Source organism: Mustela nivalis, assembly GCF_964662115.1.
Source record: "Mustela nivalis genome assembly, chromosome: 8".
Taxonomy (NCBI): domain Eukaryota; kingdom Metazoa; phylum Chordata; class Mammalia; order Carnivora; family Mustelidae; genus Mustela; species Mustela nivalis.
The window spans coordinates 118,537,558-118,759,504 of NC_139027.1; the positions used below are offsets into that span (position 1 = coordinate 118,537,558).

Genomic DNA, 221,947 nt, shown 5'->3' on the forward strand with positions numbered 1-221,947 from the left:
AAATGTTTTGAGCCAAATTAAAATGAAAATGTAATGTAACAAAATTTGTTAGAGGCAACTAAAATAGAGCTAAGAGTGAATTTTATGGCATTAAATACTTATATGAGAAAAGAGGGTCTCAAATCAATAATACAAGCTTCCACCTTCAGGAACCACAAAAAGAAAAAGCAAAGCAAGTCCACAGGAGCAGAAATCAGGAGCAGAAATCAATGATACTCGACAAGGAGAAATGTTGAAACCAAAAGCTGGGTCTTGAAAGATCATTACTACAGGTCTCCTTATAAAAAGGGGGAATTTGGATACAGAGACCCTCATAGACAAAGATAAGAGGCACCAGAAGAAGACAACCAGCCATAAACCAAGGAGGCTTTTCCTCACAGATGCCAGAAGGAAGCAAAGCTGCGGACACCTTGGTTTTGGACTTCTAGCTTCCAGCACTGTGAGACAATACATTTCTCCTGTTTCAGCTGCCCAGTCTATGGTATTTTATTATGGCAGCCCCAGCAAACAAATAGAACCAATAAATGAATTTTATAGGGTCATAGGCTCTAAGGTCAACATACAAAAGTCGATTGCATTTCTATATAATAGCAGTGAACAACTGTAAAGTGGAAATGTTTTAAAGTAGCATTTACAATAGCACCCATAAAAATGAAATTGTGGGGTATCAATCTAACAGCCTGTCTTAGTCCAATCAGGCTGCTCTCACAAAATACCATAGATACCATAGGGCTTACATACAACAGACATTTGTTCCTCACAGTTCCAGAAGCTGGAAGTCCAAGATCAAGGTGCTGGCAGATAGCATATTTGATGAGAGCCGGCTTTCCTGTTCATAGACAGTAGGCTTCTTAATTGCAACCTCACAGGGCAGAGAGGAAGAGGAAACACTCTGAGATCTCTTTTGTAAGGGTCCTAATCCCTTTCATGAGGTTTCTACCCGCAGGACTCATCACCTTCCGGAGGCTTCACCTCCAAATGCCATCGCACTGGGGGTTGTGTTTAATATATGAATTTTGAGGGGACCCAAACGTTCAGTCATGGCACCACCAGATCCCACTTCATCCCAGTCCTGGAAGTGAAGGGGCGTGAGGGAACAGGCCTGGTGTGTATAATACGCAGGCCACAAAGGCTGTGAGTTTGTGTGTGTACTTTTGGGAAATAAAAAGTGCTGGGGAAAAAATAGACGTAGACTGATTAGGAACGGCACTTTCCATAACATCAGGGATAGTCTCTTGGAGGTGATGTTTGGGCTGAAACTCAGAAGATAATGGTTGGGCCTGGGGTATCAATACTTAACATCTTCTTTCTTGCCTAAGTTCTGAAACAGCTGCATCACATGAGGGGTCAAGTACATGGAAATCAAAATAACATTCGATTCCTGTTACAGTTACTACTGCCCATAAACCGCCTGAAGGGCATCTGGCTGGCTCAGTAGGAAGAGCGCGCAACTCTTAGCTCAGGGTGCTGAGTTCCAGCGCCATGTTGGGTGTAGGGATTATGTGAATAAATAAGTTTTTTTTTTTTTTTTAAGATTTTATTTATTTATTTGACAGAAAGAGACCACAAGTAGGCAGAGGCAGAGAGAACGGGGAAGCAGGCTCCCGGCTGAGCAGAGAGCCTGATGCTGGTCTTGATCCCAGGACCCTGAGATCATGACCTGAGCCGAAGGCAGAGGCTTAACCCACTGAGCCACCCAGGCGCCCCAATAAATAAGTATTTTTATTTAAAAAAAAATACACCTGAAAATTCATTCTGTAAAGCAGTGTCTGACCCTGTTGGATCCTGTAGGCAGGAACTGAGAAAGGTCACAGCAGAGATGACTCGTCTCTGAGTCACAGTGTTTGAGGCTTCCGCTCGGAAGACTTGGTGGCCAAGGGAGCCCGTGATGGCTGGGGGCTGGCATCATCTGGAGATGTGCATGACTAGAAGCTGAGGCTGGCTGTGGGCAGGCACCGAAGCTGGTCTGCCAACCAGAACGCCTACAGATGACCTCTCTGTATGTTCTCTCCACGTGGGCTGATCTGGCTTCTTCCCAGCATAGCTCGGTTTGAAAACTGCGTCCTGCATCAGTACGTGGCGCTTACAGGATCTAGCTTCGGAGGTCACAGAGCATCATGTTCACCATGTTCTACGTCTAAGGCCATTGCAAGGAATGCAGACATAGGTCCCACTGCCTTGACAGCAGGAGTGTCAAGGTCACATTATGAATAGAGCCAGGTGGAACGGGAGCTATAGTTGAGGCCCACAAGTACTGACAAATGTGTTTGTGGAGCATAGCTTGTTCTGTGGATGCTGGGCCAGTAAAGCTTTCTCACATGGGAACATGAGAGTGGGGATAAACGAGTCTCGTTCTTGCGAGAAGAGTGTGGCAGCAGAGGGGAGAGCGGTTACAAAGGCCTGCTGCGAGCAAGAGCAGAGTGTGTTCCAAGAGCTAAGGGCAGCTTGGCAGGGGCACGGTAGGAGAGGAGAGGCTGATGGGAGAGTCATGTTTGGAAAGCTTGGCAGGGAGACCTTGAACATCAGGCCAAAGAGTATACTGGGGAGTATACTGGGAGGCCAGTGGGTGCCAATGAAGGTTTGAGGAGGCCATGAGGCTGTCCCCACAAATGCCTGGGCCACATCGGGAGGCCATACGGCTATGCCCATGAGCCAGTTATGTCCCAGAGAAGACAAGCGCCCAGGTCTTGGGGTTTGGCCAGGACCTTCCCCCTGCTCTATGCACCCTGTTTGGCCTGTGGTATAGAAGACCCTGAAAGACCCTGGGCAGAAGCTGCAAACCATTCTAGGTTAGCGTGGAGCCCCAGAGCAGGATCTGCAGGGATCTGAGCCTACCCCGGGACTGGGCTGATCCCCTAAGCCCCTAGGGTCCCACGGCCTTAGCCCTTTCCCAAGTTACACGATTTCCTGGTGGTGACGCTGCTACTCTGCTCTGAGGCGGTGCCCACCCCACCCATAGTTCTGTCCACAGCTTGGCTGATACGTCACTGGTGTGGGCGCCTCTGGGAGAATCCCGGCTCGGACCATGGCATTAGCCCTCACAGCCCATAAGCAGAATTGGGTCTGACTGACATTGTGAAGATGTGGAAACAGAGGCCATGGAGGGGTGGGGTGGGGGAAAGCGGGGAAGAGGGACTGAAACCAGCAGAGGATGGAGCAGGAACTAGAATCCTAGACGTGGGCCTCCGGGGGGCCCAGCTTCACCACCCCAGATATTAGCTAGGGGGTCGTCTGCCTGGCGTTTGCATATATTTGCCCAGGTGAGGGGATGGTGAGGAGGACCCAGTCCCCGGGGTTTCACAGCAGCAAATTCTGACGAACCCTCACCCCCTTTTCCCGCTGGGGGCGAGAGGCCTCCCGGCTCCCCTCCCGCGGTCAGAGCTAGTCCCGCGCTGGAGCCACCTCCGCCGCGTCCACCGCCTACTGCGCGGGTCTCCGCCCTGTTTCCCTCCAGTCTGCCACGCCAGACCTGAGCGGGCCGGGGGCGGGGCCCGGGGGACCGACAGGGTGGGGCTAGAGAGGGCGCGCGCCAGAGAGGAGAGAGGAGTGACGGTCGGGGCCTGGCTTCGGGGGCGGGTCAGGGGGGCTGTGGGCGTGGCCTCAGTGACGGACAAGGAGGGGGCTGGAGCGTGAGGCGCCGAGCAAGATGACAGCTGGGGCAGGGCCAGGGAGTGGAGGCGGTCGCCGCGCGGGGGGCCGGAGAGGACTGAAAGAGCAGGGCTGAGGCCAGGGCAAGGGTTTAGCGTGGCTTGTGAAGGAGGGCCAGACGCACTGACAGGGCCCGGAAGACCGGCTGCCGAGCGTTGGAGGCGGAGCCTCTCAGGGTAGGGGCGAGGCCAGCGGCCCGGTAAAACCCGGAAGGCCCGCCGGGCTGGGCGGGGCTGGAAGTGACTGACAGTTCAGGGTCTGGCTGAAGATGGCGGCGCGCTGGGCCGCCAGGTGGAGCCCTGCTAGAGGGGGGCACAAAGATCGTCCGAGGGGCTGGATAGGGGTGACCCGCAGCTCGAGGCCGGGAAAGGAGACGCGGGACGTATGTCGCGTAGTATGAGTGTATGAGTGACAGGGCAGGTGGCGAGACCTGGAGGAAGGACCGCTTGTGGGCGGGACGAGAGGACTGATGCCTCCGGGGCGGGGCTAAGGGGTCAGGAGTGACAGGCAGAGGGGTCGGCCTCAAAGGGAGCGCCCGCCCCTGGGCAAAAAATTCCTCTTCCGCTGAACGCTGGGAGCTTCGCGCATTTCATGTGCAAGGTGGAGGGCCAGTCGCCGTAGCTTCCGGGCTTTCACCAGCCAGATCCTACCCTCAGCACCGGGCCCTCCTCGGGAGGCTTCGGCTCCGGGGCAGGAGAGGTGCAGAGAGGTTACACCCGCCTGAAGGAGGTTTCCTCCGCCTGCAGGCCAACGGTCCCTTCTCATCCCAGCGAAATTCTCACAGGGCATCGTTACCAGTGCCGAGATGCCCGCCATTAGTGGCCTTCTCCGTGGCAGCCCTGGTTCAGCTTTGGTTATGACCCGGCCCGCCTGCCCACAGTTGCGGAAGTGCTTTTTGGACTGGCCCCTGGAGCTGTGGGTCTTCCTGTGACATTCTCTGAACCTGCGCCTGGGCATCCTCATCCAGGCGCAACCTGTCCCCCGCAGGCCTCAGGGTTCTGGAATCCCAGGCCCTTGCGCTTAGCCTGCCTTCCTGCAGGAGACCTGGAAAGGCCTCGCCCTTCAATGCCTTCCCTGTTCACCTGGCCAGCCCAACTAACCCCAAACGCGTTGTGCCTCCGTTTTCCTCTTGTTCCCGGGCCCAGTTCTTACACTACAGTTCCCACCCCTGAGAGTAAGTCTCGCTCACCCTCGCTCCACTGAACCGCACCCCCCTCGCCGTCCTAGACTCCGACTACCCTACCTCTCTGGCCCCGTCCCTTCCGTCCCAGACTTCCCCTTATTCAAGAGGTGGGGGTAGGGGTCCCCGATGTTTTGTCCAACACCTTTTCTATTTGCGCTTTCTGGTCCTGCGTGAGGCCTAGGTCTTCCTCAGTATTCTCTCTGGGCTGGGTCCTGGAGGTGGGTCCTGTCCAAAGCCTGAATAGGCTGGGAGGGGGGGGTAAGGCAGTAGGGGTCAAGGGGTCCTACCAGCAGGGTGCTGAGGCCAGTGGCTCAGGTCTTTTGTGTTGGCAGAATCTCGGGGGCTCTCTGGATCTGAGAAAATGAGTGAAAGCCCCTTTCTGTAGCCTCCCACTGAACGGTCAGCAGCGAGGCCAGTGGGAAAGGGACAGATTCCTCTCACCTCCCATCCCTGCTGTTTTTGCACTCTCAACCTGCATTTCCTTGTGGGGTCTATCGCAGTAACTAGCCTGCAATGCGCCATTGGGAGCCCCTCCTTTCTAGTGCCCTCCAAGGTTCTCAGGGAAGACCCCTGCTCCATGGCCAGGGCTCCCTGAGTGGCCTGCCTTATGGGGGAGCCTGCCAATTCCCAGGTTCAGTACTATTGCCCTGCAAGGGGTTGTGCCGCCTTATTAATCAATTTTGAGCTGCCTGAAGCCTATCTCCATCTCCTCATTCTCAGCCCGGGATCGGCTTCTCCTACAGATGTTCCTTATCATAGCATCACTCAGCATCTGGGGCCTAGGGTTCCCCAGAGGCAGGAGGGGCAGAAGGGCGGTGGTGGGAGAGGGCAGGGCAGAACAGAGGGTCACATTCCCCAAATGCCTTTCCTTGCAAAGCTCTGTGAGGGGAAACTGAGGCCCAGAAATGGCACAGCTTGACCACCAGCATGGCAGCAGCAGAGCCTACACATCAGCCGCTCACTCCAGTGCCACCAATGCCCATCTGCCCCTGGAAAGGTCTGATAAGGCATGCTCCCCCCAGTTTGCCTGAGGATCGTCTTCCCTTGTCCATAGGGCTACTCTTCAGGACATCCTGGTCAGCATCCAAGAGGTAAGGTTGTCCTCTTGGGGGGGTGCCTCAAATTGAAATTCCCTTGGTCATGGGGAAGAGGGAGGAGTGGCTTCCAGAAGTAGCCATGGCCAGTCCTGGGAGCTGAGGGTTTCATGTCGTGGAGATCCAGGAGACTCCCACACTGCCTTCTCATGACTTTGTGTCTGTTGCTGAAGTTCAGAATGAAGAGGTACTTCCTGCCTGCCCTAGAGTCTCTCTAGCATTTTCCCTGAGTCTCCGCCCTTCTAGGCTCATCTGCCCGCTGGGGATTAAGCCCCTCCATCCAGACACTGGCTAGAGTGGGTCCCTGTGGCCTCACAGGACAGTTGGGCACACATCTCATAGGCCCAGGGCTGGCAGACATAGAAGGCTGTGGACCCAGGCCACAGAAGGGACCCACAGCCTTCACTCATCAGTCTACCATTAGTTTACCAATCCCACACCACATTTCCTAAACTCATGCTCTGTTCCATTTAACCATATCACTCCCATACTTACCTCTGGTGGCCTCCCATCTTTAAAATAAAATCTAAGGGATGCCTGGGTGGCTCAGTTGTTTAAGCATCTGCCTTCAGCTCAGGTCATGATCCCGTGGTCTTGGGATCAAGGCCCACGTTGGGCTCCTTGCTCAGCAGGGAGCCTGCTTCTCCCTCTGCCTGCCTCTCTGCCTACTCTGACAAATAAAGAAATAAAATCCTTAAAAAAATAAAATAAAATAAAATCTAAGATCCATACAATGGCCTATGAGGTCCAGCCCCTTTCCAACTCTCTTCTTTGCCTATCACACTCAGGCCAAGACAGCCTTTCTCTGTTCTCTGAACACACCCATGTTTTTCGGCCTCTGGGCCTTTGCACAGGCCTTTCTCTCTGCTTGGAACTGGATTGTGAGCCCTAAAAGGTCAGGGGTTGTTTTGGTTTTGTTTGGCTCTATATCCCCAAGCACTTAACTTGGTAAGCAACAGACACTCTTAATAAATAATTCTCGAGTAAACATACTTGACCTTTTCTGTTGACTTATTTAGTCTTTACAACAGCTATATCAGCTCCCTTTTCTAGAAAATAAAACAAGAACTCAGAAATTAGGCCGTTTGGGATGCCTAGGTGGCTCAGTTGGTGAAGTGCTTGCCTTTCTCTCAGGTCATAGCCCTAAAGTCTTGGGACCCAGTCCCGCATCTGGCTCCTTGCAGAAATCCTGCTTCTCCCTCTGCCTGCTGCTCCCCCTGCTTGTGCTTTCCCTCTCTCTCTGACAAATAAATAAATAAAATCTTAAAAAAAAAAAAAAAAAGGCCATTTGTTGAGGGCCACACAGCTAAGATTCAAACACCAGAGGGAGGCTTTTTTCACATCCCATGCGTGTATGGGGGGACATAGGAGTGAGGTGGTACACCACAGACCAGCTCCTGGATTCTACATACTTGTGGGCTTCCCAGAGCAGGAGGTGTTGAGCCTGGGGTGGAAAGTTGGCCACTTGGGTCTGCCAAGTCCCTCAGAAAGCATCCCAAGCGTGAAGAACGGCAGTGAACAAAGGTGCGGAGGCAGGGTAATCCGCAACTCCCACTAACAGACTCCGACGTCTGGGCGGGCCCAGGACACACCGCCCCCTAAGTCCCCGTCGCTGCAGGCTGGGGGGGTCTCTAGAGACAGGAACCCCGTGGGCGGAGAAATTGAGGATAAGAATCACTCTGCAGTGTCCCTCCCCAGGCAGGGGGCCGGGGCGCCCCCAGGGACGCGGGTTGGGCGCTCCCACGCCCCGCCGAGGCAGGACGTTCCCACACAGGGGTTGGCCTTGGGAAAGGCAGTGGGGCGGGCCCGGGGGCGGGCGCCCCGCGCTCTGGTCCTTCTGCGGGCCCAGTCTCCGTTACTCGCTCTGTGGACCCAAGTTGCCATCGGCGCTGAGCCGCGAGGTGAGTGAGTGGGTGGGAGAGCCTGGCTGCAGGAGCCCCGCGGGTGAGGGATGGGGCTTGAACCCGAACTTTCGTCACCAGTCAGAGCCCGAGTGGTTCCTGCCATCGGAGAGGGTCAGGGGGTTTCTGGCGGCTCAGAGTCAAGGACTTCTCGGGAATTGGCTTCTTTCTGCGCGTGGGACGCCATCTCTTTCTCTGGATGTAGATTACTCTTTCCCTCTCCCTATATGTGGGGCTCCCCCACCTACTTATCAATGACAGGGAGACCTTCCTTCCCAGATGTGGGGGTCCCCTCTCAACACATGGTACAGTCCCTCCTTGTCTCTAATTAGTAGGTGCTCCTCGCTCTCCGCTGATGTGAGGGGCCCTTTTTCTTGCCAGAAGTGGGATACTCCCTTCCTCTCCCAAGATGTGTGCTCCTTTTCCTCCCTCTGACCCAGTTCGGTCCTTATCCTCCTCTAAATTCTCCCCCAAATCCTCCCCCCACCCACCCCAACCGCCCTCAGATGCCAAACCCTGAGACTTTCCTGGGAGTAGGGGGCTGGGCTCAGCCTGTGGGCCACCCGCCTCTGCCCCCACCAGATTCAGCGGAGCAGGGCTCTGTGAGCACGTAGGCAGCCAATTAGGGGGGAAGGAGTGGGGGCCAGACCTTCTGTGCAGAAACCTTGGCAGATGGCCCTGTGAGGAAAAGAGGTAGCTGTGGGACCTGCTCCCTCCCTACCTGGAGCCCTACTCAGTTTCCTTTGGGAGGGGGAGCAAACCACTGAGGGAGGTTCCCAGCTTGGCCTGGCCCAGGCCCCTCAGCCCCAAACTGTTGAGGCCCTCCCTCAGAAGTTAGGCCTCCTCCTATTTCTTGGAAGGTTAATTGAGGTCCCGGGAGGGAGGTTCCAAATGTCTAGGATCCCCACCCACCTCCTTAGGGATAGCAGACAAAAGTACAAGAGTCAGGGGCATGAGGGTGACCTTGAAGTTCTGGAACCCTACCATCATAACACCTGTGAAAAAGGGTTTCTCTGTGTGGGCTACGTGGGCAGGGCTCACACACACACACACACACACACACACACACAGATGTTCTTCAGAGCTGCCTGGAGCTTGGTGCTGAGGAAAACAGGACCTGGGATGCGGGGGACCCACGGCCCAGGAAGCGCCGGTAAGACCTGCACACCCACCCCTGACCAACTCTGAGGCTAGGGGTGGGCTCCTGCCTTCAGGCTGCTCTGGGCCTGCTCCAGATCATTTCCCATAGTCCCACTCCTCCGTCCTGGACCACAAACCTCCAGGACATGCAGCTCACATTTGACAGCACCCCTTCCATTCGAAGCTTCCTCAGCGCCTGACCCCCCCCCAAACCTCAGGCGCCTAAGGCTTTTGTGTCCTGAAGCAGAGGGTACTGACAGGACTTGGCATCTCCTTTCCAGATGCTAGTTAAAAGAAAGGCACCTTAATCAGGAGAGACTTCAACCTAACAGCAGAAGGGCCTTCCGGACCCAGAATAACAACAGATAACAGTTATTGAGGCCTTACTATGTATTCCAAGTTGTGATCAACATTTCACACAGATTAACACACTTAGACTTCACGACAGCCATGTATGGCAGACGCTGTGCTACTGTCTCCATTTCTCAGATGAACAAACTGAGGCCCACAGACCTGCATATTAAAAGGGCCAAAGCAGTCCCGTGCCGTCCTGGTGGTAGTACCGATGCCTTCTGTGTGGGCATCTCTGGTATCAATAAACACAAGCTTTATCGAGACCCTCCCAGTGCCCAGCCTTGCTCTGGACCTCCTGGACACCCACGCGGAGTCCTTGAGGGCTTAGCCAGCAGGCAAAGCTTGCAGGAAAAGAAGCCAGTAGGAAAACCGACTTCTAGTGGCGTAACTTAGGGAGCGCCTCCTGTGTATGCCCTTTCGAGTATAGTACCTTGAATCTTCCCACAGCAGGGTGAGGTAGTTTCTCCTATTGTCCCCACTTTCCAGAGGAGGACATTGAGGCACAGTGAGGTCGAGGGGTCTGCTGGAGGTGGGGTGGGCAGAACTGGGGCTCAAACCGAGCTGACTCCAAAGGTGTGCGCTTGACCCCGGTCAGAGGCACATGGACAGCGCTCTACAGCTTGCAAAGCGGTTCCATGTCTGCCATCTCGGTTGATCTCACTCGGTCTTTGTCCACCCACTGCCTTTGCCTGACATGCCCGCCTCACGTCCAGTCCAACCAGAGAGCATGAGATTTGTAGCCAAAGAGGCTGAATCACGGCTCTGGCCATGCTCCTTCTTGCTCTGTGAGTTTCAGCAAGTCACTTAGCTGTTCAGTTTCTCCATCTGTAAAACAGAGAGAGAACAGTCTGACCGGGCTCAGAGTGATGCGGAGTAAATGAGTCAACTCCCCTAAAGGCCTGGGAATGGCTCCTGGCCCACTGTAAGTGCTCAGTAAATGCAGCCCTCCCCCCCCCCCAAGTATTGTGGGGAGAGCTGGGATGGCCCAGGGGCAGCCTGAATTCAGCTCTTCCATTGCCCCTGCAGCCCACCGCGAGGGGAAGATGCCGCCCTACACCAACTACCATGCCCAGCGCTCCTACCCCATGCCTGATGAGCCCTTCTGCACAGAGCTCAACGCTGAGCAGCGGGCCCTGAAGGAGAAGGAGAAGGGCAGCTGGACCCAGCTGAGCCACGCCGAGAAGGTGGCCTGTAGGTGTCAGGGTGGGGCTGGCTGGGCAGAGTGGGCTGGGCGGTGACTCTGAAAAGGGCACCTGGGTGGCTCAGTCACTTAAGGGTCCGACTCTTGGTTTTGGGTCAGGTCACAGCCTCCCCTGCTGAGGTCATGATCTTAGGGTCGTGAGATCGAGCCCTGCAGCTGCTTGAGATTTCCTCTCCCTCTCCCTTCCCCTCTCCCTCTCCCTCACCTCTCTCTAAAATAAATAAGTAAATAAGTAAGTAAATATATAAATAAATAAAATCTTAAAAAGAAAGAGAGAAAGACTGCTACCCAAGACAGCCAGAAATCCCCAAATACCTGATCTGAGGGGTGAAGTTCATCATTTATTTGTTTATTCTTTTATTTAGTCAGCTCTTTGTGCACAGCCAGATGCTAGGTGATGCTGGGGACACAGGAGTGAATCACCTTGATGGTTCTTGCCATTGGCCTAGGGCTCCCAGTTCAATGAGGGAATGGACACAGACCCAGAGAACTGTAACACAGGCTATGTGTCTAGAGTGAGGTGTGTCCAGGGGGTTGTGAGAACCCGAAAGAGAGAGATGGAATCCTGGTGGGCCTTGCAGAGGAGGGCATGTTCTGGTTGGCCTTGAATGGTGAGGAGGAGGGTGTCGCATGGCAGTGGGAACAGCGTGGGGAGAGATACAGAAGCAGGAAAGCATGGACTGTCTTGGGTATCACTGAGTGGTGTGGGGAGGTGGAGCAGAAAGGCAGGTAAGGTGGGTGGGAGGGCGGGGACCTGACCCTGGGAAACAGGAGGGATGTGTCCTGCCTATCAGAAGTTCCCCTAAACAACTCTGATGTTTGGAGCCTACTCCTGGCCATGCTTTGCCTAAAGGGGATGCTCCATAAGAATTTGCTGAATGGGGAGCCTGGGTGGCTCAGTGGGTTGGGCCTCTGCCTTCAGCTCAGGTCATGATCTCAGGGTCCTGGGATCGAGCCCTGCATTGGGCTCTCTGCTCAGCGGGAAGCCTGCTTCCCTCTCTCTCTGCCTGCCTCTCTGCCTACTTGTGATCTCCCTCTCTCTATCAAATAAATAAATAAATAAAATTAAAAAAAAAAAAAAAAGGATTTGCTGAATGGACAGCCTCTGCTGCAAGAGTGGGGAGGCTGGGGATCCCTGAGGCCAAGACTTGGCCCAGGGTCTTGGGAATGGATACACATGAGGCCCCTCCTTCCCCACCTCTCCTCTGCCTCCAGTGTACCGCCTTCAGTTCCATGAGACCTTCGCAGAGATGAACCGTCGCTCCAACGAGTGGAAGACAGTGATGGGCTGTGTTTTCTTCTTTTTTGGATTCACAGCTCTGATGATTTGGTGGCAGCGGGTCTATGGTGAGTGGCAATCCCTCACCTTGCTACAGCCCTGGGCCATGCCCTTGTGGTCACAGCCACCAGCCCAGCTCTTACAGGGCGACTATCCTGGCACTCATCTGCGGAGTTTTGAAAAGTCTTCCAGGGTGAAGGGCAGAGCATGGCTGCCTGGGTTGGGATGCAGGAGCTCTACTTCTCTGGGTCTCAATTCCTTCATCTGTAAAATGAAAATAATAGTGCCCACATCACACGGTTCTTTTGAGGATTTAATGGCTGTAAGCCAGTGCCTGGCACATTATCATGAATGGAGCCGTTACTGATTGCTGTTGTAACCATTAGTTTTTCCGTCACAGAGTCTCCAACATAGGAGAGCTTAAACAAGATATAAGTTTTGTTACTCTCACAAAAAAAGGCCAGGGAGAGTATGGAGACTGAAATGTCAGGCTCCTTCTGTGGTGTTGCACGGCTGTCCTCACTGTGTGGCTTCCTTCTTGCCATATGAGATGGCCACTTCAGCTCCAGCCTTGAAGGCCTACCTTCTAGCCAAGAATAGGGCAAGGGATGCCCCTCCTCTTTAAGGTCCAGAAGTTGCCCACATCCTTTCTGCTCAACTCCTGTTGGCTAGAAATGATCACATGACCATGTCTAGCCACAAGGGAAATTGGGAAATGTAGTTTTTAGCACGCTGGTCCCATGCCCGGCTAATGGCTTATGACTACGGAAGAGTGATGCTCCAGGTGTGGTCCCTGGACCAACATCATCATTTGGGGATGCTCAGAAATGCAAATTCTCAGCCCCAGCCTGGATCTACTAAGTCAGATACTGTGAGAGGGAGCCCAGCCATCTGTGTTTTAACAAGCTCTCCAAGTCATTCTGATGGCCACTCAGCTTTAGGAAGCACTGCTCCAGAAGGGACAGGGATGTTGGGGAAGAGCTGGCAGCCTGTGCCCAGCTTTTCACCTCCAACAGCACCTTTCTTCTTCTGTGAGAGTGTGATGGGAATTCCTGCCTTGCATGAGGAAGAAATGAGGGAGACTTTGGGAAGAATTCTAGTCTAGCCCAGTGCTTGGTGCTGACAGGTGCCATAAAGATCTTTTCCTTCTTGGGGCGCTTGGGTGGCTCAGTGGGTTAAAGCCTCTGCCTTTGGCTCAGGTCATGATCCCAAGGTCTGGGGATCGGGCCCCACATCGGGCTCTCTGCTCAGCGGGGAGCCTGCTCCCCCCCCCCCTCTGCCTGCCTCTCTGCCTACTTGTGATCTCTTGTCTGTCAGATAAATAAAATCTAAAAAAAAAAAAAAAAAAGATCTTTTCCTTCTTTCCCACCCACTGGGATAGGAAGTCCCAGTGAGGAGGTCTGACAAGCTGAGTCAGCCTTAGAGCAGATGGACCAGGAAGTCAAGTCTGAGCTGGGTGGGGAGGCCCACGGTCCCTCATGCACACACGTCAAGGGACCTAAAATGCCTCTTGGGTGCCCCAGCCTTTTAGTGAACTACTGCCCACTTCAGATTTTTATTTTATTTTATTTTATTTATTTTTTTTTTAAAGGGAAGAAAGTTTAGAAACCATTACGGACATATGTTTTTAAAGATTTTATTTATTTATTTGACAGAGAGAAATTACAAGTACACTGAGAGGCAGGCAGAGAGAGAGAGAGAAGGAAGCAGGCTCCCTGCTGAGCAGAGAGCCCGATGTGGGACTCGATCCCAGGACCCTGAGATCATGGGTCCTGAAGATCACGGGTTAAGCCGAAGGCAGCAGCTTAACCCACTGAGCCACCCAGGCGCCCCAGCCACTTCAGATTTTTAAAGTCAACACCCTTTCCTCACCTCCTACTTCCAACCCCCTTAGGAAGCAAAAGAAACCGTCTCATCCTGGGCCTTTTCCAGTCGGTGGGAGCAAACTCAGTAGTTGTAATTTGAATCAGTGCTCCTATTCCGTTGGGCCATAAGGTAAGGAAGTGGGCTCAGAAAGGGGAAGGAGCTTGGCCCAGTTTCCAGTGAGTCAAAGGCAGAGCTGGGACCAGAACCCAGAGGTCCCTGCAATGAAGCTTTAGCAGGAAGTCTGGTGGGGGGAAAAGACAGGGTGGAAGTGGGGTCCTCAGCGCAGGGCATCCTAACCCTGTGACTGGAGACCCTGGCTCAGGGGGACAGGGTGGAGGACTTGCAGGGTCCTGAGTCACCCTTGCCCTCACCCTATGCCTTCCCCGCAGTGTTTCCAAGGAAGCCCATCACCCTGACGGATGAGTGGAAGGCCCAACAGCTCCAGCGTATCCTGGATATGAAGGGCAACCCCGTGCAAGGCCTGGCCTCCCAGTGGGACTATGAGAAGAAGGAGTGGAAGAAGTGATGCGGCATCCAGGCTGACCTCCCTGCAGCTCCACTCCGGCCCAGAGCCTGTGGAGGGCCCTTTCCTCTCCTTAATGCCAATAAAGCAGGCCTGTTCTCTTCTGTCTTCAGTCTCCACCTCAGTCTTTTTTTTTTTTTTAAAGATTTATTTATTTATTTATTTGACAGAGAGAGATCACAAGTAGACAGAGAGGCAGGCAGAGAGAGAGAGAGAGGAGGAAGCAGGCTCCCTGCCGAGCAGAGAGCCCGATGCGGGACTCGATCCCAGGACCCTGAGATCATGACCTGAGCCGAAGGCAGCAGCTTAACCCACTGAGCCACCCAGGCGCCCTCCACCTCAGTCTTTACTTGGCACGAACCTTAAACTATACCTAAGATTGAGTACTGGGGTGAAGGAAGGGCAGGAATAAGCCACTTTCCAGCGGCCCAGAGCCCAGCCAGTCATGGAGGGCTTCCTGGAGGAATAGGAGCTAGGTTTTAGTCTTAAGGGATCTGCGGCACTAGGAAAGGGAGGAAGGAGAAGGAAAGGTATTCCAGGTGGAGGGAGTGGCTTGAGCAACGCCACGGACTTATTCAATTATTAACAAATATTTACTGAGCACCTACTGTATGCCAGGTACTAATCCAGGCCAGGGGGATGCAGCAATGAATAAGACCAAGTCTCTGGACTCATAGAGGAGGCATTCTTTTATGGAGGGAGACAGAAAAACGAATATGTAATGAGTGCTGTAAGGAAACAAAACAAAGCAGGATAAAGGGACAGAATTAAGGTGCGCCTGGGTGGCTCAGTTGGTTAAGTGTCTGACTCTTGGTTTTGGCTCAGGTCATGACCTCAGGGTTTTGGGATGGAAACCTTGTGTTGGGTTTCATGTTCAGCTCCCGACACCAGTTGGGTGTATGAAAATTCAACTCAATTCTGACATGCAATTCGGAAATAGCATCACCGGTTAAGGGTTCTGTCCTACCAGAAGCCCTGCCCCTGACTTTTAGACACCAGTCCCCAGCCCAAGTTACCTGTGCTTCTGACTGACTGGCTAGAAATCAGAGGATTCCACAAGCCGCTCCCTGGGATTGATTACTTTACTAACATAGCTCTCAGAACTCAGGATTACCAGTTTCTTACAAAAGGACAGAACTCAGGAACAGCCAGATGGAAGAAATGCAGAGGGTAAGGCATGGGGAAAACCAAAGAATTGCCCTGCCTCCTCCAGGCACTGCTCTCCCTACATCTCCACGTGTTCACCAACCCAGGAACTCTCCAAAAAAAACCTGTCCTTTGGGGGTTTTATGTAGTCTTCCTTACAGAACCACGATTGATTAAATCATTGGCCTTTGCAGAATGATTCAACCTCCAGTCTCTCTCTCTCCCTGGACTTGGGGCAGGGTGGTTGTGCGGCTGTGGGATTCAAAGTTCAACCCTCTCACCGCAGGGTTTGTTCTCTGGGAAATCCTTAGATGGAGCCCAAAAGTCACCTTGTTAACATAAGAAGCGTTTCCTTCCTTGTTCTGATTACTTAGCAAATTCCAAGAGTATTAAGAGCTCTGTGCCAGAAACTGGACGAAGACCAAATTTATGTATTTCTTATTATAAATCACACTATCACAGGCTGGCATAACAAAATACCACCGGCTGAGTGGCTTAAACAACAGAAATGTATTTTCTCACAGTTCTGGAGGCTAGAAGTCCAAGATCAAGGTGTTTGCAAAATTGGTTGCTTCTGATGTCTGTCTTTGGTTTGCTAATAGCCACATTCTTGCTACATCCTCATGGTACTTTCCTCCGTGCATATGAGCGTCGTTGGTGTCTCTCGGTGTTCAGATTTCCTCTGCTTATAAATATGCCCGTCCGATTGGGTTAGGGCCTTTCGTAAAGGCTTCATTTTATTTTCATTGCCTCTTTAAAGACCCTAACACCCCAAACCACTACATGCTGAGGTTCTGGAGGTTAGCACTTAGTCTTAAGTGTATGGATTTGCAGGAGACATGACTTAGCCCGTAACAGTTGGGTTCAAAATTATTTCATTGTCTCCTTTTTCTGGGAGCATCGGGCACCTAGGGCATTTTCTTCGCTTGGCAGAAGTCAAAGACCCCTGAGGGGGTAGGGGGATGACTAGAGACCCAGGATGCTCTTAATGGCCGGGCTCAGATCGAGCACACATAGAATCAGCACCACATTCCACTGGTCAAAGCAAGTCCTATGGTGTTCCGGTTACTAGTGCTACCTTACAAACTACCGCAAAACTTAGTGGCATAAAATAGCCATTGTATTATGCTCACCAGTTCTGTAGGTCAGGAATCCAGTCATTACTCTTTGCTTCTGTTCTAGAATGTTTGAGGTCTCAGCTGGAAACACTCAAAAGGCAGTGGACAGCATCTTCTGGAGGTGTTTTCACTCTGGTGGTTGATGCCAGCTGAGCATTGACCTGAGCCAGACAGCTCAGCTGGCGCTGTCAACCGGACATCCTTATTTTGTGGCTTCCCCAGGTGGTCTCTCTGTGTGGGCTAGTTTGCACTACCTTGGAAGATGGCGGATGGGTTCCAACAGTAAGAATTCCAAGAGAATAAGAAGGAAGCGTACTGCATCTTCATGATCTAGCTTCAGAAGACACATAGCATCACTTCTGCTGAACGCTGTTGGTCCAGGCACCCATCAAGTTCCCACGTTCAAGAGGGAGAGGGCATAGATTTCCTGGTGTGATGGTCACAACAAGAGATGTAAGATGCATATGAGATGGGAGATGCTGTTGTGGCCGTCTTTGGAAAATACAGTCTGCCCACCCACAGCCAAGCCCAACATCAGTGGGCGGAGAAATATCCTCCATCTGAGTACACATGATGAATGTGGAGTGGGGGAAAAGGCAGAATTGTGAGCGAATGCTACATCCCATCACTGATGGTGCAGAAACAATCAACACAGGGGTCCCTGGGTGGCTCAGTCGTTAAGCATCTGCCTTTGGCTCAGGTCATGATCCCAGGGTCCTGGGATTGAGCCCTGCATCAGACTCCTTGCTAACCAGGGAGTCTGCTCCTCCCCATCCTGCTTGCTGTTCTCCCTGCTTGTGCGCGCGCGATCTCTCTCTGTCAAATAAATAAATAAAATCTTAAAAACAAAACAAAACAAAACCAACCAACACAAAATAATCTCGATAGAGGCTAAAACTGACCACATTTAATTGAATATTGACTAAAATTCACACAGACAATAACATTTTGACATTTTTTTTTAAGATTTTATTTATTTTTTATTTGACAGACAGAGATTACAAGTAGGCAGAGAGGCAGGCAGAGAGAGAGAGAGAGAGAGAGGAGGAAGCAGGCTCCCTGCTGAGCAGAGAGAGAGCCCGATGTGGGACTCGATCCCAGGACCCCGAGATCATGACCTGAGCCGAAGGCAGCGGCTTAACCCACTGAGCCACCCAGGCGCCCACATTTTGACATTTAGATCATGCAGTTCGACCTGAAAAATCAGACCAGATGGAAATAATGGACAACAGCCGATAATGCACAATGGCAGAAAACCGGAGAAATCAGATGTGGATAAACATGACTGAGAGAAGAATCACACGCTCTTGGTGGCATTCACTCCATGAAGCCAAGTTGATTGCAATGAAGAAATAATTTTGTAAAATTAAATTTATAATAGCAAACATTAGAAAGAATTTAACTTTCGTTATAAAACAATAGACTGAAAAATAAAATTGACTTCATGCACCTTGCTCAAGAAAGTGCTTTTTTTAAAAATATTTTATTTATTTATTTGACAGACAGAGATCACAAGTAGGCAGAGAGGCAGGCAGAGAGAGAGGAAGGGAAGCAGGCTCCCCGCTGAGCAGAGTTCCCTTTTCCCCCCTTCCACAGGTCCCTGGGATCATGACCTGAGCTGAAGGCCAGAGGCTTTAACCCACTGAGCCACCCAGACGCCCCAAGAAAGTGCTTTCTTTAAAAAAAAAAAAAGCACTTTATTGCTGTATTAAAATTTGTGTAATTCTGGGGCACCTGGCTAAGTCAGTGGAGCACGTGACTCTTGATCTTGGAATTGCAAGTTTGTTTTTTTTTTTTAAAGATTTTATTTATGGGCGCCTGAGTGGCTCAGTGGGTTGGGTGTAGAGATTACTTAAAAATAAAATCTTTAGGGCGCCTGGGTGGCTCAGTGGGTTAAGCCTCTGCCTTTGGCTCAGGTCATGATCTCAGAGTCCTGGGATCGAGTCCCGCATCTGAGCAGAGAGCCTGCTTCCCTCTCTCTCTCTGCCTGCCTCTCCATCTACTTGTGATTTCTCTCTGTCAAATAAATAAATAAAATCTTTAAAAAAAAATAAAATAAAATCTTTATTTTTAAAAAGATTTATTTATTCATTTTATAGAGAGAGTGCATGAGTGTAGTGAGGAGCGGAGAGGGAGAGAGAATACCAGGCAGATTCCCCAGATTCCCCACGGAGCACGGAGCTCAGGGCTCAATCTCACAACCCTGAGGTCATGACCTGAGCCGAAATCAAGAGTCGGATGCTCAACCGAGTGAGTCACCCAGGCGCCTCTAAAAACAAAATATTAAGGAAAAAAAAAAGAAAAGAAGAATTAGAGTAATTCTGATAAAAATATTTGGATTCAAAGCTCACAGTCAAAATAGGCTTGGGATAAACATATCCATGAGAAAACATTTGGGTCAAAACATTCTGTAATAGTAAAATTCTCTGTAAAAAAAAAAAAGAGAGAGAGAGAGAAAGAAACTGAAAAGACAAGGAACTAAAAAGGGGAAAAAGAACTGGTTTCCTTAATATGCTAAAAAAAACCAAAACAAAACCAACAACCTGTCTATCAAATCGGTAAGGAAAAGATAAATGCACTAGAAAGTGTTGCAAAAGTCATGACCAGGAAGAGAGAAAGAAAACAGTGTCCTGAGGCGCCTGGATGGCTCAGTTGATTAAGCATCTGTCTTCAGCTCAGGTCATGATCCGGGGGTTCTGGGACATAGCCCCACATAGGGCTCTTGGCTGGGCTGGGGGTGGACGGGGTGGTCTGCTTCTCCTTTGCCCTCTGCCTCTCCCTCTGCTTGTTCTCTCTCTCTCTCTCTCAAGTGAATAAATAAAATATGAAAGAGAGAGAGAGAAAGAAAGAAAGAGTCCTCCAAAGTTCTTATGGAAAATTTTAAACACACAGGAAAGACTAATCTAACAACCTCCCCGTTCCTCCCTGACACCCACAATTACCACAATTATGTGTTGTTGTTTTTTTTTTTTTAAAGATTTTATTTATTTACTTGACAGAGAGAGATCACAAGTAGGCAGAGAGGCAGGCAGAGAGAGAGGAGGAAGCAGGACCCCTGCCGAGCAGAGAGCCCGATGCGGGACTCGATCCCAGGACCCTGAGATCATGACCCGAGCCGAAGGCAGTGGCTTAACCCACTGAGCCACCCAGGGACCCACCACAATTATCTGTTTTATCTGTTCTTGGCCGACTCACTGCCCCATCTCCACCCCTGAATTATTTATTTTAAATTTATTTTAATTAATTAATTTTTTTAAGTTTTTTTTTTTTTTTTTCTTTTTAGAGGAGGAGGAGAGAGAGAGCACGCAGGCACGAACACCCACGATCCAGAGGGAAAGGGAGTTTTGTTTTGTTTTGTTTTTAGATTTTATTTATTTGTCAGAGAGAGAGGAGGAATGGGAGAGGGAGACAGAGCCACCCCTCACCCCCTCCTTTTTTCTTTATTTTAAAGATTTATATATTTGACAGAGACAGCTAGAGAGAGGATACAAGCTGGAGAGTAGGAGAGGAAGGAGCAGGGAGTCCGATGCGGGGCTCCATCCCAGGACACCTGGATTATGGCTGAGCGAGCAGAAGGCAGAAGCTTAACGACTGAGCCACCCAAGTGCCCCAGGAGAGGGAGAATTTTAAGCAGACTCCATGCCCAGCGTGGACCTGGACTCAGGGCTCAATCTCACAGTCCAGAGATCATGACCTGTGCTAGTAAGAGTGAGATGCTTGACCGAATGAGTCACCCAGCCACCCTCTAAGATTCTATTTTAAAATAATCTCTGCATCCAGTGTAGGGCTTGGATTTACACCCCGGAGATCAAGAGTTGCACATTCTACCAACTGAGTCAGTCAGGCAGCCCACCCCAGAATTATTTTAGATAACTCGTGTCACATCAATTCATCTGCAAATACTCCAGTGTGTGTCTCTATTTTTTTTTAAGATTTTATTTATTTATTTATTTGACGGACAGAGATCACAAGCAGACAGAGAGGCAGGCAGGGAGAGGGAAGCAGGCTCCCCGCTGAGCCGAGAGCCGGATGTGCGGCTTGATCCCAGGCATGACCTGAGCCGAAGGCAGAGGGTTTAACCCACGGAGCCACCCAGGTGCCCCTCCAGTGCGTGTCTCTAAACAATAAGGACTATTTAATGTATACAACTCCGATACTGTTAATGTACATACAAGTTTGAACAATATTTCCTTAATATCAAATATCTGGTGGTACGCACATTTCTCTAGTTGCCTCATAAAAGTTATATTTATGTGAATTTTTTTGGAATGAGGATCCCCCGCCCTTTTTTTTTTTTAAGATTTGGGAGGGCAGAGGGAGAGGGAGAGACAGAATCTTAAGCAGGCTCTGCACTGGGCTCCTTGATTTCAGGAGCCTGAGATCAGGAAACTGAGATCATGACCCGAGCTATAATCAAGCGTCAGATGCTTAGCCGACTGAGCCTCCCAGGCACCCCAGGAACGAGGGTCCACCTTAAAGCTAAAGATTGCAGTTGGTTCATCTACGTCTTTGGTTTTGCTAACAATGTAATTCCCTTCCTTTTTCTTTATTTTCTGGAAGAGATAGTGTAGAAAGAGCATTCATTCTTTACACATTTAGGCAAATTCTCTGGTGAAATCATTGCAGGTGGTAGGGTGAGTGGGTATTTAAATTACTGAATCAATATCCATGATTGTTACAGGGTTATTCAAATGACCTATTTTACATTGGGTGAATTGTGGTAGCTCCCTCTAAGCCCAGCTTTTACTGTATCCCAGAAGTTTTGGTGTTTTGTGTTTTCATTTGTCTCTAAGTTTTTTCTAATTTCCTTTGTGATATCTTCTTTGATTTATTGGTTAACAGTGTGTTTTAAAAATTTCCATATATTTGTGAATTTCCCAGTTTTTTTAAAGATTTTATTTATTTATTTGACAGAGAGAAATCACAAGTAGTCGGAGAGGCAGGCAGAGAGAGAGAGAGGGAAGCAGGCTCCCCGCTTAGCAGAGAGCCCGATGCGGAACTCGATCCCAGGACCCTGAGATCATGACCTGAGCCGAAGGCAGCGGCTTAACCCACTGAGCCACCCAGGCGCCCCACAATTAACATTTTAAATTGACAATAATTTTGCATTGATAGCAATTTAAGTTGAGCAACATAAAAACTGCTCCTATATGGCTCCACCCTCCTCCTCTCTATAGCAAATTTTTCTCACAAATTGTATCTTTATACATTATGTGTCCATTAGCACAGATTTCTAATTTTTTATGCATTTGCAGTTAAAAAATATTTAAGTAATCTCTGCATCCAATGGGGGGCTCAAACCTATGATCCTGAGATCGAGAGTCACATGCTCCTCCAACAGAGCTGGCCACCTGACCCTTTAATGCTTTTGTATTTTAAATCATGTAGGAGCCACACCTGGGTGTCTCCAGTGACTAAGTGTCTGGGTTTAGCTCAGGTCCTGATCAGGCTCAGTGGGGAGTCTGCTTCTCTCCCTCCTTCCTGCTCAATAGTCAGTCTCTCTCTCTCCCTCTCCCTCCCCCTCCCTATATCTGGCTCTCAAATCAATCAATCAGTAAGTCAATCATGTAGGAAAGAGAGTTATAACCCCAATATACAATTTTATATTTTTCTATGTAGTTACCTTTATCAGAGTTTTTTATTCTTTGTATGTCTTCAAATTTCTCTGATTTCCATTCACTCTTTTCCTTATTATTTCCTTCCTTTTGCTTGGAGTTTACTTCAGTCTCCTTCTTCTAGTTTCCTGAGCTTAGATTATTGAACTGAGACTTCTTTTTTTCTCGTGTGAGCCTTTATTACACACACTTACCTCTCAGCACTGCCCTCACTATATCCTGCAAATTTTTTTTTTTAAGATTTTATTTATTTATTTGACACAGAGAGATCACAAGCAGGCAGAGAGGCAGGCAGAGAGAGAGGAGGAAGCAGGCTCCCTGCTGAGCAGAGAGCCCGATGTGGGGCTCGATCCCAGGACCCTGGGATCACGACCCGAGCCGAAGGCAGCGGCTTAACCCACTGAGCCACCCAGGCGCCCCATCCTGCAAATTTTGATATGTTGTGTCTTCATTTCATTCAATGAAATACATATATTTTTATTTCCCTAGAGTGTTCCTCTTTGACCCGTAAATTATTTTAAAAAGTGTTGTTTAGTTTCCTAGTGTTGATTTCTAGTTTGATTTCACTGAGAACACACTCTATGATTTCAAATGCTTTTTCATGTGTCGAGGTGTGTTTTATGGCCCAGAACATCGTCTGTATTGGGATATAGTCAGTGGGCACTTGGAGGAATTGTATATTCTGCTGCTGTTGAATTCAGCATTCTATAAATGTCCACTGGTTTCCACTCTCTGATGGTGCTATTGAGTTCTTCTGCATTGTTGATTTTTCTGTCTAGTTTTTACCTCAGTGGTTGAGAGAATAATCGTGGATTTGTCTGTTTCGTCTGTTTCTCTTTTTAGACCTATCAGTTTTTGCTGCTTGCATGATGTATCTTTTCTTTTTTTTTTTTTTTTAAAGATTTTATTTATTTATTTGACAGAGAGAGATTACAAGTAGGCAGAGAGGCAGGCAGAGAGAGAGAGGAGGAAGCAGGTTCCCCGCTGAGCAGAGAGCCCGATGCGGGACTCGATCCCAGGACCCTGGGCAGAGAGGCAGGCAGAGAGAGAGAGGAGGAAGCAGGTTCCCCGCTGAGCAGAGAGCCTGATGCGGAACTCGATCCCAGGACCCTGGGATCATGACCTGAGCCGAAGGCAGCGGCTTAACCCACTGAGCCACCCAGGCGCCCCTGATGTATCTTTTCTATCCTTCCCCCAGCTGCTTCTATATTTGAAGTGTTTCTTATAGGCAGCACATAGTTGGTTTTTAAAATTCACTCTGCCAATATATTTTTATTTTTTTAATTTTTAAAAAAGGATTTTATTTATTTGTTTGACAGACAGAGATCACAGTAGGTAGAGAGAGAGGAGGAAGCAGTCTCCCCACTGAGCAGAGGGCCCGATGCAGGGCTCCATCCCAGGCTCCATCCCATGACCCGAGCAGGCAGAGGCTTTAACCCACTGAGCCACCCAGGCGCCCCATTTTTATTTTTATTTTTTAAGTAAGCTCTATACCTAACACAGGGCTAGAACTCACAACCCAGTATCAGGAGTCGCGTACTCTGCAGACTGAGCCAGCCAGGTGCCCCTTTCCCAGTATCTTTTCATTGGTGTATTTAGACCATCACACTTAAAATAATTACAGCTGTGCTAAGACATATCTCCCTCCTCCCACCTCCGTGTGTTCTCTCTGTTATTTATTTCCTGTTTTATTTTTCTGGCTTTTTGTGGAAGAATGTGGACATTTTTTTACAATTCCATTTTATTTTATCCATAGTGTTTTTGAGTGTCTTTTTGCATAGCTTTTTAGTGGTTGCTGTTGGTATTATGTTATGTGCACGTACCTTACGGCAGTCTGCTGGAACCACCATTTCCCGATTTTCGTCAAGTGTAGAAACCTTACGCTCTTTACATCCCTTTACCCACTTTCATTGCTGCCAGGTGGGGTGTGGGGTTGTGGGCTCCCAGTGTGGCCTTGATCAACATTGTGCGTGGAGGAGGAAGAGGCAAGAGCGGGCTCCTTACTGGCCAGCAGACATAAAAGTCCTGGCTCTCTGGGCCTCATCTCCCACAGTGGTGGGGGTGTTGGGGCACCCTGACTCATGAAGGTAGATGGAAGTTGCCAAATCCCCGCTTGACCTTTGCTGATGTGCATAGGGCCACAGTTTTTGCAGTGGTGTTGGGCTGGAGTAGAGCTCAGAGCTGTCTAAAAGTTCTGTTCTGCTGGCTTGTTCCTTTCCTAATCCTTTGACTAGAGAAAGCAGGCTTTGGGGGCTGTTTCATCTCTTCTGTACCCACTGGCTTTTTTGGCTAGCCAGTTCCAGCTTCTTTGGCTCCAAGTTGGGGATCTCTGAGGCAGAAAGAAACCCACGGAACTCCCCACCATGTCATTCCTGGGGACCTGAGGTCCCTGGCTGGTTTGCCTTCTCATCACCTTTCAGAGTTTTCTGATGCTTTTTTTTTTTTTTTTTTTAAGAATTTATTTATTTATTTGACAGAGAGAGAGCACAAGCAAGCAGAGCAGCAGGCAGAGGGAGAGAGAGAAGCAGGCTCTCTGCTAAGCAGGGAGCCTGATGCGGGGCTCGATCCCAGAACTCTGGGATCATGATCTGAGCCGAAGGCAGCTGCTTAACCAACTCAGCCACCCAGATGCCCCTCTTATGCTTGTTTTATATACAGTGTCCAGGGTTTTTAGTTAGCAGGACAAAGAAAAGAAAGATCTGCTCTATCTTCCTGGAAGAGTGAGTAGAGAAGTAGGGTCACTTGACGAGCCCCCCCTGCATTTTACTGATTACATTCCTATGTAATTTATTGTGCCCCTCCATCCCCTGCATTTTCCATCTATGGTGGTTACATTTAGAGGCTTTGGTTACATTTAGATCCGACTTTTATTTTATTTTATTTTTTTTTTTAAGAAACTCTTTTTTTTTTTTTTTTAATTTTATTTATTTATTTGACAGACAGGGATCACAAGTAGGCAGAGACACAGGCAGAGTGGAGGAAGCAGGCACCCTGCTGAGCAGAGAGCCTGATGTGGGGTTCGATCCCAGGACCCTGAGATCATGACCTGAGCCGAAGGCAGAGGATTAACTCACTGAGCCACCCAGGTGCCCCTAGATCCGACTTTTAGACGGGAATATTTCACGGGTGTGCTGTGTTCCTCGGCCAGGAGGCTCACGATGCTGAGCGTTTTTGCCTGCCATTTGCAGCCTTCGTCGGCCCTCCTGCGGATTCATTAACTGATCAGGGATACAGATGGCTTTTATATTATTAAAAGATGCCAACCTCAATTAGAGTTTTGCAAATGAAATTTTAAAGCATGGGATACTATTTTTTCATCCACCAGGCTGACAAAGATCAAAGAGTGTGAACATGGATGCTGGCGAGGGTGCAGGAGACAAGCAGTTCCCTGGGATGACAGCTTCGGCTGTCTCCATCGACACAACAAACGCACAGATCTTTTGGCTCAGCAATTCTGCTTCTATGAATATCCCGTGCGTATACATGTATATGTGCAAAGGGATGGACTTGCCAGGTTGTTGATTGCAGTATTGTCTGGATTAGAGAAGGAACTAGGAAATTGTCCCTCCCTCAAGGCGAGTGTTCCAGCCGGTGTACTTAGTACACAGCTTCACAAGTTGTGGCAGATGTGTTGGTGCCCCAGCCATGCGCCCTCAGCCCATCCTCAGAAGTCCTGTGCAACTTTGGTGATGGTTCTCATTCAAAGCAACAGTCACCTTGTCTTTGAGACTACAGGTTCCTTTGTGCTCGGCACAAGCATGGGGCAGGTAGGACGCGCCAAGTGCTGAGGAGAAATCACACAGGAGTAGCCCTCAAGCAATGAGGGATGGGAATTGGAGAAATACCTCGAAGGTTTGTTTTTTTTTTTAAAGATTTTATTTATTTATTTGACAGAGAGAGATCACAAGTAGGCAGAGAGGCAGGCAGAGAGAGAGAGAGAGAGGAGGAAGCAGGCTCCCTGCTGAGCAGAGAGCCTGATGTGGGACTCGATCCCGGGACGTGAGATCATGACCTGAGCCGAAGGCAGCGGCTTAACCCACTGAGCTACCCAGGCGCCCCTACCTCGAAGGTCTTATCCCTAGAATATTCCACAGGTCTTTCAAAGGATCCCCTGGGAAGGAGCCCCATTGTCTGAGGTGGCCACATGTCATTGGGCCCTGTCTTGGCTTCCTGTCCCTCCCACTTAAACTACTTAAACCTGAATCCTTACTTTCAGACTTTGCTTTCAGGGGATCTGCAGTAAGACACAGAGCTTGGGGCAGTCAGAGCCTCAACACTAGTCCCCTCAGGGGTCTGAAGAGCAGTGGTAGTGGGTGTGGGAATGATCTGACAGCGTAGCCTAATAACACATTTATGGGGCCGATGTCATTCTTGAGCACTTAACCTGCATTTAATCTGCATAGCCACTCATGACTATCATCTCCATTTTACAGGTGAATAAACTCTGGCACAGAGATGTCAAGACACTTGTCCAAGGGCATCCAGCTATCCCAGGAAGTATAGTTTTGGAGCCCTGCTCCCAACCTCTACACAGCCTGTCTCTCCTCTGGCCCTCACTGCTCCACCAGGATGAGTGGAGCATAGCCAAGGTTGGGCTCTTCCTGGACATCTACTGCAGGGGTCAGCCACAAAGCACATGGCCGGCCAGCTCCACAGGGACCCTTCACTGAGTCTGTGGAACCATGGAGGAGTTTGTTTTCCAGGTGCCCAACGAGCTTGGCATGAAGCCCAGGTGAGACTGATGTGCCTAAAAGGGATGGCCAACAGCTGCAGAGAGATGCCCGCCACATAAATGGTTAGCAAATAAAGCCTTTATCGTTATTTTAATTTATTGCTATTATTTTTACAAGGCAAGAGGACAGGGAACAGTTTTTCTTTTTTTGGCAGGGGTAGGGGCACTGTTTTTCACACAAGCAGTGCAATTTGAGCCAAGCCTTCCCAATGTGGGGACTGGTCATTTCCCTGCTCAGCAACAAATTTACAAACTATCTTGTTGGCTAGCCACTACATTGTTTGTATTCCTCTTTATTTAAGTATTCTCTACACCCAAAGTGGGGCTGAAACTCACAATCCCAAGATCAAATCTCATGTTCTACTGACAGCCAGCCAGGTGCCCTTGGTACTAGTGTTTTAGGAGTGACTTCCTTAGCACCTGGCTGGCTGTGGGTAGGACAAGCAACTCTTGATCTCAGGGTCAGGAGTTCAAGCCTCGCACTGTGTGTGGAGCTTACATAAAAAAAGGTTGACTTCCTCAAACTTTAAGATTGACAAATATGATCTCAATAAATTTATGTCTTATTTGATTTTTTAATAACTGTCCATGTACTAATGTTAGAATTCTGGTCATATTTAGTATTAATTCCCTCCTAAATTATTTAAACCACCTCATTTCAGTAGGTTCACGCATGATTAGCTTGAATAATTTCATGTAAAAAGCCTTGTGAATTCTTATGAAATTTAAATGGTCTCAGTTCACAGTCTGTCCCTTTCTTTTTTCCCTCCTTTCGTAGGCTTTCTCTCCCTCCTTTCCTCTCTGTGCGCTATCTGGCCTTGCCCAGGTTTAGTAACAGTTATAATTTTCTCAAAAAAAAAAAAAAAAAAAAGGATTTGAAAGCTTTATATCATTTCCTGTGTTCTGGAACTTATCATTAATTTAAAATACCTGAAATGAAAAAGTTCATTTTGATTTGAAATTCACTTGAATATAGCATTATACTTGTCAATTAAGTAAAGGGAAGAACTTTGGAACATTCAAATATAATTTCAATTTTAAGTTTTGGATTGTTAAAATTTTTCTTTTATCACCTACTTGGGGCTATGAAGTTTCTTGTTGATGCTGACTACCAAGAATTTGAATGAGAGGTCATTATTAATAAGCCTTGATCAGGAATTGTGTGAACCATTTTGATTATAAAAGTTCATATAAAATAAATAATGTATTCATTGTTTCATTCGAAGAATACTTATATGAAATGTATTTCATTTTCCTCCTCATAAAAATAGTATATAGAAATGAAATGGACTTTCCCTTAGGACCCACATAGGCAGTCTGAAACCACTCCCAACTTTCCCTCAGTGTGCAATTCCAGTATTTTATGCATGTGCCATGGCATGTATAAGGTTGGAAATCACCGAGTTTGAGGTCTGGGTAAAACACTACACAGCTAGAAAAATAATGAAGCTGCCATGAGTGTTGATAACTTGAAGCTGCACGATGAGTACACAGGGATTCATGTTATGAATATGGAAACTTCTGTAAGATACCTTATTTAGGGGGAAAAGGCAAAGCAGTGTGTATCTGCTACCATTAGTGTAAAAAAAGGCGAGGGGGGTGGTGGTGCGGTGAGGATCAAAATATATTTGTATCTATGTATTTGCCTGTATGTGAAAAGATGTTTCCAGAGGATCAAAAATCTGAAGAAGGGGCCTGAGCGGCTAAGATAAAAGGGCAGGCGCAAGGGACTCACTGTGGGGGTAGAGGTGGTTGGGGGGGGGGGAGATTGGAGACTTTGGTGTTGAACTACGGAGAATGACGACCCTGAGTCCTAGGAGAGCCCTGTGAAGCTCTGAATACGGTACCCCAAGTGTGGAAGTGTAGAGATCCCTCTGGCGACCAGGACGGAGGAGACACCAGAGAAATCTGGCCCACGGCAGAGTGGGGTCTGGGGCGCCGCGGAAGGGCAGCTGCAGTAGGCGTGGCTTCAGGTCTCACTGCCCCCCCCCCCCAGCCACCAGAGGGCAGCCAAGTCCGCTCCTGAAAGCGGGCGGGGCGGAGCGTCCGAAGCAGGCCCCCGCCTCCAGCCCCGCCCCCGGCTGGAGCGCCCGCCCCTGAAATCCTCGATCCTTCTCCCAGACCACTCCGGGACAACCGGCTGCTTGGAGTCACCGCTGCTGCGCCTCCCCATGCAGTCCCCTGGCAAGCTCTGTTGCGTTATTTTAGTCTTGACCATAATCGTGTGAGATGGGTACTGCCATTAATCCCATTTAGAAGAGGGTGAAGTGGGAGCATAGAGAGGGTAGGTAACTAGCCCAAAGTCAAAAGCCCAAGAATGGTACCTAGGAAATACACCTGGCCTGCCCACCCTGAGAACCAGAGCCTAAATCAAACCATGGCTTCTTCACTGGTCTCCAGGTGTCCACTGGGCTCCCTTCTAGACCTTCTCCACATAGGGTGCTTCTGTTTTGGGGGCTCTAACAGGGTGTATCACTCCCTGACTTACAACTTCCCTTTGGCTCTCACTGGCCTCAGGATCAAGATCACTCCCCTCACCCCACCTCTCTGGCAGTCTTGACCCAGGAGCCTCTTCTCAACTCCACACACCAGCTATCCTTTCCTTCTGCCTGAAGAACACTCTTACTCATCCTGTGCACTTGCTGCTTCTTGACCTGGACCACTCTTCTGGCTTCCCCTTTTCTTTTAGTTAACTCATACACTCTTCCCGCCCTAACTCACCACTTCTTCTAGGGAGTCTAAACAAGCTCAGGTCCCCCTGTTACATACTCTTGGGCACTCACTATGAGCCTTTTTGGTTGTACTGGCCTCAGACACGTGCTACACCTTTCTAATAATAATGGTGTCACACCCCCAAAACTCCAATCACCTTTGATTCCTCTTTCTTTCTTCAACTGCCTCTAATCCATTAGTAAATCTTGTGGGATCTGCCTCAAGTCTGGAGGTGCCCAGGTGGCACAGTCGATTGAGTGGTGATTCTTGGTTTCAACTCAGGTTAAGACTAGAGTCATAAGATGGAGCCCCGCATCAGGCTCCCCGTTCAGCATGGAGTCTGCTTGAGATTCTCTCTCCCTCTGCCCGTCCTGCTCATGCTCGCTCTTCAATAAATCTTTTTTAAAATTTTTAAGATTTTTGGGCACCTGGGTGGCTCAGTGGGTTAAGCCACTGCCTTCGGCTCAGGTCATGATCTCAGGGTTCTGGGATGGAGTCCCGCATTGGGCTCTCTGCTCAGCAGGGGGCCTGCGGCCCTTCCCCTCTGCCTGCTTCTCTGCCTACTTGTGACCTCTCTCTGTCAAATAAATAAAATCTTTAAAAAAAGGAGAGAAGCAGACTTTCCTGCTGAGCAGGGAGCCCAATGCAGGGCTCGATCCTAGGACCCTGAGATCATGATCTGTGCTGAAGGTAGTTGCTTAATGGCTGAGCCACCCAGGTACCCCCATAAATACATCTTTTTTTAAAAAAATGTTACCTCAAGTCTGACTCCTTCCTACCTCTTTCCCACTAGGTCCTTCATCAGTCTTGCCATTCTTTTCTCATGGTCACCTGGCTTCCACCTTTGCCCTCGAACGGCTAGACCCATCCTTGTATTTGTGTGTCTCCCCAAGAATGGAAGTTCCATAAAGGAAGAGCTTTGTTCACTGCAAGATCACCAGTCCCTAGGAGTGTGCCTGGGCAGAGCAGGGCTCAGTAAACACTTGCCGAGTGGCTGTTCCCCCAGAATGTCAGTTCCTGAGGGCAGGGACTGTGTCCATCCTGTTCACACGTGCCCCAGTGCTCAGCACACAGCAGGTGCTCAAAAAAAACCCCATCATTGAGCAGGTGGAGAACTTCAGGCCCAAACTGAAGAAGGGACTTGTCCAAGGCCTCTCCTGACGGCAGCAGAGCCAGCTGTGGTGCCCAGCTCCCCCGCAGAATGTGCTGCCAGCCGCACAGCCCCTCCCTCCTTCCCCAGCACACAAGAGCCCAGGCCCTTTGCTCACTGAGTCAACACAGTTTATTACCGAACTGCACTTTCACCTTCACACAGACTATTTCAAAGAGCTGGAACAAGTGTGGGGTGGGGGCTGGGGGGGGACAGGTGCCCCTCAGGAGCCAGGACCCCCAGCTGGCTTCCCCAGACCAGGGCAGGGGAGGGAGCATCAGGCCGTTCAGTCTCCGGGCACCAGCTCTCCACGTGCACACGCACAGCAAGCCAGCAGCTCCTCACACATAAATACAGACACGCTTAACAAAAATAGTATATCATCTTCACAAGGAATAAAAACTAGTCTCGAATATGTACAGCAGAGAGCCCGGGATGGCCAGGGGTAGGCCGGGACCCCCAGGGATGAAACAGGCGGCCATGGGTGGAGTAGAGGAGAGGGAGGCCTGAAGGACACTGGGCCAGGCCACTCCGACCTTGGCAGCCCTGCGGCCCAGGCTGAATGGGGGTGGAGCACACATCCGGCCAGGTAAGACTGGCCCCTCCTGCCACCCTCACCTTCATCCTGTGCATCAGGGTCTCCCTCCTGCCCTTCCTGCCTGAGGTAGGGAAGACTCTAGGGCTTCCGCAGCTGCTCCCTGTAGCTCCCCTTCACCTCTGGGCCAAGGCCCCCCAAATCCCTAGACTCCATGGGCGGCAGCCCAAGGCAAAGATGCCACAGGCTGATCTTCTTGCAGGAAGTGAGGCAGCTGAGGCCATCAACAGCTCTGGGGCACCTGCCTTGGGCCCAGTTGGTCCCTCAGTCATGGTCATGGGAGCCAAGGGAGGGGAAAGGGAAAGGAACTGGGGTGGTGCTAAACTGCAAGGGCCACCCCAGCTTTGGCATGGGGCGCTTCCTGCAGCTACAGCCTCCTCCTTTCCGGGTGGGGCTGGCCTCTAGCCAGAGGCTTCTGGAGGACATGGGGGTTGGGGTCAGGGACTCTGGCCAGGCCAGAGGTGGGAAGGGGATCCTGGTCCTTATTTCTTTATTCCAAGCAGCTTGAATCCCTAATTAGTCAGAAGTGGCCCCTAAGTGGCTCCTGGGAAAGTGGGGATGGAAGGGAGGAGTGCCTAGGTCCTGGGAGGGGAAGGGAATGATCAATTCTGAGGCCACAAACATCAAAACGAAGGCAATCTAGTCTCTCCTTCTGGCGAAAAAGGTCAGAAAACTCACCAGCTCCCTGGCAGGAAAGCATTCTTGGGGAGGCAAAGGGGTCGGGGGCTTCCACCAATCAGGCAGGGCCCTCCAGCTCCTAGCTACAAACACCCCCACACCTGCCAGCTTCCATGGGGCAGATTTTGGGGAAACCTTGTGGGTTCTGAGGCCAGGAGAACTGACGTGTAGGGAAGGCAGCTCTCACAGAAGCATGGTAGATTCTAGAAAACTAACTGCAGGGGACCAGGTCTAGGCCCAACCCTGTTATGGGTATGTGGCCATAGATGGCATGTAGTGGTTCTCCTGGTGGCAATGGTGGCTGGACAAAGGGATGTGGTGGGGGCAGGACAAGGGTGGGAGGGTAAGTGGGTGGTCAGTGTCTGGTCATTTCCGACTGAAGAGTGAGCCCAGCAGAACCACGCCAGCCACAGTCATGCCTGTCAGGAACCAGCGGTTGAAGCGCTCCTGGCCCTTCCGGCTCTCGGCTGCTGCATTGTTCCCGTAGAGTTCCACGAAAGTGTCCTGCAGTGGAGAGAAGAGAAAGGAGGGTGCTGTCTGAGTCCTCTGTCAGTAATGTGGGTGGGTGGGAGAAGGGGCCCGGCCACCTGCATGCAATGGTGATTTGAAGATTTATTTATTTATTTATTTAAAGACTGATTTTAGGTTATTCACAGACCTATACCCATGTGTCAAATAATACACTTTTTAAAAAAAAGGTTTTTATTTATTTATTTATTTGACAGACAGAGATCACAAGTAGGCAGAGAGGCAGGCAGAGAGAGAGGAGGAAGCAGGCTCCCCGCTGAGTAGAGCCCACTGCTTGATCCCACTGGAATCATGACCCGAGCCGAAAGCAGAGGCCTTAACCCACTGAGCCACCCGGGCGCCCCCAAATAATACATTTTATGTTAATAAAAGTTAAAAAAAAAAGATTGATTTTATTTATTTGAGAGAGAGAGAGAGAGACTGAGAGAGGAACACTAGCAGGGGGAGTGGGAAAGGGAGAAGCAGGCTTCTCTGCCCAGCAGGGACCCAGGACCCTGGGATCATGACCTGAGTTGAAGGCAGAGACTTAACCAACAGAGCCACCCAAGTGTCCCTGCAGTGGTGATCTGAAAAACTAAAGCCATCTATGCCCACTCTGGGCTAGATAAAGGGTTCAAGGCTGCCCTCGTTCCCGCCACCCCGCTGGGGACGGTCAACGAGCATTATTGCTGAGGTAACGGTGCAAAGCTGGGAAGGGTTTTGTCCAAGGTGAGCAGGCTAAAAAGTGCTACTGGAGAACCTGCAGTGGGAAAGAGGCTGGGGCAGGGAAGCCACAGGACGTTAGGTTAGTGAGAGCTGATCTGTGTGTGGTCTGGAAGCCAGGAGTTGAGTCTGTGCATAGTGTAGAACAATTAGGCCTTAGCCTTCCCGTGATGGGACTGAAGCAGGGAGGGAGAGGGGACAGGGCTAAATTCCCAGCGATTCAAGGGCAGGCCAGCTCTGGACACTACGGGGCTGTGGCTCCTTCTCCCCCTGGAGAATGGAGGGCTGGGTGATGGGTACACAGAGAGGGCAGAGTAGAGGGACAGCTACTCTGATGCAGGACTGGCATGGGATGGGGTCTGTGAGGCCAAGGCCCTGCCCCCCCCCCCAAGGTGTGACTTGGGGCCCAGGAGGAGGTGAGCAACAGTCCTCAGCCCTGAGGACGTCAGGAGTGAAGCACATGATATGGGGAAGGTGGGGCTGTGGCTTAAATTACACAGCCTAGGGAGGAGCCAGCCTGTGGGGCAGGGAGAGGAGGGCTGCAGCACCCTTTAAAGGGTAAGCTTTGCACCCCATCTGTCCTTTAGTTCTCCCAACAATGCTGCAGTGCAGGCCGTCTCTCCCCATTTACAGACCAGGAACCCCTGGGCCTAGGGAGCGTGTGTGTCTAGAGTGTGAATGGATCACAGATGAAGGAACACAGAGCCCATGGGTCCTCATTTCCACTTGGTCCCAACTGGCTGAGGGGTGGCTGTTCCCTCAGACAACACCTGCCATCTCTAGTTGGTTCCAAGTTCCACCAGGCCAGTCTGCTCACTGTGAGACCTGCCTGGCCCTGCTTTTGGTCTTATTAACCCACTCAGTTCACACTCCACATGGAGGATTTTTAAAGCCCATAGATCAGACCATGGCACGCCTGGGCTTAAAGTCCTCCCAACAGCTTTGCCTTGCACTTAGAAAGCCGTTGTCATTTCTGCTCACATCCCTGGTACCTAGCAAAATGCCATGCGCACTGAACGGCCAAGATGACTCAAACATTCCTCAATATTTATTAAGCCATTAGGAAGGCAGCAGTAAGCTAGAGCCCTTACCATAATGTTTACCAGGTATTGTGGAAAGAAACAGCAGAAAAAGCCCCTCCGTTCCGACCACATCTCTCCTTCCCATCTCATCCCACGCTCTCAGCCTTCCCCAGGCTTCCCATCACACGTTGAATAAAGTCCCCACTCCTGACCATGGCCAGCGAGGTCAAGAGGGACCTGCTCCCTCCTTCCCCACTGCACACTCATCACTGGCCTCCTTGCTTTTTCTCGAACATCTGCTCAGGAGCTCGCAGTTCTCCCTCCCTGGTGCACCTGACCCCAGATCACCACCTGCTTCACTCACTCTCCCCCATTTCACTCCTGAATCTGCTCAAATGTCATCTCTGTGGGAGGCCTGCTTTGGTCACCTCTTCTAAAATGATACCCATCCTCATCTCTCTCTACCTTGCTTTATTTTTCTTCCCAGCACTTTTTATAACCACATTCGACACTTTGTTTTTGTTTTGTCTCCTGCACTGGGCGTGGCTTGACAAGTACAGAAATCCTGTCTTGTCTCTGTATGCTCCGTGCCTGGAACAGTGTCTGGCACATACTGGTGCTCAACAAACATACGAGTCGAGTGAAGGTACTACAAGTCTGTCAAGTGCCAGGCAGTTACCCATTACCTTCACTAGGTAGATTTGAGCCCCACTGTCACACTGGATAGGGTAGACCAGTCCCCCAGCTAATAGGCAGCAGAGCTGGGATCAGAACCCAGGGCTGCTCTGTTCCAAAGGATGTATGCTATAGCAGGACACTTCCCTATGTGGTGGGGCCGGGATGATCTGTCCTGCCAGGAGGGCTAAAATGGATTCTAGCGGGGCACCTGGGTGGCTCAGTCGTTAAGCGTCTCCCTTTGGCTCAGGTCATGATCCCAGGATCCTGGGATTGAGCCCCGCATCAGGCTCCCTTTTCAGTGGGGAGCCTGCTTCCCCCCCCCCCTCTCCCTCTGCCCCTGCGTTATGTTCCCTCTCTTGCTGTGTCTCTGTCAAATAAATAAAAATAATCTTAAAAAAAATATAAAATGGATTCTAGGAAGAGGGATGTGGGGTGGGGCTCCGAGGGAGCCTTGGGTCTAGGGAGAGAAGGGCAGGGGTGTGGATATGATTCCCTATCTTTCCCCCTTCATCCTGGCTAGCCTGGGTGCTGGCGGACACCATAAGAAAATTCTTCTAAGAGTTACCATTTTTTCTGGTCCTAAGTAAAGTAGGCCCAAATGGAGTAACAAGAAAGATGGATCCACAGGGGGGCGAGTCCTGGACTATTGGGAGCATGGGAGAAGTGAGACCAAGGCCAGAAAGACCTGGCTATCCCAAGGGGCCCAATGTCTCACAAGAAACCAGGGACACTGGGGTTGCAGCCAAAGTGGGAGAGGCCTGGCTCCCTCGATGGGAACTTTCCTAAAGTAGAGGGCTGGCAGCCATAGGAAACTTTCCTCTCTGGGGCTGGGTTGGAGTAAACAGGCCCTGTCCCTGCAAGGGCACAAAGCACTCACTGTCCAGGAACAGTCATTCCAGGGTGGAGGGAACATTCTCATTTCAGTGTCATAGAGAACAAGACTCTGACCTGCCCAGCCCCTGACTCGCGCATTCCTGGCCAGGACAAACTTCATCTCTTCAGGAGCTCCTCCTCCTGGGGAAGAGGGGAGTACGGTTTCCAGAGGCTGTGGATTCTGGGGACTACTTTTGCAGACAGAACATGAGCAAAATGGGGTGTGCTATATCCGGGGCGGGTGTTGGGGAGGCAGTGGTGTGGTATATTTAGCTCAAGGTTCACACGACACACTTGGAAACAAACACAGCCATTTTCTCAGTGGGCGGTTGCCCCGGATAAATAAACAGCATTACAGGGCAGCCCGGTTCTGGAAAAGCAGAGATAAGCCCAGAGCTCTTCAATGGTTCCCACTAGTTTCAGCCAGAGCTGGCATGGTGGGCAGGGGGGTGAGATCCTAAGGGTGGGTTGCAGAAAGTCTCTGAAGTCACAGAGGCTTTCAGGAGACCTAGGCCTGAAGCTGTGACTGCTGACATGGGATGATCCATGCAGGGGTTTTCAGGGCCACTGGGGACAATGGCTAATGACCTCCATGGCAGGATCATGGACCCCCAGTCAGGCAGACCCCACAAGTTATTAAGGCCAACCCACCTGCCTATTCTATAGTTTCACACAGCTCAACTGTGGTTGAGCTTGGACTCAGAATTGCCTTCTGACTTGACATCAGGGCCCCTCAGAGGCAGGGGATGGGTGGGGAGCCAAGAACCAGGGTCCCCACGAAAAACCTAGGGTGGGACCACTCTCAAGGTCCTGCCTCCAACAAACAGTGCTGGCCACATACATGGAACGGACTGACATGACATACTCCAAAGTGTTGCTCACCCCTGTGTGTCCTCTAACTGGTCACCCTCCCCACATCATCTTCCTCGGTACCAACCCCTCCTCAGCTTATGAGACTCTACAATGAGTGTCTCCTTTGTGTTTGCAGGGTTTGGGACTCTCACTCACACCATAAATATTTCTGGAGTGCAAACCCTGCTCCGAGCCCAGCACTGAAGACACAGCAGTGAACAAGACGAACAAGATCTACTTTTTCAGAGCTTACGCTCCAGTCTGCACGCTCTCCATGGAGGGCGATCTCTGCCAGTGGGGCAAAGCAAAAAATTCCTGGACACTACAGTGGTTTGCGGTGTTCCATGGGGCCACAGCACATAAAGAGGTACAGAGTACAGCTGTGGTATTCAAGTGTCATGGGAAGGCAATTAGGACAAGAATGTAGAAAAAGATACCTTGGGGGTGGGCTGGGGATAAGAAAAACAGGTTGAGAAACACTGTCCTAGTGGGAAGCAGAGAGAATACGGAAGGAGACAATTTCAGAGATGATGGGGTTTGAAGACTGTAAGTCATGGGGAGGTGACAGAGAACAACTGGGACGGACTGATATGGGAGGAATGGTCAGAAAAGGTCTCCCCAGAGAAGTGAGGTTTGAGCGGAGTGAGAGCTGAAAGTCAAGGTGGCAGTGGCTAAGGGAGGATCAAAAATCTTGGGTAAAAAAGAGCACGTTTTGCAGTAGCAACAAGTGCAAAGGCCCTGAGGTGAGAGTGGGAGGCAGAGTGTCCCTGAACTGAGACCAATTGGTGTGTCGGTTTCCCCACCTCGGTCTGGGGGCTCAGTGTAGGCAGGGACCAAGTCTGACCCATGTCTGCAGCCAGGCCTGTCCAGAGAGGCACAGACGGACTACAGTTAGATCTCTGCCCAGAGGCCAACTGAAGAACGCAGGCCACAACAATTCCCCTAAGGCAGGCCCTGCCCCCCAACCTGCCAGGGGCTGAAGCACAGTGCTTACTTGAGTCTGATCAGTCCTCTGACGCCCACCCTTCTCTCTCACCTCGGTTTCCATGCAGCTTCCTAATGTGACCTTGAGCAGCCCAGTATCCTCACTTGCTAAATAATAATAATATAATAACAAGTGCTATTATGGCAACTGACCTTCATTACACACTTGAATGCTTTAGTTGTGTTGAGCACTGAGCTAAAGCACTTTACCTTGACTAGGCCATATTCCCTGATTCCATGTATAACCACATTCATTTGAGTCATTTTTTGGTCCTATGACTGTGTCTGGTTTTGCCCTCTTCTCTAGAACCTGATGCTGTACCTGGAGCACGGCAGATGCCATTCTTAATGAATCTATTTTATAACTTTTTTTTTTTTTTTTTTTAAAGATTTTATTTATATATATGACAGAGAGAGATCACAAGTAGGCAGAGAGGCAGGCAGAGAGAGAGGAGGAAGCAGGCTCCCTGCTGAGCAGAGAGCCCGATGCGGGACTCGATCCCAGGACCCTGAGATCATGACCCGAGCCGAAGGCAGCGGCCCAACCCACTGAGCCACCCAGGTGCCCCTATTTTATAACTTTTAAAAAGGATTTTATTTTTAAGTAATCTCATACCCGACATGGAACTTGAACTCACAACCTTGAAGTTAGGAGTCACACGTTCCACCTACTGAGCCATCCAGGTGCCCCTGTAATTTTTTTTAAGCAAGCTCTATGCCCAACATGGGGCCTGAACTCACAACCCCAAGATCAAGAGTCGCATGCTCTACTGACTGAGCCAGCCAGGTGCCCCCTAATTAAATCTATTTTATTTTTAAAAATTTATTTATTTAAATATTTTATTTATTTACTAGAGAGAGAGAGGAAGAGAGAGCAGAGTGGGGTGAAGGGAAGAGGGAGAAGCAGAGCAGGGAGCCTAATGTAGGACTTGATCTCAGGACTCCAGGATCATGACCTGAACCGAAGGCAGTTGCTTAACCAACTGAGCCACCCAGACACCCCTAAATTTTTTTTTGTGGAAGATTTATTTGAGAGCATGCTAGCTCACACAAATAGGGCGGGAGTGGGGCGGGGGAGGAGTGGCGGTGCAGAGGGAGAAAATTTCAAGCCCAGTCCCTGCTGAGCACAGAGCCTGATGCTGGGCTGCGGAGCTCCATCTCACAACCCTGAGATCCTGACCTGAACTGAAATCAAGAGTCAGATGATCAACTAACTGAGCCACCCAGGTGCCCCTAAATGAATCTATTTTAGATGAACATTTAAATGAAGGACTATTTTCATTTAACCCCTTAACATTTATCAATGGCCTTGCTCTACAGATGTGAAAATGGACGCTTCCAAGTTCACCCACCCTCTATCTAGGAAATGGTAGGACTGGGATTTGTCTGAGTTCTGACCTCTTGCTCATTCTGATGTCTGATCCTGCCATCTCAGTCCCTGCTGTCCCTACCCACAGAGAACCTAACCTACACAGTAGCAGTGGCAGCAGATGCTTCCTGAGCACTTACCCTGCAAGGAAAGTACTCTTCTTCTCAGCCCTTTCGGAAGATCAGTTCATTGAAGTGTCTTGCACTGCTGGGCAGTGGGTACTGCTGTTAACCCATCATACCGCTGATGGACCTGCAGCCCTCAGATCATCTGTGACTTGCCTGAGGTCACACAGTGACAGGGTTGCCTGCACCGGCAGTCTGGCTCCAGTGTCTGCTTCCAACCTCCAAAAAGGGACTGTGTTCACTTTCAAAACGATGATAATTTTCAAGGCCCCATAGTGGGCCAGGTGCATTCACTTCTCATACTGGAGGACCCCGGCCTATATCCGGGTAAAAACTGAGGCTCAGAGATACCAAGAGACCTGCTCAAAGAGGATATGTAGGGAAGTCAGCTGCAAGGTCCAGTATATGTAGCAGCAAACCCCATATTCCGGGCCAGGGCTATAGCCTGAGTTCCTCTAGGAGGGGGAAGGTTGCCCGAGGCCACTAGCTGAATGAATGAGCTCTGGCCCCCAGCCAGCTGAGAGGAACTGGGTGCCACAGGAAAAGGATGTGACGAAGACCAGGAGGGAAAGTGAAACCCTTCCGTCCTGCTTCAGTGGGGGGAACAAGTGCTTGTGCCAGACGGGCCCTTCCTTCCTCTAGGGTGACTCTGGATGGCCCAGGCCCACCACTTCCTTCCTGCTTGGTTATTTTGGGAAAGAGGTAGGTGGAGAAGAGGAAGGGGCTCCTTGCAGCCCGGGGAAAGTGCCAGCGCTGTACATCAGCTCTGTACCTTGCCTTGGCCTTGTCATGGCCCACGAGAAGGCCATGAGTCACTTGCAGAGTCACTTTCTGTTGCTAGCCTCAGTTTCCCTGAGGGAGAGGCTGATATATGCCTGCCAAAGAGATAAATGAGGCCTTGTTAGGAGATCCCTGGGAGATGGCAGGAAGTGGGGATGGGGCAAGTGGAGAGGCCTTATCACTCTCTTGGCAGGGAGGTGCAGGCGGAGACTCGGAAGAAGTGAGGTTTGTGGTTGGAATCCACTTCCCTTGGCTTTCCCGGGGGGTGGGGAGCTGTTGGCCTCAGCAATGTGAAAGGAACACAGCCCTCTCTCCTCCACCAGGGGTGGGGGTGGATTTGGATGTGGGAATTTAGAGAGGCAGCCCAGTTAGGGCAGAGGCAGAGATGGGTGACCACACTATGCTAGGGCAGCGCCAGTCCATCTAGCCCAGCTGTGGGCACCAAAGCAAGCCTCTCCACTTTGGAGCCTCAGTTTCTCCTACTCCAACCCCCCAAGGCAGTGGTGGTAAGATCAGGAGATGAAAGCACTTAGTAAAGCAGGGTGACCTCCGCGTCATATAACTGGCTGAAGTTGGTGTCATGCGGCGGGGGGAGGGGGGGGACACGACTCAAGCCATTTGGGCTTTAGGGAATATTTGGAGACATCCTCACAGCAAACTTCAAGTTAATCGTTTTCCAACTCTGCCCGTCAGCTGCTAGCTTCTCCTCCCCCGCCCCCTCCCTCACCATTAGTTCTCAGAAGCTAAGCCTGACAGATGTGCTCATTTCTCAGAAAAGGAAGTGGTTGTGCCGGGAGGAGATAACACCTCCGCTGGGGAATTGAGAAAGCTATCAGGCCCAGCAGTACGTGTGGGCTCTCCACCTCCTCAGCTCAGAGCCAGGATGCCAGTCTTACGGGCAGAGAGAGACAACTCAGAAAAGCATTTACTGGAGCACAGATGCTTATGTAGGGGTTCACAACCTCTTTCCCTGGGAGTGATGACTGATATTTACTGAGCACTTACCATGTACCAGGCATGGTGCTAAGAGCTTAGTTCTGGACACGAATTTACTTAATCCATCGGATAACCCACAAAGTGTTATTGTTATTTTCCATGTTTCAGATGAGGAAAGGTGGGCAGAGAGGTCAAGGGACCCTCCCAAGGTCATTATAGTTCATAAATGGCAGAGCTGGGATTTGTATGTGGCAGTCTGGCTCCAGAGCACAGCACTTAATGGCTCCTGGGAGGCAGCTACATGCTCATATGCATGCGTTCTCTGTGATTCCGAGGCCTCCCGCATCTCAACTCTCCTCTCACCCCGATGATGCTGTATTTTTCTCATGAGTAGATGGCCACAGCCTTTCATTCTTCTCCCAGTGTCCTGGGTGAGGACCAAGGCTCACACTTAAGAAGAGTCAAGAGACTCAAAGTGATCTTATAACATAATCATCCAACTTCCCACGTGATGCACAAGCTCATTCCTAACATCCTCATTTCCTAGACAGGGTTTGGAAAGGTGGAGTGCCAAGGTCACATAGTAGTTCTTTTCACTCCAGATGGTCCATACTCGTGGGAGTTCACAGTCATCTCTAGGGCATCTCTGCTTGCACACTTGCACAGCACTTCGCTCTTGGACAGCTCTCTGAGAAAACATTTGCCTCTTTCACTCTACCTCCCCCCACTGGCTGGCATCAAGTTTGGTCCTCTTTCTCTGCCGCTTTCCTCCAACTCTGTCCCGAGGGCTACTCAAGAAGTCAGAGGACCTGGGGATAGAGAGAGAGGGAACTGGCCTGGACCAGGTTGTGCTCCTCTCCCAGCAGAACTTCCTCACTGGTAAAGTGGCAGGGCTACCTGGATGAAGCCAAGGCTGGTGACAAATTAACTTCTATTTCTCTACTGAGCTGGGCTGCCAGAGCGAAGAGTAGGCAGGTACCCAGTAAGTCTTGCAACGAGACTTATGACGTGTTGGCTTTGGACATCATCTATAAAATGGAGATTAAAGATGTTCTTATTTCACAAGAACACCATGAGGATTCGACAGTAATACACGATAGGCTCTTACAACTCTGCAGGGCACAGAGCAGACTCTGAATAAATGTTGGCTATTATGACTGTTCTTATTAGACCAGGGCTCAACTTCCATCTTAAGAGCTTTCTCCAGGGTCTGTAAGACCCTGCAGGATTTCCTCAGCTTTGTCTAGGGCCAGACTGCTTCATTCCTCATATATCATGTTCTCTTCAGCCTCAGGACCTTAGCCCATGCTGATCTCTCTGCCAAGGTCTCTCCTATTTATCTCTTAAGTCTTCACCTCCAGGTCATTCTTCAAGGAGGACTCCCGGGCTCCTTGAGCTCTCTTGCCAGTTTGTTGAGCTGTTTATTTTTTAACTGTTTTTGTTTACATTCTGGTTAACATACAACGTAATATTAGTTTCAGGTGTACAATATAGGGCTTCAGCACTTCCAATACATCACCCTGTGCTCCTCATGACAAGTGTACTCCTTAACAAGTCACCTGTTCCACCCCTCACCCAACCTTCAGTTCTCTATATGTTTCTTGGTTTGCCTTTCTCTCTTTCCTCTATGATCATTTGTTTCTTAAATTCCACACGAGTGAAATCATATGGTATTTTTTTCTGACTTATTTTGCTTTGAGCTGTTCATTTTTGCCCATGAGCTCTGTCTCTCAGGCCTAGCCCAGTGCTGAGCCCAGAGAAGGTGCAGATGAGTATAGCTGACTATGCGTATAGTGAGGAGGGTAGGGAAGAAAGGCCAGTTCCCTCTCTCTCTATCCCCATCCTCACTGCCTGGCAAAACTAGGGGGCGGCCCTGAGATACCAGGTGATTGGGCAGGGTGACTAGGACTCCCCAGATACCAAGTTCTTCCAGGCTCAGGGAGGGGGACAGGAAGTTTATGGAAAGGTTCTGGAAAAGGCATCTTTTGCATTATGTTGAGGCAACAGGCAGAAGGTACTGGGGCCAGCAACCTATAAAGAATAGGGATTGGTCTCTAGGGCCAACCCTCCTCCTAAAACTGTTTCCTTCTGGGGTCTATGCCTCCAAGTACTCCATGATCCAAAGGAGCCATTTGCTTCTTATTTCCACCCAAAGCTATCCCCATCATCTCATCTGGTGCTGTGAACGATGCTGCATGCTGTTAAGAAGGGAACACTAGGCAGAGAGTCAGCAGATGTGGATTTCGTGTCCCAGCACTATCACTGGCTTGCTTATGTTGAGTCTGTTCTCCTATCTGGGATACGAGGAAAGTCTGGGACTTCCCCCAGCTGTAAAATGAAGGGGATCATCCCAAGCACTCCTACTAGTGCTGTAGCACAAAGAGGATGTAAGTGGCTCAAACACGGGCGGCTGAGTGACTACCTGAGTTCTGTCTCTGAAGGGTATTCAGCAGACCCAGTAGTTAGCATGGAATATAAGAGGCAACATTCTGGTGAGGACATGTTGCCATAACAAGTGTCTGATCCTTCTCCACCTCGAGGCCTGCTAAGTCTTGCCCTCAAACCTGTAGGATTCTAAGGGAAAGGGCAATGGGTACATCTGTGACCCAGGGCAAGCTCCTCAGAGAGGCCAGATCCTGCCGGACTCTGCCCCTGCGGCCTCAACCTCTTCACCCCAGCACCACCTCCAACTAGTCCAAACAAGTCCCGGGTATTTTCAGCCACCTTTATCTGATCGGAAATGTTTGGAATTCCACAGCAGAAGGCAACAGCTCTGGAGGATTTGAGAAAGGGAGCAAATCCCTGTAACACCCTTCCCTCCCCTCTATACATATGAATGCATGCACACACACACACACACACACACACACTCTCTCTCTCTCTCTCTCTCTCTCTCTCTCTCTCTCTCACTTAAGTAACCAAGAACTCAGAACTGAAGGTTCCTGCTGGGTTGCATTTCCTCCATTCTGGTTCCTTCTAGTCTTCTCAGTTCATCCCCACCCAAGTCCATCAGTCACCTCAAGGTACAGAATAGCAAGAAGCCCGAGATGGTGCTAGAGCCAGCCGGACTATCTGCAGCAGGGCGATGCAGGGGGTGCGGGGCCAGCAGGAGGTCTGCTGTTAAGTCAATACCCAGAGCACCCCTAAACTGCAAAAGATCACCACAAGGAGGCCCCAAAGCAACTTGCTGTCCCACCTGATGTGACAGTGTGGATCACTCAAGAATTCATGGGTCATGATCCTGTGGTTCTACCTAGCTCAACTCCTTCCCTAAACAGATGGAAACTGAGACCCACAGGAGGGAAAGGGACTCCTCTGCAAGGCCTCCTGCCTCCTGGAGGATGGGCTTTGGCCTCAGCTCTATGACTGCCTACCTGACGGACCTGGGCAAGACCCTTTACCTCCCCAGGCCAGAATTCCTGGCTGTAAAGTGACAGCACTGTGGGGCACATGTGTGGCTCAGTCGGTTGAGCTTTGGACTCTTGATTTTGGCTCTGGCTGTGATCTCAGGGTCAGGAGATGGAGCCTGCATCAGGCTCTGTACTCAGCAGGGAGTCTGCTTCAGACTCTCTCTCTCCCTCTCCCTCCGCCACACCCGCATCCCACCCGCAGCCGCCAAGTGCACATTCTTTCTCTCACATAATAAATAAATAAAATCTTAAAAAAAAAAAAAAAGGGAGAGCACTGTGCTTACATCACAGGCTTGGCAGCAAGAAGTAAATGGTTCACAGAACTTAATAAAGATTGTGTGGCCTCATTTGTAGTTCCAATGGTGCATCTCAATTTTTATAGCTACAAACAAACACATAACACAGCTAATATCTACCAAGCTCCTGCTTGAATTCTCAAAACCTTACAAGTAACCACTGTCCCCATTTTACTAACTAGGAAGCTAAGACTCAGAAAGGTGATGAGATTTTGCCTAAGATGACCAGCTACTAAGTGAAGGGGTCTGACCCCAGAGCATGTTAAATTTGCCAGTGCAACAGGACAGATGCAGAGCGATGTTACTAAAGCTCTTCCTTCCTTCCCCCTTTCATCCTTGCACCTGCCCACTATTTCATGAGGATCTGCTATTTTGGGGCCCTAGAAGTCAGAGATAATTCTGAGGACAGGGAAGAGAAGAGTCATGCTCCCTGGGTCCCTGGGTGCTTTGTGGGTGGGAAAGGGAGAGGTGTGCTGTGCCCCCAACCCAGCCTCTGCAGGGCCAGTCTCTCCCTTTATCTGCCATTATCTTGGAAATGAAAGTGATGCCAAGCAGCTCTGGTGGAGCTCTTATCTGAGTTTTCTAAGACAGATCATGACCCCTTTGTGGACTGAGCTGTGTGTGAGGTTGCAGGAAGGACCAGACAAGCTGCCCTGCTAGCTCAGGGCACTCATTCATTCCACAAATATTTATTATAAAGTACCCACTAAATGCCAGGCACTATGCTAAGTACTGGGGATAAAGCAGTGACTGAATCAGATGAAATTTCCCACCTGCAGAGTTTATAATTTAATGGGAGGAGACAGGCAATAAATGTATGCATCAGATGGTGATACGTGCTAAAAAGAAAAATAAGTGAGAGAAAAGGTTAGACAGAAACATGGAAGAGGGGAGGATTAGAACTCTATAGTCAGGGAAAGCTTCCTGAGGAGGTGACATCATATCAGAGCCCTGAATGAAGTGAGTGTACAGGCTCACAATGATCTGAGGAAAGCAGTGGGAAGAACAACTGCAAAGGCCCCAAGGCAGGAACACAAGCACTCCAGGAATGCCAGTGTGACTACAGTGAAGCGAATGGTAGCAATGCGATCTGGCAGTAGCCAAGGGACTATGCAGGGCCCTGAATGCCATTTAAGAACTTAGTTTTGTCCTTTGAATGACATGGGAACACAACAGGCAACATGCTCTAATGTTTTTTTTTTTTTTTTTTTTAAGATTTTATTTATTTATTTGTCAGAGGGAGAGAGAGTGAGCATGAGCAGGGGGAGCAGCAGGCAGAGGCAGAAGCAGACTCCCTGCCAAGCAAGGTTGCCGGATGTGGGACTAGAACTCTGGGATCATGGCCTGAACCGAAGGCAGATGCTTAACCGACTGAGCCACCACGGTGTCCCACTTTGTTTTTAACAGGTTTCCTCTGGCTGCTGGGTGGAGACCTCCAGGGTCAAGGGTGGAAGCAAGAAGTCTGTGAGAAGGTGATATAGTTATCCAAGAGAAATACGATAGCAATTTAGCCAGGATGGTGCCAGGGAGGCTGATGAGGAGCAGTCAGATTCAGTATTTATTTTTAAAAGTAGAGGGGTGCCTGGGTGGCTCAGCTGGTTAAGCACCTGCCTTTGGCTCAGGTCATGATCTCAGGGCTCTACAATTGAGCCCCGCATCAGGCTCCCTGCTTGGCAGGGAGTCTGCTTCTCCCTCTCCCTTTTCCCACTTCATGCTCTCTCTCTCCCCGCTGCTCACGCTCTGAAATAAATAAATAAGTAAATGAATGAATGAATGAATGAATGAATGAATAAAATCTTAAAAAAGAGCTGAGGTTGGTAGAGCATAGGGTTCTTGATCTCAAGGTCATGAGTTCAAGCCCCACTTGGGTATATAGCTTACTTTAAAAAAAGAAAGAAAAAAAAGAAAGAAGTAGAGCTGCTGATGGGACTGGTTGTGGGCTCAGAGAATTGCTAGTCTCTCTGGCCTTGTTTCTCACCTACCAAAGGCAAGGCAAAAGGCCTCTAAAGAATTTTTTTCCAGATTGATAACTATGGGAACTCTGGGATGAAGAGAGACAAAAATCATTTCTCCCATGGAAGCAAAGCTATTTGCTCTCCAGGCCCTAAAGGGTGGATGGATGGCAAGGAGAGGAGGAAGGCAGGGGCTGCCCAGAAACAAAGGAAGGGCAGGGGCTGCCAGGCCTGGGTGGATGGAGGTAAAGCTACTTTGCTTTACGTTAAGAGAACAGGGGCATCAGAGCTGTGCCGTGTCCAGGGCGTACAAGGCAGAAGGAGCCCAGTGGGTGAGGTAGTGAATGAGGCAGTGCCTGCAGGCCAGGATGCGTGCAAGAACTTCCCAAGTCGTTTCAAGGGGTAAGCCTGACCCAAGGTATTCATCTCCTGTCATTCCTTCTGCATTAATCACATTCTAGGCTGAGGCTCCAGTTCCCATGCTTCATGAACTGATGACTGCCCAGTCTGCAATCACCAAAGCAGCCTTTTAGGGCTGAAAGGAAGCACCGACACATCTGGTCCACTCTCTCCACAATTTCAGCCATCATGGTTTTGGCCTTATCCATATATCACTGTTCTTATTAACATTTTCCTACCAATTGATTCAATTAAAAATATGTAAATAAATGTACTGAAAATTCTCAACCCTGTCTCCACTCCCAAAAGAACCCTTTCTGTAATCTTTTCCCTTTTATTTATTATTTATTAAATTTTTATTTTAAATTTCTACACCCAATGTGGGACTCAAACTCACAACCCTGAGATCAAGGCTGCATGCTGCACTGACTGAGCCAGCCGGGTGCCATTGCAATCTTTCCCCCTTTTAGCAAATGGTGGTAGCTTCACCCTTTCAGGTGCTGAAGCCTGGAACACCTTGGAGTCATCCCTAAATCCTTCCTGGTTCTAGTCTGTTAGCAAATTCCTTTGAATTTATCCAGAATCTCATCACTTCTCACCACCTCCACCACAAACATTTGGTTCAAGCCAATGCCATCTTCTGCCCACAGTGTTACAACAACCTCCTTCCTGGCCTCCCAGCTTCTCACCTCCCACTATGGTCCTTCACCAGAACAGCCACATTCTGTCTAATCAAAATACTCCACTGCCTTCCCACTTCACCCCGAGGAGGAGGCAGTGTCCCACCATGGCTCACATAAACCTTCACCTTCTACCACCTTCTCCTCTGTTCACTCTGTTCTAGCCACACTCACCTCTTCTGCTCTTCCTCAAACTTGCCAAGCTCATCCTTCTCAGCTTGGGGCCTCTGTAGTTGTTCCCTCTGTCTGGAATATTCTTACTGCAGATTGATAACATGTTTTTTTCCCTCAGATCATGTATATCTCTGCACACGTGCCTCCTCCTCAGGAAAGCCCCTCCCAATCACTCTTTATTTAAAACAAGAAACAAAAGGGACGCCTGGGTGGCTTCAGGCAGTTGAGCATCTTCCCTCTGCTCAAGTCATAATCCCGGGGTCCTAGCATCAAGTCCTGCATCAGGCTCCTTGCTTGGCAGAGAGTCTGCTTCTCCCTCTGCCTGCTGCTCCCCGTGCTTGAGTTCTGACAAATAAATAAAATCTCTAAAAATAAATTTAAGAAAAGAAACGAAACGCACCCCCCCACACACAAATGGTGCCTCGCCACTGTCCATTCCCCATGATCACTCTATCTTTTTAGACTATAAACTTCAGGAAGGCAAATATTCACAGTAGCTAGAACAGTGCATGGCATGGAGTAAGATACTTAGTAAATATTTGCTAAATGAATAAATGAAATGAAAAGGCAACATATGTTATTGCCACTGTAACTAGAACACCAGTATCATTTGCCACATATGGAAATCAACATAAAATAAAAACACTGACTATGAGAAAAATGTCTATTTGCAATTATCATATGATCTCCCTGATATGAGGAATCTGAGAAGCAACGTGGGGAGTTTGGGGGGTAGGGAAGGAAAAAATGAAACAAGATGGGATCAGGAGGGAGACAAACCGTAAGAGACTCTTTTTTTTTTTTTTAAATTTTTTTTTTTAAGATTTTATTTATTTATCAGAGTGGGGGGGAGAGAGCGAGCACAGGCAGACAGAATGGCAGGCAGAGGCAGAGGGAGAAGCAGGCTTCCCGCTGAGCAAGGAGCCCGATGTGGGACTCGATCCCAGGACGCCGGGATCATGACCTGAGCTGAAGGCAGCTGCTTAACCAACTGAGCCACCCAGGCGTCCCCCGTAAGAGACTCTTAATCTCACAAAACAAACTGAGGGTTGCTGGGGGTAGGGGGGGTAGGGAGAGGGTGGTTGGATTATGGACATTGGGGAGGGTTATGTGCTATGATGAGTGCTGTGAAGCGTGTAAGCCTGACGATTCACAGACCTGTACTCCTGGGGCAAATAATTTATTATATGTGAATAAAAAAATAAATGAAAAAAAAAGAAAAAGAAAAATGTCTATTTGCATATCACCTATAAGTTACCTTGAAGGTCAATGGTACATGCATTGGTCTTGGTCCCATACTTTTACAAAAGAGACACATGAGGTCCAGGGCAGGAAAAAGCTCAGGACAGAAGCAGCCAGCTAGTTGGAGGTCAGTCCAGAGCAGCCATGCTAGTAACCCCTCAGTGCCTTGAAACCACAGCCCCCTGCCCCCAAAGAGTACACAAAGTGACTAAGTTCTTGGGAAGGGTACAGTAGGTTGAACCAACAGAGCCTGAGAGAGGGGCCAGGAAAGCTCTTCTCCGGGCCAGGCATAGAACTGGAGGTTCTGTTGGAGAGAACAAAGGCCAAAGAGGAGTCTGCCAGGCTGGAAGAGTCTCATGGGGCTGCACTGTGGGGGACGGGCACGCACAAACCTGTAGGTGAGGTCCATGGAGACCAGACAGCTGAGAGCAGAAATGAAAACAGGCTGGGTCCCAAAGGGTAGCAGCTTCAATCCCGTAAACACCAGACAGGCATGGGGGTTCAGGTGCAGGACTGAGGCCCAGCTGAGCTCAGGGGGTTGGATGGGACCTTCCCCTCCCCGCCCCCATCAGTGATGATGACTCTAAGCTGAGTGGAGCAGAGCGCTGCCAATCGTGCCACTAGTCACAGCTGACAGCAGACGTTTAGGGGGAAGAGACAAAGAGCTACCCTCCTAGTCCCCACATCCCAGATGGTCTTCTCCAGCACCCACTGAAGTCCAGCCAGCTCCACCCACATGGGCCCTTGAGGATTCAATCCCTGTTTGGAGGGGAACATCCTTTTCCTATTCTCATGGGGTTTAGCAAACATGGCTGCAGGTGCAGGGCGTAAAGCTACTGCTATTGTAACTGCCAGGCCAGCAATGCCTGACCTACATCTCCATGGTTGGTTGCATGCAAAGAAAAATACCAGGGATTTCCGTTGGTGTTCACCAGATGCAGCTGCCAAGGGAAGGTGGGCCTTCTGAAGGCCTGCTGTGAGCAGGGCGGGACAAATAGTGGGCGGGCTGGGAGAGATGAGGTGGCTGGCTTCTAAATTATTTTCTTGCTCTGAGGGCCTCTTTAGATTTCAGAGACTATCAAATGTTTATCTTTTTTCTACCAAGGTCTTCCACTGACGCTTCTTCCCCCTCCTCTTCTAGTATACTGCCCTAAGATTTGGGGAAAAAAAGAGAGAGTGAAGGAGAGAGAGAATACGAGATTCTATTTGGGAAAAAAAAACCTCCCCAAACTAAACAGTTGTCCCAATTGTAAATTATTGGCACTAGAGTGAGGCTTTTTAGATCTGCATGGGGAAATAAGCAATTGGGAAGTTTTGCATGGCAGCATAAAAAGGCCCTGGGTATTCGGAGTCAGGACACATGACTCTTACTCTCGCTCTGCGGTGGTTCCATTTGGCTGCAGACATGTCAACTGAGGACCCTTGGCCTCACTTTCCTCATCTGCCAAATATAGACAAAGGACCAGATGATCTCTCTGGCTCCAAAGTGCTGAGATCCTATCCTAGGCCTTCATTTTGAGCCCTCTCAGGGGTTCAGGGTTGTGTAAGGAAAACGCTCTCTTAGGAGACAAGAGACTCAAGTTCTAATCGCAGGGTTACCTTTTATTAACTTACTGTGTGATCTTGGGCAAGTCACTTCACTTTCTTCCTATGTAAACCAATGACTTGAAAGTGCACTGAAGAAAAGCACCACAGGACCTCTGGTGTTATTATGTCTCCCTTATGTCATTCATCCCTTAGCATATGCTTGCTTCCCAAAGTGCTTGTTCTTTACTTGGAATAGCCCCAGTTTGCAAACCTTAAGATCCCAGAGACACAAAATGGAGGAGATATGAGGTTCAAACCCAGGACTATCTGCAGAGACTGTTCTCCCAATATAGAGACGTGGAGGATGGCATGAATGGTGGAAAGGGCTTGGGATTGAAAGTTAGAAGACCCCAGTTCCCTCGATGGTAAGAAGACTCTGCTTCCTAGCACAGTCGAAGACTCAATGAGATAATGTGTGGATACAAAGTAGTACTAGACAAACCTTAATGATCCTGTGCTATTACTTTATGACCCAAGCCTGGGTTTCCCCACATTCAAAAGGAGAGCTTAAAGTGCAAGCCATAATATCTTAGGAATATTACAGCTCCACATCTTAGCCTTTTATCCTACATTTTGACCTCCCTTCTTATCCATATGAGGCCCATCCTTCCAGACTCCCTTTACCTGGAGACCCTAGGCCACCTGGCATAGAGCACATAGTGCTCTGCCCTCTGAGGCCATCCACGGAGGGCTCAGAGTCCTTGTTCTGACATTTATTTGCTGTACAACTCTGGGCTAATCACTCAAACTCTGAGTCTCAGAGTCCATGTTTATAAAATGGGCAGAAGACTTATCCTCTCTCCTATGAACTCTTCTGATCCTTTTAGTTTTTCCCATTTACTTTGGTATTTGTGGTCTTATCATCTGAATTATTGAGAGCTAGGGCCTGTATTTTATACTCCTCTCTCACTGAAGTAGTGAGCACATGACAGGTGTTCAAAGAACACGTGTTACACAATTGGCAGATGAGTCCTTTCTGAGGTAGTATCAGTGGGGGCCATCACCAACCCTGAAGCATCACGTGGCAGCCTACTCTTTGGTTACCTTGTGCTAAGCATTGGCGGTAGGGGTGGGCGATATAGGGTAAATGGAAGCTAAAGGGCCATTTCCTCTAAAGCTTTCAGCATGAACTGGAGAAGCCAGAGTCACCTTCTGAGAGGGCACCAAACAATATGGACAATTAGAAGAGGCAGAGAGAGCCAAGGGAAACCCATGGACACCAGAGTGAGTGAGTGAGGGCTTGTGAGCCTAACAGACTGGATTTGGATTCTGTTCTTATTAGCATTTGACCTTGAGACTATCATTTAACTTGTTTTATTCCCACTTTTCTAATCCGGACAATGGGAACAACAGTATGTTTCCCTGGCCTTTTACAAAGCATCTTACACATGGTAGGTACTCAACAAATTGCAGCAACTATACTGTCATTAGTATTATTTATCTTAGATGGGTTTTGTCTATGTGCATCTCTAACAGGTGAGCATAGAACCAGTGACTTATGGCTCTGCACAGCAAGTGGAACTCTAGATGAGGAAAGTTCTCTTAACAGAATCCTAATGAGATCTGGACATCCTTTCCATGGAAGGGAGGCAGCTGAGTACATACCATAGGCCTTAAATGGACATATGTGGGTCTCCCCTGGGGACTCCAGAACTTTACGGCTGTGTGTTCTTTTGGACAGTTAGTTTTCTCTGAGCCTGATTCCTCACCTATGTTAGACTCTGAGACCCTATGCTATTTCTCCTGAGAGACAGTCAAGGGTCTTCTTCTTCTTCTTTTTTTTAAAGATTTTATTTATTTATTTGATAGAGATCACAAGTAGGCAGAGAGGCAGGCAGAGAGAGAGGGGGAAGCAGGCTCCCCGCTGAGCAGAGAGCCCAATGTGAGGCTCCATCCCAGGACCCTGGGATCATGACCTGAGCCGAAGGCAGAGGCTTTAACCCATTGAGCCACCCAGGGGCCCCTCAAGGGTGTTCTTTAAGAGCACAGGTGTTAAGAGGATTCAAACCTGCGGTTAAATCCTGCTTTGCCACTTACTAGTTTGGGTCAGTGGCCACGGCACACTATTTAACCTTTCTGAGCTTTAGTTTTCTCATCTAAAAACCTTTCTTCTTGGGTTCCTTGTGGTTTTTACCAGATAACATGCTTGTGCTTGCTTGACATACAGTAACAATTTTATTTGATACATGAAAGTGTTATCTTTTGTATCCAGTACTTGGCACTGGAAGGCACTCTAATAAATGTGTTGAATCAAACCCAGCCCCAGTGGAAGGGGTGCAGAGAGAAAAGATGCTCCTGTAAAGTGGCACCACTGCCACACACCCAGGTTAACAATATCTATCAAAATCATTAAGTGCACACATCCTTTGTCCCTGCAATTCCACTTCTAGGAATTTATCCCCCACGAGCACCCTATACTCACACATGGGCCCAATGACAAATATGACATGGCTATTCACTATCACTATTATAACTGAAAGAGACTGCAAAAAAAAGGGCCTACCCATGGGACCTGGTTAAATACAGGACAGTGCCATGTATGGAATAATATGCAGCTATCAAAAAGAATGAGAAACCTCTTGATGGACTGATACTGAATGATCTCTGAGACACTGTCAAGTGAGAAAAATCAAGGCACCAAACTGTGTGCATCAGTACCTGACTATCTGTGTAAAAACTGGATGAAACATACAGGTGTTTGCTTGTGTCTACCAAGGCTATTTTCCCAGGGAGGGAACTATAGCTAGGAGACATGGGTAAGAGAGAGACCTTTTGAATTTTGAACCACATGAATATATTACCAATTCTAAAAAAATATATCAAAATTTAAGAGCAAGAGAGAAGGAGTTTGACTCTCCCATGAGAAGCATTTGGGACTCCCCAGAGACTGACGCTCTGGCCAGTTATTACACTGTGAGAAGAAAAATGACAACTCTGGTGTTTGCATGCTGTGAAGCCAAAATAACACCACTATTATGTGATTAATTGCACTAGGGTTACCATCATCTCTGACCCTTTGTCCCAGGATGCTGTTAAGATGGGGGAAGACCAGGGGCGCCTGGGTGGCTCAGTGGGTTAAGCCGCTGCCTTCGGCTCAGGTCATGATCTCAAAGAGTCCTGGGATCGAGTCCCGAATCGGGCTCTCTGCTCAGCAGGGAGCCTGCTTCCTCCTCTCTCTCTCTGCCTGCCTCTCTGCCTACTTGTGATCTCTGTCAAATAAATAAATAAAATCTTAAAAAAAAAAAAAAAAAAAGATGGGGGAAGACCAGAGTCCATAATGAGGCTCCACTATCTTCTGGGTTAAGGGTGTCCAGGTAGAATAACATGGAAAGAAGGCTCTGGTTAAAATAAAAATTATCCTTAATAGCTCGGGGGCGGGGGGGGGAAGGAAAGGTGGGAATGAACTTAGTTCTAGAAGGAGTGGGGGTGGCCTGGCTATTGCCTGATGATAATGGCACATCCCATCTTTCCTCCCCTGAGCCCCTCCTGTTTTCCTCAACAATTAATCTCCTGTTTGCCTGCTCAGAACACTCTACTGGGGACTCCTGGAAGTAGACAGAGACCACTGGCTCTGAAATACAAATGGCTAATAAAGTATATAAAAAGATGCTTTCAGGGCACCTGGGTAGCTAGGTTGGTTGAGCATCGGACTCTTGGTTTTGGCTCAGGTCTTGATCTAAGGATCATGCGACTGAGCCCCATGTTGGGCTCTGCACTGAGCGGGGAATCTGCCTCAGATGCTCTCTCCCTCTCCCTCTGCTCCTTCCCCGGCTCCCATGCACCATGCATGTGTGCTCTGCTCTCTTTTTTTCAAAATAAATAAATAAATCTTAAAAGAAAAAGAAAAGATGCTTTATCTCATAAGTAACTCTGGAAATAGTCCCTGGATATTTTACACTTATTATAAGAATACTTAACATGTACAAAAGTAGAATGATAAAAATGAATCATTATGTACCTATTGTTCAGCTTCAGTAATGATCAATTCAGTACCAATCTGATTTCATGTGTTCCCACTCTCTCTCAACCTTGTATTATTTTGCAGCAAATTCCAGATATAGTTCAGTATATGTATCTAAAAATAAGGAATATTAAATAGAAAAAAAAATAACAATACCATTATCATTTCTAAAATCTGAAAAAAAAAAAAATAAAAAAATCTTAGAAGGGCTTTAAATGTGATCACAACTCTTTCCCAAAGAGGGCACCTTTGTTCAATATGAAATTTTAATGCAGTGTACATAATAAGCTCTAGCTACAACCAAGCTATAAATAATTCAGATCTGTAGACGTTTAAAACCTATTGAAATAAAGGTATCCCACCAACAAAAACAGTAAGGTGACATGAGAGTCAATTCCAGATTAAGGACTAAAATGTGAAAAGTAAAATCTTAAAAACTTTTTGAAGAAAATATAAGCAAATGTCTTTAGGACCCCAGGTTTGGTGAAGATTTCGTCAACAAGACATAAAAGTTGTAAATCAGGGAGTTGCGGGTGGCTTGGTTAAGCCTCTATCTGCCTTGGGCTCAGGTCATGACCCCTAGGTCCTGGGATTGAGCCCTGCATCCAGCTGCTTCTCCCTCTCCCTCCTTCCCCTTCTTGTGCTCCCCACCCCATCAAATAAATAAACAAAATCTTAAAAAAAAAAAAAAGAAAGGTATAAATCACAGAAGAAAACACTTAACTAGAATAAATTAAGAAATCTAGGCATGAAAAGACACATATAGAAGGTGAAAAGACGATCTACAAACTGAGAGCCTGTATTTGTAACACATGAAGACAAAAGATCAGTATTTAGAATATACAAAGAATTTCTACAAATTCCTAAGAAAAAGCCAATCAAAAGAAACAGCAATGACCTGAACAAGTATTTTACAAAAGAGGAAACATGAATGGTCAATAGAAGTAAGGAAAGATTCTACACCCGATTTGTAATCTGAGAAATGCAAATTAAAACCACAAGACACCATCTCACACCTACCAGCTCTATAAAAATTTTAAAGTCTGGCCTTACCAAGTATTATCAAAGATGTAAAGCAATAGAAACTCATATGCAGCTGGTGACAGCGTAAACTCTTACAAACACATAGGAAAGCAATTCAGGCACTACCTTCCATCAAGCAATTCCATTCCTGGTGTACAACCCTACAGCAATGATTCTCATGGGGCGCCTGGCTGGCTCAGTCGGTAGAGCACGCAACTCTTGATCACAGGGTTTTAAGTTTGAGCCCCATATTAGATACAGAGATTACTTAAAAACAAAAACATAAACACCAGAAAAACCAGACCTCCAGGTGATTTTGATAGGCGATCTAGGCTCTGAACCACTGTGCTAGAATAACACAAGCATGTGGAGGAGACATACACAGAATGTTCAAAACCACATCTGGATAGCAAGAACAGGGACACTTGGGCGGCTCAGTCAGTTAAGCGTCTGCCTTTGGCTCAGGTCATGATCCCAGGGTCCTGGGATCGAGTCCCGCATCAGGCTCTCTGCTCAGCAGGGAGCCTGCTTCCCTTTCTCTCTCTGCCTGCCTCTCTGCCTACTTGTGATCTCTCTCTGTCAAATAAATAAATAAAAGCTTAAAAAAAATAAAAATAAAAAAATAAAAAATAAATTAAAAGGCAAGGGAACAATAAACACAAATCTCAGGAGGATGGGTGGGGGATGGCTGTGACTAGACAGGGGCACACAGGAGTTGAAGGTATTTATACATGTTTGATTTCTTAAACTGGGTGGTTAAGTTTACAGGTGATCATTTTTCCCATTTCTGAAACTTTATACATGCATTACATATTCTGTTGTATTTATAATAACTTTCTTAAAAACAGTGTGCTGGGATAGGGCAATACTCAGAGTCGGAACTGCAACCACTAACTCTGGCTACATGTGTGGTATCCAAAGGGTTAAGCCTGTTTCTCTGCCTGTGGGTGGGAGGGCAGGCAGCAGCTGGGGCACAAAGGGAGTCCCCGGCTCCAGCTGGCTCCAGGCTCCAGCTGGCTCCAGCCTGGATCTGCCTGGATCAAGCACCACGCCCAGGAACTGGCACCTGGGGGATGGTGGGGCTCTGGACAGGTGGCACCTGAGGCCCTTGGTGACCTGATACATGGGAGGGACTCGGCTCAGTCAGATAGATAGATGGCAGCTTCCTCCTTTTGGAGCTTCTCCATCTGGTAAGGAAGTGTGCTGGTGACAGCTGGAGCTGGTGAGAGGGGGAAGAGGGTCTGGGACTCCTGGTGGGGACAGAAAAGGAACTGGGTGGGCTAGGCTCAGATACCAAGGGAGGCTGCTGGGATTAGCACCTGCTGAGAATGAGATTAAGTTTCTTGGGAAGGGCTCATCTATCTAATGCCCCCTGAAAGCTGTCTCCCTGTGGCTTTTCTCTGCTGGACAGATGGTGTCTGAGCTGCCTCTTGGAGGGTGGGCTCCTTGAGGGGGTGGTGGAGGTGGGGTGGGACCTGCTCCCTGCTTGGTCATGGGATTCCCTGCCTTCTACAATAACAATAAGAGCTAACTCTTACAGAGGACTTAGTATATGCCAGGCAGTGTCCTAAACCCTTCAGAAAAATCAGCCCCATTTAGTTTTCACAGCACCTAAATGCCCATGGCCCAGAAAGTAGGTTTACATTTGAGGAAACTGAGGTTTGGAGAAATCAAACACTTTCCGTAAGTCAAAGAGCAACCAAACTAGGACTTGAATGCAGGCAATCTGACTCCATAGTCCTTTCAGGAAACTACTACTGGTCATGACATCTTCCCATTCTCCTTAAATGGAAGGAAGCGCCTTCCAGTTGCTCAGGCCAAAAATTTGGGGACTCCTGTCTCACACCTCTTATCCAATCATCAGCAAACCCAGTTAGCCCGACCTTTAAATTATATCAAAGCTCTGACCACTGCTCCCCACTTCTGCCACACCTCCACCCTGGTACAAACTAGCATTGTCACCCGCCCAGCTTCTTCTTCTTCTTCTTTTTTTTTTTTTTTAAACTTCAAGGTTCTTAAAGATTTTTATTTATTTGACAGACAGATCATAAGTAGGCAGAGAGGCAGGCTCCCTGCTGAGCAGAGAGCCCAATGTGAGGCTTGATCCCAGGACCTAGGATCATGACCTGAGCTGAAGACAGAGGCTTTAACCACTGAGCCACCCAGGTGCCCCGACCTGCCCAGCTTCTTACTGGTCTCTTGCTCCTGCCTTTGCTCACCCACCCATTTTTTTTTTTTTTTTTTTTTTTTTTTTATGTCTCCTGCTTCTGCCCTCACTTGTACAGTGAAAACAGGGGCTTTGGTTAGTTCACACTGTATGCCCAACCTATAGTGCAGTGCCTAGTGCATGGCAGGCACTCAATAAATATTGGTTAATGAACAAATGAATGAATGACCAGTATTTCTCAGGAAATGACTCAGATACAGAGGGGAGGAAGGCCTTCCTGAGTGCCCTCAGCTTTCTCAGCCCTGATGACCTTCAAGAGTCCCAAGGCAGTGGTCAAATGTCCTTCCGTATTGTGAAATGTCCTGGGTACACAGCATCATCACTGTGTCATCCACTTGTGCCTGCACATATGCACACACGCAGGGACATGGGAGCCGGGCAGCTTCTGAGAAGGCATAAGCCTTGGGCACTTATTTCTAGAGAACTGTCCTCCATCTGTCTCTGCACTGTATCCACTTTTATTCTTGCGAATGATGAGTCATTGGAGGGTCTTGAACTGAAGAAAGACAGGATCTAACTTCTGTTTTACAAAGATCACTGGTTGCTATATGGGTAAGAGATTAGAGGCAGGCAAGGGTTGAAAGAAACAGAGAGAGCCGATCAAGATGTGAGAGAAGGAATAAGCAACAGCTAGGCCTTTCCACATCCCACTTTCAGGCTTTACCCATGCTAGTTCCCCTGCCAAATTAAGAAACAACAATAGCACATGCTGGAGAGGAACTCTATTCAGTAGTTTCCATTATTATTATTTTTTAAAGATTTTATTTATTTATTTGACAGATTACAAGCAGGCAGAAAGGCAGGCAGAGAGAGGGAAGCAGGCTCCCTGCCAAGCAAAGAGCCCAATGTGGGGCTCGATCCCAGGACCCTGAGATCATGACCTGAGCCAAAGGCAGAGGCTTAACCCACTGAGTCACCCAGGCACCCCAATGGTTTCCGTTATTAATATAGCACCTTATTAACCCCCTCAGTAGCCCTGTGAAGTGGGTTCTAACAGGACCCACAATTTACAGAGAAAACCGAGGCTATGATAAGTGAAGTCAGCTGTCAAAGATTACACAGCAGACTATTAGCATCTATCCACAGTGTATTCAGGCTCCAAAGTCCAGTTCCAAGACCACCTTTTCCAGGAAGCCCTACCTGACCTTATCCAATGGCCTGGCCTTCTTTTGAGAGCCTATCTATAGGACTACCATTTATTGAACACCCCCAGGCTGCTGGGTGCACTGCCAAATGCTCTAGTGTGTTATGTAATATTCTAATGACCCAGGGAGCCATTGCCCTGGTGAAATCCGTTTTACCTGTGAAAACAGTGAAGCTGAGAGAAGCAGAGTCACAGAGCAAATAAGCCATCTGTTGTCCTACTCACTTGGCACTGAGCCATCTTTTTATTACTTTCTTCTGATTTTTTAAAAATGTATTTAATTTATATTTTTCCTTTACGGTCACTGGGTCACAGGGCAAAGGCTGGTATCCAATAGAGCACAGTGTGGTAGATGCTCTGCATGGAAATCTAAGTTTTTTTGTCCTCTTGACTAGACTCTAAATGCCGTAAGGCCAAAGTCCACAAATAATATTTTTGTTTACTTATACTATAGTGCTGGGCCTCAGACTTAAGCAGAAGAGATCAGAAGGGTCAGGAGTTCTTGCTGAGGTCACAAGGCTAAATGAAGGTGGAAGAGAGGCACTGGGGCTCTCCTGTGAATCCCTCTATCTCTCAAGGACCCTCTGATCCTTTTGCTTGAGCAGCTTTCCAGACAGCTTTCCCCAAGAAGATGAGCCTTCCAGCTCTCTAGAAGTAGAGAGCACTGTTCCAGCCAAGCCCCTGCGGAGAGGTGGACCACCTGTACTCCATGTTCATTCTGGGGAGACTTGCAGAGCCAAAAGGAAGGGGCAATGACTTTCAGTTCCTGTTAATGTGTCTAGAAGCGGCAGCTGATTCAGCTAGATGATGTCACCTTCCCAAACCTCCTGACCAGCAGCTGAGATGGTAAAAGCAGGAAATTGGGGGATACTCAGCTGGTTAAGTCCAAACATGCCTCTGGCAAAGGCCAAAAGTAACCCCAGGCTTTGGGGGCATCCTCCTGAAGATAAGCTAAGAGAGTTCTCTCAGTTGGCAAGGATAGTTAGTATCTTTTAAGACCCTTATTCCAAGATGCTTCCCCAACTCTCCTTTTGCTAAGCAGCTTTCTGCACATCCTGAACTAACAATGCTTCATTTATTCCAAAGGTGGGGCAACGGAAAGAATTCTAGTTTTAGAGCCAGACCAATATGGATGTGAATCCAAATTCTCCTGTGTACAAGCTGCAGGATCCTGGGCACAGAACTTCACTACTCCAAACTAATTTCCTCACTGGAAAAAAAACTGGGGCCAACAGACCACTTACCATATAGGCTGGGTAGGAGAATAAAATGAGAAAATGCATAGCGTACCTGACATGGGCTACATGCGCCAGTAAGTGGAAGTTATCATCTTCATCTCCAACATTCCCAAGGGAAAACAAAGGCCCAGACTGGCTTGCCAGTGTCAGAGCTGAGTATCTGTATTGGCCCAATGCTTGGACAAACCAAGTCCAACCCTGCCTTGCTTTTCTGTTTACAAAATCTTTGCTTCAAGTCTTCCCAAGCTGGCTCTTTCTCCTTAATCTACTCTCAGGTCAAATGTCACCTCTTAGGAGAGGCTTTCCTTGATCTCCCTATATAAAGTTGCTTCCCTAGATACTCCATTACTCAGTTTCATTTTCTTTACATTGTTTAAGCTTCTGTTTGAAATCATCTTATTTGTTTTTCAGGCTAGCTATCTCCCCCACTAATGTAAGACTTCTGTGACAGCAGTGTCCTTGACTGTCTTATTCATCACAGCACCCCCAGCACTTAGCACAAGGCCTTGGCATATAAATGGTGCCCAATAAACATTTGCTGAATCACCAAAATGAATGAATGCACATGGGATGGCCAAAGTCTGAACTGACAAATGCCCCACACTTACTCTTCTGCTGTCAGTTCAAGGTCCTGGCTCCCATTTCAGATGCTGGCACTGCTACCTGGGAATCAATGGACCAACAGGCGGTCAGGATGGGCATCTATGTCGGGCAATGACTCATCTCCTGGGATACCACAGCTGCCGAGGAGGGCCTCGGAATCTTTCCTTGGCACCCAAGTCTCCCGCAGATCTGGCTCCAGCTGACCTTTCTGGCTTTATCACCCAAGAGGGGCCCTTCCACACATACTCCAAACTGGATCACTGCGGCTTCTGGGTCTCCTTTTGAGAGTCCATCCCAGCTGGCGCATCTTAGCTAACATGGACTCCTTGCCGGGTGCACCAGCCCTCCTTTTTCCTGACTATGCTAAGCCCCAGCTCTAATGGTCCCTCTGCTGTGATGTGTTTCTCTTACTTGGCATTTAGCATTTATTGGTGGGTTTCACAAGATCTGTTTTCATGTGCATTATGTTCTCTCTTTCTAATTCATTTCAAAGTGTCTTGAGAGAAGAAATGGGTCTTCAATGGCAATATCTCAGTGAATAAATCTTCTGGGGAAGAGGCTCTCTGAAACAAAGTTGGCTGGGTCCATTGAGGGGTTGGGGCAAGAGCCAGGCTCCCTACTGGACTGGTTCTTTTAGTAAATGAGAAAGAAGAGATCATGCTGCCTTAGTCCAGGAGCTCAGCTGATGAGGTGGTGAGGGAGCCAACAAATCCTGGACTATTATATGCAGTCTGGGACAACCCCAAGGTCATGTTGTGTGCTTGGATTTTATTTTATTATTATTTTAAATAGGCTCCACCCCCAAAGTGGGGCTTGAACTCACAACCCCAAGATCAAGGGCTGCATCTCCACCAACTGAGCCAGCCAGGCATCCTGTGGTTAGATTTTTTAAAAAGGGACAAAAAACTTTTTCAAGAATCTGGGCATAATTTAGTTATCAAGCATAGCAATAGTAGAAAAACTCCGCTCAGTTCAAAATGACTCATGTATCCATTTTTGTGGACTTATTTTAGTTCTGGATCTAGTTTTCTTACCTACACTTTTCTTTCACCTGACACCCCTAGCTAAATCCTTCTAGTTACATGAATTTTGCTCAGTTGCCTCCAACTCTGTAGAACAGAATGAGGTTCAAATAAAAAATAAGAGTTGGTTTAGTTTTCTTTTAAATGCTACAATGTGGCAGGGGGGTGTCTGGGTGGCTCAGTCATTAAATGTCTGCCTTCTGTTCAGGTCATGCCTGGGATAGAGCCCCATGACAGGCTCCCTGTTCCTCAGGACGCCTGCTTCTCCCTCTCCTACTCCCCCTGCTTGTGTTCCCTCTCTTGCTGTCTCTCTGTCAAATAAATGAATAATAATAATAAATAGCAGTAAATGAATAAATAAATACTGCAATGGTATACAAAAAATGGTGTTCCAAACAACTCATTATACCAATTAAAGATAAGTGACAAAAATAATGCATGTAAATCACTGAATACAGTGCTTGGCACGTAGTGACAATTCAAAAAGTGAACTGAAACAACACTCAATTCTTAATGGCTTCATTTCTCTGGGTCTCAGTTTTTTCACATGTAAAATGAAAACAATATATCAGGTTTATTCATATATTCAATCATGCATTCCAAAATCATGCGCTGAACAGTATTTACTACCTGCAAGGAATAATTTTAGGAACTACAGATAAAATGATGAACAAACCAAAGTCCCTATAATCATGAGGCTTGTATTCCAGTAGAAGAGACAGACAAAAATCAAGTAAACAACAAAAGGAATATGTCAGATAGAGGTCAGTGCTATGACAAAAAATACAACCAGGCAAATGACTAGAGAACGGTTTAAAAGTAGCTCAGCTACGTTAGACCAAAGGTCAAACAGAACCTCTCAGAGGAGGTGACCTGAGAGCTCAAGGGAAAGAACCAGCAAGGCATACACCAGGGCAAGCATTCTAGGTAGTGGGAACACCAACTACAAAGGCCCTCAGGCAGGGACAAGTGTCACAGAAACCAGAACAGCAGAAGCCCCTGCCAGAGTACAGAGGAGGAGTGGTAGTGTGGATGGAGGATGGAGAGGCAGCCAGGACCAGGTCCTGTAGGCCTTAAAGGACTTGGTAAGGACTCAGGGTTTTATTCCAAGTGGGTGGAGAGCTGTAAGCAAGAATGTTGGTTTTCTTTACCTGGTTTTTATTTTATTTTTTAATTTTTTTAAAGATCTTATTTATTTGAGAGAGAGAGAGAGAGACACAGAGATAGTGAGAGAGAGAACGAGCAGGGAGGAGAGGGAGAAGCCGTCTCCTTGCAGGAGCCCCCGATGGAAGGTTCGATCCCAGGACCCTGGGATCATGACCTGAACTAAAGGCAGACGCTTAACTGACTTAGCCACCCAGGTACCCCATGAACCTGGTTTTTTGTTTTTGTTTTTTAATATTTATTTATTTATCTGACAGAGAGAAATCACAAGTAAATGGAGAGGCAGGCAGAGAGAGAGAGAGGGAAGCAGGCTCTCTGCTGAGCAGAGAGCCCGATGCGGGACTCGATCCCAGGACTCTGAGATCATGACCTGAGCCGAAGGCAGCGGCTTAACCCACTGAGCCACCCAGGCGCCCCATGAACCTGGTTTTTAAAAGACCACTTTGGCTGCAGTGCTGGGGCAGTAGTGATTTTTTTAAGGTCCCTTCCCAGCTCCAAACTTCTGATTCCTTCCCTGTCATTCCAGGCACCCACAAACCGGTTCCAAGAGCAAGAAAGATGCACCCTACTCACTCCAGAGGGCGCGAGAAGACGAATGGTTTCTGCCTAGGGCAGAAGTAGGCAATCTGTACCACCTTGTTCTGCAGGAGATGGAGGGAGTGGCCCAGTGAGGGAGGGGTGGGAATCCCAGTTTGGAAAACATCCCCAAGCCACCTGTATTGTTTCTGCCTCCTCTGTGGAAGTTTCTGCCAATGACACAGAGCTCTGGAATGCCCCCCCCCAACCATACACACACCCAGTCTTCCGTTTACAGAGGCACAGTTGTACTTTGCATTCCTCCCAGGATTTAGCTCAAATCTACCCTACAGGAAATGGTCGATAAAGAGCTACTGATTGATTAATGAAGACAGGGAATATTCTCAGCCATTAAGCAAATATTAATGAGTTTTATGTTGGTCTTTGGGGAGGCAAGGTGATTAAGATGGGTTTCTGGCCTTCAGTGAGATCAGAATTCAGTAGACAGACCAAAAACCACAGACAGCTACAATGTTGGATACAAGAGTAACAGCAGTAACATTTACTGGGTCCTCATGCAGCAGGGGAACGTGGGGGCTTTGGAGCAGGCAGGCCTGGGTTCAAATCACAACTTCACCAATTAGTAGCTGTGCATCTTTCGGCAAATCCCTTAAACTTCCCTATGCCTCCCCTTTCTCCTCTGTAAAATGAGAACATTAAGAGTACCTACCTCAATAGTATTGTTTTGAGAATTCCAATTAATATATATGAAACACTTGAAGTGTAATTGCATGAGAAATGTTAACTATTGTTAAAGTTACGCTAACATCTGTGCTGAGTATCACATGTATGAGGAAACCCTATGAGGCACATATTACTGTCTCCATTTTTCAGAGGCTCAAAGAAAGGGGTGGGGGGAAGGTGCCCAAGATCAAACAGCTGGTACATGATGGGAGCCCAGATTCAAACTCAGCTGTGACTCCATAGCCCATACTTCCAGTAACAAAATGATCTCATTTTCTTAAAAAGCTCCCACCATAGTGCTCAACCGGCAGCAGGGGCCCCATAAAGGGAGCTATGACTATTATTACATTGCCCTTGGAAATTTTCCAGTAGGAGTGCTGTGGAGCCCAGAGTTAGGGCTTCTTTCAACCTGAAGGGGGGTCTGCTGGGTGTTCAAAGATACTAACCTGGGTGTGAACTACATATAGGCTTTGCTCTGGAGTTCCATGGGTTTCCTCACTGAGGCTTGGGGTACTAATTTGGAATGCCAACTTCCACCACTAAATCAGACCAGAAACTGCCCCCAGGTGCCCAGACACCTGTGTGGACAGGCAGGAAGTTTCCTCTGAGTTGACTTCTTGTCTGGCCCTATACAACTCTCAGTTTCATCACTTAGCCACCAGCCCAGGGCCTCATGCCTGCACCTGCTGACTGACCTGGTCCCAGGAGACCCTGAGCCTTAGACTCGGGCTCCCTCCCTTGACCTTGCCCCAAAGGGCCATTTCTGAGGACTCCCTGAAGATTTCTTTGATATGGTAACCCCCAGGATTCCATGTGGGTGCTATGAGCAAAGGGAAATTTTTCTAGATGAGTAGCAGACGGAGAGTGGGTAGAACAAGGAAGGGGGGCTGTTCTTGTTCTGAATCAGAGGTGAGCGTGGGGTGAGGCCCGCTGTGCCTCACAGTTTTATGTTGAAGCAGTGCTCATCCTAGCTGGGTCAGGCTTCCCACTCAGCAGTCCAGCCTAGGTTGGCAAGGACATCTGAGATTAGGAGTTAATTAATACTCATTTCTACTTCCCATCTGAATCACACTCAGAATTCTGGCCTTGTCTGGTAATTTGACTACTGAAGGCAACCAATGGCTTAATGTCACTGAACACTCAGCCACCAACTGCTAGGCTGAACAGTAGTTGATAACAGTGAATGAGACAGTTTTCAGCCTCAATAAGCTCAGAGTACCTTACTTTAGTCCTTCTCCCAACAGTTCTGTGAAAAGAATACTATTTCCATTTGACAGATGTTGAGACTTAAAAAACTAAACTGTCCAAATTCATGAAGCCAGATAAGTGAGAGAACTACCTATCACTTCCACTCAAAAAATGTAGGTTGAATGAATGAATGAATGAATGAATGACACAGCTATGACTGTGACCTCCTCAGTCAAGGAGCTGCAACAAAACCAAATATTTATAGTTCTCAAAGTGCTTTTTCATCTATCATCTCCCTGAGTCTCACAGCTAGCCCACGAGGGAGGCAAGGCTGGTGTTATCTTTCTACAACAGATGAGGCAACAGGCAGAGCTTGGGCAAGAAGCTTATGGCCACACAGCAAACAAGGAGTGAAGCCACTCTGGAGAAACTCAAGAGTCCTCAGAATACCTCGTTTAATCATTCAAGCACGTGGCATGTACCTACTAAGTGTAGCTATGCTATGTTCTTTATTTTTATTATTTTTTAAAGATTTTATTTTATTTTTTAAAAGATTTTATTTGTGTGTGTGTGAGAGACAGACAGACAGACAGAGCAGGGGGAGGTGTGGGGGAGGGCAGGGAGAAGAAAGAATCTCGAGTAGATCCTGCGCTGAACTCACAGCCGGATGCGGGGCTCAATCTCACGACCATGAGATCATGACCAGAGCCAAAACCAAGAGTTGGACACTTAACTGACTGTGCCAGCCAGGCACCCCCTAGAGATTTTACCTTTAAGTCATCTCTACATCCAACACGGGGCTCGAACTTACAACCCTGAGATGAAGAGTCACATGCTCTACAAACTAAGCTAGGCAGGCGCCCCAAGTCATGTGTGTTTTAATGTTCAACTCCCTAAGTCTTCCACTTAGTTGACAATAATGACTGAGTGCTTTGTATGTTCCAGGTTCTGTGGCAGGTTCTAGGGACACAGCAGAATAAAGCAGAGGAGATCATCTCTGCCCTCTTGGAGGCACCTGGCAAAGATAGAAGAAAATATGCCCTATTGCCAAATGCCGGGTCAGCAACACTCACTGTGTACAAAGCATGACTTGGGGCACTTGTGGAGGAGGTGGAAGGCAAGGTTATGGGCCACAGGGCTCAGCTTCAGGAATCCTAAAATCTCCAAGCTCTTGGTTCAAAGGGTATCCACATACTCTCTCAGCCTACAAGTTTGCTCTTAGGGAGTAGCTCCAACAGCAATCACAGCAACTTGGTCACCTGTGAAGACACTGATAACAACAGCAGTAATAGTAGCCATCATACTGAGTAACTACTATATGCCAGGCTCCATGCTAAGTGTTACATGTATCCTACCAGTTACTTTCATGCTCCCAAGAATCTTTCAAGAAAAACACTAAAGGCAGCCTTTTCTGCCTATGGGCCCTGTCCCAGGCTTTAATAAAACCACCTTTACACACACACACACACACACACACTATTATCTCTTTTTTATAGAAGAGGAAACTAAGGCTAGGGGAGACTAAGTAATTTGTCCAAGGAAAGCTTCAGAGCAAGTAGGATTCAGTAATTGGTTTGGTAAATTTTGTACCTAACTCTTAATTGATGGAATTTATCCTGGGGAGGCCATGGAGAGGCAGACACCAGGAATAACAGGAATAGCTATTGCCTAGAAGGGCTGGAGCCTCCAGAGCCCCAAGAGATTCTTCCTCACTGCCTTCCATCAAGTCTGAAGATCATACAGATGAGAAGGTAAAGAGGAAATGGGTAGGTATCCTCAAGCTATTTCTAAGGCAATAGGAGTTTTCTCTCTCCCCCCACTAAACCTCCAGGGAAGAAGTCTGTGACCTCTATTTGTCACCCATCAACCCCCCAGAGGCAGAGAGAGGTCGGCATGGATGGGGGCAGGGCACTCTTTTCTGCCTGGGACTGGGTAGGTGAGGGGCACATCAGAGAACAAGGGAGAAGCCTGACTGGACAAGAAGCTTATACATGTGATATGGCGCATGTCCTTCACATGGAACCCACTTGGGGGAATGCCAGGACACCTTTTGGACCCAGGAAGCCTCAGAGAGAAGAGACCAGTACAGCCCTAAACTGCAAGCTAAGCTAACAATTTCTAAGCATTGTAACTAGGTCATCAGGTTCCTAGAGAAGCCAGCTGTGGCTGGGGGATGGGGAGGGAAATTTTGTAGTCTACCAAGATCCCTACTTCCCTTCAGGCCCCGCCCTCTCTGAAATCTGCACCTGCTTCCAAACTGACCCCTTCCCCCAGCTGGGCCCAGCTGTCAACGGCTCCCAAAGCCCTGCCCCTGCCTTCCCTGGGCCAGAACCACAGGGGTTGCTTGGACGGGAGGTATCTTATTACCACCTGAGCCCTTCAGAAAGGGAGCTGTAGGACAGGAAAGGAGTGGCCGCTCCTGGTGGTATTTCTTGCTCCATGAGGGCAGCAAGAAAGTTGGGCCCCTTTGGGCCTACCTAGGGTACCTTCCTGGCATTGTTGCCACAGGTGGCATGAGACAGGTGATGTTTACCCTGCTGAGACAAGACTTGCCAACAGGCTTCAATCAAGCCTTTGAATCTGCACCTGGCCCAGAGCCCCAACATAACAACCAGGGCAGTCTACCTGATCCACAGGTCGCAGGTGCCTCTGGCTTTTATCTCTGTGCAGTTCTGCCTGCTGTGCCCCAGCTGGAAAGGGATTCTCTTTCCCAGAAGTTACGGGAGACCTGGAGGCATCCCTCCAGAGTTGGGCCTCTCCTCACTGGCCCCATCTGTACTGTCAATTATCCCCATCCCTCTGCCCTGAAACCTCTACCATTAGTCACTGCTCCCTTTTTCCTGACCAGCATTACTGACAACTCAGACCCTTTTCAGCCAGTCTGCCTTCTCACTGCCTCCCAAATGCATCATACACTTTCTACCCACCAGATCTGCCTGGGTGGTTCTTACCTCCCGAGGCTGCCCTTGTCACACTCTTTCCACCTACCGAAAACCCTCCAATGGTCCACATCTTCCTAATACTGATACCTAACACTGATTGAGTATACTATACTACATCAGGCATGGATGGGCTACAGGGTCACTCTCTCACTCATTCAATATTTGCTCCTATGTACCAAGCACTCTGCTAGATGCTAGGGATGAAGGAAAAAATGAGACAAAACCCCTAAACTCTGGGAGCTTAGATTTTACTAGAGGAGACAGACAGTAAATCTTTTAAAAAGATTTATTTGACAGACAGAGATCACAATTAGGCGGGGGGGGGGGGGGGGAAGCAGGCTCCCCACGGAGCAGAGAGCCTGATGCAGGGCTGGATCCCAGGACCCTGAGATCATGACCTGAGCTGAAGGCAGAGGCCCAATCCACTGACCCAGTCAGGCGCCCTGAGAGGTGATATTTAAATTGAGACCTAAATGGTAATATGATGGCCCTGATCAAATTTAGAGAACAGTGATCCAGGCTAAAGAAACACAGCATGCCTATGAGAAAGAGATTGCTATCATCTTTGTTAAGGGATGACTATTATCTTCCTTTTACAGATGGGGAAACTGAGGACTCAGTGTGAACTATTCAAAGCTACACTGCTGAGAAAGCTATTATTCAAGCCTTGGGTGATCTTTCCCTTTCCTGACACTTTCCACTATTGGCACAGAAAAGTGTCTGGGCTGGTGATGCAGTTGGCAAGGGAGAAGGTGCATACTGACGTTGCAGCCTGAGACAGAGGCCTTGAGACAGTCATCAACTGGAGAACTGATGGTGGAAGTGGGCTGGTTTGGCAGAGGTCCAGGGCACCTGTGGGATGCAGCCATCGCGTCTGTCTTCTTCTACTTCTGGAAACTATACCACAGACATGGCACAGTTTGCCTGGAGTGTTTCAGGTCTATTCCTCCTGCTATAAATGAGTTTGCTTCCTTAGGGACAGAGACATTTTTGTCACCTAACCTGCATCTAATAATAACCCTTCATGTTCACTGAGCAGATGCTGGCTGAGCCCTTACCCAACCTCAGGCCGTGTGCCAGGAACTTGGGGTAAAATAAGCCAGTCCGGACCTGCGAAGAAGCAATGACACAGTGGCTTGAGGTTAGGCTTTGGCACCAAATACATCTGAGTGCAAGACCCAGACCTGCATCTTGTAAGATATGTTAGTGTAGGCATGTTAGAGAGCCTCTGGAAGCTCTGGAGTCTCTGTCTTGACACAGCTGTGAGGATCAAACAAGATGATTATGTCAAGGGCATAAACATAGTACTTGGCACAGAGCAACCACTCAACACACAGTATCTGTTATCATTACTAGAAAATACTTCTGCATTTCACTTTCTTGCTTACTCTGATGGGCTGATATTCTTCTCTCATTTAAGGGTGAGAATTTGAAGCTGATATGCCTAGTACTACACCACAAGCAAGCAAACAAGCTAAACTTCAAATCTGAGTCCAGACTTTTACACATGGGTGTATGGAAGGCGATCAATACACACCAACCATAATGAACCTTGCCTGGTGTGTCTTGCAAGAGAGGGGGTGGATGGGTGACACACATAGGCTGACTCAGATGGCAGAAGGATACCAATAAGGCCCAAGGTATGTGGAAACAGTCCACTGAGGGACAGGACCCAGATCCACTCACCACAATATCCACAGGATCCCCAGCACTTGGCACATACAAAGCCTGCACCAGTATTTGCTGATTTAACAAATGAAACACAACTCTGAGAACAGCTCCAAGCGATGAACAGCCTTAGGGAAGACAGGCATGGTCAATTACACTGTGCTCAAAGTCAGAACACGGATCCTAAGTCTGACTCTGCCATTTACTGTGGGACAATCTCGCTTTGCCTTAGTTTCCTCCCTAAAATGGGACTGAATGTACCGACCTCACCTACTCAAAATGATGAATACAAAGGAGCCTGGTATATTATTAAAAGGCATCCACACTCACCTAATAGCTATTATCATCATGCTAAAGTGTTGAAGGTGTCATCTTGAATCTGAATCCCAGATTGCCTTGGTATTAATTAGCTTACAAGGCCCTGAGCACATGTCATTTTTCTCTGAGCCTCAGTTTTCTCAACCATAGAATGACAATAACCTTGTAGGTTTTAAAGGAGGGTAGAGATAAAGAACACAGGCTTTGGATTTGGAGTAAGGCAGTCTTGGTTTCAAATCCTGCTAACTAAGCCCTCCAAATCTCATGTCCTATAATGATCAAATTGTTGGGAGTGTAACACAGAGATCATGTTGGTAAAAGTCCTGTCATGTAAGTGGCCCTGGATAAACGCTCACCATCACCTAGCTGGTACAGTGAAGGGGAAAGGGCGGAGCGCAGTATTTCAAAGTGGGAGCCTGTAAGTGGCTATGCCGCTTACTAAACGTGCTACCTTGCATAAGTTGTTTAACCTCTCTCTACCTCAGTTTCCTCATTTGCAAAATGGGATAACTTCAAAGTGCTGCTAGGTGAATGGAATAAATAATGTAAAGCACTTTTTGAACAATGCCTGGCATAGAGTAAGCTCTTGATAAATGTTAGGTACTATTAATAGTAATGTTAACAATAATATTAATCACCAAGTGGAATAAGAGGGAGGGACTGTTTAATCCTGGGATGTGGGCATCCCACGGAGTAATTCCAGGGAAGCGCTTGGACAGCTGTTTGTAGGCAAGCTTTCAGCCTCTGAGAGAAAGGCTCTTCCATAGGAAGGACAGGAGACTGGGGGGTTCCTGAGCTAAAATCCCAGTCCTGCTGACCAGGAGGCCAGCCTCTGGGGAGGCAAGTCAGGCTCCTTGGAAGGGACACTGTGTTCCTGGCTCCGCCTGACCGGGGGAACAAAGGCACGTGTGTGTGGCCAGGGAGGAGGGAGGGGAATGTTTCCCTTTCAAGAGCGGAACAAAGGATCTGAGGCATAGTTGAATGCGTTCCAATCCCCTCCCAAGCTAGCTCCCATTCCTCAGATGATTGTCCAACAAGGTTTTCAACCTTTCTAGCTTCCTCCAGAAAGGTGAAGGGGGGAGGGGCAGCCCCACTTCACTCTATCCTCTGTCATCAGTCTCTAAGAGGCAGGATTTACATGTGCCAAACCTCCAAGATCTCCCTAAGGAGTCTCCATCCTGTGCGGGGTGAGGGGATGGGGGGGGATGGGGGGGTAGGGGGCTGGGGGATGGGGTGGGGACCTCTGAGGGAACTCAAGGTTAATGGATGATACAAGGCACTGCAAGTGACAAGCTTAATGTTCCTCTAGGGGGAGTCCCAGACTGAAACTGCTACTGAGTGATGGAGCCATGAAGAGAGATCAGGAGTTCTGACCAGCCCCCCAGCACGGGATGGGGGAAAAGCCTGACAGAACTAAGTGGAAATGTATTTTCAAATCTTAAAGGGATGATCAAGGGCTGGAGAGAGAAGCTAGGTGAAGGGTCAACAGGGAGGGAGGAAAGAAAGTAACTGACAAGAGGAAAGGGAGGGACATGTCCAAAAAAACCAGTTTGTGGGGAGGGGGGAGCCTTTAGGGACATGACTTTCCAGTTTCTACACTCTCGCCAGCAGGAATCGGCTGCAGGGCTGGGACAGGAAGCAGTCCATGGAAGTCATTGCAATGGCATTTCCTGAAGAGCGAGAGAAAAACCTCTAGTTCCGAGGGGAGCTCTGGAGTCTGCCCAAAAAGCCCTGTAGCTTAGAGCCAGTTTGTAAGGCTCCAGCTTGGACTGGGAGTCTCATCAGGGATGGAACCAAGTACCAGAAGGTCCCAACGGCAGTTTCTTTCTGCAAAAACACTATTTGCAAAAATCAATATGTAATAAACGGGAAGCCAGAAGGAGCCCTAGGATGCGGCTGCTGTTTACTGCTAATATGTACAGTCACTGTTCTGAAAGCCTTAAGACATGGATTAACTCACTGAGTCTTCAGAACAAGGCACTATTATGATGGTCATTTACAAGTTAAAAGACTTGCCCAAGGTCACACAGCAGAAAAGTGATCAAGTGCAGATCCGAAAATCCAAGTCCTGCATCTTCCCCCTGATGTGTGACCTTGGCAAGCCATTTCACCTTTCCCAGCCTGCCTTCCCTCCTGCTCACCTCCCTGGATGGCTGTAGGCATCAAAAAGGCATGATGGATATGAAAGCGCTTTCTGAGCTGTAAAGTACTACATAAATGTGGTTTATTATTATTGAAGGGTCCCTCAGAAACCACCCTATGTTTACACTGGGATTATTTAATTTTTGTAGTTAAAGTATAGCTGTTGATAGAAAAGAGACATTCTTAAATGTAACTAATGTGAAACTGGGCCTTAATGGAGGAACTGGCCTGGGGGTGAAGTGAGTCGGCTAAGGCAAGACAGCGAGTCTGAGCAGACTGACAGCAGAACAGGAATCCCAAGACCAGTGCTTGTACCACTATGACATGGGAACACCAAGAGCTCCTGTCATGACGAACACTGCTAGGACCTGTCTGCCTTGAGGATGTGTTGGAGGGGCACGCAGTCCAAAAAAGAGAATGGATGTTGAATGGGTTTCTGATACAAGTTCTGTGTTCTGAATTATGATACCAACATACGCCAGGCTCTACACATCACAGGCATGCCTCATTAGGTCTTTGCCATGACCTGATGAAGCAAGTATTATTTGCCCCAAGGTCACACAGCTTGATGTGGGTGAGCTAGGACCTAGGCCTAACAAGCTGCAGTTACTCAGACCGAACTACTGCTAGAATGGAGGACCATTCAGGATACCAAATTCAAAGATAATTATCCCTAAAGAACATTTAGCTTATTTAGACTTGATTTCATGACCTCTAGGTGGTTAAAAAATGTGGCTTCCATCAATACACCTTGTGTAAGCCTGGCTGTATTCTCTAGTCACTTCTCACTACTTCCACCTCAGCCTCCTGGTTAAACCACTCTTCTTTCTCACCTGGCAGGTGCACCAGCCTTGTCACTGGTTCCTCCTGGCTGCAGCCCTTGCAGAATTCAGATCACTTCACCCCTGCTGCAAACTCTCTCCAGGCCTCTCTCTCATTCATCCACAGCCAAGTCATCAGCATGGTCTATAACACCCGGCGCAATCTGGCCTTTGGCCACCTCTCCCCTCTCAGTCCCAACCACTTTTCCTCTTGCACATTCTTCAGGCCTTGGCTCAAACACTATCTTTCAGTGATACCCATCTCTGAAAACTGCAGTTCCACCTCCCTTGCAAGGCATGACCCTAACCCATTTTATTGTCTTCAGAGTGCTTACTATCACCTGATGTTTTATATATGTGATACATGCTTATTGTCTATTTCTCCCCACTGGACTGTGAGCTTCACAAGGACGGAATCTTAATTTTATTTAAGGCAATAGTACCCCTAATACCTAGGACAGCCTGGACATAGGAACTCAAAAAATATTGTCTGACTCAATGACTGAATGACCAGGTCAGTGAAAATTCCCATTACTGTTATTCTGGTTTGATAACTGTCTGTTTCTTCAGAAATTTGGTGGGCATCTCTTTCATTAGGTACCTGCTATGCCCAAGACCTCTGCTCTGTGCTGAGGAAGCAAGTGTGGACAAATGCGGACTCCACCTTCAGGAAATTCCTAAAATCTGGTAGAGATTTAATAGTGTGAAAAATGTCTTCTTTACACTAAGTTCATGCTACCAACGTTACTTTCACTTATCCAAGTTCTGTTGGGTACTCTACCAATAAAAAAGGCACAGCCCCTCTTCCTCCAGATATTTGGTGATCATAATCTCTCGAGTCTTCTCTTCCCCAGGCTGAACAAAAAGACCCAGTGGATTGTCTGACTCAGGTAGCCAACTGGGAATGGGGAAGAAAGACTATCGGCTGGAGGGACAGAACAGAAGCTGCTCCAGGAGCAGAGTGACTCCTTCAACAAGAAAGGAGGCATCCCTAGGGAGGACTCTCTGGAATTAGGTTGGGCGTGGGGGTAGGGACAGGGCCCTGCTAATTAAGACAGTAGGAGACTATACTTCTGTCAAAGAGCAGCTCATTGAGAATTACTCCTAAATCCATCCATGCCGAACCCAGACAAGACCACGGTTGCTGAATGAAAGCCCCATGATGGAAGGCTGAGGACGTTGGAAAATGCTGAAGCCCACTGGCCTCAAGACAGATACTTGCTGGGGAAAGGACAGCTGACAACCACTGCTTCCTGCAGCCCAAACAAATCTGGTGACTGCCCACACAAAAGTCAAGAAAACCCTCTGGGTTCTGTTGGGACCCCCTGAAAAAACACCTGGGTAATTTTCTACCAGAAGCTGAAGGGCTCTATGGGGCCACTGGGGAAATTAGTCCCAGGACGTTTGGAAAAACCTGTGATGGTGACAGAGTTCCAAGAGCGACCTCAAATGTACATGCAGAAGAACTGAGTGTTTTGAGGTGGAGTCCCTCACACATTTCTACCTCACTTTGGGACCTGAATGAGATTACTAAAAATTTCCACGTTTGGGGTTTCTAATGGGGTTTCCCCAAGATAACCGCAGAATTGCCAACAGCTGCTGAGATCTACAAAGGTCACTGAGGTGCTTCAGCTGACATATACCCATGACAAAGAAGCCAGAATAGGCAAGAAGAAACCTACAGGATCTAGAAGACCACAGAACCAGGCAGCCTGGGAAAGGCCAAATTATGTTTCCTCTCTTCACACAACAGTTCATTGCTCTCGACAATGGTTTTCCATCAAGCTAAGGGGTTTCCCAGGGGCTGCGATCCCAAAATGCCTTGCCACCTGGGTCCTCACCCTAAAATTGTCCACATTCCCATTGGAAAGCCCCCAAAACACTCTGTCCCTACAGAGAAGATCGTATCACATTTCATTCTAGATGAGTATCTCAGGAGTTGGCTTTGTTTCTTGAGAGACTCTGGGGCCAAAGTTCAGTTTTCTGAGGCAGATGGTCCACTCATTAAAACAAGTGCTTCCACCCTACAATTAAGGCCCAGGAAGGGCTTTTGTTCTAGATTCTTTACTAGAGTCAAGCTCTGGCAGGTGGCTGTCATTATTCTATTTTACAGGTAGGAGAGATGGATGGACAAGACACAAACAGGTTCAGCATCTTGCTAGGTGACTCCAGGCAGGCAGTGGTGTGGCCACATGTGGAATTCCAGTCCTTGGAGCTCACCCACAATCAAGAAGATATAACCAAAGCAGGCCACCCCCCCCCCCCCCCCCCGCCCCACACATGATTCTTATCTACTGGCCGGGCCTGAGAGGGTTTAACAACGAAAGAACTGACAAGAAGGTCACTCTGACTGGGCAAAAACCCTGATGCCTTTACCAACGCCAGAATCTGAGGCTACTACACACATACCTTGGGGAACCTGCTACTACCAACAAAGGAACTGTTCTACCGTGGCTTCCTGAACCATGTCAGGATCACAGACCAGAGCGAGCTCCTCCATGGGCATGTCTGTGTGGCCCAACAGCATTTCTGCCCTTCTGTGCCAGGATATCTGGGTCACTTTACCACTCCTATGACAACCTGATGTGAATGGAAAAGACTTTAGGCTTCAGACTCAGGCCAACCTCGGTGTAAATTCCCACTCAAGTCACTTAACTGGCTGAGGGCTACCTGGAGCCAGTCACCCGGAGCTTCACATATAAACTGGGAAGAAACGCACCTACCTTGAAAAGTTACTGTGTGGGATATATGAAACAGCACATCATTTCCATGAGGGAAGGTATCATGTGAGGCTTACTGCCAGCGCCTAGCACAGGGCCTGCCTCAGAGTAGATGCTCAGAAAATTTTGGTTGCGTGAGTAAAAGACCAACACAATGCCTCATACATGGGATGTACTCCATAAACGCTTATTTCCTTCCCCTTTTCTGCAGGGATGCTAAATTTAAAGCATTATCGCAGGGTAGTAATGGCCTACAAGTCCTACACTCGTGGATCTGCCACAGCCTCCAAGAGGGTTTTGAGATGCCACTCCAGGAGCCAGTCAGTGCAGCTCAAACAGGATGGTATTTGACAGGGACGTGTGTGGGTAGCTTCTATCCAAAGGATCTCTACTTTAATATTCTTTACCTCCTGGCCTCAAGGAGCAGGTGTGCCCCAAAGTGGTGCTGATATAACTGGCTTCTGTACACATCCCCTCTGTTCACCAAGAGGAAGTAACATATGGTATATTGTCTAACGGGCTCTGAAAATTCTTGAGCAAAGACACCGAAGATGGAATTTCAATCCAGGGGTGATCTAATGAACTTGCCCAGTGTTGCTGTGTCTAAATTCTTTCTGTATATAATACTGGGCGACTGGCAATTCTCTGATCCAGGCAGCCCTCTGCAGGGGCTGCTGGACAGAACAGGCACCTTTCCCAGACTGCTTTTTGTTAATACCTGGCAATAACCCACCTGGTATTAGCACCCCTACCCAAGGACAATAGTCAGGCAAGGTGGGCACAAGGCCCACATCTCTACTAGGAGATGCCTCAGAGGCTGGGTCTGAAGTGCTGGAATCCTGTCCCTCCTGTAATCAGCTGAACAAATATTTGCCCCTAAAGAGAATCAAAGCAGGAGGGAATAGGCGAGGTCATCACACAAACCAACAGGAACTATTTAATCATTTATCCCCCCAGGGAGTTCATTTACAGAATGGCTTTCAAGTCTGGTCAGCCTTAGCTCGAGAGCTCTCCACCTTTACCTCCCCCAACCCCACCCCAGTCATCTGACCTCCACTGACTTGACCCCTTTGTATTTTACAAGAACTGGCAGCAGGAAGAGTTAATGGAGTTGCAAAGAAATGGGAAAAAAGACAGGGGGAAGGGCAAACTAGGCGGTGTCTGGCTCGGAGGTAAACTGAAGTGCCACGCCCTAGGCCCGCCTATGGATAATTTGCATTCTTGACATTCCTGAGTCCGTGGTGCAAGGACCCTTCCATCTCGGCTCCTTCAACAGATGACTTATTTTGCCCAGTCTGCTCAATTTTCTGGGTGTGCTGAGGGGACCGAATACGTCTCATAAACCCTGCATCTCCTCTAGGCAGGGAGATCGGCAAGGCAATTAGGACTGAATTCATTGTAGAAGAGCAAAAACTGTCTACAATGACCACTGGTAAAGAACTCTCATCACTATCTGCTCCTAAGTTGGTGATGGGCGAGAGAATTCTCTCTCCCTGGAAAAGGAATGGGGGCGCGGCGTGACTCCTGCGTCTGGAACCAATAACAACTACTACAGAAACTTGCTGTTTCTGTAGTCAGCTGCTCGCATTAGCTCCCAGATTTGCAATGTTCTGCAAGGCAAAGAGGGCTTGCCACCTTTTTTTGGAGGGGGGACTGAGGCTCAGGGTAAACTGGCCTGTCCAAGGTCACACAGCTGGTTGGATGACAGGGCTGGCACTCACACCTCTATCGCTTGTTTCTGAAGTCTGTTGCTGAATCTCCATATTCCAAAGAGCCCCACAGACCAGGTTCTTGCTTTGCCAGCCAACAGTGCTCCCTGAAGAGGCCCTAGGGCCCTGGCCGGAAAGCAACAGGCAGAACAGCTGGAGCTCCCCAACCGACCCCAGGCAGTGAGGTGCAAAGTCCCCAGGCTTAATGCGTGACACAGCAAGAGCTCCACAAACAGGCCAACTGTGCAGAAAGTTGCACCTTTAGAGCAAACGAACAGGGGGGTGCAGCACAAACACAACAGGCCCACTGGCACAGCTTACACTGCCCTAAAATCTGACAACCCTCAGCCATCCAAGCCAGAGGGAACTTCTGCCTGGCCATACCCTGTTCTGAGATGAGAGGAACATGTATGCAAACTCTGAAATAAAGGGAACTTGATTTGTGGGAGGGAAGCCCACGACAAGACTGACATCCCCGGGGGAGTAAGAATGGAGGGGCTCAGAGGCATTACACTCATCAGCCCTTTCTGTGGTGAGCCATTTTGTCAGGGTGAGGGGGAGCCCTGGAATAACTTTCCACTTGCAAAGATTTGGGCCCAAATGAACACACAGGCTGTGTTTTCCTCTAGTGAGAAACTGGAACACAAGTATGAAAGAGTGGGGTCATGAGGGTGACCAGAATGAAAGATGCCTGGTCCTTCAAGAACTAGGTCATCTGTGTTTGAGAACAGTTAACCTCTTGTGGTGCAATGAGGCTGGTCACATCTCCTTAACAAACAGTCTCCAATAACCACCCAGCACAACAGAAAGAGATATGGGGGAGAGGCTGTTTGACATCTCCCGGATGGGAGGCCAAGAGAAAGGTACACACAAGGGGCGTGGTCCTTACCCAGCCGCCGTTCTCCTGGATCCAAGGCTCTAGGTGGTCGTTCAGGTAAGTGGCCATCCAAGTTGCGATCCGACTCACCAATGCCTGCATCTCCTTGTCTACGCTCTCCACACACAGAGCCCCACCGAAGGAGAAAAAGGCCACAATGCGACCCCAGTTCACCCCATCCCGGAAGAGTTCGTTCACCACCTGCTCAAAGCTCTGATATGCTGTCCCTGGGGTGATGTGAAGCTGAGATGTCAGGTCGCTGAATGCCCGCCGGTACCTCAGTTCAAACTCATCCCCAGCCTCCCTCAGCGCTTGCTTTACCGCTGCCATGGGGATCACCTCCCGGGCATCCAAGCTGCTGCTGTGGCCAGTGGCTCCATTCACCGCAGGGCTGTCCGCCAAGTGCCAGGATGGGTTGCCATTGATGGCACTGGGGGTCTCCATCTCTGATTCAGTCCCTTCTGGGGCCTCAGTTCTGTTCTCTTCTGCATCACTAAACTGACTCCAGCTGTATCCTTTCTGGGAAAGCTTGTAGGAGAGAAAGTCAACCACCAGCTCCCGGTTGCTCTGAGACATCTTTATAATAGGGATGGGCTCCACCAGTCCATTGTCCAAAACACCTGCTCACTCACTGAGTCTGGTCTCTGCTTAGTGCTTCTCTTCTGAGATCCGAAGCCAAGATAGGGTTCTGATGGGAGAGAAAGAGCTTCAGGGGGAAAAAAAATTAATATGCATGCCCTTTACCCTACAATATCCTATTCCCCTTTCAGATACCAGAACTGGTTTCTTTGTAGCTCTTAGGAAGGTCTGGGTCTAGCTTCCAAAAGACTTCAATGAAGTCAAATTGAAAGCACCCGTGGGCTGTTTCTGAATCACTATACCGGCTTTTTTTTTTTTTTTTCACCCCAACCACCCCCTTTTCTCCGAAATGCTTTCCTCAGAAAGTCACCCCCACGGGTAATCTGCCCCTCCACCCCCACCTCCGCACCACCTACATTCAAATCCGTCTCAGGCAGCCGCAGGCAGGTGCAACCCCCGGAAGATCTTTTGTAACATAGGTCGGGAGAAGAGGTGGCAGCCGGGATGCCGGCAAGTCAGCCGGCCTCACGGCGGCTGGCAAAAAAAAAAAAGGAGCTCCGGCTGGAAGGATCATGCGACCCGGCAGGCTGGGAGCCCAGAAGGCGACACAGGAATTACGAAGCTCAGGAACCGGCCCCCTCGCTTGCTTCCTCCTCCATCGCCTGGATCGAGGGCGGCCACTCGGCAGCGGCCTCCTGCCACCCGGGAGCCCAGCCCCCTCGCTCTTGCACGCCCCTTGGCTCTCCGCCTCCTGCTGGGAGCCAGAAGAACTCTCCCGGAGGTGGCTGGTTGTGGGGTTTAGGTTTTTTGTTGTTGTTGTTTCTATTTAAGTACCAGCTCAGGGTAAGGCTTCCGAAACCCTGAAGGGACTTCTCAATGGGGCTCAAGGTTTCGAGAAGGGACAGAGGGAGGGGGAAACTGCCTCGGATCTGCCGTCTGACTTCGGAAAGGCCATCCCGGGGCCTTTCCGGGAGGCTGACGGCCGGGGACCCCCCAGAAACACCGCTGATTTTCTTTGACTTCCCCAACGGCCCTGGACGTGGCGGTGGTGGAAGGGGATTGCCGGGTCCTCCATTCCCCGCACGGACACAATGGCCGCCGGCGCCCTGCACAAAGACGGGGTGAGGGTGAGGCGCCGGGCCTCTCCTCGGGTCAGGGAGAGGGACTGAGGCCTGTTCGAGTCTCCCCCCCACCCCCCCGCCACCCACAACAGCTGAGACCACGTTTTCCTGAGGACAGGCCCAAGGCGGCTTCCTGGCGCCCCCGGGAGGGCTTGGGGGCCGGGGGCTGCACCTCTCCGGAGCCCGGAGCGGGTGGGCTGCGGCCTGGCGGCTTCTCCCGCGCGCTAGGCCGGGTACCCGCCGGGCCACCGCCCCGTTGCCAGGCAACCGCTCTCCCTCAGGGGCGCCCCCTAGTCCTTTCAGGGAGGAGGGGTCTCGCCCCCGGCGGCCCGCCCCGGCGTGGCCAATCAGCGAGCCCAGTCGGCATAGAAGCGGGACGGCGAGGGCTCCCATTGGGCATAGCGCCTGCCACGCACAGGGGAGGCGGCGCTCTCACCTGCGAGCCCCGCGAGCCGTGGGGGGCCACATCCCCCCTTCATCGGCCAGGTCGTTTCCAGACGCGAGGGCTCTTCGTGGCCAAGTTCCGCGCCACGGACCCGGGCCGGCCTACCTGGCTGACGGCTCGCGCTGTCTCTTCCGAACGAGCCGGCCTCAGTTTCCCCTGAAGAGACCGGGGGAACTTGCAAGCTCAGTCACTTCCGGTGCCGCGGCAGCGCGCGCGAGCCCGAGACGCAAAGGGAGTGCGCGCCTTGAGGACTGGCGTCAAGACCTAGGAGAGAGCGCCCCCTTGCGGCAGATCTGGGGACTCTGGAGACGCAAAAAAAAAAAAAAAAAAAGCAACGTTTATATTCATTTTTCCATGAGTTCGTTCATTTAATCAGTCAACTTCATCCATCTGTAAGTTTATATATCTAAAAAGCGTCGCGTTGTAGCTAAGAATCTTGTGTCTTGGATGCCCACTCTGTCAGTTGGGCCAGTTCCTCAACGGCTTGGTGCCTCAATTTCCTTAACCAATCTCCCTCATTCAGTTATTGCGAGGACTGAAAGAGTTGTTATTTATGAAATTTGTAGCACAGTGTGTGGTCCATACTTTATGTTGCATAAATCTATCCCACAAATATTTATTATTTGGGTTGCTAAAGATAGAAACAAGACAAGACATGGCCCCTGCTTTTATGGAGACAAACCCTTGAGCTGGAGAAAGACAGTAAACAACTAAGAAGATACACAAGGTAATTTCAAATAATGGCTAGTGCTATGAAAGGAGTGAGTCAGGGTATTGTCATAAAGAGAGTGAAGGGAGGTACTTCTTTAGACTGGGTGATCAGGGATGTAAACCTGCCCTGCCTGCCCAGCGAGGGGGGGGGCATTTATTCAACAAATTGTATATGTAGGATGGCCAGGGATGGCCTCTTTGAAGAGATGACACAGAATCCAAGACGGGAAATAAAAGAAAATGCTGACCCATGGTAAGAACCTAGAGAACAGCAACTTAGGAAGAAGGAACAGTTTATGCAGAATATCCCGAGGCGGGAAGATCTTGGCATTTTCCAGAAACTGAAGGAGAAGCAAGTTGACTGGAAGGTAGTGAGGGAGAGGAAATGTGGCATGGGAGGAGGTTAGAAAATCAACCATGGAAGTGAGTTAGACTTGATCCTAAACACTGAGGGGTGTTTTATGTTCATTTAATTGATTAAAAATAGGTATACAAGAACACCGAAAATTACAGATATGTAAAGAGCACAGAATGAAAAAGTCAAATCTTCCTCCCACCTCTGCTTTCCCTACAGCATTCATCACTTTCTTCTGAGGTCTTCAGAGATGGCTGGTGTATTCACAGGCTAATTACGTGTACAGATTTTTTTATACAAATGATAGCTTGCTGAAAACACTTCTACATCTTGCTTATTTGACTGAGCTCCACATTTTCGGTCTGCCTCAGTTTTTAAAATTGACACACAGCTTATAAAGACATGCCATATAATTTCCTTGCCTAATATTTTATTTGCGAACACTTAGGTGGTTTCCATTTCTTTCTTACTACACGTAATGCTATAACTTGTCCATTTGTTATTTTGCATACATGGGAGTTTATCTGTTAGGTAAATTCCTGGAAGTCGAATACCAGTAAATGGGTATATGAACTTGATTTTGTTTTGTTTTAATGGATATTGGCAAAGTACTCTCCCTAGCAATAGTACCACTTTGCCTTCCCATCAGAAAAGTATGAGAGTGCTTCTTTCCTTACATCCTGAACTGCATGTGTTATCAAACCTTATTTTCCTTGCCAATCAGATGGATAAAAACCAAGAGGCACTTTTATTTTTCATTTCTTTTTATTAAGAGAGAAGTCGAGCAATTTTTTGTATTTATGAGACTTTTAGTGGGAGTGGTGCTCTCGTTCTTTATCAGGCTCCCCGCCAAGCAGGAGCTGGACACGGGGCTGGATCCCAGGATGCAGGGCTCGATCTCAGGAGGCTGTGATCATGACCTAAGCCGAAAGGTAGACACATTTAATGACTGAGCCACCCAAGTGCTCCTGGGGAGGGAGGCCGGTTCTAGTTCTGGTGAATTCTCTGTTCACTTCATTTGCCCTTTTTTCAGTTCTTCTTTCCATTGAGCTTTTGCTTGTTGTTTATAGGAATTTTTATCCTTTTTTTCTAAACCTAAGATGTAAATATTTTTCCAGTTTATCATTTATTACTATGAACAAACTTTTATTTTATTTTTTTAATTTCTTTTTTTTTTAAAGATTTTATTTATTTGTCAGAGAGAGAGAGAGAGGGAGAGAGAGCGAGCACAGGCAGACAGAATGGCAGGCAGAGGCAGAGGGAGAAGCAGGCTCCCTGCCGAGCAAGGAGCCTGACGCAGAACTCGATCCCAGAACACTGGGATCATGACCTGAGCTGAAGGCAGCTGCCCAACCAACCGAGCCACCCAGGCATCCCCAAACTTTTATTTTTAATATATCTGAATTTATCAGTCTTTTCCTTTGTGGTTTCCAGGTTCTATGTCATTCTTATGAAAGCCAACTCAATATTAGAAAACAAATTCTCTATTTTCTTCTGGTTTTTACAGGACTTCATATTTTACATTTCAATTTTGTGCCATCATAAGGTCACTTTGGTGTAAGGCAGGAATCTACAATTTTTTCCCAAATAACCACCCAGTTATCCTAATATTATCTTTTCCCAACTCGTTTGAAATGTCTCTATTATCATAATCTTCATTCCCAAGTGTATTGGGGCCGATTTCTGAACTTTCTATTATGTTCCAAGGAAGAGATTTAAAAAAAAAATATTTTATTTATTTATTTGACGGAGAGTGAGAGAGCACAAGCAGGGGTAGCAACAGAGGAAGAGGGAGATGCAGGCTCCCCACTGAGCAGGGAGCCTGATGTGGGGCTCCATCCCAGGACCCTAGGATTATAACGTAAGCCAAAGGCAGATGCTTAGCCAACTGAGCCACGCAGGCACCCCCCACCAATGGAAGAGTTTTAAACCAGGGCAGGATGTGATGATTTGTGTGAATCTGTGAAACCTCCGGCGTCAAAATTATTTCAATGTGAAAATTATCATTATGGAAGTCTATGATGTGCTCTGGGGGCCCAGCAGAGGGCAGATCATCCCTGCCCAGAGACATAAGCTTTATTGAACTGGTCCTTAAAAGGAGAATAGAATTTTGCCTGGAAGAGAAGGGAGGTAAGGGGCATTTTAGGTGGAGGGTGCTGCCTGAGCAAAGGCATGGGGGTCTAACGTGAGAGTCCATGGTGTTTCCTAGAAATAAATGGGGAAGACTGAGAGGAGAGAAGTGGTAGTGGAGACTGAATGTGTACCTGCATGTGCCTGACATTGCATGGACACCAAAGAAGCCAGCCAGGTGTCTTGAACAGAAAGGACGTGAAGAGATTTGTATTTTGGAGAGATGGAAAGAGTCTTGGGAAGGGAACTTTGCAATATTACCAAAAGCCTTAAACAATGGTCTGGAAAGATCATTGAGAAATGATCTTTGATTCCATGCATCCAAAGATTTATCCTCAGAGATGTCTGTGCAAGGTTATTTATAACACAGGAAAGAAAATTAAAAATTAAGAAGGTCAATAAATAGGGTGACGGTTTACATGGGTTAAATTCTCACATTAAAATTGTAATTGAGTAATATTTAATGAAGTGGAAAGATGCTCCAAGCATAACACTTTAAAAAAAAAAACAAATTGCAGGGGCGCCTGGGTGGCTCAGTGGGTTAAAGCCTCTGCCTTCGGCTCAGGTCATGGTCCCAGGGTCCTGGGATCGAGCCCCGCATCGGGTTCTCTGCTCAGCGGGAAGCGTGCTTCCTCCTCTCTCTGCCTGCCTCTCTGCCTCCTTGGGATCTCTGTCTGTCAAATAAATAAATAAAATAAAATATTTAAAAAAAAACAAATTGCAAAAAACAAAAACAAAACAAATTGCAAAACTATACTGAGAATTACGATTTATAAAGAATGCACATCACACACAAAATATAGTAGAAGGAATTCTACCAGAATGCAAAAAGGTAGTCAAATTATGGGTGATTTTCTTTTCTTTTTTGTACTTTTCTATGTTATCTAACATGACTATATTGTTTTAATTGGAAAACACTTTTTTAGATTATTTTAAAAAACACTGTATTTATCTATTTGAAAGAGAGAGCAAAGTAGGGGAGAAGGTCAGAGGGAGAGGGAGAAGCAGGCTCCCTGATGAGCAGGGAGCCCAGTATGGGGCTTGAACCCAGGACCATGGGATTATAACCTGAGCCAAATGCAGATGCTTAACCAACTGAACCACCCAGGCACCCCAGAAAACACTGTTTTAAAAATACATTTGCTGTTGGACGGGACTGGAAGAGATTATTATGCTGAGTGAAATAAGTCAAGCAGAGAGAGTCAATTATCATATGGTTTCACTTATTTGTGGAGCATAACAAATAGCATGGAGGACATGGGGAGTTAGAGAGGAGAAGGAAGTTGGGGGAAATTGGAAGGGGAGGTGAACCATGAGAGACTATGGACTCTGAAAAACAATCTGAGGATTTTGAAGGGGTGGGGGGTGGGAGTTTGGGGTACTAGGTGGTGGGTATTATAGAGGGCACGAATTGCATGGAGCACTGGGTGTGGTGAAAAATGATGAATACTGTTATGCTGAAAATAAAAAATAAATTAAAAAAAAAAAAAAAAAAAAAAAAGAAAAAGGAAAAAAAAAAAATACATTTGCTGAGATTAGATGATGAGGAAATGCTTGTGGTGTAATGTTAAGTGAAAATAAAAGTATACAAAATTAGTTGTGCGACACAGTCTCAGCTCTAAATACCATGCATAGGAAAAAGGCCAGGAAACCAATATGATAAAGACAAAAGAAAGTGGAGAAAATCCTTGCATAGATGTTAAAGAGAAACAGAAACAGAGTTGTCAGTAAATCTGTAAAGATGCTCAACCTCATTAGCTATCAAGAAAAATGACAACTGAAACCTCAGTAAAATGCCACTTCACACCCACCAGACTGGGAAAAATGGGAAAATCTGATAAAGCCAAGAGTGGTTCAAGAATATGGAATAACTTTGGGAAAAAAACATATTGTTATCTAGCAAAATTGATGATGCCCATAACCTATGACCCAGCAATTCTATTCTTTGATATATGCTCTCCAATAACTCTTGCACATGTGCAAATGCACATATAAGAATGTTTATAGCAGGGGCGCCTGGGTGGCTCAGTGGGTTAAGCCGCTGCCTTCGGCTCAGGTCATGATCTCAGGGTCCTGGAATCGAGCCCCGCATCGGGCTCTCTGCTCAGCAGGGAGCCTGCTTCCTCCTCTCTCTCTCTCTCTGCCTACTTGTGATCTCTCTCTGTCAAATAAATAAATAAAAAAAAAATCTTTAAAAAAAAAAAAAAAAAAAAAAGAATGTTTATAGCAGCAGGGGGGCCTGACTGACTCAGTTGGAGGAGCATGCAACTCATGATCTTAGAGTAGTGAGTTCTAGCCCCACATTGGGTGTGTAGAGATTACTACTAAAAAATAAATAAATAAATAGGGGCACCTGGTGGTTCAGTGGGTTAAGCCTCTGCTTTCAGTTCAGGTCATGATCTCGGGGTCCTGGGATCAAGTCCTGCATCGGGCTCTCTTCTCAGAGGGGAGCTAAGCAGAGAGCCCCTCTCTCTCTGCCTGCCTCTCTGCCTACTTGTGATCTCTCTTTCTGCATTAAATAAATATAAAAAACCTTCATAAATAAATAAATAAACAAATGTAAATAAACTTAAAATAAGATTTTTTTTTTTATTATTTGTCAGAGAAAGAGAGAGCACAAGTTGTTGGGAGCAGCAGGTGGAGGGAGAAGCAGGCTCCCTGCTAAGCAAGAAGCCCCGATGGGAGACTCAATCCCAGGACCCCAGGATCATGACCTGAGCTATAGGCGACACTGAACCAACTGAGCCATCCAGGCATCCCTATAGCAGCATTCCTTGTAGTAACAAAAATTTGGAAACTACTCCTGGGTCCATGATAGCAAAACGTTTAAACAAACAGTAGTATATTTATACATAGTAATATGATACAGTGAGAAAAACGTGCATTTAGTTACACACATCATGAAAGAATCTTAGAAACATGTTGCATGAAAATATTGTAAGAGAATAATAACGTATGATTCCGTTTATATATAGTTTGAAAACAGAAAAAAACTAATCTACATACTGTGTAGGGTTTGTCATAGCCAGCCTTATCCAAGATGGCCCCCAAAGATCGCTCCCTCCTGATATTCACACCCTGGCAATATACCAGAGTTGTCCTTATGTTACTGATGGCAAAGTTGCAGCGGTGATGGTATGCCACTTCCAAGACTAGGTTATCTCTTTCTCTATCTCATTACTCTTTCTGGGGGTAGCCAGCTGCACTGTTATGAGCAGCCCTACAGAAAGACCCATTTGTGGTGAGGAACTGAAACCTCCTGCGGACAGTCATGTGAAGATCCCCCTGGCCCAGCCAACCCTCCAGACGATTATAGCCAACAGCTTTACTACATCCCCATCTGCGACCCAGAGCCAGAACCACTGTTATTAACCGCTGAATTTCTGACTCTCAGAAGCTGTATAAAATAATATATATTTGTAACTTTAAACTGCTAATTTTGGGGGTAATCTGTTTTGCCACAATGGATAACCAATACAGAGATATATACCTATGTGGTAAAATTATAAAGAAATGTAAAGAATAATAAATAAAAAATTCAAGATAGCCATTGCTATCTTGTAACAGGAGTGCGTTCAGGATGAACTGGGGAACCAGGTAAAATTGAGAGTTTGAAAGACACTGCAAATGTTCTTATTAAATTGAATTGTACGTATGTATACAGAATTTGCTGCCTCATTCTTTATACAACCATAGGTTCTACATACATATATTTGTATTTGTACCTACTCAATATCTAATAAAATAAATTTTAAAAAGTCTGGATGGAAATATACTAAGATGTTAATAATAGTGAAGATGTTGCTTCCCAAGTCTATGTAATAGTTATTTTTTTGTTTCTTGTTATTTCCTATATTTTAAGTAATATGAATATATTATATGTAAATAATAAGAAAGTTACTACTTTCAAAGTGAGAAATTAAAAATATATAAACACACACATAAAAATTAAAAATGCCTAAATGGGGGCGCCTGGGTGGCTCAGTGGGTTAAAGCCTCTGCCTTTGGCGCGGGTCATGATCCCAGGACCCTGGGATAGAGCCCGGCATGGGGCTCTCTGCTTGGCAAGGAGCCTGCTTCCCCCTCTTTCTCTCTCTGCCTGCCTCACTGCCTGCTTGCTCTGTCCAGTGAATAAATAAAATACTTTTAAAAATACCTAAATGTGTGCAAGTATGAATATAGATGTATGAGGGCTTGTATTTTTATGAAAAGATCTCTGAAAGATACACACTCATTTTTAAAATTTTTTTTTGTTTTTTTATAAACATATAATGTATTATTAGCCCCAGGGGTACAGGTCTGTGAATCGCCAGGTTACAAACTCATTTTTAAGACTAATTTTTTTAACACTAACTTTTTTTAACTGAGGGAGAGGTATTGGCAATGGGGTGTGGTAGGAGGTATAGGGATTTTTCACTTTTTAAAAAGATTTTATTTATTTATTTGACAGAGAGAGAAAGGTCACAAGTAGGCAGAGAGGCAGGCAGAGAGATGGGGGGGAACAGGCTCCCAGCTGAGCAGAGAGCCCGATGTGGGGCCCAATCCCAGGACCTCAAGATCATGACCTGAGCTGAAGACAGAGGTTCAACCCACTGAGCCATTCAGGCACCCGGGCTTTTTCACTTTTTACTTTATATATGTTCATGAACCCAGATGGACCTGGCTGCAAATCTTAACTCTGCTATGTGACTTTGGGCAGTTCATGTCATTTCTCTTGAGCCTCAGGTTTTTTCATCTGGAAATTGGAAATAATTGCACCTACCTAGCAAGGGTGTTGCAAAGATTAAGTCAAGTCATGAATGTATAGCACCTAACATACCCTCCATTCTGTCATCAGCATGTATTATTTTTGTAACTTTAAAACATTCCAAATATTGAAGTACCTGGTTGATGTACCAAGCCAGTGCCCACTGCAAATGCAGAGGATGGGATTTCCAGAGATTCTCTTTCCTACTCCCTAAAGACAAAGGCCCCATTTGGGCCTGGCTAGCACTGATTTTACATGAGCTTGTTGAAAAGAAATCCCTGCATCGGCAGTCACTCTCCAACCCCCCATCCAGCTCCTAGCAAACATTAATCTACTTTCTGTCTCTATGGATTTGCCTTTTCCAGAAATTTCTTAAGTGGAATCATACAATATTTGTCATTCCTAGTCTGGCTCCTTTTATTTGTATCATGTTTCAGATTCATCTATGTTATAGTATGTAGTGATACTTAATTCACTTTATTAAAATATACTACTTCATTGCATGGATTTATCACCTTTTACGGACCCATTCATCAGATGGTGGACATTCAGGTTGTGTCCTATGGCCTTTTGTTCTTTTTTTTTTTTTTAAGATTTTATTTGTCAGAGAGAGAGCACAAGCGAAAGTGAGCACAGGCAGACAGAGTGGAAGGCAGAGTCAGAGGGAGAAGCAGGCTCCCTGCGGAGCAAGGAGCCCGATGTGGGACTCGATCCCAGGACGCTGGAATCATGACCTGAGCCAAAGGCAGCTGCTTAACCAACTGAGCCACCCAGGCGTCCCGGCCTTTTGTTCTTAATCACAGTTTGCTAAGGTCTGTGTAAACCTTCCCCCAAAAGAATTCCACATCAGCCATGAAGAAAGAGACGAGGAAACAGATTTCCCTTTGCTTGACTGGGTGGGAACTATGGAAGGCAGAATGGTGTCCCCTTCTCAAGGGATCCTTTTGATGGCTGTCTCCAATGGCTCATACTTGCACCTTCTCCAGAGGAGAATTCTTGGGTGATTGCAGCCACCCTACCTAAAGATGTCTGAGAGTTAGTTGCCATCCAGAGCCAATGGGTGGTTGCTGTCCATTCTCCATGAAGTAGGAAGCCTCCACTGAACTGGAAGGCAAGTACAGATTTTTGGCTGGTGACTACTGGTTTAGATGGTAGAGGGATTGACAGACACAGAGTGAAGGAGCAGATTTGGAAGGGGCAAGGGTAGGAGCTGGTTCTTTCTTTCTCTCTCACTTTAAAAAAATGAGAGTTTGAAGAGCCAGAATAATTTTCTGATCTGCTGGCTCCTTCTCCTTTCTCCTTTGCAGGTTTCTCTCCCCTATCACACTTCCATTATAAAAAAATAATAATAATAAATTCAAATCTCACAAATAATACATGGCTACCTTCTTTTCTAAAACAAAGATAAAACTCACATTATCTATCATTTCTGTCCACAATCCAGTTTAGTTCCTCTCCTCTGAAGTTCCCACACTTGTCAGTTTGTTGTAAATTCTTCCATACCTTTTGTCATATATATATATAGATATATATACCTATCTATCTATATATATATATCTGTTTAGGAGAGGCAATGTAGGGCAGTGGTTAAGGGTTTGGCCTCTGGAGCTGGACTTCCTATGTTCAAGTTCTGGCTCTGTCACATACAAACTGTGTGACCTTTGAGAAGTTGTCTACCCTCTCTGAGCCATAATTTCCTGAATCTATAAAGTGGAAATGATATTACCTCAAAGAGTTATTAGGATAAAATAAGTTATTATATGCAAAGCACTTCAAACAGTGCCTGGCATATGGTAAGTGCCAGATAAGTGCTAGCTGACATTATTCATACACACACACAGGAAAAGTGGAGTGTTGTTTTGTATATTTTTCAAAACCATAATGCCTTCCTGGGTGCCTGGCTGGCTTAATCTGTGAAGCATGCAACTCCTTTTTTTAAAAAATTTTATTTATTTGACAGGCAGAGATCACAAGTAGGCAGAGAGGCAGGCAGAGAGAGAGAGAGAGAGAGAGGGAAGCAGGCTCCCTGCTGAGCAGAGAGCCCGATATGGGACTCAATCCCAGGACCCCAAGATCACGACCTGAGCCAAAGGCAGTGGCTTAACCCACTGAGCCACACAGGTGCCCAGAGGCAACTCTTGATCACGGTGTTTTAAGTTCAAGCTCCGCATTGGGGATAGAGTTTACTTAAATTAAATTAAATTAAACTAAGTAAATAAAAACCATAATGGTTTCATAATGAATTTATATCAATCAGCGATTTGTTTTCTAACCAAAAACGTGTCTCAAAGATACTGCCCCATCAGTCCAGATCAGTTGAACTTTTTTGAACTGAATTGATGTTTAATGTTCCATTCTTTAGACAGTTTATTAAAATACCCTCCTACTTATGGATATTTAGGTGGTTTCCAATGTCTCACAACTACAATGCAACAGCCTACTGATTGATTTCCCTTTTTCCATCCCTGTTCTCCTTCCCTCTGCTTTCAGCACAGCAGCCAGAATTTTCCCATTAATAGCAGAGAGCTAATCAATGCTCAACACCCTCCCAGGCCTCTGCACCTCATTGAGAGTAAAAATCAAAGTCCTCACAATGGCCCAGTTCGTCTTCCAGAATATTTCCTGTATTCTTCTCCTTATAGTTGATTCAGCCCCTGACTTGCTAGCTATTTCTAAAACATGTCTGCTATGCTCCTACCTTTACATTTGCTGCTCCCTCTGGACACTCTTCCCTCAGCTATCTATATGGCTCACTCATTACCTTCTGGAGGTCTTCGTCCAAATGTCCCTGAACTACCCTACTTAAAATTATAAACCCTCTTCCCACGGATAAGGCCAAAACCGTGATGGCTAAAATTGTGGAGAGAGTGGACCAGATGTGTCGGTTTTTCCTTTCAGCCCTAAAAGGCTGCTTTGGTGATTGCAGACTGCGCAATCATCCATTCATGAAGAATGGGAACTTGAGCTTCAGCCTAGAATGTGATCAATGCAGAAGGAATGACAGGAGATGAATCCCTTGGGTCAGGCTTACCCATTGGAACGACTTGGGAAGTTCTTGCACATATCCTGGCCAGCAGGCACTGCCTCATTCACTCCCTTACCCACTGGGCACCTTCTGCCTTGTAGGCCCTGGGCATGGCACAGCTCTGATGCCCCTGTTTTCTTAATGTAAAGCAAACTAGCTTTACCTCCATCCCCACCCAGGCCTGGCTACCTGGTGGCCCTGCAGGTCCCTAGTGTTTGGGTGATGTGTCTGCTGAAATTAAGCGGTCACAGTATAGGCAGTCCCTGGCCTTCCTTTGTCTCTGGGCAGCCCCTGCCTTCCTCCTCTCCTTGCCATCCTCGAGGCTTGGAGACCCAGTGACTTTGCATATATCACCTCCTAATACACTACATTTATTTACCTTGTTTAGAGTCTGTCTTCTCCCATAGAACACCAGGTTCCTAAGAACAGAGATTTTGTCTGTCTTTTCACAATTCTATCCCCACATTTAGTACAGTGACTGACACATAGTAGGTGCTCAATTCATGCTGTGGTGACTGTGTCTTTGTGCCTCTATGTGAAAGTAGATGGGTGTGCCTCTTGGAACTAAACCTAGAAATAGAAGTCCTAGGTCACAGAGCATATGTGTTTGACATTTTTTTTTTTTTAAAGATTTTATTTATTTATTTGACAGAGAGAAATCACAAGTACACTGAGAGGCAGGCAGAGAGAGAGAGAGAGAGAAGGAAGCAGGCTCCCTGCTGAGCAGAGAGCCCGATGCGGGACTCGATCCCAGGACCCTGAGATCATGACCTGAGCCGAAGGCAGCGGCTTAACCCACTGAGCCACCCAGGCGCCCCTGTGTTTGACATTTTAATAGATGTTGCTAATTTGCCCTCTAAAGTAGGCAAACCCATTTGTTCTCCTACCCTACAAATCCTTGATACCATTAAAATTTTAATTTGGGGCAATCTGGTGGGTGAACATGGTACCTTCTTGTTTAAATTTAATATAAATTGAATTTAAATTTCAGTATTACTAGTTGAGGCCAATGACCTTTGCATGCCTTTTTAAATTTTTTTTTTTTTTTTTGAAGATCTAATTGGCTTTATTAAGGGATTCCTGAATGGGGCAGTATCCCGTCTAGCAAGTAGAAGGGAGGTCCCATTTGCATTATCTTTAATGGCCAATTTTGCTTCTTCTTCTAAGAACTAACTATTTTCCCCATTTCCCCCCCCCCCCAGTTTTTGCCCTTTTCTTACTGATTTATTGACTTTTTTTGTTTATTTATATATTGGGTTCTAATTCTTTGCTATATGTGTTGGAAATATTAAAAATTTCCTATCCCAACATTATAAACATAGTCTTTTAAAATTTCAAAAATTTTGATTTTTTTCCCCTATCTTTAAGGTTTTTTTTTTTTTGTTTGTTTGTTTGTTTTAAGATTTTATTTGTCAGAGATAATACACACCAGCAGGGAGAGCGGCAGGCAGAGGGAGAAGCAGGCTTCCTCTGAGCAAGAAGCCTTATGTGGGACTCCATCCCAGGACTCTGGGATCATGACCTGAGCCCAAAGGCAGGCACTTAATTGACTGAGCCACCCAGGCATCCCCTACCTTCAGGGTTTTAATTCAACTGAATTTTGTTTTTGTAAATGGTATGGGATAAATATCTAATATATTTTCCCCAAATGAAAAGCAAATGTCTTACCTTCATTTTTTGTTTGTTTCCATCTTATTTGAAATTCTAGTCAGCATTTACTAAATTCAGATACACATGGGTCTGTTTTGGGACTCTTAAACTTTTCTTTTCTTTGTTGTTTAAAAAAAAATTCCTATGGCAATATCCTGGTTAAAAAAACTTTGCGGAAAACTTCACAAACATATATGAACATATGTGTGTGTATATGTGTGTGTGTGTCATGAACCTGTCATTCAGTTTCAACTTATCAATTTGTGGCTAATCTTACTTCATCAATATTCCCACCTACATTCCTCCCTGCACTTTCCCGATTATTCTGAAGCAAATTCTAGAGTCATTTTATCCCCACCATTTATATATGTATCTCTAAAAATAGGAAGGAGTATTAAAACAAAAACAAAACTACTCTTGCTGTTTATGTTTTGAAGAAATGAGATGTGTTGTTCTGTAGAGTTTTCCTGTCTGGATTTTGCTGATTGTATCCTCATGGGATCACTTAACTATACTTTAAAAATTACGATAATTTAAAAATATGTTAATGCCCATGAGAGCTGGTATGGCAATCACCCACCTCCCCCATTACTTTTCAAAATTCAGATGCCACATCTTGTGCTTTCCTCTTCTATATAAATTTTAGAATCAGTTTGGCAAGTTCCATGACAAAACCTATTGCGAATTTCATTGGAATTGCCTTGAGCTCTTCATATGGAAAATTAACAGCTTTACAATATTGGATCTCCCCATTCTTTAATAAAGTATATAATCTCCTTTACTTGTTTTTGTAGTTATATAACCAAGTTTCACAGTTTTAAATTTTCAGATAAAGATCTTAGGCTTATTTTCTACAAGGCAATCTTTTCTGCCTTGTAGCTGCTATTATTTTCTGACTGATTATTGATGATGTATAGGACCAGGCATCCTTAATTCAAATTCCACCGCCTCCATTTTACTGATTTTAGACAATTCACTCAACTTCTCTGATCTTTTGTTTTTCTTTTTAAAATAGGATGATAAAGAAAGGGACGTAAATGAAATTGAAAGGGAAGGAGCACCCAATTATAAACCGCGGCTTAAAGGCAGTGGTATCAGGGCATGGGCTCTATAAGGACTTGGAAAGACTCCTTCACAGTTGGGAGAGAAGCTGAGGGCGAGTCTATGCTGTATACAGGGGAGTCTATATTAAAACGAATGGAATTCTTATGAACATTCAAGGCACCATGCACTACTATAGAAAGAATCATAAATTTTCTTTCATGAAAGTATTTCGGAGGTCCAGTCGCGCGCCGTTCTGTTACCTGAAGCGACTTCTTATCTCTTCAGTTGGTACCACCTCTCCCGAATAATCTGGAGTCGAGGGTTCTGGGCTTTGTAGTAATTTCCTCATTAGATTTGTTCCAAATGGTTCACGTAGCTGCATGAGACTACATTTCCCAGGAGCCTCCCGGGCCGGTTGTTTGCTAGTCCCTCATCCGGACTTCCGGCGTCCTTGTGATCCTCTGGGCCAATCGGGAGGCTAAGGATTGCCGGTTCCCGCACTCTGATTGGTGCATTCGACTAGAGAGCCTGGGTTCAAATTTTCAACGGTACTGAATGAAGTCCCGCGTCGGATCTTCCGGACGCTCGGTTGTCAGAGCTGAGGTGAGGTGAGCTTTGGAGAGAAACGGGGACCAGCTGGGGTGCGGCCTGCCGTTTCCCTGATTTTCGAAAGGCTGGAGGCCGCCAAACCCGGAGCGCCTCCAAGCGCCTCTTGCCCCGGGCTTCAGAGGCGGTCGAATTGTGTGGGCGCCGCCCTGGCCAGGCGGGAAGGTAGTCGGGCTTCGGACGACCCTTCTCTTGGTGGCACAGGATTTTCCAGCGAAGTGTGTCCCGACAGAGACTAGCGGGCTGCATCTGGAGGTAGAGGCCGTGGCCGGCCCTGGGAAATACGGGGAAGTAGCGGTTGCGGGAGGCTGTAAGCTAGTAATGGTAACGACCATTGTTACCACGCACAAATGAAATAAGCTTTCACTGGGTTACGCACTCTGCGTGCGTTTTCTCACTTAATTGTCCCACGAAGCCAATGAAGCAGGTCCTATTCTTAGTCCCACTTTTTAGAGGAGGAAACTGAGGCCCACAATCCAGATTTCAAGAAATGGATGAAACAGTAGCCCCGCCCTCAAGAAGGGTGGCTTTGGTGGAGGAAAACAGATGTGGTCGCAAGACGACTACATTTAAAAACTATTGTGTAAGAATAGGAAGGTAATTGCGGGAATTTCGTTCCAATTGGAGTTGTCTTTTTGTTTGGGATTTAAAATTCATCCTGTTTTATCTAGATCTGCAACGAATACCTAGGTATCACTGCCTTTCTAATTTCCTGTCCTAGAACATTTATAGACTGAAGAGGAAAGGACAAAGGTGAACCAGACTATAATATGGTAGGACTGTTCTGCCCCCTTTCCCTTGATGTGTGGTGTCTTTGTCTCGCATACAGTTTTCCCATAGTTAAATCCGAAGGGCTTGCCCCAATCGGCCCTGCTTAGAACCAGACAGCACTGAGGGCTCTGCTGATTTTGCTCAGAAGTCATTGCTTTATGTACTCCTAGGTTCATTCAGCTTTACCTTCTCTTGACATGCTAAGGCCTTTCTTATCTTATCCTTATTTCATCAGGATTTGAATTATTGAGTGCTATAATAAGGATATTCTTGGGTTGTGGTCTCAATGTATCCTACCCCCTGTCAAGCCACCCCTATATCACCCTTGGTGGTTTTGGAGTATCACTGTTAGGCTCAGTATTAAGTTGCCACTCTCAGGATAAAAATTTCTGTGGCTCCCAGTGCACTTAGCTAATTAATTGATTTTTGAGGGTGTACTGTGTGCTCAGATTGATGTTAGATACTCTGGATATTCAGATGTATGATGTTCTCATGGGTTTTCTGGTATGCTTGAGGACAGAAGACTGATTCAAATTCACAAGTGACTATCTGAACAAGAAATGACAGCATTGGAGTACTGTAGTGTTATGTATTGTAGGTGCCGGCAAGGTAGAGGTGAGGGAGATCAGTGAGGCTTAAGACAGGCAAGGATGTCTTTGTGAAGCAGATGGGACCCCAACTGGTTCTTGATAAGCAGAGTTTGGTTAGATAAGAACTAGAACAGTCTTGGTGCACAGAAATTGCCCACTTACTATCTGCTGAATTGGATAGGCAGGAGGGCATTATCTCAATTGACTACAAAATTGCAGGTATGAAAAACTGGATGTATTCAACTAGGTTGATAAATTTGTTTAGACTTTTGGGGCACCTAGGTGACTCAGTCAGTTAAGGGTCTGCCTTCGGCTCAGGTTGTGATCCCAGGGTTCTGGGATCCTGTCCCACATCAGGCTCCGTGCTCATCAGGCTCATCAGGCTCCCTCTCCCTATGCTGCTTCCACTCTCTCACTCTCTCTGTCAAATAAATGAATGCAATCTTTAAAAAGCAACTTTATAACTTTTAATAAAATAGGGTGGTTTTGGCCAGCCTTATGCTTATGTCTGTATATTCCAAGCTTAATAAAATAAACTTATCCTACATTTGCAATTAGGCTTCTCCACGAGACAGGATTATGTGAGAAAGTCCTTCATTTTTTGTTTAGGTGCCAGATGTTCAAAGTTCTTCCATATTACTTACATATTTTTTTCTTCAGCCTTACCTGGGTCTCTTCCCTCATTCTTTTTGAATTGCTGGGGAAGGAAAGAAAAAGGAGAGCTCTAAATGCCCTTTGGCAAACTGAATTGTCTTTGCAATGAGTAAAGTTAGGAAATAGAATTGACTACTAGGAGACTGAACAGCCCAAACAATTCTATGAATAGGTCTGTATTTGAGACAGAGATCTAGAGATCAGTGGTTGGAGGTACTTGGTGCAAAAAGAATGGATAGCTGGGAGGGGTTCTAGTTATGTTCATTTGCATAGAGAGATTTGATTGGGAAGAAATTACAGATTAGTGGGAAAGGAGTTTACTTTGGAAATGTTTAAAAAATACAATTAAAAAAGATAATAAAAGTTTTTTTTTTCTCTCCATATTACAAGTATGCCTACTATCGGTCCTGATGTTTGAATAACACAGAAGTGTACACTATTACCCTTGGTGTCAGTGTTCCTAAATTGCGAATTTGGAAAGTTAGTTTTAAAGTGTGAGTATATAATATTAAAGACACCACGAGACAGCAATGTATACTCAAAACATAAGCTGAAACAACAATTAACTTTGGGGTAGATTTATACTATTCATTTATTTATTTAAGATTTTATCCATTTATTTGACACACAGAGAGAGACACACACAGAGAAAAAGACACAGCGAGAGAGGGAATACAAGCAGAGGGAGTGGGAGAGAGAAAAGCAGGCTTCCCCATGCAGGGAGCCTGAAGCGGGGCTTGATCTCAGGACCCTAGGATCATGACAGGAGCTGAAGGCAGACGCTTAACCACTGAGCCACCCAGGTGCCCCAGATTTATGCTATTTAGACCTTAGCTCCTAGAGGCACTCTTTGGTTTTGAGAGGGGTAATCTTTGGTGTTTTATAGCCTTTTCCTATTCTCTGTTAACCATTTTTACTACAGAGAACATGAACCTGTTCTATCATTTTTCTGTTTCTTCTAGGTTCTTTTTTAAAAAATTAATTAATTTTTATTTTTTAAAGAATTTTTTTAAGGTTTTATTTATTCATTTAACAGAGAGGGAGAATACAAACAGGGAGAGCAGCAAGCAGAGTGGGAGGGAGAAGCAAGCTGTCTGCTGAGCCAGGAGCTGGATGTAGGACTTGATCCCAGCACCCTGGGATCACCACTTGAGCCAAAGGCAGCCACTTAACAAACTGAGCCACCGAGCGTGCTATCCAGGTTCTTGATAAAAAGTACTTGTTAGACTTCAGCATTTCAGAAGACATGTGAAAAGTATATTGCCACTCTGAATCAAGCCCGTAGGCAGGTGGACTGACGGATTAAACCACAGGTAAGGCTGTGTCCAAAGTGAGTTACATTAAAAAGGGATAAGAAGAACATTAATAATTACCATCAAAAGTGTTTAATATATCTTCAAAAGTAACATACTTTGGAAAAAAATTTATTTAATACGAAAAAGCAAAAGAAAGAACTATCCCTCACTATCGTACTTCTCAGATAAATTATTGCTAACATTTTGATAGATTTCTTTCCAAATTTTTCTGTGCCCATATTTGGTTTTAAATATTAAAAAAATTTCATTATATTTTTCAATATAATAATTAGGTTATGAGCATTTTTTCATTTCGTTAAAATTTGCTACAACATTTTAAGATTTTTGTCAGAGCGAGAGAATGAGAGAGCGTACACAAGCAGGGGGAGCAGCAGTTAGAGGGAGAAGCAGATTCTCTGCTGAGCAAGGAGCTCGGATGCAGGACTCTATCCCAAGACCCTGGGATCCTGACCTGAGCGGAAGGCAGATGCTTAACCAGCTGAGCCACCCAAGCATCCCTCTACAACATAATTTTAATAGCTATGTGGTATTCCATTATATGGTTCTGCCACAGTATTTTATGCAGTGAAATCATTGGTCAAAGATTGCATATTTATTTATTTATTTATTTAACAGACAGAGATCACAAGTAGGCAGAGAGGTAGGCAGAGAGAGAGGAGGAAGCAGACTCTCTGCTCAGCCTGATGAGGGGCTCGATCCCAGGTCCCTGGGATCATGACCTGAGCTGAAGGCAGAGGCTTTAACCCATTGAGTCACCCAGGTGCCCCGAATGCATATATATATTTTTAAGATTGAATTTATTTATTTAACATAAATAGATTATGTCAAAATGTCAAAATTTATTTGACAGATAGATCACAAGTAGGCAGAGAGGCAGGCAGAGAGAGGAAGGGAAGCAGGCTCCCTGCTGAGCAGAGAGCCCTATGTGGGGCTTGATACCAGGACCCTGGGACCACGACCTGAGCCGAAGGCAGAGGCTTTAACCCACTGAGCCACCCAGGTGCCCCCTGAATGCATTTTTTTTTTTAAAGATTTTATTTATTTTATTTGACAGAGAGAGAGATCACAAGTAGGCAGAGAGGCAGGCAGAGACAGAGGGGGAAGCAGGCTCCCTGCTGAGCAGAGGGCCCGATGTGGGGCTCGATCCCAGGACACTGAGATCATGACCTGAGCCGAAGGCAGCGGCTTTAATCCACTGAGCCACTCAGGCGCCCCCTGAATGCATATTTTTAAGACACGGGTACATAACACCAAATTGCCTCATAAGAAAATAATGCTGATTTACATACCCACTTAATAGTGTATATTTTACACAGGCATAAATTTATATTTTAAAAGTATGTGATACAGTCACATGGTACAAAACTCAAAATAGTATAAAAAGTTTTATAGTTAAAAATCTTACAGCCTTGTCACTGACACTTGCTGGCATCCCGTAAGCAATTGCTTTCTGAGATTCTTGGGTACCTGTGTATCTACATCCCAAGAGGGATACCTTTTGTGTTTTTCTTTTTGGTTTGTTTTTTAAAGATTTTATTTATTTATTTGAGATGGTGAGAGAGGGAACACAGTATGGGGAGTGGGAGAGGGAGAAGCAGGTTTCCTGCTGATCAGGGAACCTGATGCGGGGGTCAATCCTAGGACCTGGGCATCACGACCTGAGCCGAAGGCAGACGCTTAACAACTGAGCCACCCAGGTGCCCTGCAAGGAGGATACCTTTTGAAGGATGTAAAAATCTCCTTAAGACTGTGTGATTGAGATTTCACTAGGAATGTATGCAGCCCCACTATCAACCCTTACAAACTCTTTGGCTTCTTACTATTGAAACAGCAAAACACTTTGATATTCTGCAGAGATTTCCTAATATTCTTCAAAGATTTCCTTTTAGTATTCTACTTTGTGTCTTTATTTGGCTTGAAGGTAAATGGCATCATTGATTTTTAATCCAGGTTTTATTAGTTGTTTAAGAGTAGGTTAGGGTTTGTAGAGTTGTACAGATAAGTTAAATAAAGCAGAACTGAGTTCGTAAGCCATAACTCAAAAGTTCGGGAGAGAAATGATAAAAAGTATATGTGCTTGAGGTTTCTGGACAGTGATGAATTACAACAAGTGTCCATGTGTCCTGTGCTGACTTCTAAGTGCTTGGACAGTGAAGGATTGTCATTGGATTTTAAATTGACCCAATTTTGGAAGCTTCATGCATCTGTTTCTGTAAACAGATCCAATTTCAACATAGAAGTTAGCAAACATAAATGTGGAAACACAAAGTCCATTAACTTCCTTTAGACTTAGTTTGTGACTTTGATTAACAGTTGAAATTGCATGCTGGATTATGTTGCCATTTACTGACTCCTGCTAATCCCTTATGTACAAAAAAAATGTAGGTGTTTTTTAGCTGCGTAAGATGAAAATAACTCTATTTAACTTGTGGTACGGTAACAGGATCTCTTATCCCTTGTGAAAGTAGGAGAGGGTGTGCCTGGGAAAATGGCACCATTTGGGATGGGACCATTTAACTAATAGACTTCTAATGAAGTCTTGACTTACTTTTACTCTATTATATTACCAGTTGTTTAACTCATGATTTTTCTTCCAGTAGAAATAGGTACAGTGCAGCTCACAAAGTGGATAGTGAAGTGCTTGAGAGCATTTGTCACATCAAAGTCTTTGTTTTGTTTAGGAGCTGCTAGCTGCTATGTCAACCTTGCTTAGAATGCACCCTTTTGCAGATTTCCCCCACTTCCTCTGAATCTGCATCTTTTGATTTATAGAGGTTGTCAAGTCTAGTTATTTTTGGTTTGAGAGTGAAGAGGAATAGGACATGATGGAGGTTAATTTCTAATGAATGTGGAAACAAGTTGCATTGCTTCTTTTGCAATCTTCCTCAATTATGTGCTTCTCCCACATTTGTTTCCCATTTCCATTTATCTTTTTCCTTAGAAAAAGTCAGTATGCATCCTTAGCTTGTAGAACTCTGCAGGATTGTCTGTATCTTTTTGTTGCTGTTGTTCTTTGCGCATATCTTTTCTCCTTTTTAAAAAAGTTTTTGACAAGTATAGTTGACACACAATGCTACATTAGTTTCAGTTTACAACAGTGATTCAACATCTCTGTAGCTTATGCTATGCTCACCACTGTCTATTTTTTTTTTTTTAAGATTTTTAAATTTATTTCTTTGACAGAGATCACAAGTAGGCAGAGAGGCAGGCAGAAATAGAGGGGGAAGCAGGCTCCCTGCTGAGCAGAGAGCCTGATGTGGGACCCTGGGACCATGACCTGAGCTGAAGGCAGAGGCTTAACCACTGAGCCACCCAGGTGCCCCCACTGTCTGTATTTTTAAGCATCACTTCCACCAGCTCCCCTTCTCTGGACTTCCACAGTGATCTTGGTTTTTTCCCCCTTTTTAGCAAAGATCACCCTGTATCACAATTGTCTGTAGTCTCCACTCAAATATGAATTTAAGATTTTATTTATTCATTTGAGAGACAAAGATCACAAGTAGGCAGAGAGGCAGGCAGAGAGAGAGGAAGGGAAGCAAGCTTCCCGCCAAGCAGAGAGCTCGACTTGGGGCTGGATCCCAGGACCCTGAAATCATGACCTGAGCGGAAGGCGAGGCTTTAACCTACTGAGCCACCCAGGCGCCCCTCAAATATGAGTTTCTTTTTTTTCTTTTTTTTTTTTTTAAAGATTTTTTATTTATTTGATAGACAGAGATCACAAGTAGGCAGAGAGGCAGGCAGAGAGAGAGAGAGGGAAGCAGGCTCCTTGCTGAGCAAAGAGCCCGATGCGGGACTCGATCCCAGGACCCTGAGATCATGACCTGAGCCTTCGGTAGCGGCTTAACCCACTGAGCCACCCAGGCGCCCAAATATGAGTTTCTTAAGGGAAGAGATTATATATATCCTTTTATTTATTTATTTATTTATTTTTTTTTTAAAAGATTTTATTTATTTATTTGACAGACAGAGATCGTAAGTAGGCAGAGAGGCAGGCAGAGAGAGGAGGAAGCAGGCTCCCTGCTGAGCAGAGAGCCCGATGCGGGGCTCGATCCCAGGGTCCTGGGATCATGACCTGAGCCGAAGGCAGCGGCTTAACCACTGAGCCACCCAGGCGCCCCTATTTATTTATTTTTAAAAAATGATATTTATTTGACAGACAGCAAGTGAGGGGACACAAGCAGGGGGAGTGGGAGAGGGAGAAGCAAACCACTCTGAGCAGGGAGCCTGATGTGGGGCTTAATCCTGGGATGCTGGGATCATGACCTGAACTGAAGGTAGATGCTTAATGACTGAGTGACCCAGGAGCCCCTATATGTATTCTTTTAGTCTTTGTTCTCTGGAAACAAAAATGAGCTGTATGATACGATGATGGCTTTTAATAGGCAGTTCTAAAAGGAACCTAAGTAGTTCATAATATGGGAGAGCCTTTTTCCTCAGTTCTGTTGTAGGATTATTGGTCTGAAAGAGCTATTTCTTCACTCAGAATATTTCTAGTTTTGCAGGAGTCTAGAGCTGTGGTAGATTTAGATAATTTTGAAATGTGAAGCTGGTTCTCTTGCTTGGCAGTCTTATTTGTTTGGGGGAATGTGGTTGACGCATGTGCCTTTTTTCTTTCCTTTTTTTTTTCAGTGAGACCTGTTGACAGAAATTCAATCTTGATTAAGGGGTGCAGGAAGGTATCCAGTTCCCATCATGCCTGGGGCTCTCTCATTTAAACAGTTGGCCCAGGCCCTGGGCTGTTCCTTTTCCCACTAGGCCTTGTGCTTTTTTAATTTTTGAAGGTTTCACATCTTAATTTTATTATTTGTGGGAGAAGCAGCTTGGTGAAACCGGCATAACCCAGTAGTTACTTTTGGTTTTGTTCATGTACTTGTGCTGTCACCTTTTATTGAAGAGTCAGACTTCTCAGTATATATACATTTTGTTTACTTGTTCCCTTTTTAGTAGGGTTGGTAGGGATGATCTCCTGAGTTGCTCATACTAGACCAAAAGATAGCTTAAAAGAAGCTTTTTAGGGGCACCTGGGTGGCTCAGTGGGTTAAAGCCTCTGCCTTCAGCTCAGGTCATGATCTCCGGGTCCTGGGCTCTGCTCAGTGGGGAGCCTGCTTCCCCCCCAACCCCCGCCTGCCTCTCTGCCTACTTGTGATCTTTGTCTCAAATGAATAAATAAAATCTTTAAAAAAAAAAAAAAAGCTTTTAAAAAAAGAGGTAATGTTAGAAAAATAGTATTTTGGTTTTAAAGTTTTAGCTAAATAAAGATTAGGCATATTTAAGTTTGCGCCCCTTGCCTTTTGACCCCCATCAATCAAATGCACTCTTAGACCTCAAAAGATATCCCTCCATCTGATTAAATACCCTCCTCTTTGTCTCTTTTACTCTAGAATATCCACTGAGAGGTTCAGACTAACTTCCATCTTATGCAAAGGAAAAACTATATGCAAGAATACAAACTAAGAAAAAGAGAAATTAAGGGGTGGTGTTTTACTTAGGGGATGATTCAGCTCAGAGCTTTCCCAGTGTATTTAGAATAGGATTCTTAATTTACCAGTATTCTTTTGTGAACAGTTTTTCAGGAATACTTATAGTTATATGTAAAGCAGAGTTAATATTTGCATTTGTCTGACAGATTAGTATGATTCGGTTACATACTTCATCTTTGAAGTAATGTTATAGGAAAAATCTGTTCATTATAGCAACTCTAGATTTTTGGAATCTCACAGATCTGGTCTTAAAATTCAACACAGCTACATACTAGTTGGTAATCTTGGAGTAGGTTAATTACTGTGAACCTGTTTCCTTATTTGTAAAATGGTGATGATGATATCTACCTTGTATATTGTTGATGAATTTTAAATGAGATGATTTATATCCAGTGCCTGGCACAGTGCTTGGCCTATAGTAAACAGTATTTGGAAGTTATTATCTACAAATGGTTTTATCCCTTGTTCCTTAACATTTCCTATTGAGCTACATAAATATCTATCTTTTAAATAAATAAGAGAGTAAATAAATAAAAACAAACAAATAAATACATAAAAATACACACACACAAAGAGGGGTGCCTGACTGGCTCAGTTGATAGAGCACATGGCTCCTGATCTTGGGGTTGTGAATTTGAGCCACATGTTGGGCACAGAGATTATCTAAAGAAAAAAATCAGTAAATATGAGAGGTAGTAGATCTGAGTTCAAAGGCTGGCTCTGCTACTTCATAGCTGTGTGGCCATGAATAAGTAAGTAGTAAGTCTCTCCTTGCCTCAGTTTTCTTACCTGTAAAATGAAGATAATAATAGTACTTAAACTTCACAGGATTATTGGAGGATTTAGTTAGTTAATACATGTAAAACGCTGTGGAAACAGTGTCTGGCATGCCATAAGTACTCAATAATTAATAACTATTATTATTTTTAACTTTTTTCAAGTTTATATACTTTTTATTAAGTCAATACCGAGGAGCATTTTTTTTTTTAAGATTTTTTATTTATTCATTTGACAGACAGAGATCACAAGTAGGCAGAGAGGCGGGCAGAGAGAGAGAGGAGGAATCAGGCTCCCTGCAGAGCAGAGAGCTCGATTCGGGGCTCGATCCCAGAATCCTGGGATCATGACCTGAGCTGAAGGCAGAGGCTTTAACCCACTGAGCCACCCAGGCGCCCCATCGAGGAGCATTTTGTTTTTATACAGAGACAATTAAAAAAAGAAAGGATGGATAACATTTGGATAAGTGAAGTTAGTAGCCAATTTATAGACCACATAAATGGGAAACGTTATTTCCAAAAATCAAGAGGTTTAGCAATTATTGCTGGATTACCAAAAGTACTTAATTAATAAAAAATTCCAGAAAGCCTAGTGACTTATGGACTGTATATATCAATTTAGGGGGAAAAAATACTGCTTAACTAGTTCTTTTTTTTTTTTTTTTTTTTTTGACAGAGAGAGATCACAAGTAGGCAGAGAGGCAGGCAGAGAGAGAGAGAGGAGGAAGCAGGCTCCCTGCTGAGCAGAGAGCCCGATGCGGGACTCGATCCCAGGACTCTGAGATCATGACCTGAGCCGAAGGCAGCGGCTTAACCCACTGAGCCATCCAGGCGCCCTGCTTAACTAGTTCTTTAAACTGAAAAGGTATATACATTTATAAAACATTCAAAGAGTATAAAAGTTCATATAGTGAAAAATCTTCCTCTGACCCAGAACTCCTAGCTCTCTTCTCAGACCCAAATACTGTTAACACTTTTATGTCTCCTTACACAATAGTCTTATGTGTGAACAAAGGTATATATGAGTCCCTCTGCTTCTTTTTAACATGAATAGGAGTATGCACTTTAATGTTTTGCTTTTCTTAATAGCTCTTGGAGCTCACTGTGTACACATATCATCACATATGCAAAGTTACCTAATATTAAAGTTACTTAATAGGGGCACCTGGGTGGCTCAGTGGGTTAAAGCCTCTGCCTTCGGCTTGGGTCATGGTCCCAGGGTCCTGGGATGGAGCCCTTTGTCGGGCTCCCTGCTTGGCGGGAACCCTGCTTCCTCCTCTCTCTCTGCCTGCTTCCCTGCCTACTTGTGATCCCTGTCTGTCAAATAAATAAATAAAATCGTTAAAAAAAAGATAAAGTTACTTAATATTTTATTATATGATTGTGCCTTAATTTATTCAACCAGTCTTCTATTGGTGGAACTTTGGTTTTTAGTTTTTTGGCTTTTATGAACAATACTATAGTATGTTTACATTTGGCAAGCTCTGTCAAAAAGAAAAATACAGTTGTCCTCCAAAGAGCATAGCTGTTTAGCTCCATAATTAAAAAGAAAGAAGAATGTGAGGGTTAAATTTGAATACTTTCCAGGTAGTTTTCAGTAGCATGCTTTGGTGGAAGTCATGATTTTTAGGAAGCTAATTAGAGTTGTTGCATATTACATTCCTGCCTCTTCCCTCCCCCAACTTTGGTAGTCTTCATTACATTCCTGCCTGGGAAGGGTTCCCAGTGACCTGGGTTAGGCATTAAGATCATGGGAATCCAAGATTTTCCCATGTCTTCCAGCATGTTTGTTCACAAGAACAGGAAAACTTACTCCTTGCAGCAGGGGAATTTTAACCACTGTCAGTCACTGGGGAATCTTTCAGTGAGGGTCCTTTGAATACAAATGTGGTCAAGGAGAGGAGAGGTATCAGGTCTAAAGGCAGTGATGATACTGTAAGAACAGTAATGTATTTTATAGCACTCGAAATGCTTTCTCGTTTGCTTATGGGAAGTAGGTAGGTAGAAAGGTGGAGTGACTTGCCTTTGTCCTATGTATCTAGCAAATGCCAGAGACAGGTCTAGAAATCTGGACTTCTATGTTAGTTGGGATTGTTTTGGGCTATAAATGACAGAAAATGTGACTATAATGACTTATACAAAAAGTATTATTGTCTGGAGGTACGTGGTTGCTGATATTTGATCAGTGGTCAGGTCAGTGGCTCAGCAATGTCAGGTCCAGTGTTATTTACTTGGCCATCCACTTGTTTTCATGAGCTGCTATATCTCTAGCCATTGCATTTGCAAGAAGAAAGGTGAAGGAAGAGGGCAGGAACAAGGCTGTGGTTGTATGAGCAAAGTAAGTTTTCCTGCGAATCCCTCAGCAAATTCCTGCTTTGTTCTCATTGGCCAGAACTGTCCATGGCCACTCCAAGCCTGGAAGGTAGTGATCAAGGTGGTGACTTTCATTATAATGGTAGGTACTTCCTACTATTTAGATGATGCTCAAAGAAAAATATTTAATCATAGCTTAAGCTATATTAATTTCTAATTCTCTTTATACTTATAGCTTATGCAGTATAATTTAAATATTTTTAAAAGTTGAATGAAAGTTTATTTTTTGTTTTATTTATTTATATTTTTTAAAAAGATTTTATTTATTTATTTATTTGACAGAGACAGTGAGAGAGATCACAAGCAGGGGGAGCAGCAGAGGGAGAGGAAGAAGCAGGCTCTCCACTGAGCAGGGGGCCTGATATGGGGCTTGATCCCATGACCTTGGGATTATGACCTAAGCCAAAGGCAGATGCTTAGCCAACTGAGCCACCCAGGCACCCCTAAAACCTTTTTTTAAAGATTTTATCCCCCTCCCCTCCAGCAACACTCAGTTTGTTTCCTATGATTAAGGGTCTCTTGGGGCGCCTGGGTGGCTCAGTGGGTTAAGCTGTTGCGTTCGGCTCAGGTCATGATCTCAGGGTCCTGGGATCGAGTCCCACATCAGGCTCTCTGCTCAGCAGGGAGCCTGCTTCCCTTCCTCTCTCTCTGGCTGCCTCTCTGCCTACTTGTGATCTCTCTCTCTCTCTGTCAAATAAATAAATAAATAAATAAATAAATCTTTAAAAAAAAAAAAGGGTCTCTTATGGTTTGTCTCCCTCTCTGGTTTCATCTTGTTTTATTTTTTCCTCTCTTCCCCTATGATCCTCTGCTGTTGTTGTTTTTCCAAAGATTTTATTTATTTGACATAGAGAGAGATCACAAGCAGGCAGAGCAGCAGGCAGAGGGAGAGGGGGAAGCAGGCTCCCTACTGAGCAGAGAGCCCAACATGGGACTTGATCCCAGGACCCTAAGATAATGACCTGAGCCGAAGGCAGAGGCTTTAACCCACTGATCCACCCACTCTGTTTTGTTTCTTAAATTCCACTTATTAGTGAAATCATATGATAATTATCTTTCTCTGATTGACTTATTTTGTTTAGCATGATATAATTTAAATATTACATACCATCTTATTTATTGGGTGTGCCAGGACCTTAGCTCCTATCTAGATTTAAGTTCCTTTGTATCTGAGATTATATCTACTTTGTATGAGACAGAGTCTTATCCTTGGGTATTAGTGAGAAAGGAGCTCCAGTATCGTCAAGCCCGTATCTTCAGGCCCCTGGCGAGTGTATAGTAAGAGTGGACTGCTAACAAATAGCTTATTGAGTTAAATTGAACAATGAAAGTAGAAATAGGGGAAAGTGAAAAATTTAGAATGAGAATAATAAGGACTCCCCTATTCAGGGCAAAAGACAATGGAGAATGGATCTACTAGGATATACAGTACTATTATGCAGTTAAAGGCCTTATGTTAATATGCTTCTCTAATTCACAGGGTGAGAGGGCAGAATCAAATGTGGAAAGAACATTGTAAAGGAGTTAGGAGCCTCTGTTCTAGATCTACTTCTGCCATTATAAAACTGTGTGATATTGGGCAAGTCATTTCTCTCTTCAGCTTCCTCTTGTAGGATGGGAATAATAATTGCTGAATTGTTGAGAGTATTAGAAATAATATGAATTTAGTACTTCATGGCACCTGGTACATATAATAAGTGCCTTTGGTTAACTGTTTTTACCATGATTGTTAGTATTTCTGTCATGTGACCTTGAAAGAGCCTTTTTACATTAAGTAAACCAAGTATTTAGTAGAACAAATATTTCTGAAGTACCTTCTGAATTACCCCAGTCCACTGAGAGAAGCTAATGAAATATTGGCCAAACCACTGAGCAGTGAAGTTGGGTGTAACTAAGCTCACAATTTATCTCAGAGAATAGGGATGGTGGTATAATATAAAGAAAATGAGCACTGAGAGTTATTAGTGCCCAGAACTGGTGATGGTTTGGGGAACTGGCATACCTCTCTGGTAATACAAGTAACTATTGCTCTTTAGAGGAGCATTTCCACATAAATGAAGCCATTCCATTTTTTTTTTTTTTTAAGGTTTTACTTGTTTATTTGAGAGAGAGAACAAGCTGGTGGGGGGTAGGTAAAGGATCTGAGGGAGAGGGAGAAACAGACTCCCTGCTGAGCAGGGAGCCTGATACAGGGCTCCATCCCAGGACCCTGGGACCATGACCTGAGCCTAAGACAGACACTCAACTGACTGAGCCACCCAGGCACCCCGGATAGTCTTCTAGTAGTGTCTTTAAAGCGAAAATATTGGGAAATACCTAAAAATATGGGATAAGTAAATTACGGCACAGTCATCAATTGATAAAATACCTGTATGTATTGACATGAAAAACATTCAAAATATGTGAAGCAGATTCATATATATGTGTGTATATGTATAGAAAGAGAATGAGAGAGAGAGATAGGTTGAAATAGTGTGGCATTGTAGATTATTATTTTAATAAAAGGTGTTTTTGTGATCTAATTTCTTTAATGAGCATGCATTTTTATAATAAAATAAAGGCTTAAAGAAGATACTTAATAAATGTATATTCAAGGGGCACCTGGGTGGCTCAGTGGGTTAAAGCCTCTGCCTTTGGCTCGGGTCATGGTCTCAGGGTCCTGGGGTCGAGCCCCACGTCGGGGTCCTGGGGTTGAGCCCCACGTCGGGCTCTCTGCTTGACGGGGAGCCTGCTTCCTCCTTCTCTGTCTCTCTGCCTGCCTCTCTGCCTGCTTGTGATCTCTGTCAAATAAATAAAATCTTAAAAAAAAGTTTATAAATATAAATTCAAGTGATTACTGGTATCTACTTCTCTTCCAAGATACAGAATACTTTAAGTACATGTTGTTCCCTGGATGAAGACAAATGGCTCACTGAGTTTCATAGGGAAATTATTTGCCAATGAGTGTGCCCTTCAGGCTGTTTTTCAGACTACTTTCAGATATTTTCTTAACCACAGAGGGCTAGAGTGGGGATTGACTTTAAACCCACACAGGTTTCTACAGGGCAGTGTAGAACTTTGTATATAGGAATATGGATGGGCCCCATCTTTGATCCTTTGATCTAATTGGCATGTGCCTTTTTTTTTTTTTAAAGATTTTATTTTTAGCAGTCTCTACACCCAATGTAGGGCGTGAACCTATAACCCCGAGATCAAGAGTCACATTCTCTACCTACTTAGACAGCTAGGCATCTCCTTTTATGTATTTCTTAAAGTTTTTCTTTTCATGCTCAGGAATAGTATTTTTATGAATATATTTCTAAGGAAAGAAAGCCTGTAGTTGGCAAAATATATTGAGCTCTTACTATATATAAGATCCTGTTCTAAGTACCTTGATGGATGAGGTATATACAAGTGAGTAAAATCCATCCTTGTTCTCAGGAACTTACAGTCTTCTATGAGAGGCATTTGTATAGTTAACTAACATAAAATTGGATGGTAAACAAAGCACTATGGTTTTGGAGAGGCAACAGTTCGTATGATAGGTGAAGCGTGGGAAAGTTTGTAGAGAATTAAATTGAACTTTGAATGATGAGTAAGATTTTATCATTTATTTATTTATTTACGATTTTTATGTATTTATGACAGAGATAGTGAGAGAAGGAACACAAGCAGGGGGAGCTAGATGGGGAGAAACAGGCTCCCTGTTGAGCAGGGAGCCTGATATGGGGCTTAATCCCAAGACCCTGGGATCATGACCTGAGTCGAAGGTAGATGCTTACCGGCTGAGCTTCCCAGGTGCCCCAATGAGTAAGATTTTAGTTGGTAGGTATAAAATTTAATGGCGTGTTTTAGAAATTTAATTATTCAAGACAGAAATTGTATTATTCAGGGCTGAGAGAGAGAAAGAGAGTAAATTGAATATTGGAGAGGCTAGAAGTGAGAAAATGGTAGATTGAGGGAAAATAAAATAATTAATGTAAAACACCCAATATGGTGCCTGCCTGGCATGTTGTAGGTACTCATCAAACTTTGCCTCTTTCTAATTCCAACATATTTATCTCAAGGGGTGTCTTCAAGTTCCCAAAAAAGAAAAGTTGTCTTTGGGGTGCCTGACTGACGCCGTCAGTAGAGAATGCGACTTTTCGTCTTGGGATTTGAGCCTCACGTTGGGTGTAGACATTGCTAAAAAAACAAAACAAAAAAAAACAACAAAAAAACTTTAAAAAAGAAGAAAAAGAGGAGCGCCTGGGTGGCTCAGTGGGTTAAAGCCTCTGCCTTCAACTCAGGTCGTGATCCCAGGGTCCTGGGATCAAGCCCCGCATCAGGCTTTCTGCTGAGCAGGGAGCCTGCTTCCCCACTCTCTCTGCCTGTCTCTCTGCCTACTTGTGATCTCTGTCAAATAAATAAATAAAATCTTTAAAAAAAAAAAAAAGAAAAGAAAAAGAAGTTAACTTTTATTTATTTGCTTGTTTATTTATTTATTTGACAGGAATCACAAGTAGGCAGAGAGGCAGGCAGAGAGAGAGGGGTCGGGAAGCAAGCTCCCTGCTGAGCAGAGAGCCCAACAAGGGGCTGGATCTGAGGTCCCTGAGACCATGACCTGAGCCAAAGGCATAGGCTTAACCCACTGAGCCACTCAGGTGCCCCAGAAGTTGACTTTTAGTTTGGTTTGCAAAGTTAGGCAACTTGTCCAGATCATTTTCAGAATTGCACATGTAGTAGTAAAGGCAAAGTACCTGCTGGGGAACCAGTGCCTTAGATTAATGTACAACTGAGTTTCTGAACCATTTCTTTCATTAGAAGGTGATCTGTTGAAAGAAGTGACACAAGTACTGGGGAAAATCTGCTCTTCGGTGCCAAGACAGGAGGGGACAATGTCACAAGTTAAAACTTCCTATTCCTATGACGCTCCCACGGACTTCATCAATTTTACCTCTTTGAATGATGAGGAAGATACCCAAAACATAGATTCTTGGTTTGGTAAGTGTTGACTTTCTCTGGCCATTCTAAGGGTTAGTGGCTTGCTTTGTTCTGAGTACCTTTCAAAAATTAGAAGGAATTGCAAGAAAATAACTAAAATATAAATTCTTGTTTATACCAAGATACTTTATCATCCATGATATATGATAGGAATAATTGAAATGCCCAGTATTTTGGAAATGGACTGTCAGTACAAATTAATGTAATTTTGCAGTTAAGAATGATAAGTGTTTAATATTTAGGGATATATGGGAAAATCCAGATGAAACAAAGTTCAGTGAAACTTTAGCATTCAGAACATTCTGTCGCAATGGCAGCCACATAAAAACTTGCTCTACTATCATTGGGCACAGAATATAATATTATAGCTAGGATATTGACATTTATAGAATCTACCTATCTTACTCAGATTTCCTTAATTTCACTTGTATTCATATTCATTTATGTAGTAAGTTCTATGCAATTTTTTTTTTTAAAGATTTTATTTATTTATTTGACAGAGAGAGATCACAAGTAGGCAGAGAGGCAGGCAGAGAGAGAGGAGGAAGCAGGCTCCCCGCTGAGCAGAGAGCCCGATGTGGGACTCGATCCCGGGACCCTGAGATCATGACCTGAGCTGAAGGCAGCGGCTTAATCCACTGAGCCACCCAGGCGCCCCAGTTCTATGCAATTTTTAATCATCTGTGTAGGTTTGTGTATCAACTCCCACTGTCAAGATATTGAACAGTTCTAACCGATCTAATATCACAAGGATTCTTGTGTTACTTTTTTGCAACTGCAGTTACCGCCCTTTTACTTCGCTTTACCAATTCTTTTTTGGCTGGGGGGATTATGCTACTTAGAACCCAATCCCCAAGCAGATGAGATCACCTGATGTTGGATAATGTGATTTGACACAAACTCTGACACCAGTCCAACAATAAATAAAGATAAGGTTATATTTTCATATTACTCTGTAATAATATGGTGAGATAACTGATATGTCAGGTTAGTAGTTCCTAGAATCTCTTCGTTTTTCTCTTTCTCATGTCTTTATCCTCCATATTAAAAGAAAATCAGTATGTAATGGGAGAAAAAAATGATTCTCTTGCAGCTGCACTTATTACGTATAATGCAGTATCCAAATGTGATGGCACATACCATTCTTTTTAATAGTATGCCGGGAGGATCCTGAGAGGAGGAATCTGTTGAAAGTGGTGTTGAGGAAGGGTGGAGAAGAGGGCCAGCTACCCTACAGGGGTGTTCTCTGTGTCTCTCTGCTTTACTGAAACCCCAAGGAGAAGTCTGGGTTGTCTATTCCTTTATCTAAGTTTCTTTAAAAAAAAAAAAAAAAAAAAAAAAAAAGAAATATTAGTACAAGACACTATTAAATATAATGTAGAAGAAAAATTAACCCTACTATTCTTTCAAAACCACTTTAGTTCTAATATATTATTTTCTAATTCTCTTCCAAATAATCGTATCTCTTTACATATTTGCAGTCAGGGTATGCATGCTCGGTGTTATTTGCTGGGCATCACCACATTCCTGAAGCTTCTGTCTGTTGATAGGCTTTTGGTAGAAGAGACGTTTCACTGCTTTGGGTTAACTTTTGGGCACAGCAGAACCTAAGATAAAATTCCCGAGAGAGCCTAGGTCTGTTCCATCCTTACACACCCACCTCTTGCCACTGTGGGTGAGGAACCTCAACTCAAATAGACCATAGTACTTCCCTTGTAAGCCCTGCAGATCTTAATAGCTACAGTTTTCTTTGAGAGGAACACGATGTATTAGGCCGGTTCATGCTTGTATGGTCCAAATGTGTATCAAAGTAAAAGTAAGTAGCTATTCACAATGCAGAGTCTGCACTTCTTTTCTATGATACATTGTTCAATGTTGCCAGTGTTTTAGTGGTAGTTTTGATAGTTTTTACAGTCTCTATCTCTGACGTATAATGTGTACTCATTTCTTTTTGATCACTAGAGCTTTGTACTTGCCAAATGAATTACAAGTGTACCAGTAGAAGGGTTTAGGCCCCATTTTAAAAAAATGTGCAGGGTACTGATTTATTTTACTTCCTTGCTGATTGTTTAAATGATGACACTCTTACCTTTTCACAGAGGAGAAGGCCAATTTGGAGAATAAGTTTCCTGGAAAGAATGGCATAGCAGGGCTTTTTCAGGGCAAAACCCCTCTGAGGAAGCCTAATCCTCAGCAAGCTATTGTCACGCCTTTGAGACCAGGTAAGAAAGATCATCTTAGAAAAAAGGTGCTTGGTAGAATGGTGAAACACTGTATTAAGAGCCAGAGGGATCTGGGGAATTACCTAAATGTTGTATCCTTTGGTTTATTATTGGTGAAGTGGGCTAATTCATTTCATGGTGAATGTGACACTAATGATGCACTATACTTTTTTTTTTTTTTTAATCTCTTAGAACTTAAGCTAACATTGACTTTTACTGCCAGATATATAACTCTTTTCTTTTTATGACAAGATTTAATCTAACCTGAGTCTGACTGGGAACAAAACAGCAGGAGAGAAGAACGTACTGTTTGCCATTGTACAAGGATTCTTTGAGTCATGCATCTGATTTTAAAAGATAATTGACATTTAGACTGGTGGTTACTAAGTCTGCAGAATATTGTCTGTTTGATCAGAACAAAAGAAGCATTTTTTTAAAGAACAAAAGCATTTTTAAAGAGATCATAAATACTTAAAAATTATACTTTTTTTGGAGTAATAGCTATATTTAGATATAATTCACCTGTACAAATCACCTAAAGTTACATTTCCGTGAGTTTTTTTTAAGATTTTTTTTTTTTTTTTTTAATTTGACAGACAGAGATCACAAGTAGGCAGAGAGGCAGGCAGAAAGAGAGAGAGGAGGAAGCAGGCTATCCGCGGAGCAGACAGCCCGATGCGGGGCTCGATCCCAGGACCCTGGCATCATGACCTGAGCCGAAGGCAGAGGCTTTAACCCACTGAGCCACCCAGGCGCCCTGAGTTTTTTTTTTTAATGGCTTGGTTTTTATTTTACTTTAAAAATTATTTTTATTAACATATAATAATGTACTATTTGCCCTAGGTGTACGGGTCTGTGAATCATCAGGCTTATACATTTTATAGCACTCACCGTAGTCTGTGTTTTTTTATAGTATATTCATAGAGTATTATACAGCCATCACCACAATTAATTTAGAACATTTGACTATGACTCTTACAGGTAAATCTGAAACTGGCTTCAATTAGACCATTAACTAGAGGAGTCATACCAGGAAATAGCTGTATTTTTGGTGAACTTTTCTAGTTTACAGAGTCTAAGCTGCTAGGATGACTTTCAGATAATTATTTTATGAGTACAGATGACATCTGTTGAATTTAGGATCAGGACAAGGACCCTGAATTTTTGCATCCACTCTCTTTCTTGTAGAAGGTATTACAAGTGTATGACATGTTTCACTTGGCATGCTTAGAATGCCTGTGGCCTGAGTGCTGTATCCTCAGGTCAATTTCATTAGTTCATTATGTGTGGCAGATTTTCTGTTGCTTTGGAGGTCTTTGTACTTTGTTGAATTGAAAGAATATATAATACTACCTAATTTGTCAGTTCAAGACTGTTTTGTCAACAGTGTGCCCCAAAGCAAGAGACTTCTTCTGGGCCTGTCATGTGCCAAAGACCATACACACTGCTTATGTGCATGCCCCTTAGACCCCTCAGAGCCTGTGTTCTTTCATATTACATATTCTCACCTATTAGTTTTGTTCCCTCTGCCTCTTAATATATATGAAAAATTCCTACTCATCATTCAAGGTCCAGCTCAAATACCCTTTTTTCTCTAACTGATTTCCTGTATTTGTGTTCCCTAAGTTCTTTTCATACCTCTATTTTAATTTCAGTTTCCTATTGTATTGCTAATACAAAGGCATACGATTAATTTTTATATACTCATCTTTTATCCTACCTTCTAAACTCACTAAATAGCTTTAGTAGGTTTTGTAGACTCCATCAGATTTCTTTTATTTATTTCTTTTTAAAGATTTTACTTATTTATTTGAGAGAGAGAGAATGTGAACGAGAGAGATAGAGAGCATGAATGCGCATGCACAAGCTGGGGGTGGGGTTGGGAGAAAGGGAGAAGCAGACGCAGATACCCGGCTGAGCAGGAAGTCTAAGGGTGTTTCTATCCCAGGACCCTGGGATCAGGACCTGAGCCGAAGGAAATGCTTAACCAACTGAGCCACCCAAGTGCCCCTAGATTCCATCAGATTTCAGATGATCATGTCATCTGCAAATATCCCTTATTTATTTATTTGTTTGTTTGTTTGTTTTTGCAAATATCCCTTTTATTTCTTTTTCTTGCATATTGCACTGACTAGAGCCTTCAGTAAGATATTGGATAGGAGTGGAAAGGGTAGACATGCCTGTTGTGGCATTTAGGTTTTCACCATTAAGTTTGACATTAACTGTAGTTGGGGTGTCTGGGTGACTTAGTCAGTTGAACATCTGACTCTTGATTTTGGCTCAGGTTGTGATCTCAGGATGGTAGGATTGAGCCCTGCCTCAGGCTCTGCACTCAGCCTGGAGTCTTCTTGTCCTCCTCCCTCCCCCTCTGCCATCCTCTCCCTCACCCGTGAGTGTTTGTGCACGCGTGTGTGCACTCTCTCTCACTCTCTCTCAAATAAAAAAAATAAAATCTTTAAAAAACTGTGCTGTTAACTATAGTTTTTAAATACCCTTAATCAAGCTGAAGAAGTTCCCATCTATTCTTGTTTTGTTGATAATTTTTATTTGCCATGGATGTGAGATTTTGTCAGATGCATTTTCTGCTTATATTGAGATGATTATATGATATTTTTCTTTTTTTGGTCTGTTAATATGTTAAATTGCACTAATTTTCCAATGTTAAGCCAACCTTACATTTCTGGGATGAGCTCCAGTTGGTCATGATGGTATTTTTCTTTGTTTTTAGGGTCAGTTTGATATATTGTTGTCGAGAATATTTCTTATATTATTTTTTTTTTTTAAAGATTTTATTTATTTATTTGAAAGACGGAGATCACAAGTAGGCAGAGAGGCAGGCAGAGAGAGAGAGAGGGAAGCAGGCTTCCTGCGGAGCAGGGAGCCCGATGCGGGGCTCGATCCCAGGACCCTGAGATCATGACCCGAGCCAAAGGCAGCAGCCCAAACCACTGAGCCACCCAGGCGCCCCCCTATTTCTTATATTATTGATGAGGGATATTGGTCTGTGGTTTTCCTTGTGATGCCTTTGTTTGATTTTGATAGAGAAAAGCTGGCCTTACTTTAAATATTCCCTTCTTTTCATTTTTCCTGGAAGAATTTGCATGGAATTGATATTATGTCTTAAATGTTTAGTAGAAGTCACCATCGAACCCAACTGGGTCTGAAGTTTTCTTTGTAGAAAGTTGTATTTTTTTTTTTAAAGCATCTTCTTTTTTTTTTTTTTTTTTTAAGATTTTATTTGTTTATTTGACAGAGAGAGATCACAAGTAGGCAAAGAGGTAGGCAGAGAGGCAGGCAGAGAGCCCTATGCGGGGCTTGATCCCAGGACCCTGGGATCATGACCTGAGCTGAAGGCAGCGGCTTAACCCACTGAGCCACCCAGGCGCCCCGTTTTTGTTTTGTTTTTTTTTTATTTTAAGATTTTATTTATTTATTTGACAGAGAGAGATCACAAGTAGGCAGAGAGGCAGAGAGAGAGAGGAGGAAGCAGGCTCCCTGCTGAGCAGAGAGCCTGATGCGGGACTCGATCCCAGGACCCTGAGATCATGACCTGAGCCACACAGGCGCCCTAGAAAGGTTTTTAACTACAAATTCAATTTCTTTCTTTTTTTTAAGATTTTTATTTATTTATTTGACAGAGATCGCAAGTAGGCAGAGAGGCAGGCAGAGAGAGAGAGGAAGGGAAGCAGGACGCTGGGATCATGACCTGAGCCTAAGGCAGAGGCTTTAACCCACGAGCCACCCAGGCTCCCCTACAAATTCAATTTCTTTTTTTTTTTAAAGATTTTATTTATTTGTCAGAGAGAGAGAGGGAGAGAGAGCGAGCACAGACATACAGAATGGCAGGCAGAGGCAGAGGGAGAAGCAGGCTCCCCGCCGAGCAAGGAGCCCAATGTGGGACTCGATCCCAGGACGCCGGGATCATGACCCGAGCCAAAGGCAGCCGCTCAATCAACTGAGCCACCCAGGCGTCCCCAAATTCAATTTCTTTAACAGATATAGGTTATCTCTTCTTGAGTGAGTGTTGGTAGTTTGTGTTTCTACTAGTTCCAAATTACTTGTTATTTAGAAGTATGTTTTTAAATTTCCAAATATATGGAGGGGGGATTGGTTCTAGAAATTGTCTCTGTTACTGATTTCTTGAGGGATTTAATTCCATTGTGGTTAATGAACATTACTTGTGTGACTTGAATCCTTTTAAGTGTTTTGTTTCATGGCCCAGAATATGGTGTGTCTTGGTAAATATTCTGTATGCACTTCAAAAGAATGTGTATTCTGCTGTCATTGAGTGGAGAGTTACATCAGTGTCAATTTGGATCAAGCTGGTTGATAGTATTGCTCAAAATCTTCTATTTCCTTATTGATCTTCTATCTAACTGTACTGTTATTGAAAATAGAGATAATGAAATCTTCAACTATACTGTTGAATTGTCTGTTTCTCCCTTTAATTTTTTCAGTTTTTCCTTTATGTATCTGGGGCTTTGTTATTTTGTATATATATGTTTGCTATTGTTATTTCCTCCTGATGAGTTGACTGCAACATATTTTTGTTAATGAAGTTTTATTGAATACAGCCTTACACAATTGCTCATATGAGTTAGATTCTTACTGATTTTTCTGTCAATTTGTTCCATAAATTAGAGGGAGAGATTGAAATTTCAGGCTATACTCATGGTTTTTTCTATTTCTTCTATTTTTTGCTTTGTGTGTTTTGAAGGTCTCTTATTCAGTACATAAATATTTAGGTTGTTTTGGCATCTTGAGGAATTGATCATTTTATCATTTTGAAATGGTCATCTTTATCTCTGGTGATATTTTTTGCTCTGAAATCTGCATTGATGTTATATCCATTCCAGCTTTCTTTTGATTAGTGCTAGCATGATGTATCTCTATATTTTAAGTGCATTTTTATAGGCAACATATAATATTTATTTTTTAAAATTTTATTTTTAAGTAATCTCTGCACCTAATATGGAGCTTGAATTTATAACCCTGAGATCAAGAATCATATGTCTACTGACTGAGCCAGCCAGGTGCCCTATAAAAATTTTATATCAAATTTTTTACATTAATTTAAAAAAATTTAATAATCTCTGCTTTTAAATGGGGTAAGTGCCTCTATTGTAGCCTTGATATAATGCATTATCATTTTTTTGTTTGTTTGTTTCTTTTTCTCCCTTCCAGAAAAAAATTTCTTTAGAGAATGAGCCAAATGATTGTTTTCTGGAATAAATAATGCATGAAGTGTGTTTTCATAGCCTAACTTTTCTTTCATTTATTTGGTTAGGGTTTTTTCTTTTGTCAAGGCTCAGTTCATAAGCTATACCAGCAAATGCTATTTCTTCCCCTTTACTTGACTGTTCTTTTTCCTTATTATTTTTTTTTCTCTCCTTATTCTTATAGTACTTTTTTGTTTCTGTTCCATTATGGCCATGGTAACATAAGAATATTTTATGATAAAGTAACTCCTTCCCCTTCATGCCCTTATCTCCCCTTTCTCAGATGCTATATCTTTTAACTTTCAGTGTTTTTAATTTCTGGAGGGGAGAAAAGCTGATGGGTATACCCATAATGCCAGATAATCTGATTGTATCAGCATTTAAAGACAGAGCTGCTTTTTTCTGAGTTGGTGACTTAGGCTGGCAGATAGGCCTTAGATCCTACATTTCTGCTTCAATCAAAGTAGATTTTATAAATTGGACTTCCGTATAAGATGTCACCGGAACTAATGGTTCCACTACTTAGAAGGGATACACACACACACACACAAATAGATATGTATGTATCTACATGTCTCTCCAACGTTTTCCTTGGGATTCTGAGTACTGACTAGTTTTTGCTCTCCCACAGTTGACAATACTTATTACAAAGAGGCAGAAAAAGAAAATCTGGCGGAACAGTCCATTCCATCAAATGCTTGTTCTTTGGAAGTCAAGGGAACCACCTCAAAATATACTCCAGTGCAGCCTCAGAGGTAAGACTGTTTCAGGACTCAAAGTGGTGGTTATATTAATGATGTTCAAAGAATAATTATTGTCAGAATACCTACTATTCTAGACTCTACTACCTACTATAATACCTACTATACTAAACTCTTTTTATTACCTCATTTAATCTTCATAATTTTATGAGTTGTAGATAGTATCCTTAATTTATTGATAAACAAGTTAGAGGTACTAAGTTGCTTGAAGTTTGTATCAGAGCCAGAATTCAGACTGATCAGTTCATTTCCAGAGCCCTTGCTGTTTGCACCATCAATATGGATTGTAATTTACTTGTGTAAATTGTGTAAATATGGCAGATTTTTTTCCCGATTATAGGTTGTAAGTACATTTCATAAGGGCAAACATTATGTATTCTTACTGTCCCTGACAGTGTCTGGCAGGAGTAGAAGGTGAATAAATACTTGAATGAATGAAAGGATGGGTGGATGGGTTAAGCTGCAGTCTTGACACTGGTGATCTAAAAACATTTCATGTCATTTCATGTCTTTGAATGTTGTATTTGTATCAGTATTTTTTTTTTTTTTTTTTTTTAAAAGAGAGGGAGTGAGTGTGGGGTGGGGGACAGAGAGAGAATCTTAAGCAGGCTCCAAGCCCAGCATGGAGACCGATGTGGAGCTCAGTCTCCCAACCCTCAGATCTGACCTGACCTGAAATCAGGAGTTGGATGCCCAACCACCTGAACCACCCAGACACCCCTATTGCTTTATACCTTGATGTTACCTAGAATATCTTCAAGGAAGAGGAATGGCAAATGATATTATTTATATATAGATAATATGTATTGTTGCTCAGAAGTGATGAAGTTACAGTTTGCAAAGCTTCATGTTGTCATAAGGATATTGCCTTTTGAGGATAGCATCATATAAGCTTATCCTAATCTTTTTTGATAAAGAAGCCCATTTTATTATTTTTTTAATTTTATTTTTTATTATTATTTTAAAAAAGATTTTATTTATTTATTTATTTGAGAGAAAGAGTGAGTATGTGAGTGGGGGAAGAGGTAGAGGGAGAGGATCTCAAGCAGACTCAGTGCTGAGTGTGGAGCTAGATGTGGGGCTTGATCTCACACCGTAAAATCATGATCTTAGCCAAAATCAAGAGTCGGGTGCTTAATTGACTGAGTCTCCCAGGTGTCCCGAATAAAGAAGCCTGTTTTAATCAAAGAATTCTGTGAAATCTGTCAACCATAAATCACAAGAGATCTTAAGAGATTGCTACTGGGTGATTCTGTGGTTTCTGTTCAATGTTTAGGTTGTGAATGAGTCCTACAGAAAAGGGACCCAGTGTCTTTTTTTTTTTTTTTTTTTTTTTAAAGATTTTATTTATTTATTTGACAGAGAGAAATTACAAGTACACTGAGAGGCAGGCAGAGAGAGAGAGAGAAGGAAGCAGGCTCCCTGCTGAGCAGAGAGCCCGATGCGGGACTCGATCCCAGGGCCCTGAGATCATGACCTGAGCCGAAGGCAGTGGCTTAACCCACTGAGCCACCCAGGCGCCCGGGACCCAGTGTCTTATTAGAGATTTCTTCAGAATTCAGGAAAGTGTTAGTGTCTTCACTAGTGTATGATTTGTGTATGGTTGCTAAAATTATCTTTCATGACTGAATTCTGAATGCTTTTTGGAAGTGATGGTGTGACAGGAATCCAGCTACTCTCAGAGTTAGAAGACCTGAGTGGTTTTTGGTTTTGTTTTTTTAAGATTTTATTTATTTGTCAGAGAGAGAGAGAATGAGAGGGAGCGAATGCTTAAGGAGGCAGAACGGCAGGTAGAGGTGGAGAGAGAAGCAGGCTCCCTGCCAAGCAAGGAGCCTGATGCGGGACTCAGTCCCAGGACCCTGGGATCATGACCTGAGCTGAGAGCAGTGGCTTAACCGACTGAGCCACCCAGGCGTCCCTGTTTTGTTTTGTTTTGTTTTTAAGACAGGTACCCCTACCACTCAAAATCTCAGTTTACTGAGAATAACTATATCCCTCAGTCTTCTTATCAGAAAGGGCCAGATAAGATAGTATGTGACAGTACTTCGTAAATGATACCGCATTATCAAAATGCATAATAAGAGGTAAAACATTAGTGCCGTTAATCTCAAATCTCAGATTTTTCTGACTCCAGAGTTGCCTAATCTGGAAAGACATGGCAGCTGGGATAGGAAGGTATAGATAGTCAGGCAAATTCCCTATTATTTTATTTTCACATGGTTTCAGTAGGCTAAAAGATCGCCAAAACTTCTTCAACACAGAATAGTTAAGAATCAATGAGGCCTTAGTGTGTCATAATAATTTTTCCATGAAGGGGTTGCTTTACCACAAATAAATGTTTTAATTTTGGTATCTCATCCCTTAGCCATTTCTCCCTAAAGACACCCAGCAATTGTTCTCTTGACTTTATAGTATCACTGTATGTTGAATTTAAGTAATGGTCTAAATGGTTCTGTACGGATGTGCTTTGTCTTTCTTTCTAGATTTTATGATTCTCAACCCATTTTTTAAAATTAACTAATTTAGGGTGTCTGGGTGGCTCAGTGGGTTAAGCCGCTGCCTTCGGCTCAGGTCATGATCTCAGGGTCCTGGGATCGAGTCCCGCATCGGGCTCTCTGCTCAGCAGGGAGTCTGCTTCCTCCTCTCTCTCTCTCTCTCTCTCTCTGCCTGCCTCTCTGCCTACTTGTGATCTCTCTCTGTCAAATAAATAAATAAATAAATAAATTGGAAAAAAATAAAAATTAACTAATTTTAAAAAATTGACTAATTTTGCTGGGTAATAATTTGCATATAGTAAAATATATAGTCTTGAGTGTATGATCTGATTAATTTTTTTTTTTTAAGATTTTATTTATTTATTTGACAGACAGAGATCACAAGTAGGCAGAGAGGCAGGCAGAGAGAGAAGGAAGCAGGCTCCGTGCCGAGCAGAGAGCCCGATGTGGGGCTCGATCCCAGGACCCTGAGATCATGACCTGAGCTGAAGGCAGAGGCTTAAACCTCTGAGCCACCCAAAAGCCCCTGGTCTGATTAATTTTGACAAATACATACCACCATGCAATCACAACCAAAATATATAGAAAATTTCCAGCACTTCAGAAAGTTCTCTCATTCCTATCCCTGTATAGTCAAACTAAACTGCTTCTTCTGCCTTCTCACCCTCTCACTCAGAGGCAACCACTTTTCCAATTTCTGTCACCATAAATTATTTTGTCTTGTTCTAGATATTTTTATTTATTTATTATTTATTTATTTATTTATTTTTTGTTCTAGATATTTTTGTAAATGGAATTATATGTACTCTTCTATCTGACTTCTTGCGCTTAGCATTTGTTTTTGAGATGCATCCATGTCATTGCATGTATTGGTAGTTTGCTTCTTTTTATTGCTGATAATAATTTTTATTGAGTGGATATGCCACAGTTTATTTATCCATTCAACAGATGAAGGACATTTGGGTTGTTTCCAGTCTGGGGCTATATAAAGCTGCTATGAGTAGTTGAGGACATATATTTCTTTTGGGTAAATACTTAGGAGTGCAATTGCTGGGCCATAAGGTTAAATGTATGTTTATAAGAAACAGCCAGGGGCGCCTGGGTGGCTCAGTGGGTTAAGCCACTGCCTTCGGCTCAGGTCATGATCTCGGGGTCCTGGGATCGAGTCCCGCATCGGGCTCTCTGCTCAGCAGGGAGCCTGCTTCCCTCTCTCTCTCTGCCTGCCTCTCCATCTACTTGTGATTTCTCTCTGTCAATAAATAAATTAAAAAAAAAAAAAAAAGAAAAGAAACAGCCAGAATGTTTTCCAAAGTGATTGTCCCATTTATATTCCCACTAACAATATATGAGAGTTTCAGTTGTTCCATATCCTAGCCAACTCTTTTTTTTTTTATTTTTTTTTTTTAAAGATTTTATTTATTTGACAGAGAGAGATCACAAGTAGGCAGAGAGGCAGGCAGAGAGAGAGAGAGAGGAGGAAGCAGGCTCCCTGCTGAGTAGAGAGCCTGATGCGGGACTCGATCCCAGGACCCTGAGATCATGACCTGAGCCAAAGGCAGCGGCTCAACCCACTGAGCCACCCAGGCGCCCCTAGCCAACTCTTGATAGTCAGTCTTTTCAGTGATATTTCATTGTTTTTAATTTGCATTTTTCTGATGGCTAATGATGTTGATCCACATTTTCATGGGATTATTGGTTATTCATGTATTTGCATATGTAGCTGCTGCTTTTTTAGTCTGGCTCCCTGTGGTCTCCCCTGGGTCTGCAAAGGTTAGAGGTCAGCCAAGACTCTGAGTAGAGTTTATACTTAGGTTTAAGTGTTCATCCTCTGTGGTTGTCTTGCTTCTGAAGTTCTAAATTTTCAGCCTTTCTGCCTGCTCTGATGTTTGTCTACTGACACCTCAAGCTAGTGAGATGTTATCTTTGTGCCATCCTTCCATATACACAGTGGGGAATCTACTTCAAAAAAAGCAGCAAACTCACCAATCTTATCTAGCCAGTTATGACTTTAAAGGATGGACTCCTCATCAGTTTCTGCTTGCCTTTTTACTGGGCTTCCTAGGTCTTCCCTAAAATACAAATGGTTTAGCTGTTAGGCAGGAATTATACAGAGTTTTTGCTCAGATTTTGAATGACATCTTTTCTGTAGCTCTTTTGCTTTTAGGATTTTCCTCTAAATTTCCAGCTGTTATACTGGCCTTGAATTCTTCTGCTATCTCTAGCCAGTGAGACTGGAATTTTCTGCTCTTGGAGCTGCTATGTTTGGGGAGTACCTCAGGCCAAAAAGCTACTAACTCATAATACTTACCTTTTGCAGTTGCTGTTTTTCATGAATAAATGTTCCTGTTTTCTGCCTGCTTTTGGTCACTTTCCAGTGCCTTCACATAGTTGTAGTTTTGTGTTTTGTCTGTTTTTTATAATATACACTCTTTATTACTCATTCAATACATCCATTACTTCATTCCTTAATTGAATAAATTTGCTCTTTATTATTCCATGTATTATTTTTTTTTAAAGATTTTTATTTGAGAGAGAGTGAGAGAGATCACAGAGGGAGAGGGAGAAACAGACTCACTGCTGAGCAGGGAGCCAAGTGGGGCTCTATCTCAGAACTCTGAGATCATGACCTGAGCCGAAGGCTTAACAGCTGAGCCACCCACCCAGAAGCCCCTCCATATATTTTTTTATGAGTACTTTCTTTTAGTGATTAATATGAAATATTTGCAGATGAAAGATAGACCGTTAGTAGGAATTGCTTGAAAATCCAGGAGAATGGATGGAGGGAAAACTGATACATGATTGGCTATGAGTTGATAATTTCTGAAACTGAATGATGAGTACTTAGTAGTTTACTATATTATTCTCTTTGTATTTAAAATATGCTTGATATTCTCCATGATAAAGATTTAAAAAATTGTGACTCTATGTAGTAGCATAAAATTCTGAATATGTAATAATGTCTTTATAATTAAGGACTTTTATAAAGAAAGTGCTTTGAAAAAGAAAAGAGAAATTAAATAAGATCTAAACAAATGGCAGGGCATACCATATTTATGGATTGGGAGACTCAGTATTGTAAAGATGTCAATTCTCCCTAAGTTATCTATAGATTCAATGCAATATCCGTTAAAATCCCATGGTTTTCACTTTGGACTTTGATAAATTGATGCTAAAATTTTTTGAGAAATGCAAAGGTCTGAGAATAGCTAGATACTTTTGAAGTGTGTCTAGTACATAGAAAGGCATATTATTATGAAGCTTCAATAATTAAAACTTTATGATAATACTCAAGGATTAGTGAGCCCAGTGGAATCAAACAAAAATTCACCTTCCCATATATGAACATGATATATGACAAAGATGTTACCACAGATCTGTGGGAAGTAGTGCTCCCTCCCCCCCCTTAACAAACAATGCTTGACTAGTGGATATCCAGATAGATAGAATGAAACTTGGTCCCTACCTCACTCCATATAAAAGTTAATTCTTTCAAGTTTATTTCTTTATTTAAGTAAACTCTAGACCCAATATGATGCCCAAACCCACAACCCTGTAATCAAGAGCTTCGTGTTCCTGACTGAGCCAGCCAGGTACCCCAAAACAGTCAATTCTATGTGGAATTGTAGATCTAAATATGAAAGCTAAAGCTCCTATAAGGAAGTAAAGGAGAATATCTTTATGATCTTGGAATAAGGGAAGGTTTTTTTTTTTTTAAATAGTATACAGAAAAGCACTGAGCATAATGGGGAGGGCTATTGATGTACTTGAGATATTTATCTAATCAAATGATACCATAAAGAGAGTGAAAAGCCATCCTCCAGAGTGGGAGAAGATACATCTAACACATGAAACCTACCAAAGAGCTTATATTCATAGTATGTAAAGAATTCCTACTGATCAGGAAAGGATTGACCACCCAGTGGAAAACAAAGAAGAGACTTGAACTAGCACTTTATCAAAGAGGATATCCAAATGGCCAGTAAACATATGAAAAGTTGCTCTATCTCATTGGTAATCAGAGAAAAGCAAATTAAAACCACAATGAGGGGCACCTGGGTGGCTCAGTTGGTTAAGTGTGTGCTTTTGGCTCAGGTCATGATCCCGGGGTCCTGGAATGGAGCCCCGCATGGAACCCTGCTAAGCTGTGAGTCTGCTTCTCCCTCTCCCCTTGCTTTTCCCCTCTGCTCATGCTCACTTACACTCTCTCTCTGTCAAATAAAATCTTAAAAAAAAAAAACACCCTCACAATGAGATTTTACTCAATACCAGCTAAATTAACTCATCTGAAAATACCAAGTGTTCAGGAGTGTGTAGAGCAGTGCAGACTATAATATAGACTTGCTAAGGTAAGCATAGATTGGTACAAGCACTTTGGAAAACAGCTTTAGTTGATATAACCAATGCCCTCTGGCCTAACAATCTTACAACTTACATCCAACAGCAACATGTGCACATGGAGACATATATGAAAATTGGCAGTAAGCTGGATAAATAGTGGTACATTACTGCAGTGACTGTTATATAAGCATTGAAAATCACTGAATTAAAGCTATATAAATTATAGTGGTTGATTGTCACAAACATAATGTTGAGTGAAACAAACCAGACAGAAATAAATACATGTAGTAGTCTGATTCTATTATCTAAAGGGGTTTTCTTTGTTGTTGTTATTCTTTGTATTTTGTTTTCTTTCCAAACTAATGTGCCATGTTTATGGAAATGCATACTAAATGGCAAAACAATAAAGAAAAAGTAATGATAACTATAAAACAAGTCAGATAGTAGCTGCTGCCAGTGTTCTGTTTCTTAACCTGGGTGGTGATTTCATGAGTCTTCACTTTGTAACCTTTTTTTTTTCCACTTTGTAATCATTTAACTTAATTTTTGTTTTGTGCTCTTTTTTGGTATATGGTATATTTTACCAGAAAGGGGGAGTGTGGCTAAAAAAAAAAAAGGAGAAAATATTCACCTTAGTCAATTACCAGGATACCTGTCCTCAAATGTCAGGTCTGACAGCAATTAGCTATGTAGCAGGGTCAAGTCACCTCATCTTTGTTGACTTTTACCTATAAAAGGACAGAATGGTACTAGGTGATTAACAGTACCTTAAAAAAAATTGGCTACATATAAGTACCAACATTTTATGATGAAATTTCAAAACTATCAGTAAGACAAGAAGAGATTAGGTTTTTAGAGTGGAAATAATACCATTAAACTCTCTGTAGCCCTCGGCAATTTGACATACTTTCACATTTGTGGGGCATAATTGCATATCTGTACTAGATGTATTCATTTCAGATAAATTTTGTCAATTCCTATATCATAGAAGATCTACTAGACTCTCTGCTCAGAAAGATCTGGAACAGAAAGAAAAACATCATGCAAAAATGAAAGCCAAGAGATGTGCTACTCCTGTAATCATCAGTGAAATTCCACCCTCCAAAAAAATGAAAGTGTAAGTAGCCACAGCTTCTCTCAGTTGGCATAGGTTTTACTCCTGCTTGCTCCCATGGTTCATAGCAATGGTGCTTATTCTTATTTTTTATCAGTTAGGGATGTATTTTGCTCTAAGTAATAGCCTATTCAGCTAGAGTAGTTTAAGGACTAGTGATTTATTTGCTTCAGAGATGTTGCTGTTGGCTTTGGTTTAGTGACTGAACAATGCCAGACAACATCTCTGCGTTAGCTTTTTTTCATACTTGTTACTCAAGATGGCAGCTCTGTTTCTCAGCTTCTGCCTTGTGCTTGTTGCGGCATTGTCATAAGATAGCTGCTATGTTTCTAAGTATAACATCCACGTTCAAGAGAAGAAGGAGGGTATGGCAAAGGAAGAAGGGCAGCACCTATATCACAGAAGTGAAAAATTTCCAGAAACCCTGCTTATACTTCAGTTATCTTACTGGATCACTTGGATTCTTCCTCATTGCAAGAGAGGCTGTTGAAACAAATATAGTGCTTTTGCCTTTGAATATTGCTACTCCAAACAAAATTGGAGTTCTGTTAATAAGAAAGAAAGTAGAGTAGGTATTGGGAAGGCAATTAGCTATTTGCCATTTGTGCATTTGATAATGAGCCATTGGAATCCCTCCCCACGCTCCTGAACCATCATCAGACAATTCTCACCTTGACTTCTATTGGTGTTCTCAAAGTTTACCCATTGTATCCATTGGTACATATGATCAATGGTGCTATTGGAAGAATCTTGCGGTTGAGACATGCTTGTTGTCCTAAAGAATGAGAAAATTTAAGCCGTTTGTGGTAGTTTTGGGGCATGCTTTAGTGAATTGAGAGGTTTTTTTTGTCCTTTTAAAACTAAAGTTCTAACAATAAAAAGAAGCCAGAAGAAGAGGAAGAAGGCAGTGCTCACCAAGATACATCAGAAAAACACGAGTCTTCCCCAGAGAAAACCAAGGGCAGACATACTGTGTCTTGTATACAACCTGTGAGGTATGCTTCTTTCCTGAATTTAAACTTTAAGAGTCAATAGAGTAAAATTGTAAGTAGGTATATCTGCGGTCTGGAGCACATTGAACTTGGGAAACTCATAAAGCTATAACTATGGTGAGGTGAATTGTTTTATATCTTGGGGATGCTCATCTTAAAAGTTGAAAAAAATATACTTTAAAAGCAAATTAATCTGGGAAACAAACTGAACGTTATGGAAAGGGTAGTGGGTGGGGGGATGGGGTAACTGAGTGATGGGGATTAAGGAGGGCATGTGATGTGATGAGCACTGGATGTTTATATGTAACAGTGAATCACTGGACATTACATCAAAAACTAACGATGCACTATATATTGACTAATTGAATTAAATTTTTAAAAAGAATATTTTTTTAAAAAGCAAATTAAAAGAAATATAAAAGGAAAAATTAAAGGTTCTTACTACCTGAATTGAACAGTTCTAATTTTGCCAAGCTCCCTTCTGGTCTTTACTCAAGCAAAAAATATATTTTCACAATCAGTGTACAGGAGCACCTGAGTGGCTCAGTGGGTTAAGCCTCTGCCTTCAGCTCAGGTCATGGTCTCAGGGTCTTGGGATCAAGCCCTGGCCTCAGGCTCTCTGCCCAGCAGGGAGCCTGCTTCCCCCTCTCTGCCTGCTTCTCTGCCTACTTGTGATCTCTCTCTCTGTCAAATAAATAAATAAAATCTTTAAAAAAAAAATTAGTGTACATACAACTTTGGATTCTATTTTCCTTGCTTGCCATGAGACTATTTCATTTTTTTTCCTGTACTACCATAAATTCTTCACATTTATCTTTTTTTAATAGTTAATAGTCTATCAAATTATATTTAACTATCTCCTGTTGAAAATGCAGTTACCAGTTTTTCACATTATAAATAATCAGCAAACATCTTTAGTGGCAGGGACTTTTCTTTGAGTAGTCTCTTTAGGCTAAAGAAAGAGAAATTCCTTGATTATAGGGTATGACTAGTATTATGGCTATTGATATTAATTACCAATTTGGTTTCTTTTTTTAAAATTTTTTTTATTTTAAAGATTTTATTTATTTATTTGACAGAGAGAGATCACAAGTAGATGGAGAGAGAGGCAGGCAGAGAGAGAGAGAGAGAGAGAGAGAGAAGCAGGCTCCCTGCTGAGCAGAGAGCCCAATATGGAACTCGATCCCAGGACCCTGAGATCGCGACCCGAGCGGAAGGCAGCGGCTTAACCCGCTGAGCCACCCAGGCGCCCTGGTTTCTTTTTTTAATTTTAACTTTATTTTTTAATACATATATATATATTAGAGGGAGGAGGGTTTGAGGAAGCGGGGGAGATAGAGAATCTTAAGCAGACTCCCTGCCCCGTCACAGAGCCTGTTGCGAGCTTGATCTCACAACACTGATATGAACTGAGCCAAAGTCCAGAATCAGACATCCAACTGACTGAGCCACCCAGGTGGCCCACAAATTTTATTTCGAAACAGATATGTATGAATTTATAGTGCCATCAGCTCTGGATGAATATTTTTGTTTCCTTGTACTCTCATCCACATCGAATTTGTTTTTTTACATTTAAAATTGTTTCAAATTTAATTGATATAATGTTGATGGCATGAACTTATTTTAATTTTTATTTGATTACTGACAGGATTGTATTACTGTTATTATAAACATATTTTCTCTTATGTGATATGTAAATGTATTTTGCATATTTCCTCTTGGGTAAATTGTCTGTTTCCTTTTCTGTTTATCTATAAGTGGTCTTAGTGATACTTTCATTGCTAAGAATGGCTACTCTAAATTGAATTTCTACTATGTGTTAGGTACTTCAGAAATATCCGATTTAATAGTCACAAATATTCTATGAGGATAAATAATTATATTCTTCATTTTACAGTAGAGGTAACTGAGGCTCAGAGGGATTAAATAATTTTCTAAAGATCACATGGGCAGAAAATGAAATGACAGGGTAGGGATTTGAGCTCTGGTTGGTTTTTCTCCTAAGTCTGTCCTCTCTTAATCACAGTGTGTATTTTATGTAGACTTTTGTCATATTTCTTGCAAATACTTCCCAATTCTACTGGTATTTTATTTTTTTAAATTTTTAAATTTTTTATTTTTCTACTGGTATTTTAATCTTGCCTTTTCATGTGGCCTAAAAGCTAATCACTGTATAGTCAAATTTATGAGTCCTTTGTATTATCTTCTATAGTCTATTTTAGCTGTTGTTTTGAGAAATTTTCAATATTTTGATATAAATTGTGAATCAGGTTTTCTTTCATAGTGTTGCATAATTAAGTCAATATCAATTTATGAGAATACTTTTTGGTTTGCTGATTATCTTATCACAGGTTAAAAATCAAATCTATGTAATACCTTTATATGATTTTGAATCATGAGCCTCTTCCTTCTCTCTTCTTATTTCTATTGCTGATTTGCCCTTAGGCAGAAGATTCTAAAAAGTACTGAGGAGCAAGAGTTGGAGAAGAGAATGAAAATGCAACAGGAGGTGGTGGAGATGCGGAAAAAGAATGAAGAATTCAAGAAACTTGCTCTTGCCGGAATAGGTCAGCTTGGCTCTTGCTCAGTCTGATTTATGAGGGGTGCTTCTCATTATCTTCGTAGGGTTTTTGAAGTTTCTAAAGGCAAAAAGGTGTCCTTGGTTAGTAGTCAGTAGAAAAAGATAATGTTTATTAGAAAGCTGGTTTCCTTTATATCCCCATGACCATTCCCTAGAATGTTCTATATACATTGGACCAGGGCCCTGGCTGGCTCAGTCAATAGGGCATGTGATTCTTGGTCTTGGGGTCATAAGTTCAACCCCCAAGTTGGGCAAAGCGTTTACTTAAAAAAAAAAAAAAGTATTACATACACGGGGCCTTTCTTAGGGTGCACTCTTCTTCTCTGCCTCTAATTAATTACAGGACTCACAGCCATCGTTTGAGGCCTTTTTCCATGAGACCTTCCCTCATTTCTTTTTTTTTTTTTTAAAGATTTTATTTATTTATTTGAGAGAGAGACAGTGAGAGAGAACATGAGCGAGGAGAAGGTCAGAGGGAGAAGCAGACTCCCCATGGAGCTGGGAGCCCGATGTGGGACTCGATCCCTGGACTCCAGGTTCATGACCTGAGCCGAAGGCAGTCGTCCAACCAACTGAGCCACCCAGGCGCCCCAAGACCTTCCCTCATTTCTTTAAGTAAAATTAATTCCTCCCTCCTTTTTCTTCCTAATTCTTTTTCTTTGTATTAGAAAAAGAAGGGATTAGGACTGTGACAGAAGATAAAGCCATTGGGCAGGCCAGTTTTTTGTTGTTGTGTTCCCATTTTAATCCTAGACAGAGGAAAAGAAAGCTGAGTGAATCCAATTGTAGCTACAGAGGGAAAGCAGGACTGAGGGATCCAAGGGGTCAGAGCTCTGCTTTGCTTTTAAATAGAGTTATTATTGGTGGAGGTCAAAGCTATAAAGCCCTGCTTACGGGGTTGAAAAAGCACCCCTGGAGTTTATAGGGTTTCCCTCTTAGATAGGTTTAGTTAAGTATGCTTTTCTAGTCAATCTATAGCTTTTCCTGTCAAAAGAATTCCAGTTACTGTGCATCTCCAGAGCTATGACCACACCTGGGGGTTGGGATTCTTTTCCCCTTGTGCCACCTTTTTGCAATCTGCATCCGACCCAAGGTCCTCAAATCAAGAGTACTCCGTGAATGAGGCACATACAGTAGTGTCTCTGAGGACTGTTTCAAGGTTTGGGTGATGTGTAGAGAGCGAACAAAGTTAGATCCATGGTGATAGAAATACCAAAAGGACTAGATAAAGGAGATTTACTGATACTCTCTGTTCTTAGTGTTACCTGTGTGTTTTACTCTGCTTTTCACTCAGGGCAACCTGTGAAGAAATCAGTGAGCCAAGTAACCAAATCAGTTGACTTCCACTTCCGCACAGATGAGCGAATCAAACAACATCCTAAGAATCAGGAGGAATATAAGGAAGTGAATTTTACATCCGAACTACGAAAACATCCTCCTTCTCCTGTAAGTTGATGGGCTCAGTGGATATTCTTATACTAACTTAGCAAGGATTTCAGGTGTAGTAGTTGGGTCACTACTTCTAATAATATAATTGAGAGAAGCATGTTTTTGAGTTAAGATAGATCTAAATCCTCACTTTGCCCTGTTTGCTATGTATGATCTTAGAGAAATCGCTCTGTTTTTCTGAAGCATCTTAGGAAGTTGCTGTGAAAATTGAATTGAGAATGTACATAAAGCACATAAAATAATTATGTGTGGCAAATTATAGTCCCAGCTTGTTGCAGTTTGTGCTTTATAAAATTCTTGGGGGAAAAAAACCACAAAACTTAAATCTACAGAGTTGTGTAGAATATATGACAGGGCTTATGGGGAAAAATGGTGTTGGGGCAGATCACTCATACCTAACAGAAGCAGTAAGAATCCTAAGTGAAAAAAAGTAATAAGAATTTCTACATCCATTTGCGGTGGGCATTATTGCTTGTTGAAATCAGTCCTTTGCAGTCTCAGACTCTGGGATTATGCTTCTTCCTTTGAGATATCAATCCTTAAAGAGTTTTATTTCCAATCAGAGATCAGTTTTATGAAAATCAGTCACCCAAGGACTAGGCTTCTTCATCTCTTAGTTTTGGGGAAGATATCTGCAGAGATTCTGATTCAGGCAGCTCTCTAGCCTGATAAAGACCCAGAACCCAAATCAGCTTTTTCTTAACGAAATTGGGGATGAGGACAATACTTTTGCAGCTTTTTTTTTTTCCTTCTAATTCTTAGAAGACTTGTTCTTGCTGGCTTTAAAACATTGACATGCTTGGGAAAAATCACTTTATTTACTATTGCAGAACAGATCATTTGTTAAGCGCTACATCCTTTCTCCCTTTTTTAAAAGATGGGAATGGACTAGTTTTAACTCTTGCTCAAGAACTGACAAATTTAAGAATAATAATCTTGGCTTCACCACAGGCCTTTTTTCTTTTGATCCTCTGAGCTAAATATGCGGCTTGTGGGAGATCTGAGCTTTTCTATAACACTTCATTGGGAGAATAACTTCTTTCTTTACAGGCCAGAGTAACAAAGGGATGCACCATTATTAAGCCTTTCAACCTGTCCCAAGGAAAGAAAAGAACATTTGACGAAACAGCTTCTACGTACGTGCCCCTTGCACAGCAGGTCGAAGCCTTTCATAAACGAACCCCTAACAGATATCACTTGAGGAGCAGGAAGGATGATAGTAAGTTTTATACCAATGTTATAGCCTCCCCTAGAATTCCCTTTGCTTATACAAATTTGCCTTTTGTTGAAATTCTAGCTTTCAAACTACAGTATGGCATGTGCCTATATGCCGCCAACACATGTACCATTGAGCATCTCTGCACTCTTGCGCCCTACCCTGGCTATCTGTTACTTATACCCATCAACCACCTTGATCCTCCTGATCAGTAATTGGCCAGGGATTATACCTTCGCCATGTGTCAGTGTCACAGGACAGCCAGTGACCTATAGAAAATGAAAGTATCCCATTCATTCAGGATTGCGTGGTTACCACTACAAACCAGGCACTGTTGGGTGTAGGGGGTATAGCAGTGAATAAAATGGACTTGGTGACACAGTGAGAGAGATAAATAGATCATTACATTACACATGTATATTATGTTATCTATTCATCTATTGATGGACACTTGGGCTGCTTCCATAATTTGGCTATTGTAAATAATGCTACAGTAAACATAGGGTACACATATCTTTTTGAATTAGTGTTTTTGTATTCTTTGGGTAAATACCCAGTAGTGGAATTACTGGATCATGTGGTAGTTCTATTTTTAATTTTCTGAGGAAGCTCCTTACTATTTTCCGCAGTGGCTGCACTAGTTTGCACTCCCACCAACAATGTGGGAGTGTTCCTTTTTCTTCACATCCTTGCCAGCACATGTTTCTTTTGTGTTGTTTTTCGTTTTGTTTTGTTTTTTTTAAGATTTATTTATCAGAGAGAGAGAGGTAGATAGAGAGAACATGAGTAGACGTAGGGGCAGAGGGAGAGGGAGATGAGCAGACTCCCCACTGAGCAGGGAGCCTGATGTGGGGCTCAATCCCAGAACCCTGGCATCATGATCTGAGCCAAAAGCAGATGCTGAACCAACTGAGCCACCCAGGTGCCCCATCTTATGTTGTTGATTCTAGCAATTCTGATAGGTTTGAGGTAATCTCATTGTGGTTTTGATTTGCATTTTCCTGATGATGAGTAATGTTGAACATCTTTTCATGTATCTGTTGGCCATTTTTATGTCTTCTTTGGAGAAATGTCTGTTCATGACTTCTGCCCATTTCTAAATTAGATTATTTGGGGTTTTCTGGTGTTGAGTTGTATAAGTTCTTTATATATTTTGGATACTAACCTTTTGTTGGATATGTTGTTTGCAAATATCTTATCCCTCTCCTAGGTCGTCTTTTAGTTTTGTTGTTTCCTTTACTGTCCAAAATCTTTTTACTGTGATGTAGTCCCAGTAGTTTATTTTTGCTCTTATTTCCTTGACGCAGGTGACATATCTAGAAAAATGTTGCTGCGGCCAATGTCAGAGAAATTACTGCCTATGCTCTCTTCTAGGATATTTATGATTTCAGATCTGACATTTAGGTCCTTAATCAATTTTATTTTTGTGTTTGGTGTATTTTCTGCAATTTTTATTTAAAGCTTTATATAGTTAGAAATAATGGCTGTATATATACTTGAAGACTGGCTTATTTCTAAAATAAATAGATTTGGTTTGTATCTCCTGCCATTAGGTGATCAGATCTAAAGTAGAGGATTCATTCTACATAATTATGAAAATTGACAAGTTTGCCCTGGTCATGTGAATCAGTGTTTTCTATGAATGATAGTGACGGTCTTAAGATTGATGCTTTGACATAGTTTTTTTTTTTTTTTTTACTTTCTCTATTTGACTTTCTGTGAGAGGTGTTCTTGGTTTTTTGATATAGTTGCTTTAAAGGAATTGACAAAATTGGGAGTTAATACTTGATCTTTAGAAAGGCTTTATTTTAAAGCTGGAATAAGCAAAAATCTTATGTGTTGATAAGAACCAAAGTATTGGCATTATCAATAGAAAACTGGTACATGTGTAGGCAGTGATGAGTCCATCAGACACAAGTGGATTTTAAGTTCAGAAAATGATAGAGTTTACCCAAAGACGGCCTTCATCATACCCCTCAGTAAAAAGTGACAGGCAAGAAGGTGCTGCATGCTTGTCAGGTTGACTGACATGAGCTGAGCTGAGTGTGGAGGGCCACCGCTCTGATCTGGCATTACGCGCTGCCTAACTGAGTCAGCACCTACAGAAAACACAGTCTCATAGAGCTAGATGAATGTCTATGATCTTGCTTTACAGTTCTGTTACCCTCCAAATCTGCTGCAGTCAAGATATCCAGAGACCCACAGACTCCTGTGCTGCAAACCAAACAGCGCACAAGGCCTGTGACCTGCAAAAGTGCAGCGGATCAGGAGGCAGAGGAACTCGAGAAACTGCAACAGTAAGTCCCATCGGCAGTATTTGAGGAAGAGTTCTAAGTATCTGCTTTCTTTTCGGTTCTATAATGGGGATAGTTGCTGTTTTTCTTGCCATTGGATTTTTTTTTTTTTTTAATGGCATTTGAGTTACAGGCTCTCTACAGTCTGTGCTCCTGCCTCAATAATTAAAAAATTAGAAGCGGGAATATAGAGATATCCTGGAGTATAAGCTGGTTAAAAAAACAAATGCAGAGGTTGGGGTGGGAGAACTTACTCAGGATTCCAATTAAGGAGTGTCCTCTGAGCTTCATTTAAGCAAATCTCACCCTTTATGGCTACCCAAGGTCTCATTAGAGCTATTGTTGGTGGAGAAAACTAGAACATAATGTGGTTAGCACTGGAGTTTGTCTCCTGTCTTCTGCTTTCATTCCTTTTTGTACTTTGAGGAGGGGCAGCTTCCTCTGGGTAGAGAAACCCCAATCTTTTTTTTTTTTTAAGATTTTTTTTTTTAAGATTTTATTTATTTATTTGACAGAGAGAGAGATCACAAGTAGGCAGAGAGGCCACAAGTAGGCAGAGAGGCAGGCAGAGAGAGAGAGGGGGAAGCAGGCTCCCTGCTGAGCAGAGAGCCTGATATGGAGCTTGATCCCAGGACCCTGAGATCATGACCTGAGCTGAAGGCAGAGGCTTTAACCCATTGAGCCACCAGGCGCCCCAAGATTTTATTTTTTTATTTGACAGAGAGAGTGCACAAGTAGGCAGAGGCAGGCAGAGAGAAAGAAGGAAGCAGACTCCCTGCCAAGCAGAGAGCCGGATTCAGGGCTTGATCCCAGGACTGCTTGATCCTAAGACTCTGGGATCATGACCTGAACCAAAGGCAGAGGCTTTAACCCACTGAGCCACCTAGGCGCCCTGAGAAACCCCAATCTTTAAAGCAGAGGGAATGTTAGGACTGGTTCCTTTATTCTTTGCTCTGGAGGTAGAGACAATGGCTATGGAGAGAGTCGAATTTTGCTGTGCTTGAATAATCATCATAATTACTATTTTTTTGTTTTGGCCTACTTTGTTGTTTGTGTAGCTTTTATTAACAGTGTGTGTGTGTGTGTGTGTGTGTGTGTGTGTGTGTGTGTGTGTCATTTAAACTCTCATCTTACAGATACAAATTCAAAGCACGGGAACTTGATCCCAGAATTCTTGAAGGTGGGCCCATCTTGCCCAAGAAACCTCCTGTGAAGCCACCCACTCAGCCTGTTGGCTTTGATTTGGAAATTGAGAAAAGAATCCAGGAACGGGAGTCAAAGAAGAAATTGGAAGATGAACACTTTGAATTTCATTCCAGACCTTGCCCTACTAAAATTTTGGAAGATGTTGTGGTAAGAATGCTTGGGGTTCTGCACGCTGGCAGAAACGTCCTGCTCGGGACCAGATTATCTATCTACACGTTCACAAATGTTTGAGTAGATGCTATGATCAGGGCATTGTATTAGGAGCTATAGGTGATAGAGACAGATCAGAAGTGGATTTTACTCTCAGGAAACTTAAAGTCAAGTAAGGGAGACAACATATGTATAAATAATATAAAATTAGAAGTGTTCTAAGAGAGGTGACAGTTAAAAGTACTGTAGGAATTCAAGGGAGATCATGATTTCTTCCAAACAGAAGGTTCAGGGAATGCTTTGTGGAGGAGGGAACATATGACATAAGCCACTTAGGCGTCCCTCTTTTTTTTTTTAAGATTTTATTTATTCAGCAGCACCTGGGTGACCCAGTCGATTAAGCGGCTGCCTTTGGCTCAGGTCATGATCCCAGGGTCCTGGAATTGAGCCCCGCATGGGCATCCCTGCTCGTTGGGGAGCCTGCTTCTGCCTCCCCACCCCCCCACTCCTCTTCTTGTGCTCTCTCTCTCTCTCTCAAATAAATAAAATCTTTAAGAAAAAAAATATTTTATTTATTCATTTGAAAGAAAGAGCAGAGTGCAAGAGCAGGGGTGGGAGGGAAGAGAAGGGGGAGGGAGAAGCAAACTCCCTGCTGAGCAGGGAGCCCAGTGCAGGGCTCAGTCCCAGGAGGCTGGGATCATGATCTGAGCTAAAGGCAGATGATTAACTGACGGAGCCACCTAGGTGCCCCTGACTATGTATGAAAAAGAACTCATTTTTAAAGTAATTTAAAGGGAACATTAAATCACTATGTAAATGGAAAACCAGTATTTTTTGCCATGAATAACAATAATAATAGCTAATAGATAAAGCTTATTACGTGCCAAGGTTTAGTTTAGTTTTTGTTTTTTTTAAAGATTTTATTTATTTATTTGACAGAGAGAGAGAAATCACAAGTAGGCAGAGAGGCAGGCGGGGGGGGGGGGGGGGGAAGCTGGCTCCCTGCTGAGCAGAGAGCCTGATGCGGGGCTTGATCCCAGGACCCTGAGCTCATGACCTGAGCTGAAGGCAGAGGATTTAACCCACTGAGCCATGCAGGCGCCCCCCAAGTTTTAGTCTTAAGTTCTTCAATTTGTATAATAACTTAATTAATTTTCATAATAACCCTATGAGGTAAACACTATAGGTCTTATTATTAATCTATTTTACAGTTAGGAAATACAGAGATTAAATAACTTGCCCAAGATCGTAAACTAACCAATGGCAGATGTGGGATAAATACTAGGTAGTATGGTTTCAGGATCTGTGCTCTTATATTAAAATAGAAGGTACCTTTTTAAATGGAAATGTCTTAGGAAATATGTGAGCATTAAAAAAGTAGGGTGCATCCCACCTAACATCCTCTTCCATATTATCTGTCTTAATTTTTAGAAATGCTGATTTAGGAAATCAGGCTGGCAGTTTGTTTTCCTTTGGACATGCTAGGGTGAAGTGGTACATGTGGAGGGGTGCCTAGAGTTCAGTAAGAGTTCAGTGAGATCTTAGAGGACCCTTGTACCAGGTTATGCCTTGTTGAGAGTTCTGGATAAGCAGATCAGCAACGCACTAGGCAAGTAAGTAAGATGCAACCGAATTGATGTGGTGTGTTCCAGGGAAGTGTTTGCCAAATCCCGCTGGTTCTCAGAATCCTCTGGGGATCTTATTACATAAACAGATTCCTGGGCCCCACCCCTGGAGTTTTGATTTGTTATGTGCAGCATAGATTAGAGAGAGCCCCAGTGAGAACTTCGTGTCTGACACACAGTAAGCAGTCATGTTGTTAATAGTAATAACTGTCATTTTATTGCATGCTTACCTCATACCGAGTGTTCTATGTAGATTATCGTACTTATTTCTTGAAACAATTCTTAAGAGATAGGTTTTATTTTTAGCCCTGTTTTTTAGATGAGGAAGAGACATTAGGAGGTATCTAGTATGCAGAGCCAGGATTTGAACTTGTCATCTCCTCGAGCACTATATTCTTCCACAGTGCTGACTTACCATTTTTTATTTTAGCAATCTCAGTTTTTGAGTTTCTGGTGATTTTACTTCAAGTGTTGGTTTCTAGAGAAGCAAAGTGTAGGGGAGACATTAGGTGCATTCTCTCTTACCATCCTCATTTTTTAAAAAAAGGGAGGCTTTGAAAGGGGAATGTGGCTTGCTCATGTTTTTAAAAGTTGGTGGCAGAATTGAGATTAGGTCCCATAACTTCTAGTTCTTGACTCTTCTAGCAGAACAGAGGAGCCTGCTTGTCTGTTTGTCACTGTTTTTTTTTCATCCATGTCCTTCTGGTACTGAAGCTCCTTCCGCATGTCCTTATGGTATTTCTTGTGCTCTTAAACTTGTAGTTGGTAGGTGGCAAGGAGACAACGGGGCTGATGAGAGATGGGCTTGCATAGCAGTGGGCCATGAGGTAGAGATGAAAAAAGGGCTCTTGGGGCAGAGGTGGAGTGATGAAAACTTTGAGCTCTAGGGTGTGAAATGTGAACTTGGTGCCGACATCTAGTGGGGAGCTGGGGCCCCACAGAGGTGGATGTGGTGTCGGTGAGGCCAGTGAGTAATTTTAGCAGCAGTATTTCAGGGATGACTTGGGGAGACCAGCAGGCTTTTTTTTTTTTTTTTCCCCATGCTCCCGAGATAACATTGCTTCACAGTAATTTCCTAACTGCTCTTGTCCCAGGGCATTTGGGGGCCTATCCTGCTGTAGGGAGAAATGCTCACTCCTAACACCCCCCTCCCCCATCCTGGGCTGCTTTCCCTAAATCCGCCATCTGTCCACCACATTACCCACTTCTAACCACCCATCACTTCTTTAGAGCTGTCTTCCTGGAAATTCCCATTAGGAGTCCCCCGACCCCAAACCCAGCCCCCATTATTCTTTAGCTGCGCATTCTGCTAGGTTTCTTCAGAGCACTTTTGAAAATCAGGGAATACCTGATTTGTTACCTTTTCATTATCTCTTTTCCTCCACTAGAATGTGAGCTCCCTGAAAGCAGGGACTGTGTACATCTGTCTCACTCAGTTTTGTATCCCCTGCACCTGATGTCGCTACAGAAGCACTCCACTAGTGGGTAACTGAGTGAGTGATAGTACCAGCTGAAATGCACAGGCCCTGGCTGTGTGAGGTACTGGGAATTCAGAGATGGGGAAATCACAGCACTCATCCTCACAGTTTTCATAGTTTGGTAGAGCAGATTGATATATAGACACATAAGAACAGTACTGTCAATCAACATGGGTTCATCGAACTAATTATTACTTTTGGTAGGTCCTGTGGAGAATGCAAAGGAATGTAAATGGCAACATCCCTGCCCTCAAGTAGCTTACAACTAGGAAAATTTAAAATAGTAAACAAGAAGTCTTCTGTTTTTAAAAACCCAGTATTCAGCCTGGGTACCCCTGTTTTTTAAAAATTTCTGATTTGAGTCCCTAAGTTAGCATTGAAGGCAATAGAGATGGGGTGTAGGTGGGTCACTGCTACAGAGTTGGTATTTATCAATCACCTTTTCCTCTCCTCCAATCAGTGAGGAGTGAGCCTATTCATAGATAGCTCTTTTGTGGCTTATTTGTTAGAGGTTTCTATTGCTATTTTAAAATGTACATCTCTGTCAGGTGAATGCAGAGAAGGGAAGAAAGGAAAAGAGGGATTATTTTGGAACTAAATGAATCCTTAGGTATTTATTTCTATTATTTTATGAAAAGAAATTTATTTATGAAAAGAAATGAGCAGCATGGCTCAGTCAGTTAAGTGTCTTGACTTTGGCATAGATCATGATTTCAGAGTCCTGGGACAGACTCTGCACTGGGCTCCACACTCAGCAGGAAGTCTGCTTCTCCCTCTCTCCTGCTCCTCCCCCACTCACACAGACACACACTCTCTCCCCTGCCCCGCCACAAAATAAATCTTAAATAAACAAACAAACTGGGGTATGGGGGTGGCTCATTTAGTTAAGCATCTGTCTTTGGCTCAGGTCATGACGTCAGGGTCCTAAAATTGAACCCCATATGAGGGGGGGTCCCTGCTCAGCAGGAAGTCTGCTTCTCTCCTTCTGCTGCTCCCCCTGTTTCTGCTCTTTCAGTTACACTCTCTCTCTAATAAATAAATAAAATCCTAAAAAAATAAGGAAACAGCCAAAAACCCAAAGCCTAGAAGGCTCTCTAATGAGGTCCAGGTTACGCAGATTAGAATCAGAGAAGGACTAGAACCAACCTCTGAGCCTTGCTTCATGTTCTTCCCACTCCCACATGCTCTGAGTGTTCTCTCAAGAGGCTGGTAGCTACCTGTAGAACAACAGGCTCTTGCTTGTTTTATGGTTAGCATTGAAAACCCATTTCACTTTCATTTTAATTTCTGCTCTATGGGATTTCACTATTTCTAGTGATCCTGGCTTTCTTTAGAAAACAGCTTCTGCAGCAGAATGAGCATTTTCTTTACAGTGGTTACCTTGGCAGGGTATAAATTCTTTTCAATGACTGGTCCTCATTATACAAAGCATTTTGGAAAAGCCACTTATCTTCGAGTCTATGGCACACAGTCTTGGATCTCTTCAGCAGTGGCAAATGTTCATATTTTAAAGATTAATTTTCTTTTAAGAGCTAATCTGAATCATTTGCAACTAAAACTAAGTAGTCCAGGATAAAAGAGCTGAAAATAATTTTGCTTAATTAAAAGTAAATATTGACCGACTGCCTTGCATTGCTTAAAAATGAGCTTTGAAGGCCACTCCAAGAAAGACATTCCAAACATGTTTTAAGCAGTTAGAGCATTGTAGGGATTAAAGAGAACTCTCTCTCCCAAGGTATAAATTGGGAGCTCAAGAGTCCAAGGTACAAATTCTGTTATTCATTTTTACTATATTCAATGAACATTTACTGAATGCTTTATACTTGCCAAAGTCTTTGTTAGGTACTACAGATTAATGGAATAACAGTCCCCACTCTTGAAGGCTGGCAGGCGTTGAACATCTGAATGCACAGTGCTGTGAAGTTTTTTATGTACTGTCCTGGAACTACATACAGGGAAGGAGGGGTTATTTCATAGGTTCTGGGAGTGGAGAGATCAGTTGAAAGAAAGCCTTTATAAAAAAAAAAGAGATGCTTCAATAGAGGCTTAAAAAGAAGGTTTAGGAGCTTCCAAGCAGCTGGGATAAATGGCTAAGAAAGATTTCAGAGAGAACACAAATAAAGGTATGGAGAGAACCAGCATTAACATTTTGGCAACTGCCAGTAGTTCGTAGTGGTTGGAGGGTGAGCTGTAGAAAGGGACAAGAGATAAGGCTGAACAGTCAGGCAGGGCACCGTATTATGAGGTACCTTGTACTTCATGGCAAGGAATTTGTTATACTATTGTAGGTAGCAGAGGAGCAATGAAAGAACTTTTTAAGTCAGGAAGTTATGTGATCCAATGTGTCTTAGACAAGTAATTCTGACTATATATAGAAGATGAATTGGAGGAGTGAGATGAGAAGCTGGAGGACTATTATAAGGCTAGTGGAATGGTAGAGGTAATCAGTGGTGTGGCCTGTGTATGGTGGTGAAGAGTGAAGAGAAGGTAGAATAGAGGGCAGATGGACACAGCATATACATGCAAATATAACACATAAAGGTTTGAATTTTATCATTTTATTTTATTTTTTCATCATGATAAGTATACTCTTTAACCCCTATCCCCTATTTCTCCCATACCCCCATCCCCTCACTTCCTGTCCAGGAACCATCAGTATGTTCTCTATAGTGGAGAATCTGTTTCTTAGTTTCTCTTTGTCTCTCTTTTTTCCCTTTGCTCATTTGATTTTTAAATAATGCATATGAGTGAAATCATATGGTATTTGTTTTTCTCTGACAGACTTATTTTGTTTCGCACTCTACTCTCTGGTTCCATCTGTATTGTTATAAATGGCAAGATTTCATTTGTTTTGTAATGGCTGAATAATATGCCATTGGTATTGGGGTGTGTGTGTGTGCACACGTGTGCACACACACATATGTCCCATCTTTCTTAGCCACTTATCTAGCAGTGGATATTTGGGCTGCTTCCATGGTTTGGCTGTTGTAAATAATGCTGCAGTTTTTATTTTTATTTTTATTTTTTTAAGATTTTATTTATTTATTTGTCAGAAAGAGAGAGAGCAAGTGAGCACAGGCAGACAGAGTGGCAGGCAGAGGCAGAGGGGGAAGCAGGCTCCTTGCTCAGCAAGGAGCTGAGGGACTTGATGTGGGACTCAATCCCAGGACCCTGGGATCATGACCTGAGCCGAAGGCAGCCACTTAACCAATTGAGCCACCCAGGCGTCCCTATTTTTATTTTTATTTATTTATTTTTTAAAATTGATCTGGTCATAAGACTTCATTCAAAAAAGCCCAAGAGATACCCCTTTTTAGTTAGGATTAATTGGCAGATTTGTGATAGAGTATGAATTCTACGAGAATCAGAAAGTGCTTATGGAACAACTTTGTAAAATGTGTTAGTCCTGAATGATATGCACAGTATGGTACATGTAACTCAGCCTGCAAGGATTTAAAATGTTGGCAGTGTTTTGGAATCATGACGGGAAAAATCTTCAGAGTAGTTGAATGTATGGGAATTATGGAATATAGAAAATTCATCGCTTCCCTTAATCTACTCTCAAAGAGGTATGAAAGTTAACCCAGATTTTATTTTCTATGCTTAATTATATATATTTTTAAAACAAAAAATTAATATTCTCTATTTTAGCAACTTGTCCCTCTCCCTTCAATATTATGAACACTGTAGTATGTCAGTAATAAAGATATATTTAATTGTTCTTTATAGCTGTATAATATTCTTTTGTATGGATGCACCAAAATTTAAAAAAGGAGTTAACCAATACTTTTTGATAAACAATTGAGCTATTTGTAATTTTTCATTCTTTTAAAAAGTATATTGAAATAATGCCTAAAAACAAAAACTAAACTAGAGATCCAATACTAGAGGTGGAATATTGGGTGAAAGAGTATGACCATTTAAAAATTTAATAGGGGGGCGCCTGGGTGGCTCAGTGGGTTACGCCGCTGCCTTCGGCTCAGGTCATGATCTCAGGGTCCTGGGATCAAGTCCCGCATCGGGCTCTCTGCTCAGCGGGGAGCCTGCTTCCTCCTTTCTCTCTCTGCCTGCCTCTCTGCCTACTTGTGGTCTCTCTCTGTCAAATAAATAAATAAAATCTTAAATAAATAAATAAATAAATAAAAATTTAATAGGTAGGGGCACCTGGGTGGCTCGTCATTGAGCATCTGCCTCTGCTCAGCAGGAAGCCTGCTTCTCCCTCTCCCACTCCCCCTGCATGTATTCCCTCTCTTGCTGTCTCTATCTCTGTCAAATAAATAAATCTTTAAAAAAAAAAAAAGTGGGGGTGGGCCTGGGTGGCTCAGTCAGTTAAGCATCTGTCTTTGGCTCAGGTTGTGATCCCAGGGTCCCAAGCAGAAAGCTTGCTTCTCCCTCTCCTGCTCCCCCCACCTCCCCCTGCTTGTGCATATCCTTTCTCGCTCTCTTGTGCTCTCTCTCTCCCTGTCAAATAAATAAAATCTTAAAAAAAAAATTGGGGCGCCTGGGTGGCTCAGTGGGTTAAGCCACTGCCTTCGGCTCAGGTCATGATCTCAGGGTCCTGGGATCCAGTCCCACATTGGGCTCTCTGCTCAGCAGGGAGCCTGCTTCCCCCCCGCTCTCTCTCTCTGCCTGCCTCTCTGTCTACTGTGATCTCTCTCTGTCAAATAAATAAAATAAATAAATAAAATCTTTAAAAAAAAAAAATAAAATAAAAAATAAAAAAAAAATTGAACAGGTAATTCCCCAAATGTGTACCAATTTATGACCCAACTGTATATGAGTGCTGACTTCTCTTTCATATTTGGCAACACTGGTATCAATCAGTCCTTCAAATATTACTCAGAATAACCCGATTTAATTTATATTTTTAAAAATTATTGAGATCGAGTCTCTTGTGTATCTTTGTGAACTGTTTTTGTTGTTTGTTTGGCAGAAGAAAATTTAGCTCTTGCCCATACTTTTTCCCATTTCCCTATTTTTTAAAAGATTTTCTTTTCTTTTTTTAAAGATTTTTATTTATTTGACAGAGCAAGCATGAGAGAGGAGAGGTCAGAGGGAGAAGCAGACTCCCTGCTGAGCAGAGAGCCCAATGTGGGACTTGATCCTAGGACTCCAGGATCATGACCTAAGCCAAAGGCATTTGCTTAACCAACTGAACCACCTAGACACCCCTCAGATTTTATTTTTAAGTAATCTCTACACCCAGCATGGGGCTCAGACTGGAAATTAGGAGTCACGTGTTCTACCAACTGAGCCAGCCAGGCAGCCTGAGGGTGATGTTTTTGAACATAAGTTCTCATTGTAGAGTTGTGTGAGGAATAGGTTTAAGAAAGTGGACAGTATCTATTCTGATCCTAAATGCATTTGGAAGTCTTTTTTTATTTTTTATTTTTTTGGTTTTGAGGGATTAGAGTATAGAAAGGGAGAGAAACAATAAAATAAAATAAAATAAAATAAAATATAATAAAATTAATCGACATTAATTTGTTTTCTGTTTTTCATAAGCACCAAAAAAGATTGTGATGAATCCTATTTTTACTGAATATAGTCCTCCAGCCATGCCCTTGTTATTCGCTGCTCTTCTGTATGGTAATCTACTGTTAGAATGCTACTGTGTTTAATTAGGCGGGTAAACAGCAATATACTAAATAAAGTACTAGACTTTTTTTGGTTCCTGGTATATGAACTCCCCTTTAATTAAATCCCTTTAATAGAGGGATTTGATTTTTTTTTTTTTTTAGGAGTTTTATTTATTTGACAGAGAGAGCACAAGCAGGGGGAGTGTCAGGCAGAGGGAGAGGGAGAAGGAGACACCCCACTGAGCAGAGAGCCCAACATGGGACTTGATCCCAGGACCCTGGGATCATGCCCTTAGCCAAAGGCCAGTGCTTAACCAACTGAGCCACCCAGGGTCCCCGAGAGGGATTTGATCTTATCACACAGCATAGTAGAGATTGTCCTGGGATGTCTAATTGAATTGCTTACTCCTTGTAGGGTGTTCCTGAGAAGAAAGTACTTCCAATCACTGTCCCCAAGTCACCGGCCTTTGCACTGAAGAACAGAATCCGAATGCCCACCAAAGAAGATGAGGTGATTCCTTGGGATAGAGGGAGTTTTCTTCCTTCTACTTTATCAATTTGATTTAAGCTTTCTTCTTTCTTACGCTTAATGGAATTCAAAGGCAGTCACTCTCATCTGGAGCTGTCTTTAACAGCAGGTATATGAACATTTGGTCATCTTTTTTGCTCCCCCAAGAACAAAGTAGTTGGTAAGGGTATGAATCTTCTGGCCTTCAGTAGTGACTGGTTATACAACTAATTGGATGCTTATCCATTTCGGTAGCTTTGAAAATCAACCTGTCATAACTTGGATCAAAAGTTGATAAGCCCTATATTTTATTTTGCCTAAGCTATTGTCACCATTCAGTGAGGGACTTTTAAAATTCACACTGAGCAGTTATATCCACCCTGTCTGATCTCCACTAACCCGAGGGTTGCTAAGGTTACTGTGTGGTGATAGTTCATGAAATTGGAATACATAAACTGTCATTGATCAGGCTAGTTTCTTATTACATCTCCCATTTTATCTATAAATATCCAGAGTTAGGGTAATTCTATAGCAGATCTCAAGCATAAACCTTTTTATAGGTTCATTTGAAACTAAAATACACCGTAATCTTATGTTACCAGCTTGAACCCAAACAACTTACTTGGTCCTATTCTGGGTTTGGCAACCATTAACTCCCAGTCACATGTTTTAGTGGAGTCTGGAGGCTGGGTCAAAGAAGAGGCCAAGGTATATGCTTAGGTAGTACCTCTCCTCTGTTCTTTATTTTGTTCACATTGTCTGATCTCATTTCAGTTTTACAGCCTCCCTTTAGATCCTTCCAGAGTAATTGTGTTAGTCCTTTATCAAATGCTTTCACACTGGTCTCACTCCTATGAAGTGGTAGATGACTTAGGTATTATCCCTTTTTGGTAGAAAAGGAAGCAAAGACACCTAGAAGGTTGAGTGACTTGCCTTAATTAATGATTTCTCTCAAGTACTGTCTTTGGACACCCACATTCTGAAGAGGTGAGAGAGAGCTTATGTCTAAACTATGGTTTTTCCTTTAGGAAGAGGAGGAGCCGGTAGTGATAAGAGCGCAACCTGTGCCACATTACGGGGTGCCTTTTAAGCCCCAAATCCCAGAGGCAAGAACTGTGGAAATATGCCCTTTCTCTTTTGATTCTCGAGACAAAGAACGTCAGTTACAGAAGGAGAAGAAAATAAAAGAACTGCAGAAAGGGGAGGTAGGTGTTTCCATTTCTACAAGTACATAATACTATTCTTTGATCTGTCACAGATAATCTTTTATGTTACACTTCTAGCTATAAAATCACTGACTTCCTTTGATCCCTCTAAGAACCTTATGAAGTATAAATAGGGCAAGTTTTTAATAACCCTTCTGGCACAAGGAGATTAAGTGACTTGCCTGTGATCATGTTGCTAGCTATTGGCAATATTGGGAGGATAACCTAGATTTCCTTTTGAAACGCTTACTCTTTCTGCTACACATACCATACTGCTTTAAAAACTGGCCTTTTCTATATTTCGGATTCATCCACATACTCTGGAGTAACTCTTGCTTTCTGGCTAGAGAGACCTTAGGATCTTAAATCTTGTGTTTTCTTTTCTGTTAGGTGCCTAAGTTTAAGGCACTTCCTTTGCCTCATTTTGACACCGTTAACCTGCCAGAGAAGAAGGTGAAGACCACAACTCAGATTGAGCCTTTCTGTCTGGAGACTGACAGAAGAGGTGCTCTGAAGGCACAGACTTGGAAGCACCAGGTGGGGGATGGGGAGAGCAGCTAACATTTTCATTGCATCATTGTTGGTTTGTTAGAATAGGTAGACCCACTACACAGAAATTTATCTGAAAACTAACATACTGGATTATTTCAGGGACTCTCACTCTAAATCAGGGGTCAGCAGACTTTCTGTAAAAGACCAGATAGTGGGGCAACTTGGGGTGGCTCAGTTAAGTGTCAAACTCCTGATTTCAGCTCAGGTCATGATCTCAGGGTCCTGGAATCAAGCCCCACATCAGGCTCCTCACTCAGCAGGGAGTCTGCTTGTTTCCCTCTTTCATTGCCCCTTCCCCTGCTCATGTTCTCTCTCTCTCTCTCCTTCTCATAAATAAATATTTAATAAAAATAATAAAAAATGAAAGACCAGGTAGTAAATATTTTAAATTTTTATGTGACATATAGTCTCTGTCACATACTGTGTGTGTGTGTGTGTGTGTGTGTGTGTGTGTGTGTATGTTTCAACCCTTTGAAACTGTGAAAACCAGACTTAGCTCAAGGTCTATACAAAGAGGGATTGCAAGCTGGACTTGGTGGTGGTGTTCCCTAGGAAAAGTTAGGACTGTTGTTTTGGAAGTGATAGTGAATCTGTCTTTCCAGGACCATGACATAAAATGTCTGTGGGATATTTCCTATAATAAGAAAAAAAAGATTTTAAGTTTTTCAAACATACACAAGAGGATAGTATAATGGTAGAGAGGTAGAGACGATAGTATGATCTTCTTCCATGAGCCTGTCACTTGGTTCTATAGTGATCAAAACATGGAAAACCTTATTTTATCTGCATTTCTACCTACCTCTACACTGGATATTTCTACCAACAAAAGATAACTTTGAAGCGAATTCTAAGTATCATTTTAATAGCAAGTAAAGATATGTATCTTTATATCTTCAGTATGTATCTTTAAAAATATAAGTATAAAAACCTCCATAATACTATCACACATAAAAAGATTAATAGTAATCTCTTAATAGTGACAAATAGTGTTCTTACATCTCCAAATCTCTCATTGAATTATTCAAATCAGAATCCAAATAAAGTCCACATATTGCATTTGTTTGATAAATCTCTAAGTCCCCTTTTCTCTGTAGGCTCCTCTACTTACATATTACTTGTGGAATAAACTGGCTTGTTTGTCCTATAAATTTTCCACAATCCCAGTTTTGGTCATTGTATTCCCATGGTGTTATTTAATATATTCCTGTTCCTTCTGTATTTCCTGTAAATGAGTGGTTAAACCTAAAGGCTTGATTAAATTCTGGTTAGATTTGGGGCACCTGAGTGGGTTCTGTTGGTTAAGCATTTGCCTTTGGCTCAGGTCATGGTCTCAGGGTCCTGGGATTGAGCCCCGTGTTATGCTCCCTGCTTATCGGAAGTCTGCCTCTCCCTCTCCCCCTGCCTCTCCACCCTCCCCCACCTCTGCACCCTGCTCATGCTTTTCTCTCTCTCTGAAATAAATAAATATAATCTTTAGAGAATATTCTGGTTAGATTTTTGGGGGGGTTGGGAGGGAGAATACTTTATAGATGATCACATCCAAGGGTACATAATGTCCACACATTTATTTTTATGTTCGGATACGCCTTAAAAGTACCTAAAGATATTTTCTAGTTCTCCGTGGATTCCAAGGTTATCAGTCTGATCTATTTAGTGTAAAGGGGGTTTTAACTGGGGTTTAAATGAAGTCATCTCCTGCCTTTATTGATGAAGCCATTTAGAAACGTTAGTTCTTAAGCCACTGAGGCAGCAGTTCTGGAAAGTTGTACTGTTCCTTATCTAACAGACATTCTTTCTAACAGCTGGAGGAAGAACTGAAACAGCAGAGAGAAGCAGCTTGCTTCAAGGCTCGTCCAAACACTGTCATCTCCCAGGAGCCCTTTGTTCCCAAGAAAGAGAAGAAATCCATTGCAGGTAGTATTATATGTATTCTTGGGGGATCAGGGCAGAATTGTCAGACTTCCCGGGGAGGATGCTAGGACTCTGTTGTGTCAGTATCAGCTGTGTCAACCAGAAGCATTTGCCTTTAGAGGATCTAGTTGTTCTCTTCTTGGACCAAGTTTTTGGTCTTTGTTGAACCATGCACCTGTGCTGAATTTGCAGCCTATGTTGGGGCCAGATTCAGAGAACAAGAGCCTAGGCAAAGGCAGCTGGCATTTCCACAGCAGTCATGGACTTTACTCACCCAAAGAGTAGTAAGTAAGGGAGGAAGAGCCATGACTTCTTTCTGGAGTCTTCTTTTCCATGAAGCAAGCCTTAGGTATAAAACGCTTGATTCTTTAAAGCACTAGGTAAGGTGTCAGAAAATGGATTCTTCTCCTATATCTGTCTCAGAATCACCGTGTAGTTTTGAGCAAGATATTTCATCTGTATGGGTCTTGCTTTTCTCTGAATTAGATGGTTTCCAGGAGCCCTTCCAACTGTTAAAATCCTAGGACTTTTTCTTTGTGGTATGTTCCTCCTTTCTGCTGACAGGGCTTCCCTAGAATTTAGCCTTTCTGTTGCCGGGTGTCTCTGTGCCACTTGCTGCATGCAGGGGGCTGGGTTTATGCAGGTCGTGCTTGTGCACCAATATTGTCTCTGTTTCTGTACTCAGAGGGCCTTTCTGGTTCTCTAGTTCAGGAACCTTTCCAGCTGGCCACTGAGAAGAGAGCCAAGGAGCGGCAGGAGCTGGAGAAGAGAATGGCTGAGGTAGAAGCTCAGAAAATCCAGCAGCTGGAGGAGGCCAGGCACCAGGAGGAAGAGCAGCAGAGGGAGGAGCTGGCCAGGCTACGGAAAGAACTGGTAACTGGGCAGCATTAACACTGACTAACCTAGAGTTGTCTCTGTTTTATCTGTACCTTGCCTTGTCCCAGAAAGGATCTATGGTGGCCTACCAGGACATATCAAAGATGAGTGAAGGTGGAAAATCACACAAACCAAGAACGGTGGCTAAATTGTGATGTGAACAATGTTAAAGATGTGCACATTGTGATCCATGTGTCCGCTACGTTTGAGCCTTGATTTTGGCTCTTTAGAAACCAACCTGTTGGTTACAAAACTCACAGTGTTCATGAGATACAAACAAGCTAATAGTTAAAAACAACAACAACAACAAAAACTAGTCTTGATACTGAATTCAGACAGAATTTCTTCTGGGGGGTCTTCATAAGGAGGATATCATGTGGTATAACATGCACAGTGATGCATTCCTAGGATTTATTTATTTATCTCATTTTTATTATTTCCTTTACACTTAAGAAAACCGATGTGGTTTTGCAATTAGACAAGAATATGTAGGTAGGGAAGGACATGGGAATTACATTGCAACTGCATTTTCATTTTTCTCTTAATAATTTACTCAAATTTCTTGGGGTTATAGCACCTATTGGTCCATGTGACCTTCAATGCTAACACTAGAAAAATGATTTAGATATTAAGTTATCCAGAAAGAAAGCTTAATTTGCACTTAGGACTTTTTCACTCAGAGGGCACCAAGGTGCATTCACTGCATTAATGAGCAAAGAGACAGTTTCAGATGGAACTTCATAAGACTGATAAAAGGAAGATTATATAAATACATAAGTTGTTGCAGTTTGGTCTCAAAAGCCTAGGCCAGCTGCTGTTGGCAGCGATGACTGTGTTGGCAGAGATGACTGTGGCCTCGGGAAGGTCTTAGGGACAAACTTAAAGGGACTAACTTGTTGGAAAAACCCAAGCTGCCCTTTGCTGATTGGATGAAAAAAATGATACAGTTCCCACTCTAGATATGCTCACAGAACCAGCCTTTTTTCCAGCCTGAAGTTCTTTGATTTTTCTTCAACACTCGGTACTGCTTCTTGTATTTGTCCCCATCTTCGAGGTGTTACTTAACAACGATTCTCAGTGTAGGCTGGTACTGGTGTCAGCGTCCTAAAGCACAGTTCAGTTGATGCTAGTTAGCTCTCACTAACCTGACTTAATTCAGGATTGTTTTAGACTGCCCAGAAGGAAGGCTGGCTTTCTCCCAGCAGCCCTTCCTGGTTATGGTTTTTCTTTATTTGTTTGTCCATGGTTTGGGTGACTATTAAGACTTGATAAGTTTAAGATTGTACTCTGGGAGGTTTTATTTGTTTGTTTGTTTGTTTGTTTAAACATACAATGTATTGTTAGTTTCAGTGGTAGAGTTCAGTGATTCATCAGTCTTATGGCACCCAGTGTTCATTACATCCCATGCTCTTCTTAATGTCCATCACCCATTTATCCCAGCCCCCCCACTCCCCAGGCTGATGGGTTCTTAACATGTATCTCTTTTCTGCTGCAGTTGTGTACAGCTCGGTTAGCCCTAATAAAAAAAACAATCAAGCTCAAGCTGGAGTTAGGCTTGATGTTCTTTGGTGCAGACTGAGGGACCCCCAAGACCTGAACAGAAACCTACTTGGGCGCAAAAGCTCACGTGCTTTTCCCTTATGCTGTGTTGCATTTTTTACTCCCTCTTGGATAGTGATTTGGATCTCTTAAGACTATATAAACATTTTCTCAAGAAGAAAAAAATAAATGAAAACAACTATATGCATAGTTCTCTAACATCCTGATCAGTGGTAATTCTCTGTCCTTACTCTGCAGGTGCACAAGGCAAATCCAATACGCAAGTACCAGGGTGTGGAAGTAAAGTCAAGTGACCAGCCTCTGACTGTGCCCGTTTCTCCCAAGTTCTCCACTCGATTCCACTGCTAACCTGAGCCGTGAGCTGCAGGCACCACCTGAGAACAGGAGCTGCTCTTTTCATCAAACCAGGAGCCTTCTTTCCTTGTCACCAGGGCATGGAGAGAACCCATTTCTCAAGACTTTTACCTGCCCATGCCCAACAGAGTGTACCTGACAAGTGTGGACTCCAATTTTGTTGAGAGTTGTTTTCCTACGTTATTGAGACTAAGAATGAGACCCAACTGATGCATGTCTTGCTCTGACTCCATGTGATGATTTCTTTGAACCATCAGTCAACCTTTAATATGAGTCTTAACTCTGACTAAGTTTGAAGTTTCTGTATCAGCACAGTATATACTCTCTGTTGCTTCTTCACCCCCCTCTCCCTTTTTTTCTTTTTAACCAGAAAATAAAGATAGTTAAATACTAAGATAGGATTTAAGTCATGGCTTTCCTGAGGAACAGTCAGTGTATCAGATTCTTTTCTCATTTCTGCCCCAAATGAATTTAGAGTCAAGTAGACTGTCTCTACAAGGGCGGAAGTCTCATTAATAGGGGATGCTGTCCAGTACACATTTTAAGTCCTCTGATAAACTGGAGAGGAATAAATATGTTTGTCTTCCCTTCCCTGATTTTGTTACTTCATGTTTTTAATTCTGTCAAGCCCCCTTGGAGGTCACATCTTATTGGAGAAATGGGTACTTTGAGAGGAGGAGGGTCCAGGAACTTTTTAAAGCACAGGCTCTGTCCTTAGAGGAATGTGCTTTGTAACGCTTTTCTGGCCTTCCTTATTTTGTTAACTCCCTTCCCGGAAATACTCTGGAAGGCAATCCACATGTGTTATGCCTTCACACAGACCTGTGCCTTCTTTCCTAAATGTGTTTTTTCTCATCTGGAAAATTCCTTATAAGGCTAAAGTAAAATCTTTTTCATAAATCCTTCCTTGAACCCCGACCTCTGCAGGCAAGAATGATCACTTCCTTCTGTGTGCCTCTCAAATGTTTCCTGTATATATCTCTAGTAGAACAGTTATACTGCTGAATTACTTGTTCACAAACTGGTAGAGACCCAGATATCTAAAATTTTCTTAGTCCCTGAAAATAAAAATTATCTTAGTCATCTCTGTATTTTTGTAGCTGGCACAGAATTTGCTAGATCCATGTTAAATACTGTATTTTCTCTTACACTTGTCCTTATTTATGAACTGTACTCTTCACTAGTCCTCTACTTCTGAGCTAAAGGATATAAGAGCATCCATATTCAGCCCACGCCAGTCCTAGGCACTCTAGAAGATAGTAAACTTATTTTACATTCCTTTCATTTATTCATTCAATGAGCATTATGAACAGGCTGTTGTAGATTCGGTGATGGATGATAAAGCGAGACATGATTTGCAGATCCCTGAGCCTCCTGAAGACCACTGACCGATGCAAGATATAATTCCCTTATTCATTCCCATAAGTGTAGATTACAGGGCCATACTTACTCATGCAATTCATTTAACAACTATTTACTTGGCGCTAAGTGTATATACCTTGGGACCACTTAGTCTCTGGGAGTAGAACAATGAACAGAAGAACTTGCCTTCATGGAGCTTACCTTTTAGGAGGGAAGACAGACCATAAGCAAGCAGCTGTCCTCTCTCCTGTCATGTAGAAAATGTTTCTCTGACTACCATGTGGAGAATAGACTGGAATGGGTTGGGGCATGTCGGTGAGAGTTAATAGGAGCTTGGGCTGGGGTAGCAGCAGTGGAGTTGGTGAGAAATGGTTGGGTTCTGAGTGCATCCTGAAGTTGTAACTGGCAAGACTTGATATATTGGACGTGGTGTGCGAGAAAGAGGGTAATTGAGGAAGGTACATAGATTATCTGTCCTGTTTTTGACAGTTTTTGGCAGTTTTTGACAGTTTATGGTCATTCATATGTTTCCATCTGGTATCAGATGTTTTATGTATTTCACCCATTTTTTAAATTTTTAGTCATTGCAGGGAAGAGATTAAATCCAACCCTCAAAATGAGGGTCCTAGAAAGAGCATTACTGAGAATTATGGACCTACTGGATCCTTCTGGATTGCCCTCTCCAGACAGGCCCATGTCGGGGTGGTAATGTGTGATAGTCTTGGAGAGGCAACAGAATGGGATTACATTACTTCAGAGCAAAGACCTTAAAACTGAGATGCAGACATCCATTGCCTCCTGCTCCCCAGAATTCCTCAGTTTCCCAGCAGCAGGCTGTTTCTCCTCAGCTCCGTCTGTCTAGTACCCCATTCTCTTTCTTCATGATCCTCGTTTCTAATAGTCTCCCATTTCCTCCAAAGCTCAAAATTTCCACTTCTATCTTACAGAGGAAGTCAGGTTCTTTATCCCTTCCAGCCATATTCTAGTGGGAGCTGCACTTTCAACACCCAGAATTTGCTCTGAAATTTTCCTAAGCAAAGAACCTGCCCTCTGATAGGAATTTACTGAATTTTACTGAGAAATCTGGCTGTCACACTATGCTTGGCAATCTTACAAGGCTTCTAGCTCATGCGCACAGGCCGATGGTTAGCATTCCCACAGTTTCTGGGAAGGACTTTGTTTTCAGCGTTGTTTTGACTTGGCCATGGTTTCCCATTGCTAATAGTCTCGTGCTCATTAACATACATGTGAGCTTACTGTTCACTCTTACTGTGGTCGGTTGTTTTGTCCTTGTGTGATTGCTCTGTTGCCATCTTGACTGCTGTTTTATGCCTTGCCGGTTCTTTTCCACAGAGCTGGGTCCCTGGAAAGTGGAGCTTGGGCAGTAGGAGCTACCGTGGCAGCCACTCCAGAGTTTAACGGAGAGAACACCCGTATACAAGGCATTGGAACAAGACGAGATGTGACTGAGTAATGTGAGACACTAAAAGTACTGAGGGAGTTCAGAGATTGTTTTTGGAGATGAGGCTGCCGTGCTTAAAGATGTTCCTTTTTTTTTTTAAGTAAAAATTGCCAAAGGAGTATAGTATGTCTTTTGGAAACCATTAAAATAATTCAGACCATATAGAATAAACCATGCAAGTCTCTTTATTTCCCTGCTCCCATTTCCCAGGGGTACCCCATTGCTAACAATTGCGCATTCTTCCGGAAGGTTTTTATGTAACACGCAGATTTCAAGGGCATTTTTCTTTTCTTGTAATAATAAGATTGTAGCATTCCGCATTTGTTTTTAATTTGCTCCTTGAAACGTACATTCACATGGTTCAGAATTCACAAGTTACAAAGGCGAAGTCCTCCACCTTTTCTCCCAACTGTTCAGTTCCCGTCATCAGAGATAGTGCTGTCAGGCGTGCTCCTTTGCAGGGACAGTCACCATAGATGTATTTCTATCTCCTCTCTCCTTTAACTTTTATACAAATAGTATCCTGCTTTACAGTCTGTACCTTGCTCTTTTCATATGTGTTCTGGATTGAATGATGTTCAGGCACTACCTTGGGCCTGTTCTGACTTCCCCCGACTGAAGTATGAAGCCTCTTAGGAGAACCTAGTGACAAGGAGGCAGACTTGGAGAAGAGTCTAGATCCTCTGCAGATATCCTAGGCTAGTGACCTGAGGTTCCAAGGACTCGAGGACAGGTCAGCAACACCTGGTCTCCCACCCCCTCCTGGCCTAGCTGAGCCTTGGGGGCTTGTTGGCCTGGGTATCTGGTGAAGCCTGTGCATCTCCTTGGATAAATCTCGACATTGCTTCCTTTTCAGTTCCCTTCTGAATCTTATATGCTGAGAAAGTTCTTCATTGCTGAGAGTAGCAGTTAAAAAAGCTGTTAGCCACGTGGCTGGGCTCCGATTTCTGCAGAAGCAGGCTGAGTTACAGCGTGGTGGTGCGGATCCAGGTAGGAATCAGTCAACATTTTGAGTCCTGAGCTGCCATCTGCCTTGCAGCCTGCTGGGATGCTCAGTTTAGACAACATATAAAGTTTCCTGGATACGGGACAAACCCAGGCCTATGGAAAGAGCAGGAAGGTTAAAGTGTGTGGTACTTTGAGTGGTGACGAAGGCGTAACCAGGGAGCTGACATGTTTGCACCAATGCCAAGAATTCCAGGACAATTTGTTATCCAGCTGAAGCCAGTGTAGTTGCTACAAAAAAAAAAAAAAAAAAAAAAAAAAGCCTGGGGACAAACATACTTTTGCCTTGTTTCCTTTGTCTTCTTGCATACCCACTCTTATTTTCTAGTGCTGCCGTGAAGGATACGGACATTGAAAATGTCTCATGGTATTTGTTATTTTCGTTCTTGCAATAGAATAACAGACAGAGCTCGGGTCAAAGCAGGGCTCTTATGTGCTGAGGGTATCAGCTTCCTGAAATGGTTTGGCAGATGCTGACATTCCACCCAGAGAAACCATGGTTGGAGGGGTAGGAGAAACAGCTTAGAAAACTCTGGGTTTTATCAGAAAATATTTCACCAGACTTAATTAACCTTGACCTGAAGACATCAATTACCTTCTGCCTTGTCCTTAAAATTTTGTTAGCCAGAAAGGAATAAAAACCTGGCCTCTCTGATGTGCTGAGACCCATGTAGTTACGGGACTAGTATCCTAGAACATCCCAGACAAGCATGTGGATGTGTTAAAATTGTAGCCAAGTGTTGTTTCTCTGCTTGTTTTGACACCAAAGCTATTCCCAGGTTTTCTTTCAGGAGCAAGGGTGGGAGACGTAGTTTTCAGTGGGTCAAGATACAAAATGGAGTCAGTGGTCTTAAGCAGTAATCTGAAAAACAGTTTGGGGCAGCATTTTTCAAGCTTGCTTGGTGGTAAGGAGAGTTGAAAAGTCTCTAGCCTGACACTGACATGCTCCTACCCAGGAGCGTGTGCACACAGTCACGTCCTAGAGACATGCTGCTAAGTGACTAGAAAGTGACAGAATTCACTCTATGCAAAAATATTGGGTGGGTTTTACAACATTTTTTTTTTTTTTCAGTTTTTAAGGTAGGGTTTATTGTTAATCAAATACCATTCAGACAATACCCGGTAATAGGAACAAAGAGAAAAATATACATCACTCACCTTGATCATGGTACACTTTGTATGATCTGTTTTTTTCCTGTATGAAGCTTTGGTGTGTTTCTTGACACTGAAGGGTTTTCTCTACCACTGAAGAGTTTTTCTTACCACATTTATATACTTGCCTGGGATGTTCTGGTGTGTGTGTATATATGTGTGTGTGTGTGTTTCACTTAGCATAGTAGCAACTCAAATATATTTCCATATTACTGCATACTTTGTAAATGCCAATTTTAACAGCAACATACTGTTCCATTGTTTTGAGTTTGCTTCTCCCCACTGAAAATGCTTGTTTTGCAAAGAATTTTTCTAGACTCTATTTATAGGACAGATTTTTTCATGCCTCTTTTGTATCATGTCTGTCTCTAAACAAAATGTTTCAAACCATTTTCAAGCTTTGTAATTAAAATTTTAAAAGAAAATATAAACTCCTCCCAAAAGTATAGTTAATGACATGATCCTGGCATACACATTTGCAAAATGGAAAGCTCCTTTTAGCTGCCGTGATGTCCCATGTTACCGGCCTCATGCCTAGAGAAAGCGTTTACTGGCCTTTGGCAAAGCCTTTCTGGAGACAACTCTCATTATGTTATTTAAAGTCTTAGAACTCTGCGTTTTCAGACAGACTTACATAGTTGATTGTTGTCTCCAAGCCTTCAGATCAGATTTGAAAAGAAGACACCCTTTGTCTTTTTTAGAGTTAAGACCAAGACTGATGTGTCTTTGGGAAGAGTAGGGGCAGGGAATCCAATCTGACTTCCGTCACTGACACACTGCGTGACTTGTAACAAGTCACTCTCCTTTTCTGGACTTGAGTTTCCACTTCTGTCAAATGAGGAGAGTTGGAAAGATCAGTAAGGCTATTTCAACTTGAGTATTTTCAGAATTTTTAACAGACCTTTTGTTCTAACCACACCAAGCCTACTTTCATATTTATATTTTTCTGTAGCCACCTGCTCCACCATTGCAAGAGGGTACCTCTAGGGAGCTCTCCTGCCCCTGGATTACCATTTGAACCTCAGTGAAGTATGTTGGAGACCAGTGTGCTGTCTTGTTGAGGACTTTCCAACGGTTGTTCTGGAAGCGGAAATCTAGCCCAGATCACTCCAGGGGACTAATCCCCGAATAATGTCCTCTGACACACACACATATTTTCTGATGTTTCTCTTGACCTTGGAACTGGTTAAAGACTGCACAGAATGTTCAGTGAATTCTTACTACTGCAAGGAAGTCCCTCCCATCCTTGGCTTTTCCAAGATGTGAGAATATCTAGTAGTGGTTTTTCTCTTGTTGGAGGCAGTTTAAGGACATCACGGTAAAGTGGATATCTTGCCTTGTTGCTCTTCTGTTTCTCTCCACTGCAGTTTTCAGTGTTCATGGTCAAGGGGACTCAGATTGCTTTGGGTTAATTGTCACAAGGTTCAGGAAGAACACAGCAGTCTTTAGTGGATAAAACCCCGGATTAGGAATTGGGAGTGTGGCTTCAGGCTTTCTGACCTTGAGCATGTCATTTTGAATTCTCTGCGTTCAATTTCCTCACCGTAGAAGTTAGAACGATGTCTCTAGAAAGGACCTTTCCTCCTGCTCTTTGGAGGACAGTTTGCTCCCAGCTTTAACATGACCCAAAGGCACTCTGAGCAGCAACGGTGACTGTCACATTGGGCTCTTATTCTCGTTGGCTAGTGTGACTCAGTGTGACCACACTTGAGTCATATGCTCAGTATTAATTATCAGAGGGTATGTGTCACTGGGGGTTGCCAGAAGCCCCTGCTGTTTGCCCAAAGCTAACAACCTGACAGGACGGGGCCAGCAGCTGCGAGTTAACCACCAGCAAGAGGAGCAGAGAGACCTCTCAGAGACTCCATGGGAGTTTGTGCAGGCAAGAAAGGAGAGATTTGAGTTGAGCCTATAGAAATCACCCTTACTGGCTGGAGGTTGATGTCTACACTGGAGGCTCACTGATTCTGACGGCTCATTAGCCTTTTTCTTTCCCTTGTGGTAATTTGTTACAGCAGCAGTAGGGACAAACACGGGAAGCCACCCAGCGCAGGCGCTCAGAGAGGAGTGGGAAGGGGCTGCCTGTACCCACTGCCCTTCACGGCTTCAGTTTTTGTGCAGCTTCTTGAAATACTAGCTGTAGTGACAACTGAGCGTTTCTCCCTTTTCCTCACCACATATAGAACATTCCTATTACTCAGAAGCCTTAGGAAAATGGGTAGGAATTAGGCTGCAAGCTCTGCAGCAGGGGCTGGGGAGAGTGTTCCCTGGGACAGCAGTCCTCTGGGGGCGTTCTGTGGATCCGCAGACCAGCCTCATGAGTTCCAGAAATGTGAATTCTCCAGCCCCACTGCAGACCTCCTGAGTCGAACCCTCTGGATGTGGGGCCCAACGATGGGTGTTCGAACAAGCCCTCAAGGGGACCGATGCATTCCCAAGTGTGAGGACCACCGTGCCAGGAAAGAGACGTGCATGCAGGTCCTGAGAGACAACAGGTTTCCCAACTCGGAGGCTCTATGGGCTGGGGAGCCAGCAGCCATTCTCTCCCACGGAGGCCAAACAACAGGGGGTCTGGGGGGCCAGAACACCCTTCTCTGCAGCTCCCTGGGGTGTCACCTTTGTGAGGTCTGCCCGTGTGACACGGGAGAGCTGCCGATTTGTTGAGTAGGTATTTACCTCCCTAGCCAACGCTCCATTACCAGAATAAAGGAGAGCAGAAGGCTTTTCCATGGGGCCTTCCAACTAGTCATATGACAGATGAGGAAACTGAGGCTCCATGTTTAAATGACTGTTCCCAAAGTCACATTGCTGGGAGGTGGCAGAGTGCGGATCCAGGTCTGTCTGCCCTCGGGTGCCCTCTGCCCCGCACCAGGTGCATCCCTTAAGCAGAGCCAGCTGTAGGGGCTGGGCTTGTTCTGGCTCTTTCTGGAGCTGGAGGACGCTTGATGAGAGACCACCCCCACCACCACCACATCAGGTGAAAAAGAGATTGTTTCTCTCTACTTCCAGGACCAGCAACTCAGGACCTGGGAGCAAGTACCCTGTGAAGGTTGCATTTGGAGCTGGAGCCCTCACTCAGCTCTTAGCCTTGCAATGGGGAGCCTCCAGCAAAGCGTCCCAGGGGCTGGGAGGCAGGTCGTCTCTCCCCACTTTCACCCAGCAGGCATGTCCTCAGACCGTGCTGGAGGCTTGGGTTCCTGTCAGGGAGGTGGCAGCTGCCAGTCAATAAAGTCACAAGTCTTGGCAGGACTGAATGCTCGCCAGGGTAGGTCAAAGGGCCAGAATGTGCTTTGCCCAGCCCCCTCCTGGTTTGGACGCCCCTGGCCATCCCAGGCACGGCCGCTCCTCGCACCCCCCGGTTCTTATGGGGACCCAGTTTAGCAAATGGACCTCAAGTTTTATAAATAGCTCAATGGCAGCCAGGGAAGCCATCCTGTGCAGCAGGACAGAACATGCATTCCCCGCTTTTTGAGCCATTTCCTGGGCTCGCGTGACAGGTATAACTCGTTGTGCGAAGTTGAATTCCTTTCGACTCCCAGGTCTCTACTCGGGACTTGGGTCTTGCTTTTACTCTTCCATGTGTCTGTGTTTTTCCCCTGCCCCCACTGGCCCTGCCCTCCTGAAGTGGTGCTTCCAAGTCTGCTCCTGGGACGTTTCCTGTTCTTGGAACAGCTGCAGCAGCCTGGGGTACCCTCCTGCTACTTGATCCTATAGGGAGGTGTCCAGTGGCCCTGGGTAATTTTCAGATGACCTTGTTCCTCTGACGTCATTACCTGGCTATTTTTGGCTTTGCTGTTTATGCTGCAGAGTTGGGCTGAGACAGGGGAGAGGCAGAAAGGGGAGGTTTCCCATTGTCCCGGGGCCCCTCCAAAGTGGGAGTCCTTGCTCTTCAGCACTTACAGAGCACCTGCTGAATGTCAGGTCCTGGGCTACCAACCTGATGACGAGGTCTCAGTCTTTTTCACTCACTCGATTTCACTCTCCAGTGGGCATTTAGTGGTACGGAGTTGTAATTAAGCAGGAGAGCTCGGGAGCTAAACTCATGGAACTCATGAGGCTGGTCTGCGGGTCCACAGAACGCCTCCAGAGGACTGCTGTCCCAGGGAACAATTCCCCCGGCTGGGGTTTACATTCCGATGCCCCTGGAACCCTCTCTTGGAAATCTTGAGCAAATTATTCCTCCATGCCTCGGTTTTCCCTTGGAAATGGGAGTGAAAGCAGTATCTACTTCATCAAGTTGTTCTGAAGATTAGGGGAGTTAGTATGGCACATGGTAAACACACAATAAGTATTCGTGACCATTACTTCATGATGGCACTCCTTTTTGCACTAGGTCCTTGGGATACAAAGTTGATGGACACGATCCCTGTCCTGAGCTGGATCTGGATCTAGATCCCCAGAGCCCCAGATACTAAGACCGGATATACCGTCCGCATAACACGTCAGAAGAGAACACCCATCATGTGTGCCATTGTACCCTAGCTTGTAGGGGCATTTCAAAGAAATGAGGTGATGTTCTTGTCCTGGGAGAGCCGCAGAGCAGTGGTTCTCAACCCCAACTGCACATCAGAATCTTCTGGGAAGATTCAAAATATACCAGCATTCTGGGCTGCACCTCCTAAAGATTATGCTTCCAGTAGCCTGAAGTCAGGAGGGGTTCAAGCTTCAGGGGTTGTAGAAGCTCTCCAGACATTTCCAAGGTGCCGGGGTCGTGGGAGAAGCACAGCCCAGGCTCTAGAGGCTGGAAGAGCTTACCTGCTGCACCAGTGGACTCTCTCAGGAGGGCCCCGAAGCTGACCCTCTGACTTGGGGGTTCTCAAACTTGGGTGTGCATGACAGCCACCTGAATGTTGGTTAGAAAGAGAGGCCTGGGGTTCCCTTCTAAAGAGGCTTCATTGAAAACAAACTCGGGGTTCTGGGCACTGAGAAAGTTGGCCAGAGCCATGCCTTCATCCAAGAAGTCATCACTGACCTGCAGTCCCAATTCATGCTGTTTTTTTTTTTAAATTTAAATTTTTTTTTAAGGGGCACCTGGGTGGCTCAGTGGGTTAAGACTCTGCCTTTGGCTCAGGTCATGATCTCAGGGTCCTGGGATCGAGCCCCGCATTGGGCTCTCTGCTCAGCAGGGAGCCTGCTTCCTCTCCCCTCCCTCTCTGTGCCTGCCTCTCTGCCTCCTTGTGACCTCTGTCTGTCAAACAAATGAATAAAATCTTTAAATAAAAAAAAATTTTTTTAAAGATTTTATTTATTTATCAGAGAGAGGGGGAGAGAGCGAGCACAGGCAGACAGAATGGCAGGCAGAGGGAGAAGCAGGCTCCCTGCTGAGCAAGAAGCCCGATGTGGGACTCGATCCCAGGACACTGGGATCATGACCTGAGCTGAAGGCAGCTGCTTAACCCACTGAGCCACACAGGCGTCCCATTCATGCTGTTTTTATATCTCTTGTAGGGTGTGCCACTTTCTGTCTTGAAGTAAAGAAATCTGTGCCCTTATTGATACGTTTCCAATTTTTAATCCACTTAGAGTCACAAATGGTCATTTCAAAAAAATTGGAAGAGCCAAAGAATTAAAACCATCTCTACTCCCCAACTTACTAATATGTGCATTTATATCCCTCCAGACATTCTCTCATTTTCTTAATAAATGTTTTTAAAAAAAATGTTATGTATTTGAGTGAGAAGTGAGTGAGAAAGCAGAAGCAGGGGGAACAACAGAGGGAGAGAGGGAGAAGCAGGCTCCTCTCCGAGCAGAGAGCCCAATGTGGGGCTCAATTCCAGGATCCTGGGATCATGACCTGAGCCGAAGGCAGATGCCTAACCAACTGAGCCATCCAGGCACCCCGTTAATAAATGTTTTTAACAGCAAAAAAGGATCCCACTTCATGAATGACTTTACATTTTTCACCAAAAATGTACCATGTGATGATTCTATCGTTATCCTTCCTCATCTCCATGTCTCCGAAGTGACCACATTAGCCCTTGCCAGATTAGAGCATCCAGTAAACAATCCATGATTTCAAGATGGATCAGGTGTTGTTTGAATTTCCAGAGGGATCTTTGTTCAGTTTGCCACACAGAGTGTCCACAGGCTTACCAGCCTTGGAAGGAAGGTCAGGGTCTTCCCTAGGCCTTACCCAGAGGATTGAGAGGTACTGCCCCAGCCCCAGGCTTAGTGGCCGGAGGTGGGAGTGGGCAGGAGAAAACAGTCCTGAGTGGCTCCCATGTCAGGACCACAGGAAAGATGTGAGGGCAATTGGCAGCTCTCTTTGGAGTCAGAAAGGTTACTCAACTCCCTGGATTTTCCATCACAGCCGAGCAGGGAGAAGGTTAGGCCAGGAAATGTCTTCTCTGAGCAGGGCCTTTTAAAGCCTCTTGGCTGGGTCAATTTCCTTCCAGGAGCCAGGGAAGCAGTGCCCGGGGTGAAGTTAACCCCTCCACTCCCAATTAATTCTCCCAGGGATGGGTGAGCCTGAGAAGCCAGGCTTCTGGAATGCAGAGCCATCCAGGGCATGAGGCCTAAGGAGCCGTGAACTCTGGCTGGAGAAACCTTCCTTCTGGCCTTGTTAAATCCAACAGGCATAATTGCGTCCTGCTGACCTTAATTCCCCTGGCGGGTTTAATTGGTCCTGGCATTGCCCCACTTCCTGCCCTGCCCCTATGGAGGCAAAGAGGGCAGTTGCACAGCTGGTCCAGGGCGGGAGAGCCCCGTTTGAGGGGTGGGCAGGGTCTCTGGCAGCCCCTGGCTGGGAGGAGGAGGTTTCCCCATGCCCCTCCCCTGTGCCTCCAAGAGAGCGCTGAGAAGAAGCCCGGGGACTCCCAGGGAGCAGCTGGCCCGGCTGAGCTTAACCCGGGGCGGGGGAGCAAGCTGCAGGCAATCCCGTGGATCCGGAACCAGGCCAGCCTCTCATCCCAGCGGGAGGGACCGCAGAGGAGCCTGCCGGGACAGCTGAGCGCTCTACCTGGGATGTCCACCACATTATCTATTACAGTATGGACTGTGCCAAGCACTGTCCATACCGTGTGCTGGCTGAGTGCTCCCAGCCACCCTGGGAGGGGCAGTGGGGCAGAGTGGTTCTGAGCTGAGCTTCAAAGCCCAGCTCTGTGAGTTTTGCCCTGTGACTCAGTTTTCCTGTCACATCTGTGAAATGGGGAGAAAACAGCTGCCATGTCTACAACACTTACTGTTCTAAATGCTTTATCTACCTCCCCTATGAGGAAGGTGCTCGTCCCACAGATAAGGTAAGCGTTTGTCCCAGCCTTGGTTACTAGTCTCAGAGCTCCTTAACCACTACTCGGTAGGTGTGTTGCCACAAATGCCACGAAGTTGCTTACCCCCCGGGTCTGCCCCACTTAGTAAGAGCTTAAGAAACGTTACTTAATGTGGGAACCATAAAATTCCCTTTTCTCAGCATTAGCTTCCTCACTTTAAAGTGGCCTAATCCTTGGCCCTAAAGTCCTCTGTGAGGTTCCAGAGAGCTGGGTAAAGCCCTTGGCAGAGTCAGGCCTGGCCCCAAGGGCGCACTCCCTAAATACAGGCCGACAACCGTGGTTAATAACAGGGGAATGTCAGCGAGGGCCATCGTACCAGAGTAATCCCACAAACTCAGGCCAAAGCCTTGCTAGTCAGTCGCTTACTCACCAAACACTGCCTGGCAAGTACATTTTGTGCTGGGGACACACGCATGCAAGCGTCACAAAGCCCCTGCCCTCCAGGAGGTCCTGGAACCCATCAGTGGTGGGATCAGCCTGGAGGAGGGCGCAACATCTCACCCGAAACCAGAACGTGCTGCAGGAATGAACAGATAGAGGGCCAGGGGCTTCCCTGAACAGGCACGAGAAGAAGCATTTCAACCCTCAGAACACTGTCAGACCCTTTAGGGGGCACTAGGTGGGGAGAGAGGGTGAGACACAGGCTGGGAGATTTTAGGGAAGAAAGAGGACATTGGGCTTTGAAGAAGGACATTTCTGGCTCAACTCCCTTGTGGAGTGACTTTGCACACGTTACTCTCTTGATCCCCCGTCTTCATCTAGGAAATAGGATGGAAGCTCCCCACAGAGTTATTATCAAGATGAAGTTTTCAGACAACGTGCGTCGAGCTAACAGCAGAGCCTCCAAAAAAAAAAAAAAAAAAAAAAAAAAACCAAATGGGAGCTCCCTTCCCTTAGGAGAGCTGGGGTTCATTCAGATCCTAGTTCAGTCCCTGACAATCCATATGGCTTTGGTTAAGTTACGGAACTGCTCTGTGCCTCAGTCTCCCCATCTGTAGTAGAACCTACCTCAATGGGTTGTTCTGAAATTCACATGAGTGAATCTACCTAAGAACACTTGGAGCAAATACTAGACTGGCGTTCATTGGTATTTTTGCTCCCCAGGAGAGGCAGACTGTCACCTGGACCCAGAAGGAGGGAACCAGAGGTGCGGAAGGCCAGGAAGGGCATCAAGATTGGGGATGGGACCCCGGCTCAGGTCATGATCTCAGGGTCCTGGGATCGAGTCCCGTATCGGGCTCTCTGCTCAGCAGGGAGCCTGCTTCTCTCTCTCTCTCTCTCTGCCTGCCTCTCCATCTGCTTGTGATCTCTCTCTGTCAAATAAATAAATAAAATCTTAAAAAAAAAAAATCCAAACCAAAAAAAAAAAAAAAAAAGATTGGGGAAGGGACCCTAACATTGGTTTTTACTAGCCTCTAACACTGACAAGCTCAACATTTGCTCACTTAAAAAAAACCTCATTCATTTCAAACAGTATTCCATTCACATACTTCACGGTGCAAATTTAAAAAAAGGAAAAGGGTGTGCCGTGACAGCTCGCTCCCACCCCCGTTCCTCAGTCTCTTGCTTATCATCCGAAAGAAATTCTTATGTGTGTAAGGTACAAGTTTATGTATTATTGTACCTACTACCCCCTTTTGCCCAATGAAATAGCATATTCTACTTGCTGCTCTGCACATGGCTTACCCCCCCCCCCCCGCCTTTTGCAGGTTGCCTTGTATCCTTTCACTCCCGGCATCCTCAGTCTTGTTCACAGCTACGTAATTTTCCTTTGCTCAGACTCGCTGCTTTCTCCGGTCATTTCTGCCTCCCTCCCTCTGGGGGCAGGGGTGGTGGGCTCCACGTGAGAGGTAGAGTTCCCGTGGAGGCCCTGAACCCAGACGCCCCCTGCAGAGCTGTTTCCAGAGCACTCAGCCCAGCCAGTTCTCAAGGCCTCCCTCAGAGACAGGCTCTGGGCTGGCAGCACCTGCAGGATGGAAGGCTCTTTGGATCACACCTCTCCCCATCCCACCTCAGCTTGATCACCTCGGGCTTGAGCAGCCCCCAGGTCCCCACTATGGTGGAGGATTCTCGGAAAAGACTCTCCACCAGCACCCTCCCCTTCAAAGCAGGCCAGCCTCTGTCTCCCCAGGAGCCCAACAAAAATTCATTTTTAAAAGAAAAGGCTTTCAGGTCCATGGATATGTTGAGCAAGTGCCCCTGGGACAATTTCTTCCCCAAAGATGCCCCCAAGCAGGTCCGGAGGTCAAGAGCAGGGATCACGGGCCCAGAGCTGGGCAGTGGGGTCAGAGGGATTATCCCTGGGGCCTGCGTGGCTCTCACCAGCTTCTGGGCAACCCCAGGAGTCATGGCGCGCAGGTGGGCAGAGCCAGCGTCCAGACTAAGCATGCTCTTGTCCTCTGGCCCTGCCGGGGAGCTCCTCTTGGGCCAGGCCCCCTGCCCGATCCCGTCCAAGCCAGTGATACCGGGGGAGGCCTGGGGATAGGCTGCTCCCTCGGGGGCCCAGTGGCCCCCTCCCTTTTCTCTTCCTGCTTGTTCTAACACTACTCTCCCCCCTCCATCAGTCTGTGGGAAGAATGCCGTGTCCTCTGAACGGGGGCCAAGAGTGACAGGTGGTGGCAGTCCGAGCTGCATGGCCCCTGGTGTAAGAGATCCTCTCCTCCGTCCCCGCCTCCCCTGCCTGCACCCCTGCCCCCGCCTCTGCCCACCCAGCCCAATCCCTTACAACTGCCCCAGGAGTGCTCCTGGGCAGCCGCTGCAAGTCAGGCGGCCACCAGGTTGCCCCTCGCTGCTCCAGGTACCTCTCTCTCCCCTCAATCAGCTGGGCCCTGGCTCCGCTCAGCCAGACAAGAAGAGAATCTGACAGCCTGACACACCTCACTCTTCTTTCTGCAGCTAGAAAGACCTGAGTTAGACAAGCAGCAGCACACGCCTCCCTACCTCATGGCGACAGAAAACGGAGCAGTGGAGCTGGGACTCCAGAGCCCACCAACAGGTGCCAAGCTGGGGCAGGAGGCAGAGGGAGGAGCCTGGGAAGGGGTGTTTGACTCAGGGCCGGGCCCATTCCTCAGCGGGAGTTCTGTGCCCCAGGCCTTTTTGTATGGCGCACGAAGGACCCAGAAATGAGGACGATCTCTGGGTAAAGTTGGGCTGGGTCGAGGGCCGACATGAAGCCCTCCCCGGAGAGACTGGGAAAATGAGGAGCCTTGTGCAGGGCACTCACACACTTAGGGCAAGCGATGGTGGGGGCATCAAGGTGCATTTGAGGACCCGGAGCCTCCCACAAGGGCGTCCAAGACCCTCAGCAGCCCATCTCTAGAACCCGTGGAATGGCCCCAGAGCCTCAGTGGGATAAACATTCACAAGCTGCTGTCTAGGTGGGGACTTGGGCCCAGAGCTGGTCTCGGGTCAGCCTGGCTGGGGGAGGAGGGAGAATCCTGATTGGGATCCCACTTCCTTTGCAGACGAGACACCTAAAGGTACAGCAGGTGAAGGACCTCCGGCTACAGAGAAAGAGTCTGGCCCACCCGATCCAAAGAAAGGTCCTGGGCCCCCAGATGAAAAGAAAGAAACTGGCACCTCAGACCCAAAGGGAGAAGCTGGCCCCCCAGATGCAAAGAAAGAACCTGGGACCCCACATCCAAAGAAAGAGCCTGATCCACCCACCACGAAGAAAGAGGACAAAGCCGCTGCCCTAAAGAAAGAGGATGGTGCGGTGGGCCAACCCTCAAGCAGCAGCCCGGGGCCCGAGGGAGAAGGCAACCTGGGTGCGGGGCCTGCGGAGGGCAGTGCTGGGCAGCCAGCAGCCCTGCCCCAGCAGACGGCGACAGCCGAGGCCAGCGTCAAGAAGCCCGATGCCAAGCAGGAGGGCCCCGGAGAGCCCAAGGTACACAAGAAGGCAGTGGAGGGCCAAGCAGGGGCCAGGAGGGGCTCTCCCGCTTTTCTGCACAGTCCCAGCTGCCCTGCCGTCGTCTCCAGGTGAATGTCTCCCGTCGGGCGGTGGGGAGGGGTCTGAGGCTCTGTCTGCAGCAGGTGCATTTAGCTGCTCTGTCTCGACCTCATTGCCACTGTGTTCCGTGCTAGATTGGGTAGTTCTGATGTTTAGCATCTGTCCTGGGCATTGGCTCTCCTACGTTGTGCCCCTGCAGAAACCAGGACTTGGTGATAGTTGACAGACACCTGGAATGTCAAAACAGAGAGGTCCTTGAAGATCTCTTCATGAAGCATCTGGAGGCGAAAGTCTCCCTTACACCTTGAACTTGGTTCTAGCCGAGGGCAGGACTGAGATTTCGGGAGGAAAAGATCTCCGTTCTTCTTACTATAATATGAAACATGACTAATCATCAGATTGATAGAACATTACTAATGCTTTCCTAACCATAATATAGCACCAGTCTTATGAGGCAATCTGTTAGACGTACCTGAATGCTAATCACATGAGTGATATTAGCGATATATTGTAAACCATGATACTAAACCTGTATCAGGCTGAATTATGTATTAATATCAATTAATACATTGGTATCACTGATTAATCAGTTGCATTCCCAGTTTGTATGAATCAAGAGCTCCATAATCTAACTGTAGCCACCTCAAAACAACAATCCTATTAGTAGATATTAATGATGTATTAATGCATCGATTGTCAAGAGAATGACCACAGACATGCCTGGTATTTTTTAAAATTTTTAAATTTTTATTTTTTATAAACATATAATGTATTTTTATCCCCAGGGGTACAGGTCTGTGAATCGCCAGGTTTACACACTTCACAGCACTCACCATAGCACATACCCTCCCCAAAGTCCATAACCCCACCCCCCTCTCCCAACCCCCCTCCCCCCAGCAACCCTCAGTTTGTTTTGTGAGATTAAGAGTCACTTATGGTTTGTCTCCCTCCCAATCCCATCTTGTTTCATTTATTCTTCTCCTACCCCCATAACCCCCCCATGTCATGCATGCTATTATTAACATCCCTTGATTTTGTATGAAGTGCATTTGGGGTGGCAGTGGGGGCAGGGTTTGGGGGGTGGTTGTATCAGCTCCAGATTGCAGAAGAGGCTTCCCGGAAGCAGAAACAATGCTGTGGTCATTGAAGGCATCACCTCTGGGTTCTCACATTCTAGGCCTGAGGATCTGCCTGCTAAGAAGCCCCTGAGTGATGCATCGGAGCTCATCTTTGAAGGGGTGCCTGTGACCCCCGGCCCCACGGATCCCGGGCCAGCCAAGGTAGCAGAAGGAGGGAAGAACGTCCTGGCAGACAGCCAGAAGGAAGCAGGAGAGAAGGCTCCAGGCCAGGCTGGCCAGGCTAAGGTGCAAGGGGACACCTCGAGGGGGATCGAGTTCCAGGCTGTTCCCTCGGAGAAATCGGAGGTGGGGCAGGCCCTCTGTCTCACAGCCAGGGAGGAGGACTGCTTCCAGATTTTGGGTAGGCCAGGGGCAGGTGGGAGCTGGGGAGGGAAGGGGGCTCCCCAGGTATCCCCATGTCTCCCTGTTTAGAGGACTGTGCTGGCTCTGAGCCATGCACAACTCTAAGAAGTATAAGTTCCTAGTCCCTTTTGATAGATGGGGAAATGGAGGCTCAAGGAAAGGGAAATGGAGTGAGTGCCCCAAATCCACAGCTAGGACAGGATTTGAACCTGTCCAAATAGACCCACTTCAGAGTTCACTGTTGACTTACTTCTACTTTGCCTATAAGGGGTTTTGGAAAAAAAAAAAAAAATCAGACAGGTTTTGGAGGAGCACTAACTCTCTAGACAGTGGAATTTGAAGTCAGTCTGTAGAAGGGCTCAAAGGCCAGGCTTTGGTAGTTAAAGGGCATCCTGGAGTGGGTGGCGAGCCATAGAAGGTTCATGAGCTGAGGAGCACAGGTGCCTGTATGGGAGCAGTGACAAAGGAAGCTGGGCACGTGAGATGGGGCAGGACCGTGGAGTGGCCTTAACTGGTGATCAGACAAGGGGCTGGGTGGTTTGGTGATTTATCCAGCGGGCAGCAGGAGCCACCAAGCATGAGAAAGCTTGGGGAGCAAGTGCATAGGGAAAAGGTCTGGGTGGGGGTGCGGCAGGGCTGGGGGTGGGGTGAGATGGGGTCAGAAGAGCCCAGAGTGTCCTGACACCCCCCTCCTCCAGACTGAGGTGCCCTGGAAGCCCAGCCAGCCTGCCCGGTCAGCGGCACAGTGCCACCCAGACAGGGTGGGAGGGCCTGGCGGCTGGGCGGCAGCCAGGAGCCTTGCCTCCTCCCCCAGGCAGCAGCAGAGGCTTTTGCCCCGCCCCCTCCAGAAATCACATCCTTGGGGTGACGGGACCTGAACAACCTCCGAGGGCTGTCAGATTTATCACCAGTCCTGCTTCCCTGCTGCCTCTTGCTATTTATAAAGAGGTTTCCATTCCCGATGACTCAGCCTGCGAGCCGCCAGGGCCCGCTGTTCCCCGTAGTTGCCGCTAGGTGGCAGCCTCTCCCTACCAAACATCTCGGGTCCCGGTCTCCTCCCCTGCCCCCCACCCCCCGCCCCCGCCCTTGGGCCTTGCCCAGGTTGGGCAGCCATTCCAGAGAACAGGCCAGCTTGTGGTGTAATTAGAGGGGATGGTAGGCAGATCCTGTCACCTACCCCATCATTCAGGCATCACATTCCACCATTATCCTGCCCCCTCCCCTCCTTTTTTTTTTTTTTTCTTTAATGGAAATGCAGAAAGCTTGGGATGGAGACTTCACATGTATCATGTGGGAGGGTCTGAGAAGTCCAATCAGCTGTCCCCATTGTTGTGCCAGGAGACGCTGAGCCCCCTCTGACAGAGTCCCAAGGCCATTTTGTGTGTTGGTGGCAGAGCTGGAACTGGAAACTGGGCCCCCTAGCCCCTATCCTGGAGCCAGCTGTCCCCCAGGTATCACTTGGTGAACTTCCCTGGATGGGCCCCCGGCCAGGCAGGAGGGGGTGGTGCTGGGGCGCCTCATCCCCTGCCCCTGGCACTGACTGTGATGGCCCTGCTCTCTCTTCACAGATGACTGTCCGCCTCCCCCAGCCCCCTTTCCCCACCGCATCGTGGAGCTGAGGCCCGGGAATGTCAACAGTCAATTCATCCTGAACTCCAAGGAGGCTCTGGGCGGGTGAGATCTGGGACCCGAGCCCCTGGCGTGTAGGCAGGACAGCGTCAAGCCCCAGGGCCTCACCTCTTTCTTGTGCAAGGCCCAGACACACCCCAACTGGACACCATCTACGTGGACACAATTACTTCTGCGTGGTTACTTACTCCCTCGTACGCAAGCTGTCACATGGGATGATTCGCACTCATGACTCTGTCTCTCACACAGACACACCGCTCATCGTTCAGTATTTCCCGTAGGAAACCAACAGCATTTTCCCATCTGTTTCAGTTTCATGCACCACCCAGATCCCCTCAAAGTGTCTCAAAAAAGCCCTCCAGGTGCCTTCCCCTGGGACCCAGAGCCCCAAGGCCCATGCTTACTACAAGGCTGTCAGGGGCCTGCCTGTGGATGAGTCTACCTGTCCTGTGGCCATGGTTGGTGTGGTTCAGCCACTGTTCCTGCCATAGAGCTCCTGACTTAGACCGGAGCAGGTGTCCCAGCTCACAGAGGGGGACCCAGACAGGAGCAGACTGCAGGCCCCCTACTTCAGCCCTGGGCCCCTGGGAACCCCCTCACTCCCAAACTCTTCTCTCCTCAGCGGCAAGTTTGGAGCAGTCTGTACCTGCACAGAGAAAGCCACAGGCCTCAAGTTGGCAGCCAAGGTCATCAAGAAGCAGACACCCAAAGACAAGGTAGTAGGGGCTGGGGGGCAGTAGGGTTACACGGGAAGGAGAGGGAGTTCTTTGAGTGGGTACCTCTCACCTCCCTCTGCCCATATGTCTGCACCAGGGGCTTGGTGTGTGAACCTTGTTGCGCTGAGGATGTCACTCAGATAGACAGATGGACAGACGGACAACCCTGTCACAGGGACCTGAAGCCCCCACCCATAAACAAGACACCTCAGTTGGTGAACTTATCCTTGGGAATTCCCCTTCTAGGCCCAGGACGTTCCTGCCTTCTGTTTGGTTCAATCCAGAAAACACTGATGAGCACAGGCTCTGGGCCAGGCAGGCCCTGCGCTGGGCACAGTGTGTAGGGGTCGGGCAGGTGTCCCAAAATGAAGTGAATATGGTTTCTGCCCTCAGGGGGTGCCCAGGTAATCAGGCCTGGTCTAGAGCTGTGCCTCCACACTTGGCCTGGGCCTGGTTCAGAGGAGGCCGAGGGCAGTGCTTGTTCAAGGAACAAATCAAAGAGTGAATGAATGAGTGAAGGTAGACAGAGGCTCATGGGGAATGAGAGGGTGATGACCACGTAGCCCCCTGTTGTGGTAAGGGCTGTAGCTCAGGAAAGCTAGAATGGGGGTCACTCGGGGGTGAGGCAGGGGTCAGGTGGGGGTGAGGCAGGGGTCAGGAGGGGGCTGTGGAGGGGCTTGCAGATTCAGCAGGCCAGTCTCTCTCCAGTAAAGGCTCAAAGGAGGAGCTGGAGAGGCAGGGCAGGGGGCCTCAGACTGAGGGGACTGTGAGAGAGAAGGCCAGGAGCAACAGAAGTCTGTGGGGGACCCTTGGGTAGAGGCAGGAGAGCCGAGAAGGGAGCTTGTGGGCATTTGAGGCAGAGACACAGCGCGTGCGGAGGTCTAGAACCTGGGAGGAGTGTGAGGAGAGGCTCAGAGCCCTGTGGCGCTGCTTCTCCATCATCACACATCAGGAAGGCGTGCGTTTTCCATGTGACTCTGCCTTTCTCCGGCCTCCCACTTGACCGCGGGGTTTCCGGGCCTCTCTCAAGAACCTGGCTCTGTGTAGATGCTCCAGACATAGGTGCTGTGAGATTAACTGGAGTCAGCTCTTTTTTTTTTTTTTTTTTTAAGATTTTATTTATTTATTTGACAGACAGAGATCACAAGTAGGCAGAGAGGCAGGCAGAGAGAGAGGGGGAAGCAGGCTCCCTGCAGAGCAGAGAGCCTGATGTGGGGCTCGATCCCAGGACCCTGGGATCATGACCTGAGCCGAAAGCAGAGGCTTTAACCCACTGAGCCACCCAGGTGCCCCTGGAGTCAGCTCTTGATGAATGAATTAGTGAGTACTTTTTCTGGGCCATTTGCTGCCCTAGGGGCTCGTGAAGGGGCAGTGAATTGTCGGAGTCCCTGCCCGCCCGGGGCCGACACGCTCAAGACGGGGGCAGAGAGCTCAGCACGTCGCACACAGGAAGGGTGACGTCAGGACCTGAGCCGTGCCAGGAAGCAGAATAGAGCCAGGGAGGGTACAGAGAGCGTGGGGGCCGATGGGGGCCGCGAGGATAGGGTGCTGAGGTCAGCCCTGTCTGAGGAAGTGAGATGTGAATGAAGGAGCAGCATCATGGGCAAAATGGGAAAATTGGGGCAGTGTTGTGATGCTGGGCGCTAAGGGGATGGGCAGGGGTGAGAGGCCCGATCTGTAGCATTTGGCAATTCCCCTGGTATCCACATTCCTACCACGGCTGACTTCAAGGTACCGCTGTGACAGCTGGCATTCACCCTTTCTCAAAGTGACAAATAAAGGCAGCTCAGGTCAGGAAGACAGTGGTGGTGGAGCTGGTGAGAAGTTCCTGGATTTGAACTCTACAGGGATTTCCCAAGCCTGGATATGGGAATGGGAGGAATCTGGGACGGCTCCTGGCTTGGGGTCCTGCACACCTGGGCAAGGGGGCAGGACCTCTTGCCAACAGGCAAGCTGAGGACAGCTCAGCGGTGGGGTGGATGCCGTGGCAAGGGTTTCATGTGGACCTGAGAGATGCAGGAAGTGTCTTAGCCGTCCGAGGGGAATGGCCAATAGGCCATGGGAGCTGTGGGTGCCTGCAGTTCAAGGGTGTGCTCAGAGGTGGACATGTGTATTTGGGAATCAGTCACCTTCGCAGGGATCGGCCACGTCCTGGGACTTGAGGAGAAAGCCCAGGGAGAGAGTGCAGTCGGGAGAGCAGTGAGTGGAGGACTGGCCCTCGGGCACCCCAGTATCCAGTCAGGAAGAGAAGGGAAGAACTGGCCAAGGAACAGTGTCCTGGCCAGAATGACCAGGGTACAAGGACACGGGCTCCAGGTGGGGAGAGATGGGAGACAGAGAGGCCGGCAAGGAGAGGGCCAAGCGGGGGGGTCCTGGCTGGGCCTACGGGTCCGATCCAGGGCAGAGGTACAGAGGGGGCAGGGCAGGGAGCAGGGACACTCAGCTGGTGGCCCTGGCTTCCCCGGTGCCCAGGAAATGGTGATGCTCGAGATCGAGGTGATGAACCAGCTAAACCACCGCAACCTGATTCAGCTGTACGCGGCCATCGAGACGTCACACGAGATAGTCCTGTTCATGGAGTAGTGAGTGCTGGCCGTGGGGCAGGGGGCCGGGTGGGGGTGCCAGCCAGCCCGGAAGCAAGCCTGCAGAGGGGTCTGTGCACACAGCATCGAGGGCGGCGAGCTCTTTGAAAGGATCGTGGATGAGGACTATCATCTGACCGAGGTGGACACCATGGTCTTTGTCAGGCAGATCTGCGACGGCATTCTCTTCATGCACAAGATGCGGGTCCTGCACCTGGACCTCAAGGTACTGGGGCCTCCCGGAGGGGGGGCTCAGGAGTCACAGCGGACCCCCTGAAGCCAGGGTCGCCACCGGTGGTCCCGCCCCCCTCCCATCCGGCCTCTCCTTCCCTCTATCCTTCTAGCTGCAGATCCCAAAGGGTATATTGAGGCTTCCCGAAGTACCAGGAGCCAGGGATCCAACAGAGAGGAAACAAGACTTGGTCCCAGCTCTCAGGGACTTGTAGTGGAGTCCTGAGCACATGCCCTCTGTCCTGGGAGCCCCAAGCCCGGCGTCTCACGCCTACAGCTCGCTAAGGGTTGCTTAAGTGGGGCTGGCCCCTCCCAGGCACTCTGAGCGTTGGTTCCTGTGTCCTGCAAGGAGCTGTCGGGGGCCTACTTCACGGCAGGCAGTGCTCGAGGTGCTGGAGACCCAGCAATGAGCAAAGTAGACGAAGATGCCTGCCCTTGAGGAACTTAGGTTCTAGAAGAGGAGTCTGGAAAACAAAGCCGTGTGGTATAGCAGCAACCTGCGTGAGCTAGGCACTAGGAAAATCGTTCCATGAAAGAGTGTTTCTGTCCCTCCTCTGACCTTGCTCTGTGCCTTGCACGGAGCCCGTCAGGGAGAGCCCGAAGGCCTTACACATTCGGTCCATCTTACGCATAAGGTGGCAGCTGCCTGGGGTGGGCAGCCAGCCGCCCTATGGGGTAGGTGGGAGCAGTGGCAGTGCAGGGGGCTCATGCCTCCAGGACAGTGGCCGGGCCAGTGGTGAAGCCGCAGTCTGGACACTGAGGGGGGGTTACCACCCACTGGCCTCCTGGCTAGTACTTGGGTTCATTCCTCTGATAAATGGGTATCACACTCTTCTGCTGTGCTCAGCCACCCCTCTGTGGCTGCACGCTGTGCTGGGCACGGGTGTCACTGTAGGGATGACGAAGGACACACCCTGTCCCCTGGAGCCTCCAGGTCAGTGGCAGAAACAGGCATTCCTACAATAGGTCCTCTTAAACCACGATGAGCGTGATGAGAAGCCCATGAGAGGAATGGGGAGACAGACAAGGTGAACTTGAAGAAGTGGGCAACGGCTGGAACCTTGGGGCGGAAGCAGGCCCCAGGGCTGGCCCACGCCGGCTCTGTGCTGGCTCCGGGTCGGAGCTGTTCGGGGCGTATGCGCCTTCTGACGGCCCACGGGCCAGGTGTGCAGGTAGCATCCCCACGGACACATGAGGAAGCCAGGAGGGTAAAGAGAGGGGTTTCCATGGAACAGCTTCACGGCAGGGAATCTAGGAGTTCGTTGTCATGACCAAGGGCAGAGGCGGTGGGGGCTGGCACCAGTGGCCATGGCGGAGGGAAGGGAGGTGGCCAGACGATGGGTACGTTCTGAAAATGAGGCCAACCTGATTTGCTGATGTGGGAGGGGGTAGGAGACAGGGAAAGGAAAGTGTAGGGTGACTCCAGAGATTCTAGACGGAGCTGGTATCTGCCCACAGTGTTGGAAGCTTGCCATTGGCCTGTGAAAGCCAGAGCAGGGTCCCCAGTTAAAACACAGCGTCCTGGGTAGAAGCTGTCTTAAGCCTCTTTATTCTAAAATGTGTTTTTTCAGGATAGCAATACATTTCTCAACAAAAAAGGTCTTATGGTCAAGGAAGTTGGGTGAACTATGGCCGTAAGACCCTTCCCAGGGCTCCTCAGGAAGTCTTGTGTCCTCCAGAAGGAGGCCTGAGTCTGTCTCGTTCCCCCAGAGGGACCTTTCTGGGGCCCAGCACCCGGCTCAGGGGACAGTAGCGGCACACACCAGGTGCCGTGTGGCCACGTAGCTAGGGTTTCTGGGGTTTTGGGAGGTGCTGAAGATTAGGAAGGCAGGCTTGTTGTGCAAAGTCTCCTGCCTTTTAACCATGGTTAACTACTTAAAATGCTTCTGCCTTGCAACATCAGATTAGTCATGTGTCCCTGTGTTACCTGGAGGCCCAGAGCAGGAAGGGACTGGCCTCTCAGGAACGTCATTCTCAAACTGACCTGTGACTCCTGGATTCCCAGGAGCCTGGACTGAGCCCTTACTCAGTTAGACACCAGTGGGAGGAACAAGGAGGCCAGGAGAGGACGATTCCTACCCTCTCAGGGCATCAGGGTCCTCGTCTGTGCCTGGAGCAGGCAGGTCTGGGGGTCTCTGACAGGCTGCCCAGAGAGCCTGGGACTTGGGTGGACCTGGGTGGGGAGGCAGAGTGAGCTGGGTCAGAGGTCAATCTGGGCCACCCCCTTCTCCTCAGCCAGAGAACATCCTGTGCGTCAACACCACGGGCCATTTGGTGAAGATCATTGATTTTGGCCTGGCACGGAGGTACCCTGTCGGTGGGTGGGGAGGGCAGGGCAAGCCTCTGAGGTGGGCGGGGGACAGGGGAGGTGCAGAGGGTGTGGTGAACGGGCTGGGGGTTGCGCTCTGAGCTCTTGCTCTCTCCCTCAGGTATAATCCCAATGAGAAGCTAAAGGTGAATTTTGGGACCCCAGAGTTTCTGTCACCTGAGGTGGTGAATTATGACCAAATCTCTGATAAGACAGACATGTGGAGTATGGGGGTCATCACCTATATGCTGTGAGTCCTGAGGGAATATGGCATCTCTGTGGTGGGGACACATGGGGGGGCAGCCGAGACCAAAATTGGACTTGGGGTCCTGGTGAGGTGGGTTCCATGCCCCTGCTCCCTCAATCAGGGTTTTGCTGGGAGAGAGCCAGGAAAGGGGAGCTTTGTACCCATTTTGTAGATGGAGAAGTGAAGGGCCCTGAAGGCATAGTGTCCTAGTCAGTGTTCCTAGACAGCAGATCCTTGATGATCTGGTTGGGGGCAGAGGAGCAGCAGATATTTTTGTACCCTTTTCATCCCTCTTCTTCACTGTAACCCTGGGAAGCTGCCCATTTTACAGATGAGAAGAGTGAGGCTCAGAGAGGGGAAGTGACTTGCCTAAGGTCACCCAACCAGAATCAAACCCAGGTCTGTCCCACTCAAGAGCCTGGGGGTCTTTTCAGCTCATGGTGCTGCCTCCTAGAATCTGCCTCCATCCCTTGAAGCCCCAGAGGTGACACAGTGTCTCTAATCTCACCTCCCTGCCTCCTGACATCCTCCCTCTTCAGGCTGAGCGGCCTCTCCCCCTTCCTGGGAGACGATGACACAGAGACCCTAAACAATGTTCTCTCTGCCAACTGGTACTTTGATGAGGAAACCTTTGAGGCCGTGTCTGATGAGGCCAAAGACTTTGTCTCCAACCTCATTGTCAAGGACCAGAGGTGAGGCTCACTTGAGGACACAGACCCCATGTGTACAACTCCAGTGTGTGTGTGTGTGTGTGTGTGTGTGTGTGTGTGTGTGTGTGATTGTGCAGGCGTGTGCTGGCAGGGCAGGAAGAAGGCCGGGGCCCTCTGCATTCTGGTGCTTCCCAGGCATGCTGCCCGCCCTCACCACACTGCCCCCTCCCACAGGGCCCGGATGAGCGCTGCCCAGTGCCTCGCCCACCCCTGGCTCAACAATCTGGCAGAGAAAGCCAAGCGCTGTAACCGACGCCTTAAGTCCCAGATCTTGCTTAAGAAATACCTCATGAAGAGGCGCTGGAAGGTACCACTGGATGGGGTGGGGTGGCGGGAGGGGCTGCCGGCAGGAAGAGCTCCTGGCAGATCCCAGGCCCCACTAGCCCTGCATTGGCAGTTCCTATGGACCAGGCCTAGCCCTGTCTGGAAAACAGGGTTGGCTTTTCTCTTTGTCCTGGGCTGGTTCCTGTCCTGGATCGGTGACCCTCCACCCTGGGGAGGGGTGTCCGTTTGAGGCTCAGGCACAGGAAAAGATCTCTGACCCCATCACTGGCCTTTTCCCTTCATTTTACAAATATTTATTGAGCATCTATTCCTTCTAGGCACTGGGAGTGTACAAAAGATACAAGGATTTTAGTCTTTGTGAACTTACTTTGGATAGAGGGTAGGGAGTTATGGAAAAGGGTTAAGGAAGTGCTCTGGAAAGAAATAAGCATGGTCAGGAGTGCCAGGAGAGAGGTTGCACTTCTAAATAGGGTGGTCAGGAAGGGCCCACTGAGAAAGAACATGTGAACAAAAAACCTGAAGGAGATGAGGAGTGAGCCATGCTGGTATTGGAGGGAGAGTGTTCCAGGAAGAGGCAACAGCCTGTGCAAAGGCCCTGAGGCACAAGCATGGTTGGCAAAATATGACGAAAAAGTAGGAGGCCAGTAAGGCTGGAGTGGGATGGGCAAGGGGTGAAGGGAGATGAAGTCAGAGAGGAATGGGAGGCAGGGGGTGGAGGGACTTGTTGGCCATGGCAAGGGGCTTGCGTTTTAGTTGGAGCGAAATAGGAACCATTGGAGCATCTAGAGCAGAGAGGTGCTCAGGTCTGGCTGCCCTACCTGTGGAATGCAGGAAGGAGTCCTGAAGCCATGGTGTCATAGCACCTCCTGTGGCCATTTTGGGCACTGCACCCTCCCCAGCATCTGGCCCTTGGAGAATGAAGGAGAGCTTAGGAGGCGCTCAGCTGCGCCAGTTTTTCTGCACCCCGAGGCTGACCGGGATCCTTCTTCCTCCTTCCTCAGAAAAACTTCATTGCTGTCAGTGCTGCGAACCGCTTCAAGAAGATCAGCAGCTCAGGAGCACTCATGGCTCTGGGGGTCTGAGCCCCAGGAGCAGCTGAAGCCTGGACGCAGCCGCACAGCGGCCAGGGCTGAGGCCACACAGCCCAGAAGGCCAGAGCAGACGTGCCAGATCCCCAGGGTGGGCTGGCTAGGACAAGGCTGCGCCAGGCTGGGAGGCTCGGGGCTCCCCATGACCCCGCACAGCGACTGCTTCCCCGACATGAGCCGCCTCAGATGTGGCCTGAATCGATCCTGCTAATGCCTCCCCAGACAGAGCTCCCGGCCCATCAGCCACAGCCCAGATGCCACAGGCACTTGTTCCCTTCCCAGCTCCCCCTTTTGGAAATTGCTGCCCTGGTGACTCCTGCTTGGCCTCACCTGGGGCATCCCTGGCTTGGGCTTGCTCCTAGCTGGAACGGGAAGACTGGGGGTCCCAGCATGTGGGGCTTCTGCGGTTGTGGATGGGAGGCCCTTGGTGGGGCAGGAAGGCAGCAAGGCCAGTTCCTGAGGCCCAGCTGCCAGGGGAGACAGAGCAGGCTTTGTGAAAGAGGACCTCCATGCCCCCGCCCGCCTCCCCACTCCCAACAGATAAGGCCTAGCACACACCAGCTGGCCCGGCCGGCCCCCCCGCCCACCTTCCTGACGACCACCAACACACAGGAACTCGGTGTGAGAGAAGGACGCCCAGCCCAGGCCTGGCGGAGGGGGCGGGGGAGGCCTGGGGGACAAGGAGACCACCCCCGAGCTTGCCTGAGGGCCAGGCGGGCCCAGCCCAGCCACAGTGGGCCCTCATCCTCAGGGTCACTCATGGCCTCAAATCATGGGGTCAGCAGGCCCGGGAGGAGTGGGAAAGCCATCGTCCCCCACCTGCTCTCAGCTTGTGCCTTGTAAATAAATGTACAGGTTGGATGTGGCTTTCTTTCGCTTATGTGCATGTGGACTTGGATGAGGTCAGAGGAAACCACTGTTCCCCTGAGCACTGCTGGGGGCTGGACGCTCTGGGGGGGGAGCTGAACTTCAGGGTGCAGCATGGTAGCTCCCGGTGTGACCTAAGGAGCCAGGCTGCCCAGCCCAGGATCTGGGCAAACGGCTTCCCCGCTTTGAGCCTCAGTTTATTCATCTGTCACAGCACCTTCCAACATGCATAGGGTGCTTACCGGGTAGAAGGTTCCCTTTAAGTGCCTTTGTGGGTATTAACTCATTTTTCTCTAGCAGCCAGCTTATGAGGTGGACGTTATTATTATTTCTATTTTTTAAAAGATTTTATTTATTTATTTGACAGACAGAGATCACAAGTAGGCAGAGAGGCAGGCAGAGAGAGAGAGGAGGAAGCAGGCTCCCTGCTGAGCAGAGAGCCCGATGTGGAGCTCGATCCCAGGACCGTGGGATCATGACCTGAGCAGAAGGCAGAGGCTTTAATCCACTGAACCACCCAGGTGCCCCTGTTATTCCTATTTTATAGGGGGGGAAACTGAGGCTTAGAGAGGGGAAGAAACTTGAAGGCTATTCAACCAGGCAGAAGCTGGAGCTTGAACTCTTGTCTCCCAGGGCAAGGCCCACCCGGCTTCTCAGCAGAACAAGGTGTCGGCAAGATGGCAGAGCCCCCAGGTAGAGCCAGGGGTTCGGGCAGGCCTGTGGCACCTTTGCCGGACCTGCAGGGATGGGGAGGGTCTCCCCCAGAGGCCTTGGGGAGAGAGCTGTTCTCCCCTCTTTCCCACGGGCCACAGCGGGCTCTGGCCCAGACTCCATCTGCTGGAGACGTCAGCCAGAGGGTGGTAAAGCCTGACCGAAGAGGGCACAGCCTTTCTGGCTATGAGGACAACTGAGTCAGAATTGGGACTGGCCTCAGTGGGGCAGCTGGTTGGCCTGCTTGGGGTGAAGGGGTTCTGGCGGCCGTGACAGCAGTCGCATGCATTGAGGGCAGCTGGGTACCAGCCCCGCTCCGGCTCCTTGTGGTCACGATCACCGGGGCTGCTCACGGTGATCCTGCCCGACAGATGGGCTGTTAGGTCCATTTCTCAGATGGGGAAATCAAGCTTCAGGGAGGTTAGGCCACTTGCTTAGGCACGTACAGCTAGTTACTGGCAGAGCCAGGACCGGTACCCAGACAGTATGGGTCCAGAGCCCCGCTCTTGACTGCTGCACTGCCTGCCTCTTGAGAAATCCTGGACCTGACCACAGACCAGGACACTGATCATCCCTACCTCCCCTGACTCCATGAATATAGGCCTGGAGGGTAAGGCCAGGGTTGTCACTCCTGCCTGTGTCCCGTACCTGCAGGTGGGTTCAGCCTCCCACTGCAGCAGGTGCCACGTGGGGTGGGGGGGGCTGGCTTTGGGGTCTAAGCCTGGGAGGGGGTGTCTTACACTCCTGGGGAACCTGACTGGGGTTCTTCATGGGACATGTGCTTGCAGACCAGACCCCCGGGGCTGTGGATCCCTGCCTGCCCGCCCGCTCGCCACCTGCCAGCTGGGCCAGGCCTGTGGTTTCCTCTGAGTTCTCTCAGCGTTGCTGGCCCCCACCCAGGCTAAGCCTCGGCCACACAGCGTGATGATGAGGGATGAGTCACAGCCGTGGGGCGGGGTGGGGGGTGGTGAGGAAATGAGGTCCAGCCGCAGCAGAGATCCAGGGCCTGGATCCAGCTGGGGAAACCGAGGCCAAAACCAAGAAGGTCCCTCAGCAGAGAACAACAGCTGGGACTAGAACCCAGGACCCCTGACTCTCAGCACGGGTCTCAGTTTCCTGCTCTATAATATGCAAATGACAATCTGGGCTCTGCTCTCCACTGGCACTCCTAGGCCATCGTGACAGTCACAAGATGGGACAGGGTGCACATTCACCCTATTTCACAGATGAGGAAACAGGTTCAGAAAGGGAAGGGAATCTGCCCGAGGCCACACAGCAAATTAACATTTCCTAGGAAGGAAGGCCACCCAGAACCATGGAACAGGGCTGATCATTGCTTCTGTCCTTATTACCTCCCTGGAGCACAGCTTGGAAAGCTCTTTTTGATTTTTCAGGGGCCTCCTCTGGCCTCCCCTGGTCCCTGGAGGTAAAGGATATAGACTCAACAATATGGGTGAGGTGGAGGTTCAGAGAGATTTTTGTTCCCTTCAAGAGCCACAGAGCACACGCAGGAAAAAGTCACGGCCACAACCCCCCAAGGTGGGGTTGAGTTTCTGCCTCTCCGCAAGCCTGAGTCTCAGCCCCATTACCATCATCCCTAGAACGGCCATCCCCGGTGACCTCGCAGGATAAACCTTTTCAGCCATCCTGATGGAGGGAGTGAATCCATGGCCCTTTGGGGCCTGCCAGCTGGGGCCGGAGCCAGGCCCAAGGCTCTGGGCTGTGATTCTTCAAGTCCCGGGTACCAAACTGGGAATATCCCCCACCCCTTGCCCTGTGTTGCCTGCTCACCACAGTGCCTGCTTGTGGGCCCCTTCTGCATGGTGCGTATTACAATGATGACCCTGCCACCTTGCCTACAAGGTGCACTGCATCTCACGGGGCTGGCTCCACCAGCTTCCCCTGCCCGGTGTCCTGGGTAACCCCTTGTGGGCTAAGAAGGGTTAACGCCCTCAATGGGACAGCTCCTCCCGGCTGGTTCCAGCCCAGAAAGCGTTCCTCCAAGACTATTTCCTGCCTCTGGGCCTTGGCCAGGCTCGCAGTGACCACCCCCAGGGGTCTGAGGCCGCATCTGGTTTGGATTACACCAGGCTTGGTGACGCTGCCTCTTCCTGTCTGTGTCCAGTGGCCTTGAATTCCACTGGCCACCTTGGACCCAACAGAGCAGTGGTGGGAAAAGATTCGGCCAGGGACGGGGCTGCCCAAGGGTGTCCAGCAGCCAGGGCTGTCCTGAAGGATGGGTCTACCCACACCTCGCTCCTGTTCGCGCGGCTGTCCACGCACCTGTTCTTTTCCGCACGTTAATAGCTGTTGTTTACCGAGCATGGGGCATTGTAGCAAGTGATTTCCACTTATGAACTCATTTTATCCCCACCCTAAGAGTGGTTATTTTTGTTAGGTATTTCATTAAGCTGAGGAAGCTGAGGCTCAGGGGGTTTATGGACAAGTCCCGGAGTCCCCAGCCAGCAAATGGCGGAGTCACAACTCAAAGCAGGTGCTGTGACTCTGGACACCACCAATCATGGCACAGCTATTTGTCGAGTTCCTCCTGCTCTGGGCCTGGCCCGAAGCTAGGACCCAGAGGTGAATGAGTCATGGTCCCCGCCCTCAGGGAGCTCATACCCTCTGGAACCCCACTGGGTGAAGCTGGAGGGACAGGGAAGGAGACTCAAACTCGTGTAATCTCTTTTCTTTGGTGGCAGGAAATGACATCGAAGCTGAGAGCCATGAGGGGCGGGCCTTTTCCAGATGGAGTGAGGATGGCGGTCCAGACAGAGGGGATAGTATGTCCAAAGGCTGGTAGCTAAGAGCAAAGTTGACTTGGAGTCTCCATGATGAAGCAGGAAATAAGTCTGGCAAAGTTGGCAGGGGCCTCAAATGCCAGCCTGAATCGGAGCAGTAGGGAGACATGGAGGGGTTTTGAGCAAAGGAGGCATATGGCCAGATCTGTGGTTCACGAGGAGCGGTTGAAAGAAGTGGGGGGAACAGGAGGGAGATGCAGGTCTCATGTGTCTCTAGGGGGATAGGCTGATGACAGAGACTGGGCTCAGGTTACACAGAATGGGGTTCAAATCTACTTATTTGCCCTCTCTGAGCCTCAGTTTCCTGCCTGTAAAATGGGGGGTTAATAATCCTACCTGCCTCCTGGGAACCATGCATCACATGAGGGATGTGGACAGAGCAGCTGTTTCTTCCACAACTATGTCTCCAGACCCTACTGTGTTCCAGACAGTGTTCTAGGTGCTGGGGGGCAAGCAGCCAGGAGACAAAAGTCTCTGGCCTTGTGGAGCTTTCTTTGAGGTGGGAGAACTTTGACCTGGGCAGCAGTGAATTTAGAATGCGTTGGTGGGGTGGGTGGGGGCAGAGTCTGGGAGGGTTTCTCCCAGGACAGATTTTGAACAGAGATCAAAGGGTTCCCTGGGGATTATTAGTAGAAGGTTGTTCTAGGAGGAAGGAAGCACAGTGCAAAGGCGATTTGGAGTGAGGCTAGGGTTAGCAGGGACGAAGCCTGACAGTCCAGGCTCCTAACTTGGTCTTTTGCTCTGAGTGGGCTGCTGCTGAGCCCCTGGTGGCTTCTCTGAGATTTCCTCCATGGTGAAGGGATGAACGGGAGGCTGACCATCAGTCCTGATGTCCACTCAGCAAACCTTTATCAAGGGCCTTCTGTGTGCTAGTCGCTGGATTAGGGAAGCATACAATGAAAAAGGCAGACCAGCCTCTGCTCCCTGAAGCTTATAGTCTAAGGCAGAAACACAATAAAAAGTGAACACACCTAGGAATGCATAATCCCACATTGCAACAGGTACCTGGTGGAGAAGACAAATCTGAAAGCATCTAATCAGATAAGGGGCTGAGGGGAGGCTCTCTGAGCAGGCAATACTTAACTTGGCCTCTTCGTGTTGTGAAGTCAGCCAGTGGGGAGGGAGCATTCCGGGTGGAGGGGAGAGCAAGTGCAAAGACCCAGAGGTAGAAACAGCACTCACCAGGGAGTTGGCTGTCTTCGAGGGCCTCTCATTTGTATCCAAGACAGATCAGGGCTCCTTGTGGGCAGTGGTCAGGAGGAGGCAGCCGTGGCCTTTCCAGAGGCCACCGGGAAGGATTCGGGCTGTATAACTAAATGGGCCTCCCCCACCTGTTTTTAGCCTGGAACCACTTCCTTTGGCTTTACCAGCTGCCTCCCCATCACCACCCAGTTACCAGTGGGGGGGGGGACAGAGATCAGGCACCTCCTGCTGTGTGAGGACAGAGGTTTACCACATGCAAAGGAAGGGGCAGAGGGATGGGGCTGAGGGTCCCAGGCCCCCCAGTGGGGCTGTCTTATGTTCTGATTTCTTTCTTGTTGGCTGACTTGGACACACTGTGTGTGGGATTAGGTTTCCCACACATGGGTCCTGGGGGTTGAAAATATTACTCCCCATTTTATAGATGAAGAAAGTGATCCTCAGAGAGGTGAGTCTACTTGCTCAAAGTCACACAGCAAAGAAGTGGAGATGCTGGTAATTGAGCCCCAAGCCTGTCTCTGTAACAGTCTTCCCTTCCCCTCTATCCCCCCCCCCCAACTCCGACCTCTGCAAGAGCCGGACCTTCCCCTGGGGGGTAGATCAGACTAAGGCGACCTGCCCCTGGGACCCAATTTTTTAAAAAATTTAAACAAATTGCGGTTTCCTTGTGCCAGCCTGGGTTCTAAGCACTTTGCAAATATTAACTCCTGTCATCCTCCCAACAGCCCCAAAGGAGTGTGAACTATTAGTGTCCATATGTTATAATGAGGAAAACCAGAGAGGGGAAGCAACTTGCCCAAGACTGCACAGCTGGGGAGGGACGGAGCTAGGATCCCAACCTAGGCAGTTAAGCTCCAGAGCTCCTCAGTTTAGTCCTGTACCTACTGCCTCTGGCAGCCTGGCCCTTGGGGGTGATGGGAATCATCCAGGTGTCGTGGGGACAGGATGTTTTGGCTGAGGACTGGATTGCTAGGTTCTATTTACTCCCTGCAGGCAGACATGGGAGGCTGGCTGACCCAACCTTCTTCTTCATCATCGCTGTGGCCGCCTCAGAGTGGCCCACCCTCATCAGGACAGGGTCTCCAGGCCCTGGGCTCAGACACTGTCTGGGTGTGGGGAGTGTCCAGAGCTCTGGGCGGTGGAATGCCATAAACTGGGGAAGGAAGCGGGTGGGCGGGAGAGCGTAGTGTCGGGAGATAAGATGTGGAGGGTGGGGGAGTCTGAGGAAGGCCCAGCCCTGTGGGTGGGGGAGGCCTCCCTGGGGGCAGGGAGAGCAGAGACCAGAGGACCAGCAGGTGAAGAACTTCCTGACTGTACTTCAGAGCTGCCAGGCTTGGGCGGGAAGGGGCCTCCTCTGGAGGCAGCGGGCTCCCCTTTCCGGGAACCTCGTATGACTTGGTACTTGGTGTAGAGAGGATTCAGAAATCGGGCAGGAGACGCCCTTTCAGTGCTAATATTCCAAGAATCTAAGCTGCTGTGATTAAAAATTCTGGAATATTCTTTAATACTCCTGATTCTACCATGTTAGAATTTGATTGAGCCTAACTCTGAAAGGCAACTTGACACCCTTTTCCACTCTAACCTGCTGGGGACAAAGTGGAGGGGCTGTAATCCCCTCCTGGAGACAGACAAGCCTCCAGGGAGGAGGATCCCTGAGGCAGAGTCAGATGGGGCAGCCCCAGTCCTGGAAGAGCTGTACAGTTAAGGCGGTAGAGCGGTTACCTGCTCCTGCTTTGCTGTGTGACCTTGGACACCTCGCTTGCCTTCTCTGGCCTCGGTCTGTCAATCTGTGCTGAGGTACTCTCTCTGGTTCAGCCCACGTTAGGCATTCTGAATCTCGGCTAAGCACTGTCCACCCCAGGTGGGGGTGGATGGGCAGGAGCCACAGGGCGTCTGTTGGTCATGGAAAGAATGTGAGGGCAGGAGGCCCAGTGGGTGGGGTCCCCTGGCTGGGCAGCAAGCAGAGGGCAACATGAGATCATGGTGTCTGGGCCTCCTGGTCCAGCACCCCCGGGAATGGGATCCCCTCCAGGCAGTCCCCCATGTCAGACCCTCCCCTGGGACCCAGACTCAGAGTCAGGCTGCCCTTTTCCCAACCCCTGCTGGGCAAAGGGAGTGAAATCAGGGCCCAGAGAGATGGGCACTCAGCCAGGCTCATTCAGCGAGTCCAAGGCCGGCGCCGAGCCCAGGGTCCTGCTTGGGAATTGAGGCAAGGGGACTTGTCTTCACTTCTTGACTATGCTGGGGGGTCAGAGAGGGACATGGAGAGAGGGCTCCAGTCCTGTTGCTGAGTGTGTGCACCAGCTGTGATTAACCCCTTTTTGCATGATGCGGATGTGGCTTTCTTTTCCCCAAGCCCCCACCCCAGTTCAGATGCTAAACTCCTTAGAGGATGGCTGGAACAGGATGGGAGGGGCGGGGGGGGGACGGGGAGGGGGCTCAGTGTGTCCAGCCTCCCCATCCTACTACTAGCTCAGGACACAGGCTGGGAGGGGACTGGGGTCACCAGGTCTCCACAGGAATGCGCCACAGGGAACAGTGCCCGGCAGAGAGGCCTCTTTCCCTGACTGGACTGAGAAAGAACACTTACCCCTCGAATGTGTTTGTCCCTGTCTCTGTGACTGTTTGTCTCTGTGCCTCTCTTTCTCTCTTTCTCTCTCAATCTGTCTGTCTGTCTGTCTGTCTCTCTCTCTCTCACACACACATACACACACACACCTTGGAACAAACCCACATAAGCATCTCCTTCGCCTCTCCTTCCTCATGTCCTGTGCACACAGAGCTTCCCCCTACTCTTCGCCCATGAGGCTTCCTGGGTGTGATGGGACAGGACAGACCCTCTCTTCTTCTCCCCATTGCTAGATGGATTCCGGGTTGGGGTCCTGCGTGCGCGGTGGGGAGGGGCCCCACAGCTGGCCAGGCATTTTCCCAACCCCTTCCGGCCACAGTGAGCCCCCACCCTGCAGGTCCCTCCTCCCCCCTGGCCGGCTCTAGAGTCTGTGGGAACCAGACAGTGGGGACTGTCCAGCCGGGCTCGCTTCCGCCCAGGCCCCAGGGGACCTGCTGAGAGAGGAAGGAGCAGCAGAGACTGAAATCAGCATGGCCGCCTGCCTGAGTGAGGGCCTCTGGAGGGACTGGGCTATCTGCCCCACCAAGGGGTCTCCAGCCGCCGGGGTGTCACCTCATGGGACAGAAGACCCATCAGGCCCCTACACCAAATGCCAGAAAGGGGCTTCCCCCAGTATCCCTGGCCTCTTTCTTTTCTCCCTCGACCCAGGATCCAGATGGAGGTACCAAGGCTCCAGAAGGAAGCCCTTTGCCTCAGCGACTCTGGTATTGAAAGGTGTGGGGACGGGGAGGTATCAGGTCCCTGAGTCTGTTCCTCTGATAGGGGCCATGAGTATACCCATTTCTCCTGCTTCTGCCCAAGGTCAGGGCTCCGTCACTTCTGATCTATACACAGGACAGCCACCCACTCCCCTCATGACAGAAATGCTTTCTTAAAGAGTCATCAGGAGGCCTTTGGAGAACTGAGGGCTCAGAACTGGGGGCTCCACATTCCCATTCATGTGGGGGAATGCAGACAAGAGGACTGGTGCCTGCCTTTTGAGCCTCACTTTCCTTGTCTGTGCAAGGGGTCAGGGTGCCTTTTTCGTACTGGTCTTCCAGGATTTCATAAAAGCCCCTCCTGCTCTGGACGTCACCCCCAGCTCTGCTCCTACCCTGTGCACCACCCCTGTGTCCTCACTCAGACTGCGGGACAGGGGCTGGGCGTATAGCTACTCATTTGCCATCTGGAGTCAGATCTAGTGAGCCTCAAATTTTCTGAGCGTCAGTTTCCCCCACTGTAAAAGTGGGGATAACATTCCAAGTTGCACAGGGCTCGGTGAAAGGATACAGAGAAGCTCAGGACAGAATAAATGCCGCACATGGTCACAGTGATTCTGACGACTCAAAATTGGGGGGGGGGGTGCAGAGTGAGAGCCTGGGACTGGAGAATTAACCCCTCAGGCCAGCCCAGCGCCACCCTCTGCTGGGTGTTTCTTGGCCATACTTTCCTCTCTTCCTTATTCCCTGCTCCCCCTTCCTCCACCTTCCTGGGAAACTCCCTGAGAAAGTCCCCAGCAGGAGAAAGAAGTCTCACAAGGGACATTTCCATCCAGGGTCCCCGCAATCCCACAACCACAGCCACTGCACACAGAACCAGGCGCCCCGGCCCTCAGCCCCCAACCATCCATGAAGCTGACCTTCACCGTCACACTGGTTTTATTGGCCCTGAGAGCCACAGAGTAAATCCCAAGAGGGCCCTGCCTCCCCTCTCCCTCAAGTCTGTCCAGAGGCCCCGGGAGCTGGCTGAGTGTTCACTACTCCAATCTTGGCTTCCTGTCCCGCTCGTTGGCTTGCCAGGCCTGGGTCCCTTGAAAGCTCCCCAGATCCTTGAGTCAGGCTCAGCCTGGAGGGTGTAGTTGGCAGGGGGGCCCCGCAGGGACTGCCCGAGGCCAGGTTGGCTTCACTCAAAGAAGAACATTCCTGGTGTCCGGTATAGGCAGGGGGTCAGCCCCAGTGGGTAGCTGGAGCCTCCCTGGACAGGGAAACTGCCTGCAACCCAAGGTTCCTTGGGGTCAGCTGGCAGGGGCAGTGGGGCCCGCATTGAGGCTGGAGGGGTGGGTGGTGCCGGAGAGGGGGCTGCTGAGGCCAAGAGGTGCTCAAGGCCTGGATCGGTCCCCATGCAGAAATTCAGTGCCTGCAGCCGGCACTGGTAGCTGCCTCCAATGCCTGCCTCTGGGGTCAAGATGGGTGTGGGGGCCTTGCTAAAACCCTCGGCCTCAGAGAAGCCCACAGAAAAACCAAATGCTGGGCAGGGGGAAGACGAGGGGGCCACAGGGAGCTCCCCCAGGCCTGCAGGCTTAGGTGTGGGCATCTCTTTGAGCTCCGTGGGTGGCCGGGGCCCGGCATCCGGGGTTGTAGAGCACATGCTAGCTGGCAAGGCCCCTAGTAGACCCCCAAAGCTTAGGCCCTTGGGTTCTGGCAGCTCTGGCGGGAATGGGCACTGCCTTCCAGTCAAGGCGTCGGGGGCTCCTGGATCCTGGCTGCCCACTCGGTGGGGTCCGCGGCGTGCCTTGGCAGGGCCCTTGGTTCCCTCGGCACCTGCTCGCCGGGTGAAGCGTCGGCGTCGGCGCAGGAAGCTGCCGTGCTCAAACATGTCGTGACAGTCGGGGTCCAGCGTCCAGTAGCTGCCCTTACCCGGCTTGCGGTCATCGCGGGGCACCTTGACGAAGCACTCATTGAGTGACAGGTTGTGGCGGATGCTATTCTGCCAGCCGGGCCGGTTGTGGCGGTAGAAGGCGAAGCGGCCCATGATGTAGCGGTAAATGCCACTGAGTGTGGCCCGCTGACCCGGGGAGCTCTGGATGGCCATGGCGATCAGAGCTATGTAGCTGTAGGGGGGCTTGGTCGGCTCGGCCGCGGGGGCCAAGGGCCCGGGTAGGGGCTGTTGCTGCTGCATGCTGGGCTGGGCTGGCCGGTCTGGTGGCTGCTGGGACCACGGAGAGGCCAGGCACCGAAGTCTGGAGCTGGTGTCTGCCCAGCACAGCCTCCCCGGTGCCTGTTAAAAGGCCCACTGGCCCAGCCTCCCAGCCTGGAAAGGCAAAAAGGGGTGGGCCCACCAGGCTGCCCTCCCTTCCTCCCTCGCCCCCCCTCCCCCCAGGCCTGAGAGGGGCGGGCAGGGAGGCCAGAACTGGGAAGCTTGTGAGCCTGCTGCCTGGGGAGAGGAGATAGGAGGAAAGGGACCGAGATCCAGAGCCCCCATGTGCTGGGCGGTGGTGGCTGCGAGGGACAGGACAGGCAACTGAGCGAGACAGAGACAGAGAAACAAAAAGGGACAGTGGCCGTGAAAACCAGAGAGAAAGACACAGAGAGGGAGAGACATAACAAGAGGAACTGTGAAGGCAGAGACATACTCAGAGAGACAAAGCCGAGGCAGAAAGAACAGAGACACACCGAGCCAGACACGCACACACTGCACAGAAAAAGAATCACGGAGAGAAATCAGTGTACGGAGAGAGAGTGAGAGAGGAAGATGCAGAGAGACACAGAACAGACACAAGAGATTGAGGGCAGACAGACAGACAGACGCACGCTGAGGAGAGAGACTAGACAGGTAGATTCAAAGGGGTGAGCTGGAGAATGGGCCCCCCCTCAGTGGGAAAAGCCCCAGGGGTCCTCAAGCCCCCACCTTCAGCTCCCCTTTTCTCCTCTCTTTCTTTCAGGCCTGGGGGTCTACTTTCTACTCCCAGCAGGGTGCAGCACCCCGGGGTCAGACAATTCTTACCCTCTTAGCTCCAGGGCATTTGACGGCCGCTGCTGGAAGGCGGTGAGAACCGTCAAACTGTTTATGGTGAGCATCAGCGCCCTCTAGTGACTGGTGTGGGAAGGACAGCCATCTGGGCAGAGCCATTCCCCCACTACTCCCCCAGGAGATGTTTCAAGCAAGTCCCTGACTTTGGCTGAGCCTCAGTTTCCCACTTCTAAACTGGAGCTGGCGACCCTTCAGCTGTCCGTACTGTGGTGAGGAGGCCACAGGCCCCCTTACACAGCATCCAGCACCCTCCAAGAGTTTAGCGCAGAGTAAGGGTTTGGACATGATTCAGGATTATCACTCTGAACTGAGGCTCCCCATCAGCCGCAGCCTTGGGCCAGCGAAGCCTAGGACCGTCAGGTCTTCTGGAGGCTGGGGTAGCCTACTGCATGTTCTCCCACCCATACGATCCCAAGTGAGAGGACACTTACTGTGTGCCACTCTCCATGTCAGCCGCCCGACAACTAGCCTTCTCTCTCTGCATTTGACTCCTTGGAGCAACCCTGCTTTGCAGGCCTTCATGGCTTCTTTTTTGTTTTTTTGTTTTTTTAAGATTTTATTTATTTATTTGACAGACAGAGATCACAAGTAGGCAGAGAGGCAGGCAGAGAGAGAGGAAGGGAAGCAGGCTCCCTGCCGAGCAGAGAGCCAGATGTGGGGCTCAATCCCAGGACGCTGGTGTCATGACCTGAGCCAAAGCGAGAGGCTTTAACCCACTGAGCCACCCAGGCGCCCTTTCATGGCTTCTTTTGAATAGATGGAGAATCTACGCCTCAGAAAGGTTAAGTGACTTGTCCAAGGTCACACAGCTAGTGAATGACAAAGCTGGAATTTGAATCCAGTATTCTCTAACTCCTTAACACCACACCTTCTACAGAAGAGAAGCAGGGATAGGGACAGTCACTGGACCCCCACTGGAGCACAGGCTATGAACCCCAAGAGAGCAGGGGCTTGCTGTTTTGTCCAGCACTGGCCTGGAAACTGAGTGGGTGCTCAGTCAACATTTGCTGAATAAGAAACAGTGATCTGATTGACTTCTGCCCTTCGTCGAAGCATACGCCCCCCCCCACCATAAAAGCATATTAATGTATCACTAGAAGAGATTCATTATGTTGCCATCTGTAGGAGAATCCTTATTTAAAAAGTCAGAAATCAGAACCAGAAACAAGGTCTGATATCTGGGACAGGACACAGTGACTTTTCCGCCAAGGCAGGGTCAGCTGGCTTCACCGTGGTTGAAGAGGCGCCCTCCCAATTCTCAAGGACTCCCTACAGCTTGCAGTTTACAATGATCAGTGGAGCCTGGGGAGGGTCTGGACCCCTGCTTCTGCCCTTAGCTTCTGCCCTATGGCTGTGTTTGGGGGTCAGCCTCAGTTCCTCCAAACACAGTATCCACTGGTATTGGTGGTTCAGTTATCAACCCCCCAAGTCCCCAGTTCAGGCCAAATTTCTGCTTTGAGATCCCTTCCTGCCCACATAAGAACAGAGACTAGTGGCAGGTGGGAGGAAGGGTCTGGAAACTCAGAGCCCCTCAGAAGCCAGGCATTTCTGTTATTGTCTGGCTTCACTCTAATCCCTGAGGATCTAATTATCGGTAAACCCAGCTTTAAGCAAACCTTATAATGCAGCAGTTGCAGGTAAGTGGGCTCTCAAGTATACCACCACAGACCTGCTGGGTTCTCCCCGAGCTATGAGGTTTTGTTTCTGTCCTAATTGCTGTTTCCAGAACTTCAAGGTCAAGTTTGGTTTCCTCCTGACTTCCCAGGCCCAGCTGCAAGGCCTCCGCCCACGCGCTGTGCTGGGGGGTAGGGGTGGGGGGCTGCATCTCTGCCCCTGCGAGGTTGAAGGGCGTGGATCCGCTTCCACTGTTCCCACTGACCGGCCGATGGGTAGGCTGCAGCCCCAAGACTACTGGCAATTTGGGCAGGTTTGCAGTAGGGTCCGCACCCACGGGAAGAAGGCTGACTTGGGACGATAGGAGAGGAGCAAGTGACCCTTCACTGCAAGTGACTCAGCTGTGTCAGCAGGTGAGGGACACCGTCGGTGCTGCTGGGACACCACTGTAGTGGCGCTTCCAGTGCAGGAAGAGCTCCCTGGCGAAGACTGGCTCCACCTGTGGGGGTGGGGGTAGGGCAATGAGCTAACTCTCTCAGTTAGCGCCCCCTATGTTCTGGTGGGCAGTCACCACTTGGTGACAGTCCCACCCCACAGGCACTTTATGTGCAGGGTCCTACAGACCAGAGGGTCATCGGGTCAGGAGCTGGGGACTGGAGCTAGTCAGTAAGGGGCTGCTAGTGGTGACTGGAAGGTGTGACTCTTCACTGGAGTGGGAGGTGACTCACATGGGCCATGATGAGCCGCTCCTCCGGCTGGTCTGGCGGCCCTGGGTACTCCTCACCAAAGCACAGACGGATTTGGTACTCGGGCTCCTGGTGACCGTCCTGAAGGTGGGCGCGCAATTCTATGGGCACCAAGATTGGGGGCTTGGGAATCCTAGCTGGTGCCCACCTTGTGCTTCTATCCTATGCCCATGTCCGAGAAGGCCACATCCCCATTGTGTGTCCAAGCCTTATGCCCACTTCCACCTCCCTATGCCTGTCTCATGTCTCACATCTGTGTCCACTTCCAGGGTGCATCCCCTGTGCCTGGTGCTCCTGTGCTCACCGCCACATATTTATTCCCACCTCAAGCCCATTGCCATTCACCTATACTTATTGAGTGCCCAGTGCCCTAATGCCCAGCTTATGCTTAGCATCCCAAGTTTTATGCCCCAACCCTGCCCCATGCCTACCCTCCCCATAAGTCTGTCTACATGGTGCCCAGGTCCCCTGACGCCCGAATTCGTTCCCTCTCCTGGGGCTTGTGTGTCACATCTTTTGTTTCAACGTCCACCCCAAACCCAGAATCCATAAGCCCGTTCCCTGGCGCTCACATCTCATGGACCCCACTTCTCTGTTCCCGTGCCTTTGCCCACTCCCCTCGCGCCCAGCCACTCTGTCCCACGCTGCCAGCGGCCCCACCGTCGTGCTCTTACCCTCGAGGAAGAGTAGCGTGTCCAGCAGCTGGCAGGTGTGCTCACGCTCCAGTTTGTTGGGCTGCGCGCGATGCGGGGCGAGCGGGCCGCGCCAGTACACGCGGCCCCGGCACAGGCGCTTGGCGAACACGCCCTCGGGGGCCACCCACAGCAGCACGCCCCGCTCCAGGTGCCGCAGCAAGCGCTCCAGCACGCGGGCGCCGGGGGGCGGCTCCGGGAAGCACACCTGCGCCATGCATCTTGGCGGTCCCAGCAGGCCTTCCGCCGCAGTGACCTCCTGGGGGCTCAGGCGGCAGCCCTCGGCCACGCGCGTGGTGGTTTCGCGCACCAGCTTCCCGCGGTAGAACAGCCGCACGTGCAGCCAGCAATCTGTGGGGCGGGGAGAGGGGGTGCGCCCGGGGATGGCAGCCCCAGCACTGACCTCTCCCCACCCAGGTCCTGCCTGCCCCCGACTCAGGAGTTTTGGGGGCTTCCTTCGGATGAACAATTCTCTAATTCTCGTAGTAGCGCCAATGCGAGTAATAAATAGCAGCAGCTTCCGGTATAAATGAACTGGTAGCTGAGCTCTGTGGTCAAAAGCATAGGGTCTGGGACCACCCTTAGGGCCTGTCCTAACCTCTGGGATTCTAGGGGCTCCTTCCCAGCGAATATTTTTTAAAAAAGATTTTATCTATTTATTTGTCAGAGGGAGAGCGCCCACACAAGCAGGAAGAGTGGCAGAAAGAAGCAGGCTCCCTGCAAGGAGCCCAATGCAGGACTCCATCCCAGGAGCCGAAGGCAGCAGCTTAACCAACTGAGCCACCCAGGTGTCCCTGCTTCCCAGCAAGTATTTTAATGCTGATGTTAACAACAACACAGTACGGTCCATGTGAGGGGCAAGCAGCAGTTAGAGCGGGGGGCTCTGCAGCCAGGCCCTTGGAGACTGATGTCTCACTGCCAGTTAGGAGCTGTGACCCACTAGGAACTTTCCCAGGGCTACCAACTGTGTGATTTGGGGCCAGGTTCTTAACCTCTGTGCCGGGTTTCTGTAAGTACGAAGTGGGTATGATGGCAGTATCTATCTCACAGGGCAGCAGGGAGAGCTTTGAAAGATACCTGACATAATCTAAGTCCTCGATTAATGTTAGCTGCTGTTGTTATTGGGGCTGGGTACTTTTGGGGAAAGACACAGGGTAGCTGGCCCTGACCTCTGGCTCTCCCAAGTTCTGCACACTGGTCAGAGGGGAGGGCCTTGAGATTTTTTACCAGGGTTGCTGAAGTCCTCAGAGAGCAAGGGGCTCCAGTGGTGTGTAGGGTCCTGTGCCTGGTACCCTAGGGAAGGAGGGGAAGATGTCAGGCACCACCTCACCCTGAGTCTCTTGATCCCCAGCTCAAGGTCCTGCAGGAGGACAGAGAGGAGGCAGGATTGGTTGAGGAGGTCCGCTCCTTACTGTGGTCAGCCAGAGGGGCTGGGAGCCGAGCCCCTGGTGGCAGGGAGCCCTGCTGGGTCTGCCTGGGGGCTTGCTTGGTGTCCTTATCCTCTGTGGTTGATCTGGAATCATCCTGGCCATTGGAAGAGAGGGTTATGAGGGTGGGAGGGTTATGACTGTGGGCCACAGGTGTTCCCAGACTGTCCTCACTAGGGCAGAGGGAAGTCTGGGCAGACTGCAGGCCAGCTGGGATCGATAGAGACTTTGAGGTTTCAGAGCTCAAGACCCTGTTCCTCATAGAGGTAAAGGGATGATGGAGTTGTTGGAGGTTATGGGGTCAGAGATGAAGCTCACTGTGCTGGGGGAGAAGCGTTAAGGAGCAAATGAGCAGATGGGGGCCAGAGGAGATAGAGTTGGGGAACAGAGGTGATAGAATGGTGACAGAAGTGATAGAGACGATAGACATGGGACAGAGGTGATAGAGGTGGGGGGGATAGAAGTGACAGAGATGGGAGACATTACATGGAATGCATGGTGAAGAAGACACTAGGGACAGTGGATTGGACCAGGCTGGTGGGAGAGTGGGGACACAGCAATGAAGCACAGATGGTAGGGGGGTTGGTGATAATGGGGGTGATCCAGACAGAGTGATGGGGTGATGGCAACAGCAAGAGGGCTGGAAGGGTTGAAGGGGAGGGAAATGCAGAGCCGGAACTGCATCTGATGGGGACAGAGTGGTGGACCCGATGATGACAGGGGCCAGGGGTGAATGTCAGGGAAGAGATTGCAGAGGGTGATGCAGCTGAAGATGGTGGAGGACGAGAGAACAGGGGGACCCAGAGATGATGGAGGCAAAGGGAACAGGAGGCGGAGCTGAAGATGGTGGGGCAGGTGGGGCCCAGGTAAGAAGAGGTGGAGCTGGCGGGAGGGACATGGCTGGAGGAAGGGGCAGATAGGGAAGGAGCGCAGCTGGGGGAGAGGACAGGCCACATGATAGTGCCAGAGAACACCGAGGGCAGTTCAGGGGAGAGGTGACAGAGCTGGCAAGACTGCAGAGGGCTTGAAGGACAACTGACCTGGTCTGTCCCGCAGGCCAGCTCAGTCACTTCTCCAGGGGGCTCCTGCTGCTTCCGTGGAATGTTCTTTTCAGGGGGAGCACAAGCTCTGGCACCTGGATGGAGCAAGAGGCAGGCTGTTGTTTCCTGAGCCTTAACGGGAGCCCCCCAACAGAGGTGATCCCACACGAGGACCATGGCATGATCTCAGGCGGGGCCCACCTCTCTCCCGGCCTCAGTTTCCTCTTTTTCTAATGGGAAGATAAACTGAATGTCTGCAGGTCCTTCTGTGTTTACCAGCCCATGAGTTTAAGCTTACTAAGCCCCCCATTACAGATGGGCAACGTGAGGTCCTTATTGCCCAGAGAGCCATCCTCAGCCACTACCGTCAGGGGCAGGATGGTACCTGGGCCATGGGCACCGTGGGCCACGATCCTGTAGACCTTGTAGGGGCTGGAGCTGTCCCGATGGCTGCGCTCACGCACCTCACAGAAGTCAGCACTTTTGTTGAGAGCACAGCGGAGTCTGGTCTTCCAGGTGGGGGGGTCCTCCTTGTCGATGCCCTCTAGGTGTTTGCCCTTGTGTATGGCCCAGGCCTGGGGATGAGCAGGGGCACTTGGGGAGGGGTACCCTGGGAGAGGGGCTGGTGCCATCCAGAGGAAGGGGGGCCTACCTTGCCTGTCACTCTTCTCTCTCTCCCTCCAGGCCTCTGTCCCTCTGCCCCTTCATCCTTTTCTCTGTTCTTCCCTCCCTCCATCCAACCATATTCCTCGAGCTCCTACTGTGTGCCAGGCCCCAGGCAGGGGCAGGGGACCAAATGGGGAACAAGACAGACATGGTCCCTGCTCTCCCAAAACTCAAGTCTAATGAGAGAAAACAGCTGGGAACAGCTAACTGGAAATAATTATATTTCAAGTTGTGAATTATGATCAATTTTTTAAAAATAGGATGATGGGGCACACCTGGGTGGCTCAGTGGGTTAAAGCCCCTGCCTTCAGCTCAGGTCATGATCCCAGGGTCCTGGGATCCAGCCCCGCATCGGGCTTTCTGCTCAGCGGGGAGCCTGCTTCCCCTTTTCTCTCTGCCTGCCTCTCTGCCTACTTGTGATCTTTGACTGTCAAATAAATAAATAAAATCTTTTAAAAATATATATTTTTTTAAATTTTAAAAAATTTTAAAAAATAGGATGATGGGATGGAAAATAATGGCATGATTTTCTATCTGGAGAACTAAAAAATTAAATCCTGACCTATTGCCCCATACAAAGTGGACTCCATATGATTTCAAAGCCAAAGGTGAGAGATAAAAGTGGAAGCTAATGGGAGATAAGGAGGGGAAACACCTCCAGGGGGACAGAATGCCTTCCTGACCACCCCCAAGGACAAAGCAAAATAATGACAGTGTCTGAAATCAGCAAGGGGCTAATTTTAGAACATACACGGAACTTTGCAAACCAACAGGAAACAGAGAGCATCCTCTAAAGAAAAAATTCTTATCGGGGTGCCTGGGGATCCCAGGATCCTAGGATTGAGCCCCACGTCGGGCTCCCTGCTCAGCTGGGGAGCCTGCTTCTCCCTCGCCCTCTACCTGCTGCTCCCCCTGCTTGTGCTCTGTCTCTCTCTGTCAAGTAAATAAATAAAATCTTTTAAAAAAAAAAGAATTTTTTTTAAAGATTTTATTTATTAATTTGACAGAGATCACAAGTAGGCAGAGAGACAGGCAGAGAGAGAGGAAGGGAAGCAGGCTCCCTGCTGAGCAGAGAGCCCAATGTGGGGCTCCATCCCAGGACCCTGGGATCATGACCCGAGCTGAAGGCAGAGGCTTTAACCCACTGAGCCACCCAGGCGCCCCTAAAAAAAATTCTTATCAAAGGGCAAGAACAGGTGGTTTAGGCAGGAGGAAGCTGGAAGGCCACAAACATATGAGAATGTACTTAAACTCATTAGTGTCAGAATAAAAATGTGAGCTATTGGGGCGCTTGGGTGGCTTGGTCAGTTAGGTGTCTGACTCTTGATCTTAGCTCAGGTCTTGATCTCAGGGTTGTGAATTCAAACCCCATGTATGGAACCTACTTAGATTTAAAAAGAAAAAGTGAGCTATCACCTTTAAGCCAACAAAATATTTTGTGAGTTGGATAATGCTGGGAGGTGGTGGGGTGTGGCCACAGTTGGTGGGCATGGGATGGTACAGAGATTTTGGGTGGTAATCAGGCATGTCTTGTCAAAATAAGTCTAAATATACCCTGTGAGCAGAAGTTCCAATTCCAAAGGAATTCTCACGAAGGCTCATTGGGGGCGTGGGCAGGGCAAGGCAAGATATTTACTCTAACATTGCTTTTGGTGCTGGAGAGCAAACCTGTGTCCATCCCTGTGAAAGTGGATAGGGATGTGTGTGTGTCATGGATGCCCACTATAGAGTCTATGCAGCATCTAGAAGCATCCAGGAGCAACAGATTAGATGTTACAGAGAACACTCCCAGCGGGATGCCTGGGTGGCTCAGTCAGTTGAGCGTCTGCCTTCGGCACAGGGTCCTGGGATCAAGTCCTGCTTCGGGCTCCTTGCTCAGCAGGGAGTCTGCTTCTCCTTCTCTGCATTCTGCATTCTCTCCTTCCTCTGAACAGCTCGCCTTCCTAAGGGACAGGCCATGTAACCCCCTGTTCAACGCTCACTGAGTGTCTTCTGTGGGCCTTGCCCTGAGCTCAGTGTCACGACCCTCGACACTCGGGTAGCCGGAGGCAGTGTGTTGTGGGGGAAGTTGTTCCAATGGAGGAAACAGAAGGAATCCTGGATGGCCTAGGAAAAGCACTGAGTTGGAGCTTAATAAATGCATTCGACCAATGAATGCATTAGGGAAGGCTCCCGAGGAGACATTTCACCTGAGCATGATGGCAGTTGGCCAGGTCAAGGTGAAGAGGAGAGGATATCCAGGCAGGGGGACAGCAAGTGCAAAGGTCTAACAGTGAGAGAGATGTGAAGCATTTAGAAACTGAAAGAACTGTCAGGTCCAGTCTAAAGCCAGGGAACGGAAGGGTGGGGAGAGATGAGGCCAGGGAGGAGCAGTTCACACACTGCTCTGACGTCTTGGTAAAAAGTTGTAACTTTTTCACAAGGGCAATGGGGAGCCAAAGAAGGATTCTGAGTAGGGAAGTGTGAAGGCAAGATTTACATTTAGGAAGATCTCTCTGGAAGACCGAAGCAGGGGAGTAAGGGGCATGGGGAAGCGTGGTGCTCTGTGAGGTCACTGGGATTGTCCTGGTGAGAGATGGTGGGAATGGGTCCAAGCAGATGGACTGTAGAAAAGCTTCCATAGGGAGATCCTGCAGGCCTTGGGGACAGAGTGGAACAAGACTGGAAGTCAGGGAAGAGGCCAGGGTTCAGGTGCCTGGCCCCTGGGGTCTGGGTGACAATCGGTGCCATCCTCCATTTGGGGACACACACAAGTTTGTCAAGGGGAGATGTTAAGTGTGGTACTGACAAGGTGCTGAGTTAGAGAGTTCTGGGGCCTTTAGACCAGCAGGCTTGGGGCCTGGAGGGGAGGCTGGGAACTGTGGGGCTCATGCGGAGGCCCTGGAAGATGGAGTAAGCTATGGGGGGCGGGATCCTGGAGCAGTGCTGAGAGCACCCAAAGAGGAGGGGAGGAGGGGGCAAGCTGAGAAAGGGAGGGGCAGCAGGGTAGGAGGAAAATGGAGCCGGAGTGCTGGTGGGGGAAGATTCTGGAAACCAAGTGAGAGTGTTTCGAGAAGGAAGGGTCCACCAGGCCCAGACCCATCCAGGGGTTAAGGATGACAGTGATGGGATCTTTGGATCTGGCAACTAGTGATGTTAGCAGGAAGGACAGAAGCCAGAGGAGGGCTGGGGCGGGGGTGGGGGGGTGGGGAGGTGGGGGGGTTGGGGGTGGGGGTGGTGGTGGTCAGGAACTGGGGGCTAGGAGTGACAGAGCTGATGACCAGGCCCTTCCGCCTGTGAAAGGAGAGGGGAGGCCCGAGAAGTGGGAGCTGGGGGGGCTGTGGTGTTTGCGGTGGGGGGGGGGTAGGGGGGAGAGGGCTGATGGCAGTTGGTTGCTTATTACTCAGGGGAGAGATTCCAGCATTTCAATGTTGAAGAGAAGGAGTTTGAAGTCAATGAGGACTGAGTCAAGGGAGGGCATCCCCAGAGGAGGAGGTCCCTGAAAAGGGCTGGTGTGGGGAAGCACAGAACACGTTCCCAGGCCGCTGGGGTGGGCGCTTTCGGGGTAGGGGGGAGGTTGTGGGAATCCTGTCATTGGAGTCCAGTTTCCGGGGGAGGGGGAGGGGAGGAGGGAGGAGAGGCCCCGGGAGTCCAGATGGTGCTCCTATCGCACCTTTGGCTGGTTGTTCCCCGTATATGTCTCCCGTATATGCACAACACGCTCCGCAACCTAGAGACCGCTGGGGCTAAGGGGCGAGCGGGTGGCCCCAGGTCACACAGCGCGCGGGTCAGCCCCGGCGTCCCGCCGCTCCCGCCCCCTTACCCTGAAGAGCGCCGCGTCCTGCTGCGCCCGGTAGCCCTGCCGGGCCGCGTGCTTCCAGGGGATACGGAAGAGGGTCTTGTCTGCGTCCTCCCAGCACAACCCCGCGTAGCGCCCACTCTCGATCTGCGCCACCAGCCAGTCGCGGAGGCGCAGGGGACCCCCGGCCCCCGCCATCGGTCGCCTGCCGTCGGGGACCTTCCCTGCCTCCCTCCGCCAGGGGTCGCCGGCCGTCCGGAATGCAGGGCGCCTGTGGCCAGGTCTGGGGCGCGCGGCGGCTGGGACGCCGGCGCTACAGGGAATCTCGAAACCGCATGGATGGTGCGCGGAAGCGGCGAAAGCGAAAGTTCTGGATGCGCGAGTTTCGCTTTCTTTTCTGTCCCCCTGACTTGGGAGGCCCTATCCCTTCGCTCTTTGTGGTAGCCTGGCCCGGAGGGTGTCGCGCCGCACAGAGGGGCCAGTTAGAGGCACGGTGGGACTCCATGACCCATTGGAGGGTACCCATTGGACTGTACGGGGAGGGTAGCCAGGGATCTGTCCGTCCTTGTAGAGGGGCCCCGGCGGTCACCCAGAGGCGTCCCTTGCGCCACCGGTGCACCTGTTCTCTGTGCTTCCCAGCCTATGGGGAAGTCACAGTTCTCTCTTCAGCGCCTGGACTGTACAGGTAAAAGCCATAGTGCTTCTTAGACTAACTCCCATCAGAATTGGGAGGCAGAGACTAGTTTAAACTGTACACTCTTCGCTTCCATACCAGACCTGCAGAAAAAAAAAGACTTTCTGGGCAAGAAACCAGTAATCTGTATTTAACCAGTTCTCCCGTGGGATTCTGATCCGGGTGGTCCATGAGCCACACTTGAAGAAATACTTCCTTAAATATTGGGAGTCCTCATCCATTGATGGCTCACTAGGGTGTGGGTGTGGCCAAAGCCTTTCCTGCAGGGTGTCAGTGGGTTCTCATCACAACATGTGAGAAGAGTCTACCCCTTTTATTAGTAAGAAGAATAAGGCTCAGAGAGGTTAAAGCCCTGTAACAAGGTCATAGAGCTAGTACTTGGAGGCAGTCAGAACCTGAACCTATGTCTCTCTGTCCCCAAAGCCCAGGACACTACACAGTGCCCCCCACTATCTCCCAACAGCTTACATCTGGGGTTTAGGGACACCTACTCCCCACAGAAAGTATATACAATTTTTTTTCATGTCTATACATTTTTCTATGGTTTGTATCTTTCATTTAACTGTCAAAGGGAGTTTGCAGTTTGAAAGAGGTCAAGTAGCTCAGACTGTTCTACCCTTTGTTGTGTACATGGGGAAACTAAAATTCCGAATGAGCACAGAGCTGGATGCCTGGTCAGCGTTGACCAGAAGCTGGAAGTACTGTCCTCCTTGTGCATGTGTCGGGGGCATCTTCTTCGTGCTCTCCACCCTCTGTTCTCCCAACCCAGCAGCCACTAAGTTCTGACCCCTCTACAGTTATAGACATAATTCAGACCCAATTGTAGGGCTCGGGGTGGGGTGTGGGGGTGTGGGAGGCAAAGCATTTCATAGGATCAAATCCAAGTGTAATAATTACATCAAAGTGGGATTGTTAAGTGTGTCAGATAATCTTTTCATTTTTCTGGGTGGCAGAGTCATAGTGATTAGGAGGATGGGGTTTCCTTGACTTTCCAGCCAGACTGCCTGGATTAGAATCCCAGCCCCACCACTTGCCAGTTGGTGACCTCGGACATCAACCTCAGTTTCCTGAGGAGGCTGGGCAGCAGATGAGGATTATTTCATCCATCCTCTCACCCCCAATACTGGAATCTGGGCTTCCCCCACAGCCCTGAACATGGTACTTGGTGCATAACAGGGACCCCAGCCAGGTGGCTATTAGATTGGAGTTTTTTCAGACCCCTCTCAACTTCCAAGTTACTTTTAGTTCAGAAAACTCAGCTCGGATGACCTCTGTTCAACTCGAGTCCATTTGCTGCTTGCTGGGGTTGCCCCGAGGCCTTCCTTCCCTCCTCAGTGGCTGCCCCCTGGCCTTTAAGCTCTAGGTGAAAAGGGTCTTGAGTGGGAGAAGGTATTTGCAAATGAAACATCCAATAAGGAGTTAATATGCAAAATATATAAAGAACTTTATATAAGTCACCACCAAAAGGCCCGTAATAATCCGATTAAATGGTCACCAAGGAACTACTTCTTAACAGCCACCATGGGACACAGACTGCCTAGGTTCAAATCCAGCCTCCCCTACTCCAGCTGTCCTCAGGCAAGCTGCCTATCTTTCTGAGCCTCAGTTCCTCCCAGAGATGAAGTGAATTCATGCATTTAAAAAGTCAGGCATGAAGGAGGCACTATTTGGACAGCTTACTACCTAGTATTTGTGAGTAGAGAAGAGGAGGGAGCTGGTGACATGGAGAAGAGCTTAGAGGGCAAAAGGGTTCAGAGAGAAGGAGGGATTCAGAGGCCTTTTCAGGAGACCAGGGCTTCAGGGAGAGACTGGGTGGGGGTGGTCAGGCAGTGAACCGGAGTCCAGGAATTCAGCCCTGCCCAGAGCGATTTTGAGGAGGTGGTGGGCTCCTCCAGACTCTTGGGGATGCCGGCCCCCTCCCATCCCTGTGTCCAGCAGGCTCCAGCCCCACGCAGAGTCCTGCATCCAGGCCCCTTGCTGAATGACTAGGAGGAGCTCAGACAGACAGCTTCTGTGTCTCTTTAATATCCTCCAGGCCCATCCAACCCCCCCCCCACCCCCACCCACTCCCACTCCCGCTGCCTTTAAGGGTGGAGGCCTGGGTGCCCCCTCCCCCCAGCCCAAGGACTAAGGCACCAAGTGGCTGCAGCAGGCCGGCTTAGACACAGAGACGCACGGATGGAGGACACACAGACTGCAGACGCAGACAAGCAGGGCGGGTATCAGGGGCAGGGGCAGGGCTCGGGGCTCCGCGGGGGCTCCCACAGGCTCTGGGCCCGTTCTGGAGGCCGTGGGAGGCCCAAACATGCCCCGAAAGGGACCGGTCGTTAGGAAGAGGGGCGCCACGGCGAGCTGGGATCCTCACTTGCCGCCTTTCCGGGACAGACACCGCGGGAGGCAAGAGAAAGTCTGCTTGACGCGTGCCAGCAGGGGCAGCGGCCGGTGGGCCTCCCGGGGCGGCCGCGGCACCAGGCGCTGCAGGGTTCCCTCGGAGGCTGCCGAGTGCGGCGCGGGGGCCGCGGGCGCGGGCGCGGGGCCCTGGCGGCAGCGCGCGCACAGCGGCAGCAGCGCGCGCACCTCCTCCTCGTCGCGGAAAGGGCTCTCTCCGAAGCGCTCCTCCAGCTGCCGGCGGAGCTGGGGGATGGGGGGAGGAAGAGGGAGCCGGGGGTCGGTCGGTGCCGGGCTGCCGGCCCGGTCCTCGTCGCTTCCGCGGGTCTGCGAGCTCCCGACCCCTCGCTAGGCCCCTCCCCTTCCTGAGCATCCTCTCCCCTTCTCCTCTGAGTTTCCCTCGCCCGCATCGAGCCCCCTCCTCCTCTAAGTCTCTTCCCTCTCCTGGACCACACTTCCCCTCGGACACTCCATCTTCCAGACCTGCTAAAGCGACGCCCGCCCCCGGGCCCAGTGGGGACCACCTGAGTCTTCTTCCCAGAGCAGCAACCCCCTCCACACTGGCCTCTTGGCTATCCGCCCAGTGGGTATAAAAGAAAGAGAGGTTTTGGCTTTATCAGAGACCCAGGGGCGGAGAAAGGGAATGGACATCTCTCCCCAAAGGGGTCGAGCATTCAAATGCCTCCAGGTTCCAGGCAGATAGAGAAGGCAGTGCTGGGACCTGGTCAAACTGAAGGGTCCATAGTCTAGCCCAAAGGCATCCAAATACTAAACTAAAAAGGCAAAGAAAACATCTGGCTGACCAAACAAAATACACCTAGAGGCTAGATTAGCTCAGGGGTCGCAAGTTCGAGACCCCAGAAAATCTCCTGTCAGGTCTGAAGCACAGGCTAACTTCTTTCCCATCAGTGCTCCGCTCAAGCGGGAAGCAGTCTCCCAGCCCTGCCCAGCTTCTGCCCAGCTCCTGCCTCTGCCCCAGCCCCTACCTTCCGGGAACTGCCCCAGCCAAACTCTTCGAGCTGCTGCCTAAAGCCTGGGTTGGGGTTGGCGATAGGCCGGGTGGCCTTGATGGCTTCAAGCACGTCCCGCCAGCCTAGCCCCGTCACAGTCATCACATAGGCCGTCACGATGGTGGTGCTGCGGGAGATGCCTGCAAAGCTGGGATACCCACCCCCCACCCCCAGGCTTCAGGTAAGGCCCAATCTCTTCCATGCCCTGCTCCCAGCCACCCCCTCCCCACCTCAGCTCTCCCACCCGCCCTCATTCTCACCCTTGCCTCTGAGCTCCCATCCCAAAGAGCCTGCCAGGACCTGTTTTCCCGCTTCCTTTGCCCATGCTGTTCCTTCTGCCTGGAGTATCCCCTGGCCACTCCCCCACCTCAGAGGCCTGAGTGGTGAAATCACTTCATTCATTCATTCAGCAAATGTTTCCTGACCATCTGTTATTTGTCAGGTACCGTGGATATGGTGGGGAATAAAACAAACACGGTCTGTCCCGGGGCTTACAGGAGGGTTGGGAGAGAAGGCCACTAACCAGGGAAACAATTTCAGGTAGGGATAACTGCTCCAATGAGGAGTCCAGGGGCTAAGGGATCAGATAGGAAAAGGTTTTACTGTAGTGGAGGGGTTGGGGAGGGATTAGGGAAGGGGTTTCCGAAGAAGTGACATCAAGCTGAGTCCTAAAAGGTGGGTAAGGGCCAGTCAAGAATGTTCTGGGCAGTATATGAAGCCCACGAGGTGGGAGTTGGACGATTTGAAGTGTGGGGAGGTGGTCAGTGCAGCTGGAGTGGGGTAAGCAGGGGCAGAGGGTGACAGGCTGGAGGAGCTGTTCTTAGGGCAAGGGCTCTGAGAGAGAGCCGCCCTGAACCCAGCATAGGCTAGGTGCTCAGTGGGAAGTTATGGGATGAATGATATCAACTGGGATGAGTCCCTGTCTCCCAGCCGGGGGTCCCCCACTGCTCAGCCCTATTTCCTCAAAAGCATGGAGGGGAGGAGAGGGAGCAAGAGCACTCAGAGGATGCTGGACCACCTGCGTGACCTCACCTACTCCCTCCAGTTAGCCCATCTGGTAACAGTCTTGTCTCCATTTTACAGAGTAGCAAGTGAGAGTCTCGGGGAGAAACAGCACTTTGGCCTTGGCCACACAGCTGGTGAGGGACAGAGCCCTGATTGGAGCCCCTCCCCGACCAGCCTCCATCAGATGAATGGTGGACGGTCATGCGTGACAACGCATGGTTCCAGGTTCCTAATTCCCCATAGTGTGAGTGCTTGGGTGTGATGAAGGACAGTCCCTTACTTGCTCCCCTCATCCCTCTCGTAACTCACCAGTGCACAAGGCAGTTCCCCCCATTGAGGCGGCAACAGTGGATGAAGTTGATACATTCTTTGAAGTGCTTTTTGCTAGAGAAGAAAGCAATAGGGTAGCAAGCATTGGGGGGCAGGTCTCCTAGGAGTCGTCCCCCACTGCACTGATGGGATGTCAAGAGCCCAGGGTCCTCAGGGCGTCCGGCCCAGGCAGCGAACAGGGCCTGTATGATAGTGCAAGTGCAAGGCTGTGGGAAGCCACAATGGGGACATTTCAGGTAGTGAAAGCGGCCAATGATGAGAAATCCCATCACAGAGGCAGGAGCACCTCTCCTGTGGGTCCCCTGGATCCTGTTTTCATGGAGGCTTTATCTTGGTCTTTCAAGGACATGTGGGAGGAGACAGAGGAGTCCCACTCCTCTGGGGTCTGCAAGCAGAGCACCTGGGGACAAGGGTGGTCAGCCATGGGTTGGGAGGAGTGTCTGTCTGGGTCACTCTCAGCCTGGGAAGGCACTATAGCTCATAACACACACAAAAAATCCTGCTTTCTGAGTCCCTGTTACAGGCCAGGCCCTGTCTTGGATCCTCAGCCTGCACCATCTGATCTCAGAGAGGGAAAGCGATTGGTGCAAGGTCACACAGCAAAAAAATGGCAAAGTCTGGCTGGAGCCCAGATGTCTTAAACTCCAGGGCCAGGAACTGGCTGAGCCTGACCCCTTCCAGTCTTCTGGGTGTCTCGTCCTTAAGCAGAGTACTCTCCCCATCTCACAGCTAAAGACACTGAGGTCTGGGAGGTTAAGGGTCTTGGCCTAGGGCATAGGCAAGGGTGTAGCTGGGACAGAGGCAAAGAGAGGTGTGAGTGAGCACTTGTGCTAGGCTCCCCAGGACAGCTTTCTGGCATGAGTCCGCTCTGTCCTCCCCCAGACCACCCCCCACCCTCCAACCACCACCACCACCTCTCTCGGTGTCTCCAGAGAACTTACATGGGTACCTCAGGGGTGTCTGCCACAGGGATGCGAAGGTAGGTTATGTCCTGCAAGTACAAAACACACTTGGGCAGTAGGGGGCCCTCGGCTGTGCCGCTGGCCTTGGCCTGGGCCACCCAAGCACCTCATGACCCCAGCCCAGGTCCTGCTCCTTTCTGAACCACTGTTGCCCTCTCTATCCAAAGAGGCTAGATATCACCTGAGTGCCTGCCAGCTCTATCTGTCTGCGGTTCCAGAACCTTCTGAGAATTTGGTATCCTAACCTCATAGGTGATTTGGGCATAAGGACTTGATAAAAAGAATTCAGGGATCTTTTATTTAATAGGTAGGAAGGGGCCACTAACAGTGACTCTCCTCCAAATGAGGATTACAAAATTACACCAAAAAAAGGGCAAAACAGGGGCACCTGGCTGGCTCGGTTGATAGAGCATGCACTTCTTGATCTCAGGATTGTGAGTTCGAACCCCCATGTGAGTTTGGAGATAGATTACTTATTGAAAAAGGTGTGTTTTTTTTTTTCATTTTAAGATTTTACTTATTTATTTGTCATAGAGACAGAGTGAGAGAGCATGCACAAGCAGGGGCAGCAGGAGGCAGAGGGAGAGGGAGAAGCAGGCTCCCTGCTGAACAAGGAGTCCCAAGTGGGACTTGATCCCAGGACCCTGGGATCATGACCTGAGCCAAAGGCCGACTCTTTTTTTTTTTTTTCTTTTGAAGTTTTCTATTTTTTCTTTTCTTTTCTTTTTTTTTAAAAATATTTTATTTATTTACTTGACAGAGAGAGAGAGAGGGAAAGGCCACACAAGCAGGGAGGAACAGCAGAGCGAGAGAGAGAGAGAAGCAGGCTCTCTGCTGAGCAGGGAACCCAAAGGTAGGCTCAATCCCAGGATGCTGGGATCATGACCCGAGCCAAAGGCAGCTGCTTAACCTACTAAGCCACCCAGGCATCCCCCCAAAAAGGTTTTTTAAAGGTCTTATCAAAAAATAGGGGCACCTGGGTGGCTCAGTGGGTTAAGCCTCTGTTTTCAGCTCAGGTCATGATCTCAGGGTCCTGGGATCAAGTCCCGATTCGGGCTCTCTGTTCAGTGGAGAGTGTGCTTCCTCCTCTCTCTGTCTCTCTCTCTGCCTGCCTCTCTGCCTACTTGTGATCTCTCTCTGTCAAATAAATAAATAAATTCTTTAAAAAAATAAATTTCATTATTTTGAAAAGAAACAAAAACCATGAAAATAAGTTTCTACTTCATTAATTGTGACTATAAAACTGTGTGCTAATTATTTAAATAATCAAGGGATGAATTATTTCTCCCACAAACTGGCTATGACATCCTTTACTTGGTGCTTAACCTTCACACAAGATCTTAGGATGCTTTGGGCTCCTGTTTCAAGAATCACTTTTCTCAAGGACCTCTTTTAATCCTTTGATATTCAAATGACTCTTTTCCAGTGTCAGGCCTGCCACCAGCCCTAGGGCCAGGGACCCCGGGCCAGGTCCTCATTTGCTAATGGCTTTAGCCCTTCTCTGGCTCACTTTTCCCAAGGTCACACCATCCTGCCTCTTTTGCAAGGTTTGCAGTTTCACTTTGCAACACATTTGGCCTTGGGATTGTTTGGCATTATCAAACCCTGACTGGTAAATTCACTGATAGATGGGGAGGCAGGGCTGCCCGTGGGAAGAAGGGAAGGTTGTTGGAGTAGGGACTTATATGGCAAGCAGTCATTTCATTAGTCAATCTATTCATGACTTGAAAGCCTTCCCTGTGCAATCTAGTGACTGCATACTCCAAATCCTCCAAAACAAGCCTGCAAAAATCAGGCTCCATTGACCTGGAAATTTCTTGTTTGAATGGCAGTGAGAATCCCAGATTATTGGAGGTTGCTTTTAGAGACCATCAACACTGACAGTGGAGAAACTAAGGCCCAGAGAGCGGAAGGAACCTATCTGAGGTCACACAGCAAAGCTGGTGTGGATTTCAGACCTCCAGAGCCTTTTTCCACCTGTAGTTATTCCCGTTTAGTGGGTGACACACACTCTAATAGATAAGGAGGAAGGGGCTCTATTTATGGGATAAGAATATGATTAACTTTGCTAGATCAGCTGTAATTTGTTGGCCTTTATGTGGAGCTCAACAACTCAGTAAGGTAGGTGTTGTTATAAAATCACCATCTTAGGGGCGTCTGGGTAATGTAGTTGGTTGAGTGTCTGACTCTTGGTTTCTGCTCGGGTCGTGATCTCGGGGTTGTGAGATTGAGTCCCACATTAGGCTCCACACTCAAGGCAGAATCTACTTGAGATTCTCTCTCCCACTACCCTCCTGCTCATTCCCTCTCTCTCTTTCTCAAATAAATATTTATAAAATTCCTATTTTACAAATCAGGCAACTGAGGCTCAGAATGGTGAAGTCCTGTGCCCATGATTACGAAAGCGTTCTGGATTTACTACTTTCCTTTTCTGGGTTAGAACAACCTTACTACCCCCCCCCACCACCAAAAAAGAACAACCTTACCCCCTCTTTTCCAGGATTCCCATAAAACCAGCACCAACCCTTCTGGTGGGGGCCATGCTTTACTGTGTGCAAAGCGTCTTCACCATCCTACAGTCTCTTTGCATCCTCACAGCAGCCCCTCTAGGGGTAGACGGATTGAGGGATCAGAGGCCCAGACAGGTAAAGTCACAGCCCAAGATTACACAACAAGACACAGAACACAGAACTATCCATTTGTAGTAATCAGTTCATCTGGGCAATGGAAAGCCCGTGAAGGGGCCTTTTTAAAGTTCAGGGTGAGGCCTCTGGGCTCAGACCGTCAAATCCTAGCTCCTTAGCTTCCTGGCTGTGTGACCTTAGGCAAGTTACTTTACCTTTCTAGACCTCGGTTGCCAAATAGGGATCAAATGAGGATGCTGATGTAAAACAAGGCAGTTTTTAACAGGATGGCCAAGTATGGGTCAGGGAGGCAGTATAGAGCCTGGCACAAAGTAAGTACCTGAGAAATGGGTGCGGGGGGGGGGGGCAGCTGAAGCTCCCCTCTGCACTTGTACACCACCAGAGGATAGGGGTAAGGAGTACCTGCAGCAGAGGCTGGGGTGACTCGTGGATAGAGATGATGTGTGTGATCTTGTTCCGGCCCAGCTGGTCCGGGTCTTTGGCATCTGAAAGAAACGAAATGCCTGAGCCTGTCTGGTTGATGCGACTCACATGTCCCTGATGGCCAAGAGAGGTGGGAGCTCACTGCCCAGCTCCCCTCCCCACCTCTCCCTCTCCACTTTGTCCCACCTTCTGCCAGCCCCCTGCTATTTGGCCCCCTCCCGCTCCTGGTCTGACAGGTCCCACCGCACCCCTAGGCTTCAGTCTTGTTGCTGGGGCACCTACTTATGGGTGCCCACAGCCTCTTCCCAGCCTTGCGCCTGGAGTTCCTTCCATAGCAAACACCCTTTCCTGGCATATCCTTGATGGAGCCGGGAATCCTGTCTGCAGAAAGGTTTGCTCACCCAGAAGCTGTGTGTAGAAGATGTTCTCTGCAGTACTGCTCATAACAGTAAACACACGAGAAATTGTTAAAAAGCGGGAACAACCTACACATCTACCCTGAGAAAGCTACATAAATAATGGTGTATCCATACTTGAATACTGTGCAGCCAATGGCTAGAAAAGACCTCTCTGTGCTGATGTGTGAGCATGTCCACAGTGCATTATTACATAGGAAACAGGTGACTGAACAGCGTGCAGAGTAGACTTCCATTTTTGTTTTAAATGTTACATCTGCATCCACGAAGATATATGGAAACCAACCAAAGGCTAAACCTCACATTGTATCAGTGGCTGTCTCTAGGGGCTGGAATTCCAGTGTATGGGGGTCTTTTAGAATCAGAATAAATAACACATATCCCCTTTCTCTCCATAAGTCTACTTCATTCAACACATTTCCTGAGTGTTTACTATGTGCAGCCTTGGCTAGGCATGGGGGTTCATGGGCAACTTCATGGCCCCTGCCCTCACGGGGCTACAGACTTCAAGAGGGTCCAGAGTTTCCTTAGCTCAATACTCAGAAATGAACAGCGGAGGTGGCTCCCAGGGAGGAGGAGATCAGATTCACGAGAGTGGGGCATCAATGCCAGAGGAGGGGGGAGGCAGGCAGGGATGGATGGGGAAAGCCTTGCCCTGGTGCAGATGCCCCTTCCTCTCTGAAGCTTTCTCTGACTCCACGTGGAAAAGTGTGGAGTCTCAGAATTAGCCTGTCTCCTAGCACATGCCTGTGACAGGGAGAGGGCCATGGCTTTGGGATGGAATGGGCAGTGCTCGCTAACAAGTTTCTGGGTACAATCCAGTCTCTGGAAACCTCCCCTCTGTGTAGAAGGTTGTAGGGGTAAGGTTCCTGGTTTCCCAGCTAGAAGCAGCACCCCGAACAGACCTCAACCCGGAACCTCAGGGCTGTAAGAGCCTGGAGAGGTGAGTGGGTCATGTGCTGGGAGAGAGGCTGGGGCTCAGAGCAGGTGCAGACTTGCCTGACATCTGGCAGGTGTTTTGAGCCCTGTGCACTAGGGACACTTATCCCACATACCCTTAGTCCTCATGAGCTCCTTCTCGCTCCCAGCCTGGCATTGTTTCCCTGCCCCCGGCCCCATTCCTGAGTGCTTCCAAGGTGCGTGGGCCACAGCATGAATGGTGGACACGGGCCTGGACAGGCAGAGTGCCACAGCCTTGGGACAGAGTGGGCAGTGCTCACCAATGAAGTTCCCGAGGTAGAGTCCAGGAAGTACCTACAGAAGAGACAGGCTGGGGTCAGTGGCATAGGGGTGCACAACTTCCCATCACCTAGTTGGGGGCCCACAGCCCATTTCCATCCCATGACCAGGTGTCTGGACCTCAGGACTCAGGCAGCAATCTCATCCCCCTCCTGGACCTGGACTCTGTGAGTGGGACTAGGGAGGACAGGAGGGGGGCACCAGGGGAGGCCAGCTTGGGTAGGGGTGAGAGCTTGAAGCAGGGAGGGGAGAGGAACACACTGGGGGTGGGGGGGGGGACAGGGAGAGAGATGGACTGGCCAGGTGAGTGGTGGGGAGTTCCGAGGGAGGTGGGAAGGCAGGGACAGAAGGAGGGTCATGCAGAGGCAGAGGGGAAAGGATGGAGAAACAGCATCAGAGAGAGTCCAAGCAATCAGAGACGAGGAAGACAGAGACACCTGGAGACAGGGAAAGGGACTCAGAGACATAGAGTGTGGGAGTGACAGAGAGCCACAAAAAGACCCAACAAGAAATACAGAGTCACAGAAACAGGCAGAGACAGAGACACAGGGAAAGCGAGGCCAGAGATACCCAGAGAAACAGAGACGTGAGCAGAGCGCAGAGCGACACAGGGATGCAGGGTCAGAGAGTCACCCGGAGACAGAGATCTAGACACACAGAGCCTCAGGGCGAGGGCCAGAAGGTCAGAGGCCGGCAAAGCGACCCAGGCGGAGCCTGAGCCCCGGCGGGGCTGGGGGCGGCCAGGTGCGGGCTGCGCGATCCCCGTCCCCCTACCTTGGTCATGCCATTCCCCATGATCCCGGGGGCGGGGGTCCGGGCGCACCCCCAGTTCGCCGCCCGGAGAGCGCTTGGGTCGCAGCTGCCCTGCTGGCCCAGGCCGGGCGCCTGCAGCCTGGCGGGGAACAGGGGCCCCTGCCCGGCCGCCGCCGCCGCCGCCGCCGCCGCCACCACCGCCCGCCGACCCCCGGCCAGGGAGGGAAATGGTGGTGGAGGAGCCGCCGCCGCCGCCGCCGCCGCCGCCGCCGCCGCCGCCGCCACCGCCGCCGCAGGCTCCTCCTACCCCCTCGGTCATGTGGGGCCCCCCCACCGTGGGTCGCGGCGGGGGGCTGGACAAAGCCCCAGTGTGCCGGGCCCGGGGCCCGCGGGACAACGGCAGCTTGTTGGGCCGCGTGGGGCCGCCACCTCCGGAGGTGGGGGCGGGGACGCTCCCCCCACCTGGCACCGTCTGGCGCGGGGGGGGGGGAGTGGGCGCGGGGGCGGGAAGAGCCCCCAGCCGGCGGCGCAGCCACTCGGATCCCAGCTCCGGCGCTGCCCCTGACCGCCTTGCGGACCCTGGGGCCGAGCGCCCGGCTCCCTCAGCCTGGCCGCGGTTTCCTAGCAGAAACGTGACGGGAGCTGGACTTGGATCGCTATGGGTCCCCCTGTTTTCAGATACTGTGTGGGTAATTCCTTCCTTCGGTACATCCTCACTCCTGCCCCCCCCGCCCCGTCCCCATGCGGGCGTCCTACCAGCCAGCCGTCCTCCTCCCCCACTCATGCGGCCATCTGCCCTCCCATCCTCCAGTCCACCCATTCATCCCTACCTCGGTCCATCCATTCATCCATCCATCCATCCTCCCTCCCTCCCAGCCATTCGTACCATCCGCGTTGGCGTCTATGCGGATGGCGCCATTTGGGTCAGCTCTGGGGAGACCTGGCATTAGTGCCCTCAAGGGACCTCAAGAGATCGGAGGTCAAATGTGAGGAGAGGGAGGCAAGGGGGAAGGTTCCAGACACCTGAGTCCCTTGGAATAAGGGAGACTACAACAGGATGTAGTTAGAGGCCAGAGTCCTGGACCTGAAAAGGTTCCAGGTCCTGTTCACCTCTGACCTGCTGGTGACCCTGGACAGCTTTCCTTGGCTCCCAGCTGCCATGTGTGTCCCAGTAATGTGGAGGTGAGCCCTTTCTGGCTGCTAGGACCCAAGCTGAAGATCATAAAATACTTGAGAAGGGGCATCTCCTATGGGTCTGAAATGGAAGCAGCAGCTCCAGCTCTGGTCCTCCAGCCACCCGCCATCTGGCATCTACAGTAGTAGGTGACCATGGGAGGAATGTTGGTACAGAGCAGTTCTGTCAACTGGTTTGAAATGCAGGGACTGGAGAGAGAGAAAAAACTGTCGTTGGCATTTCTTTCTTCCTCAAATTCACAGCATCCTTGGGGCTGCCTGTCTCATCTCTCCCTGTGCATAGGATTCTCTACAACAAAGCTTACTGAGCACCTACTGTATGGCAGATAACGGACCCAAAAATGGCTAAGGCAGAGAAGGTTCCTACCTTCATTGGCGAACAGTGTAGACCAGCCCTGCCCAAAAGAAATATAATGCGGGCCACATGTGTAATCTTAAATTTTCTAGTGGCCACATTAAAAAAGTAGAAAAAAAAAGGTTGTAATGTTTTTATTTAATCCAGTATATCCACAGTATTATCACTTCAACATGCAATCAATATTGAACAATTATTGAGACATTCTACATCCTTTTTATTGTGTTAAGTCTTTACAATCCAGAGTGTACTTTACCCTTAGAGCACATCTCAGTTCAGTCTAGCCACATGTCATGTGCTTAATAGCCATATGTGGGTGGTAGCTACATATAGGACATCTGGGGTCTAGGAGGGGAGGCAAACAAAAGAAGCAAATAGACAAAGTATTTACAAATGCTCACAATTTTCAGTGAGGGAAAGAGAATGAGGCAGGAAGAACCTTTCTTAAATAAGCAACACCTGAGCTAGGACTTGATGTATAAGAAAGACCCAGCTGTTTAAAGAGGAGATTTCCAGCAGAAGGAACAAGACAAGCAAAGGCCCTGTGGTGGGAAGAGTTTGTCCTTTGCAAAGAGTCAGTGAGACTGGAGAGGAGGGGCGCCAAGGGCCTTGAGGATAAAGAGAAAGTGGGGAGCCCAGTGCACAGGACTGTGTATGGCCATAACTGGGAGTCTAGGTTTTCCTCCTCTGTATGATGGAAATGTGGTGGGAAAATTTAACAGGGGAGGCCGGCCCTGTCATCTGGTTTACATTCTAAGCTGGTCACTTTGACGCCTATCCAGAGCGAATATATTAGAGGGACCAAGCAGGGAGGCCAGTGAGGCAGTGGTGCCCTGGGACACAGCAGGAGCAGGGAAAACTGGAAAGAAGGGGACAGACTTAATATTTTGGCAGCGTAGCTGATGGGACTTGCAAATAGATTGGATGTGGGGAAAAGGGGGGAATTCTAGGACATTCCCCATTTTCCTGCCTTGAAAACCACTGTTTGTGTCACAGAAGTGAAAGCAGGACCTCATCTATTCAACACATGTCTGTTGGGCAACAAGTTATACATGAGTCATTACACCAAAGATGTGCTGACTTGGATTTCCCAGAATGCCCACCCCACAGATGGCGTAAAGAAATGCTGGTGGAGGGGTCTGCAGACTAGTTCCTAGTTCTGGCCCTGGCTTTAGCAGCTCTATGGCCCTGGGCAGGTGACCAAATGCCCCTGGATCAGTTTCCTCATTCATAAATGGGCAATAATTAACAGTGCCTTGGACTTGGTTGTTGGGGGAATAAGCAAATTGCATGTACAAAGGATCTCCGTCACGTAAGAAGCTCTGTAAAAACACCAGCTGTAGTTATTAGGCTTAACACATTTAGTGTCTATGAACTGTTCCGCCTTCGGAAGTGTTAGCTGTTGCAAAGCTCAGTTTGCCTTAAATAAGTCAGGGAGAGATTGTTTTGCAAAACCAGGAATATGAAGATGCTAAAACACAGGTCTCACTTTGTCACTTCCTTGCTTAAAACCCTTCAATGTGGTTCATTGTGGTAGGCAACATAACGGTCTCCCCGAAGAAGTCTATGCTCTAATTCCTAGAAATTGTGAATATATTATGTTAGATGGGGGCATTAAGGCTGGTGGATGGAATTAAAGTTGCTAATCAGCTGATCATGAGATGACAAGACTGTCCTGGATTATTTGCGTGGGCCCAATGTTATCCCCCAGGTCCTTAGAAGCGAGATAGGGAGGTAGGAGTATAGAATTGGGGGGCGGGGGTATCTGATGGTAGAAACAGAGGTCAGGAGTGTTATGATTGCTGGCTTTGAAGAATGGAAGGGGGTTGGGAGCCGAGGAATGCAGGTAGAAAAGCAAGGAAACAGATTCTCTCCTAAGGCCTCCTAGGAACCCAGCCTTGCTGATACCTAAATCTTAGCCTAGTGAAACCCACTTCAGACACCTGACCTCAAAAACTACAAGCTCATACATTTGAGTTCTTTTAGGTCACTCAGTTTGTGGTAATTACAGCTGGAATAGGAACCCAATACACCCACCAATATCCTTAGGAAAAACTCAATCTGTTTAGCATCGGACGCAAGGCCTTGTGGGATCCGGCTTCCGCCTCTCTGACTTTGAGCAAATTTCTTAACTTTCATGAGTCTCAGTTCATCTGTAAAACGGGGAGGAAAAACCTTTATAGGTCTGTAGTGAGAGTAATGGGAGGATATACTTCAAGTACCTAGTAAAGAGACCGGCACATGACGCATCATCATTATTATCATTCTCGTTATTATTATCGTGGAGCATGTGACAAGGAGTTAGGAGGCCATGGTTCTGCTCTCCTCCCTAGGGCTCTGTTTCCACATTTGTAATAAAGGAAACAACAACAACATGGGGGTTTGGCAGCCTCATGTCTCCCCTCTTCTTCACTTTTGACCTGGCCTCTGACCCGCATTTGTTTCCACAAACATGCTTCACTCTCTCTGATTCCCAATTTCGCACATACCATTCTCTCCATCTGGAATGTTCTTCCCATCCCCATTACCATTCTAATTCCCATTTCTTCCTGCCAGTCCTTGCTGACCCCAATTAAGATAAGGCCCCACCATTATGCATTCCCAAGGCATCCTAAACTTCTTCCTCTATGGGAGTACTGATAGTCTTTTTTTTTTTTTTTTAAGATTTTATTTATTTATTTGACAGACAGAGATCACAAGTAGGTAGAGAGGCAGGCTGAGAGAGAGGGGAGGAAGCAGGCTCCCTGCTAAGCAGAGAGCCCAATGCGGGGCTTGATCCCAGGACCCTGAGATCATGACCTGAGCCGAAGGCAGAAGCTTTAATCTACTGAGCCACCCAGGTGCCCCTGATAGTCTTCTGATATTCTTTTTTCTTTTTTTTAAGATTTTATTTTTATTTATTTATTTGACAGAGAGAGATCACAAGTAGGCAGAGAGGCAGGTGGGGGGTGGAGGGCACGGAAGCAGGCTCCCCGCTGAGCAGAGAGCCTGATGCAGGGCCCTATCCCAGGGTCCTGGGATCATGACCTGAGCTGAAGGCAGAGGCCCAACCCACTGAGCCACCAAGGTGTCCCTGATACTCTTTTTTTCAAAATATTTTATTTATTTATTTTTAGAGAGAGAGAGAGTGCAAGTGAAAAAGAGCATGAGCCGAGGGGAGGGGAGGGGCCGAGGGAAAGGGAGAGGCAGAGGAAGAAGTAGCCCGCCAGCTGCTGAGCAGGGAGCCCCACAGTGTGGGGGGGCTCCATCCCAGGACCCTGGGATCATGACCTAAACCAAAGGCAGAAACTTAAATGACTGAGCCACCTGGGTTCCCCTCTAGTCTGTATTTTTAAATTTTAATACCCCCATAATTTTTTTACCCCCATAAATTTTACCCCCATAAAATTTTAATACCCCCATAAATTTTTAATATCCCCATCAGTATATAGAATATACTTTTGTATGTTTCTATTTAATACAAATTTCAATCCTTAAAAATATTTATCATTCTACAACTCTTTTATTTTTTTAAAGATTTTATTTATTTGAGAGAGAGAGAGAGAGAGAGAGCATGATCTAGAGAAAGATCACGAACAGGGGGGAGAGGGAGAAGCAGACTCCCCACTGAGCAGGGAGCCCAATGCAGGGCTGGATCACAGACCCTGGGATCATGATCTGAGCTGAAGGCAGACACTTTAACTGACTGAGCCACCCAGATGCCCCTACAGCTATCTTCTATTCATTCAACAGTAGTTTTGGGGAATATTTTTATGTTGATATAGATTTGGACCATTAATTTTTTATCACTATATAGTATTTTTTAGAGCTTATTCCATTTTATTATCTCATTATGAGTAGACATTTAGATTTTTTCTAGTATTTCCCATAATTATAAAGAGTGTTGCAATGAACATCCTTGTATATATGACCTATGAACAAGGATGAGAATTTCTTTAGGGAAGAATGTCATCTGGCACATTAGCTCCAAAGTGATATTCCCTGGGCTGTGTAGGTGTATTCAGAGAGCCTTTGGATATCTGTCCAGTAGTGGAACCAGGTTGTAAGTTGTATGCATTTTCAATTTTATGAGATATTGCACATTGTGTCCCAAATTGTGAATCTACCAACTGCATATGATAGTTCAGATTCCCACATCCTCAAAAACACTTGACTTTGAAATGTGTTTTTATTTTTGTCTAGATGATATGTTTAAAATAATATTTTATAATTGTTTTGATTTACATAGTTTGATGTTCTTATTGGCTAATAGAGTTTCTTTTGCTTAAAGTCCTCTATTCATATCTTTTGTCCATTTTTCTTTTCTCTTATGAGGTGGGGGGTAGTCTTTTTCTTAATGGTTGTAGTTCTTTGAGTACTAGTCCTTTGTTACACCTATTGCCTCCTAGTGTGTAGCTTGTCTTTTAATGATCTTATATAATTATGTATTGAGAGAGAGGACATGAGTGGGGGAAGAGGGTAGAGGGATAAGCAGATTTCCCATCAAGCAGGGAGCCCGATTTAGTACTCTATCCCAGGACCCCACGATCACAACCTGAGCTGAAGTCAGAAGCTTAATTGACTGAGCTACCCAGCTGTCCTATTTATTTATTTGAGAGAGAGAGACAGAGAGAGAGAGAGAAAGGGCACAGATGAGAGCACAAGGTGGGGGGAAGGGCAGAGGGAAGGAGGAGAAGACGAGAATCCCACAAAGACTCCACCAAACACAGAGCTGACTCTGGTATTGATTCCAAGAGTCAGTCGCTTAACTGACTGAACCAACCAGGCACCTCACCCCCTTTTTAAACGTTTTAATCATTTATTTATATAGCTTGTCTTTTAATTAAACTTACAATGTCTTTTGTATTATGGCAGTTTAGATTTTGAGAGAGCCACAGATTAATTTTTTCTTCTATGACTAGTGCTTTATTAAGAAATCCTTCAAACATCTGCCTTCAGCTCAGGTCATGATCCCAGGGTCCTGGGATGGAGCCCTGCATTGGGCTCTCTGCTCAGCAGAGAGCCTGCTTCTCTCTTTCCCTCTGCCTTTGCTCTGCCTGCTTGTGTGCTCTCTCTCTCGAATAGATAAATAAAAATCTTTTTAAAAAAGAAACACTTCCCCACTCAGATATCATAAAATATTATGTACACATACTTATTTTTCTAATAGCTTGAAATACTTGTTTGCCGTATTTATTCTTTAACCTGCTTGATTTTTTTATTCCTATGCAAAGCCAGTTTCTCAATGGCATTTACTGATTTATGATGCCACTTATATTGTACATGAAGTTAAAACACACACACACACACACACACACACACACCCCTATTTCTAGGATCCCCATATCATTCCTGATATTTGCATCTCTTGGGTTGAGAAGGTTTCTCAAAAGTCCTGGTTGGATTTGAAAAAATACACATCTTTTTGATATTGAGTCTTCCTGTCCATGAACATGGTATATCCCTCCATTAATTCAGGTCTCCTTTAATGTCCTTCAATGTTTCATAATTTTCCCTATGGGAATACAAACCCTGAAAGAGCAGATACTTGGTTTTGTTCATTGCTGTGTCCTCATAGAGTCAAGAATGAAGCATACTTGGGGCACCT

General features: G+C 47.2%; 7 protein-coding genes and 2 long non-coding RNA genes across 39 annotated transcripts; 4 read left to right on the forward strand and 5 right to left on the reverse strand.

Annotated features, from left to right (window-relative positions):
- The first annotated feature begins 3,898 nt into the window (after positions 1-3,898).
- On the forward strand, positions 3,899-14,297 carry COX4I2 (cytochrome c oxidase subunit 4I2). 7 transcript variants are annotated; one of them, XM_082745905.1, is made up of 6 exons: positions 3,899-4,030; positions 5,886-5,922; positions 8,898-8,979; positions 10,347-10,511; positions 11,737-11,868; positions 14,056-14,297. In XM_082745905.1, exons 3-6 carry the CDS (start codon positions 8,898-8,900, stop codon positions 14,190-14,192), a joined length of 516 nt encoding a protein of 171 aa, XP_082602031.1. In that variant the 5' UTR covers positions 3,899-4,030; positions 5,886-5,922; the 3' UTR covers positions 14,193-14,297. The 7 variants fall into 7 exon arrangements, with proteins under 7 accessions (XP_082602031.1, XP_082602033.1, XP_082602029.1 ...); XM_082745907.1 differs by having other exon boundaries at positions 8,909-8,979; XM_082745903.1 differs by having other exon boundaries at positions 8,909-8,979; positions 13,456-14,195.
- Positions 14,135-15,521, reverse strand: LOC309872176. Its single transcript, XR_014315707.1, has 2 exons — positions 14,528-15,521; positions 14,135-14,309 (listed from the first exon to the last, which is right to left on the reverse strand). It is a non-coding gene; the product is annotated as an uncharacterized lncRNA (long non-coding RNA).
- A 9,803-nt stretch (positions 15,522-25,324) lies between these two features.
- Positions 25,325-31,020, forward strand: LOC309872173. Its single transcript, XR_014315704.1, has 2 exons — positions 25,325-25,541; positions 26,502-31,020. It is a non-coding gene; the product is annotated as an uncharacterized lncRNA (long non-coding RNA).
- On the reverse strand, positions 30,777-80,932 carry BCL2L1 (BCL2 like 1). Of its 8 annotated transcripts, none has more exons than XR_014315701.1 (4): positions 79,547-80,514; positions 78,564-79,239; positions 63,330-69,406; positions 58,484-63,116 (listed from the first exon to the last, which is right to left on the reverse strand). XR_014315701.1 is itself a non-coding variant. In XM_082745898.1 (3 exons), the coding sequence occupies exons 2-3, from the start codon at positions 79,125-79,127 to the stop codon at positions 32,302-32,304; spliced, it is 702 nt and encodes a 233-aa protein (XP_082602024.1). In that variant the 5' UTR covers positions 79,128-79,239; positions 80,802-80,932; the 3' UTR covers positions 30,777-32,301. The 8 variants fall into 8 exon arrangements, 6 of the variants coding, with proteins under 6 accessions (XP_082602024.1, XP_082602020.1, XP_082602021.1 ...); XR_014315702.1 differs by having other exon boundaries at positions 78,564-79,257; XM_082745898.1 differs by lacking the exons at positions 58,484-63,116; positions 63,330-69,406; positions 79,547-80,514 and adding exons at positions 30,777-32,439; positions 80,802-80,932.
- Positions 80,933-94,860: 13,928 nt separating this feature from the next.
- On the forward strand, positions 94,861-156,566 carry TPX2 (TPX2 microtubule nucleation factor). 15 transcript variants are annotated; one of them, XM_082745820.1, is made up of 19 exons: positions 94,915-94,961; positions 95,686-95,737; positions 98,206-98,292; positions 111,707-111,886; positions 113,986-114,108; positions 119,959-120,082; positions 127,910-128,038; positions 128,902-129,030; positions 131,473-131,594; positions 132,903-133,054; positions 134,108-134,276; positions 136,429-136,570; positions 137,704-137,920; positions 147,021-147,116; positions 148,142-148,318; positions 148,709-148,855; positions 150,673-150,784; positions 151,488-151,654; positions 153,455-156,566. In XM_082745820.1, exons 4-19 carry the CDS (start codon positions 111,781-111,783, stop codon positions 153,563-153,565), a joined length of 2,223 nt encoding a protein of 740 aa, XP_082601946.1. In that variant the 5' UTR covers positions 94,915-94,961; positions 95,686-95,737; positions 98,206-98,292; positions 111,707-111,780; the 3' UTR covers positions 153,566-156,566. The 15 variants fall into 15 exon arrangements, with proteins under 15 accessions (XP_082601957.1, XP_082601956.1, XP_082601943.1 ...); XM_082745819.1 differs by having other exon boundaries at positions 94,943-94,966; XM_082745828.1 differs by lacking the exon at positions 98,206-98,292 and having other exon boundaries at positions 94,894-94,961; positions 151,467-151,654.
- A 12,197-nt stretch (positions 156,567-168,763) lies between these two features.
- MYLK2 (myosin light chain kinase 2) lies at positions 168,764-181,912 on the forward strand (the record flags this gene model as incomplete). 2 transcript variants are annotated; one of them, XM_082743040.1, is made up of 12 exons in its annotated part: positions 168,764-168,815; positions 169,285-169,798; positions 170,947-171,248; positions 172,819-172,924; positions 173,502-173,595; positions 176,068-176,177; positions 176,262-176,403; positions 178,644-178,714; positions 178,838-178,966; positions 179,503-179,655; positions 179,848-179,980; positions 180,960-181,912. In XM_082743040.1, 12 exons carry the CDS (start codon positions 168,764-168,766, stop codon positions 181,038-181,040), a joined length of 1,887 nt encoding a protein of 628 aa, XP_082599166.1. In that variant the 3' UTR covers positions 181,041-181,912. The 2 variants fall into 2 exon arrangements, with proteins under 2 accessions (XP_082599166.1, XP_082599167.1); XM_082743041.1 differs by having other exon boundaries at positions 169,405-169,798.
- Positions 181,913-190,873: 8,961 nt separating this feature from the next.
- On the reverse strand, positions 190,874-194,400 carry FOXS1 (forkhead box S1). The gene has a single exon (XM_082745781.1). It carries the CDS (start codon positions 192,129-192,131, stop codon positions 191,136-191,138), a length of 996 nt encoding a protein of 331 aa, XP_082601907.1. The 5' UTR covers positions 192,132-194,400; the 3' UTR covers positions 190,874-191,135.
- LOC309872123 (interferon regulatory factor 4-like) lies at positions 190,874-203,312 on the reverse strand. Of its 2 annotated transcripts, none has more exons than XR_014315677.1 (8): positions 202,971-203,303; positions 198,888-199,077; positions 198,503-198,597; positions 197,448-197,559; positions 197,263-197,328; positions 196,018-196,386; positions 195,326-195,424; positions 190,874-195,096 (listed from the first exon to the last, which is right to left on the reverse strand). XR_014315677.1 is itself a non-coding variant. In XM_082745780.1 (8 exons), exons 1-8 carry the CDS (start codon positions 203,142-203,144, stop codon positions 195,004-195,006), a joined length of 1,218 nt encoding a protein of 405 aa, XP_082601906.1. In that variant the 5' UTR covers positions 203,145-203,312; the 3' UTR covers positions 190,874-195,003. The 2 variants fall into 2 exon arrangements, 1 of the variants encoding a protein (XP_082601906.1); XM_082745780.1 differs by having other exon boundaries at positions 195,326-195,444; positions 202,971-203,312.
- Positions 203,313-204,255: 943 nt separating this feature from the next.
- DUSP15 (dual specificity phosphatase 15) lies at positions 204,256-215,250 on the reverse strand. Of its 2 annotated transcripts, XM_082745782.1 has the most exons (7): positions 214,833-215,250; positions 214,040-214,073; positions 212,383-212,465; positions 209,315-209,364; positions 208,353-208,427; positions 207,015-207,186; positions 204,445-206,274 (listed from the first exon to the last, which is right to left on the reverse strand). In XM_082745782.1, exons 1-7 carry the CDS (start codon positions 214,851-214,853, stop codon positions 206,002-206,004), a joined length of 708 nt encoding a protein of 235 aa, XP_082601908.1. In that variant the 5' UTR covers positions 214,854-215,250; the 3' UTR covers positions 204,445-206,001. The 2 variants fall into 2 exon arrangements, with proteins under 2 accessions (XP_082601909.1, XP_082601908.1); XM_082745783.1 differs by lacking the exon at positions 207,015-207,186 and having other exon boundaries at positions 204,256-206,274.
- Between the last annotated feature and the right edge of the window lie 6,697 nt (positions 215,251-221,947).

What these genes read in the sequence shown, in the direction of transcription:
- COX4I2 (XM_082745901.1), top strand. Translation starts at nt 8,898, where the DNA reads ATGTTCTTCAGAGCTGCCTGGAGCTTGGTGCTGAGGAAAACAGGACCT. An exon ending in CCACGCCGAGAAGGTGGCCT is followed by an intron (nt 10,512 to 11,736) that starts GTAGGTGTCAGG and finishes CTCTGCCTCCAG; the next exon opens with TGTACCGCCTTCAGTTCCAT. An exon ending in TTGGTGGCAGCGGGTCTATG is followed by an intron (nt 11,869 to 13,455) that starts GTGAGTGGCAAT and finishes TTTATTTGACAG; the next exon opens with AGAGAAATTACAAGTACACT.
- BCL2L1 (XM_082745898.1), bottom strand. Translation starts at nt 79,127, where the DNA reads ATGTCTCAGAGCAACCGGGAGCTGGTGGTTGACTTTCTCTCCTACAAG. An exon ending in TCCAGGAGAACGGCGGCTGG is followed by an intron (nt 32,440 to 78,563) that starts GTAAGGACCACG and finishes TCTCCACTGCAG; the next exon opens with GACACTTTCGTGGAACTCTA.
- TPX2 (XM_082745817.1), top strand. Translation starts at nt 111,781, where the DNA reads ATGTCACAAGTTAAAACTTCCTATTCCTATGACGCTCCCACGGACTTC. An exon ending in AAATTTTGGAAGATGTTGTG is followed by an intron (nt 137,921 to 147,020) that starts GTAAGAATGCTT and finishes TACTCCTTGTAG; the next exon opens with GGTGTTCCTGAGAAGAAAGT. An exon ending in AGAGAAGAAATCCATTGCAG is followed by an intron (nt 150,785 to 151,466) that starts GTAGTATTATAT and finishes TTCTGTACTCAG; the next exon opens with AGGGCCTTTCTGGTTCTCTA.
- FOXS1 (XM_082745781.1), bottom strand. Translation starts at nt 192,131, where the DNA reads ATGCAGCAGCAACAGCCCCTACCCGGGCCCTTGGCCCCCGCGGCCGAG.
- LOC309872123 (XM_082745780.1), bottom strand. Translation starts at nt 203,144, where the DNA reads ATGGCGGGGGCCGGGGGTCCCCTGCGCCTCCGCGACTGGCTGGTGGCG. An exon ending in TGAGGACTTCAGCAACCCTG is followed by an intron (nt 196,387 to 197,262) that starts GTAAAAAATCTC and finishes CCCGCCCCACAG; the next exon opens with ATTGCTGGCTGCACGTGCGG. An exon ending in AGCGGCTCATCATGGCCCAT is followed by an intron (nt 195,097 to 195,325) that starts GTGAGTCACCTC and finishes CCACCCCCACAG; the next exon opens with GTGGAGCCAGTCTTCGCCAG.
- DUSP15 (XM_082745782.1), bottom strand. Translation starts at nt 214,853, where the DNA reads ATGGGGAATGGCATGACCAAG. An exon ending in GGGAACTGCCTTGTGCACTG is followed by an intron (nt 207,187 to 208,352) that starts GTGAGTTACGAG and finishes TGGGTATCCCAG; the next exon opens with CTTTGCAGGCATCTCCCGCA. An exon ending in GCTGGGGCAGTTCCCGGAAG is followed by an intron (nt 206,275 to 207,014) that starts GTAGGGGCTGGG and finishes CCCATCCCCCAG; the next exon opens with CTCCGCCGGCAGCTGGAGGA.